This window comes from Xiphophorus hellerii, unplaced genomic scaffold (genome assembly GCF_003331165.1).
Source record: "Xiphophorus hellerii strain 12219 unplaced genomic scaffold, Xiphophorus_hellerii-4.1 PGA_scaffold_63__1_contigs__length_250000, whole genome shotgun sequence".
Taxonomy (NCBI): domain Eukaryota; kingdom Metazoa; phylum Chordata; class Actinopteri; order Cyprinodontiformes; family Poeciliidae; genus Xiphophorus; species Xiphophorus hellerii.
Window position 1 is genome coordinate 1 of NW_022587638.1, and position 245,270 is coordinate 245,270.

The 245,270-nt window shown below is 44.7% G+C and overlaps 7 protein-coding genes and 1 long non-coding RNA gene across 16 annotated transcripts; 5 read left to right on the forward strand and 3 right to left on the reverse strand.

The window, feature by feature from the left end:
• Positions 1–7,890: 7,890 nt before the first annotated feature.
• Positions 7,891–21,709, forward strand: LOC116716524 (transient receptor potential cation channel subfamily M member 1-like; the record flags this gene model as incomplete). The annotated part of the gene is made up of 17 exons (XM_032557340.1): positions 7,891–8,028; positions 8,449–8,499; positions 9,170–9,310; positions 9,389–9,418; positions 9,502–9,794; positions 9,990–10,218; positions 10,758–10,886; positions 10,960–11,097; positions 12,098–12,226; positions 12,301–12,552; positions 12,813–13,005; positions 14,444–14,464; positions 16,967–17,111; positions 17,265–17,467; positions 19,058–19,190; positions 19,279–19,637; positions 20,651–21,709. Coding segments are annotated over 17 exons (3,057 nt in total), but the record flags the coding sequence as incomplete, so codon positions are not given.
• Positions 21,710–25,581: 3,872 nt separating this feature from the next.
• galr1b (galanin receptor 1b) lies at positions 25,582–43,464 on the reverse strand. The gene is made up of 4 exons (XM_032557342.1): positions 42,596–43,464; positions 34,825–34,890; positions 26,367–27,720; positions 25,582–25,750 (listed from the first exon to the last, which is right to left on the reverse strand). The coding sequence occupies exons 1-3, from the start codon at positions 43,244–43,246 to the stop codon at positions 27,403–27,405; spliced, it is 1,035 nt and encodes a 344-aa protein (XP_032413233.1). The 5' UTR covers positions 43,247–43,464; the 3' UTR covers positions 25,582–25,750; positions 26,367–27,402.
• Positions 43,465–61,782: 18,318 nt separating this feature from the next.
• LOC116716525 (transmembrane protease serine 9-like) lies at positions 61,783–76,173 on the forward strand. Its single transcript, XM_032557341.1, has 15 exons — positions 61,783–61,911; positions 62,099–62,202; positions 62,872–62,951; positions 63,019–63,097; positions 63,169–63,349; positions 63,871–64,004; positions 64,086–64,244; positions 69,716–69,954; positions 73,646–73,782; positions 73,970–74,073; positions 74,743–74,822; positions 74,890–74,968; positions 75,040–75,220; positions 75,742–75,875; positions 75,957–76,173. Exons 1-15 carry the CDS (start codon positions 61,860–61,862, stop codon positions 76,116–76,118), a joined length of 1,905 nt encoding a protein of 634 aa, XP_032413232.1. The 5' UTR covers positions 61,783–61,859; the 3' UTR covers positions 76,119–76,173.
• Positions 76,174–79,421: 3,248 nt separating this feature from the next.
• On the forward strand, positions 79,422–87,404 carry LOC116716532 (uncharacterized). Its single transcript, XR_004338532.1, has 5 exons — positions 79,422–79,681; positions 83,188–83,190; positions 85,179–85,182; positions 85,514–85,523; positions 87,394–87,404. It is a non-coding gene; the product is annotated as an uncharacterized LOC116716532 (long non-coding RNA).
• On the reverse strand, positions 81,147–87,868 carry agrp (agouti related neuropeptide). Its single transcript, XM_032557354.1, has 5 exons — positions 87,778–87,868; positions 83,176–83,278; positions 81,803–82,019; positions 81,546–81,643; positions 81,147–81,456 (listed from the first exon to the last, which is right to left on the reverse strand). Exons 3-5 carry the CDS (start codon positions 81,936–81,938, stop codon positions 81,268–81,270), a joined length of 423 nt encoding a protein of 140 aa, XP_032413245.1. The 5' UTR covers positions 81,939–82,019; positions 83,176–83,278; positions 87,778–87,868; the 3' UTR covers positions 81,147–81,267.
• A 4-nt stretch (positions 87,869–87,872) lies between these two features.
• Positions 87,873–183,871, forward strand: vps13c (vacuolar protein sorting 13 homolog C). 9 transcript variants are annotated; one of them, XM_032557343.1, is made up of 88 exons: positions 87,873–88,025; positions 121,564–121,607; positions 121,842–121,884; positions 122,428–122,523; positions 123,804–123,905; positions 125,491–125,553; positions 125,827–125,901; positions 126,013–126,122; positions 126,212–126,271; positions 126,349–126,408; positions 130,183–130,263; positions 130,369–130,426; positions 131,505–131,632; positions 131,705–131,811; positions 131,898–132,072; positions 133,438–133,500; positions 133,579–133,708; positions 133,777–133,877; positions 134,680–134,822; positions 134,893–135,085; positions 139,839–139,953; positions 140,030–140,166; positions 140,304–140,430; positions 140,504–140,621; positions 140,684–140,816; positions 141,030–141,102; positions 141,176–141,270; positions 141,351–141,504; positions 142,314–142,390; positions 142,524–142,583; positions 142,661–142,811; positions 144,238–144,357; positions 144,432–144,535; positions 144,631–144,798; positions 146,921–146,956; positions 149,180–149,484; positions 150,296–150,443; positions 150,513–150,621; positions 152,017–152,144; positions 152,215–152,371; positions 152,463–152,542; positions 152,627–152,686; positions 152,808–152,964; positions 153,043–153,162; positions 153,231–153,334; positions 153,662–153,829; positions 153,918–154,216; positions 154,311–154,458; positions 154,717–154,855; positions 154,939–155,051; positions 155,120–155,289; positions 156,767–157,020; positions 157,232–157,458; positions 157,533–157,625; positions 158,657–158,890; positions 158,973–159,104; positions 160,230–160,319; positions 160,436–160,591; positions 160,677–160,941; positions 161,022–161,182; positions 161,262–161,383; positions 161,486–161,783; positions 162,147–162,536; positions 163,778–163,882; positions 163,959–164,114; positions 164,191–164,316; positions 164,385–164,518; positions 166,399–166,525; positions 169,392–169,627; positions 169,857–170,001; positions 170,107–170,247; positions 170,330–170,411; positions 170,481–170,550; positions 170,632–170,743; positions 170,820–170,933; positions 171,073–171,203; positions 171,287–171,368; positions 171,474–171,587; positions 171,673–171,748; positions 171,839–172,002; positions 172,081–172,126; positions 174,504–174,627; positions 175,551–175,562; positions 175,750–175,864; positions 179,078–179,163; positions 179,246–179,369; positions 180,612–180,689; positions 182,127–183,871. In XM_032557343.1, the coding sequence occupies exons 1-88, from the start codon at positions 87,926–87,928 to the stop codon at positions 182,226–182,228; spliced, it is 11,229 nt and encodes a 3,742-aa protein (XP_032413234.1). In that variant the 5' UTR covers positions 87,873–87,925; the 3' UTR covers positions 182,229–183,871. The 9 variants fall into 9 exon arrangements, with proteins under 9 accessions (XP_032413234.1, XP_032413236.1, XP_032413237.1 ...); XM_032557345.1 differs by having other exon boundaries at positions 155,123–155,289; XM_032557346.1 differs by lacking the exon at positions 175,551–175,562.
• On the reverse strand, positions 100,605–102,480 carry LOC116716530 (ADP-ribose glycohydrolase OARD1-like). Its single transcript, XM_032557355.1, has 3 exons — positions 101,988–102,480; positions 101,794–101,852; positions 100,605–101,705 (listed from the first exon to the last, which is right to left on the reverse strand). The coding sequence occupies exons 1-3, from the start codon at positions 102,178–102,180 to the stop codon at positions 101,565–101,567; spliced, it is 393 nt and encodes a 130-aa protein (XP_032413246.1). The 5' UTR covers positions 102,181–102,480; the 3' UTR covers positions 100,605–101,564.
• A 5,540-nt stretch (positions 183,872–189,411) lies between the features above and the next one.
• On the forward strand, positions 189,412–192,788 carry LOC116716531 (noelin-like; the record flags this gene model as incomplete). The annotated part of the gene is made up of 2 exons (XM_032557356.1): positions 189,412–190,159; positions 191,456–192,788. A coding segment is annotated over one exon (705 nt), but the record flags the coding sequence as incomplete, so codon positions are not given.
• Positions 192,789–245,270: the final 52,482 nt, after the last annotated feature.

Below are 245,270 nucleotides of genomic sequence, written 5' to 3' on the forward strand. Positions count from 1 at the left end.
ACAGACCCATCAACATAAAACCAACCAAACAAAACCAAAGGAAGGTTCTAGAGTCCTTCAATCCAATGTCAGGAAATCAGTGAAACTACTCAACCTCCTTTGTGTTATGATCTAATGTCCACAGAACAGGAAGGAAAATTGAAAATTGCTGAGGAGTTTTTAAATGGGGTTAAAGGGTCATGTTTACATTGCCTCAGAGTTATAAGGTAAAAAAAGAGCCTTTATTTTGGTTCTCCAACCATAGAATAAAACACACTGATACAATCACAACATCATAGAAAAAGACATTTTGTTTGCCATGGGCAGCTGTGAAGCCTTCTGTTCCTGGAAGGCACAAAAATCTGATGAAATGTTTATACTTACTGGTCAGACCTTCTACAATCAGATCCTGTTTTCACCAACGATCCTCCATTACTTTGTCTTTAGTTTCATGACAGTCCCTTTTCTCCTCCTGTCTGAGTCTGAGCGTGGCTTTGGGAGGCTGGCGTTGGTCATCCTGACAGGTGCTTTGATGTTGCCAGGTTTGGGCCAGGGTGTCCCGGTGGTCTGCCTGATCCTAGAGGGGGGTCCTAATGTCATCTCCATTGTGCTGGAGAGTTTGAAGGAGGAACCACCTGTCCCGGTTGTGGTTTGTGACGGCAGCGGCCGGGCCTCCGACATCCTCTCCTTTGCTCACAGATACTGCGAAGAGGACGGGTGAGAACATTTCTGCTGCTTTGGTGTATTTGTTGGTGGTAATTTTCAAGGTGCGTGTGTGATGATGCTTAAAGGTGGCGCAGACACGACCTTAGGTGGACAGCGAAGGATTTTATGCACAACCACCGAATCGGGGGAATCATGCCAATCAGTGAGGAACTCCTGCAGATCTCAGGAGTTGACCTCTGGTTCTACTGACATTCTTCACCACAGCTGGCCTGTCCACCCTTAACTCAAGTCTTTCTATGCATTCTGTTATCATCAGTTCCTGATTCCTGCCCTTCTGTGATGCTGGAAACCATTCATCTTGTCAGTTCTGTGAGAAACGGGTTTTAAGCTGCAGACCTGAGAGGCCGTGTATTCTCAGACACAATATTACCTCCGGATGTCAACGTACCTTCCGGTTTCTCCTCAGTGTCCTGTTCTACCTCTGTAGGCTGGTGAACGAGAGTGTCAAAGATCAGCTCCTGGTCACCATCCAGAAAACTTTCAACTATAGCCGCAGCCAGGCGCAGCAGATCTTCCAGATGGTGATGGAGTGCATGAAGAAGAAGGCTCTGGTAGGACAGCAAAGCTCTAGCTGTTGTGATGGCTGCATCGTCCTGTTCAGTCCCTTCATTGCTGCAACAATAAATCTCCTTCTCATCACCCTGTCTGTGTCATCATTCATCCTCCTGACATCAGAAACCCTTTTTCCTGTCCTGTTCACATAGAAAACAGATAAGGTTCTCTGCTGGTTCTGACAGCATCTTATCAAAACCAGCAGGACTGTTTTCAGTTTTCACATGGTTCAGTCCTCACTTCCCATGAGTATCAGCAATCCAAGGAAAACACCCTGGCAGAGTCAGATGTACTGAAACAGTGGTCTGCTATGGCAGGACGTTATCGGAGGGTACCCACAAAACTATCTCTGCACAAGACACAAGACAGGAGCACAACCACATCACCAACAAACTAGCAAACCCACAAAATAATCCACAAGAACACAATGCCCATGGCCCACAAAAACAGAGGATCTGATCCACATAAGGCCTAACGTGCACAACGCAACACATTCGCATACAGACACACACTTACTGTATATGTCTGCATAGTGTTTCTCCAAGCTACGTTCTTGATGTATGAGGTTGAAGAAGAGACAGTGAGCTGAATTCCATTTATTAATACCAAAATACAGCTGGTCCATAGTTCATGTTATCCTTAAGGGCTAGCAGAACAAAATGGCATCAAGCAACAGTTTGTAAAGCCCTTCAATAGCTTTTATCTAAGGTACGCCCCAAAAAGGGCGTTCCCCTCTAGTGTGTCATATCCTTTAACCTTAGTGTCATGATCCAAGTTTTGGTCCTGAGTTTTCTCTTTAATTTCCTCCAGCTGGGCGTTAATTGACCAGATGTTTTTGTTTTCTTGATCGTTTTCTCTGGGTAAATTGGTAACACTTTATTTGACAGGTTGTGAATAAGACTGTCATGACACTGTCATAAACATCAGTAAGTCTTCATGAATATTTATGACTGTTGTCATAAAGTATCATTTGGTAAATCATGACACTTTTAATACAAAGCTGACATTATTCAAAATGTCTTTGTTATGACAACTTGTCATTAACCAAGAAATCATGATCTGACATAAATTTGTTATAAAAGTATTACATTCAGGAGCCTCCACACATTCAGGGGCCTCCAGAGATTCAGGGGCCCATAGAAATGGTTCAATTGTAACACAGACCATAGATCTAAACCTGTAGCATCATTTATAGAGAATAACAATGTTATTACATTTTATTTAATGCATCAGCTGAGAAAAAAACTACATTTAGGATTTAATTAGGACGTTTACTTTGTAAAAGTTTAAAGAATCATCTTGATAGTTTGATTGTTGTGTTACCATGGCTACAATATGGTGTAATCTTTGTGTTTGTTCACAAATACGTCACAGCAAATAACCAATAATCAGTGATTGATTTTAAACCTGGTCTCCCCTCACAGATTCACTAAATCTACATTTAAACATGTTAGTGATGCTGAGGGGGGAGGGGGGGGTTCTGTCTAAGGCCCCATATTACCTTGGGCCGGCCCTGCATGAACAGCCTCTAGGCTGGAATCCACCTGGAATCTACCTGGAATCTACCTGGAATCCCCCGGTGGCCCCTGTCAGTCCCCCGATGTTTTGGAGACATTTTGGTTCCTTTAATTGTGGCATGTTTGGCTTTTTGCTGCGGTTCTAATTATTGCTCCAGTATTTTCTCTGATGTTTATGTTCTGAACTCTAATTGGGCCGAATCTTTCTTTATCACTTGAGGTTCTGCAGTAACTTCTGTTTACAGCCCAGAACCTCCAGCGGCTTTAACCCGCCTGGCAGAAACGATAAGGAGAAGCAGAGAACAGTCAGCAGGCGGTACTGGGTGGTACCGCGTGGTACTGGGTGGTACCGGGCGGTACCGGGGCTTTGTGCTGCGTTGCGACTCGCTGTGTCAGTCTCAGTACCGTGTTTATATCAGGATGTCCAGACGTTGGACCACTTTTTAAAGTAACCAATAATCTAACGCGTTGCTATTTCATATCCAGTAGTCAGACTACAGTTACTTATCAAAATCATTTTGAATTACTATTTTCTTTTGGAATTTAATTTTATTTCCTCTACGTCTTGTCGAGTGATCGCTGTTTCTATGCAACAGAAACATAAACAATGGAGGGAGATGCGCATTTTGTTGGTAGAAAAACAGGAACTACTTTGAGTTTCTGTCGCCAAGTCCGATTAATATAAGTGGCTGTGTGTTTCTTTTTTAAAGTCGCTAGCAAATTTAATAAGTCTCTTTTTGGGCTGGTTTTTGAAGGTGAAGTTGTTCATTTGGGCTTGGAAATAAACAGACAGAAACCCCAGAATGTGTCTGACCTGCAGCTAGTTTTAGTCAGACTCTCCCTGCCCATCATTTCCAGGATGATCCGTCCCGCTGTGTCTCTGTTAAAGTTAATATATATATATATATATATATATATATATATATATATATATATGTATATATATATGTGTGTGTGTGAATGACGTCCAGATGTCCAGGACATTGGAAACATGGAGACTAATATGAACAGAGCAATAAACGTGAAAACAGCCACGAATGAACGAGTCCGTAAAGTTGTGCAACTAAACGCCATTATAATTATTAATATTAATAATATTGATATTAAATGTCACTAATCTGTGCAGCAGCCATCTGAACTGTGGAGCCGCAGGAGTAGCTCTGACCTCTGACACCAAACACACAACCTGGAGGCTGAGGGTTAAAATCCTTAGAGTTTTCCAGACAATAGTGGAAAACACAAAAACTGCACAAATTACTAATGTTTTTTTTTATTGTAACCATTAAAAAATCTCCCCTTCAGTTCAACCTTATCAGTGGAGACACATTGTTGATGTTACTATTATAAAATAACTTACAATTAAGTATTGGCAAAGATCAATGTCATTTTCACAGCGTTGTTGTTAGCAGCTGCTGAAAGTAACTAAAAAAGTTACTTTTAATGTAACTTAGTTACTTTCCAAATCAAGTAATCAGTAATCTAACTGAGTTACTTTTTCAAGGAGTAATCAGTAATCTGATTAAAGTTACTTTTTCAAAGTAACTATGCCATCACTGAGGATGTCAGATATTCTTTCTATCAGTCGGTGGTTCCGACCCAGACTGCCTGTAGCGAACCGAACCGGGCTTTTAGCAGAATGATGACGTTAAAGTCAGAAGTTTTTTTCTTTGAAGCATTTCTGTGTTTTGGGCGAGGCGGGTTTTTTCCTGCTATTATGAAAATATAAATAGAAACAATTTTTCTATCGTCAACATCAGACCTACGTTTTTATTCACAAACCAGTGTATGCCTATTCTTATTATAGGCAAGAAAAATATTCTTGCCTATAATATTCTTGCCTAATATTATAGGCAAAATATTCTTGCCCATAATTTGATAGTTAGAGGAACAGATCCTCCTCCTCCTCCTCCTCCTCTCCCTCCTCCTCCTCACCATGGAGTCTGAACAACATGGAGGCAGAAACTGAGAGTCATTATCAGGGCAGCCGGTTTATTTAGCTAAATTATTATATTTAGATAAATATGATTGCTGAGGGGCACAAACAGGCCTTCTGATGCACAGATTAAAAATAATAATAAAAAATTGAAAACAATTTTGTTTGGAAAAAATCCCTCAAAAAGGGCTTTAGTGGCATCAAGGATAAAAGGGGCAGGGACTCAAGGCCGCTCCGCCCCCCCCTCTCTACGTGCCTGTCCCAGGTGTGTCTGAACGTCCAGAAGACGGAGGGACAGTCGTTTAATTTCTCCTCTTTCTGGAAAACGTTTCAGACAGATTTAACGGTCTAACCCTTCAGATGTCACAGCCGGTCAACAGAGAAGCGATCAGGTTTTACCATCAGCTCCTCAATTCCTGAAAACCGCTCCACCCACACAGATGTGAGCTAAAGATAGGATGTTTTAACAAAACAGAGTTTTTATTTTTTTGTCCACAATATTAACAGTAAAGCAGGAAAAACATAATAATTTTATTTTTACTAAATGGGAAATCCCAAGCTAAGCACAGTGTGCACAGCCGCACAGCTGCAGCACAATGTTGGATGTTCATCTAAAACTGGGAGCCTGGAAAAGCGTCTGGCGTTCAGGTTAGCATCCAGCTAGCAGCTCCATGTGACTGCGGGTCGACCAGTCCAGACTGTCCTGGATCTGAGCCGGTTCTGACCCGTTCACTGCAACATTAGCATAATGATGAAGGTTTTACATTTCATGCAGCACTTAACTGAGATTGTTCTGTCCATTTCTTTAATCCCACAATCCCGCGCTTCTTCCACCGAACAGCTGCAGCAGCATGTAAAACAATCGGAGCATCAATTCATTAAACTGATCTGCTGTCAGATTAACAGGATCACATGACCTCAGCTCAAACAGGCATGTTTGCTTTCAGAACAACTTTAATCCAAACATCTCCTTTAAAAAGTCCAACAGAAATCCTCCAGAAGAATCAGCAGATCTTCATCCAGGAACCTTCAGGCTCTAACAGTTCAGCATGGAGCCACTGCTGTTCTACCTGACAGCTCTGGCTCCAGGTGAGGCTTCCTGCTTTCCTCTTCCTCAGTCCCCTGGTTGCGGGTTAAAATCCCAGTAGATCAGCAGGTTCTGAAACTTTTGATGCCTGAATGCGCTGCTGCTGCTGAAACCCTGATGAAGCTCTGACATTCGCTCAAGGCCTTTCGAAGTAAAGAGCTTTACTCTCTGATTGGCTCATTCTGAGGAGGAGCTGCTCTGTGATTGGCTCATTCTGAGGAAGAGCTGCTCTGATCCTCTGCAGGAAGCTGACTGAGCGGCTGGAAGGCGCGTCCTGATCGGTTGTGTCTCTGTGCAGATCACCGTGTTCAGGATGGGCTCAGAGGGCCAGCAGGACATCGAGATGTCCATCCTCACAGCCCTGCTCAAAGGTAACCATGGCGATGAAGACGGCAGGTGCTCTTCATTCAGACGCACAACCTGACCATCTTGATGTCTTCAGGTACGAACGCTTCGGCGTCCGACCAGCTGAGTCTGGCCCTGGCCTGGAACCGCGTGGACATCGCTCGGAGCCAGATCTTCGTCTACGGCCTGCACTGGCCCGTGAGCACTTCGGCGTTCCTCGGTCTGTCCGTCTGACCTCATCTCTGACCTCAGCATTTCTGTTTCTCAGCCTGCTGGCGCCGTGGCAGCTGACCGGCCCAAAAGCCCGGCGGCGCAGCGCCAACCGGCCGGAAAGGGAAAAGTCAGAGGAAAGAAAGGCAAAGGAGGGAAAGCCAAAGCGGAACCGCTGGAGGAAACCGACCCGCGGAAACTGGAGCTGCTCAGCTGGGTGAGAGAGGCGGGTCCATCAGAACCCCAAAACCTGATCCATCAGAACCCCAGAAAAAGTTCCACTAGAGCAAACAGCGGGCTGCACCAGAAATCTGGAACCGGGTCCATTAGAACCCCGGAGCCAGTTCCACTAGAACCAAGAGTTGGTTCCACCAGAACCCCAGAACATGGTCCATCAGAACCCCAGAACCAGTTCCACTACAGCAAAGAGCCGGCTCCACAGAACTTCGGAGCCAGTGCCGTTAGAACCCTGGAGCCGGTTCCACCAGAACCCCGGAACATGGTCCATCAAAACCCTGGAACCGGTTCCACTAGAGCCAAGAACCGGTTCCACTGGAACCAAGAGCCGGTTCCATTAGAACCCTGGAGCCGGTTCCACTAGATCCAAGAACCGGTTCCACTAGAGCCAAGAACCGGTTCCACTAGAACCAAGAACCGGTTCCATCAGAACCCCAGAACCAGTTCCACTAGATCCAAGAGCCGGTTCCATTAGAACCCTGGAGCCGGTTCCACTTGATCCAAGAGGCGGTTCCACCAGAACCCCGGAACCGGGTCCATCAGAACCCCTGAACTAGTTCCACTTGGACCAAGAGCTGGTTCCAATAGAACCCCGGAACCAGTTAAAGTAGAACCAAGAACCGTTTCTACTAGAACCAAGAGCCAGTTCCACTAGAACCAAGAACCGGTTCCATCAGAACCCCAGAACCAGTTCCACTACAGCAAAGAGCCGGCTCCACAGAACTCCGGAGCCAGTGCCGTTAGAACCCTGGAGCCGGTTCCACCAGAACCCCGGAACATGGTCCATCAAAACCCTGGAACCGGTTCCACTAGATCCAAGAACCGGTTCCACTACAGCCAAGAACCGGTTCCACTAGAACCAAGAACTGGTTCCATCAGAACCCCAGAACCAGTTCCACTAGATCCAAGAGCCGGTTCCATTAGAACCCTGGAGCCGGTTCCACTTGATCCAAGAGGCGGTTCCACCAGAACCCCGGAACCGGGTCCATCAGAACCCCTGAACTAGTTCCACTTGGACCAAGAGCTGGTTCCAATAGAACCCCGGAACCAGTTAAAGTAGAACCAAGAACCGTTTCTACTAGAACCAAGAACCGGTTCCATCAGAACCCCAGAACCAGTTCCACTAGAGCAAAGAGCCAGTTCCATCAAAACCCTGGAACCGGTTCCACTACAGCCAAGAACCGGTTCCACTAGAACCAAGAACTGGTTCCATCAGAACCCCAGAACCAGTTCCACTAGAGCAAAGAGCCAGTTCCATCAGAACCCCGGAACCGGTTCCACGGTCTGACCAAGTCTCGTGCTGACAGGTGAACTCCCTGGAACAGGCCATGATGGACGCTCTGGTTCTGGACCGGGTGGACTTTGTGAAGCTCCTGATTGAAAACGGCGTCAACATCCATCACTTCCTGACGATTCCGCGCTTAGAAGAACTTTACAACACGGTGAGGCCACATCTGGAAACTACATGTACCAGAAAACCCTCCACCAGGCAGAAACATGGCTGAACCACAGTGGGACATAGGAAAATTAATTATTGATCAGTTATTGATATTAATTAATGCACTTAAACCCAGTAAGCTTTTAGATGTTGAAAGTTTTCCTGTAAATCTGTTGTTGAATCAAATTGAGGTTTTATTCAGACAAATTGAATCTAAGGATAAAAGCTCTTTGTTTTGTCCTCCATCTCTGTTTTAACCTTAATCTGTAAAACGACTGGAGCTTTTAAAACAACAGCAGCTACTCTCAGATTACAGAGTCGCTGCTCGCTGGCTGACGCTCCAACTCAGGGATTAAGGCTTGACTAATGTTCAGGGTCACAGTCACCGGAAAAGGTCAACCTCCAACTGTCTTTGTTTCTGCAGAAGCTGGGTCCTGTGAATACGCTCCACTTTGTGGTACGAGACGTGAAGAAGGTGAGTGTTGTTACTGGTGACCAGTTTCCCCACTGAAAAAACACACTGGTTTCCTCTGAGCTCTCCATTGTTACGCCGCTAAGACTGAAGGCACGTTAACGCACAGTGACATCCAGAGTCCAAAGCCCAACGCGACGCCAGGAGTGAGCTCACATGAGCAGCTGTTGCCTGGGAAGGGTCAAAGGTCATCTCCAAATCATCTAAGGCCTGTTACCATCCAGCGAGAAAACATCTCTTCAGCTGGCAGAGGTCACAGTATGCAGCTCAGAGAAACTAACAGATTCTACAGGCCTCAGTTAACAGCACACAGGTTAAAGTTCATAGCACTGAAAGCCTCTGCTCTCTAGAAACAAGATGGCCACCAGCCTGAGGTTAGCAGAGACGAAACTTCTGGGACAATGTCCTCTGGACAGACGATAACAGAGTGGAGATGATGGACAGAACCGAGATGGAGGAAATTAGATCAGCATAAACTCCTCACTCCAGCTGTAATCCCAGAGTTCTTCAGGTCCGTTAGGTTCTGGTTCCCCCTCGGTGCCTTAGGGTGCCAGTTTCCCTTGGAGGGTTTGTTCAGGCAGCAGATGTTTCACATGTTACCTTGTGGTCTAAAGAGAAGGGCAGAGCAGCAGATTGATTCCTTCTTAACTAAAGTGACTGATGTGTGTTTCAGGGGAATCTTCCTCCAGATTACCAGATTACTCTGATCGACATTGGGCTGGTTCTGGAGTTCCTAATGGGGGGGGCCTACCGCTGCAACTACACCAGGAAGAACTTCAGGACACTGTACAACAACCTGTACGGTCTGAAAAGAGTGAGTGAGGAAGGAGAACCTCAGCAGACCCCAGACCAATCTGATCTGTTGGCTCATCTCCATGTTTTTGTCTTGCAGCCCAAAGCTCTGAAGCTGCTTGGGATGGAGGTGAGGATGTGTTGCTGCCAGTCTGAAAGGGAACGAGTGAGAGAGACGACGAGTCGGTCAGCTATTCTAAATTCTGTCTGTAGGACGATGAGCCGCGGCCAAAGGGAAAAGGGAAGAAGAACAAGAAGAAGGAGGAGGAGGTGGACATCGATGTGGATGACCCTGAGGTCAGCAGGTTCCAGTATCCCTTCCATGAGCTCATGGTGTGGGCTGTGCTGATGAAGCGCCAGAAGATGGCGCTGTTCCTGTGGCAGCGGGGCGAAGAGGCCATGGCCAAAGCTCTGGTGGCTTGTAAGCTCTACAAGGCCATGGCCCATGAATCCTCCCAGAGCGAGCTGGTGGACGACATCTACCAGGACCTGGAGAACAACTCCAAGTGAGTCCACACCGCCCAGGTCCATTTCTGGTTCCATGTTGGGGCCACAAGCTCTGTTCCTGGTAGTGGTTCTGAATGAAGCCAGTCAGCCTCCTCCAGGATGACTCATGTCTGCTGATCTATTTGGAACATGCTGTGAAAAATGTGTTTTCGTGCATAACATAAAAATGGCAGCAGTGCTGTGTTTCTGTTCAGGGAGTTTGGTCAGCTGGCCTACGAACTGCTGGATCAGTCGTACAAACACGACGAGCAGCTAGCCATGAAGATGTTGACCTATGAGCTGAAGAACTGGAGTAACTCCACCTGCCTGAAGCTGGCTGTAGCTGCCAAACACAGAGACTTCATCGCTCACACCTGCAGCCAGATGCTGTTGACTGACATGTGGATGGGCTGTCTGAGGATGGGCAAGAGCAACAGCCTGAAGGTACAACAGGAAACACAGACAGCAACACCAACACCAGTCCGTTTTTCTCATGATCAATCGGAAACATTATAATCTTCTACAAAAAAGTTGAATAACAACCTGAGGGACTCCAGCAGTGCTTCCACATAAAGGCTTCATTATGACTCATTCCCCATCCTCACAGAGACCATGTTAGGTGTATCCAAACGGTTTGTCATCGTTCAGACTGTGTGTCCTCACAGATCCGCCATTTTGAGACCAGAAATGATCATTTTTGAAACCAGGCCGGTTCCAGAGCGAATGTTTCTGTGAGGCAATGTCCAAACTCTCTATTCTGCTTGCGCCTCACTCTCACAAATAAAACATATGGAGTTGTTCTGTGTTTTTGGCTTTCCCTTGTAGTGTTACAGCGCCACCCATTGGACTGGCTGACCCACTACAGCATTTTCAGTGGTGCTACGCGCATTTTTCTTAGATGTTTGCAAATTTTTCTGTGTTCATCACTGTGTAGAAGGAGTCTTAGTTTTGTTAACCTTTTGCCTTTTTTGAATTGTCCTCAGGTGATTTTAGGAATTATTTTTCCCCCCGCCATCCTGTTCCTTGAATTCAGACTTGGAGATGAAACTTCTCACCATTCATGGAAAGAAAACACTACTGGGAAAACTAAAGATGAGAATAAATCCAACAAGGTACAGATTGAGCAGAGTAGATGTTGTTAATGCCATTATCAAAGCAGTTTGAGTCACGGCTTATCATTTTCAGGATGCAGCCTCCAATGTCGACACAACGTCCAAGAAAGGAGATGAAGAAGAGAACCAGAAGAAGAACCTAAGGATTCCCATTGGGAGGAAGATCTACGAGTTTTACAACGCCCCTTTCACCAAGTTCTGGTTCAACACGGCGAGTTCACTTCACCTTGAAGAGAGAAACTTGTATTAATGTTTGGTGATAGTGACTGGATGCTCATAAATCAGAAACATTCAGTTCGTATTCTATGGTTTTTATCTCATATAAGGAGAGCTTCCTCTTTCAACAAAGGTTTGAGAACCTGAAGTGTGTTTCTGGTTTGTAACTGAAGAAACTGGGCTTTTTTCCTTCGACTCATGTTGACTGCAGTGGCACACAAGCATAATCAGACTAGGAAAAATTATGATAGTAATTCTGCAGAATACTGCAAGAGTACTGAAAGCTGGGTTATACTAAATTTCCGGTGACTAAGTTGTTTCTGGTTTCAGAATAAAATATATTTTTATTTGCCACTGAAGTTAGATGTCAGATAAACACGAAGCAGCAGCAGCAGAATCCATAACGCGGCCCGTTGGCTTTCTTTAAGATGTAACGTTGAGTGAGGAGCGGAGCACGAAGCAGCCTATAGGAGAGTCAGATCCTCTAAGGTTAAAAACCAGAATAACATGAAATGCTTCGATCCACCGGTAATGGGTCTCTGCCTGAAGTCAGGTTCTCTTGCTCCAAAGTTTGGCAGGATGCGGCGGAGCTGTGAAGGCAGGACTTTAATCTGTTCTGGTGTAGAGCGAGCAAACTGAACGAGGAAGCTCTGAATTTATGTTTACGTTCCAAATGATCTTCTGTCGGGCTGAGGGTCTGTAAGGTAGGAACCGTAAGGTGGAGCTACTTCTTCTCACTAAAAGGAATCAGGTTCATCGAGGATTTGACTAAGGTGCCACTTGGGTTTTCACAAACATCCTGGTGAACTCCAAACTCACTGGATGGACCAAATATGCCTTGTGTCATGTTTTAGAGGAGACTATGTCTGATGGGTGGACAACTTTATGTCTGTAACTGTCTGAAGATTGTTATTCATACTGCTGGTCAATTTCTTTTCCCAGATTTGACCCTCATGTCATGTCAGAGTCACCTAAACTGAAACTCTGTGTTCCAGATCTCATACCTGGTGTACCTCATGCTCTATAACTACATCATCCTGGTGAAGATGGAACGCTGGCCCTCTCTGCAGGAGTGGATAGTCATCTCCTACATTATCACCCTGGGGCTGGAGAAAGTCAGACAGGTGGGGGTTTCTCAGTGAGATCATGACCACTGTGTTTCTTTGGCTGAGAACCCTGACAGTCTTTCTGCTGTTAGATCCTCATGTCAGAGCCAGGGAAGCTGAAACAGAAGATCAGTGTGTGGTTGGAGGACTACTGGAACATCACTGACCTGGTGGCCATCTCTGTCTTCCTGCTTGGCCTCCTGCTGCGGCTCCAGGGCGAGCCCTCCATGGGCTATGGACGAGTCATCTACTGTGTTGACATCATCTTCTGGTACATCCGTGTACTTGACATCTTTGGAGTCAACAAGTACCTGGGCCCCTACGTCATGATGATCGGCAAGATGGTAGGGAGCCAGGTGGATGTGATGTGTACCTTTAACCAAGGCTCTGACACCACACAGTGGACTGAGAAGTCTTTCAGAAACCCCAGAGGGCTGTTGATTAAGATTGATTTCAAAGATTACAGGAAGACGTGGATTCTTGGAGGGAACTAGGCTTTAGCACAGAACTATAGCATCACAAAGTTCTAAATAAAGTCGGAATTTTGAATTTGTAGCTTTAAATTTCTCAAGTTTTTTGTCGTCCGTCTCCTGCGTGTCTCCAGATGATTGACATGCTGTACTTCGTAGTCATCATGCTGGTGGTGTTGATGAGTTTTGGGGTGGCTCGGCAGGCCATCCTCCATCCGGATGAGGAACCCACATGGCGCCTGGCCAGGAACATCTTCTACATGCCGTACTGGATGATCTACGGAGAAGTGTTTGCAGACTCCATAGACCGTAAGACTAGCGTCCATAGTAAGCCATCTGTTAATCTCCCCTCAGTCTCCCCCATCCTGGTCATGTGGTCCCTTCCTTTCCTGACCTCCAGTCTCTGTTTCCATCTTGGTCTTCATTGTCTCCCACCTGCGCTTCATGTTGCTTCTGTCCATAAAGACTTCTCTCCACCTCCTCTTTTCCGACGCTCACCTCATCTTCTCACTCGTCCTCACCGTTCTGCTCCTCTGCACAGCAGGGGGCAGCAGCAACTCAAACACGGCTGCTGTATTCAGATAAGAACCAGCATGGATTTTCTATACCTGCAATTGAATTTCACCTGTTTGTAAAGTAAACTTGAAATACCTTTTATTGTTTAAACTTAGAAAGTTTCTGGAGAACTTTCTAAATAAATATTTCCAACAGCATCAGAAGAACAAAGTCTTTGATTCAAAATCAGAAAATTCAGTTCAACAAAATGACGACACTGAAGACTGATCTAGCATTAAAGTTACATCACACACACACCCACACACACCCCAACACACACGCAACTATAAAATAATAATGACAACACTGGGCGACGTCAGGAAGGGACAGGAATGGATCCACTGGATCTACTGGACTCAGTAGATCCAGTAGATCCACTCACTGGATCCATTGGACCTGGTTTTCAGGAGCAGCAGCTCTGGAGGGAATAGGTCAGAGGTCAATGCTCAGAGTGGCTCTAAACAGAACTGGAAGGAAATAGAAGCCCGACCTGATGGTTCCGCTGGTAAAACGGACCCGGCAGAACCTTCCAAACGTTTCTAGTCAGTTATCTGTCATGATTTGTGGACCGAAATGCAGAAGTGATGGATTTGAGTTAATTTGGTATTTTTATGTAGAAATGATGAAAAAATAATCTTAGAAAAGAAAAATGAAAACCAGAGCTGAACAAACCAGTGAGGAGGACAGGTGAACGCTGGAGCGAGCTGATTGGCTAACAGGTTGCAGGTGAGGAGAGAGAGAGAGAATGGCACGAAGGGCGAGTAAACAAACAAAATGAACCTCACTGTAACAAAGAATAACTAGACATAAAGAATAAACCATCTAAAGTACCAAAGAGCGTAAACAAGCTGATCTAATCACAGAATAAGAGACTAAAGAACAAAGAGCAACAAAAAATCCAGATTATGAACCCAAACAAGCCCAGATTATCCACCAGCTGGTTTCAGCTAAAATCAGCTCAATCTGTCTGCAGAGCTTCAAACCTCAACAACTTTTCCTTCCTCATCTGATCACAAAGTTCTCCAGAAATATTTAGCAGCTGAAGATGTTCTTGATGTTGATGCAAACATGGACAGCAGGTGGCAGCGTTGCCTCATTTTCACCTGGAAGACACTTTGATCTAAACTGGTTTGTTAAGATGTGACTTGTTATTGTTTGTCTCAGATTAATGCTGCGTTTCTTCTGCCTCTCCTCTGCTGCTGATGGACAGTTTATGCCATGGAAATTAACCGTAAGCAAATATGAACATTTCTGCCGTTTTCTGTCAAACTGTGGCCAAAGCTTCTCAGTCCAGTCTGATTCACTCTTTGTTTCATGTAATCAGCTTGTTCCAGACAATTTATGCTGATCAAACACAGGCTTTTCAAAGTAAGAGCATATTTCTGACCTACTCCATTCTTGTAGATGATCGGCTTTGAAGTTAATTTTCATACTCCGGTTCTGCAGAACCAAACATTACACAACAACCATATTTTTCTAATTCAAGTTTGTCACAAATAGAAATTTTTATTCACACCAAATTATAAACAGAATTGAATATTACAGAAAAGACATTTAAGTGGGAGAAAATCTGAAATCCAAAGAGTTAATGTTGTCAGGTTTCTTGATAGGTGGAAGGTCTTTGGTTCAAATCCTAGTTGGGCCAACATTAGTGTTGGGACTTCACTAATGTTACTTCAGGATAATTTCATATTAATAGTTCTTGTGGGTGAAGTTCACCCACAAATTTGAATCATGGCTATTAATGCAGTTTGTATAGTAGAAAAAAAAATTCTATACTTTTATAAAATAGAGAAATCCATCCATCCCTCTTCTTCCGTTTATCCGGGGTCGGGTCGCGGGGTCAGCAGCTTCAGAAGCGAGGCCCAGACTTCCCTCTTCCCAGCCTCTTGTTCCAGCTCCTATGGGGGAATCTGAAAAACAGCCCAGGAACATCGTCCCTCCAGCGTGTCCTGGGTTTTCCCCTCCTCCTGGTGGGACCTGGACTCCTCACCAGGGAGGCGTCCAGAAGGCATCCTGACCAGATGCCCCTCAACTGGCTCCTCTCGATGTGAAGGAGCAGTGGCTCTACTCTGAGTTCCTCCTGGATGACTGAGCTTCTCTCTCTAAGGGAGAGCCCAGACACCCTGCAGAGAAAACCCAATTCGGTCGCTTGTATCCGCGATCTGGTTCTTTCGGTCATGACCCAAAGCTCATGACCATAGATGAGGGTGGGAACGTAGATCGACCGGTAAATCGAGAGCTTCGCTTTTTGGCTCAGCTCTCTCTTCACCACGACGGACCGGTACAGCGCGGCTTGACGGCAGACGCTGCGCCAATCCGCCTGTCAATCTCCCGCTCCCTTCTTCCCTCATTCGTGAACAAGATCCCGAGATACTTGAACTCCTCCACTTGGGGCAGGACACCCCCCCCGACCCGGAGAAGGCACTCTACCCTTTTCCGGCTCAAGACCATGATGGCCTCGGATTTGGAGGCACTGATCCTCATCCCGGCCGCTTCACACTCGGCTGCGAACCGCTCCAGTGAGAGCTGCAGATCACGACCCGATGAAGCCAGAAGGACCACATCGTCTGCAAAAAGCAGAGATGAGATCCTAAGGCCACCAAATCGGATCCCCTCAACACCTTGGCTGGCCTAGAAATTCTGTCCATGAAAGTGATGAACAGAATCGGTGACAAAGGGCAGCCCTGGCGGTAAAGAGTGTTGGTAATGTACTGCTTCCCCCTTGTGAGATGCCTGGCTCCAGGGTGGGATCCCGGTGACCCGGGCGAGGGAACACTGAACCCATGACTCTCATAAGGGGTCTTGAGGCTGCGCTCTGTCTGGTTCCTCTCCTAGGACCTGACTGCCTTGGGTGACCTTACCAGGGTCATGAAGCCCCAGACAGCAGAGCTCCTAGGGTCACTGGGACACTGAAACCCCTCCACCACAATAATGTGGCAGCCAATGGAGGGTTAAATATACAAATATAGATGTTAAATATTCCTAGTGTTAATTGTATTAACATTTTAGTGCTATTTTCAAAATAGAAACAAAATGTAACAAACAGTTGAGAGAAAAGTTAACCTGAGTTTCTTTGGCAGAAACAAAAATTGTTGTCATAATAATTGAGTCCAGCAGTGATCAGTTATGGTGAGGTAACCGTATGCAGGAGGAAGGTGGCCCTCCTCATCCTCCTGCATCAGAGCCGCCATGACACCTGACCAAAACGGACCCAAAGGCCCTTACATGTATTTTATTTATTCACCAATTAAATAAATCTAATTTTACATTAAATTCTTTAGTAACAGCTTCTGCCGTGTGTGAAGATCATCATAAGCAAGCAAAGAGTTTTGTTCTGGTAAAGAACTGTTCAAAGGAATCAGGTTGTCAACATCTATCTGGGTGGAGTTTGTTCTCCCTTTTCATGTGGGGATTTTCTCCAGGTACTCTGACTTCCTTCTAGCTCAAAGTTACATGGAGGCTTTAAATAGTCTCAGACTTTTGCCTCTGGTCCTGGGAAGCCTGAAGGAACACCCACGGCACCATGCAGGGGGCTAATAACTGTAGAAAGAACGATGCTAGCTGAGAAGGTGAGTCCAAAGAGAAGTCAGGTGACTGATGGTTCTGATGAGAACAAGCAGAACCAGGCAACGTTCCTGATGACAGATCGGCCTTCAGCTGTAGGGAATCTCCAGTCCATCCATGAAGACTGTAGAGGAACTGGCACTGACGTATCCGTCTGTGTTTTCAGCTCCATGTGGAGACAACATGTATGATGAAGATGGGAAGAAGCTTCCTCCATGTATTCCTGGAGCCTGGCTGACCCCGGCCATCATGGCGTGTTACCTGCTGGTGGCCAACATCCTCCTGGTCAACCTGCTCATCGCCGTCTTCAAGTTAGTTCACACTTCAACAGGATCTACAGACAGATCAGTTCCTGGTTTTCAGCAGAACGCTGCTTTCAGTCAGACCAGATGCTTTTATATGGAGCAGAAATATGTCCGACGCATTTCCAGACACTGCTGCTATCGCAACCGTCTCTTCCACAGCAACACCTTCTTTGAGGTGAAGTCCATCTCCAACCAGGTGTGGAAGTTCCAGCGGTACCAGCTGATCATGACCTTCCACGACCGCCCCATCCTGCCGCCGCCCCTCATCGTCTTCCCCCACATCTACATCGCCCTGAAGAGGCTGTGCTGCACCTGCAGGCGAAAGCCGGAGGGGGAGCGGGACGACCGCGCGCGCCGGCTCCGTAAGAACCACTGGGGACCTGAAGGTCGTCAGACCTGAGAAAACAGAATAATTTAATCAGCTGCTGGTAGAGAAAGCGTGGCTGCAGACTCAGACGCTGGCCCAGGAACACAGAACCACTAATAAATCAATTCACATAGCATAGCTAGTGAGTTTATAGAAAGATGGATAAATTCCTCACCAGCAGTAAGAGCAGCAACACATCAACACGGTTTTACTCAAACGTCCAAGAAAGGAGTCAAGATTTGAAATGATGCAGAGAAAAATATGGTTTGATTCTGTTAATTTAAAGACTAAAATAAAAAATTAAAAGACATGAAAAACACAAAATAACAAAAATATTTACATGCTAAAACTGTAAGTATGCGCATAAACACGTGTTGCTGTTGTGTACAAGAGAAAACAGCCGACAGGAGGGAGAGTGCAGGACAGCGACAGTCCGGCTCCTGTAGCGCCTCCCAGAGGCCAGTAGGGTGAAGAGTCTGTGTAAGAGCCAGTTAATGGGGAATTCATATAGAATAATAATTTAGATTAAAAATGTATAAATATGCTTAATTTAATTTTAAGAAATTCATGATGAGTATATTTTCTGGAATGTATAACTTAGTTAATATAAAGGGATACTTTTATTGTGAAAAGTAATTTTGGTTTCCACTACGTAATGCATAACATTAACATTGCCCGTGTGCACGTTTGAGGTCAGATTGCAGTTGGATACGGTGGAAGCAACACAATTTTTTGACCGATCTGTACCGAGCCTTTCGTTTTTTCTGTAAGTTGGAGTTCTTTAAGTAAACATCATAAAAGAAGACTTGGTTTCAGTCGAGTGATTCAAATATTGGTTGTTAGACAAACTGCAAAGGTGGTACAACGAACCTTTGGGACGCAGAGTGCCACTACAGTCTGTGTGACTGGAATCTTATTGCCTTATCTTTTCCAGATCAACTGTATTAAAAGTAAAACTCATGAAACAGTTTCTGCTTGTTCATCAGGCCCAGCTGATGGAGAATAAAAGCAGCTTTAGAATCAGGAGGTGAACTGAGTCTCTGGTTTCAACATTTCTTCTTTGAATCCAGAAACTGTCAGGATCTTTCAGTTTGTTTCAGGTTTTCTTTGTGTTCTGTAGTTCTATTAGTTCTGCCTTGAACCAGTTTTACTTCAGTTCCTCCTTAGTGATTCTAGTTATGTTTATTACTTGTTTCTAGTCCTTTTCTTAGTTACGCCAGTTTTCTTATGTCTCCTTATTTTTGGTAGAGTAATTTCCTAGTTAGCTTGTCAGCCTGTTAGCTCAACCCAGGACTTTGTTCAGCATTCACCCTCCAGTACTTCGGCATCTCATTCTCAGTTCCTCCTTGCTGGTTCATCCTGTTTAATCCAGTTTAATTCCATTATTACTTCCTTGTTCTCTCTGCTGTCTTTTTGCTTCCTGGTTAAAGTGTTTTTTGTTCTTCTCTGGCTCCCTGCGTTCCCTGTAATTATTTTTAAGCTTTGATTTTTCTTTTTCATTAAATCTACAACTTCATCGCAACATCTGATCCTCTGCATGACAGTAACAGTTTGTAAAAACCAGATTTCTGTTTTGCTTCGTCAGAGCTGGTTCTGAACGCAGAAGAGATAAAGAGTCTGTACGAGTTCGAGGAGCAATGTGTGGAGGAATACTTTAGAGAGAAAGAAGACGAGAAGCAGTCCTCCAACAACGAGCGAATCAGAGTCACAACTGAGAGGTGACCTCTGACCTTCAGTACAGCAGTAGCTCTGAGCTGATAGTTGACCTTTGACCCCTCAGCTGCTGACCGTCTCTGGGCGTTGCAGGGTGGAGAACATGGCAATGCGGCTGGAGGAGGTGAACGAGCGGCAGCGCTCCATGAAGGCGTCGCTGCAGACGGTGGACCTGCGCCTGGCCCAGTTGGAGGATTTCTCCGGCCGGATGATGAACGCTCTGGAGAAGCTGGCCGGAGTGGACCGGGCCGAGCTGGTCCGGTCTCGCTCCGGGGGCTTGTCGGTGTTCGAGCCGCCCGGCCCAATGCGGCGCAGCAGCGTCGGCAGTGTCGACGGCTGCAGCCTGTACCGGTACCAGCTGGACCACGACGACCAGACGGATGCCGAGGAGAGGAGAGTCCGTCTGAGTCCAGAGAGAGAAACGGCGAATTCCACGGGAGCAAAAACAGCAGGTACGGAAACATGACGATGCCACATTTATGGATTTATTTAGGCCTCCACAGAACAGCTGGACAAAAAGATCTAAACAAAACAAAACAAAGAGTTGATACATAAAATGATAAAAACTAAAATGGTGAATGGACTGAACTTCTACAATGCTTTCAAATCATTTTGACCACTGAAAGTTCTTTACTCTAGAGTCACATTCGATACACAGATCGGTGAACAGCCTGGGGCTCAGCAGCACATCAGCATGTAACAGGATAAAGCAGGAATTGAACCAACAACCTTCCAATCACAAGGCAACTGCTCTACACACACAAGGTTCTTAAAGAGAAAATCAGAGAAACTAAAAGTCCAAGCAACAAGGAATCATCAGGTGTCACTGTTGCTATGGGATACACAGCTTGGTGTGTTCCCAATTCCTCCCGGTTCCCCCTGGTTTTTACTGAATTTGGTTAACTAGCCCTAACCCCTTGGTTCCCCCATTCCTCTCGGTTCCCCCCGGTTCCCCCTGTTCCTCTCAGTTTCCCCCTTTACTCTGCGGTTCCCCTGTTCCCCCCTATCCTCCCCGTTCCCCATGGTTCCCCCCAGTACCCCTGGTGCCCCCGTTACCCCCGTTACCCTGCGGATCCCCCTTGTTTCTCACGGCACTTGACTGGTTTTACTGAATTTGGTTCCAGATCCCAGTTTTTATCGTTTAGTGCTAAATCTACCTGCAGAGTTCCTTATGGGTTCCAGGACTCAGATTCTTGTCTTACAACAGGAAATGATTTAATTTGCTCTCCACTGTTGCCACATGCATATTCAGGAGGAAGCTAGCATTGCTCAGCTAATGTTTGACCACCAGGCATCATAAACTGAATTTCTCTCCTTTATATTTAGACTTGGATTAAAACAGTTATTAAAATCTGTGACTAGATGTGATTTCTGAAACAGTTTGTGTTTTGGCCAGAAGGTGGCGCTGGTTCTGAGTTTCTGTATCAATGAGGAACCCGGTCTGAACGCCTTCTTCTGGTTTCAGGCGATCTCGTCTCCAGTCTGAGGGACAGGACACAGTCTCTGTCCAATGTGGGCATCTTGATCTCGCCGTGTGGCCCCGCCTCTCCTCTTCGTCACGGCAACCCGGTGGACGCCGACGGTCTGGCCCAGAGGAGCCGGCTGCAGGCCGTGTCCTCTGGGCCCCTGGACAAGGCGATGCAGTATTTATTGTCTCCAGATGCCCAACAGGGGGCGCTCCACAGCCCACCCCCCCCCACGATGAAGGGCGATGATGAAGAGGAGGGAGCCAGGCCTCAGGCTCCTGAACCAGATGCTGATGAAGAGGAGCTGCTGGTGGATGAAGATAGGAAGTACCCGAGCCTTCGATCCAAAAGTTTCAGCAGTAACCAGGTGACGAAGAGGACGAAGAGGTGTGAGGAAGAGGAGAAGCCCCGCCCCTCCAGCAGCGTCACAGACCTGGTGTCAGTGTTCAGACGGAATCAGAACCAGAACTAGAACCAGAACCAGAACCAGAACCAGAGGGTCTTTGGCCTCTTGGGTTCTGGAGGTTTTTCAAATTCTGCTTTTTTTCCCAGAGTAAAAAAAATGTTAGTTTCTGCAGCAAAACAGGAAGTTACAGAAAAACGGAGCGTTGACTAAATCAGGTGTTGGTTGGGGCCACTGGTCTGGAGCACTGGGAGCACTGGGAGCCAGTTTGCTAACGGACACTTGTTCTCTGGATGTTGAAGAGACGGTTTGTTGGAGAACATGAGTGTAGTCAGCATCTGACATGAAGTAGGAAGTAGCCAGAGAAATCTCAGGTGAACAGTGATGGAGGAAACAGGAAGTGATGCAGACTAAATTTAGAACATTTTACATTCAAACTTTAAATTTGAAATACATAAAATACACCAGCAGTGATCAACTGGGATAAGACTAAAATTTTCACTAACTTATACTGGTTACTTTTGGAGAAGTTTTTCATTTATCTTTATTGTTCAGCGTGAAAATCTGTTTGCTCATCATGTCTGTTCACATTTTATTAATAAATCATAGATTTATGTGATGGCCAGTTTGATTATTTCTCTGCATCAAATTTAAAAAGTCATGAAAAGTAAAGATTGTTTAGAAGCTCAATGTTCAGAGAAGAGTTATTGCAATACCTTGTCTGGCCACAAGAGGGCACAGCATCAAGCAGCTGTGGAACCTGCTAATGTGTGACGGTCGGGTTTCACCAGGAGAGTTATGGCTAAAACTGATGAGCAATATTCTAAGTTATTGTCGATTTCTGACTAAAACATCCATAAATAAACCTCTTTACACAGTAGCAAAAGCATTCACATCCCGGGGAACTTTTCATAGACATAAAAATATTTCATTGGACTTTTATGTGAAACACAAAGTGGTTTATTATTGGCAAGCCCAAAGAAAATTACACAATTCAAAATATTTTTGCAAATAAACTTTAAAACAGTACTCAGCCCCCATTTCTCTGAGGTCAGACATCTAATCTGAGCTTCAGCTGTTTGGCAAAGAGTCACTAGATGATGAGAGAGACAAACCCTAAAGACTAGCAGCTGCAATTACAGCAACAGGTGGTTCCACATTGACTCAGGGAGCTGAATACTTGTGCACACCACACCTTTGAGTTTTTTACTTTAAAAAATGTTTTGAATCGTGTAACTCTTTATTCAGATCATCTACCGCTTTGTGTTGGTTTTTCACATTAAATTCCAGTGAAATTTATGTTTGTGGCTGTTTGTGATAAAATCTGGAAAAGTTCAAGGGGTATGAATACTTTTTACAAGCCTGCATATTAAAGAAACATGTAGAAACTATTTATGGTTCAGAATATAATCCAACTGTTAAAATATGAAACGCCATGCCTTACTAAGCTATGACTTAGTAGCACTGATAACAAATATTAATCTTCCAAACTGCTTCTGTTGACCAAAAACTCTTAATCTGGAAGGTGTTATGAAGGGTTCTAGTTTCTTTACCCACATAGAGAACAGATAATCAGGTGAATAAAGTTTATTTGAACAATGATGAAAAGTGAGATTGTGTGGATCTTGTTCTTCAGAGCAGCAACTGGGGTTGTCTGTACTCTGAAGAGCAATGAGATAGAGATGGTGAGTTTGAGGTAGTCGGAAAGTGGAGCTTCAGGAAGAATTAGACTCATCTTACTTGAAATGAAGATTATCTTCCGCCAGGGGGGTAAAACAATGGTTTCCGGGGTTTGGTCTCCTTGTGGAAGTCCTGGAAGTGGTCCAGGATCCAAAATGGAGTTTTGATGGGGTGAGTTCTTGATGGCGAAGATGATGATGATGATGATGATGATGATGATGATGATGGTGGTGGTGGTGGTGGTTCAGTCCTCCAAACTTAAACTTCCTGGTATCTTTAATCTGGCTCCTTCTGTTGCAGATTCCCAGTCCATTCCCAGTTTGTTCCCAGTTTGTTCCCAGTCCATGCATAATTATTTCTTCCGGACCGGAACCACAGCTGGATGCGACTCTGCTACTGGAACCAGTTTGATACTGGGAGGTCGCAGGAAGTCGACACGTTTTCTGTGCGAGTGAATTATTGCATTGCTGTCACCTGTCGGCCTGGATCCACCGCTGCCACCACTTGTGAAGTAGTGAGGTCAAAGGGTCAGCCAGCGCTTTCAGATTCTTCTGAAGACGTTTATTACAACGTTTGGCTCCGACTGGACTCACTGTTCTGATAGTCACTTGGCAACACACCTGCACTTGATTGGACTAGACCACAATCAAACCAAACAAAATCTAAACAAGAAAAAGATTATTAATCGAATTTACAAACTCCTTTACTTCATTAAATAGTCTGCAAAACAAATCAGGTAATAAAGGACAAAAAACTCCAAAAGTTAAAGAAAAGAAACAAAATACGCAAAAAACCCTCTAATTGGTAGAACCCAGTGATGTAATCAATGACATCATCCGGTCATTAAGCATGGCAACATCATCATCATCGTCATCATCACCATCTCTTCCCATCTCATATTGCATCAACTATAAAATATTTCTAACTTCCAAAGCAGTTCCCAGGGTTTTAGGGTATTGTGTTTGTTTTAATGTCAAATTATGGACGGTGACCTTGAGTGTCAAGAAAGGTGCCTACAAATAAAATGTATTATTATTATTATTATTATTATTAGGAGCAGCAGAGCAGCACTGTGGAATACTTGGACTAGACATTTGTGCCCGTTTTCCACCGGCTCTACTTCAGCAGCTCGGCTCGGTTCGGCTCGGCTTTACTTCGGCTTTACCGCTTTTCCACCGGCCGTCTCGGCTCTGTAGCAGAGTGCCGCCCCCTGGCGGTGGGGGGTATAGCGCTCTGCCTCCAGGTGCCATGTGCTGTGTTTCCTAACGCCAGTTGTTGTTTTTTTGAGACAAAAGAAGAAGAGAGAGCTGAGCTATTGTTTTATAGCCGATTGTGATTTTTCTGGAACTTCAAGAAAATGCGCGGTGGGAGGAAAACTGTGATGTGGCGAGGAAGAGGAGGAGGAAGAGGAAACGGAGGAGGAGGAAGAGAAGGAGGAAGACGAAGAGGAGGAGGAAGAGGAGGAGGAGGAGGAAACGGAGGAGGAGGAAGAGAAAGAGGAGGAGGAGGAAACGGAGGAGGAGGAAGAGAAGGAGGAAGAGGAGGAGGAGGAAGAGAAGGAGGAGGAAGACGAGGAGGAAGAAGAGAAGGAGGAGGAGGAAGAGGAAGAGGAGGAGGAGGAAACGGAGGAGGAAGAGGAGGAGGAAGAGAAGGAGGAGGAGGAAGAGAAAGAGGAGGAGGAGGAAGGAAACGGAGGAGGAGGAAGAGAAGGAGGACGAGGAGGAGGAAGAGGAGGAAGAGGAGGAGGAGGAAACGTAGGAGAAGGAAGAGAAGGAGGAAGAGGAGGAGGAAGAGGAGGAGGAGGAGGAAGAGGAGGAGGAGGAAACGTAGGAGAAGGAAGAGAAGGAGGAAGAGGAGGAGGAGGAAGAGAAGGAGGAGGAGGAAGACGAGGAGGAAGAAGAGAAGGAGGAAGAGGAAGAAGACAGCTGATCTCCACCTTGCAGGGAGGAAAGCAGGTGGTTCAGATGGTGCAGGTGAGCTAACGATGATTTTTTTTATTAAACTTCTATAAAACTTGTAATAGTGCCGAATATACATGAGCTAATGTTAGCCAGGGTGTTGCAAATAACGTAATAGTGTCAGAATTCATTCCCAATGTGTTTTCAGATGTTGGTGAACTGCAGACCATCGCGGTTCTTCCTGCAGCCTCTGAGTTGGAGGATCTCATCAGTGTCCGTCTTCCTGACCGCCGGTCGGTTTTTACCTCCAGGATGTCCAGAGACCTTCAGCTTCTGGAGCAGGAACCACATGAGCTCCATGTGCTGATGAAACATTTCTAATTTAAAATGTGTCTGATGTTCTTAGAGTTGAAGTGCATTAACAATCTGTTGTTTTTCACTTCAATATGTTTAATTATGATTCATCTGATGTCCAAGTTACACTGAGAACAAATAAAACTGTATTCCTTCTAATCTGACTGGTTCTAGTTTTAATCAAACCTTCATGTTTCCACTTTTTAGTCTCTAAGAATTAAAAGTTTAAACTCTTAGTCTTATTTATCACTAATTAAGGTTGCAGGTTTTGGACACATTTTCTCTCTTTCTTACGTTGAAGATTCTCCAGGCAGACAGATAAACAGAGTGGATAGAAAGATGATGTAGAAAGTAGAAATGAACATGACTTGTATTTTGGGTTTTTGTTAATAGCAGCCCTGATAATAATGTGAAAATGTTTGGTTTGCTGAATAATGTATTAATAATGTGTCAATGACATATTTCTACAACATAATGTTATTTTCACTCTGTCTAAAGCTCCTCTCGTTTTGGGAGGATTGTATTAGGACCTTGATGCCAAACAAACTACAGTTTGTACAATAATGTGAGGAGAGATTATAAAAAAGAGACTTTGTTCACTGAGAGAAAACAGCATTTATTTTCTTCTTTTATTTGCCTCGGCTCTTCATGGAGCTCTGCCATCAGCTGGTAGCTGCTTCCTCCTGAAGGAGATCCAGTTGTTGTTCTGACGGTTCTCCTCATCGTTCTCCATCATGTCAGCCATGTTCCTCCTCTTCTGTTCTCTGGGAAAAGTAATCAGATGTTAGAGCTTGCAGCACATAAATGTAGATAAATAACAGAGTTACTAATGTGGGAGTTACAAACACAGAAGGAATTATTAAAAACAGACATGTTACTTTATATATATGCAAATACTTTTTTACCATCCAGACCTGAACAATTATAAATAACTGGAATAGTTGCATTAATTAAAGACAAAACGTAATTAGTTGTACGTTTTTTACCTATGCAGACGTACAGCACAGGTATAAAATACTGCTATCGTTTTCTTTAGGTTTATTGGTTTTATGTCCTCTACAATTAATAATTCATAACCATTTAATAACTGAATATCATATAACATGTTTTATTATCACAATGGGGGAAACTCCGATGCAATAACAGCAAAATGAGAAACAATCGAAGCTCATAGATTCAAGATAAAACAAAAAAACCAAATGAAGGCAAAATGCTGAACAATATTGACATCATTTAGAAGTGAGGAATGTGAAACTGAGTATCTTCAGAAAATGTGTTTGAGCAATAAAAATACTTTGTGTTTCAAATGTCTTCCATGACTGTATGTAGGCAACTTTAAATATATTAAAAAGCAGACAGATATATCTACAAACTGCTCACCTGGCTGGAGAGCAGCGGTGGCGGCGTTAGCTGCATCTGGGTCGGTGTTTGTATCTTCATCACTTCCGTGTTGCAGCGAGTTGAAACGTTGCGTCTTCATTTTTCTTCTCTTTGCTGCTCTGTCTGACCATCTGACCACGCCCTCAGCCAATCAGTGAACTGGAGTGAAGCTTGCGTCACCCACCAAACCAGTAGGGGTCTAAAAAGCCGGTGGAAAAGCTCTGGAAGCGAGCCGAGCCGGGCCGAGTCGAACCAAGCTGGACTGGTGGAAAAGGGGCATTGGACCGATGTCCTGTGATGAGACCAGCGTGGCTTGGACCAGATTTCCCAGCAGTTTCGATGGTTTGGGACCTGCAGCGAGCCGAGCAGACTCCGGGGTCTGGAACCAACCAGCAGAGCCTGCAGGTACGTTTTACCTGTCAGGACCAGAGAGAAAAACTTCTGTAGCTGTGAAACATCTGGATCCACCCCAGAGGCCTGAAGGCAGAAACCGCTGGATGAACTCTGAACTCTGGAATCGGCTTCCCTGAACTGGTAGAATGACAAGAGACAGAAAGTGGAACATTATGGGATAGAAACCTGGAGCCACCAGGTCTCCACAAAACATCTGCATCAGGATCCAGATGTTTCTGGCCTCACGGTCTGGGTTTGAGATTTGGATCTGAACCATCAAATATCTTGCAGACAGACTGAAAATCCATTCTTCTTCAGAAACTTTATTTAAGTCTCTGTGCTAACATGGCAGCATTCATGTGATGTATTTATTTTAATGTGCTAATAATTAGAACCAAAACCGCTGACTTGGCTTGGCTCAGTTGGAGTCCAGGAGGAAGCTGAGAAACTTTACACATTCAAATAAAATAATTGTTCAGTTTGTGAAAATTCTCTCCAAGATAATGAAAGCACAAAATCAATCAGTTCTTTCTGCTCATGGCTCCTGAACGCTGGGATCCTGCTGAGTCCGGTTCTCGACCAAAGCAGCCAATCACCTGCAGCCTCCCTGGTCATGTGACCGGCAGGACCTCCAGTTTCTCCTTCAGATGTTGGTGCTGGAGTGTGTGGTGGAAAAGTTGTCCATGCGGAATCGAACCACTCTCCCGTTGGCCGGCGGCGCATAGAGCAGGTGGCGGGAGAACACCTGGCGGCAGGCTTTGCGGAAGTTCTCGGACAGGAAGGCGTAGAGGATGGGGTTGATGCAGGAGTTCCCGTAGGACAGGCAGTGGGACACGATGCGGAGCGCAAAGGTGGCGTCGTTCAGCGGGTAGGTGCCGAACTCCACCCACATGACGATGATGTGGTGCGGCATCCAGCAGATGGTGAAGCCCGTGACGACCAGGAGGATGGTCTGGACCGTCTGGAGAGGAACCACAGGGAACACAAACCAGTTTAACACCACCAGACAGAAACATTCAAACCAGTGAGGGGTGGAGGGAAGGTCCAGTTCCAGAACAGGATTCTGCTGGGAAACCAGATTCTCGGACTCCTTCCAGTTCACCCGTTAAATTACTTTGAACTGTAGTTTATGCTTAAATATCTGGTTCATATCACCAAACTGAATCCTATCCAGTGTCTTGAGGCTTCATGCTTGACATGCAAAGATTCTGGGAAACCTTAGTTGATTTCACTGCAGAATTATGGATTCAACATTTCCAATGACAAGCAATGAGCGAGGAACTGCGACGCTGTGAGACCTCTGGTGGAGGCAGCTGGTACTGCCCAGGTCAGCAATAAGCTGCTGCAGAAAAGGGTCTCTGTTGAAATTCTGTGAAAAGCAGCAATTTTCATACGGCTGAAAATTGGCCTCATCAGATCTTTTCATCAAAAATCGAGATGATTCAAAATTGCCACGTTTTCACTAAACAAATTCATTTTTGGAATTCGACTGATAAATTTGATGGTCAATGGAAACACAGTGATTGACTCTCCCATAGCAACCAGCTGGCGACAGTGGAAACGAGAAACTCGTTTTACAGGAAGAACATTTCAGCAGAACCAGAACCAGAACCAGAGTGTCTGAGTGACTGGGGGGTGGAGTGGATCAAACAAAAACCACAGAGAGTAGGACTTGTCCAATGAGGCCCTGATGAGGCCCTGCAGGGGCCCTGATGATGCTCTGAAGGGCTCTATCGGGGCCCCCAGGGGCCAGTGACCTGATCACAGATCTCCTTTTCTAATCCACAGCCAGCCTGCCTCTGGTTTTGTCCGGAGTTTTTCCAGTGATCCTGGTTTTCCTGTTGCTGGATGATGACGCGGCTGCTGCTCCTGTTATGGATGGTTTTCCAGAACGGCCTTCAGTTGGAAACAAACTGAAGCTTATCTGCTGTTTCTCTGCTGGTTGGTTTAAAGCAGCTCTATAAATAACTGGAGCTGCAACAGGCCGGCTCTTTAACGCTCCTCCTGCCTCCATCTTCTACACTTTCACTGTTTCTATACACACAAACTTTTCTACCGCTCTTCCCATCACCGCATGCTGGGCTATGGTGTGTTCATGATCTCATCAACATGTCAAATATTTGCAATTTTTCCTCATCTGGAAGATAACCGCGCTCCTCCTGAGCTGCTACATCAGATGATGTCAGACTGAATTTATTTGAGACTTTTTCTGAGTTTATGACATGATGGAGCTAAAGACCACTAGCCCATCAGCGAAGGTAAACGCCAGAGGAGGAAGCTGCTGAGCTTTTAAAAGAAAGGTTTGATTCCAAGGGCGTAAATCTCATCTCATTATTGGGGGAAACATAAGCAGGAAAGTTTCTTAAGAGCAATTTTTTGGGGTCGGCAAAGTTGCATAGAAATGTAAAGTAAAATGTGGTTCAAAAACTTTTTAAACCACATTCAAGTTGCAGGAACAAAAATGACTGATAATGCACAAACATGTTTTATTCTCAGTAAGCAAATTATTGAGAAGTAAAACTAAAATTCAAATGTTGCTTTTATTCAAGTTTTGTTCAGTCTGATCTAATCTCTGCTTCACCTTTACAAACATTTAAGGCTCTAAATAAAAAAGCTTTAATGAGTAACTGCTCTTAATAATATTCATCATAAACATTGATTAATTGAAATCTCTCCCAATACAAGTTATGGGATATTGAAATTATAACTTGTTAAGTTGCTTTATTTTTAACCCTTTTTTAGTTTTGCCATATCCTGGATGGATGAGAACTAAAAAGTAGATAGAAATGAATATCTGGGGAATATAAGTTAAACTAACACTTAAATCACTGTGCTTTATATGGAAAAATATTCCGATTTTATTTTGTGGTTTTACAGGCTCTACGTTGAAGAGAGTGAGAAATAAAGTTATAACTTTTAGTTTTTTTCTATCTGTTCTGGGCTCCCACTCTGAGCTGGTCCACTTCCTCAGCTCCTCCCTCCCGTTTCAAACTCTAATTAACTAAAAGTTAAAGAGCTAAATATAAATGAGATGTTTGACAAAAAAAGCTGAAGTCTATGAAAGCAGTGTAGCAGTTTTGCTAATAAGGCAGTTTATCATAATTCAGCCAAAGTAATAAATTAACAAACTGCAGTCTGATTATTGTTAATGTGTTTCTTCTTATTGAGCAGTGAAAGCAAATCAAATGTTTACATGTCTTTTGTTTTAAGTATTTACTTTTTATTTGTGCTGCAGAGCCACAGCTAGCAGCTAACAGCTAGCAGCTAACAGCTAGCAGCTAACAGCTAGCAGCTAACAGCTAGCAGCTAACAGCTAGCAGCTAACAGCTAGCAGCTAGCTCCTCTCTTCAGTGGCTCTAACGGAGCCAGTACCGTTCCTGCTGTTGCTCCTCCTACACTTTGGACTGAACCATTGTTCTAACCTAAAAATTAATTCTTATTTTTTTCTTAGATAAATAGCAGATTTATTTTGCTCTTTGTATCTTTTGCGTTTTCATGTTGATATTGTTTAAATGCAAACCTTTCTTCTATAATTTCTTTGGGTGGCCAATTCTAGACTTTTTCAAGATTGTGGTGGCGCAAACCTCTGGACCCTTCTGGGATTTCTGCCCATGTTTGATTCCTCTAGTTTACTGAACGTATGCGTCTGTTTTAGCTCAACTGTAGTTTATGAATAAAGACAAATGAAGTAGCTTCTTTCACAGCAGCCAGCTAGATAGAGATTAGCTATCAGTCTTTCCTAACCCTTCCTGTCTAGCGGCGGGTCAGGAGAGAATCTCCCTCCTCTTTGGTCTGAATCTGACCGGGTCCAGATCGCTGCGCTGCATTAACGTCTCTACCAGCAGCTTCTAAGCTTTCTATGATGTTGAACATATGTTGCCAGGTTCTCCTTCATCCATCCATATGTCCTCCATAAAATATGCTCTTCATCATAAACCCCACTCCTGTTTCTAAATATATCCTCAGCTCCCTCCAGACCCAAACCGCTAATGTTCCTGCTCGTCTTTCACAAGCTGTCTAGAAACATCCTGTCTTCTGTCAAACAGGTTTCCACACAAATGTTCCTGTGAGGTTGTGAAGAGCCAATCATTAAACATCTGCAATAGGAAGCTGATCCTTACAGACTAATGTAGCCGAAGACGGGTCCAACCCAATAAACAATAATGTAACCAAAGACGGGTCCAACCCAATAAACAATAATGTAACCAAAGACGGGTCCAACCCAATAAACAATAATGTAGCCAAAGACGGGTCCAACCCAATAAACAATAATGTAGCCAAAGACGGGTCCAACCCAATAAACAATAATGTAGCCAAAGACGGGTCCAACCCAATAAACAATAATGTAACCAAAGACGGGTCCAACCCAATAAACAATAATGTAGCCAAAGACGGGTCCAACCCAATAAACAATAATGTAACCAAAGACGGGTCCAACCCAATAAACAATAATGTAACCAAAGACGGGTCCAACCCAATAAACAATAATGTAGCCAAAGACGGGTCCAACCCAATAAACAATAATGTAGCCAAAGACGGGTCCAACCCAATAAACAATAATGTAACCAAAGACGGGTCCAACCCAATAAACAATAATGTAACCAAAGACGGGTCCAACCCAATAAACAATAATGTAGCCAAAGACGGGTCCAACCCAATAAACAATAATGTAGCCAAAGACGGGTCCAACCCAATAAACAATAATGTAACCAAAGACGGGTCCAACCCAATGGTGGAGCATTCAGAACAGCCTGACGCACCAAGCAGTTCATAAACCTGATGAATATCAGCACAAGGATTAAATCAACCAAACAGGGAAAAGCTTTTAAACTGCAGTTTCCATTTACAGGAGAGAAAAAGAAGCAGAAGATATGAAGGTCATCCAACCATCCATCATCCAACCATCCATCATCCAACCATCCATCATCCAACCGCCCATCATCCAACCATCCATCATCCAACCGCCCATCATCCAACCGCCCATCATCCAACCATCCATCATCCAACCGCCCATCATCCAACCGCCCATCATCCAACCATCCATCATCCAACCATCCATCATCCAACCGCCCATCATCCAACCATCCATCATCCAACCATCCATCATCCAACCGCCCATCATCCAACCATCCATCATCCAACCATCCATCATCCAACTGCCCATCATCCAACTGCCCATCATCCAACCGCCCATCATCCAACCATCCATCATCCAACCATCCATCATCCAACCGCCCATCATCCAACCATCCATCATCCAACCATCCATCATCCAACCATCCATCATCCAACCATCCATCATCCAACCGCCCATCATCCAACCATCCATCATCCAACTGCCCATCATCCAACCGCCCATCATCCAACCATCCATCATCCAACCATCCATCATCCAACTGCCCATCATCCAACCATCCATCATCCAACCATCCATCATCCAACCATCCATCATCCAACCGCCCATCATCCAACCATCCATCATCCAACCATCCATCATCCAACTGCCCATCATCCAACCGCCCATCATCCAATGGCCATCATTCATCCATCCACCATCCAACCATCCATCATCCATCATCCAACCGCCCATCATCCAACCATCCATCATCCTACCATCCATCATCCATCATCCAACCGCCCATCATCCAACCATCCATCATCCAACCGCCCATCATCCAACCATCCATCATCCTACCATCCATCATCCATCATCCAACCGCCCATCATCCAACCATCCATCATCCAACCATCCATCATCCAACCATCCATCATCCAACCATCCATCATCCAACCGCCCATCATCCAACCATCCATCATCCAACCGCCCATCATCCAACCGCCCATCATCCAACCATCCATCATCCAACCATCCATCATCCAACCATCCATCATCCAACCATCCATCATCCAACCGCCCATCATCCAACCATCCATCATCCAACCATCCATCATCCAACCGCCGATCATCCAACCATCCATCATCCAACTGCCCATCATCCAACCGCCCATCATCCAACCATCCATCATCCAACCGCCCATCATCCAACCGCCCATCATCCAACCATCCATCATCCAACCATCCATCATCCAACCGCCCATCATCCAACCATCCATCATCCAACCATCCATCATCCAACCGCCCATCATCCAACCATCCATCATCCAACCATCCATCATCCAACTGCCCATCATCCAACTGCCCATCATCCAACCGCCCATCATCCAACCATCCATCATCCAACCATCCATCATCCAACCGCCCATCATCCAACCATCCATCATCCAACCATCCATCATCCAACCATCCATCATCCAACCATCCATCATCCAACCGCCCATCATCCAACCATCCATCATCCAACTGCCCATCATCCAACCGCCCATCATCCAACCATCCATCATCCAACCATCCATCATCCAACTGCCCATCATCCAACCATCCATCATCCAACCATCCATCATCCAACCATCCATCATCCAACCGCCCATCATCCAACCATCCATCATCCAACCATCCATCATCCAACTGCCCATCATCCAACCATCCATCATCCAACCATCCATCATCCAACTGCCCATCATCCAACCATCCATCATCCAACCATCCATCATCCAACCATCCATCATCCAACCGCCCATCATCCAACCATCCATCATCCAACCATCCATCATCCAACTGCCCATCATCCAACCGCCCATCATCCAATGGCCATCATTCATCCATCCACCATCCAACCGTCCATCATCCATCATCCAACCGCCCATCATCCAACCATCCATCATCCAACCATCCATCATCCTACCATCCATCATCCATCATCCAACCGCCCATCATCCAACCATCCATTATCCAACCGCCCATCATCCAACCATCCATCATCCAACCGCCCATCATCCAACAACCCATCATTCATCCATCCACCATCCAACCATCCATCATCCAACCGCCCATCATCCAACTGCCCATCATTCATCCATCCACCATCCAACCATCCATCATCCATCATCCAACCGCCCATCATCCAACCATCCATCATCCAACTGCCCATCATCCAACCATCCATCATCCATTATCCAACCGCCCATCATCCAACCATCCATCATCCAACCACCCATCATCCAACAACCCATCATTCATCCATCCACCATCCAACCATCCGTTCTACTTTTCCCATCTCTCTCTGCATTTCTCAGACGCTGTTGGTGAACAGAACCAATCTACTGATTGTTTCGTTGGTTCCGGTTCTCTGAACTCAGCAGCCGAAACCTGATTAATCCAGTTTATCTTTCTGACAGGAAATTTTTTCTGAGTGGGAAAGTTCAACTACCTGCAGACCGGATGGTCCATGTGAAAGGTTTTGTTCTGGCCTGCTGGTCCGGTGTAGTGATGGTTTGGGTCACCAGATCTCTGGGTCAGAGCCGTTTCCTGCAGCTCATCATTTCTCCTTAAGGGATTCCTTAACAAATCTGCTTTATGACTTCATGTTTTTGTTCTGGTGACTCAGCAGATTTAATAACGCCTCTTATCAGTCTGAGCAGATCCATAAAGCAGAACCAGGTTGTTCCAGAAACCGGACCGAACCCAGCCCGGCCCGCCGCTCTGGGCGAATCTGTGCCAAGACTTCAGAGGAACCTCCTCTATTCTTAGACACTGTCTAAATATTTACCCAGCAGCCTTTGTTCCTCCGCAGCACCGCGCAGCAGAACCTGTAAACGACCCGGTTCTGCTGCTGCAGGACGCCTGCTCTCTGTCGCCTGCCAGCCGGGCCGGGACCACAACCAGTACCTGGACCGAGACCTGACTGGATATGGTACTGCTGGTAGCACTGTGTCTAAACCGGACCGGCTTGGACCCAAAACCCTGCAGAGGTGTTGAGATCAAATGTCTTAACGGTAGAAGCTCATCATCATCATCAGCCTCCTCTTCATCACTAGCCCAGATGACAAACCCAGAAGAACTCTGAACTCTGATGAACTGATTCCTTCCATCAACGTTTCTTCTCACTGGGAGGAATCACTGACCTGAGGAGGAAGAGAGGGAGGAGGTATAGGAAGAGTAGTTCACCTTTCGTTTGGACAGCTTGGACCTCTTGGACATGTTCTTCATCTTTTTATGCAGGTGGCACAAAACCTGGAAGACAGACAGCAGACCTGGGATCAGTCAGCAAAGCTTTGGGTCGGAGGTTCTGGTCTGGCAGAGGGCAAATTTGTTTCCAGAACCTTCTTCACAACACCTGAAAGCTTCAAAAAATTATTCAGTTCATATCCAGATTTTCACCTTAATTAGCAGGATTGTTACAAAACAGCTTGTTGCCTTGGAGACCAATATGATGGTTCTGTCAGCCGACATCAACCGGCTTCAGGCGGAAATATTTATTTAGTTAGTAAACAGGAAGGCTTGATGTCGTTTTCTGTTCTGCAGCTGAATCTGGGAAAAACCAGATTTTTTCCCATCTAGTTCCCAACTGGTTCCCTATTGGTTCCCAACTGGTTCCCTACAAGTTCTCTATTGGTTCCCATCTGGTTCCCTACTGGTTCCCAACCAGTGGGAACCAGTAGCAGGCGTCAACGTATTCATATCTGTGAGACAGACTTGAGCAGAACGATGCTGATCAATAGACTATCAGTAGATCCATCAGGCAGCATGAAGTCAGGTTGTGTAGCGCCCCCTACTGGCCAGCTGCTGATAGGAAGGAGACAGGAACCAACCTCTGGACCAGTCATCTTTAATCTCACTGGACGCTGAGCCCAATGTTACGTCGCCGCCATTTTGAATGTGGCAGTAGAGCGATGGGAGCTCCATACTTCATGTTCTTGTTTCAATCGTTTAACAGTAAAAACTGGATAAACTGGACCCATTAGCATTTCATTTCACAGGTAAGTATTAAAGAAAATAATGTAATTTTATGAGCAGAATTTCTTGGCTTTGCGGCTAGAATCTAGCTTCTAAACAACCAAGAAATATTTCCCAGATAAATAACTGGGCCAAAGAAACCACTCTGGTTATAATTTTGTTAGCTTAGCTAACTTTCATACTGTGTAGTTTTATTAACAAGAGAAAGCTGATGACCAGAGGGTTTTAGAGGTCAGTCAGGATCAGCACCGACTGTTTTTCTCCAGTCTTCTGTTTCAAAATGTCGATGTTTAACTATGTTGTAAAGATGCTCAAGTCAATGCCCCTATTTGTTCAAAATGTATGTTTTTCCAAAATGTGAAGGAGTCACCATTTAATTTTCTATTACACCGTTAGATAATTTGTCTTTTGTCTGTGTCCACCAGGACGTCTCAGAAGTCACTGGTCTGCTCCCACCCAGATGAAAAAAAACACTTTAGTATATTTCAAACATACTTACATTTATCTAAGTACATTTTAAGTATACTAAGTATTAAGTGTACTACATATAAATATATACAAAGTATACTAACGGCGCGCTTTTACCAATTTTGACATTATAACTTTAAACACACTTAAATATAATTTATTTGCTCAAGTGTACCAATGAAATAATATGCTTTTAAATACATTGTGTATATTTTAAAATATATCAAAATAGAATTTTTTTAAAATTCACTTAAGTCTTACTTTAAAAGTAAATATTAAATATACTGAAATTTCAGAAAGTTTTAAATGACACCTCAGTGTATACTTTAGGCTAATAAAGTGCCTTTTTAGGTTCCTTAAAAATCTTTTACTATTTTGTTAAAATGGCAAAGAATAAAAAAATAACAATCCTTATAGTGGAACTTGATGTAACGCTGTTTAATAAAGTATAATGTGTTCACAGTACAGGGGGAAAAGTGATGACCATTCTAAGGGCCCTTGACCACAGGTCCCCCCCACCAAAAAAAAAAAGTTTTTTACAGAAATAGAAAAAAAACTCGGGGTCCTGTCAATTACTGTTATTGTGGTTTTTTAAAATTGGTTTTAGCAGTAAAAATTAAACGTTGCCCCTCCCAGAACAAAAAGCACACATTCATATTTGCACTGAACTCCCCCCGTATCTGCTAAATGGTTCGTTCCTGCTTGGAGCGCTTGACGTTTTTTAGCAGCAGTCAGTAGAAGACACTGTGGCAGTTTCTATGCTGCCTAGAAAATTAATAAAGGCAAGTTTAAAAAAAAAGAGAGATAAGAAAGAGAAAAATACAAGAGTATCAATTTGTAACAGTTTTTCTCCAAGAGAGGAGAAGACTGTGAGATTATCAACCATTTAGCATAGTTAGCTTAGCTACAGACTACTGTTGGCCTCCATACCATTTAATGAATTAAGGAAAAGAAATACCAAGATATTCATATATTTATCTTGTCCCTGTACCGTTTACCACACTTGACAACAGGTGAGTCGGTCAGCAGCAGCTCTAACCCCGATACCAGCATAACCTTTAACCCCTGTCCCAGTGAAGAAGGTGAGCAACATTGTATCCAATGAAAAGCTAGTTAGCATCATTCCAGTGAATCTATAGGGATTTCTCTGTCTTTGCTCTTTTCAGAATTACACAACAAAAACAATATATTTGTTGCTAACAGAAATTCAAACAATCTTTATAAAATGATAATAAAAAACAGCCTCCTGTCTGGACTGCAGCCAATCCACACAGTTTTAGATGTAACAGAAACTGTAACAGTAATTGCACAGGGGGGGCCCAATCTGATTTTGTGTCATGGGGCCCAAGATTCCTGGCGGCGCCCCTGTGTGTTCATGCCTCAAAATATCAAACATTGACAGTTTAGTGACAGAACAAACAATACCCGTCCTTAACACCAAATGTAGCAGATATCTTCACTTACATTTCTCTGAATCTGATCTATTGTTTTCAGTTTAACAAAAACACAGAAGCTATTTTTACCCAATCCATTTTCAGATGTATGATGTAAGATCTATCTTTTAGTGTCATGATGTGTGGTGGTGAGGTAGACGCAGTGGACCCAGGTATGAAGAGTAAATGATGATTTAATGGTAATAAACACAAATAATCCAGGCAGCAAAGGTGAGCAGCGGCAAAGACTCACACACTGGTATCAACTGACAGGAAACACAAATAACATCTGGATAGACGAGGACCGACAGGAAACAAGAGACACAGCTGGATTTAAATACACAGAGAGTAATCAGGGAACACGAGACACAGCTGGGAGCAGTCACAGGTAGACGGGACAACACTCAAAAAACACAGAAACCTAAATTAACACACAGAGAAACCAAATCCTCACAATGGGCTCTTTGCACCTGCCGCGATGACGTCACAACCGCATGCGCAAATGCGGCTCTCTTTTTTCCGCTTTGAGTTACCATGACAGCTAGAAAAGACAATGTCTTATTTCAGACGCAAATAAAACAATACTATGAACATTGCTGTCTTCCTAATATAATGGGCTTTTAAGTTTTCATGGATTTCCAAGCGGTCCTGAATTAAGAAGACGGTGGCTTGTAAATATTGTTGCTACCAGTTAAAGCTAACGCCGCACAGCAAAGTTTACAGCCTTCACTTCACTCTGGATCAACTTCTTCAGCCTAAAGCAGAAGGTAAAGGAGCCTCCTGTGTTATTTCCATGGAATCACTTCTGTATTCAGCCTGAAAGAGTTTATGGGAACCAGACAGCAGACCAGAGCCAGACAGCCGAGCTACTGACCCGCCTGTACACACTGCTGGAAACACCGTCCTGCTTCACAAGAACATGCAAAACTAATAAAGCGAAGTAACACGGAGACCTTAAGGAACACGGCCATATTTTTCTAAAAGCAACAACTGAACCTGAACCGTCAACTGAACTAGAACTCCGACACCAGAGCTGCTCTACTGTTAAGCTATGGGCTTGTTGTTCCTCAGGCTTCAGAAACAAAAAGCCTGAACCGTAAAATCCCCGTTACTTGGTCTCTGACACTAACGACAATAAACCACGTAATATACTTGAACAGAGGTAAAAACATTGTCCGTTAGAATGGATGAAAAATGTTTAGATACTTAAATAGCACATTTTTACAAGAAAAATGTCTAGCATAAGCTAAAGCTAATGTTAGCCACAAAGTTTAAAGAAAGTAAAACTCACCTTTGTATCTGTGTATAACGAGGTGAACATCTTAAAACCTTTCTCCAGCTTATTGTCGGGGTTTCGGATCGATGTTCATCATTAATTGTTACCTTGGACAAGCCCTGCAAACACCCAGTGGAAAGAGCCTTTTTCAATAGATCGGAAAAGATTGAGCCGCTTTTCCCCGAACGCGGAAGCTGAGGTGCAAAGAGCCCATTACTGAACTCCAGTTCACACTCCAGACCAGATGGTGGCGGTATTGCACACCTTTAGTTTGTTTGAAAAGAGCATGAAAAAAGAAAAGCCATGACGATAACAGAGGCTGTTCAAATTTGCCATTTTTATTCGCATAATATTGCCTTTAAAATAAAGAGGGCCTTGATAACAGTTAGTAGTTTTGGTAAATTAAAGCTGGTGACGTCCTAGTCCAAGTTAGACGACAACACAACAGGACAAGAACCGATGGAAATGAAATGTGGATCACGAAAAGAGCCGAAGGGACGAAGGCTGCTAACGTGTTGCTAGCTGGTGGTAAGTTTGCTTCAAAATGCTAATTATAAACAGTAAAGATATAGACAAAGTTACGTTGGTTTCAGAAATAATTACTTTATCAATTTTATTGTGACTTTTATGATTCTTACTATAACAATCATTCAGCTTCATGTTCTAACTGTATGGAGGCTGTTTGTTGCGACTTGATCTAGTTTTCTTCATAAACTTAACCTGGTTTTAATTAAGCTCAGTTTGACAAAGACACTTTGATATTGTGAGGCTGTTATAACTCCTTCATCATTGTTTTATCTTCAACATATTTTTTCAGTCTAAGCAGATGAAGATGAAAGAGGGATTAGAAAACCTAAAGACTTTCTGTCTCAGCAGAGGCTCTGGCTCCACCAGATCACCAACCAGCTCTGAGGATGAAGCTCCACATCGTCTTCATGGTGGAAGGATTTAGATTTTTACTGAGCAGCTGGTTACAGTTTAACAGCAGAACCTGCTGTGTTTCCAACACTAAGTGCTTAATAAACATGATTTCATTTGAAAATTATTAGACTAAAGTAGTTTGTCTCACTTAAAACAGGTTCATAGTTAATGAACATCAACTGATTCTATGATTTTACTGACTATTTTTTCTACTTCTAACATAAACAGGTAAATTAAACACCCAGAAATGTTTTTCCACTCCAGGCATTCGGTCCCAATCATCTTCAGTTCTGATGATGTCTCATACATATCGAGTCCAAAACGTCTTAAAATTCTACGTTTTTTTTCTTTGTCATTTTTCTGTACTCTTTAAAATACAAGAGTTTTCTCTGTTTAACTGCTCTGTTGTTCTGTTGTGTAGGTTTCTGTAAAGTGCAGTGAATGGGAATGTTCTGCAGATCCTCACTGATCTTAGGAAGGAGAAATGTCACTTTGTCTGGAGTAAAACTGAAATTAAAACAAAACTCAGTCCTTGGTGAAACATTTTTCACATTTCCTCTAAAGTGTACCTGTTGTTCTATTGTGCTAATTTTCATAAGAATATTGTCTGTAAACTTTTAATATATTGACAATTTCCATAATTCTGTGATAGCATATTAGCAATGTACTCTTGAAAAATGGTAATATATTGAAAGCACAAAGTTATGAGTTTCACCTGTAAAGTGTGTTAATGGATCCTTCTGTGTTCTGATGTGTTGCTGCAGTGAAGCATTAATGTACAAAGCAGAACAATAAAAGACAATAAGTAACTAAAAAGTTACTTCATTAGCAATTATAATAAACCAAAGGTGTAACTGTAGCAAACTGTAATAATCACACTACTAATATATAAAATATGTAATGCCAATATACTCAGAAGACATTCTAAATATATAATCACAAAATAGTACACTTAAGATATTCTAATCAAGCACATTTATATTACATAAGAGCCATACACTTAAAGTATACTAAGTATAACTTTAGTTGTTCCAAAGAAGCATATAATGTCCTCACTAAAACCAGGAAGATAGAGCACAGAACACCAGTTCTAAAGTCCCTCCACTGGCTCCCTGTAGCTCAAAGAATAGACTTTAAAATCCTGTTGTTAGTTTATAAATCACTGAACGGCTTAGCACCACAATACATTAAAGATCTGCTGTTGTTGTATCAACCTTCCAGACCTCTCAGGTTCTGGTTCTGGTTCTGCTCTGCATCCCCAGAACCAAACGAGGAGAAGCAGCTTTCAGCATCTATGCACCACAAATCTGGAATAAACTTCCAGAAAACTGTAAAACAGCTGAAACAATGACTTCTTTTAAATCTTGACTAAAAACCCACCTGTTTAGGATTGTATTTGAAACGTAATCAATTACAAATTTATTGATGGAACTTGACTTAATGTCATGTTTTGATTATTGATTCTATATTGCTTTGTGTTTCTGTGTTTGATATGAAGTAAAGCTCTTTGAAATGCCTTGCTGCTGAAATGTGCTATACAAAGAAAATTTGATTGATTGATTGATATAATGGTACACTTAGTACACTTTAAATTGTGATTTTCTACAATTTAATTACTATTACACTAAGCACATAATTAGTTGTTCCAAAATAACTCTTCAAGTGAACTAATCCTAAGCCAACTTGAAGTATACTCAGGATTAGTCTGACTTAAAGTATGTCAAAACTTTATATACTTACTATATTAATTCTTCACCTGGACAGTTGGAGCAGCAGACTGAACCTGCCCGGTGTTGGCAGTATAAAAAAATCCACATGTTAATGTATACTTTTTTCTTTCACTTTTTGTCTGTTTTTATGTTCATGAATACACTCGTGTGTGTGTCTTCATCAATGTGGGTATAAAAAGGATTGATCAGAATCAGCTGTACCAAATATAAACACTATGCTCTTTAAACAATTAAATAATCACATCAAAAAGTTTGAAATATTGTCTTTAGTTTCTTAATTCCCAAATATATTAGTATGTGTGACAAAATATGTCAACGACAGGTATTAACTTCAAATACTTTGTAATACGACGCTTTATAAAGTTCGGTCCATTTCCTTGTATTAGCTTACTGGCGCATAGGCCACATTCAATATGGCGGACGCTGTGACGTATCGCAGCAGCGGGCCGACCCGCTGCACGAGGCGTCTATGTATTCATGTCTTTATTCCAACTGCACCAACTGTCAGAAGCTCCAGCAGCCGCCTGGTCCCTCATCTGTGCTCAGTTACTTTCTACTCCGTGTTCAGATTCCTTTCTAGAAGAACCACAAACTGTTTCTGCTGCTGCGGACCGGATGGACCAACCGTCACGACATCATCAACGTCACCAGTTCACCGACCTTTGACCAGCTTGACAGACCTCATACTGGGACCACCCAACAGCGCTGCGGGTCTTTAACCCTAACTCACTCTTGACATCATGAAAATACTCAAACATAGAAGGAAAACATATAATTGTTTGGAGCATTTTATCTTTCATTTTTTGCTGTATGAAGGAATTTCTGACAAGCTGAACTTGTTTACTGGAACTTTAAGTTTCTGAAACACCGGAGATTTTAGAGATTTCAAAAGCTTTAAAGACCTCGGCTCCAGTGGATTGTTCTGACCCAGTTCCTCCTGTAGAACCTAAAAACCAGTTCGCAGAAGCTCTGGCCAGCTATCTTTCTCTTGGTCATCTGTCGGACCGGCGCAGGTGAGTGCGCGGCGCGCCCCGCAGCAGCTCTTTACGCACGGCTCAGCAGGTTTACGCGCGGCCTTTGGCCCCTGCTCGTGCCATTAACGCGGGTTTTACGGCGGCATGAGGAGTGAAACATTAGCCTGGAGCTGGACTGACCCTGATGTAGCAGCAGCAGATGAGCAGCAGCGGCAGGATGAAGCCCAGCAGCAGGATGGACACCTTGTAGGCGCGCCGCGGCGCCCCCAGCCCGGCCTCCCAGCAGAAGGTCTTGTTCGGGGCGCTGGAGTGGCTGGTGAGCACGTAGTTCTGCGCCACCGGCACCGAACACAGCAGGGACAGGGTCCAAATGACGCACAGCCCGGCCAGCGCGTTCCTGCGGCTGCGGACGCACGCAGAGCTCTTGGAGCGCACCACGGCGATGTAGCGGTCCACGGACATGGCAACCAGCGTGAGGATGCTGACCAGCATGCTGGCCGTGGTGAAGAAGTGTCCGAACTTGCAGAGGAAGGCTCCGAACACCCACTCTGGCAGGGAGTAGATGGTGGCGTGGAGCGGGACGCAGAAGAGGAGGAAGAGGAGGTCCGCCACGCTCAGGTTCACGATGAAGATGTTGGTGGGGCTGAGCGGGCGCGCGCCTCCGCTGGGTTTCACCCTGCCGATCACCAGCATCACCAGGGAGTTCCCGAGAAGCCCCACCACGAAGATTAGTCCGAACACCAGCGGCACGATCACCACCTCCGGCCCGGGCTCCCCCGCTGTGCGGTTAGTCTCAGCCCAGCTGTACGACTCGTTTCCCGGCGGCACCATGCTGGAGCTCCGGCTGCCGGCTGGAGGTCAGAGCCGAGCGCAGAGCGGGTCCATGGTTCGGTCCGACACGTCCGGCAGCAAAGTCCAAGCTCAGGGAACAGCTGGAAGCGCGTCCACTTAACAGAACCGCAGAGATCTGCTTCCGGTCTGAGGCTTTCAGAGTAAAACTGCAGGTCCGAGTCCAGAACAAAGCCGGTACTAGTCCTTCTGGTTCTGTGGGCTCTTCCGAAACAAATGTATGGGGGGAATTTCCTGCCATAATCCAAGAGCACACAGTTTCAGTCTGAAACAGGATTTCATGTCTTTTGTTCTCAAAACTTTTAATACTTTTGCTCACACACAAACACGCACGCGCGCACGCACACACGTTTGCGCAGCTATCTTTACTGGCACTTTCCATTGACTTCCATTTATTTCTACAGCCTAAACCCTACCCTTACCGTTACCCTGACCCCTATCCATTATATACCTAACCCTAACCTTAACCAAAACACACCTTAGTGCTAAATCTGACCCCTGTCCCAAAAACAGCATTTCCCCTTGTGGGGACCAGGCTTCAGTCCCCACAAGGAGCAGTGGGTCCCCACAACTAGTATATGTCAGGAAAATGGTCCCTACAAAGTATTAGAAACAAACCCGCGCACACACACACAGACAGACAGACAGATATCATGTCGTGACAATGTTGTCTTTGGTTGAGTGAATGAACTCCTGCCTAAGATCAGTAGCTGTTAGCGATCAGTAGCTGTTAGCAATCGGCGGCTGTTAGCAATCAGTAGCTGTTAGCAATCAGTAGCTGTTAGCAATCAGTAGCTGTTTGCGATCAGTAGCTCTTAGCGACCAGTAGCTGTTAGCAATCAGTAGCTCTTAGCGACCAGTAGCTGTTAGCAATCAGTAGCTCTTAGCGATCAGTAGCTGTTAGCGACCAGTGGCTGTTAGCGATCAGTGGCTGTTAGCGACCAGTGGCTGTTAGCGATCAGTAGCTGTTAGCGATCAGTAGCTCTTAGCGACCAGTAGCTGTTAGCAATCAGTAGCTCTTAGCGACCAGTAGCTGTTAGCGACCAGTGGCTGTTAGCGATCAGTAGCTGTTAGCGACCAGTGGCTGTTAGCGATCAGTGGCTGTTAGCGACCAGTGGCTGTTAGCGATCAGTAGCTGTTAGCGACCAGTAGCTGTTAGCGATCAGTAGCTCTTAGCGACTAGTAGCTGTTAGCGACCAGTAGCTGTTAGCGATCAGTAGCTGTTAGCGACCAGTAGCTGTTAGCGATCAGTAGCTGTTAGCGACCAGTAGCTCTTAGCGACCAGTAGCTCTTAGCGACCAGTAGTTGTTAGCGACCAGTAGCTCTTAGCGACCAGTAGCTCTTAGCAACCAGTAGCTCTTAGCGACCAGTAGCTGTTAGCGACCAGTAGCTGTTAGCGACCAGTAGCTCTCCTGGTGGATGTTTAATGTACTGTGGCGCAGAAAGCTGACGTCGTTGTTTCTCCCTACATCCAGTGGGTGGCACAGGTTGCTACAATCGATTGTAGCCACACACACACACACATGCTAGAAGGAAACAAACGCATCCAGTACAACACTTTCAATGTATGGGCTGAGGTTGCCAGGCAACTGTGCCAAAAGGCAGTTCCATGTTTCGTAAGCGAGCAGAGACTGAGTGTGAGCGCGAGAAGGAATGTTGAGTATAAGCGTTACAAGTTTTTAGAAGAAAGACATGAAGTCCTGCTTTCAAAATGAACATTCAAGCAAAAGTATTAAAGGTTTTGAGAACAAAAGACATGAAATCCTGCTTTCAGACTGAAAGTGTGTGGTCTTAGATTATGGCAGGAAAATTCCCCCATACAAACAGACTTTTATCCGACCAATGCAAACAAGCTGCTGAAAGTGGGTCAGAACCAGCAGGACTCCAGCAGTGCTGGACCAGTGGTTCTGCTTCTCTCTTTTCACATTGCTCGCTGAGGAAGCTTTTATTTTGTCAACAGTTGTTTCTACTTCCTGTTGGGCGTCTGCTCCTGGAACTCTTTCAGCTTCAGCAAAAAATCATTTATGATAATAATCCTGAATATTTACATTTTTCCTGGTGGTAATTTATTGTTCTTGTTCAGGATGGCGGAGCCTTAAAACCAATTCACCAGAACAGAAGCAGAACAGAACCAGGAGATTCACAATTCAGTTGATCAATTCAGATTATAGTTACAAATCAATAATTATGGAAGTGTCTCCTTCCTTTAGGTCTTATTAGTAGTTTGTGTTTCTCTCTCCTGCATGTTCTCCTTTAGGGTTTGTAACTTCGGCCCATTTCAACAATTAATCAGAACATTCAGTTTCTACTGGAAAAAGATATTATTTCAGATATTAAACCTATTGAAGAATTCTGTAGATTCCTGAACAAATTCTTGTTACTCATTTGATTGTCTCTCGTTCTACACAATTTGTACATGAAAACATAGAAATTCCTCTCTGGGTTCTGAAAATCTACCTCTCATACATCTGGGACTTGCAGCTTTCTGGCAAATTGCTGCAAAGCACAGAGACGTCTTGATTATATTTAAAGGGCAGTTTCATAGAATTTTATACATACCGTATGCAACATGCTAACATGCTACTGTTAGCCACAGTACTAAAATTTGCAGATTAGTCAACATTAGCATTTTAAATAACTTTAGTAGCTTATTAACTAATTTACATTAACTATTGAATAGAGTATATTAATGTCGGTCAACATACTAGTAATAAAACTAAACTCCATAGATAATGCTAGTCAACATGCTAATCATATCCCACATGCTTGTAGCTCATTTTGACCTAAAAGCTTAAATGAGCCGAGTGAAAGGACTGAGTTGGTGTTAACGTTCACATGCAGTCAACAACTGAGAGAACCAGTAACATTCCACTTTAATGAGTGTCTTCCTTAAAAGGACACTCATTTAAATATGTTGGTCAATGTTCCATTAAGGCGTCCACTGCTGAAGACACATACTTCCAAATTACTACAACAGTGGAGCCCAGAGTGGGTCCTGGAGGGCCGGAGTCCTGCATGTTTTAGTTCTCTCCCTGGTTTAATGAAGAACATTGACTTGTTCCTACCAGCAGGGAGAGACTAAAACATGCAGGACGCCGGCTCTCCAGGACCCACTGCAGGACACCACTGACCTACAACAACCCATGAAGCAGCAGACTCATTGCGCTTTTACTTTGAAAACCGACGCACAAAATGAAGCAGACAGTGTCCCATGCAATGTTGTCAGTCACATGGTTTTCAGCAAGACCTCACAAGAAGTCTGGCTTCGGATGTCCCGTCTCTAGAAAACGGAAACCAGGTGAAACATGTGGACCAGGAGAGGACTGATCGTTTTAGTTTGGGGTTAAAGGAAACACGGGTCGGGTGCATTGTGTGATGGGTGGCGGCCAAGGGAGGGGGCCCTGGCGGTCCGATCCTCGGTTGCAGAAGCTGGCTCTTGGGACGTGAAATGTCACCTCTCTGGTGGGGAAGGAGCCGGAGCTAGTGTGTGAGGTCGAGAGGTTCCGGCTAGAAATAGTCGGTCTCACCTCGACGCATGGCTCTGGTTCTGGAACCAGTCTCCTTGAGAGGGGCTGGACATACTTCCACTCTGGAGTTGCCCAGGGTGAGAGGCGTCGGGCAGGAGTGGGCATACTTGTTGCTCCCCATCTCGGCGCCTGTACGTTGGGGTTTACCCCGGTGAACGAGAGGGTAGCCTCCCTCCGCCTACGGGTGGGGGAACGGGTCCTGACTGTCGTTTGTGCTTACGGGCCGAACGACAGTTCAGATTACCCATCCTTTTTGGAGTCCTTAGAGGGGGTACTGGAGAGTGCTCCTCCTGGGGACTCCCTTGTTCTGCTGGGGGACTTCAACGCTAACGTGGGCAATGACAGTGAGACCTGGAGGGGCGTGGTTGGGAGGAACGGTCCGCCCGATCTGAACTCGAGCGGTGTTCTGTTGTTGGACTTCTGTGCTCGTCATGGATTGTCCATAACGAACACCATGTTCAACCATAAGGGTGTCCATATGTGCACTTGGCACCAGGACACCCTAGGCCACAGTTCGATGATCGACTTTGCCATCGTTTCATCGGATCTGCGGCCGTATGTCTTGGACACTCGGGTGAAGAGAGGTGCGGAGCTGTCCACTGACCACTACCTGGTGGTGAGTTGGCTCCGGTGGTGGGGGAGGAAGCCGGTCAGACCTGGCAGGCCCAAACGTGTTGTGAGGGTCTGCTGGGAACGTCTGGTGGAATCCCCTGTGAGTCGGAGCTTTAACTCCCATCCCGGGGGAGGTGGGGGACATGGAGTCTGAGTGGACCGTGTTCCGTGCCTCCATTGTCGAGGAGGCCGATCGGAGCTGTGGCCGCAAGGTTGTCGGTGCCTGTTGCGGCGGCAACCCTCGAACCCGTTGGTGGGCACCTTCGGTGAGGGATGCCATCAGGCTGAAGAAGGAGTCCTATCGGGCCTTTTTGGTCTGTGGGACTCCGGAAGCAGCTGATGGGTACCGGCGGGCGAAGCGGCATGCGGCTCCGGTGGTTGCTGAGGCAAAAACTCGGGCGTGGGAGGAGTTTGGAGAGGCCATGGAGAAAGACTTCTGTACGGCTTCGAGGCGATTCTGGTCCACCATCCGGCGTCTCGGGGGGGGAAGCAGTGCAGCACCAACACTGTTTATAGTGGGGATGGTGTGCTGCTGACCTCTACTCGGGACGTTGTGGGCCGGTGGGCAGACTACTTCGAAGACCTCCTCAATCCCACCAACATGCCTTCCATTGAGGAAGCTGAGCCTGGGGACTCTGGGTTGGGCTCTCCAATCTCTGGGGACGAGGTCGCTGAGGTGGTTAAAAAGCTCCTCGGTGGCAAGGCTCCGGGGGTGGATGAGATCCGCCCGGAGTTCCTTAAGGCTCTGGATGTTGTAGGGTTGTGTTGGCTGACGCGACTCTGCAATATCGCATGGACATCGGGGGCAGTTCCCCTGGATTGGCAGACTGGGGTGGTGGTCCGCCTGTTCAAAAAGGGGGACCGGAGGGTGTGCTCCAATTATAGAGGGGTCACACTCTTAATCCTCCCTGGCAAGGTCTATTCAGGGGTCCTGGAGAGGAGGGTCCGTCGGATAGTCGAACCTCGGATTCAGGAAGAGCAGTGTGGTTTTCGTCCTGGTCGTGGAACATTGGACCAGCTCTACACCCTCGGCAGGGTCCTGGAGGGTGCATGGGAGTTCGCCCAACTAGTCTACATGTGTTTTGTGGACTTGGAGAAGGCCTGTGGGGGGTTCTCTGGGAGTATGGGGTACCGGGCCCTTTGATACGAGCTGTCAGGTCCCTGTATGACCGGTGTCAGAGCCTGGTCCACATTGCCGGCAGTAAGTCGGGCTCGTTTCCGGTGAGAGTTGGACTCCGCCAGGGCTGCCCTTTGTCACCGATTCTGTTCATCACTTTCATGGACAGAATTTCTAGGCGCAGCCAAGGTGTTGAGTGGATCCGATTTGGTGGCCTTAGGATCTCTTCTCTGCTTTTTGCAGACGATGTGGTCCTTCTGGCTTCATCAGGTCGTGATCTGCAGCTCTCGCTGGAGCTGTTCGCAGCCGAGTGTGAAGCGGCCGGGATGGGGATCAGTGCCTCCAAATCCGAGGCCATGGTCTTGAGCCGGAAAAGGGTAGAGTGCCTTCTCCGGGTCAGGGGGGGTGTCCTGCCCCAAGTGGAGGAGTTCAAGTATCTCGGGATCTTGTTCACGAATGAGGGAAGAAGGGAGCGGGAGGTCGACAGGCGGATTGGCGCAGCGTCTGCCGTCAAGTCGCGCTGTACCGGTCCGTCATGGTGAAGAGAGAGCTGAGCCAAAAAGCGAAGCTCTCGATTTACCGGTCGATCTACGTTCCCACCCTCATCTATGGTCATGAGCTTTGGGTCATGACCGAAAGAACGAGATCGCGGATACAAGCGGCCGAAATGGATTTTCTCCGTAGGGTGGCTGGGCTCTCCCTTAGAGATAGGGTGAGAAGCTCAGTCATCCAGGAGGGACTCAGAGTAGAGCCGCTGCTCCTTCACATCGAGAGGAGCCAGTTGAGGCTCGGGCATCTGGTCAGGATGCCTCCTGGACGCCTCCCTGGTGAGGTGTTCCGTGCACGTCCCACCAGGAGGAGGCCCCGGGGAAGACCCAGGACACGCTGGAGGGACTGTGTCTCTCGGCTGGCCTGGGAACGCCTCGGGATTCCCCCGAAAGAGCTGGAAGAAGAGGCTGGGGAGGGAAGTCTGGGCCTCCCTTCAGAAGCTGCTACCCCCGCAACCCGACCCCGGATAAGCGGAAGAAGATGGATGGATGGATGGATGGATGGATGGATGGAAACACGATCACATTACAAACAAGATCCACAAACCAGGGAGAAAAACTCAAATAAGAGTCAAACCCAACATGTTGGGAGCTGAAACCAGAAGCTCAGCACAAGGAATCCTGCATATTGAAGTCAGCTCTTCTCTGGAACCCATTTCAGCTTCTTGTGTTCATGATCTGGTTCTTTCACTCAGCTGAGGGTTGGGAGGTAGAAGGAGAAATAAATCCTGAGCTTCTCCTCTACAGCTGCCAGAGACTCCCTCAGTTATGGAGATGAATTGTCTCCATGCCAACATGAGGACAGGATGTCCTCATGTTGGTCCTTCAGGTTTCTGAGCTGAAATTATGAAGAGGCTGAAGTTGGATTAAAGACAGATGTTTGGACTCAGATATTAATCTTTGAATGACTTGAAATGTGTTTAGGACATGTCCCCAGTCAGGCCTTACTGGTTCCCAACAGGAAAAGCCCGGCGCCGGATCCTGTCCATCAGACGTGAGGGAGAACCCGGAGCAGGTTTCTCCTTCCACAGCCAACAGGAAGTTAACATGATTAACTCAGACGTGCTCATGATGACAGAAGGTGATCGGACCTGTTTACAGTCGGCGGAGTTCATTTCCTGTCTAATGCTTTATGATATCAGAGGAAAATGACATGAGTGGGTGTGTGTGGGACGACTGCTGAAGAAGCCAAACAGAAATCATTATCTGATCTGGGACAGAGATGGAAACAGCCTCCACTGTTTATTCCTCCCTGACAAACCTTTTCTGACTTTGTTATTCATCATCAGTACTTGTGTAGATGGACTGGTTGCCATAGAGACGGAACCAGCTGCTGATGAACGAGTCATTTTACTTCACTGACACAAAAACAAGGCAAACGAAGAGGAAGAGGAGCAGGAGGAAGATAACTGTTATCGATCAGCTGGGGTTGATCTGTTTCATCTCCAGATATTTAGAGGATTACAGCAGACATCTTCAGCTTAATTTAGGGTTCTGTCAGTTATTGCCTTAATTTTTTTATCTTGACAAATGAAACATTAAACATCTTGTTCTGATAAATGACCGCTCCATTATTTCTGCTCCTGACCGGATGTCTCCTCGTGAATGGAAAGCTTCTTCACCGTCTGTCCTGGTGCATCCAGAGATGGTCAAAAGCTGGACTTTGGGACGTGGTCTAGGTCTCAATATGGAGTAGACGTGCTTTGAGGAAGCTCCAGCTCAACTTCATTATTTCACCCTAAATAATCTTTAAAACTTCTGCTTAACACAGGTGTAGTGTGCCACATTAAGCACAAGATGACAAAGCCCAAAGGTAATAAAAAAGACAAAGGCTCGGGGGATGAGACTCTAGACCACCGGACCAAACTAGCAGGCTTCGAGGTGGCTAATGCTAACACGAGCCCCGCGTGACAACCTAGCAGCCATTAGCAAGCTTAGCAGCAGGGTCGACATGAGGTTTGCGGAGCTCAGTGGATCAATTTCCATTCTCAAAGCGGCATTTTCCGGCATCTGTGACTGTGTGACATCAACCGAAGCCGCAGTCGTGTCACAGGATAGACGGATTTCAGAGCTGGAGAAGCGACACGATAGCCTAGCTGCTCAGTGCTCTCAGCCACAAGCTAAGCTGGATGATTTGTGGACCGCAGTGAAGTTAGTTTCAAGTTGGATATTGGCGCTCCACGGTGTAAGCGGCGTTTAGCTAAAGGTTGATCCGATTTATGAGCGCTAATGTCGGCCAGCCGTTCTCCACCGCTCCCTCCTCAAGCGCTCGGAGGTTCACTTAGGGACCGTCAACAAATTTCCGAACCAAACACTCCTGTCAAACAAATGTTAATAAATGCCTTGCCTTGTGACCAACTGACACAAAAAGTGCTAATTCGTGCTTTTTAACTATTTTTTAGTCAAAATTTAGTATTTTTCTTCAATAGCTTCCAATTCATGTCACCTATCGACTCAAAATCACTTTGAAATTACCGTATTTTCCGCATTATAAGGCTCATAGAACAGCCGCTACAGTAGAGGCTGGGGTTACGTTATGCATCCATTAGATGGAGCTGCGCTAAAGGGAATGTCAACAAAACAGTCAGATAGGTCAGTCAAACTTTATTAATAGATTACAAACCAGCGTTCTGAAAACTCCGTTCATTCCCAAAATGAACAAACAGCTGTTTTATTATTTTCCCTGAGGTAAAGTAAGTGACGTGGTATTTTGGTGACACAGTTTATCTTTTAACAACAGCAAGGTGTAACATATAGTGGAGGGGAACTTTTCCTCGATTCAATAAACACGTAAAAAACAGTCTGATACTGTTACGGTAAATCAAATGTTAGTGCAATCACAATATATATCCACTTCCGCTATAACCATTGATTTGTTCATGTTAAATTCTCTGGCTGCTGCCCTGTTCCCGTGTTCTACCGTGTGACTGATCGCCTTGAGCTTAAACTGCGTCGTCAGCGTGTCTCTTAATAGGAGCCATTTTGGGGTCTTTACACAAAACCCAGCATGCACCGCGCGCTTCTTCTTCTACGGGGGAAAATGAAGTCGGCGGCTGCTTACCGTAGTTGCGAGACCTGTTGCGGCTCAATATTGGTCCATATATAAGGCGCACCGGATTATAAGGGGCACTGTCGGCTTTTGAGAAAATTGAAGGTTTTTAGGTGCGCCTTATGGTGCGGAAAATACGGTATTCAAATAGTTTGGATTGAAGAGACAGACTAATTTTTATTCCATTTTAGTAGATTTTTGGCATTTTATCTATTCTTTTTAGTTAAAATTTAGTGGTTTTCTTCAATAGCTTCTAGGTCATGTGACTGTTAGGATGACCCTTAGCGGGAGGCTGAAATAGGAGTCTGGAGGCAGGGGTAGTGCAACCAACCAGGTGTTTTAATCTCCAACATTTAACAAAAATGTCATTCCTGCTTACATGGTCATGAGGTGTCGCAGCACCCGCACCTATTACTCCTATCATGTGGCCAACATGCAGGCTTTGTAATCCTGGGCGGCACCAATTAACACACTTCCCAAAAGACAGGGTAGAACAAACCACATATACACCAAACAACTTAACAAAACAACCAATCTTCAACACATAAATAACATACATTCTTCATGGTTACATACTCATTTGCTATCTAAAACTACCCTCATATAAATATTAATTTATTCATCACTTCTAAAATGCCTCAGGCTTTGTTCCCCCTCTTCCATCTGCACTTGGTCTCTTCCGGAATCTTTATCAGGTGTTCAGGCCCCCGGGGACTCTTTTCGCCTGAACACCCTACAGAGGAACAGACAGAGGTAAGCCATAATCTACAAACATTTGTAATACATTTCATAATTACCATACCTACTTCATTTATATTATTCCCTCCCCCCAGGACACCCTCAATACCCACTGAGATGCCCTGCATAAAACACCCAATAAAATACTTCAATCTATTTGTACCCGTCTCATTCTCATTTACACATAATTCAAGTGTTATCCTGACCAGTAATGAAGACCTTCATTACAGTGACCTATTGACTCAAAACCAGTGTGAAATTATTCTACTAGTCTGTGTAGATGATGCACACTCATTTATATTCCTTTTTAACTCTTTTTTTATTTTTGGCATTTTTTTGGTCAAAATCATTATGTTTTCTTCAATAGCTTTTAGGTCCTGTGTGAAATTGTTGGGCGAGTCTGTATAGTCCAGGTCACCAGGGCCCCACTCTGAAGTTGGAGCACCTTGGCAAGCACCTAGTGCCCGGGCTTTAACCCATGGAGTCTGGCCAGGCTCAGGCCCGAGCGGAGATGTTGGTTCTCCTTCCCTTTTGGCTCTCCACTGTGGGATGAGCCAAAGGGGCTGGGTGCAATGTGAGACATTGGAAGGCCGAGGCGGGGACCTTGGCCGTCTGACCCTGGGCTGCAGGAGCTTCTCACTGGGCCTGGAGTCTCACCTCTCTGGTGGGAAGGAGCCTGAACTGGTGTGTGAGGCGGAGAGGTTCCAACTAGAAATAGTCTCATCTCACCGCATGGCTCAAGATGAGAGCCATGCATAATGGAACATTAATTAATAATCTGATATGGAGCGACAAAATGTAATGTTTCAGTTGTTGGCTGTGTTTCTATGACTGTATTTTTGTGCTTTTATGGTGTAAAGCTCTTTGAAATGCCTTATTGTTGAAATGTGCTATACAAATAAAATTTGATTAGATTTTTGGATTTGGGGGACATTGAGTCCGAGGCCACGTTCTGCACAGCCGGGCTTTTGAAGGGATCCGTTTTGGTGGCTTTGGGGTCACGCCTCTGCTTTTTGCAGATGATGTGGTCCTGCTGGCTTCATCGGGTCATGATCTAGCTCTACTGGAGCGGTTCGCAGCAGAGTGTGCAGCGGCCGGGATCAGTACCTCCAGATCCGACGCCATGGTCTTTAGCTGGAAAAGGGTAGACCCTTAGAGATCCGGAACCGACTCAGGGTAGAAGCACTGGAGCCTCTTGCAGTGGCATCCGATTGGGATTCCTCCTGGACGCCTCCCTGGTCAGGTCTTCTGGGTTCTTCTTCAATAGCTTATGGGTCATGTGACCAGTTAACTCAAAATCAATGTGAAATGATTCTACTGGACTGGATGGATGAGGTACACTCATTTTTATTCCATTTAACCCTGTTTATGCTTTGTCAGTGGGTCACATGACATGTAAGCTATTAAACACCAATCATATGTTTTAATACGTAAATTCAAATTACTTTAAAAATTCAAAGATATCTAAAATGGAACAAAAATTAGTGAGCCTCATCCCTCCCATCTAGTAGAACAATTTCTCACTGATTTTGAGTGGATAGGTCACATGACTTGGAAGCTATTGAAGAAAAATACTACATTTTGACTAAAAAACTATCCAAAAAACAAAAAAATGAGTTAAAAAGGAATATAAATGAGTGTGCATCATCTACACAGACTAGTAGAATAATTTCACACTGGTTTTGAGTCAATAGGTCACATGACCTAGAAGCTATTGAAGAAAACCACTAAATTTTAACTAAAAAGAATAGATAAAATGCCAAAAATCTACTAAAATGGAATAAAAATTAGTGGGCCTCTTCAATCCAGACTATTTGAATAATTTCAAAGTGATTTTGAGTCGATAGGTGACATGAATTGGAAGCTATTGAAGAAAAATACTAAATTTTGACTAAAAAATAGTTAAAAAGCACGAATTAGCACTTTTTGTGTCAGTTGGTCACAAGGCAAGGCATTTATTAACATTTGTTTGACAGGAGTGTTTGGTTCGGAAATTTGTTGACGGTCCCTAAGTGAACCTCCGAGCGCTTGGGGAGGGAGCGGTGGAGAACGGCTGGCCGACATTAGCGCTCATAAATCGGATCAACCTTTAGCTAAACGCCGCTTACACCGTGGAGCGCCAATATCCAACTTGAAACTAACTTCACTGCGGTCGTATTGTGGACATACAAGAGAAAGCAGAGAATGGTAACCGACGGACTTTGTCTGCAAACTGCTGGGAGAAGAGCTGAGTTACCCGTCCGTCGTCTTATGCACGGCTGGGTCTGGCTTTAGGTTGGGGCAAACATAACTGCCCCTGGTTCTGTGCAGTTATGTTTGGTAGCGGAGAGGGTTAGTTATGTTATTGCAGGGGCTGTTTCGTGTTCTGAATAGTTTCACAGTCATGCAAGTTAGTTACTAAAATGCACACAAATGAATGTGAACTGATCCAGATAAATATAGTAAGGGCAGGATTAATTTGATGAGCTGGAATGTTGGAGGGATAAATAATCCTCTAAAAAGAGGTAAAGTATAAGCACACTTGCCTTCACTGAGGCTGATATTTGGTTTCTCCAGGAAAGCCATATTAAGAAAACAGCTACTAAAGTTGCCGAACGTTTCCGCAGTACGTAAGTCCTACTCTAGGATTGATTACTTCTTGTTGGATTCTGGAGTGTAGCATCAGTATCAAGCTGCAAATACCACAATATTCACATATCACATCACGCTCCTGTGTGGCTGAATCTTAAATTGGATTATAAAAAGGGAAGGTGGAACTGGCGCTTAAATAACTCTGTTGAAAGATAAGGAATTTTGCTCCTATATTTCAAACAAAATGAAGTCATGCCTGAGCTGTAATGAGAAGGGGGATGTGGATGATTCAATGCTCTGGGAAGCAATGAAGACGGTAATAAGGGGATGTATAATTTTGTTTGAGGCAGCAAAAAGCAGAGAGTCCAAGACGAGGTTGGAAGAGATGGATGACCTGCTGACTTAGATAACTCAAATAAATTAAAGCAGTGTCCAGATACACTCAATAAAATATCAGCTCTAAGATATGAATATTATTATATTATGTCAAGAAACGTTTCTAAATTACTGGTACAAGTCAAACAAAGACACTTTGAGTTAGGTGACAAACCCCATCAGCTGTTAAACAATCGCTGGGCTCTGGAGCCAAACTTCGTATTGAGCTTGAAGACGGGACTTTACTCACAGATCCGGATAAAATCAATGACTGCTTTGCAGACGTCTGTTTATCAGTCGCAGGGAAAATTGGACATTGGAAATATGGGAAGATTTTTTGAAAATTTGAATCTGCTGAGACTACCATCAGATTCGGTTGAAGCTCTGGAAGCCAGCATAACTTTACAGGAAGTTGAATCTGTTGTCTCTACCCTTCCCAGCAACAAAGCGCCTGGTCCTGACAGCTTCAGTGTCCAGTTCTTCAAAGTATTCAGTCTCAAATTATCGCCTCTATTTTTGCGTATGTTAAACCACTAAACAAGTGACAAGACTGCCTGCCACTTCATACAGAGCCAATGTTTCGCTCATTCCTAAACCTGGCCGAGACCCAGAGGTCGTTTCATCCCATTGCCCAATTTCATTTCTCTCTCTAGAAACCAAAATCCTTGGGGAAATTTTAGCCAATAGATTCAAAAAATACACAGGTTTAATCATCCACCTGGATCAGACTGGCATATGTTTTTAATCTGTGCCGTTTTTCAATATGTTATATTCATATCATTCAGATGAGTCTATTGTTGTGCTAGGTGCACAACGTCCTTTTGATCAAGTACAATGGTCTTATATGATGTATGTCCTCAAAAAAGTTGGTTTTGGACCCGTTTACAAAATGGATAGAAATAATTTACTTGCATTACTAATCAGAACATCTCCTGTCTCTTAGCTTGTCAGGATTTGTTTTGTTCCTTTGTGTTAATTTAGGTTTCCGTGTTTTTTGAGTGTTGTCCCGTCTACCTGTGACTGCTCCCAGCTGTGTCTCGTGTTCCCTGATTACCCTCTGTGTATTTAAATCCAGCTGTCTCTTGATTCCTTGTTGTTCCTCGCCTATCCAGTCGTCTGTTTGTGTCACATGTCTTTACATTTGTTCCAGTTGCTACCAGTTTCTGAGCTCCTAGCCTTCAGCTCATCTGTGCCGCCTGGACTTATCTACAGGTTCGGGACTATGTTAGGAAAAATGTACCAGCTTTAACCAAGCATGAAACCCTGGAGGCAATAAATAAATTTGACCTTGTCAATCAGGGGGCAGTGTCGTACTTTTATAAGGTCTTCAGTATTATGCCTGTAGACACAACCAGAATGAAGACAGCATGGGCGGATGAGTTAGGGCAGCAGATGCCTGATGAAGTGTACAAAACTGTTCAGTCAATGCCAGACACAATCTCATCCAGTTCAAAACATCACACAGACTCCAGGGAGAAACTGAGCCCTTTATTTACAAGTGTCTCCAATTTGTAATTGTTGTCAGGCTACTATTGGTAACGTGATTCTCCTTCTGGTCGTGTTCAGCTTCACTCATTTGGAAGAAAATCTTATACTTTTTTTTTTTTTACAGTTTTTATAAAACAATGGGACCCACAACCACTTCTTGCCATCCTGGGGCCCTTCAGTGCTTTGCAATCAGCCACTAAAAGTGAGAAAATGGCTGTTTTGTTTGGCATGATGATTCCTAAAAGGTTGATTCTGAGATTTTGGAAGAAGGACTCTGTGTTCAATGAAATTTAAGGAAGACTGTTAATGACAGACCTGCCGCTGCTTAGTCGTTTGTGTAATTGTCTTTTTTTTTGATTACTTGTGGAAAGATTTGGATCAATTTTTGTTGTATTTATCCCTTGTTGTCTTAACCGTTTTATGATGTGCCGATTTTGTGCGGGTTAGGGTGGGTGGGAATTTGACCTGTTATGTTAATATATGTGAAAATGAAAAATGTTAATAAAAACTGGACTTTATCTGCAGCCTGTGGTCTTCATGGTGGTTCCTGATGAAGAAAGGCTGTTTTGACTCTGATGCTGCTGCAGCGGCTCTGAGATTCAGAGATGGATGGGGCCGCTGCAGCCTCCCAGTCTGGCCCCACCGGCTTTAATCTCATGAACAAAATCACATCCTGACAGCTTACTGAGTAATGTGGCAATGGGAAGTACTGAAGGAACGCTGGAGGAAGATCTCCAGATTGCCCCTGTGGTTTTCTCTGTGAAGCTGCACCTGTTCAGGTGTTTCTGTTTGACTCGTTGTCTGAGAAGGAGACATAATGTCCAGAAAGAGCGTTTTGACGCAGAACTCCAAATCCACCAGATGAATCGCTGCCATGATTTGATTGTACAATAGATGTGCAGGATAATCATACAGTGCATCACAATCTTCATTCTTCTTCTTCATTTCATGTCTTATAAAATCACAATAAAGGGACTTAAGATATTACATATTAACACCGGTAGCATATAAAATAAGTTAACAAATGTCATTTTAAGTATTGTCGTCAGCAAAGATTAACATTTGGGGATTTTGGAAACCCACCTTGACAATTGATTTCACAACAGAGAACTATTAAACGAAGGTCATCATAAGGAATGCATATGAATAGATACAGTGAATAATCTGGGCAGGTCCCAGCACCTTCTGTTGTAATGTTGTGATTTTCTCCTTATGCCATCATTAAGATTTCTAATTGGTGAGAAATTTATTCTTTCAGGCTTGTTTTTTCTCCCGTTGCCATGGTGAACCATTCAGGGCAGACCCGACTCAGAACTGGGTTGCCTGGTTGATGTTCTGAAACAAAAACCCAGAGTACCAGGAAGCTGGGTGGCTGTACTCAGACTATCTGCCTTCTGCTCAGAGTTTAACCCTGAAACATCTTCATTAGAATAACCTGGTTCTGATGGGAAACACAACAACATTGTTTAATCCATGATCAAATATGACAAAACCAATTGAATACATGATGGAAAGACAACTAAGGGAAAACATAAAAACAATGGAAATTCAACACTATCAAAGCATTTCCTCAGACTTTAGTGGGCCGTTTCAAACATCTGTTCCAGTCTTTTCTAACATGTTCGATCTCCTCTGATCCTCTGCAGGAGTCAAAGTCACTTCCTGTCTCTGAGCTCTGAATTATTACGGTTTGACCTGAGAAACTGGAAAAAAAAAAAAAAAAAGTCAGTTTCACATGAATCTGTTCTTCAGACCGAGCTGCTAAAGCAGGCAGATCTGCACTCTGCTGCCCTCTGCTGATTACCTTTGATATAACTGCTTGTTGCAAACTGGAGAAAAGGTTAAAAAAAATCAGAGGATTAATCTGAACATCCAGACTGAATCCAGCAGCAATGCTACACAAATTACATAACAAATGCAGAAAAAAATGGTTCTATTTCAACTGCTAAACTATAAAAGCCCAGAGGAAATTCTAAATGAATTAGGCTCCTCCTCCTGCTGTCTGGATATCCGACCCAAAGCTTTCTTCAATAAAGCCCAGACGCATTGATCTGATCTGATCTGAACCGGGTGAAGCAGAACCGGGTGGTGTAGAACCAGGTGAAGTAGGGTGTGTCTCTATCTTCCTGGTTTTAGTCAGAACTCCAGCAGCAGCCTTGATTTGTTAGTCAGACCTGAAGATGATGATGATTTTCTGTTGCAACGCCTGAAGCCAGCGGCCAATCAGAGCAGCCGTTGGCTCTGGGGTCAGTTGCTTATCAGAGCTGAGGCAGAAGCTGTGTTCTCATGGGTCACCTGACCTGACATGAAGCTCTCTGATTGGCTCAACTGAACTTTCAGAAACTAAGCAGGTAAAAACGAAATGTAACAAGAAAGTGAAAGTTTTTCCTGCTGGATGAACTTTAGTTGAACGTCAGAGCGAAGCTGTTCAGCGGAAGATGCAGAATCACAAAAATATTTGTTATGTGGATGAATTGACTAATATTGACATGATTTTATTCCCATATAACTGGTTCATTTCTCAGATTTTTGATGAAGGTCATTTTATCATTTTTCTAAAACAGTGCTGGGAAACTTTGGATGTATTCTGGCTAAATGAGAGCTTTACTCCCAGCACATTCCCACGTGTCGGTGATCTGTGGACACAGCGATAACAGAGTCAACATTCAGGAGGCTGAGCTGAGAACAGCTGCACTATCAGCAATAATCACATATTATTCCAAAAAGCACAGAGAAAGTGGAGATAAATTCAACAAGCACCCATTTAAACATCAAAGGATAACTTGACACATTACGACTATTTCCCTGTTCAAACTCTCATGGATCCCAGCAACATCTGCTCCATGTAGAACCAGTGAAACCGCAATGAATTCCCACCAAACCTGTCCGGTCCCTTCGGTCCCGTCTTTGGATGGAAAGTCTCTCAGCTGTCACTCATCAGACATGAGACCAAGAATACATTTGTTGTCTTAGGATGCTGGTAGTTCCAGAAACGCAACGCAAGCATCAACTGGTCTCTGCAGTGAAATGATTCAGTAAGGTGGCTCTTCTTGCTTGTGATCTGTCCAAAGGAACTGTTCACAAGGTGTTCGTTGTGAACACCCAGAGTCTGTGAGGGACCTGGAACCTCACAGACCCACTGATTGTCCCACAGATGTTCTTTCAGGAACCACTTTAGCACCTAGCAGAGGTTTACAATCTGTCTAAACTTGAAAGAGATGCTATGGAGAAATACATAGAGAAATCCCCAGCTGCAGGGACAATCTGTCATATTATAGCCAATAAAAACAATTCCTCACACCCACTGAAGCAGATCTAGCTCCTACTGTCTTTTCCAGAAAACGAGATGAAATACATGCGGGTCACTTGGGGTGCTTGTTCATGGTTGTTAACAGATGCTCCTGCTGTTTTCCAGGACCTTGTGAATTATGTTTTCTGAGTCTGTAACATCTTCTCTTCACCCATCTGGATGACATGATCTGCTTTTTGAAAGATGTTGCAGAACATCAGGTCCATATTGTTACGTCTGAAAGGACCCAAATGCAGAAAAAACTGTTCAACAGAGACCTTCAGAAAAACAACTGAGAGGAGGAAGATCCTCTGATCATGCAACGCAGGAACTGAACAGAAAGATTCAGCAATGACAAACACAAAAACAGGAGCTGAACTACTGAAGCAGGGTGGAAAATATCAATACATAAAGCAAGACTAACTACCACAAAGGGAACTCGACTAAGACTCAAAGGAGCCAGAAACCAAAAAAAGAAGCAAAGGTGTCATGGAGTCTGAAGGTCAAAGAGTTTTCAGGAGGCTGAGGCTTAGAGAACGGATGGTGAGCCTGGTTAGGAGTCCAGATGGGCCCTGGACCCGTGGAGGGGCCCAGCAGAGACACTGAAGGATCCTCAGCAGGGTTTTTTCAGGAAACACCTGAACTCCCTCACTGGAGAGCTGAGGAACGGAAACACAAGGCATCTGTGAAAACCTCCAGAAAGGAAGTGGAGGAGTTGCGACCACAACATCTGCAGCAGGAGGAAAAGGAAGCAGGAGGCGCTGAGACCGATGGTGGACGAGTTCATGTTGGGAGACGGAAAGTCCTCTGGAAGCTGTCAGACCAACATAGACTCAGACTGTAGAAAGCTGGCTCCGTTTCATCCGACAGCAATGGAGAAGTCAGAACCTCAAGATCTGGGCTGAAGTTCATCCTGTTGGATCCACCGTTTGGCAGAATCCCCAGGGAGAATGTTTGATTGGCTGATCATACTCTCTTTACTTCAATATCATTTAACATGAGCTTTGAGCTCCAATTATTTGGTGGTATTTATTCAGAACTCAGTGATGAAGTGACGTCCAGCTTCACTTTGGTAACAGTTTGATTTTAATACTAATTCAACCTCCAGCCTTATGGTCTCATTCTGACCTTAGTGTTCCTGCTTCTTCAGGTGGAAAAATACCCACACCTGTCCAAACTCCCACTGTCTTCTGATAAGATGTCCCTGCTGTCCCGTCCAATCATATCGCTCCACTGCTGTATAAAAGCAGCGGGCCCAAAGGGAGTGGACATGATCGAGCCATGGCTTTCCTGTGGATCCTCTCCTGCCTCGCCTTCGTCGGCGCCGCCTACGGTGAGACCGGCCTTCATCAGCAGAGTCGCTCAGAGACGAGCGTAGACGTCTGCAGACCGCCTACGCTGCACGGAGTTAGAAAGACGTCCGGCTTCGGTCGAAGGGAGAGGAAACACGTCATTCTCCTGAGATGTCAGGAGTTAATTTCTAATTGTTGTTGGTAATGATGTAATGATTATGTCACCAGGTTGCGGCTCGCCTGCCATCACTCCCGTCATCACCGGTTACGCCCGCATTGTGAACGGTGAGGAGGCTGTGCCTCACTCCTGGCCCTGGCAGGTGTCTCTTCAGGTAAACTCCCACAAACAAAGATGCTTTATTCTGTTAACTTCAGGGATGCTCGCCTCCTTCTTAGGAACAATCTCTGATATAGAAATCTTTTCTAACCGATAATTGTTGCTGGTACCTCACCGTCCTGCAGATCATCAGTTAAACTGAACAACTTTATGGAGATGTGATCATTTCTGAACTTTGGAGGATGTGAAGCCAATATTAAAAGGGTGGAGACGACAAAAACGTTGCATTTTCCAACCTCAAAGAATAAAAGTTGATCTTTCTTAGACTGCATGCCCCTAATGTTTACCGTCAGAAATCAGTGTTTGGTGGAATAACCCTGCTTTGCGATTCCTCCAAGCATCTTGGCGTGTTCTGCATCAGCCTGTCGCGTACTGATCACCGACCTCATGGCCACATCGGCAGGTCCAGGTCCGACATTAGGCTGGAAGAGATGTCACACACGCAAACATGCTGCTGTCAGAAGAAACGCATCCATCCTCTGATTTTTCCAGGACTGGAAAATGTCAACCCGGCTGCTCTTTGCCGTCAAACGGCGACCTTGACGTGCGGCCGTCGCCTCCTCGTAGTTTATCCGCCGCGTGTCTGAGCTGACCTCCGACCTGTCAGGCTGCAGAGTTCTTACAACTTGCACAGCTATTAAAATGGGACCGACCTCTGTTTCAGGACTACACTGGCTTCCACTTCTGCGGAGGCTCTCTCATCAACGAGAACTGGGTGGTGACGGCTGCTCACTGCACTATCAGGTAAGCGTCACACACCTGAGGTCTGCTTTACCAAAGAAGAAGAGATCAAACTATTGGTGTGTTGCAGGACCGGCGACCGCGTGGTCCTCGAAGAGCACGACCGCTCCTCCAACGCAGAGAGCATCCAGGTGATTTCTCCCGGCCAGGTAAGTGAGACCCTTCACTTCACATCCTCTGACCTTTAACCTGCCACTCCTAACGTGTCACTTCCCGCCAGGTGTTCAGACACCCCCAGTACAACAGCTTCACCATCAATAACGACATCACCCTGATCAAGCTGTCCAGCCCCGCCCAGCTCAACATGCGGGTTTCCCCCGTGTGCCTGGCTGAGTCCTCCGATAACTTCCCTGGAGGCATGATGTGTGTGACCTCTGGCTGGGGTCTGACCCGCTACAACGGTAACAGCTGCTGACGCTCACAAAGCTCTGGCTCCCTGAGGTGCTTCACCAGTTTTTAACCAACACGAGTTAAATGGAGAGGACTCTAACCCTCCATGTGACCACACGTTGCTTTTTTCAACTGAAGTGATTTAAATATATTAGATCGTTCAGATCAGAACCTTTTTTGGTTCTTCTGTCAAATATCACCAAAGATAAAAACTAGGAAGAATAAAATTCACATAAAACACAGGAAACAATCTACTTACAAATGCTAGGAAAAAATTCCAAGCACAAATTCTTTACATGTAAAACTAAAATAACACATTTTTCTATCTTGATTACCATTAAAGGGAGAAAGGAGCTTAATCTCATCATCTGAGCACATGAAACTATAACAGATGTTATTCTGCTGCACAGGAAGCTGTTCAAGAGAAAACAGGACAACCTTTAACAACCTGAGACTTCGTTGCTCTGCCAGCAGATGGAGCCCTTGTTCCTGTATGACATGAACTTTCTGGTAACTGTTGTGTGTTTTGCAGCCCCCGACACCCCCGCTCTGCTGCAGCAGGCCGCTCTGCCCCTCCTCACCAATGCTAACTGCAGCAATTACTGGGGCAGCAGCATCACCGACCTGATGATCTGCGCCGGAGCGGCCGGAGCCTCCTCCTGCATGGTGGGAGTTTAGTTCTGACCCGGTTCTGTTCATCCGGTCTGACCTCCGGTTTTCATCAGCCTGCTTGGTTTCTTTCCTCAGGGTGACTCTGGAGGTCCTCTGGTCTGTGAGAAGAACGGAGCCTGGACTCTGGTGGGCATCGTGTCCTGGGGCAGCAGCACCTGTAGCACCAGCACTCCGGCTGTCTACGCCCGCGTCACCGAGCTGCGCGCCTGGGTCGACCAGACCATCGCTGCCAACTGAGCGTGCTCAGCGGTCGGCCTCCGCTTCTAGCCTGATCTTCAATAAAACACAGAAACTGACCAAACCTGCAGCCATGTCTTCTTCTCCTGCAGACCCTCATCTTGACCAACACAAGGCGCGTTTTCCCCCAAACAGAGCAGCTCGTTGAAACTTCTGACCTTTGTTTGTCGTTTTCCCGTCCACCAGTCTTTACTTGCAATGTTTGGATCAGACCTCAGATTTTTTTTCTATCTGAGTGTTAAATACTCAGGTCGATATAGTGGGGGGACACAGAGGGTGTCAGCCCAGATGTAGCCTCTAATGCCCTAAACTCAGCTTTTAACGGTACACTAGGCCCCTTCCCCCCGTTCCCGCTGTTCTTTACGCTGTACCCTGTCGCTCTGACTGTAGCAGCAGACGACTAAAAGTTTCCGGTATTCTCAGATCCAAAACTTGTCAGAACTCTTACGGCCATAATCATCCACTCCTGTGAGTTGTGAAGCTTTGATGAAGAAACACATTCAGTTTTGACCCGTTCTGACAACGTGGTTGGTGAGAAAAAGTCCTGTAAACACCATTACGCAGAAGGGCGCACAGAGCCTGACGCACACATTACGCGTGGTTACGCATGCAGCTGGTGGATTCATGTCAACACAAACCCCAAAATGCCTGATATCCTTATGACAGGACACGCGTTGGCTACACATCGGTGGCTTTAGATTTAGTCTCCGAGTTGACCAGTCAGAAATATTCCAGAAAGAATACAGGCATATCAAAACAAACTCAAGTCGCTCTGGATTTTATTGGCTCAGAAAAAGTCATTTCATAACATTATTGGCAAAATGCAGTGTCAATCAAAAGGGGGAATCATGATGTGGTGTGGCAGAGGACCCAAACACAGCAGGCAGTAGTCGTAGAAATAAATGGATGTTTAATGAAGAAAATCAACCAAAAAATAAAGCTTCCTGGACCAACAGGTAGACATGGGTAGTAACGATAAGGGTGACGAGACGAACCGGCGAGTTGTGACTGGAACAGAGGAGCTTAAATACTGGGACAACGGGCCTAACGAGATGAGATAACTGGTTCCAGGTGTGAGTCGTTGGCTGAGGAGAAAAACAGAGGAAACAGCAGGGAGCTGAAAATACCTCGAATACTAAAGAAACTCTGATAAACTAGAAGACATAAAGACATGAGGGAAAAACATAAATAAACCTAAACAGGAAGAAGGCTGATCTAACAATAAGAAGAACCAGGGGACGTAAGTAGAAGATCTGAAAATAGAAATAATTTAACTAGAATCGCCAAAGAAGGAAGGACAAAAAGACTAACTAAACCTAAAGTGACAAAATGAGAAAACTAGAAACACTAAAGCTAGAAGGGCTTAAGAAATAACTGAACTGGATCCACTAAAGAAGGAAAACCTAAACTCAACATGTGAGATTTAAGGGTTTCAGAAAACCCTTAAATCTCACCCCGAATAAAACAATGGAGAAACGGCATGGGGGCGTTCTGATGCAGGTTAAGGGCTTAAAGAAGTGTTCCCTTTAAATACTGCCCCCATTTTAGATAGAACTAATTTACCCTTACTCCAGTGTAAGATTGGAATTAAATCTTTATTTAAGAAACCTTCTGTCAATCTAGGTTTAATAAATTACAAATCTATATGTAAAATGCTTGAGAAACAGATGCTAATCAGGTGTTTGAGCCTTTAAATAGTAATGAGCAACAAGTGGGAGACGAAATAAGTTTAATCTGGTTGTACAAGGTTCTCCTCATCTTAAGATGTATATATATATAACAAACTATAGCAGTTGGAGTCAAACACACCCTCCCATAGAAATTCAAGAATTCAGAAATCTGTGCCAGAAACAAAATGCACCAATTACAATAAACTTGGGTATTACGTCAACTTTGGTCCATGGATTATTTTTTTGACATATGTTGGAATTATTAGTTTAATTATGCTAGTTTTAATGATGTTTAACTTTGTTGAAATAGACTGATTTTGAATCGGCATCAGTTTAGGTTAGATTTAGATTCATGATTTCATCAATATATAACTTAATCAGTAGAACATTTTTCTTAGATATAATGGGTAGGGTTAAGATTAGGTTTGATTAAAATTAGTCTAATCAGTAGTTTTTATATTGGATCACATTCTTAAGAGTGTATAAATCATATATTAATCTGGAAATTGTTTAAGTTCATTATAACTAAGGAAGTCTAAAACTAATCAGAAAATATTGAGTGTAAAAGATGTTTTGGTATTGAAAACAACACCAAAATACCAAAACAAAAACAGACTGCTTATGTCTGTTTTATAAGAGTTTGAAGATATTATATGAAACATGTTAATTTTTATAATCAAATCTGCTGTTTGACGCCCTGGGTCAGAGGTCAGAGGTCAGCAGAGCTCTGTGGGCTCAGGAACCAGTTTGAACTGAAAAACACAGATAGCTGATAAACTTTGGTTCCACTTTCTTGAATAAAATGTTTCTGTATGAAATAAACATCTATTGTTGGTAAAGATCAGGAGGATCAGCAGGATGGATCCATCTTGGCCTCGGTAAAACCTGCCTGGTCTCTGGCTGCTAACAGCAACATTACGGCTGGTTGAGTCTAAACTATGTTGGACCATCAGACAGTAGAAACGCCTGGATATAAAAGGAATGGAGCTAAACCAGCCAATCAGATCACTGGATCTGTCTGAACGCCACTCAGTGTCTCTGAAGGCGCCTTCTTTGTATTTTTCTAAGGTAATTCATTTCTTCTTTGTGGCTTTGGTTTCTGGTGACCATGATGAGATGTTGGTGTGACTTTATGCACTTGATTGTTTGAATAAATTCTGGTTGATTGTGAAGTTGAACAGTGAGTGCTGTCTTTATGGTTTCACTTTTACACACAACATTAACGGACCTGAGGAGACGAGAGAACGACGAGCAGCAGGTAGAAAATGTCTCACTTCTCAACATTTAGTACCAAATATTTTTGAACAGTGGTTTCCAGATTTTCTGGGTCTCCTCTTGTTCCAACATTACTAGTCTTACAGCAGCAAATGTCATAATTCTGGATTTTTGGGTTTGTTTTTGTGGTTCATTTTATTTCATCAATTACATTTTAGTTTATTCTTTGTTGTAAAATAAATAAATGAATCAATGCTTCTGGGTGATCTTTTTTTTTTTTTTTTCTCTGAAGAGTTTTTGCGGCGCTAGTGGCTCGTATTTTTTCCACAGTAGGCAGACAGGGAGGGTGAGGGGGAAGACATGCGGTAAAGGTCATCGGGACCGGGAGTCGAACCCGCGACGTCCACGTCGAGGACTAAGGCCTCCAAACGTGGGGCGTGCTAACCCCCTGCGCCACCACAGCACGCCCTGCTTCTGGGTGATCTTAAAAAGATGTAATTCAGATGGATTATTTTAAAATTCAAGATCTACAGATGTGGAAAAACCACCTTAAATCACTGAAAGTGAAGTTGTGTGTGTTTTTTTATGAAGCAGTTCATTGGTCAGTAAACAGCCTCAGCCAGTTTTGGTCAGACTGAAGCAGGATCTTCATCCTGTAGCTTCTTGTGAAAGAAATAAAATGTGTGAAAGGTGTCATGTTTGAAGCTACACGCTTGACCCACATGCAGAGACACAAATAGGAGATGGAAAATGACTCAGATAAATAAAATCTATTTTCTTTTAAACCATAAATATCTGGTGTGGTATCTGAAATGTCTTGGGGCCAATGGATAAGTATCGTCTTCGCGCTGAAGGCAGGGGGAAAGGAAAGGTAAGTGAAATATTGAACTGAAACAAACTAGTTCAGGAACGAGCTTACTGAGTGAGGTGCGTCCGCGGGGGAAAACTGAGGTTGGGGTACTGGAGCCTGGGAAGCTGACGGGAGGAGGAGGAGTCCGATCAGGGGTCCGATGGCTGGAGGATCCCCTGAGGTCGCAGATGGGAGAGCCGTTGGAGGGCGGGCAGGTAGTCAGAGGGTAGTCTGTAGGGTGAGGAGAGGGTCTCGGCCAGCTTAGATTGTATTCCAGGAATTTCTTCAGCTGAGGTTCTTGGGTCTCGGATTTGAATGTGGGTTCACAAAGGGTGCTTCTCCAAGGCACCACGAGACGTATTCCTGCAAGTAGAAATTTAAAGATAAATTCAGGTGTTATTAAGGAAGAATATTTTATAAAATTAACTTTGGAAAAAAGTTTGGCTCTCTCTTCCTTAAACTCCCGGGTCCTCTCAGCGGGCGACGTGCAGCCACAGGGAAAACAACACTGCGCGTTGACGTCACAGAATCACAGAGTTTAATCCCATACAAAGCAACACATTAATTAACAACAAAACTGCAGAGGAACAGAGATATACATTCATTACCTTGAGACAGAAAAAAATTGAGAAAGAAAAACAAAGAAAAGGCAAAGACGCGTCTTTGGAGAGAGCTGATGCAAAAAAGCAAAATAGTGGCAGCTGACTGAATTTTTACTCCTGTGCACGAAGTCTTATACTGAAGGTGTGTCTTTCCTTTTTAATATATTCAATTAAGGCGTACCTCTGGTTGACCAACTGGAAGCTACCTTAGGCACTCAGAAAAACTTAGAACTCCCCCTAATTTACGCCAAAGATCAAAGGCCATTTGGTCTCTGGTTCAACAAAAGAGCAAACAGCTGCGTCCTGGCCTCCTGGGTTCTACGGTCATTTTGGGTAAACAAAAACATGAGATAAGATTTCACAGATACCTGTGGAATCCGGAGTCTCTCCCGTTATCTCTCCTTACATAAATTCTCAGGAGAAACTTAAATCCAGTAATTTTGGTTCAAGGAAAGGTTATCTTCACAAAACCCAGTTTTGCTCCTCTGCACTCAGCACCTCAAAAGATTGAGTCCTGCCAAAAATAACACATAAAATCAACAGAACAAAATGAGGTATAATTCCTGAGCAATTTTCTAATACTAAACAAAACATTTTCATTCAAACAATTTCCATTTGATTCTGATATAGTCACAGATAGTACAATTTTCAAATACATTCATCATTTACTAGATTAGTAGTTCTACAATTAGATAATACAATCTTTATTAAAACATGCTATTAATACTTAGAAAAATGTCTTAGAAATTAAATGTTAGTTGTTTCAACATTCTATGTTGTATTCAGTTTTACACCATCCCAGATGTTGGTTTCTGGAAGACTTTTGATCTTCTGTGAACCAAACAGACTTCTCTCCTCCAGGCTCAAGTGATAGTGCCTTGCAGCAGATGCTAATTTTACGGCCTCCTGTGCTCTGACAACACAGCAGGAGGCCCATTGAGAGATCCTCTTTGATCTGCATTTGGTTACTGTTCTCTGAATGCTTGCCCATCTGGTTTAATTTTAAATCCTTAACACAAACCTGTTCAAAATTAAGAAATTTGTTCAAAATCAGAATGTTCAATATACCTTTTACACATGCCGTAAGATTAACTGTATTAAGCACTAAAAATAATCATTTTTCCTCAACAGTGTCTAGGAGCACGGATGAAAACACAGAGGACTAAGCTCAGGGGGCTCAGAGTACCGTTAGAGGTTAACACACAAGCGCTGGAGAACCGGCCGCCCGCTCCTCTTATCCTGGTGGTGATGATGCCGATTATGCACAGGTGCGCGGGGACCACCCTCCAACAGACCACAACCTCATGGCTCCTCCTGGTGGAAGAAGAAGAAAGCTCCCCACAAGACCAGACTCCAGCACCCAACAAAAGGTATCATGTTGGTAATATTCTGGACCCACATGCAGGGATACTCTCAGGAAACCAGATAGTTTAAAGGATTTATTTCTAAGGAAAACAATGTTAAATATGCAATGAATGGATCTGTTGATGACCAGGCTTGGAAGGACCGACACGATCGAGACAGATCGGGAAAGTGAGTATAATGAACAAACTGGAACAGGGACTTGTGGAAAGATCTTACTAGCCGGATGGGAATTTCCGCCCGGGAGAGGTGATGGGGATTGAGGAGTCCTGGAAGTGATCTGACGCTGCAGACACTACTTGTAATCTGACAGGTCGTCCTTTAGCTCTGATCGCTGATGAGGGCGGGGCAGGCTCCAACCTGCAGGCGAGGAGATGCTTCAAAACGGCCAGCTGAGCATGAACAATCCAGAAGAACTCTTTCAGGTATGTAGATATCACACAGCAAATCCAGCAGGCCCAAATTAACTAAGTAGTACTGTGGTCTTTGGGATTATGGTCTCTTCGTAGAGGTCATTGAAAGTGAGCCAGGTTCCTGTGCGAGGTTCAGATGGTAGAGGCTGCGGTGGAAGGCGGACAGGTAAATTCAGGTGAGGAGGAACTGCCAGCAGAGAAAACCAGGAAGTGTCAATGATTCTTCTGTAAAGGTGAAAAGGGACTCGGGCAACCAGTGGGTAACAATCCATGGCGTCACGAGGGGGGAATCCAGAAACCCAGGGACTCAGACGCAGGTGGACAATAGTCTGAGGCATCAGGAGGAAACACCTGAGGAGGAGGCAACAGAAAGATAAAACTTGACGTAATCTTGGTAAACTTAGAGAGAAACTCAAAGGGGCGCAGAGTACCAAAACTGACAAACACTCAGGCTTCAAAGTCTTCTTCTTCTTTTTTTATAGCGGTTGGCAAGCAACTTACTGATGTGCATTACCGCCATCTACTGGAATGGAGTGTGGATCATGATGCTACATATACTGTATATTCTCCCACAAAAATAAATTAATAAAACTTATATCCTTTCTATCAATTTTGTTTTCTTGTTTCATTAAACAAAAATATTCAGAAGTTGTCATGAGTTGCGGGTGAGGGGTGGTGAGGCAGACGCTGTAGACCCAGGTAAGATGAATAATGAATTTTAATAATGATGAACACAGTCCAGCAACGGGCAGCACGGCCGAGCAGAAGCCTGGGCTCGACGCCGGTAGCAACCGTTAACAAGACTGGAACACGAAAGACTGAGTGCACGTTAGACAAGGACCCGACAAAGACGCAGACACACAGGTGGCATTAAATACACAGAGGGTAATCACAGAACGAGACACACCTGGGAACAATCAAGGGGGAGAACAGGACAACACGGAGACTCAAAGACACAGAAAACTCTAAATAAACACAGAAAAACACAGATCCTGACAGAAGTTGAATTTTTGTCCAAAATATTTTGTATATTTAGCTTTAATTTATTTTCTTGTAATCTACATACTAATTCTAGTCTCTCAACAGAATATTTAGAACAGAACAAAAAAACATGTTTTACTGTCTCTTCTTGAAAACAAAAATCACATTTTCCTGTTGGAGGTTTTCCCATTTTAAATAAAGTAATATTTAACCCTGTATGACCAAAACGTAATCTGGACATTTTGGTTTTCTCCTTTCCATTTCATCCTGTTCTCCTCATTACACCACCTGCCAGTTCTTTCTTCTTCCCACTGTTTCTGCCCTAACCCTTCCTTTACCTTTTGTTTAATAATAGATTTGATTTCATCTTTACTGAATGGTACCAATATATCAATATAACAATTTTTTGTAGCTTGTTTTGCATATTTATCTGCCAACTCATTTCCTTTTATTCCTACATGTGATGGTAAAATTAACTAATAAAGCGCTGGCAGCTTCTTGCTCCTCATGTCCCCCTGGATGATCAGGCGATGGATCCCAGGTGCGCTGACACCTGTCAGTCTCCAGGTGTTGCAGTCCCTTGGCGCCATCTAGTGGACGAAGAGAGAAGCAGCAGGCAACAGAAAATTTCCAACAAAGAGCCAAAAACCTCAGACCTCAGCATATACAAATGTTATAAATCCATATGCTAGGAAATCTTGATTGGTTATAAATACTCCGGAATTACATAAAAGGGGGGATTATTGTTAATGATAATCAAGAAATTGTGGTCTTTAGCAGACTTGGCCTTTCATCATGGCCTATTCTAAATGTTATCTTATTTTATCCTCCGATACAAACAGGATTTATTTTCCATTGAAATTGGTCACTTTAAGTTGTTGACAACTTAAGGTGGTATAATAAATACCACCTTATGAATACCACCCAATAGGATTGGGCGTTTGATTGAAATGTGAAATTCTGAAACAGCAACCTATTGATTTAAGGTTCATTACGCATGTTACAAAACTTCTTTATCTAAAAGAACTAACCCCTAACCCTAACCCTAATGTCTTCATCTATTGTCGTGTCTATTGTCTTCATCTATTGTCGTGTCTATTGTCTTCGTCTATTGTCGTGTCTATTGTCTTCGCCTATTGTTGTGTCTATTGTCTTAGTCTATTATCGTGTCTACTGTCTTCATCTATTGTCGTGTCTATTGTCTTAGTCTATTGTGTTTATTGTCTTCATCTGTAGTTGTGTCTATTGTCTTTGTCTATTGTCTTCATGTATTGTCGTGTCTATTGTCTTCATCTATTGTCTTCGTCTATTGTCTTCATCTATTGTCGTGTCTATTGTCGTGACTATTGTCTTCGTCAGTAGTGTTTATTGTCTTCGTCTGTAGTTGTGTCTATTGTCTTTGTCTATTGTCTTCATGTATTGTCGTGTCTATTGTCTTCATCTATTGTCTTCGTCTATTGTCTTCATCTATTGTCGTGTCTATTGTCGTGACTATTGTCTTCGTCAGTAGTGTTTATTGTCTTCGTCTGTAGTTGTGTCTATTGACTTTGTCTATTGTCTTCATCTATTGTCGTGTCTATTGTCTACCCTAACCCTAACTAAAACTACTTTCAATACATTTTGTTAAAATTCTTAGGTTTATAATTGTAATCTTAGAACCTTCCTTATCATTCACCTTTGCAATAGTTTCTGTACAACATGGAGCAGTTAAAGGCTCTACTCTGGACCTACTAGAACGGGTTCATTGTTCCTTTTAGAAACTTATTTTATTTATCCCTTAAAAGGTTTTGCCCTGCAGTTTGACGGTTCCCCCTAACCCCAACCCTAAGCCCCCCTCCGGGGTGACTGACTCTGCTGGAGTTAAAGACACCAGCGAACCAAAACCTTTCATGGTTGATTTATTTCCCTGAAAATAATGATTTCTGTATGTGTAGTTGCCATAGCTATGTTTGACTTAAGTTTTGTTTGAATGTTTCTTGTTACATTTGATCTATATTATTTTACTTATTTTTATCTGGCACCAACCCAAACCTGTAAATAATTTACAAGTTGTTCTTCTATGAAGGAATCATTCTTCCTACAGAAGATACTTCAATATCATTTAACATGAGCTTTGAGCTCCAATTATTTGGTGGTATTTATTCAGAACTCAGTGATGAAGTGACGTCCAGCTTCACTTTGGTAACAGTTTGATTTTAATACTAATTCAACCTCCAGCCTTATGGTCTCATTCTGACCTTAGTGTTCCTGCTTCTTCAGGTGGAAAAATACCCACACCTGTCCAAACTCCCACTGTCTTCTGATAAGATGTCCCTGCTGTCCCGTCCAATCATATCGCTCCACTGCTGTATAAAAGCAGCGGGCCCAAAGGGAGTGGACATGATCGAGCCATGGCTTTCCTGTGGATCCTCTCCTGCCTCGCCTTCGTCGGCGCCGCCTACGGTGAGACCGGCCTTCATCAGCAGAGTCGCTCAGAGACGAGCGTAGACGTCTGCAGACCGCCTACGCTGCACGGAGTTAGAAAGACGTCCGGCTTCGGTCGAAGGGAGAGGAAACACGTCATTCTCCTGAGATGTCAGGAGTTAATTTCTAATTGTTGTTGGTAATGATGTAATGATTATGTCACCAGGTTGCGGCTCGCCTGCCATCACTCCCGTCATCACCGGTTACGCCCGCATTGTGAACGGTGAGGAGGCTGTGCCTCACTCCTGGCCCTGGCAGGTGTCTCTTCAGGTAAACTCCCACAAACAAAGATGCTTTATTCTGTTAACTTCAGGGATGCTCGCCTCCTTCTTAGGAACAATCTCTGATATAGAAATCTTTTCTAACCGATAATTGTTGCTGGTACCTCACCGTCCTGCAGATCATCAGTTAAACTGAACAACTTTATGGAGATGTGATCATTTCTGAACTTTGGAGGATGTGAAGCCAATATTAAAAGGGTGGAGACGACAAAAACGTTGCATTTTCCAACCTCAAAGAATAAAAGTTGATCTTTCTTAGACTGCATGCCCCTAATGTTTACCGTCAGAAATCAGTGTTTGGTGGAATAACCCTGCTTTGCGATTCCTCCAAGCATCTTGGCGTGTTCTGCATCAGCCTGTCGCGTACTGATCACCGACCTCATGGCCACATCGGCAGGTCCAGGTCCGACATTAGGCTGGAAGAGATGTCACACACGCAAACATGCTGCTGTCAGAAGAAACGCATCCATCCTCTGATTTTTCCAGGACTGGAAAATGTCAACCCGGCTGCTCTTTGCCGTCAAACGGCGACCTTGACGTGCGGCCGTCGCCTCCTCGTAGTTTATCCGCCGCGTGTCTGAGCTGACCTCCGACCTGTCAGGCTGCAGAGTTCTTACAACTTGCACAGCTATTAAAATGGGACCGACCTCTGTTTCAGGACTACACTGGCTTCCACTTCTGCGGAGGCTCTCTCATCAACGAGAACTGGGTGGTGACGGCTGCTCACTGCACTATCAGGTAAGCGTCACACACCTGAGGTCTGCTTTACCAAAGAAGAAGAGATCAAACTATTGGTGTGTTGCAGGACCGGCGACCGCGTGGTCCTCGAAGAGCACGACCGCTCCTCCAACGCAGAGAGCATCCAGGTGATTTCTCCCGGCCAGGTAAGTGAGACCCTTCACTTCACATCCTCTGACCTTTAACCTGCCACTCCTAACGTGTCACTTCCCGCCAGGTGTTCAGACACCCCCAGTACAACAGCTTCACCATCAATAACGACATCACCCTGATCAAGCTGTCCAGCCCCGCCCAGCTCAACATGCGGGTTTCCCCCGTGTGCCTGGCTGAGTCCTCCGATAACTTCCCTGGAGGCATGATGTGTGTGACCTCTGGCTGGGGTCTGACCCGCTACAACGGTAACAGCTGCTGACGCTCACAAAGCTCTGGCTCCCTGAGGTGCTTCACCAGTTTTTAACCAACACGAGTTAAATGGAGAGGACTCTAACCCTCCATGTGACCACACGTTGCTTTTTTCAACTGAAGTGATTTAAATATATTAGATCGTTCAGATCAGAACCTTTTTTGGTTCTTCTGTCAAATATCACCAAAGATAAAAACTAGGAAGAATAAAATTCACATAAAACACAGGAAACAATCTACTTACAAATGCTAGGAAAAAATTCCAAGCACAAATTCTTTACATGTAAAACTAAAATAACACATTTTTCTATCTTGATTACCATTAAAGGGAGAAAGGAGCTTAATCTCATCATCTGAGCACATGAAACTATAACAGATGTTATTCTGCTGCACAGGAAGCTGTTCAAGAGAAAACAGGACAACCTTTAACAACCTGAGACTTCGTTGCTCTGCCAGCAGATGGAGCCCTTGTTCCTGTATGACATGAACTTTCTGGTAACTGTTGTGTGTTTTGCAGCCCCCGACACCCCCGCTCTGCTGCAGCAGGCCGCTCTGCCCCTCCTCACCAATGCTAACTGCAGCAATTACTGGGGCAGCAGCATCACCGACCTGATGATCTGCGCCGGAGCGGCCGGAGCCTCCTCCTGCATGGTGGGAGTTTAGTTCTGACCCGGTTCTGTTCATCCGGTCTGACCTCCGGTTTTCATCAGCCTGCTTGGTTTCTTTCCTCAGGGTGACTCTGGAGGTCCTCTGGTCTGTGAGAAGAACGGAGCCTGGACTCTGGTGGGCATCGTGTCCTGGGGCAGCAGCACCTGTAGCACCAACTCCCCCGGCGTCTACGCCCGCGTCACCGAGCTGCGCGCCTGGGTCGACCAGACCATCGCTGCCAACTGAGCGTGCTCAGCGGTCGGCCTCGCTTCTAGCCTGATCTTCAATAAAACACAGAAACTGACCAAACCTGCAGCCATGTCTTCTTCTCCTGCAGACCCTCATCTTCATCTCTCACTGAGTTCATGTGAAACCAATCAGTCGTCATAAATAAAGCTAAAATCAAACACATTTACCTCCAAACAGAAGATATTACAGCATTTCTTCTTAAAGAAACATTCAACCAGTAAGATATTAAGACATTATTCAAGTTAATATAAGCATAATTTTTAATAAAAACAAATATACAGTTATACATTATAACCTTCAATAAAAAATGTTCATAACCCCAAAGTGACCTGCAGAAGAAGAACGTAGCCGTCGCCCAGCAGCGCTCCGTCTGCAGCACTAAAGATGGCCGCCGCCTTCTGCTGTTGGATTTGAAAGTAGTTCAGAGCTGACATCATGGTGGCCTTTTCAGAACCACAGTCCTGGACTCTAAGTCTGCTTGTCCTTTGTTTTCAGTTTATCACATGTAGCAGATCTCTGAGTCCTTTGGCCAAAACATGACAGTAGCGTCCCATGAAGATGGGATTCATTTAGTTCGGTTTATCGACTCCGCACCAAATCACCACAATAAAAAACATTCAGTTTATACCCAGAAATGCAGAATTAATGTAACCCAACCTTACCGACAGCTCAGAGTCCGTTCAGGCTGAACTCAATCATTAAACATTTCAGTTAAGTTCAGATCATTTTTCCAACTGGTCAAATGTTTTCAACCCAGTCGAATGCATCAAGTTGCTGCGTTTGTAGCAGTCTCTCTTCATGTGGTAACAGTGTGTCATGATGTTCTTAATCTCCTGGATCTGCAGTAGAAGCAGAACTGGACTGAATGTCTGAGTGAGGGTTGACAGGACAGAGACAAAAACAAAACGCATTGAACCAGGAGAACTTTCAATGTTCAGATTCAGTACATCCCATCTAGGGAAAGATAAATCACCAAACGGACACAAGAGAGACGCGGTCTGGGGCTGCAGCCATGGAGGCGCTGCCCTCTTAAAGAAACAGTGCACAGTTCATGGCAGTAGAAGCTCCTTTCATTCCTCATCTATGAGAGAAGCACAGCGAAGCAGATCATCTCTGAGCCAGGACTACGTTCAGACATGGTTTGTGGCAGCAATAACTGCTTCACTTGTTTTGTCTTCTGGTCTGAATTATGATCCTTAATACAGGACTTTTTCCAAAGTGTTTTTGATTTTCTTAAGGCATGTAAAAAAAATTCTAGGATTTTTCCAATTGTCCAGTGAGGTTTAAAACTTACATTATTTAACAAATGAAATACTGTACATTATAATGTGAATGTATTTTGACGTTTTAACAGAATGCATAAATATAGAACATTTCCTCGTCTAATGTTCACTACTATCTCGCCCCTTTATTTAATCCCTGTAATTCAGTCGCTTGGTCTCATTTTACTCTTATTTTGGCTCCTCTCAAACAATACAATATCATTATGGACATTTTTAATTTTACAAAACTAACAACACTGAACAGGACACTTTTCTGTAAGATGACAGTACAGTATCTTCAGTTTCAAGTCTATCTTGTGTGAAAATGTGCAAAGCACTGAGGTTGCAAACATTGGATGCAGATGTATCTAGTTTTTCGCGTGCAAGGTGGATCATTGCATGTTGATATTTTTGGCTGCAGTGAGGTGGGCCCAGTGTTCCCCAGACCTCAGCCTGATCTCATGTGGTATCTTAGACCAGCGGTGTCCAAAGTCGGTCCTGGAGGGCCGGAGTTCTGCATGCCGTAGTTCTCCCCCTGGTTCAATGATAGTTTGTTAGAAGACATCAGGAGACATACTGAGGAGGAAGTTTCTACCACCAGCCAGAGAGCTAGAACATGCAGGATGCTGGAGGACTGACTTTGGACACACTAGACACCAGTCTGCATTTTAATGGTGATGGGGTGGCACTGGGTCTTCCTGAGCGTCTGGATGCAACCCTCATTCATTAGCACAGCAGCTACAGACGCTTTGAAATGTAAAAGATTCATCTTCTCTAAGAAGTGAAAAAACACTTGGTATCATGTAAAGATGAAGACTTGGCTCTGATGACCAATACATTCTTGACCTCATGTATCTGAGGTGACATGATTCCATACGTGGAAATTGTAAGGTTTTGGGTTTTTCTCTGTGTTCATTTAGGTTTCTGTATCGTTTTCAGTCAATTGAGTCTCTGTGTTGTCCCGTCTATCCCTTGATTAGTTCCACCTGTTCCTTGTTCCTCCTGATTGTCTCCCTGTGTATTTAAACCCACCTGTCTTCCTTGTTCTTTGTCGAGTCCTTGTCTAGTTGTCTTGCTGTCTGATCTGTCTCGTCAAATCTGCTGTCAGATGTTTTTTGTTAACCAGTTGCTACCAGTTTTGAGCCTTAGCCTTCCACTCATTCTGTGCTGCCTGGATTTTGGATTTCTGACAATTTTATTAAATTTATCATTCATCCTTCATTTCAATCTGGGTCCACAGCATCTTCCTCACCACCTTCACCGCGTTTCATGACAGAAATTTCTTCAATTCCTGCTTTGTTAATAGAATAGAATAATAGAATAGAAGTACTTTATTCATCCCAGCAGGGAAATTACTTCGCAGTTACAGCATAGAGACAAGACACAATAACAACTACCACTGAGTAGTAGTTGTAGATAACATAAAATATAAAATGCTTTATATTGTAAAAATATAAAATGCTGTTAATATAAAAAGCAACTTAAGAGCAGTCCTTGCAAAGATTCAAAAAATGCAGATATATATATGTACAGCAGTGTGCCACAGTGCAGTTGTGCAAAATCGGACTGATTAGTGCAGAACAATGATTTAGCTTTTATTGTACAGTGAGATGGCCTGTGGCAGGAAGGATTTCCTGTATTAAGGCCAGATTTTCTTTCCTTTTTTGGCATTCATTCAGGTTTGTATTCTATCAAGTCCCTCAGTGAGGGACAAGTTCTTCATCATCCTCATCTCCACTGTCACTACTGCTAAATTAACCAGTAAAGGATAAAAACTTACTACTCCATTGTGAGGATGTGGATTTTCTATGTATTTTGGTCTATTTGGTCCCTGTTTTTTCAAGTCATGCCTTTAATTGTTCCTTGATTAATCCATAGTGTATTTAACGTCACCTGCTGGATCCTAGTAATAGTCTGTCTTTGTCAAGTCATTGTGCATCTACCTACGTTGGTCTCTGAGTCTCATTGTTCACCTGAGGTTCCTGACATTATGCACAACTTTGGACTGTATTAAAATATTTCTCCACTTTACCCTGAGTCTCCCTGCATCAAACCTCATCACTACAAACCATTTCATGACACTCATGGCAACAATGAACTTTTTTCCTTACAAAATCTTCAAGCTACGCACTAAAGTGTAAGAGCCTGAGTTCATGTGTGAAGTTGAGATGTTTTGGCTAGAAATGGTCGGTCTCACCTCAATGCATGTCAGAGCCTGGTCCGCATTGCTGGCAGTAAGTGGGGCTCGTTTCCAGTGAGGGTTGGACTCCGCCAGGGCTGCCCTTTGTCACCGATTCTGTTCATCACTTTCATGGACAGAATTTCTAGACCAGCCAAGGTGTTGAGGGGATCCGATTTGGTGGCCTTAGGATCTCATCTCTGCTTTTTGCGGATGATGTGGTCCTACTGGCTTCATCAGGCTGTGATCTGCAGCTCTCGCTGGAGCGGTTCGCAGCCGAGTGTGAAGCGGCCGGGATGGGGATCAGTGCCTCCAAATCCGAGGCCATCATGGTCTTGAGCCGGAAAAGGGTAGAGTGCCTTCTCCGGGTCAGGGGGGGTGTCCTGCCCCAAGTGGAGGAGTTCAAGTATCGGGATCTTGTTCACGAATGAGGGAAGAAGGGAGCGGGAGATCGACAGGCGGATTGGAGCAGCGTCTGCCGTCAAGCCGCGCTGTACCGGTCCGTCGTGGTGAAGAGAGAGCTGAGCCAAAAAGCGAAGCTCTCGATTTACCGGTCGATCTACGTTCCCACCCTCATCTATGGTCATGAGCTCTGGGTCATGACCGAAAGAACCAGATCGCGGATACAAGCGACCGAAATGGGTTTTCTCTGCAGGGTGTCTGGGCTCTCCCTTAGAGAGAGAAGCTCAGTCATCTGGGAGGGACTCAAAGTAGAGCTGCTGCTCCTTCACATCGAGAGGAGCATCATCTGCATCTGGTCAGGATGCCTCCTGGACGCCTCCCTGGTGAGGAGTCCAGGTCCCACCAGGAGGAGGGGAAAACCCAGGACACGCTGGAGGGACGATGTTCCTGGGCTGTTTCTCAGATTCCCCCATAGGAGCTGGAACAAGAGGCTGGGAAGAGGGAAGTCTGGGCCTCGCTTCTGAAGCTGCTGACCCCGAGACCCGACCCCGGATAAACGGAAGAAGAGGGATGGATGGATGACTGTTATGACACATTTATGGCAGATGATGATTCTTGGTTAATGTCAGGTTGTCATAACAAAGACATTTTAAATAATGTGAATTTTGCATTAAAAGTTTCATGATTTACTGAAGATTCATGTCAGTCTTTGTGTTTCCTAATATCCTCATTTTTATTTCTGTTCAGCTGGAGAAAGTTTTGGTAGGTAACTTGAATCAAACACATATGCAGGTTCACTTAAATGTTCTGGTTCTGCTCTGCATCAGAACCAGAACCAAACATGGAGAAGTAGCATTCAGCTTCTATGCACCACAAATCTGGAACAAACTTCTAGAAAACTGAAAAACAGCCAAAACCCAGAGTTCCTTTATGTGTTTGGAATGTCAACCCCCCCCCCTGACATTAATAAAATTCATTCATTCATTATTACCAACATTTGGTCATAATTTCATGTCAACAGAAATCCATATTTAGACTGAACAAAAACATTTTCTCTGCGCTGCAGAATTTTCTGTAAATTCTTTGTATAAATTAAAATTTTAGTTTTTCCTGTTTTGTGTTTAGTGACTTTGGACTCAAGATGTCGACATGCAGCAGAAAATCAGCGATGAAAATGTGGGAGATGATCAAACATTAACTCTTTATTACAAACTGAAGCAAACTGCATATGTGTTAAGGTGGGTCTCTGGTTCAGGTGTGTCTCTGTGGGCAGGTGGGTCTCTGGTTCTGGTGGGTCTCTGGTTCAGGTGGGTCTCTGTGGGCAGGTGTGGCCCACTGGGCGGCAGTAGCAGATGGCGTTGTAGAAGCGGCAGTAGCAGGTGTCACAGGGGTCGCAGCAGGGCAGCGAGTAACCCAGACAGAACTGCTGGTGAGGGATGCAGCGGCGAGGGGAACGCACGGCTCTGCCTTGCAGCTGCAGCGCAGACAAGTCCTGCAGGACAAGGGAAAAATCCATAGTTGGGTCAATTCGGTGCAAAATTACAAATGGCTGCAGACCTGCTGTAGAGTACAGTCCTGCACCTCATTGTTGGAGCCCGCCTCCATCAGCAAGCGGTCTTCCTCTGAGTCCACAGGAAGGAGACCGCCATCTTGAAGAGGGCTGGGGGCGTGGCCTCTATCTGCAGACACAGAAAGAAAAAACACTCCATCTGGTTAGATGTTTTCCACACCAATCTGCTCTTCAACGCTCCAGGTTGAAACTGGAATCATGAACACCAGTAATTCTGGAGGGGAGGGGGGGGGTATTAGAGCTCTCTGATTGGACATCTGTCACCGACCGATGTCAGCCAGGTAGGCGGCGTCGGGGCGGACGGCGGCCGCCGGGCCGTCGTCCAGCCGGACTCCGTGGACCAGGGAGGTGGCCGGCCGCAGCAGACCAGAGGAGGCGCAGCAGAGCAGCAGCATGCCGAACATCCTGCTGCCGTCACCAAACACAAGAAGAAGAAAAAACTGCACTACAACTCCCACAATCCTCGGCTGCTCCAACAAGATCTTCTGAAAGGAGGAAACAGGAAACAGAAGCTGTTTTATCTCCCTGTTAGGAAATCTGAAGAATTTGAGCCGCATTAAACAATCCAACAACATAGTAGCCTTAATTTCAAGCAAATAATAGTAATTATAAGAATTACTTTATTTTTATAGGAACAACAAAATTAGAACAATTACATAAAGAGCAACTGATGTTGAGTTTCTAGCTGTCGCTGATTTTAAGCTCTTGACCCAAGTTGGATATTAACTTTAGCTAAAATTACAGAACAATATTTAATCAAATAAATTACCAGCATATTTAAAGATACCAACATTAATCAACAGCACAGCTAGATCATAAATACAAATAAATATAACTATGAGCTGCAGCTCTGCTTGTCCTTCAGAAGTTAAACAGAAACATTTCAGAAATGAAAACGCTCCAAATATCATTTTTCTGCTTTTTCATTCACCGGATCTCAGTTACTGTGGAGGAATCTGGAAAAAGGTTCTGGAGCCAAACTGGAAACTTTAAATCATTTGTTGGGGACAACAAAGATGAAAAATGAAATCTTCAGATTTACGTCAATAATCTTTTTATCAGCAGCTTTTCAGTCATGATCAGACGATAGTTATAGGTAATAATATAGTTTTTATTTGTAACATTATGGAAAGAAGGACTTAAAACTTATTACATTTATTCATCATTTGCCTAGTTTATTAATAAAAATAAAAGGCAATACTTGTCATAATAGAAAATTTTATGCATATTTTTTGTTGATTTATATAACAATATTTTACCTTTTTATAATTACTATTAATTTTTTCACAGGGTAAAAAATTTTAATTATTGTATTTTTCTTTACTATTTCAATCACACTGCAGATCCATCAGTTTATTCTAATTTACCTTTCTCTGTGTTTGCAGATAAATTTTGCTTTATTCTGATTGATATCACCTTATTATTATTATTATTATTGGATGATCACTGTGGAAAATCAATCGATTCTTCATTTTAAATACCAGCCAGAATAGTAATTTGGAAAAAATATGATGGAAGCAACATTTTCCTTCAGTTTTTCACCTGATCATCATCATCATCATCATCATCATCATCATCATCATCATCATCATCATCATCATCATCATCGACTCCCAACAGAAAAGAGGAGGATGAACTCACCTTCTGGCTGAGGCGGTCGCTGCGTTTCTGTCTCTGGAGGAGCTGAAGGTGATTTAAAGCCAATCAACAGGAAGAGGTCACATGACCAGCAGGGGGCGTCGCCCTGTGTATCGTCACAAAATGTTAGACATTACTGACACGAGTTGAGATGAGTTCTTCAGTCTTATAAAAAGCCTTCAGTTATTCTTCCCAGTTGGCTAAATGAGAGGAATTTTACTAGAACTTCAGCAACAGAACATGTCCAGCAGAGGAACGGGTCCAGGCTCGGTTCTGTCTGGCTTGAAGAGTCAGAACCAGATGTGCTGAGGTGAGACCAGAGCTGCTTCATGCTTTGACGGAAACTAAAATAAACCAATCAGAAGATTATAACAAGAATGCCACAAAAAATAAAGAGCTTAATGTCAACATGAGCAGCAGCCCAACATCTACCCCAAACCCCCAAACACTGAATCCCAAACCCCAAAACCCCAAACCCCCAAACACTGAACCCCCAAACCCCCAAACACTGAATCCCAAACCCCAAACCCCAAAACCCCAAACCCCCAAACACTGAACCCCCAAACCCCCAAACACTGAACCCCCAAACCCCCAAACACTGAATCCCAAACCCCAAACCCCAAAACCCCAAACACTGAACCCCCAAACCCCCAAACACTGAATCCCAAACTCCAAACCCCAAAACCCCAAACCCCCAAACACTGAACCCCCAAACCCCCAAACACTGAATCCCAAACCCCAAACCCCAAAACCCCAAACCCCCAAACACTGAATCCCAAACCCCAAATCCCCAAACACGGAACCCCCAAACCGTGAGGGTCTTCCTTCTCAGTAAATTGTGGTTAGCTTTCATTGTTAGCTTTAATGGCCCGGTGCTCAATAAGTCGATCGTGATGACCGGTCGATCGCGGAAGGTTTTGAGTCGATCTCGGCAGTAGGTAGCAAACTGAACGCCACCAAGACGCTGAAACCAGCAGGTCTTCTTCTGACACGATTATCAAAAATATTCACTAAGATACAAAACGTTTGTAATGTTATTAAAGGATTTTTAAAAAATCAACAAAACGTGTTCAAGTTAATGATCCAACAAAAATAATAATCTCATTATTGTTTCAACAAGGTGTTGCACAATTCTGTGTTTTTTGGTTCCATAAAAAAAAGGCGACTCAAAGACCGAGTGACTAGCAGAGCAGGAGGAAAATATCCTGACATCAGAAGATGTGCTTTTAACTTAGCGCTGCTCTTTCAGTCTGAAATTTCTCATATTGACGTCATCAAACCAAAGGTCAGATCTACCATAACTGACTGACACCTGCTGGCCTCAGGTTTGCAACCAGCTTGTGACTGAGAAACCAGTAACCTCCTCCCAGTGACAGAGTCTCACTGAGGAAGAAACTGCATTAGGTTTTCTATCACTTTAATATTTCTGCTATAACTGATGTATATTCGCATATAAAATAAGTCAAAAGAGTTTAATTTACAATTTTTATGTCTTCGTGTCATGAGGTAAATCTCAGCTGGCTGGTGAGAGAAAAAGTAGATCTTGGTCTCAAAATGTTTGGGTTCCCCTGTTTTATGGCTAGCTTTCATAATTAGCTTTCATAATTAGCTTTCATGGTTAGCTTTCATAATTAGCTTTCATAGTTAGCTTTCATAATTAGCTTTCATGGTTAGCTTTCATAATTAGCTTTCATAGTTAGCTTTCATAATTAGCTTTCATAATTAGATTCCTTAATTAGCTTTCATAATTAGCTTTCATATTTAGCTTTCATATTTAGCTTTCATAATTAGCTTTCATAATTAGCTTTCAGAGTTAGCTTTCACAGTTAGACTTCATGGTTAGCTTTCACAGTTAGACTTCATAGTTAGCTTTCATGGTTATTTTTCATGGTTAGCTTTCATAGTTAGCTTTCATAGTTAGACTTCATGGTTAGATTTCATGGTTATTTTTCATGGTTAGCTTTTATGGTTAGCTTTCATTGTTAGCTTTTAAATTGAATAATGAGATGTGTCTGCATAAATGTACAGGAATTATTTTACATGCCTGTATATTTCTGACACAGACAGACAGACGGATGGATGCATTTTGAAATCAAATCAAGTTTTTTTTAACAATCTGCTGTCCATGCTACAATCACTTAACAAAACTAAAAAGATTTCCAGACATGAAGACAATCAAGGTATAAACGCTGAAAGAGAAGTCAGATGCTTTATGAAAACATAAAACGTTACAGCAGCAAAACAGAAGGAGCTGAAATGAGTGACATCCCAGTTCTCATGAATCAGCTCTAACCAGTTGGTGTCAGATTTAAAGATACTCAGGGTTTCAGCTGTTTTGCAGTTTTCAGAAAGTTTGTTCTAGACTTGTGGTGCATAGAAGTTGAGAAGATCTGAGAGGACTGAAAGGAAATAAGAAGAAGAAAAACGGTTTGACAAGCACAACAAAAATATAGTTGATGGGACTCAAACCGACCGCAAAGTCAAAACCAAAATGTCAGTTTTCAATTCAAAATTTGGTTGAGGCTCTCCAGAACCAGCCAGACGGTCCAGATTCTGGATTCTGGATAATCTGGGCTGTTTTAGGGGAAAATGGCTTCAAATGTTTGGTAATAATTTGGTTTGTTTGGTGATTGTGTTTCTGTGTTTGATATGATGTAAAGCATTTTGAAATGCCTTGCTGCTGAAATGTGCTATACAAATAAAATTTGATTAGATTTTTTGATTTGATTAATACCAATAAATATCAATAATAATAAATGGCTGCTAGTCAGTGAGAAAATTAAAAACCATTTAGAAAATGTTGATTTAGCTGGAGCGGATGAGAACAGATGAAGGGATGAGTTCTGGTCCAGAGTTCTGATCCAGAGTTCTGGTCCAGAGTTCTAGAGTTCTGGTCCAGAGTTCTGGTCCAGAGTTCTAGAGTTCTGGTCCAGAGTTCTAGAGTTCTGGTCCAGAGTTCTGGTCCAGAGTTCTAGAGTTCTGGTCCAGAGTTTTGGTCCAGAGTTCTAGAGTTCTGGTCCAGAGTTCTGGTCCAGAGTTCTAGAGTTCTGGTCCAGAGTTTTGGTCCAGAGTTCTAGAGTTCTGGTCCAGAGTTCTAGAGTTCTGGTCCAGAGTTCTGGTCCAGAGTTCTAGAGTTCTGATCCAGAGTTCTAGAGTTCCGGTCCAGAGTTCCGGTCCAGAGAACTCTAGGACTCAACTCCTGCAATGAACCGCAGTTCTGATCCGGTTCATTGCTGCCACATCTAGAACTGGTGAAGCTGCTGCTTGAGTTTTTCTTTTCCATGTGATGAATTCTGGCTTCACTTTCTTCTCTGACTGAAAAGAACCCAGGATTTGTATCCAGTCCAGCTTCTAAACCCAGGAATCGGTTCATGTCAGTTTGGACCAGAACCCGGTTCTTGTTTCTCATCTGCTCTGTTTCTGGGTGAAAACATGTGGATGTGAATGTGCTTCATTGTGAGGAGTCACATGTCGTCCCGTCAGCTGATCCGGTGTTGTGAGGACGGCGGTTGGGACTGAGCGCGCTCATTAGAGCCAGTAATCTCTCTCTCTGTTGCTGTGATTGGAGAACATTAGCTCGGCTGCTTTCTCCATTACTGCCAATCTGCTGCTTCCTGCAGCTCATTAGTTGCTATCTGCAAACATGGCGCCGATTCTCTGAAGAGTGACATGCTGATGACATCACAGCTGCACTCAGCACAGATGAGGCGAGACGCTGGAGCTGCAGGCGGCACAGGTTTAATCAGACCGTTGATTGATTATGGAAACCAGCTTAATGCACATGTTTACTTTGTTCACTTCCTGTTAGAAGTGGCTGGACTGTCGCCATAGTAACAGGAACAGGCCAAAAGTCAAAAACCTGATAAAAAAATAAATAATAAAAAGTCTGGAACGGCTGATTGAGAAAACCTGTTCTCTCCAGAAACAAGATGGCCGCCACACTGAAGTTAGCAGAGACGAGACTTCTGGGACAGTGTCCTCTGGAGAGACCAGACCAGACAGGAGATGGAGGAAACCAGAAACAGCACAGAGGTGGAGGTATTATGATCTGGGCTGGTTTTGCAGGCTTCCCTGAGTGGACCAGGATCTGCTCTGGGAGCCAAAGTATCTTTAGTTACCAAGGAATTTCACGGTTCCCTCCAGCTCCACCGAGGCCCGAAGGCATGATGCTGCCACTGCCAGGCTCTGCGGCAAGTTTGGTGTTTTACAGGATCTTCAGAGTTTCACACAATTTCAGTTACGGCCAAAAGGTTTAAACTTGGGCCACAAACGGACCAAATAAAAATTGAGCTACATGTCATAAAAAGGTGAAAACTTCATAATGTTTTTGTTTGTTGATCATGTTACTGCAATAAGAATATTATATTGTGGCAACATGAAAGTTTTTGTTAGTGCATGATAAATATGTCAATTGTATTAATATGATATTATATTCTTTGAAAAATTAAAGTTTCCCCAATGTGACTGCAGAGTTCTTTTGGCAGCTCCAGGCTTCCGTAGTACAGTGATCATCATGGAGTGCAGATTGAAATGAATTGCTTCTATTTATGAGTTATCATCACGTGAGAAACATGGCGGAGATCCTCCCAGTTCCTCCTGACTCACCGTCACCTGACTGACCAGCCTCTCTCTCCACAGACACACACACCTGCAGACAGCGCCTGTAGATCCCAGATCGAGTCGATCCTCGCAGCCCGGAAGTCAGGTGCAGACAGCCCGCGACCCTCGGCGGGTCCGTCAGCAGCTTCCAGCCATGGTGTTCGAGTCTCTGGTCAGCGACCTCCTGAACAGGTACATCGGGGACTACGTGGAGAACCTGGACAAGTCTCAGCTGAAGATCGGGATCTGGGGAGGTGAGTCCTGCTAGCTCACAGCTAACAGAGAAACACGTTAATATTACTATTCACTGCATGCATTCGCCATGCTATTAATAAGTTAGGCAGATGGTTGTTTGTTTGATCCAGCCTTTAATTCGGCTTTAATTTAAAACACAGATCCCTCGTATTTCTGCTGGAATCTAAACTTTATTGAGCAGACCCTCCGTTAATCCCGGAAACGACAGCGACTCTACCACTATACTTGAACGGATTATTGATCATATTTACTGACAGCAACTCAAATGTACCCCGAATTAAAGTCTGACCAACCTGGACCCGAACCGAACCGGGTTTTCAGGTGTAACTTCCGGTAAGAACCGGGTTTTATGTTATTGGAAAGAAGTCTGGACTGAAAACCTGCGCTTCACTGGGCTTCATGGATTTAACGGAGCAGATGGGAAACAAAAACTAGTGACCCCCACCAACTTCATGCACCTGTGCAGGCGGACCGACTGATCCTGACCGCAGTGAAGTTAGTTTCAAGTTGGATATTCGATATTCGAGCTCCGCGGAGTAAGCGGCGTTTAGCTCAAGGTTGATCCGATTTATGAACGCTACTGTCGGCCAGCGGTTCTCCACCGCTCCCGGCCGCAGCGCCCGAAGGTTCACTTAGGGACTATCAACAAATTACTGAACCTAACATTCCTGTCAAAGAAATATAATGTTTTCTTCAATAGCTTCCAGGTCATGTGACCTATTGACTCAAAATCACTTTGGAATAATTATACTAGTCTCTTTAGATGAGGCACAGTCATTTGTTTTCCATTTTAAATCATTTTCAATTTTTAATTAATTTTTTTCATCAAAATTGAGTGTTTTTCTTCAATAGCTTCCAGGTCATGTGACCTATTGACTCAAAATCACTTTGAAATAATTCTAATAGTCCCTTTAATTGAGGCACAGACATTTGTTTTCCATTTTAAATCATTTTCCATTTTTTAGGAATTTTTTTCTTCAAAATTGAGGGTTTTTCTTCAATAGCTTCCAGGTCATGTGACCTATTGAGTCAAAATCACTTTGAAATAATTCTAATAGTCTCTTTAGATGAGGCACAGTCATTTGTTTTCCATTTTTAGCCATTTTCCATTTTTTAGGAATTTTTTTCTTCAAAATTGAGGGTTTTTCTTCAATAGCTTCCAGGTCATGTGACCTATTGACTCAAAATCACTTTGGAATAATTCTAATAGTCTCTTTAGATGAGGCACAGTCATTTGTTTTCCATTTTAAATCATTTTCAATTTTTAATTAATTTTTTTCTTCAAAATTGACTGTTTTTCTTCAATAGTTTCCAGGTCATGTGATCTATTGACTCAAAATCACTTTGAAATAATTCTAATAGTCTCTTTAGATGAGGCACAGTCATTTGTTTTCCATTTTTAGCCATTTTCCATTTTTTAGGAATTTTTTTCTTCAAAATTGAGGGTTTTTATTCAATAGCTTCCAGGTCATGTGACCTATTGAGTCAAAATCACTTTGAAATTGTTCTACCAGTCTGTATAGATGAGGCACAGTCATTTGTTTTCCATTTTACATCATTTTCCATTTTTTAGGAATTTTATTCTTCAAAATTGAGGGTTTTTCTTCAATAGCTTCAAGGTCATGTGACCTATTGACTCAAAATCACTTTGAAATAATTATACTAGTCTCTTTAGATGAGGCACAGTCATTTGTTTTCCATTTTAAATCATTTTCCATTTTTAAAGAATTTATTTCATCAAAATTGAGGGTTTTTATTCAATAGCTTCCAGGTCATGTGACCTATTGACTCAAAATCACTTTGGAATAATTATACTAGTCTCTTTAGATGAGGCACAGTCATTTGTTTTCCATTTTTAGCCATTTTCCATTTTTTAGGAATTTTTTTCTTCAAAATTGAGAGTTTTTCTTCAATAGCTTCCAGGTCATGTGACCTATTGACTCAAAATCACTTTGAAATAATTCTAATAGTCCCTTTAATTGAGGCACAGACATTTGTTTTCCATTTTAAATCATTTTCCATTTTTTAGGAATGTTTTTCTTCAAAATTGAGGGTTTTTCTTCAATAGCTTCCAGGTCATGTGACCTATTGAGTCAAAATCACTTTGAAATAATTCTAATAGTCTCTTTAGATGAGGCACAGACATTTGTTTTCCATTTTTAGCCATTTTCCATTTTTTAGGAATTATTTTCTTCAAAATTGAGGGTTTTTCTTCAATAGCTTCAAGGTCATGTGACCTATTGATTCAAAATCACTTTGAAATTGTTCTACCAGTCTGTATAGATGAGGCACAGTCATTTGTTTTCCATTTTTAGCCATTTTCCATTTTTTAGGAATGTTTTTCTTCAAAATTGAGGGTTTTTCTTCAATAGCTTCCAGGTCATGTGACCTATTGACTCAAAATCACTTTGAAATAATTCTAATAGTCTCTTTAGATGAGGCACAGACATTTGTTTTCCATTTTTAGCCATTTTCCATTTTTTAGGAATTATTTTCTTCAAAATTGAGAGTTTTTCTTCAATAGCTTCCAGGTCATGTGACCTATTGACTCAAAATCACTTTGAAATTGTTCTACCAGTCTGTATAGATGAGGCACAGACATTTGATTTCCATTTTTAGCCATTTTCCATTTTTTAGGAATTTTTTTCTTCAAAATTGAGGGTTTTTATTCAATAGCTTCCAGGTCATGTGACCTATTGACTCAAACTCACTTTGGAATAATTCTAATAGTCCCTTTAATTGAGGCACAGACATTTGTTTTTCATTTTAAATCATTTTCAATTTTTAATTAATTTTTTTCATCAAAATTGAGTGTTTTTCTTCAATAGCTTCCAGGTCATGTGACCTATTGAGTCAAAATCACTTTGAAATAATTCTAATAGTCTCTTTAGATGAGGCACAGTCATTTGTTTTCCATTTTTAGCCATTTTCCATTTTTTAGGAATTTTTTTCTTCAAAATTGAGGGTTTTTCTTCAATAGCTTCCAGGTCATGTGACCTATTGAGTCAAAATCACTTTGAAATAATTCTAATAGTCTCTTTAGATGAGGCACAGTCATTTGTTTTCCATTTTTAGCCATTTTCCATTTTTTAGGAATTTTTTTCTTCAAAATTGAGGGTTTTTCTTCAATAGCTTCCAGGTCATGTGACCTATTGAGTCAAAATCACTTTGAAATAATTCTAATAGTCTCTTTAGATGAGGCACAGACATTTGTTTTCCATTTTTAGCCATTTTCCATTTTTTAGGAATTTTTTTCTTCAAAATTGAGGGTTTTTCTTCAATAGCTTCCAGGTCATGTGACCTATTGAGTCAAAATCACTTTGAAATAATTCTAATAGTCTCTTTAGATGAGGCACAGTCATTTGTTTTCCATTTTTAGCCATTTTCCATTTTTTAGGAATTTTTTTCTTCAAAATTGAGGGTTTTTCTTCAATAGCTTCAAGGTCATGTGACCTATTGAGTCAAAATCACTTTGAAATTGTTCTACCAGTCTGTATAGATGAGGCACAGTCATTTGTTTTCCATTTTTAGCCATTTTCCATTTTTTAGGAATTTTTTTCTTCAAAATTGAGGGTTTTTCTTCAATAGCTTCCAGGTCATGTGACCTATTGACTCAAAATCACTTTGAAATAATTCTAATAGTCTCTTTAGATGAGGCACAGTCATTTGTTTTCCATTTTTAGCCATTTTCCATTTTTTAGGAATTTTTTTCTTCAAAATTGAGGGTTTTTCTTCAATAGCTTCCAGGTCATGTGACCTATTGACTCAAACTCACTTTGGAATAATTCTAATAGTCCCTTTAATTGAGGCACAGACATTTGTTTTTCATTTTAAATCATTTTCAATTTTTAATTAATTTTTTTCATCAAAATTGAGTGTTTTTCTTCAATAGCTTCCAGGTCATGTGACCTATTGAGTCAAAATCACTTTGAAATAATTCTAATAGTCTCTTTAGATGAGGCACAGTCATTTGTTTTCCATTTTTAGCCATTTTCCATTTTTTAGGAATTTTTTTCTTCAAAATTGAGTGTTTTTCTTCAATAGCTTCCAGGTCATGTGACCTATTGAGTCAAAATCACTTTGAAATAATTCTAATAGTCTCTTTAGATGAGGCACAGACATTTGTTTTCCATTTTTAGCCATTTTCCATTTTTTAGGAATTTTTTTCTTCAAAATTGAGGGTTTTTCTTCAATAGCTTCAAGGTCATGTGACCTATTGAGTCAAAATCACTTTGAAATTGTTCTACCAGTCTGTATAGATGAGGCACAGTCATTTGTTTTCCATTTTTAGCCATTTTCCATTTTTTAGGAATTTTTTTCTTCAAAATTGACTGTTTTTCTTCAATAGCTTCCAGGTCATGTGACCTATTGACTCAAAATCACTTTGAAATAATTCTAATAGTCTCTTTAGATGAGGCACAGACATTTGTTTTCCATTTTTAGCCATTTTCCATTTTTTAGGAATTATTTTCTTCAAAATTGAGAGTTTTTCTTCAATAGCTTCCAGGTCATGTGACCTATTGACTCAAAATCACTTTGAAATAATTATACTAGTCCCTATAGATGAGGCACAGACATTTATTTATGTTTTATGTTTTTATTTTATAATTTTTAGGAATCTTTTCCTTAAAGTTTAAGATTGTTGCTCAATAGCTTTCAGATAACGTCATAAAATTACTTATCAATTTGAAATGATTCCAGTACACTTTATACATCACACATAGCATCAATGCCACACAAACATATTACATTTTCATTTTCCACAGATATTTTCAAAACGTATTTCGAACAATAATGAACACAGTTTCTAGTTTTCAGATTAACTACACAATACACATTTCCAACTGCCTGTTTTTTTCTTTTGAAATTCTGTGCTCTTCATATTTATGCACAGGGCATGGTACCATCGGTCACAGTTGTCACACTGGATCTGTTCACAAATACAAGAAAATATACATGTTTAGCAGTATTGAACTTACTCATCTCCTGTCACACAGTTTGGTGTTTAATTGCTTGTCATTTATTATATAAAACATTTCATGGCTCCCAAGAGTCATTTCCTGTGTCTAATTCTGAATTTTACATTGACAACTCTTGATTTCTCACCCAGTCTGTCATTCCAGGGCCAGACCCCGGGGCTTTGTATGCAGCGCACATCGCACACCAACAGTGGTCATCAAATACTGTAATCAAGAAGAATATACAGCATATTCAAACAAGATAGATTGATAGATCGATATATATATATATAACAAAATAGCTAATTATTTCAGAAAATTAATTTAAAATTATTAATACTTGGAGATTATATAAAATACATTTGTAAACTAAAGTAAATTTTCTAAATTATCAATGTTGCATATCGTTTAGATATCTTTGTCTGTTTGGATTGGCACTGTTGGTGGTTTATATTTTGTGAAATGGAATTTGCATTTTGTAATTTATTATTTTTTTTATTGACCTCACGGGCTGCAGGAGCTAATGAGGGCAGACTCTATATAAGTTGAAAGAGTCATTGAAACAGTGAATTAATTGAACTGTCAAGATGTGCTTGTCACAAAGAAATCAAAACTTAGTGTTCCCCAGCGAAAGCAGCGAGGTCTGTTTAGTTTTGTTATCTTTATTGGTTAAGTTCATGTTTTGTATTACAATGTTTGTATATGTTTTAGTTTTCACATTTATTGAGGTTATTGTGGTGACTTTGATGATGGTGGTTGATCTTAATCAAATAAAATAAAAAACCTTAAATTCACCAGTCAAGACTGGTTCAGTAATGTAAGAGCTGGGGAGATTCTGCAATATATATGTGTGTATGTTTATGTATTGTAAGTCGAAATGCACATGGTATACCTGATGCATCAAGGATTTGAAGAGCGAGAGTTCTTCTTTCACTTTTCATTGCCTTTTTTGTTGTGTCAAAATCTACATCTGGCATCAGAGGGAAGGCTTCCATCAGTGCTTTTGCCATCTAAAGAAAAAAAAAGTTTTTAAAGACTTTTTTTATGGCATTATAATGCATCAGACTTAAAACATTCATGTGGACATATATAGTGTACCCACATATACTAAAACAGGTATGTTTGTTAGTACAGATACCTGTAGTGAAACATCTAAATGTTTCAACATTTAGAAGATGATGAAAGAACTGTAATTACAAATACTGTGTGGCATGTTGCACTGACCCCAGTTATGGGCTACTGTTGGGGGAGTCTGTATTCCTCCAAGTGAATACACACTCTTTCCACAATTCCGAAAGCCCATTTTAACTAACCAGAGAGACTGTATTTGATGATAGACAACTTTTCTCTATAATAATTACACAGTATCCACACTTGTATAACAAAAAACATGAACTCATTAATTTACTTTGACTACAATAACTCCACAGCTGCTTCCGTCTTGTTGAATAGGGTGGCGCATTGTCCCCCCTTTCCATTGGATCCCAACCCAGTCTGTTTTTCCATGGCATGTCCTTCTCATTTTGAAGTATTCTCTGGATAACAAACAAAATGATTTGTGTAAGAGCAATTGTATTCTGTAATTCCACTCATAAGACAACTCACGCTTTCCTCTTATCAGTTTCTGTTAACAACAACAATGTTAAGTTTATTGTAGGAGCTATTTCTCCATTATTTTCAGTTAAAGTTTAAAATGTAGATTATTTAGTTTATTTTTTTGTTTTGTAGTTGATTTATAATTAGAATGTTTATTAGAGAGTAATATAGGACACCTTCTGTCAAATTTTAATCGGAGTTTGATTGATGAGTGATTAATGACCCGTGACTAATTGATTTTAATTTCCGGTCACATGATGCCCCTCCCCCTATCCGGTCACATGATTCCCCTCCCCCCATCCGGTCTCATGACCTCAGCATGCTTAACACGTGTTACACTATATTCCCGCTAATTTCAATTCAACCAATAGGAACAGAGACAGGCTCCGAGTTTTATGAGTAATACAATTAAAGTATAAAAGAACAATAAGTGTTAAATAATCAAGAATAATATACGATATAATATATTTAAATAGAATGTTGTAATTAACTCCGGTTTTGCTCACCAACCCGTCCGTGTTTGTGCGTGTGTCCGGGCTGAATACTGGACAGAGATGTCCCTCAGGATGTCTCAACGCCATACATTGTTTAAGGTGAACTCCTTCTGGCCTCTATGAGTTTGAATTAGCCAATAGAAGCAGAGACAAGAGGGTTCAGTGTTAGAAAACCAATAGTAACATACAATATAGTATATTCAAATAGATTTGGATGTTGTAACTACATCCGTTTTTTTAAACGGAAGGTCTTTCTGATATACTGCCTGAAGCGGGACAGGTCCCAGCCATCAGGAAGACCCTCATGACCTCCGGTCATCATGCGTGACACGTGTGGCTCTCTATATTTCCGATCATCTCAATTGGGTCTCTATCGGGGGTTGATTGATATGGTGTAAAGGCCAGCACAGGATTCATTCTCGTGACTTTTTGGTGGGTGGGGGGTGGGAGGCCCCATGACAGTGCTGCTCACCAAGTCATTCGTGTGCGTGTGGGTGTGTGTGTGTGGGTATATAAAGACATATAGAAACAAAAGTCCCTAAAGAAAACCTACAGTTTAACTATTTTACTGCATTATTTATGGTAGCACAATTAGTCAGTGTTGACTATGAGTTTGTGATTTCCTTCATCACTTCAATTTTAAACTCTAATAGATTTTTTTTTTTCTGTAACACTTGCTAGTGTGATACATTTCAGTAAATGTTCCTCATTTGTACACGTACTTCTTAAGAATATGTGACAGACAGTAAACAGGCCTACTCAAATTTAACTTTTATCTTTCCGCAGTTAAAGAATTTGTCCAGACTTTTCCAGAATTTGGCCCGGCATCATTGTGAATGATTTTGTTCAGGTTTTTTTTTTTTGCTGTTGAATCAACACTGATCTTCCCACTGCTTCATATTTTCTCCAAAATAGTAAATCCTGGTTTAAATACATTCGAAACTCTTTTTTTTTTCTGTAACACTTGCTAGTGTGAAACATGTTAGTAAAAGTTCCTCATCTGTAAATTTATTTCTGAACAATATCTGACAGGGACTAAACAGGCCTCGGTGAGGTTCCCTTGGATTTCTATTGATTTATTGAATGTGTAAATATTTATCAAACTGAATGGCCATTCAGTTTTTATATAGTTTTTTTTTCTTTTGGTGTTTGTTGCACAAATTTAAATATATGCTGGCTATCAGCCAAAAATTCAATCAGTGAATTTGTGTTTTTTCTTAAATACTCCCTCTCACCGAGACTTACTTACATCTTCTGACAGCTAGCTTATAATAACTTATAATAACATTGACTAAGTTTGCTATTGGTACACTTTACCTAAAAATAAAAATTAAACATACTCACTACACAACCACGCTCCAAGAGTTGCTCACAACATGGTGAATTGTTTTGTTACCTTAAAAATGATCTGCAGCTTTTGTTCCTTGGTCCTAATGATGCTGTTCACTAATGTTCTCTAACAGACAGTTCAACACCTCTTGTAATTGATAAGCTTATAAATGATCAATGCGAAACATCAGTATGCGCTAAAGAAGATCATATCAGTCAGATTAAGTAAAATATCACTATACTCAAAGCAATCAAAATTATATTTCTCTGAAAGGTCATTTTTCCTTTTCAGAGAGTTTAGACTGTATAAAAGGAATCATTGAAATATACTATGAAATATTTAATCTGCTGCATCCCCATAATAAAACTTCAATTGTGAATTGAATGATTACATTGCATCTAGACACAAAAGAATCAACCGTTAATTAGTAATCATACTGACTAACAAGATCTGATCAAACAACAAACTTGACTACCTCAAGGGATTCTCACATTGGAGAATAAACTGTCTGACTTTCTTTAGCCACTAAATTTAACCTTACCAAAGTTTTGCCTTGGAGTAAACAGGTACTGAGTTTGAAGCGGATCAGATGCCTTCAGCCATCTGCTAAAGCTAGACTCCGGCCTTCCTCACTGTAAAATAAAACATTAGACTTAAAAAAAGTTCAAGCGAACATCACTTAATTATCATCGACTTGTTGTTTGTACTCATCTTAAACAAGTGGCAGGAACATTTGGATGTATATAAAAAAAAAAGCTTTATAAGTTAATCTATTTAAGTTGAGTCCATGCAACAAGTAAAATAAAATAAAAAGTGAATTATTTGAAAGTAGTGAGGATTTTGGGTGGTAAAAGTTGAACATCTTAACATGCCCAGACACTACGCCATTTCTGCTCAAGCAAACCAAAAGGTTTTGAACAGAACAACCATGTCAAATAATGAGACCGTGAATCTTTAATCTATGTAGCAAATATATTGCTGCTGCTGCTGTAAGCAGAAAATAAAAAAAGTTTTACGGAGAATAATATTTTGGATGAGTTTAAGAATATTGTTTGCCAAAATCACACGGTGTAACTACACTTGTCTTTTATATGTAGCAGTAATTGAATCTTTTGAGGCAATTGGTTGCATAAATTAAAGTAAATACGGTCTATTTTCCTGCTCCACATACTTAGCTAGCAATTTGCCAGTTAGCTTCCCAGTCTGAACTTCTGGGCAATGTCTTGATTCAATCAAATTTTCTATCTTGTATCTCCTGAACTCTGATATTTTGCTTGCTGGTCTTCATCGTGCTCTGAATGCAGTATCGGGTTTCTCTTACTTCAACCCGCCCAACTTACACCTGATTGGCATGTTAGCCTTTTGATTCCCTCCCAGCTAGGCGGTGCTTCACAAAGCAAACTGTTTGTCAAACTGTTGATCTGCCTGATGGCTGTTTTAGAAGATATGGTGACTGAGGTTTAGACAGTACTAGCCGGCTCATGCAGCTTGTTTTTACTAGATGGCTGTCCTAAAAGTACATATCTTTAAAATATGAATAAATACGTACAATTCCATAATTATTCGATCCAACGGTTATAGAAGTTTTGTAATAATGCAATTCAGGTATTTTACATTTTCTGGACTAAAGGAGGATTTCAGTTCAACACCTGTGGTTTCTTAATGTAAGTGTTTCTGCTACTGGACAAGAAACAGGGTTAAAAGAGGATTTAGAAAGCAAAATACAAAGATGATAGTTGTTTTTACCGAGAGCAAGGCTGTGACTAGTTATCAGGACAGCATGAGACCTGTAAAACTGTTGGGCATCTGCTCCAACAATTTATTAATCTTTAGGAAATATTTTTTGGACACAGCCATCCGCAGGAGCAAGATGAAGCAAGAACATCACAACATCAGATGTATTTTTTCATCCTTATATCCGTGATTTAAAACTATTTTTAATTTTGTGTCATCATTGTTCCCCTTTTCAAAGAGTCAATTATCTTTTCACCCCTGGAAAAGTGTCATGTGTTTATTATGAGTAGGATTAACCAAGCTGAAGGAAAACAAAGAAAAAGGAGAAATAAATATTCATTGATACAGAACCGAATCAGCAAATATGAACTTATGAAACTATTGAAACCTTCAAGAATTTTATGTTGTGTAAGATATTTAAGAAACTAATACTGAATCTGTGTTCATGAATTTCTTTATTTGGTTGTTATCTCTAAAATACGTTTACCTTTTGTTTTGTTGAACACCAGACATCTCATCTCTTTTCCACAGTTTTTCACTTAGTTCCACTACTGCAGTGGATTTTATAGTCAATGTTTAAAGCCAGCACAGAGTCTGAAACGATGGAGGAAATTTACGTCAATATGGAACCTGTTGGACAAACTGCATCTAATCACACAGGTAAGAACGAAGTTACAGAGAAATTTAGCATGTATTGAATTCAATTTTGCTAAGGTTGAGGTTTTTGTTAAGGTTCGAGCATCTCCAAAGAGAGGCTCTGCCTCCGTGCGGCTGTCTGTTTGGGAATCCTGAATGTTTTACTTTTGGCTGAACTCATCGCCCTCAGTGTTCACAGTGAGTCTTGTTCTAGTCATCTTAAAGATGTAAAAAGAGTAGATTTTACGTTTCTGTTATATTAAAAAAAAGTCATTGTTCCCCTTCTAAAATATTAATACTATTTACCTAACGATTCATTGTTCAGTGTTACCTCAGTTTAAATTCTACAGGCATAACCAAAATCATCAAACTATTTTATAAGTCTTAAGTGAAAATACGGTCTTGCCACTTCTTTTTGCAAACATGGTTGTTAATTTTTTTTTTTTACAGCTCATCACATGACAGCAGATTTTTCTGACATCAGCAACATTCTGACCGAGCAGAACAGCAGCAGCAAGTTTCCCTCCATGATCGCTAACTTCACTGAAACGGCTCCACGAGCTGAAGACACTTTAAGGTTGGTCAAAACTTTAAAAAATTTGGATCTCGTTAAAAAATTGAATTCTACTCTGAATTCTAGAGTATAACTAATAACTTTCCTTTTTGGTCTAAATGAATATAATGTAAATGAACAACTTTTATTTTAATTTATTAAGTGCTCTATCATTTGCGTGTGCTGAAAAACAACAATGTAAAACAAACTAAACTTTGATTTTTTTCTCCTTAAAGGGAAATTGTGTCCTACAGAACGAACAAACATCAGTTGTTCCTGTTCATCCAAGGGCTGCGGAAGAAGAGAAGACCAGATCCACTAGTGATGGATGATTAGGATCTGTGTTCACTGTGATATTATTCACCAACAATATTGTAGCTTATTAGTACGGTGTTACATAAAACCCTAAAGATAAAATGTACACTTCCAACTGTTGTGACCTGTATCTAATAACACAACAATTTTATCGCCTATACTCTGTGTTTTTCTTTCTTGTTAAAACTCTGACATGATAAACAAATGTTTTTTTTTTGTTTGTTTGTTTGCTTTTTTTTTTTGTATTTTTGCGGAGGATCGGTTGATGCGCTCTGATTGTGTATTAATGTGACTTTTACTACGAAACTTTATGGAGTTCCATTTGTGCCCGGTAATAGCGGATTAAGTTCTATCTTGGTAGAATTATATTTCTACATTTCCAATTATTTACTATCATTTGTAATAAAGTGATGCCAACACCACTGATTCAACAGTGAGGAGTTTGTTCTAGTCATCTTAAAGATGGAAAGAGTCAATGTTGTGCTGATTCTGAGTAACTGAATGACTTTTTATTCATTTCAGAGTTCAATCAGCGAGGTTATTCATTTTGTGATGGTCCTAGTCTATGAAAGAAAGAAACAAAGAAAGAAAGCAGCAAATGTACATGTTGGTTCCCCTGAAAATATGGATAAATTCAGTCATTGTAGGGTTAAAGTAATTTGAAGAGGGAGAAGCGTATAAACAAGTCAAGTCAATGACGAGTCAATGACTTGATGCAATCTGCATTTTTAACTCGGTTAACTTAACTTTTTGGTTTTTTTTACTGACTTTAATACATTTAAATTGCTACGTTGTTTGATAAGTAGAATGGAAATGACTTTTTTTGTAAATGGTTTTGAGATTACCTATTGTAAATTAGCGTTTTAAAAATCAACTGAATTGAATTAAGAAATTTGACCATCCGATTGGACTGAAGAGAAATGATGAGCAATGTTTTATGGGTGGATGAAAGCAAAGATTGGTATTTTTAATTTTTAATTTTTTTTTGTAACATCAAAAGTTCATTTTTGAGGCAAACTAAGAAATTTATAAAAATTTCAAATTGCATTTTCCTACATACCGTTGCCTGTTGTCTGAGCAGGTAAAGGTCATCCCTTGCAATAAAATGAAGCTGTTGTCTTAAATTTTATTTACAAAGATATAAGTCCTAATATTCTGTACAACATAATTCACAGGTTACAAATACTAAAAAAGTCAAGCATCAGAATCACTAAAAACTCATGACAAAAAAAAAATCTTGTGACAACAACCTTGCTCCTGAATTTGGGTCAGGAAAATAAAGCTAGAGAAGCAAACTCTTTCACATTTTAGATTTACAGATTCACAGGAAAAGCTACGTTTTCAACAACTATATAGATTTAGAAAAACAAAAAACAAATTTTAGGCATAACTATTGTATTTTACCTGCCTCAGGTGATTTGTTGGATCATTTTGTGTAGCATGATTTAGTAGTAGCATCATGTAGTACGATAGTGACAGAGTGCAACATCAGTGTTTACAATAAGTTTTGTATCTTTAATGGAAGGAAACATCATTTTTACATCAGTGGGATGTTAAAAGTCTTGTATGTAAACATCTTTTGGGGAGGTTTTTATTGTTTCCTTATTTATTGTTTCCTTAAAACTGTTTAAGGAGTGTTGATTTCATCCAAAATTTTAAGAGATTATAAAGGATTTAAAGCTAAAAAACCCCCAATGAAAATGTACTACACGGCATGCATTTGAAGCTTTGACCCAACACAGGGCAGGCTGTACACTGTGATGGAGATATTTGTCTCTTTAAAGATCTGTTCCAGGATCTTTGACACCTTTGACCACTGCAGCTGGTCCAGGCCACAGCCAATTCCAAGGGAGGAGATACGAGACAAGCAAATTGATTAATTATTCCCAATAAAGAAGAAGATTTAAGGGTATTTATTATAGTCATTTATTCACAGTAGTTCCTACAAACCGGGGTATTGATATCCTATTGACACCATTTTCTAAGCAGTGAGATTTCATGTCTTCCAGACTCTGTCTTAGGTTGACATACGTGGGTTTCTGGCTGGCTTTTTTCTTTGTGATCTGAGACACATAATAGGAAAGATACAGTTACCAGATTGAATAATGAAACAGGTTTTGGTCCTATGCAGTATAATTGTGGTATGTTTACCAGATAGTAGATGAAACGTTGATCATGTGTCAGGACAGCACACTGCCCCGGCAGCTTCTCTATTAGGACATACAAAAAAAATACAAAACAGGATATGATTTAGCATTTGCTGTTGAAATCAGACATTTGAATGAACTGCAAAAACATAAAATTTTTTTTCCAAAACAAAGATTTTAGTAACTAGTCTGACTCACTCTGCTCCTTTAACTCTGAGACTCGACCAAACTTCTTCTTGAACATCACCGCTATGCCTGCTCCCATGCGACAGTCTTCACTGATGCAGTGGGCCAAGGATTCATCGCGTGGACAGGAGAATAAATCTCCGGTGACATACTTCAATGTCCAGTTGGTTGATTGATAGAGTTTCTCAGTTTTACCCATGTTCATAATTTCTTCAAACGCAACTTGGAGAAAACTATAACCACAAAGTACCAAATTGGTAACGGCGCTTACTACAGCCTTGCTTATCCCCTCACCATCTATCCCCACACTAGGCTCTGTCTCATTGTTCCTTAAAGCACCACCCACATTAGCTGAATTTTTTTCCAAATTTGTCCGGGGGTTGTTAGTCCCAGTAAACTATAATAAGCTGGATTTTCTGTTTGCCTCAAAAATGAACTTTTGATGTTACAAAAAAAAATTAAAAATTAAAAATACCAATCTTTGCTTTCATCCACCCATAAAACATTGCTCATCATTTCTCTTCAGTCCAATCGGATGGTCAAATTTCTTAATTCAATTCAGTTGATTTTTAAAACGCTAATTTACAATAGGTAATCTCAAAACCATTTACAAAAAAAGTCATTTCCATTCTACTTATCAAACAACGTAGCAATTTAAATGTATTAAAGTCAGTAAAAAAAACCAAAAAGTTAAGTTAACCGAGTTAAAAATGCAGATTGCATCAAGTCATTGACTCGTCATTGACTTGACTTGTTTATACGCTTCTCCCTCTTCAAATTACTTTAACCCTACAATGACTGAATTTATCCATATTTTCAGGGGAACCAACATGTACATTTGCTGCTTTCTTTCTTTGTTTCTTTCTTTCATAGACTAGGACCATCACAAAATGAATAACCTCGCTGATTGAACTCTGAAATGAATAAAAAGTCATTCAGTTACTCAGAATCAGCACAACATTGACTCTTTCCATCTTTAAGATGACTAGAACAAACTCCTCACTGTTGAATCAGTGGTGTTGGCATCACTTTATTACAAATGATAGTAAATAATTGGAAATGTAGAAATATAATTCTACCAAGATAGAACTTAATCCGCTATTACCGGGCACAAATGGAACTCCATAAAGTTTCGTAGTAAAAGTCACATTAATACACAATCAGAGCGCATCAACCGATCCTCCGCAAAAATACAAAAAAAAAAAGCAAACAAACAAACAAAAAAAAAACATTTGTTTATCATGTCAGAGTTTTAACAAGAAAGAAAAACACAGAGTATAGGCGATAAAATTGTTGTGTTATTAGATACAGGTCACAACAGTTGGAAGTGTACATTTTATCTTTAGGGTTTTATGTAACACCGTACTAATAAGCTACAATATTGTTGGTGAATAATATCACAGTGAACACAGATCCTAATCATCCATCACTAGTGGATCTGGTCTTCTCTTCTTCCGCAGCCCTTGGATGAACAGGAACAACTGATGTTTGTTCGTTCTGTAGGACACAATTTCCCTTTAAGGAGAAAAAAATCAAAGTTTAGTTTGTTTTACATTGTTGTTTTTCAGCACACGCAAATGATAGAGCACTTAATAAATTAAAATAAAAGTTGTTCATTTACATTATATTCATTTAGACCAAAAAGGAAAGTTATTAGTTATACTCTAGAATTCAGAGTAGAATTCAATTTTTTAACGAGATCCAAATTTTTTAAAGTTTTGACCAACCTTAAAGTGTCTTCAGCTCGTGGAGCCGTTTCAGTGAAGTTAGCGATCATGGAGGGAAACTTGCTGCTGCTGTTCTGCTCGGTCAGAATGTTGCTGATGTCAGAAAAATCTGCTGTCATGTGATGAGCTGTAAAAAAAAAAAATTAACAACCATGTTTGCAAAAAGAAGTGGCAAGACCGTATTTTCACTTAAGACTTATAAAATAGTTTGATGATTTTGGTTATGCCTGTAGAATTTAAACTGAGGTAACACTGAACAATGAATCGTTAGGTAAATAGTATTAATATTTTAGAAGGGGAACAATGACTTTTTTTTAATATAACAGAAACGTAAAATCTACTCTTTTTACATCTTTAAGATGACTAGAACAAGACTCACTGTGAACACTGAGGGCGATGAGTTCAGCCAAAAGTAAAACATTCAGGATTCCCAAACAGACAGCCGCACGGAGGCAGAGCCTCTCTTTGGAGATGCTCGAACCTTAACAAAAACCTCAACCTTAGCAAAATTGAATTCAATACATGCTAAATTTCTCTGTAACTTCGTTCTTACCTGTGTGATTAGATGCAGTTTGTCCAACAGGTTCCATATTGACGTAAATTTCCTCCATCGTTTCAGACTCTGTGCTGGCTTTAAACATTGACTATAAAATCCACTGCAGTAGTGGAACTAAGTGAAAAACTGTGGAAAAGAGATGAGATGTCTGGTGTTCAACAAAACAAAAGGTAAACGTATTTTAGAGATAACAACCAAATAAAGAAATTCATGAACACAGATTCAGTATTAGTTTCTTAAATATCTTACACAACATAAAATTCTTGAAGGTTTCAATAGTTTCATAAGTTCATATTTGCTGATTCGGTTCTGTATCAATGAATATTTATTTCTCCTTTTTCTTTGTTTTCCTTCAGCTTGGTTAATCCTACTCATAATAAACACATGACACTTTTCCAGGGGTGAAAAGATAATTGACTCTTTGAAAAGGGGAACAATGATGACACAAAATTAAAAATAGTTTTAAATCACGGATATAAGGATGAAAAAATACATCTGATGTTGTGATGTTCTTGCTTCATCTTGCTCCTGCGGATGGCTGTGTCCAAAAAATATTTCCTAAAGATTAATAAATTGTTGGAGCAGATGCCCAACAGTTTTACAGGTCTCATGCTGTCCTGATAACTAGTCACAGCCTTGCTCTCGGTAAAAACAACTATCATCTTTGTATTTTGCTTTCTAAATCCTCTTTTAACCCTGTTTCTTGTCCAGTAGCAGAAACACTTACATTAAGAAACCACAGGTGTTGAACTGAAATCCTCCTTTAGTCCAGAAAATGTAAAATACCTGAATTGCATTATTACAAAACTTCTATAACCGTTGGATCGAATAATTATGGAATTGTACGTATTTATTCATATTTTAAAGATATGTACTTTTAGGACAGCCATCTAGTAAAAACAAGCTGCATGAGCCGGCTAGTACTGTCTAAACCTCAGTCACCATATCTTCTAAAACAGCCATCAGGCAGATCAACAGTTTGACAAACAGTTTGCTTTGTGAAGCACCGCCTAGCTGGGAGGGAATCAAAAGGCTAACATGCCAATCAGGTGTAAGTTGGGCGGGTTGAAGTAAGAGAAACCCGATACTGCATTCAGAGCACGATGAAGACCAGCAAGCAAAATATCAGAGTTCAGGAGATACAAGATAGAAAATTTGATTGAATCAAGACATTGCCCAGAAGTTCAGACTGGGAAGCTAACTGGCAAATTGCTAGCTAAGTATGTGGAGCAGGAAAATAGACCGTATTTACTTTAATTTATGCAACCAATTGCCTCAAAAGATTCAATTACTGCTACATATAAAAGACAAGTGTAGTTACACCGTGTGATTTTGGCAAACAATATTCTTAAACTCATCCAAAATATTATTCTCCGTAAAACTTTTTTTATTTTCTGCTTACAGCAGCAGCAGCAATATATTTGCTACATAGATTAAAGATTCACGGTCTCATTATTTGACATGGTTGTTCTGTTCAAAACCTTTTGGTTTGCTTGAGCAGAAATGGCGTAGTGTCTGGGCATGTTAAGATGTTCAACTTTTACCACCCAAAATCCTCACTACTTTCAAATAATTCACTTTTTATTTTATTTTACTTGTTGCATGGACTCAACTTAAATAGATTAACTTATAAAGCTTTTTTTTTTATATACATCCAAATGTTCCTGCCACTTGTTTAAGATGAGTACAAACAACAAGTCGATGATAATTAAGTGATGTTCGCTTGAACTTTTTTTAAGTCTAATGTTTTATTTTACAGTGAGGAAGGCCGGAGTCTAGCTTTAGCAGATGGCTGAAGGCATCTGATCCGCTTCAAACTCAGTACCTGTTTACTCCAAGGCAAAACTTTGGTAAGGTTAAATTTAGTGGCTAAAGAAAGTCAGACAGTTTATTCTCCAATGTGAGAATCCCTTGAGGTAGTCAAGTTTGTTGTTTGATCAGATCTTGTTAGTCAGTATGATTACTAATTAACGGTTGATTCTTTTGTGTCTAGATGCAATGTAATCATTCAATTCACAATTGAAGTTTTATTATGGGGATGCAGCAGATTAAATATTTCATAGTATATTTCAATGATTCCTTTTATACAGTCTAAACTCTCTGAAAAGGAAAAATGACCTTTCAGAGAAATATAATTTTGATTGCTTTGAGTATAGTGATATTTTACTTAATCTGACTGATATGATCTTCTTTAGCGCATACTGATGTTTCGCATTGATCATTTATAAGCTTATCAATTACAAGAGGTGTTGAACTGTCTGTTAGAGAACATTAGTGAACAGCATCATTAGGACCAAGGAACAAAAGCTGCAGATCATTTTTAAGGTAACAAAACAATTCACCATGTTGTGAGCAACTCTTGGAGCGTGGTTGTGTAGTGAGTATGTTTAATTTTTATTTTTAGGTAAAGTGTACCAATAGCAAACTTAGTCAATGTTATTATAAGTTATTATAAGCTAGCTGTCAGAAGATGTAAGTAAGTCTCGGTGAGAGGGAGTATTTAAGAAAAAACACAAATTCACTGATTGAATTTTTGGCTGATAGCCAGCATATATTTAAATTTGTGCAACAAACACCAAAAGAAAAAAAAACTATATAAAAACTGAATGGCCATTCAGTTTGATAAATATTTACACATTCAATAAATCAATAGAAATCCAAGGGAACCTCACCGAGGCCTGTTTAGTCCCTGTCAGATATTGTTCAGAAATAAATTTACAGATGAGGAACTTTTACTAACATGTTTCACACTAGCAAGTGTTACAGAAAAAAAAAAGAGTTTCGAATGTATTTAAACCAGGATTTACTATTTTGGAGAAAATATGAAGCAGTGGGAAGATCAGTGTTGATTCAACAGCAAAAAAAAAAAACCTGAACAAAATCATTCACAATGATGCCGGGCCAAATTCTGGAAAAGTCTGGACAAATTCTTTAACTGCGGAAAGATAAAAGTTAAATTTGAGTAGGCCTGTTTACTGTCTGTCACATATTCTTAAGAAGTACGTGTACAAATGAGGAACATTTACTGAAATGTATCACACTAGCAAGTGTTACAGAAAAAAAAAAATCTATTAGAGTTTAAAATTGAAGTGATGAAGGAAATCACAAACTCATAGTCAACACTGACTAATTGTGCTACCATAAATAATGCAGTAAAATAGTTAAACTGTAGGTTTTCTTTAGGGACTTTTGTTTCTATATGTCTTTATATACCCACACACACACACCCACACGCACACGAATGACTTGGTGAGCAGCACTGTCATGGGGCCTCCCACCCCCCACCCACCAAAAAGTCACGAGAATGAATCCTGTGCTGGCCTTTACACCATATCAATCAACCCCCGATAGAGACCCAATTGAGATGATCGGAAATATAGAGAGCCACACGTGTCACGCATGATGACCGGAGGTCATGAGGGTCTTCCTGATGGCTGGGACCTGTCCCGCTTCAGGCAGTATATCAGAAAGACCTTCCGTTTAAAAAAACGGATGTAGTTACAACATCCAAATCTATTTGAATATACTATATTGTATGTTACTATTGGTTTTCTAACACTGAACCCTCTTGTCTCTGCTTCTATTGGCTAATTCAAACTCATAGAGGCCAGAAGGAGTTCACCTTAAACAATGTATGGCGTTGAGACATCCTGAGGGACATCTCTGTCCAGTATTCAGCCCGGACACACGCACAAACACGGACGGGTTGGTGAGCAAAACCGGAGTTAATTACAACATTCTATTTAAATATATTATATCGTATATTATTCTTGATTATTTAACACTTATTGTTCTTTTATACTTTAATTGTATTACTCATAAAACTCGGAGCCTGTCTCTGTTCCTATTGGTTGAATTGAAATTAGCGGGAATATAGTGTAACACGTGTTAAGCATGCTGAGGTCATGAGACCGGATGGGGGGAGGGGAATCATGTGACCGGATAGGGGGAGGGGCATCATGTGACCGGAAATTAAAATCAATTAGTCACGGGTCATTAATCACTCATCAATCAAACTCCGATTAAAATTTGACAGAAGGTGTCCTATATTACTCTCTTTTATTTTGTTGTTCTAAATAAGTTTTTGGTTAATAATTCACTTAATTAGTTAATTGATTTCAGTTTGGGAAGTGGGTGTGTTTCACAGTATAAATACGTAGAGTTTAGATGAGTCTTTAGGCACATGGGTGGTCATATGGTTTTTTACCTGTCCGTCTGTCATCAGTCAGTTTTATCAGTGAGAACAGGTGCAGGAGTTAGGATAGGTTTATCCGAAGCCTGTAACTTGTTTTAGCAAAAGATTGAATAAAAGTAAACTAAGAGCATTTTGACTGTTTGACCTTTGTTGTACTGCGTAAACCAGAACCCATGATGCCCAGTATTGACTGTTTGAGTTTATTTCATTTTGTTTTGACCACTTTTTGAGATTTGAATTTTTTTTTTGATTTTGGAATTAAGTTTTCGGGACAAATAGTCAATACATTTATTGAAATTAATATTTACATAAACATTTAAATTAATAGAAATATTTTTTACATAATATATTTTGAAAAAATGTTATGGATAATATATTTCAATAATATATTCAGAAATCTGAATGTCACATACATTCAGATTTTTAACTCAATCTCTATGTGGTCACTTTGCAAATTTATTAATTTTTAATACATTTTAAAAATTTATTAGAGCTTTATTTACTGTATTCTTTTAGCTGCCTTTTGGGAGTCCACAAGCTCAGATGATACTTGTGCAGGATCTATTAGGAATACAGTTCTGGCTTCTGCATTGATGTACTAAAACAGATCAACAAAGTAAAGGGGCATAACAAAGAAAAATTTCATTAAAACTAATGTGAATATGTCATGCTCTATCCAAACCATAAAATGAAAAAATATTGATTATAGACAAAAAATCACAAACCAGCAACTTCCAGTGATTGTTGTTCACAAGGACAAATGACAGAACTGCTTCATAGTTGTCAAAGTTTACCTGAAATGGCATTAAAAATGTTCAAAAATTAAATGTTAACATAAAGACAAACTTTAAGCACATGTCTCGCAATTAATCTTTTCCCACATGTCAGTATTTACTTTTACTGACAATTTTGCTTTTCAATGAGAAGGTGTTTTAAAAATGATAAAATAATCAATACACTGTTTTACAAGAGTTAAGGTGCTAAACATTGCCCTGTACAGGCTGCTGTGGGATGGGGTAAAGCTTGCAGTGATGTTGATGTTAGTTACTAGGACACATACAAGATATCAAATGAAATTACTTAGCCAAGATTAATGTGGGTGCAACTAGATCAAGATTCTTACTTCTACTTTATTAAATGATTGACATTTACATTACTCTGAAATCTTATATGTAGTGTCCAGTACAGAAGTTTTTTTACATGTGGAATTAATTATGTAATGTTGTCTAAAGAAGTTGTCCATCCTTACTGCCATGTTCAGCTCCTTATTTGCCTGGATAACCCTCTGTGACACTTATATTTGGAACTCGCACGGAAGTGAACAATTACATTAATTTTGTCAAGTGTTTCAATGTTTAAAACAGCCAAGTAGTCAGTAAAACATGGCAATTCTTTCAGAACACTCTTTTAAAAACAACTCAGCTTTTAATTCAAACCTTTTAAAAAAATACATCTTGTTCTTCTTTTTATCAACAAGCACACATATTTGCCATAAACACATGACATATGATTTCATCTTCGAAGTAATTTTGTTGTCAATTTTGTAGCTCTGTGTAACTGATGTGTAACTGTGAAAGTTCTGTTCATTCATCTTATAATGACATAATATAGCAACAAAGATATCCATTACCTTTGGTAAACTTTGTCTAGGAAGCTCAGTTCTGTCCCCGAACAAAATCACACCAGCTGAGTAGTGATTCAGGATGTAGAAGGTGTCCATGACTCCCAATGCATGGGCAGCCACATGCAGAAGGCTTTCAATGATCTGCACAAGGAATATCAGCGTTTCCACATATTAAACATGCATCCAAAAGTCTTCTCACACAAATCTAAAAATTGGTTTGTATTAATCTTGAGATTGAAGATGTTTTACAAATGACTGAAACAAACACATACCTCCCCTGTCAACCATTGATGTGGTCGAAGAGTGCACAAGTCAGAATGATGAATCACAATGCTCCGACCTTTAATTTGTGACGGAACAACTGCTACTACAACTTCTGTACCACTCTTTTTCCAAAGCAAGGTTAACTGCAAATCAGATATAAAAAAAAAAACAAATCAAAACATTTGAAAGTAATACAACAAAAATGTATATTTTACAAAATTTAAATAATACTTTATGCTAACAGCCGGCCATAATAAAGACAAAATCTATACCAGACTGTAATACATATATGTCAGTTATGTTATCCCATGTTAACCACATTATGAAATTGTGAAATGCAAGCTATTATTACTTGTTTACTTCTAATGAAATTTAAGAAATGAAGATTACAAAAAAATTTTATCAGATAAATTCATTGTTTTAACAAACTAATTCTTTATGTGGAACTGCAACAGAGCCTCAAAGGTAGGTGAAACCTTACCTGTGATTCTTTATTATTGTTATCATCTTCAGCTTTGGTGATTTGTTTTTTTGGGCCTTTGGAAGTTCTGGGATTGGGTAATATCTTCGGGGGATTGAAATACTTGGATTTGGTCTTTGTCTGACCAGCAGAACTTTCCCTCTTGTTCCATTTTTCTTTGGGATCATCTGCCGGTTTATTCAAAACTCTGACAGTTTGGTCCAGAAGTTTGTCTGGCAGACCATGCTGCATAACATGTTCAACATACCGACCTTGTAAAGATGTATACAATTTTGTGATGAAGTCTGCTGGTCTGAGGTACTTTTTTTTGGCCAAGATGTTCTTTTTTACCAAGCCAAACCACAACTCCACATGGCAGTTTGTTTCTCTTGATTTGCTTGTTTTATTTGTTGCAGCAGATGTGGGTGTTTTGTACCGTGTTAAGTCGCCAAGTAACATTCCGCTCCACAGTGGGATGATTCCCATGTAGTTCTTCACAAGCACATCAACTATACCAGGACAGCAGTAATGATTTTCTGTGATCTCTGATTCCTCGGACAGAATGTCAACCTGAGCTTGGTCCCGTAAAACTTGGAAAGTCTTTGTAAATGGTGAGTTAGCAATAATGCTGTTGCTTTTGTCACTTTTGCTGTGCTGTGCTTCTGCTGTATGATGGCCATCTTCATCTTTCTCTGACTTGTTTTTGGAGATACAGCTGTTGAGGTATGCTTGACTTGTTTGTACTAAGGGGTTGTAATGTTTTGCATCAAATAGTACACACATGTTGTAAAACACCTCCATGGCAATTTGGAGGTTATTGCAGTTTAAAAGGGATGCGAAACAATAGCTTGCATACTCTTTTAAGCCTCGATCACGGGTCTTTGTCCCAAAAGCTTGTGTAACAGCCTTCATAATATGGGCAGAGCACAGGTGCAATACTGTGAACTTTTTTATTTCAACTTTATGTTCATGCACAATCTCAAACGCTCTGTCTAGGTACTTTGAAATATCCTCCTTGTTAAAGGCTAGTAGCACACTATTAATGAGAGCCCAGCTGTAGTCGGTTTCTATCTGTGCTATTTTGATTTTGGTAGTGTGGGTCAGTTTTCTGTTAAATTCCATCAACCAGTGTGAAATGGAAGGAACAGTATGGCTGTTGGTCAGTAGCTCAGTTATGGGCAAAGGAGGTTTGTCCTTGCCCATCCCTGGCAAAACCATAGCGTAATACAGAATTCTTTTTTCCTGACCAGGTATTTTTTGTACAACACTCCCTGTGGCATCAAGATGGAGGGTAACAGGTGATGAATTTCTTAGATGGTGGGCCAATATCTGTAATCCGGTGTCTGTTTGTAAATGCACTGCAAAAGGGTCAATGTGAAGTTGTTGGAAATATCCCTTGGAGTTTGAATTAATGCTTGTTTCTTTAATCAGTTTTTGTGTTAACATGAGCTCAAGTATTATGTCATCATGGAGTCTTGTACTCTTCTTTAATTCTGATGAAATTTTTCTTAAAACATCTTTAGTGAGGCTTTTCGTAATGTTCCCCGCTGTGATTTCTTGGATTGGTGTCTGCCTCAACTTTGAATAGTAGTATTTACTCACACCATCTGCTACAGCTTTGGCTATCTTACCTCTTTTTAAGTATTTTGCTGGTCTGAATCTCCATTCTTTTTTACGGTGTGTCACCGAACCAAGCCGTTTCACAATAAAAGAGATTTCGCTGTCAAATGGTTTAGGGATGTTCTTCTTTCTAAAAGTATAAATTGCATTGCATCCATTAAAGGTGCATTTGGCACGAGCAATAAAAAATGGACACTTTTTTTTACGGCTGCTGCTGAGTTTCACGTGTTGATATTTAAAGGAAAGTGTACAACATGGATTTATTTTGTTGAATTGATCATATAATATCTCAGTCCAAGGGTGACGTAATTGACTGTGGCGATGTTTGGGTTTGATTTTTTTCCATTTTTTTCTTGTTATCTTTATTTTAAAATTACGGGGGCCTGCCTTGCATTGTCTGTAGTCACTTTTGCTGTGTTTATGTTGTTTCTTTTTGTCCTTTTTTGGATTTATTCTAGATGTAGCACATTTCTGGTCATCATTTCCATCCTCTGTTCTTTCATTATTCTGTTCCTCTGTTTTTTCCTGTGTTGTTTCCTCATTCTGTTCCTCTGTTCTTTCCTGTGTTGTTTCCTCATTCTGTTCCTCTGTTCTTTCCTCATTCTGTTCCTGTGTTGTTTCCTCATTCTGTTCCTCTGTTCTTTCCTGTGTTGTTTCCTCATTCTGTTCCTCTGTTCTTTCCTCATTCTGTTCCTCTGTTCTTTCCTCATTCTGTTCCTCTGTTCTTTCCTCATTCTGTTCCTGTGTTGTTTCCTCATTCTGTTCCTCTGTTCTTTCCTCTGTTCTTTCCTCATTCTGTTCCTCTGTTCTTTCCTCATTCTGTTCCTCTGTTCTTTCCTCATTCTGTTCCTGTGTTGTTTCTTCACTCTGATCCTCTGTTCTTTCCTCTGTTCTGTCCGCATTCTGAGCCTCTTTTGTTTTCTCCTGTCCTGTCTGTTGTTGTGAATCTGGCTGTTTTTTATTGACTTCTACTTTGTCCTGTGACGGCTCCCTGTCCTCAGTGGTATTTTGTCCTGTGTAGTAAACAGAATGTTCTTGTCCTGTACTATTCTCTGCTTGATTTTGGGTCCCATTTCCAAACATCGTCATTGGCACATTGCCCTTCTCACTGATTTGGCTACCTAACGAGAAACATATCCAAAATAACACATATTAATTGTACATTTTTATTATATATGTATGTTAAATAAAAATCTTATGAGACCCTAGAAGGATACTGATAGGTGCTCATAAGAGCCCCTAACAGGAAAATTATAACTACTAATAAAAAATTTCACTTTATCATGCACAACAAACACCATGTTTTTCTAAGAGACATATTTTCCTTTTGTGTTTCTTTAATTTATTTATTTAATTTTGAATTAGATGGCTCTCCATCTTTGTGACACAAAAATATGCAAAGAATACTGTAACAACACTGTAACTAGCAAAAAAAAAAAAAAAAAAAAAAAAAGTACCTGTATTAAGCACCTTCGTCCTTATTCCTTTGCGATCTGAAGCCCAAATGACCTTCAACCACTTAAAATATTTTTTATCATTACTTTTAAATAGATAAAAAACAAGAGACAACCATTGGTCATAAGTTGGCACTGCCTCGCTAAACTTCAACGAAATGAAACACTTAATTATGGCATCAATGCCTCCTGCTGTTTCCCAAAGATTTCGATTTTTATCGCTCTGTCCTTTCCTGAAACGGCCCATTTTGACAAGAGCTATGACACGCTTTCTCAGGTGCGCTTCGTTTTCTACTTCTTCTTCTTTGATGATTGTCAAAAAGAAAAACAAGCTTTGGAGCATTAACGCCACCTACTGGTATCGTGTGTGTTTCATGAGGATTTCTCATATATACTTTTTTATATATTATCCATGTGTACTTATACATACTTATAAATGTACATATATAGAGAGCACTTTCACAGCACCTATTGCACCTTATACCTTTAAAAATTACTCTATTTTTAACTACACTTTAAAAATAGATTTGCATCAATAACCATTTTCACACAATAATTTTTAAGTATTTATTTGATATTTCAATAATTACAATTGATCCTTTTGTTCCAGGCTCTGCACAACTGCTCTTTGAAAAGTGAGGTGATTGTCTGGGTTGGGAAGAAAATTGTTAGAGAAAAACAAGCGACAGTAATGCTACGGTTTACTAAAACTAAACTTTGTGTACAGTCTATTAAGTGCCATAAGTGCTAAGTTAGAGTGACTCACCTCTCTTTTCGTTTTCTTTTTCCCTGTTTGTCCAAACACTATTTATATATTACAGGAGAGGCCATGTAAATGTGTGTGGTGAGTTTGTGGTATTTCACAACGGTGCTTATTGCTTAACGGTAATACATAAAATATGAAAAACAAACAGAAATATTGTTCCAGAGATGAATAAACCTTTCCTTTTTCCACCTTAGTCTGTCTCGAACATCAAACAAACAGAAATGCTGTTACGAAAGACCGACTGCAGATGCATACGTGACATAAGCTGGAAACTATAGAATTAAAGTCCTCAATTTCCTGTCTAAACTTTTTTTTAAAATTTATAATTAATTTAGATCGCAAACAAATGTCTGTGCCTCATCTAAAGAGACTATTAGAATTATTTCAAAGTGATTTTGACTCAATAGGTCACATGACCTGGAAGCTATTGAAGAAAAACTCTCAATTTTGATGAAATAAATTCTTTAAAAATTGAAAATGATTTAAAATGGAAAACAAATCTCTGTGCCTCAATTAAAGGGACTATTAGAATTATTCCAAAGTGATTTTGAGTCAATAGGTCACATGACCTGGAAGCTATTGAAGAAAAACAGTCAATTTTGAAGAAAAAAATTCCTAAAAAATGGAAAATGGCTAAAAATGGAAAACAAATGACTGTGCCTCATCTAAAGAGACTATTAGAATTATTCCAAAGTGATTTTGAGTCAATAGGTCACATGACCTGGAAGCTATTGAATAAAAACCCTCAATTTTGAAGAAAAAAATTCCTAAAAAATGGAAAATGGCTAAAAATGGAAAACAAATGACTGTGCCTCATCTATACAGACTGGTAGAACAATTTCAAAGTGATTTTGAATCAATAGGTCACATGACCTTGAAGCTATTGAAGAAAAACCCTCAATTTTGAAGAAAAAAATTCCTAAAAAATGGAAAATGGCTAAAAATGGAAAACAAATGACTGTGCCTCATCTAAAGAGACTATTAGAATTATTCCAAAGTGATTTTGAGTCAATAGGTCACATGACCTGGAAGCTATTGAATAAAAACCCTCAATTTTGAAGAAAAAAATTCCTAAAAAATGGAAAATGGCTAAAAATGGAAAACAAATGACTGTGCCTCATCTATACAGACTGGTAGAACAAGTTCAAAGTGATTTTGAGTCAATAGGTCACATGACCTGGAAGCTATTGAAGAAAAACAGTCAATTTTGAAGAAAAAAATTCCTAAAAAATGGAAAATGGCTAAAAATGGAAAACAAATGACTGTGCCTCATCTAAAGAGACTATTAGAATTATTCCAAAGTGATTTTGAGTCAATAGGTCACATGACCTGGAAGCTATTGAAGAAAAACCCTCAATTTTGAAGAAAAAAATTCCTAAAAAATGGAAAATGGCTAAAAATGGAAAACAAATGACTGTGCCTCATCTATACAGACTGGTAGAACAATTTCAAAGTGATTTTGACTCAATAGGTCACATGACCTTGAAGCTATTGAAGAAAAACCCTCAATTTTGAAGAAAAAAATTCCTAAAAAATGGAAAATGGCTAAAAATGGAAAACAAATGACTGTGCCTCATCTATACAGACTGGTAGAACAAGTTCAAAGTGATTTTGAATCAATAGGTCACATGACCTGGAAGCTATTGAAGAAAAACACTCAATTTTGATGAAAAAAATTAATTAAAAATGGAAAATGATTTAAAATGGAAAACAAATCTCTGTGCCTCAATTAAAGGGACTATTAGAATTATTCCAAAGTGATTTTGAGTCAATAGGTCACATGACCTGGAAGCTATTGAATAAAAACCCTCAATTTTGAAGAAAAAAATTCCTAAAAAATGGAAAATGGCTAAAAATGGAAAACAAATGACTGTGCCTCATCTATACAGACTGGTAGAACAATTTCAAAGTGATTTTGACTCAATAGGTCACATGACCTGGAAGCTATTGAAGAAAAACAGTCAATTTTGAAGAAAAAAATTCCTAAAAAATGGAAAATGGCTAAAAATGGAAAACAAATGACTGTGCCTCATCTAAAGAGACTAGTATAATTATTCCAAAGTGATTTTGAGTCAATAGGTCACATGACCTGGAAGCTATTGAAGAAAAACCCTCAATTTTGAAGAAAAAAATTCCTAAAAAATGGAAAATGATTTAAAATGGAAAACAAATGTCTGTGCCTCAATTAAAGGGACTATTAGAATTATTCCAAAGTGATTTTGAGTCAATAGGTCACATGACCTGGAAGCTATTGAATAAAAACCCTCAATTTTGAAGAAAAAAATTCCTAAAAAATGGAAAATGGCTAAAAATGGAAAACAAATGACTGTGCCTCATCTATACAGACTGGTAGAACAAGTTCAAAGTGATTTTGAATCAATAGGTCACATGACCTGGAAGCTATTGAAGAAAAACAGTCAATTTTGAAGAAAAAAATTCCTAAAAAATGGAAAATGGCTAAAAATGGAAAACAAATGACTGTGCCTCATCTAAAGAGACTATTAGAATTATTTCAAAGTGATTTTGACTCAATAGGTCACATGACCTGGAAGCTATTGAAGAAAAACCCTCAATTTTGAAGAAAAAAATTCCTAAAAAATGGAAAATGATTTAAAATGGAAAACAAATGTCTGTGCCTCAATTAAAGGGACTATTAGAATTATTCCAAAGTGATTTTGAGTCAATAGGTCACATGACCTGGAAGCTATTGAATAAAAACCCTCAATTTTGAAGAAAAAAATTCCTAAAAAATGGAAAATGGCTAAAAATGGAAAACAAATGACTGTGCCTCATCTATACAGACTGGTAGAACAAGTTCAAAGTGATTTTGAATCAATAGGTCACATGACCTGGAAGCTATTGAAGAAAAACAGTCAATTTTGAAGAAAAAAATTCCTAAAAAATGGAAAATGGCTAAAAATGGAAAACAAATGACTGTGCCTCATCTAAAGAGACTATTAGAATTATTCCAAAGTGATTTTGAGTCAATAGGTCACATGACCTGGAAGCTATTGAATAAAAACCCTCAATTTTGAAGAAAAAAATTCCTAAAAAATGGAAAATGGCTAAAAATGGAAAACAAATGACTGTGCCTCATCTATACAGACTGGTAGAACAAGTTCAAAGTGATTTTGAATCAATAGGTCACATGACCTTGAAGCTATTGAAGAAAAACACTCAATTTTGATGAAAAAAATTAATTAAAAATTGAAAATGATTTAAAATGGAAAACAAATGACTGTGCCTCATCTAAAGAGACTAGTATAATTATTCCAAAGTGATTTTGAGTCAATAGGTCACATGACCTGGAAGCTATTGAAGAAAACATTATATTTCTTTGACAGGAATGTTAGGTTCAGTAATTTGTTGATAGTCCCTAAGTGAACCTTCGGGCGCTGCGGCCGGGAGCGGTGGAGAACCGCTGGCCGACAGTAGCGTTCATAAATCGGATCAACCTTGAGCTAAACGCCGCTTACTCCGCGGAGCTCGAATATCGAATATCCAACTTGAAACTAACTTCACTGCGGTCTGATCCTGGATCAGATCTGGGTGGAGCACGTTCATGTTGCAGTCTGCAACGCGTCATAGTGCAGCTTATCAGCACACACACACACACCCACACACACACACACACACACACACACCATTATGTTAATTTGTTCAGTGTGTTTAATGCTGATAAAAATAACTGATGATTACCCCTCAGCGTGTGTGTGTGTGTGTGTGTGTGTGTGGCGCCGTCCTCTGAATTTTTAGTTTTGGACTGGTTGTTTCCCCTCTGGGATTAATAATGTTCATCCATTCATCCATTCATTCATTCATTATGAAGTCCTGGCTGAGGGTCCAAAGGTCTGGAAATGGGGCTGACCCAGCTGGACGCGGCACTGTGCTGGTTTCTGCCTGACTGGACCCACATCAGTACCCTCCACCACTGTTCTTTGCAGCTGGTTTGAGGTCATCACACATGGTGCTGTGTTTCATTTCCAAATAAGACCTTTAACCTTTAACCTGCTAAAGAAGGCCTTTACAGTCTGAGCTGGAGCTCTGGGGTTACTGCTCATTTCTCTGAGCTTCATGCTCTGATCTTTGACCTTTGAATCTGCTGGGACTTCTGGGAAGTTTTCCTCTCTGGAAGATAATGGACTCCAGATGGTCTGGAGATGACCTTTGACCCTCCTCAGGTTCATGGGCTGCAATAGTTACTGTTCTGAGGTCACTGCTGATGTTTTCAAACCCTGGCATTGTAAACGCTGCAGACGAACAGCTCCACCTGCAGCTCCACCTGCAGCTCCACCTGCAGCTCTGCTCAGCATGGAGGCCTGAATCTTCTCGGTTTGCTGTTTGGTTCAGTTTTTGTTGAAAAGATCTTGGTAAAATGTTTAGGGGTTTAAGTTGGCCCTAAAAAACATTAGTAAATAAAAATAAGTAATAAAAGCAAATAGTAGATTAAAAGATTCTTGTCCTCACAGCTGAATTAGTGAACATGAAGCTTAAAATCAGGCCAACACGTCTGCACACTGACGCGTCTCTCCAGCCTCACCTGCCGGTCTGCCTGCATTTCTTCACCTGATGAATCACTTGGGAGGCTCCACCAATCTGCATTCAACTGTCATTACTGATGAAAATCCCCTGAAGAAGAACCAGCAGCTTCTCCTGCGGTCCTGATCAGGTTCATCAATACCTGCATTGCTGAGCTGATGGCGGTTCATTACGGAGAGGCTGCTGGTCTTCAGTTGCTGCTGGTCTTCAGTTGCTGCTGGTCTTCAGTTGCTGTTGGTCTTCAGTTGCTGCTGGTCTTCAGTTGCTATTGGTCTTCAGTTGCTGCTGGTCTTCAGTTGCTATTGGTCTTCAGTTGCTGCTGGTCTTCAGTTGCTGCTGGTCTTCAGTTGCTGTTGGTCTTCAGTTGCTGCTGGTCTTCAGTTGCTATTGGTCTTCAGTTGCTGCTGGTCTTCAGTTGCTGTTGGTCTTCAGTTGCTGCTGGTCTTCAGTTGCTGCTGGTCTTCAGTTGCTGTTGGTCCTCAGTTGCTGCTGGTCTTCAGTTGCTGCTGGTCTTCAGTTGCTGCTGGTCTTCAGTTGCTGTTGGTCTTCAGTTGCTGCTGGTCTTCAGTTGCTGCTGGTCTTCAGTTGCTGCTGGTCTTCAGTTGCTATTGGTCTTCAGTTGCTGCTGGTCTTCAGTTGCTATTGGTCTTCAGTTGCTGTTGGTCTTCAGTTGCTGTTGGTCTTCAGTTGCTGTTGGTCTTCAGTTGCTGCTGGTCTTCAGTTGCTATTGGTCTTCAGTTGCTGCTGGTCTTCAGTTGCTATTGGTCTTCAGTTGCTGCTGGTCTTCAGTTGCTGCTGGTCTTCAGTTGCTGTTGGGTTTCAGTTGCTGCTGGTCTTCAGTTGCTGCTGGTCTTCAGTTGCTGCTGGTCTTCAGTTGCTGTTGGTCTTCAGTTGCTATTGGTCTTCAGTTGCTGCTGGTCTTCAGTTGCTGCTGGTCTTCACAGTTGCTGCTGGTCTTCACAGTTGCTGCTGGTCTTCACAGTTGCTATTGGTCTTCAGTTGCTGCTGGTCTTCAGTTGCTGCTGGTCTTCACAGTTGCTATTGGTCTTCAGTTGCTGCTGGTCTTCAGTTGCTGCTGGTCTTCAGTTGCTGTTGGTCTTCAGTTGCTGCTGGTCTTCAGTTGCTGCTGGTCTTCAGTTGCTGTTGGTCTTCAGTTGCTGCTGGTCTTCAGTTGCTGTTGGTCTTCAGTTGCTGCTGGTCTTCAGTTGCTGCTGGTCTTCACAGTTGCTGCTGGTCTTCAGTTGCTGCTGGTCTTCAGTTGCTGCTGGTCTTCAGTTGCTATTGGTCTTCACAGTTGCTATTGGTCTTCAGTTGCTATTGGTCTTCAGTTGCTGTTGGTCTTCAGTTGCTATTGGTCTTCAGTTGCTGCTGGGTTTCAGTTGCTGCTGGTCTTCAGTTGCTGTTGGTCTTCAGTTGCTGTTGGTCTTCAGTTGCTGTTGGTCTTCAGTTGCTGCTGGTCTTCAGTTGCTATTGGTCTTCAGTTGCTGCTGGTCTTCAGTTGCTATTGGTCTTCACAGTTGCTGCTGCTCTTCAGTTGCTGCTGGTCTTCAGTTGCTGTTGGGTTTCAGTTGCTGCTGGTCTTCAGTTGCTATTGGTCTTCAGTTGCTGCTGGTCTTCAGTTGCTGCTGGTCTTCAGTTGCTGTTGGTCTTCAGTTGCTATTGGTCTTCAGTTGCTGCTGGTCTTCAGTTGCTGCTGGTCTTCACAGTTGCTGCTGGTCTTCACAGTTGCTGCTGGTCTTCACAGTTGCTATTGGTCTTCAGTTGCTGCTGGTCTTCAGTTGCTGCTGGTCTTCAGTTGCTGCTGGTCTTCAGTTGCTGCTGGTCTTCACAGTTGCTGCTGGTCTTCAGTTGCTGCTGGTCTTCAGTTGCTGCTGGTCTTCAGTTGCTATTGGTCTTCAGTTGCTGTTGGTCTTCAGTTGCTGCTGGTCTTCAGTTGCTGTTGGTCTTCAGTTGCTGCTGGTCTTCAGTTGCTATTGGTCTTCAGTTGCTGCTGGTCTTCAGTTGCTATTGGTCTTCAGTTGCTGTTGGTCTTCAGTTGCTGCTGGTCTTCAGTTGCTATTGGTCTTCAGTTGCTGCTGGTCTTCAGTTGCTGCTGGTCTTCAGTTGCTATTGGTCTTCAGTTGCTGTTGGTCTTCAGTTGCTGCTGGTCTTCAGTTGCTATTGGTCTTCAGTTGCTGCTGGTCTTCAGTTGCTGCTGGTCTTCAGTTGCTGTTGGTCTTCAGTTGCTATTGGTCTTCAGTTGCTGCTGGTCTTCAGTTGCTGCTGGTCTTCAGTTGCTGTTGGTCTTCAGTTGCTGATTCTCGTTGTTGTTTCCACACAAAGTTCTGCTAGCTGACAAACTGTGACCAGAACCTGGTTGATTCTGTTCTCTGTGTTTCTGCAGGAAATGTAGTTCTGGAGAACCTGAGGGTGAAGGAAAACGCTCTGGTAAGTCTTCTGGTCCTGCTTCCTCAAGGCTGCTTTTATTTTGAAAAGCAGCATCTTTGTGTTGCTGCTGCTTGCCTTAAGCAAACTGATGATAGGCCATCATCATCATCATCATCATCATCATCATCATCCCTGCAGCTGGCAGCAGGTCACATGAGCTGGTGGCGGCTCAGAGCGGGAGCCCTCATGGGGCCCTTCAGGCCCAGACCCTAACTGACTTTGTTTATGTTTCAGAGCGAGTTTGATGTTCCCTTCAAAGTAAAAGCTGGACAGATTGGTGAGTATTGAACCTAATTTTTGTTTCTCTGTTTTAATACTTTTAGATTGAAGGGCAAAGTTAACATCCTGTTTCCTCCACCATGCTGGACTGTTGGCTAAAGAGATATTCTGATGCATTTAGCGACTCCTTAAATGGTTAAACAGCTGGATTCTTTAAATTCATTATTTCTATTAAATAGATCAATTCTGCCTGCAACTTTTGTTCATCTTAGAAACTATTCCACCTTCCTGGTTCCTTCAATTTGTTCTTGCAGTGGAAAAGCCGTTGAGTCCACAGCTTGATCCGAAGCTACGAGTTTCTATCACACCAACTCACACCTTCAGGCATTTTCAGGTGGAACAGGGTTACAACATAACAGGAGAAACCTGGCTCCTCCAGGTTTCTCCAGGCTCCTCCAGGTTTCTCCAGGCTCCGTCAGCCCAGAGTTACTGAAATGTTTCATGGCGTGTTGAAGCCGCGTTGCTCAGTTCTCCACTAGGTTCTGATGAGAACGTGGATTCTGCTGTGATCTCAGCTAACTCTCCATCTTGTCTGGTTCAGGCAAGCTGACGTTGAAGATCCCCTGGAAGAACCTGTACGGCGACGCGGTGGTGGCCACGCTGGACGGTCTCTACCTGTTGGTCGTTCCTGGAGCCAGTAAGTCAGAACAGAAACCGTCCTCCAAATGCTTCTGATCCGAGTCCGGTTCTCCCCAAGCCACAAACGCATCAGAATAAAACATGTGTTCAGATGGCTGACAGCATGCTGAACATGATGGTGTGTGTGTGTGTGTGTGTGTTCTAGCTCAGTCTCAGCTGAAAACGTCTCCTTATAACGGTAAGCGGTCGACCTCTATAAGGAAACACACCTGGCTTTGAAATAAAGCCTGAGAGGCTTTTATTTTGAAGCTTCAGATCCTGTTCATCAGGTTGTGTTTTGGGTTTCCAGTTCTGTGGACCTTAGGGCTGGAAGTCTTGTTTTCAGCAGGTTTCTGTTCATAAAACTGAAGAAATCTGTTTTGGATTTCAAACATCAACTTGATGAATTTAAATGAGCCACAGAAAAGCAAGCGCTCGTCAGGCGGACCGGTCCAGACCTGGTACCGGTACCGGTGTCTGGTTTAGGGCTGATCACATATTGCAAATATATGATCATCGCAATATTTAGATTGCAAAGGACTGTAGGGAGTGCAGTGATTGCTGGAAAATATATTTGAAGAGTTCTGAAGTCATATTTGTTGTGCTGATCCAACATTTATATAATAGGAGAATCTGCTGACCTTCCTCTAAACGCTGAAGGTCACACCGAGGAAGAAACCCACCAGACAGAGATGGACGAAGAAATCAGCCAGATATCACAGCTGATATTGTCATCACAACATTTCTCAACATTATATAGATTCACCAATATGGTGCCGTCTCATTTCATTTCTAACCCAAACTGCTAATGACCCGTAGAAGAGCAGCCTCTCCTCAGACGGACCGGTCTGGACTCGGTACCGGACGCTGGACTCCATTCTGCTGCTGGCTGATCTGGGGGCAGCTGGGTCTGGACTCTGGGTTGAACCGGTTTTCCTCAGACCCAGGAGTACACCAGAGGTCCATCAGCTGGTTCACGTTACATATAAAGCGCCAATTCACAACAAATATTGTCTCAAGTCACTTTACAAAGAAATCATTTCATCTCCATCACATATGCATTCCAACTGATCCCAGTTATCAACCTGGACTCCTTGCAACAGTCGGCTGCAGAGAGAACAGATCCAGTGAAACCAGTTAGACTGGAGGAGTTTCTGCCAGAACGTCTGGTTTGCTGCTGTTTAGACCTGCTTGTGTTTTTAGCTGCTAGTGATTCTTCTTCTGGGGTTAATCAGCGTCGTTTCTGCAGGTCCATCCAGCTGCTTTCTCATGCTCAACAAAGCCTTTTGTCTTCCCCAGCGATAAAGTACGATGCAGCGAAGGAGGAGCGCTACCAGCAGGAGGCGAAGCAGAGGGAGCTGCAGCGCATCGAGGAGGCGCTGCAGAGCGCCGCACGAAGAGGTGAGACCGACCCCAACCTGCTGCTGTCTTTGGCTTTTCTCCTCTTTCTCTTCATTGTTGCTTTCAGCTGCTGCTCAAAAGGCTGTGATTGGCTGAGCCAGGAAGGCTGCGATTGGCTGAGCCAGGAAGGCTGCGATTGGCTCAACCAGGAAGGCTGCGATTGGCTGAGCCAGGAAGGCTGCGATTGGCTGAGCCAGGAAGGCTGCGATTGGAAGGCTGCGATTGGCTCAGCCAGGAAGGCTGCGATTGGAAGGCTGCCATTAGCTCAGCCAGGAAGGCTGCGATTGGCTGAGCCAGGAAGGCTGCGATTGGCTGAGCCAGGAAGGCTGCGATTGGCTGAGCCAGGAAGGCTGCGATTGGCTGAGCCAGGAAGGCTGCGATTGGCTCCCACAATAACACAAGAACCGAACAAGAACAGGTCATTATGACTAGCAGGTCCTGCCCAGTGGTCACCCACAGCGAGTCTGAGGCTCCGGATGGGAACCTTTGACACTTAAATCAATTCGGTACCAATGTCTGGTACTTGGGAATCGGTGTCGGTACTCAACGGTACCAGCTTTCAGTACTTTAGTGCATGTTGCTTTTTAATAATAAGCGCTATTTTTTTTAGCATATTTATTTTTCAATATATAAAATTTTATAAATATATCAAGACAACAGGAGCTGCACTGTTGCCTTGCAGCAAGAAGGTTCTGGGTTCTGGGTTGCATGTTCTTCCTGTGCGTGGTGGGTTCTGTCCAGGTTCTCCGGCCAAAAACATGACTATCAGGTTAACTGGTCTGTATAAACTCTCCCTGGTGTGTGAGTGAGTGTGTGTGTGCATGGTTGTTTGTCCTGTCTATCTCTGGGAAGACAATGGATGGATCAAGACAACGTCTTTATATTGTAACATCACGGCTGTTTGACAAATTTATACAAAGTAATAAACGGAGTGTTTTGTCTTATTGCACAAATTAAAATCCAGCTCCATGTATTCCTAGTTTCCATTTCTCCTCACTTGCATCGTAAATGTCGCAGTTTGTCGCCATCACCAAATCTATTAAACATTTGTTGGTCCGTGTTGCTTGGCTACAGATGAAGAGTCTGCGATCTAACGGAGGCTAACGCAGGAGTTGTAGGTCTGAGGCTGTCGAAAATCTTCATCCTTAAGAAAAATCTTGTGCTTAACCAGGTTCTTTCTCAAACCAGATGTGTTTCCACTGCTGGCCTTGTGCTTTATGTTGCAAATATTGCAACAAGCATAATTTGCATCACATTTTGAAAAGTGGTAGCATTTTCTGCCGCCTATGCTTACTTTGTTTACTGAACTAGCGGCTGCCAATGTCATTACGTCCTTGCGCTGCTATGCTGCTTTCAGGACAAGCATGGAAAATCCCCCACTCTTCCTCGATACGGTCACAATGATGCGCTCGGATACTGAAACATGGTACCGTTTGATTTTATGTGAATAGGTACTTGGTAGTATCGGCAGAATTCAATCGCTACCAATAAAAGTACAGAATTCGGTACCCATCCTTGCTGCATGAGTCTGCAGGTTTACTCACTAACTCTCTCTCTGTCCTGTTCATGCTGCATTTGCTGTCAGCGTCTCAGACCGGAGATCTGCTGTTCGGTCTGGAGAGCGTTGTTTATAAGGAGCAGCTCAATGGTAACACACCCTGAGACATTCAGACACACTGAGACACAAAGAGACACACAGGAGACAGCTGTCTCCAGGGTTTGGACCAGGGACCAGTCAGTGGTTTGGACTTTATTGGGTCCATGGCAGCATCACTGCCAGAGCTCCAGAGGCTGGTTTTTGAAGCCCAAAGTCACATTCAGTCCATCAGGTCCAAAGCTTCTGGTTCTTCTGCTTCCTGCTGTCTCTCTGTTTCCAGCTTTTCTCTCTCTAATGGCTGTTCTGTCTTTAACGCTGCCAAAGTCCCAAAAGGATGTAAAAAACCCAAAAAGCACAAAAAAGTTTTAAAGAAATTGAAGCGACACGAACACAAAGCAGGTGAGTTCATGTTTCTCCTTAAAGAGACGAAGATCTTTTGAGAAGAGACGTCGGATCTGGTGATATCCAGAGGGAGCCGACCCGGTTCCTGACTGTCTCTGCTTGTTTCAGATAAACCTCAGGAGGACAAGAAGGACACGTTCATGGAGAAACTCGCCACTCAGGTGATCAAGAACCTGCAGGTGAAGATCAGCAGCATCCACCTGCGCTACGAGGATGACGTGAGTTCTGGTCCGGCCCTGTCCAATCCCACTTCTGGTTCTGTCTCCTGAAGCTCTGCTTGACTCTCACCTTCATTGATGTTTTTCAGCTGTCAGATCCACAGCGCCCCCTATCGATGGGAGTAACACTGTCAGAGCTCAGCCTGCAGGTACACACACACACACACACACCCTCAGCCTGACGTCTCGCTGCCTCTGCTGACGGTTCATGTTCTTCTACCTTCAGACGACTGATGAGAACTGGAAGCTGTGCATTCTGAATGAAGCTGCAAAGATCATCTATAAGGTGAGATGCTCCACTTGGTCTCTGCTGACCTTTATGATTGTTGATGCTAACACAGCTGGGGGGAAAAAAAGAGACCTGTTGATCTGCTATTGAAGCGACTGGAGAGCTGGGTCTGACTTGAACTGATTCCAGTTCTGGTTCCAGTCGGACCAGAACTGGAACCAGTTCCAGAACAGTTCTGAACGGAGTTTAGAACTGTTCTGGATTGGTTCCGGTCTAAAGAATAAGAGTTATTGCCATAACTGTGGTTCTATGAATCTCGGATGACTGCCAGAGGCGGTGCTTCAATCACTGAATGATCATGCGCATGAGCAGGTCGAGAGTTAATCACAATAAAGTCACGTGTTGGTGACTCACGTGACTCTATATAGTCACATGTCACCCCGTTTCTCAATCCCTCAACTTTCTCACGAAAAGCAAGGATTCCAAGGGATCAAGCACTCTGGGGGCCATCCGGGATTCATAGAACCGCAGTTACAGCAGTAACTCTCTTTCTATGTCATCCCTACTGACCGCCGGAGGGGTTTGTTAAAGAACTGGATGACTCATGTAAACAAGATCACAAGGAATCTGCAACATCCATGGAACAACCACTACACCACCTCCCTCAATGTGATGAAGGGAATGAGGCGTAGCCACATTCACCCTGTAAAACCAAGCAAAGGTACTAGGTGATTTCCAGGAGGCCGCATGGCATCTAATGTTCAACGGCACCCCAAGTGACAGCGAAAGTCTGAACGGGTGGACCCTGACCTCGAAATGCTTCCCTTGGAAAGCACAATAAAGAAACCTCCAATGGGGCAAAGCTTTCATGAAAATAAACGTCTCCCAAAACGACAAGAAGTGCCTGGAGAGTTTTGGTACAAGGCTCAGTAAGTGGCAACTGCGCCAACCACACCTGGTGGCGAGTGTGAATCAGTGTAGAGAGTGTGTATCCCAGCTCCCTTGTCATAAGAGCAAAAGCCTGCAGAGATGCATCAACCAGGCCTTGGGTGGAATGGTCCAGTGGAACAGATTCCAAAGAGGAGGACAGGGCCAGCATTAAATGGGAGAGAGAGTTTCCAATCCGACCCATAGGGGCGCCAGAGTCGTAGGCCTGGCAGAGAAGGTCATCAGAAATACGAGACTGAGGGCATGGACAATGGGCATTGGGCCACAAAGCCTCACCAGGCGGGATAATAAGAGAGGCAATGCTCGGTTCCACAGCTGGCATCTGCCCCCAGCCAACACTGGGTGCCTCCTGCATGGCCCTGCCATCCGTTGTCAGACATCATAACACCTTGGTGTCTGACCAACAGGCATGCAGTTCCATATATAATCCTCCGAGGGAAGAACCACAAAAGCAGCCACAGATGTACTGCACCTACAGAAGGTGCTAGAAGCCGCAGACTAGGCCTGAGGAACACCAGTCTGTGAACGGGCAAGAGCCGTTTGAATTGTGGCTGTCACAGACTCTCCCCCCCCCCCTCCTCCTGGGTTGCAAGGCCCTGGCAAATTAAAGCGAACAGTACACTACTATAAAAAAGAAAAACAAAACATACCAGTCGTCGCAGAAAGAACTGCAGATCTGGTAAAAAGGTGAAAAGTAGCTGGTGCAGTTCCTGGAGGGCGAGGCTTAACCGCAGCTCTGACCAAACACAAAGCTACTAGCAACAAGCAGAAGAGAAGAGAAGAGTGGTAAACACAGAAGTAACCAGCCTCACACAGCCACACTGCACTCAGCACACCTGCGCACAAGAAGAATAAAAGGGATTGAGCTCCGGGTCTCGTGTGACTATAGAGTCACCTGGCAGGTCACAGGCGACTTTGTTGTGATTTACACTCGACCTGCTCATGCTCAAGAAGGATCATTCAGTGCTTGAAGCAGTCAGTAGGGATGACATAGAACTGGGATTTCTTTGTTTCAATAGGAAACTTCTCATCGAAGAGGTCAGAGGTCACAAGAGGAGTCCTAGGTTCAATCATAGGACTCCTCTTATTTAATAACTATATACTCCCACTGGTTCAGCTTATAACAGCAAGTAAGATCAGTTACCATGACGACGCAGATGATATACAGTTCTACATTATGATGTTACTAGGTGACCTTTGACCCCATCCAATCACTGAACAGATGCTGAGAACAGAGAAATGTGTGTGGATGTGCAAAAACTTTCTGAAGTTATCTTTGGACCTAAAGAGGTATGATCTAGAGTTATAGATCTAGAGTCAGCTTCAGTTCTTCCAGCTGTAAACCAGAGATCAGGCTGACCTCTGACCTCTGCCCTGACCCTCCAGAACCACATAAAGCCTTGGGCTCCACAGTGGACCTTCTAGCAGCTGCAGAACATTTCCAGGACCAGAGACTAAAGTCTCAGATCAGAGAAACTCTTCATGTTTTCATTAAAGATCTGCTGGATCAACCTTCAGACCTCTCAGGTTCTGGTTCTGGTTCTGCTCTGCATCCAAACATGGAAAAGCAGCATTCAGCTTTTATGAACACAAATCTGGACAAACTTCTAGAAAACTGCACAACATCCGAAACACTGAGTTCCTTTAAATCCAGACTAAAACCAGCTGTTAGAGCTGCTTTGATTTGTAGTAAATGGAACATTGAGCAACACATTTGACAATGATTTTGATGATGTCATATCCTGTGCAGTTGAAGACTTCAGATTTTGTCATTTTCATTGTTTCCTCCCAGCCTAGTTTATTCTCTCAGTTTGTTCAGTATGTGAGTTTTGGATTTGTTCTGCAGTTATCATATCTCCCTGACAGAGTTCATTCCTTTTATGATTTGTTCAGCCTTTTCTGTTGTCCTTTTTACATCCTGTGTTTAGTTCTTTACTTCACTTTTATTTTTCTTGATCCCCTGTCCTATTCCTTGTGCCATTCTCTCTCTCCCTCCTCAGTCGACCTTTGTGGTCTGATCTCTGAGCTGCAGCCCGTTACTAATAAGCTTCCAGTTCTCAACTCACCAGCATTGCAGCTGCTCATCGTCAGTCAGTCGCTGCCTGGTTGTATTGTTGCGTTCCTCATGTTCCTGTTTCCTGTGCTTTGTAACTCGTACTCCCGTCTCATTAAACCGTCATCACATTGCGCCTGAGTTTTTTCTTGGATCAGTCATGATTGATGATGGCATTTGACAAAATGCAATATTTAGTGTTGTTACATCCAAAGGGCACAACATATTTAAGGACACGGATGCAAGAGTAAAGGTTCAAATATTCTTTTATTTTAAAAGATTTAACTAATTTTAAAATCTTGGAATTTTTTTTGTGTTCAGCTGCTTTGATTTTCTGTGAAGAAAAAAAAAGAGTAAAATACCCTCAGAAAGAACCTACTGCAAAAGAAAGAAACAAAAATAGGACAAGCGGTCAACAAAAAAAAAGCAAACAATGGCTAATAAAAACTAGCGCATGGCGTCAGCCCACCATGGCTCTTCAGCCACTGGTTTCGCTGGCGCAGCGGCAGAACGCATCCCCGGTGGCGGTGGCGTGAGCAGAAGGGCGGGTCTACACGCACTTACACACTCGTCAAAATTCAGCCTATTTAAAGGGTGACCAACAACGACACAGCTTAATCAAATCAATTACCAAAATAAGAAATGATCCAAACTCCAAAATATATTAAAAAACTCAGGAAAAATAGACAAAAATAATTATAATGTGCCCAAAGCACATAACAGTTGTTATTTCATAATTGGTTATTATGTATTTTTTGGTGTAAAGCTGCCTTGCTGCTGAAACCCTGTGTACTAATAAATACCTGCTGCCCCGCTGTCTCTGTCCCCAGCTGGGCCGTCTGGACAGTCTCTGCGCCTACTGGAACGTCAACAGTCCCATGTACTACCGGAGCTCTTGGCAGGACATTGTGGTCAGTCCAGCCCTGCATGTCTGTGTTGATCTGATGAAGCTCATTTCTGTTTATTTTTGGACTCGGAGCCTCCTGTCCCCCGGTTGATCCTGCTCTCCTTTGCAGGACCAGTTGAGGTCAGAGATCAGCAGCAAAGACCAGCAGCTGCCTCACTATCAGTACAGTGAGTTCAGATCTTTGATTAAGAAATGTTGACTCTTTGTGATGTAAGCTGGTGGCCTTATGACCTTTGAACCCTAAACTAAGGGTTTGTGGTGGTAGCAGTATGTTTCAAGTGTCTCCCTGGTTGAATCTATTAACCTGCTTTAGCAGCTTTAGCTGCTCTGCAGTCCAGATTGTCCAGGAAATGACAAAGAGCTCAGAGTTTCACAGAGTTTCCATCTAAAAGTGTTGATGAACAACCTGATTGGAAATCTTTCCCTCCATCTCCATGGAAACACTAAAAGTGTTTCCCACCCCCATGGGCTGCAGAAACGAATGGAAGTTTTAAGGAAATAAATAAATCTTATCTAAGGTGAAACACTGAGTAAATCAAGAATCAAAATGCATTCTGATTATTATTAAGAAATTAAGTAAAGAATATAGCTATGACTCTCCTGGCTAGTCCAGGGAAGTGAAGAAAAGGTAAAAGTATGTTGCTTTTAATATCCACCAGCCCTCTTACAATGATGGGAGAATCCCACCAGTTTCACTTTACTTCACAACTCTGGTATTTGCACCTGCAGACTGTGACCCTGGGTGGTTCAAACCCAGGTCAGAAATACCCTTTATTATGTTTCAGCGAGCTGCCTCCAACATGGAGGGTGCTTTATAGCTAAGTTTGACATAACAGAAACAACAAAGATAGCCACGAAAACATGTGTGTGTGTGTATAAGTCTTCTTAGTTTCAGCTGATTTTAATTCAGTTTTAGAATTTATTTACTACGTACCCAGAAAACAGACATAAGACAGAAAACAGAAATAAGATTTTTGCTTTTCAGGCAATCAGAACTCCGGATTGACTCAGTTCATTTAAAATCCATTTAAGCAAGAAAGTCACAATGGATCATAAGGGATCATAGTGGGTCACAGTGGGTCACAGTGGATCGTAGTCTTTCTGCTTTATAATGATAAATGAAAGTGTGACCATCATTTCATGTGGGGTTGATGAAAAACTGAACGTCTTGTCAGGGTTAGGGTTAGGGTGATCTGTCAAGTCCTTGACAGTCGGAGCTGCTGGTCACTCTTCTTCTCTGTCTAGTCTTCAAGCCGATCTTCGCTTCGGCTAAAATGTGCATCAACCCGAATGCAGAGGCAGAGCTAAAGTCTCCGAAGATGAAGCTGCAGCTGGAGGTCCAGAACATTGGCATCGAGATGACCAAACCTCAGGTGAGGCAAGACACAGCCTGCTGGATCAGGTGGACACAGGTGAGACTACCTTTACCTGTCTGTCCTCCACAGTACCTGAGCATGGTGGAGCTATTGGAGTCCATTGATCTAATGGCAAAGAGCGCTCCTTACAGGAAGTTCAGGCCAGATGTTCCTGTCAGTAAGAACGCCAAAGTCTGGTGGGTTTGCTGTCCCGCTCCATAAGCTCAGACCCAGATAAAACCAGGACCAGACCGTTTACATTGTGGTCTCCTGCTACCTTCAGGTGGAGATACACTTTCAACAGCATCATGGAGGTCCATATCCGACGCCTCAGCCACATGTGGTCCTGGTCCAAGATTCAGCAGCACCGGGAGAGCCTGAAGGTCTACAAGGCTGCCTACAAGAGCAAGCTGCTGTGCCAGAACAAGCCAGGGCCAGACACCGAGAAGCAGATCCAGGTGAGGAAACAGTAAGGGTTGGGTTAAATGTGTGTGAGAAAACTTCCCCCCCTCCATCTCATCTGAACCGGTGGAGTTGAGTTCAGCTGGTTGGGTTTCCTGAAGCAGAAATGGAAACTTGAGGTGGGACCTTCAGGAAGCCCATCCCAGCAGTCTCATACTCACATGAAATGATCTTTGCCATTTCAGACTTTTATTGGATAAATCAAGATGTTTTTCTCAAGATGTTGGTCAACGCGTCCTGAAATGTTCTGTATAAATGTTTTTAGGGTTATTTCTTGTACTTTCAGCCTTTAGCCTGTTTTATTTTTTCTAAATCTTGTTTTAACTGGTATTTGTAATGTATTAAAATTGTTGGATGTCCTTCTGTTTGCTGATGATACTGGTGTTTTATCATCTTTTCAACAGAACTGACTTACAAGAGTCAAAATGTGGTATTTAAAAAAAAAAGTATTTTTATCTGTTAAATATTTTGTTCATAAATACAAACTTATTTAAAAATCTTTAAATTGAAAACGTTTGCAAACACAACATTTATTAGGATGATTACTGAATATAAATTGAGCTGAAGATCATATATACCTTAAAACAAAATAACCAGTTATTTTTGACAATTGTATCAAATATAGCTGCATATATTATATGTTAATGTAATATAATCTGGAGAAATTGATCAGAAATGAACTGAAATCCAGTTAGAATAATAAATGTTAATAGAAATTTAGTGTTTCTGACACAAAAATGGTAAAAGTAACAAATTTTTCTGAATTTGTGTAGTTGCATGTTAGAGGTTAAAAATTAAATGTTTACAAATGACACTAAATAAATTTGAAACTAGAATAAATTAAATGCTTAGAACTATTTGGAAAAAGCTGTTTTAGTTCCGGAGTTAATATTTAGTTCTTATCTTAAGATTTTCAGCAGACTGTTGTAATTAATCTGTTCCATTAATTAAGTTTTATTTGTAAAGGGTCAAGTCACAACAAAAGTCATCTTGAGGCTCTTTACAAAAAATCCTTTCAATTCACTCCAGCCTCCATTCCAGTTGATCCTAGTTATGAAACAGATTATTGTTTTTAAAGTCATTTAAAAAGGTTCTAAGAAAGTTATTGACTTGGAGCCCCAGCAGGGGGCGACAGTCTCCTGCGTTGATTCATTGACTTTAGAGCAATATTCAAAAGAAATTTAGCCATTAAAAATGAAATGGTTCCAAAGGACACAGGTTATGATTGAAATTAGAGGAAAATTAAATGATTAATAATTAGATCTGCTGAATCTTATAATAGATAAAAAGAAGCTGAAATAACAATAAGTAAAAATAGTAATAAAAGACACTGACTGAAGCTGGTCTCTGCTGTGCTTCAGGATCTGGAGAAAACCCTGGATGTGTTCAACATCACTCTGGCCCGTCAGCAAGCCCAGATGGAGGTGATCTTGTAGAAATTAAGGTGATGATGTGTGTTCTCACAGGCCCGGCTTGACTTCAGTGTTCTGCTCCTGCTGTAGGTGATCCGGTCGGGCCAGAAGTTGGCTGGGAAGAAAGCCGGAGGCCAGAAACAAGGAGGAGGCTTTTTCAGTGGCTGGTTTGGGAGGAAGGCTAAGAAAGAGGAACAGGAGGAGGACAAGGAGCCTGAGAGTAAGAGCTGATCTGGACCTACTGGAGAGACCCAAGATTTGGTTCTGAACCGGCAAGTTCTGTTTCAGCTTCGGGTCTGGACCAGCTGATGACGGCTGAGGAGAAGGAAAAACTCTACACAGCTATTGGCTACAGCGGCAGCTCTCACAACCTGGCTTTACCCAAACAGGTAGACTCTCTACCAGGTAGAGACTCTGACAGGTAGAGACTCTGACAGGTAGAGACTCTGACAGGTAGAGACTCTGACAGGTAGAGACTCTGACAGGTAGAGACTCTGACAGGTAGAGAATCTGACAGGTAGAGACTCTGACAGGTAGAGACTCTGACAGGTAGAGAATCTGACAGGTAGAGACTCTGATAGGTAGAGACTCTGACAGGTAGAGACTCTGACAGGTAGAGACTCTGATAGGTAGAGACTCTCTAGAGAGTTTGTTTGAAAAATGTTGATGTTCATTACAGGACAGGCAGAGGAATTCTGTATCAGCGTTGAAAGAGAAAGCTTTTTCTTTTATGGTAGATTGAAAATGGCCGTCGGATTGAGGTTAATGAAGCTGCTTCTTGGTGGAAAATGAGACTTCTGGGACAATGTTCTATGGACAGATGAGAACAAACTAGAAATCTTGAGGAATCCAGATAGCAGGTCAACAGTGACTCCTCATGGTCTGATGCATGGTGGTGGAGGAGTGATGGCTGTCTCCGAGCAGACAGGGACCTCCTCTCTGGACCAAAGTTTTCTAGAGTCCGGTGTGAGTTCATCTGACCAGCAGCTGAAGCTCGGTCCAAACTGCATACTGAACAGAACCAGGATCCAAACACAGCAGCAGATCTAGAACAGAATGGCTGAACGAGAATAGGATCATGGTATTACAATAGCCTAGTCAAAGCCCAGACCTCATCCTCAGGGATCAGAACCTTAATGAAGTGAAACATTGTCCTAAGGTGACCCAGTAACCCGGCCTTCTGTGTTTCAGTACGTCGGTGCCATTATCACCTTCCAGCTGCTCAGAACGTCAGTGACCATCAGAGAGCAGTGCGACGTCCCGGAGATCCTCAACATCCAGATGGTCAACCTGAGCACCAGGATATCCCAGAGACCCGGAGCGCAGGCGTTCAGGTGGGAGCGTTTCCTGTGGAACCCTCTGGCCCGCCTCAGCCAGACTCACACCAGCTGCTTCCTCTTTCAGAGTGGAGGCGGCTCTGGAGCACTGGTACGTCACAGGGCTGCAGCAGCGGGGCGCCGTCCCCTCGCTCATTGCCTCCGTGGGTGATTCTTCATCATCGCTGCTCACCGTGGTGTTTGAGTTGAACCCTGAGGAGAGTTCTGGAGACCAGCTGCTGAAGATCCACTCCCAGCCAGTGGAGATCATCTACGACGCGGTCAGCTGGCCTCTGACTATTATCAATCACTCAATCAGATTCTATCTGTACAGCACATTTCAGCAGCAAGGCATTTCAAAGAGCTTTACATCATAACAAACACAAACACAAAGTCATGCAGCATAGAATCAACTATTAAAATGTTACATTAGGTCAAATGTCATCATTAAATTCGTTGATTACGTTTCAAATAAAACTCTAACCAGCTGGTTTTCAGTCCAGATTAAAGGAAGTCAGTGTTTCAGCTGTTTTACAGTTTCTTGTAAGTTTGTTCCAGATTTGTGGTGCATAGAAGCTGAATGCTGTTTCTCCTCATTTGGTTCTGGTTCTGGATGCAGAGCAGAACCAGAACCAGAACCTGAGGGGTCAAGAAGGTTGATCCAGCAGCAGATCTTTAATGTGTTGTGGTTCTGATCCGTTCAGTGATTTATAAACTAACAGGATTTAAAGTTTATCCTCTGAGCTACAGGGAGCCAGTGGAGGTTCTGGAGAACTGGGTTTATGTCTCTATCCTCCTGGTTCTGGTCAGAACTCCAGCAGCAGCATTCTGGATCAGCTGCAGCTGGAGGATTGATTTGTTGGACAGCTCTACTCTAGCTCAGTAACTCTAGATCTAAAGCTCTAGATCTGTAACTCTAGATTGTTCTAGATAATATCTTCAGTTTCTGTTCAGCTGGAGAAAGTTTTGTCTCATCCACACATTTATCTGTTCTCAGCATTTATTCAGTGAGTGGATGGGGTCAAAGGTCACCTGGTGACATCATAACGTAGAGCTGTGTCATCAGTGTAGTTATGGTAACTGATATTATTTCCTGTTATAACCTGAGCCAGTGGGAGCTTATAGATATTGAATCAGAGGATCCTAGGGTTGAACCTTGGGGAACCCCACATGTGACCTTTGACCTCTGATGAGAAGTTTCCAGTTGAAACAGAGAAATCCCAGTTCTTTATGTCAGATTCAAACCAGTTGAGTTCTGGACCGGAGAGTCCGACCCGACTCTCCAGTCGGTTCAGTAAAATGATCGACACTGAGGTCCAACAGAACCAGAACCAGCTCTGTGGTTCTCCCACTGTCTGTGTTTATATGGATGTCATTGAACCCTTTGACTAGGCCAGTCTCCATGCTGTGGTAACCATGGAAACCAGATTGGAAGGAGTCAAAGCGGCTGGTTTAGTTAGGAAGCTGTTTAACAGTTGAAGCTTTTTCAGTAACTGCTGATGAGTCAGAGGTCAGAGGTCGGCCTGTAATTCTGCAGTAGTGATTTTATCAGAGGTTTGATAACTGCTGGTTTCAAAGCCTGATTAGAGCCAAGAGTTACTGTTTGAATTAATCCTCAGATTTTCTGAATTTTCTCTGAAAAGAATCTGGAAAACTTGTTGCAGGCGTCAGATTGAAGTTCAGGAGGTTCAGTCACTGGAGGGTTTGTGATTCTGTGGACTGTTGCAGATAAAGCTGGAGTTTTGTTCATGTTTTTATGACATCTGCCAAGAAAGCTTCCCTTGCATGTTTTAGTGTTGAGTGATAGTTACCTAGTCTTTCATTATAGATGTCATAATAAATGTGAAGTTGAGTTTTACTCCATTTTTGTTCGGCGCTACGGCAGAGTTGTGTGATTAACAAGGTTAATGCTACTCTGAGACTCTAGGGCAGGGGTCACCAACACGGTGCCCGCGGGCCCCCGGTCGCCCGAGGGGACCTTGTCAGTCGCCCGCAGAGCAAGTTCTAAAAATAGCCATTGTCATTAGGGAGCACTGCCAACAAAATTATTTAATTTATGTTTTTACATTGAATTAATAACATTTGTTTATATTAGAATTTTTTTAAAGCAAATTACAAAAAAGATTTAAAATTAATTGCTTTATGCATAAATTTTTTTTCTATGGTTAAAGTTCAGTACTGCGCAGACGCCTGCAGGATTTTATCGGAGGGCAGCAGCGCCTGCAGCTGTACGGCTGCACCCAACTCTGCCTACCTTAAGATTTTCCTTGAAGTAAAAAAAGAAAATAATAATTTCTGAAAGTTTTATTATCGAACCCTCTTTACAATTCACAAAATTGTGGAGAAAAAAAAAAGATCTTATGTGTCAAAACATCTTGTACGTAGCGCACGTCTGAGTCTGTGGGGGGAGGGGAAGGGCACGCAAAAGCTTAAATCTGATTGGTCAGTTTGCTTTTGTTTATTTTGTGGCTTGGCGCTTTTTCTGTAAGATAAAAATGAATGACAGGAGTTTGAACCTCCCGCAGTTCTAAGAGCGGTTTGGATCCCGGCGGAGCTTTTTTACAGTGTCGGTTCTGGCGGGTCGTCGGTTTCTGAGCTTTTTTGATGTTTCCCGACCTGGAGAGCTGATGGTCACCCGTTAGCTGACATCTGCTGCTCTTCCTGAGCGTCGCGCTAAGACTGCGAGTTAAACAATTTAATCTAGTCGAAACGTTCCCCACAAGAGTAGAAATTAAGCAAACATTGTTGCTTCACCTTCTCCTCCTTTGGACGTCTGACACCACCTGAACCTGGGAATCAACATCCTCCTCTTTCCGTGGATCACACGGGTCGGCTTCGCTTCCATGTCTTTATTATTTAGCATCGTTTGTGTAAAACGAAAAAAAAGGGTGCGCTGCTTTAGTGGTTTAGGTTTGTGCGGCTTTTGTGCGACGCCACATGATGAGAGAGGTGGTTGTGCTCTATCAGGTCAGGTGCAGTGATACTTTTGTACATAACTTCCAATCTGTCAGACAGTTTTTTTCCGACATCTGCTGGTGTCAGCCAGCTGGTGACCCGTCAGCTTTTAAGTTTGTGAAACCACAAAAAAAGCTAATAAACCGGCGACTCGCCAGAACTGCACACTGTAAAAAGTTCAGGTGGGATCTTAGAACTATGGGAGATTCAAACTCCACTCATCATTTTTAGCTCACAGAAAAAGCAAACTGACCAATCAGATTTAAGCTTTCGCGTGCCCTTTGACCCCCACAGACTCACACTGATGTGCGCTACATACAAGATGTTTTGGCACAAAATAACTTTTTCTTCTCTCCACTTCTCTCCACAATTTTGTTAATAGTAAAGAGGGTTGGATAATAACAAAATACAATAACGTTTCTTTTTTTTATTTAAAGTTAAATCTGTTCAGCTGCACCAATCCAGACTCTTCAGTCACTTGTGGGCAATTTAGAATCACACAGAAAATCTCCAAAAGGGAATCAAACTGAAAACTCTGAACTAAGAATTTCTGATCACATAATAGCAATTAACCATAGCTGCATGGTAATTATTACTGATAACTATTGTCAGTAGTCCCTAACATTAATATGATCAGGCAGCATGCAATCATATACCATATACTCTTATTATAATGGCTGAGCCAAGAAAATTTATGTCCGTATCAAACAAGTAGCCCTTCGTGTTACTCTGTACCCGTGAAGTAGCTCCCAGTCTCAAAAAGGTTGGTGACCCCTGCTCTAGGGGGTGCTGCTGAGACAAATATTTAGATCTGAACAGCATATTGGTCTCACTTTTGATGGCGCCCATCAGGAAACAAGACTGTCTACATTGAGTCACACTTCAATGGCAAATACAGTTTTTAATCTGTGAAGATCACATGAAAAATGGATATTAAGGTCTAAATACTTTTAACATCTTCTGATCAGAGCTGTTAAATTTATGACAGCTCAGGATTTCCCCGTCTTCGCCAGGTTCACTGTTGGTTTTTGGGTTCTGATACTAGATGTTCACATAATCAGAACCTCCATCGTTTTGTCAGCTTCTTATTCCTGAGTTGGAAAACTAGAGCAGAGGAAGATCATCAGTAGGTCAGAAGAGTGTTTTCACTTTTATGGGGCCAGCTGGGCATCAGCTCCGTGGTTCTGCCACCTCAACCATCTGTAGTCTGGAGAAACAGTCCAACACCAGCCCTCTGAGGTCTGTTTCCCGGCTTTCAGGTCCATTCAGAACCAGACGACGGTTAAAGCGTCAGGGCGCTGGGCGCGGCTGTAGTCCGGTTGTCCTGGGTTCGATTCCTTGTCTGGGCTCTAGTGGTCAATTAACACCACTAAAACATCTCAGTAAAGATTTGTAAAGAATGGAGGGAGATCCAGTTTCTCTTCAGTGGCGTCAGAACCTCAAAAGATTCATTTCAGCCAATCAAAGGCAGACTTGGGCCAGTCAGTCAGTTACAAAGGAACCTTTCTGTGTGACAAGGGAACAAACTGCCTCACTTTCATTGAATATAATTATAGCAGTTCAGATCCGTTTAGCAGAACATTTCAGGGTCTTTCAATTGCTGCTGCTTTGAAGGGACCTGAAGGAGAGCGGATTCCTAGGGTGAAAGGTCAAGTCTGTGTTCAGTGCTGCTGACCAGCTCGTCACGATGTGTACGCTCCATGTTGGCCTGCTTCTCCTTGTTGTGGAAATTTTCTTTAACAAAGTGAGCAAAAACCAGAGAACCAGAGGAAGAATTTCTATAATCTTAATCAGTATTTATTCAAATGTTTTTCAGTGTTGCCAGATTCTGAGGGAGTTTGGTAATCTACTTGGTTGCTAAACAGATTGCAAGCATACGCATCTTCTTTTATAAGGGAAATTGAACATTCAAGGACTGTCATGAGGTGCAGGCAAAGAAACGATTTAAAAACTTTATTGTAATACGGAGGCCAGAGAAACAGCTTAAGAAGACTGTCCCATGAGCACATGCACTATACTGTTATGCATTGTTTTACTCATAATCATGGTAACCTTCAAATTTTCCACTACATCCTCCAGGTGACTGTCAACAGTATGGTGGACTTCTTCAAGACGGGGAAAGGCGTGGACCTGGAGGTCCTGACGTCGGCCACGCTGTCCAAACTGGAGGAGATCAAAGAGAAGACGGCTACAGGTGAGACCGGCACCAAGACGCTGGATCAGAGCAGCTGGGCCCACAGTCAGTCTGTGCTTGGTTCTGGTCTTTGCAGGTTTGTCTCACATCATTGAAACACGGAAGGTCCTGGATCTGAAGATCGACCTGAAACCGTCGTACCTGATCGTACCAAAGTCCGGCTTTTACAGCAGCGAGTCAGACCTGCTAATCGTGGACTTCGGTAGCTTCCAGGTCAGCTTGGTTTGCCTCTGAATTTGTTGAAATGTCTCCATGTTTCCTGAGTTTTAAACATCTTTAGTCAGAGTTCAGGGCCGTTTGGTCCAAACCAAACGCTCCATTCTTGCTGAGAGACCCGGGATGTGTTGCAGCTGTACAGCGTGGACCAGAGCAGTCGGAGTTCATCGTCCTCCTCGTCTCTGGAGGAGATCATGGATCGAGCCTATGAGCGGTACGACGTGGAGCTGAGGAGGGTCCAGCTGCTCTACAGCAAGTCAGGTCAGAGGTCACACAGCAGGTCAGCTTCAGATTCAGTTGATGCAGATGATTTGAGGCAGCAAACCGCTTTCAGGAGAGGCCTGGAAGACGGCACGGCTGCAGAGTTCCTCGGCGCAGCACGTCCTGCGGCCCATGGACCTCACGCTGCACCTGGCCAAGTGCATGGTGGAAAAGGACGTCCGCATGCCCAGGTATGACCCCCGACCCCGCCTCGCTGCCCGGCTCCGATGCTGAAGCCGTTTCCTGTGCGCAGGTTCAAGGTGTCTGGCGAGCTGCCGCTCATGCATGTCAGAATCTCAGACCGGAAGATCCAGAACGTCGTGGATCTGGTGGAGAGCGTCCCGCTGCCCACGGCCGGCTCGGCTCCTTCCACCCCCACTGAGAAGGTCAGCTGTCCTAGTCCAATCCCTGAACCCCCAGTGCATCATTCACTGCAGCTGTTTGTGAAACTGTGACTTCTAAAATTATTAACATGAAAACTGGAGGAGAAGAAAGAGTTTAGATGAGAAAAAACATTCAGGGAAACAGAAATAACTGTTTATATATGTGACACAAAACTGAACAAATATCTAAAGTAGCTTCTGATTGAGACATCTCAGGCGTTGCCGTTGGCGACAACGCGTCCTCTGGCTCAGAGTCTCGGCCCCGCCTTCCTGGACGCTTTCGAGACAGGTGAGCTGCTGCTTCGCTCCGACCCTGGACCTGGACAGGACGCCGTCTCACCATCCGTCCGTCTGTCCTCCAGACTCTGAAGACGACGGCGGTGAGAAGCTGACGGATCTCCAGCGGTCGGCTGAGGAGGAACTCGTCAACGTTCACTTCCAGTTTGAGCTCAGAGAGGTCAGCTGGTGCTGCTGGGTGGTTGGGCTGAGGTGGCTGATGGGGTCGGCGTGGGGTGACCTCTGACCTCGTGTCTTCAGGTTCTGCTGGAGCTGACCCGGCAGGAGGACCAGGAAAAGACGGTTCTGTCCTTCAACGTCTCCCAACTCGGAGCCGAGGGGAAAATGCGAAGCTTCGATCAGAGCGTCACCGCGTACCTGCGGCGCTTTGCCGTCGACTACCGTGATGTTCCAGGTGAGCTGCCTGCTGACGCAGCAGGTTCTGGCAGATACTGGCTGATTCTGGCAGGTACTGGCTGGTACTGGCTGGTTCTGGCTGGTTCTGGCTGGTACCGGCTGGTACTGGCTGGTTCTGGCTGGTTCTGGCTGGTACCGGCAGGTTCTGGCTGGTACTGGCTGGTTCTGGCTGGTACCGGCTGGTTCTGGCTGGTACCGGCTGGTTCTGGCTGGTTCTGGCTGGTACCGGCAGGTTCTGGCTGGTACTGACAGGTTCTGGTTCTTACTGACTAAGTTCAACAAAAGTTCAGATTTTTTTTCCGGACATTGAGTAAATCTTTTGGACCTTTCTGCCTGAAGTGAAGTTGGAGCCGAAATATCAAAGCAGAGAAAATAAAGTTCCTCTCAGTTTCATGATGCAAAGTTGGAACAAAGACGAGATCTCGGTTTGGTTTTGGCCGACCCGATTGTTTCTTCGGCCGGTTCGGAACAAGACGACTGTGTATGGTTCTCTAAACATCATGAAGCTGTTTGTTCCGGAGCTTCTGACCCGGTTCTGCTTTGGGTCCTGTTGGACAGAAAGATTCTTCTCCCAGCACACCTGGGTGTGACCTTTGACCTCACCCTCTACGGCTCAGTTAAAGTCCCGACCTTGTCGGGCACGCCCCCACATCCGTCTCGCCTGAATGTCTGGAGCTGCTGACCTTCCTCAGCTTGGAGCCCAGAAGAGTCCGGGTCCAGAACCGGATCTTTGGCTCTGACTCTTGTGAAGCGGCTCACTGTCTCAGCGTTGGTTGAATCTGGTGTGTTTGTTGTTTGACCTTTCAGGGGGCAGCGCTCCTCTCCACCTCATCAGCTCCTCCCAGCAGCAGGACTCCAACCTGCTGAAGGTGGAGTTCATCAAGGTGAGCTGACCATCCCTCAGGTGTGCTTGGAGTGATTTACTGTGGGAGGAGCAAAGGACTCGTGGGGGGCTAACAGCTAGGTGGGAGGAGCTAACACTCTGTAGCAGGTTCTGACTGCTCTGTGTCACTGCAGGCCGACCCCAACGGTCCCAGTTTCCAGACTCTGTTCAGCAACACGGAGCAGATGCTGAAGGTGGGTTTTAGTGCTTCACGGTTTCCAGGCAGGTGCCGGTCGGTATCCAGGTGTTACACTTGGTTTTGCTGTTCCAGGTGGAAGTTTCCTCTCTGGACTTCCTGCTTCACACCAAGGCTCTGCTCGCGACCATTAGCTACCTGAACAACGCTGTCCCACTGCGGCTCAGCGCCACGCGGGACCAGGACGCTGAGAAGCAGGTCCAGAAGACACAGCAGAGTCGGACAGGTGAGTCTGGATCCCACAGATGGCTCTCAATAAACTCTAATTTCATCAACCAGTTTATTTTACTATTAAACTCATATTAAGGTTCATTGCACCCACAGGTAAACCCTCAACTATTCATATTCCGGTCAGGTTTAAAATAATGGTTTAATTTGAATAACGTTATATGAACATTGTTCCTCTGTGGAGAGATGGAACATTAGCAGGCTGTTAGCATGGACAAGTCAAAGGTCGTCAGTGTTTCCCCGGTGATTATCTAAGGGCCCCGCCAACGACACCACCCCCGCTATGGAGACTCGTCTATCTCAGCTCTCTGAACTCGTTTTGCAGCTGAAGCCTTCACCTGAGCACAACGCAGCGCACGCCAAGCCACATCGCTAGCTCAGCGAGTGGGAGCCCATTGCAAACTTTCAAAAGCGCCAAAACCAAAGTTGACCGAAGCTGAATGAAAACACACCTTTCTACTCACACATGCTGGGTCAGGTACGCTAACACGCGGGTGAACCTGCGCTCCATGTGGTCGAGGTCCAGGTAGCTTCCCCTGACATGCAGCAAAAGTATAATGGATGTCTGAGGGGAAATGGCCTCCACTGCCCCGAGGTAAAACACCTGGGTGGACCTAGCCCCGCCTTCCAGGCGCAGCTCCTCCCCCACTCAGCTCCTTCAGACTAGCCAGCAGCAATTAGCAAACAGCTGCTGAGCTCATTATAGGAGCTGCTGCTCAGAGCAACGCTGGTAAGAACATTAAAGGGTTAATAGAGGAGCCATGTTGGGATGACTTCCTGGAGGCGGAGCTTCAGGAAGAGCAGCAGCTTCTTAAAGAGACAGAGGCCCATTTTCAAGGCACTAAATGAAGTCAAACTGCTTGTGTCATATTTAGTATGTGTAGTGTTTGTGTACCAGCTGAATGTAACATATTTACTGGATTTCTCTATAAAAAACAGCAATAGGTATTTTGTTCCATATAACACAGTAGGAGTGTAACAGGTAAACCTTCTATGGATGAAACTCGACTAAAAAGCCACCTGTTTAGGATTGTATTTGAAATGTAATCAATTACAAATTTATTGATGGAACTTGACTTAATGTGGTGTTTTGATTGTTGATTCTATGTTTCATTGTGTTTCTGTGTTTGATATGATGTAAAGCTCTTTGAAATGCCTTGCTGCTGAAATGTGCTATACAAATAACATTTGATTTGATTTTGATGTAAATTGGCACTAAAAACAAAAAACTTCCCCTTTAATCCCAAATGTTTTTATCACCCAGAAAATCATTATAATTAATCTTTTCCACAAATTACGTGGAATAAAACTTTGTTCAGCACTGATCCTCAGTTTTCCCACTGCTGCTTTTTCTAACACAAGTTTCTCCTTCCACTAAACTTCAGTATGTGTGTGGGCGTGCGTGTGTGCGTGCTGCTCTGTAGAGTCTAAAGGCAGTAAAGATGGCGGCTGCATCTTCAGCTTCAGGCTCTTCGCCATGTTGGGCTGTTTCCATGTTGAGGTGTGCGATGACCATTGCAGCATCGCTGACATCAGAGTCCAGGGTATGAATCACTTCCTGTCAGCTGACTTCCTGTCGGAGGACCGACCTAACTTAAGCCATGTCGCCTCCTCTCAGGCGTCGACGCCTCGGTGTTTGTGCAGGCGAAGGAGACGGAGGTGTTCGCCCGCCTCAGAGACATCGTGGTGATGGACGCAAACCCCAAGACCGTCCACAAGAAGGTCGGCGAGACACGGGGACGGGACGCTGTCTGTCTGTCTGCTGAGGCTGCAGCGAGCAGCAACAGGAAGTGATGTAACCTTCTTCCATCCCACAGGCCGTGTCCATCGTAGGCGAGGAGGTGTTCAGCTTCAAGCTGTCCTTGTTTCCGGGGGCGACGCAGGGGGACGGATACAGAGACATGTCAAAGGTGGACGGGAAGGTCACCTTGAGTCTGGGCTGCATCCAGATCGTCTACCTGCACAAGTTCTTCATGTCCCTGCTGGTCAGCAGCCGCAGCAACACACACACACACACACACACCCCCACACACACACACACACACAAACACACCCCCACCCACCCACACACACACACACACGCCTTCAGGTTCGGTGTGTAAACCTGGCCGGTTCTGCTCAGACTGTTGGACTTGATGAAAAATGATCAGCAGGATTTAACCTAGATCTGTTCCCATGGCAACGCAGCCAGTCACCCAGTCTATGTTCGCTTCGTTCTGATTGGTCGGTTTAAATGGCGTTGGTTGTGAGAAGTTAGTGAATAATCGGGCCTCGGAACTGGGAAAGTTCACATAAACTGGACGGTTTCCAGTAGCACCAGCTTCTAATCATAGTTTATGCGTTTCTGACCGAGTTGAGGTCAAAGGTTAGGGCCTGATTCTGCCATTAAAGCTAGTTGAGATGTTTGCTGGACCGTTGGCTGGTTCAGATTTACTTCATCCAGCCACACAGCCTGATGCTGCCACTACCATGCTTAAGGTTTAAAAGTCTCACTTAGCTTCCTCTAAATATCTTGTCCAAGCAGCTCTGTGTTTGTCTCTTGGGACCATCAGCAGCCTCTCTCTCTGAAAAGCAATCAATCAATCAATCAATCAATGAACATGGTGAAACTAGTTTCACTTTGGAAAATGATCCTGGTCTTCTACCAGCTAATGGTTCCTGACATTCTCAGTGACTGAACTTACCTTTCCAAATGAGGAGTCAGTTTGGGATTGTTTGTGTAGCACTACTTAATGTACTAAGGGACTAGATGGCATATAATATCAGAAGACTAAATTCATCTACTGGAGCTGTTGTCAGTAATCAATAAAAACAATACAAAAGAATAACTGCTTTCGATACCGTGTATTTTATAGAAGGGAAAATTAAAATGACCACCACAAGACACAAAACATACAGTACAGACCAAAAGTTTGGTCTGACCAAATGTGTGTCTGAATGACACACATTTGAAAAGTCCATGGTTCGATTGTCCAGTTATTTGAGGTGAAAATGTCCAAGCACAGTTTGTTTCCAATGGAGAAAAGATGAATAATGGATTGTGTGTCTGTATGATGAGATGGAGGGGAAACCAGTACAGACCATCAGCCTCCTACCAGTCCAGTATGGAGTGAATTTCAGGTTCTCTTGGCTCCAGCCAGTTGTCAGAAGCTCGCCATCCTTTAACCCTAACAGGGTCACCTGGCCTGTATTGAAATAAACAGGACCAGTAAATTACCAGCCTGCTAGTTAACTAGACTTGTTTCAGTTATTATATACAGAAATAAATGCAATTATATCCACCATCTAATCTTTCAGACAAAATAAAGATATCAGCATTTATCTCATTATCTTTAACACATATATTGAATTTAAGAAGTTAAATCATGTGACAATTGATGATCAAACAATTAGCATTGGCTACCAACATGCTAAACAAAACAACATTGTGTTCACTTCTCACCAATTCCATATATAGTTCAGTTCATGACAGCTTCATGGCTCCAAGCTCACTGTGTATTCAGATCTACATGATTTTTATGTTGAGTTTTAAAAGTGCATAATAAACAAAAAGATGAACTAATTGTTTGGAAGCACAAACCTGTAGCTCCTTTGTCTCCAGCTCTCCCCCTCACACCTGACTGGGAAAACTGGAGCAGGCCTGATTAACCACTCCAGACGCAGTGATTGGCTGAATTCACTGTGTAAATGACTGTCACTCTAACCAATGGAGCAGCAAAGGCAAGATTAAAGGCAGTTTTTACCCTGGGTTACAGCTTGGGGTCATTTGAGGTCAGCTTGGGGTCATTTGGGGTCGGTTATGGTATTTTGTTGCAATTTTGGCAGGTTTGGTCTTCTGTAGACACATCAGAAAACTTCACTGCAGTTTTAGAAATATTCCTCCATGGATGCCGCCTGTGTGGGCCAGGAACAGGCAACAGGAAGCAGTAGTAACGGTGATGTCATTTCCTGAGCTGAAGGAAGCAATGAATGCAGCCTGCAGGCACCTTTCAGATTTAGATGTAGGTTAAAGCTTGAATGTTTCGTGTCTGTTCTCTGTTGCATGTTCTCCTCACCTGTTGTTGTCTCTAATGTCTTCTGTCTTGTTGGTGTGTTTTGTCCTTACAGGCTTCCTTTAGCTTTCAGTACCCGTCAGCTGATGAGGTACAGCATCCAGCATGCAGCTCTGAACTGCATCAAACCTCCTGCTTTACCCCCTTGCACCCTCAGCTCTCCTCTGAACTCATCTGGTTTAAGGTCCCTGTGACCTGGTTTACCCCATCCTGAACTCAAGTTAACCTGGACCCATTTGGACTCACAAGGAGAACCCAACATTAGCAAACTGGAAGTATCTAACCAACCTGCGTGCAGGTGGTGGTGCAGACGTTGCACCACCCAGGCTTTGTCATCATGAACACCTGCAGTTCGTAACACGACTAAAGCAGAAGTTCTGTTGGACCTCTTAAGGTTCTGATAAGGAATCTGAGTCCAATCTGCTGTTTCTTTCTGAAGGTCAGGAGGTGGAGCCAGTTAGATCCAATAACTCCTAAAACTGGTTGGAGATTTGAACAATTCTGAACCTGCTGTTAGAGAAACCCGGGCCGTTTGGTTCTGATTTGGTCAGAACAGGAAGTAAATGCTAACAGTAAATGCAGATAACTGGGGAGTAGTAGGAGAAAGTAGCAGAGTCAGTGGTCAGTTTGTCCCCAGCAGCAGAGACAGATCTGGAAAACCTCAGCCATCCATCAGCTTCATGAGACAGGAAGGTTTTAATCCGAGTCTAGAAAGTATCCAGGGTGTCGCCTCCGTAAACCGAGTCTAAAGCATCTGCCTCCCATTCTACGCCTGGAACCTCTAGGAACCAGCAGGCTGGTACCGAGGGGTTCTGGTAGGAACATCTGGACCAGTTAGATCTCTGATGGAGCTGATTATTAGGGACTTTATATGTGAGAATTTGAGATTATAATCTGGATTAACAGGGAGCCAATAAAGGGAAGGTAAAACAGTAGAATTATGATCAGTCTTTTTCATTTCCATCAGAACGTTAGCCGCAGGGTTTTGGATCAGCCCTTAGCTGCTCTTTGTGGAGTCCAGCCCTGAAGGAACAGATGTATGGATTAGATTATCAGCTTCACTGCTGGACACCATGTTTGTAATATTTCAGAGATGCAAAAAGAAATCACTTGTTAATATGGGATCTAAATGACATACCCTGGTCAAAAATAGTACAGAGGTTCTTTACTTTATCACGAGAGGCCAATTTATTCCCATCCAAATCAGTGATTGACTAAACAGGTTCTTTTTCAAAGGTTCTGGTCCAACAACAACAAAGATTAGAGTTTTCCAGGTTTTAAGACCGTAGCCCACCCAATGGATCGGATTCATTAGGATTTCTGGATGGATACATCGGACAATCCCTACTGGTTCTCCACCAGTACCTCTGATGCTTGAGGAAGTTTTAACTTAAATTTGATTCTGTTGGGCAAAGGAGACTCAAACGAGTCTAGATGTTCTACTTGTTTGTCAGATCTAGTGCTCGGGTTGATTTATTGAGCGGAGTTTAGAGTCGTCTTTGTTTAACCCTCGAGTGTACCTCCAGTGGTCCTGGTTCCTCCAGTGGTCCTGGTGCCTCCAGTGGTCCTGGTACCTCCAGTGGTCCTGGTACCTCCAGTGGTCCTGGTGCCTCCAGTGGTCCTGGTGCCTCCAGTGGTCCTGGTACCTCCAGTGGTCCTGGTACTTCCAGTGGTCCTGTACCTCCAGTGGTCCTGGTGCCTCCAGTGGTCCTGGTGCCTCCAGTGGTCCTGGTACTTCCAGTGGTCCTGTACCTCCAGTGGTCCTGGTACCTCCAGTGGTCCTGGTGCCTCCAGTGGTCCTGGTGCCTCCAGTGGTCCTGGTGCCTCCAGTGGTCCTGGTGCCTCCAGCGGTCCTGGTGCCTCCAGACCCGTTGGACTGAGTTGTTCAGACTGGAATCTCTAGTGAGCGCAGCAGGAACCGATGGAGCTCTAAATGAATGTTTTCCATGCCTGACTACACCAAGGCCTCATTTATCTACGTGTGCTATGCAACTCACTCAAATGCCATCATTAACCTCACCTGTTCACTGCCATGCCCCCTCTGTCACATGACCACTGCCTGAATGACCTCACTTCCTGACCTGAATTTGTTCCTCACCTGTTTCCTAAATGTGGAGCTACCTGTGTGAACCTTCCAACAGCTTTTATTGCAAAGCCAACTTCAGAGATTTAAAGCCAATGTTTGAAAGCTGTTTTCAGAAGGTTCATATTGCTGTCATCACATTTATAAAACAGAACTAACCTGAAAACTCCATACATGCAGTGAACGCCTCGGCCAAACACAAGGCCTCACGCTTGGCTGTTTGTGTTCCAGATGTTCATTGACAACTTTCAGACGGCTAAAGAGGCTCTGAGTGCCGCCACTTCTCAGGCCGCAGAGAGAGCTGCATCCAGCGTCCGAGACTTCGCTGAGAAGAGTTTCCGTCTGTCCACGAACATCAGGCTGAAGGCTCCCCTCATCATTGTCCCTCAGTCCTCCACCTCCCAGAATGCCCTGGTGGTGGATCTGGGGCTGATCACGGTGGAAAACAGCTTCGCTCTGCGGCCAGGTGAAGGGTTACCTCTGCCGGCCGTGGTGGAGAAGATGGACATAAAGCTGACGCAGCTGAAACTCTACAGGTATCAATCCAATCTGCAAGGAAGTCAAACCAGAAACGTGCAGAAAGCCATTCAGGAACTTTATTGTCTGAAAGGGTTATCTTCTCCCTGAAACCTTCAATTGTTACAGACTAGGAGCTAAACGGTCAGTTAGCGGCTAGGAGCTAAACGGTCAGTTAGCTACATGGTTTTGCTCAAGGACTGCAGGTAAAACTCAGGATGTGAAGAAACTTTGACTTCATAAAAAGCTCTTCTCTACGTTTGAAGTTGAGTGACTCTGGAGAAATCCTTAATCTCATGAACATGTCCACTGCAGAGCAGACAGTCTTCGTCTTTCTGTATTTTTGCAGCTGATGGAAGTAGGACAACTTTGCAAATTAGTCTATTGACAGCCTTGTTCTCCTTGTTGCCCAGGTTGCTCTAGTTGGAATAGTCGCAGTGTTCGGCGAATGCAAAGTTCTGCATCAGGACTGCTTTCAGTCTTTGACTCGATCGATCAGGAAAAGTTGAGTGGAAGAACAAAGGGGTTTGGTTGCCGAGTTGCCTCTTAGTGAAAGGGCCAGACTCCAAGCAGTCAGCAGCTTCTCCAAACCAGAATAAAGCTTTCATGATTTGGCGTGTGGTGTTGCTCTAAGGTCAGCTTCTCCTGAATGTTTATGACTTGCAGAGGAGACCAATGTTTTCTTCTCTGTAGTGCAGCAACTTTGGGAAGTGGCAACCTGAGATATTTCAAACTATCGGAGTTAAGCTGAGTCTGTAATGAAGCTGGAAAAGGGAAGGTTCTGGTTCTCCTGGAAGAAGCAAATGTGATTTGATGTTCCTGTGGTTTCAGAAAAAAACCGGAGCTCGACTTTCCTCCCAAAGACATCGAGATCCTTCAGCCGATCAACGTGGAGCTGCTGGTCACCAGAAACCTGGCTGCTTCCTGGCTGACCGAGATCCCTGCCGTCCAGGTTCAGGGCGTACTGCGCTCCCTCAGAGTGAGTCTCTGTGCACCAATCAGGATGTCGTCCTCGTTAAGACGCTGACCTGTCCACCTGGACCTGCAGGTGAGTCTGGGGGAAGAGGAGCTGGGCATGCTGATGAAGATCCTGGTGGAGAACATCGGAGAGGGAAGTAAAGACGCCGGCGCCGACGTCAGGTCGGCAGCAACCGAAGGTACGTTCGGCTCTAGGAGGCTCACCTTTCTCTGAGCAGGTCGACCTCTGACCCCTGACCCACTCTTCAAAATGGGAAAGACAAGAAGACATCCCAGTTGAAAATGGCTCCAGATCTACATCCAGAGCAGTAACTAAATGTTTTAACCCAGCTGGACCTGAGCTGACTGGGCTGAACCAGAACCCAGCTCGACCTCCTAGCACTCAGTGAGGAATATGGTCAACATCTCCACTTACCATCATAAACATCAACTTTACTGGGACTTGAACTGGACCAGAACTTTGGTCTGATGAGACCCAGACTGAGTTCTTCAGAATCAAACCCCCCAGCTGGGTCACTGTGAAGTACGGTGGGGGATCTGTGATGCTGTGGGCCTGTTTTCAGAGACCTAGGATCCTTGATGGAGTAAAATAGGTCAGTGATTGATCTCTAACCAGAGATCCAGAGCGTGGAGCCAAGTCAACTCAGACAGTAACCCAACCTTCCTCCATGGTCTTTTGTCTCTGGAGTGCAGCTGAGACTCAGGGCCATCTAGAGCAGACCCAACCCCCTGGCCTCGGACCAATACCGGTACCAATTGGTACCGGGCCCTCAAGAAATAATTAAATATTTCCGTTTTATGTATCATCTGAGTCTGAAGTATCTTTTATTTAGAAAATCCTTTAAAACCGGGTTCTCTCAGGTTACGTTTTGCGAGCAAAATGAGTAAGAAACAGATCAGATTCTTTGGAAAGTTTGCGAAGGGGAAAAGGCCCAGAGAAGAGACAGGAGATTGGATTTATCCTGGATCGGTAGGTGATTCCCACATTCCAAGCCCGCTCTGCATGATATGCAGATTTTAGATCGGAGCGGTCCCGACTGGACCCGATCAGTCGTAACACACCTCACACTACAGGATGATTGGTTATGATTATCGCAAGCGGAATTCTTAGAACTTGGAACATTCTAAGATTGTCGTGAGGGGAAAATTGGGGCAAAGAATTGAAAATGGTGCCATGTGAACTAGGCTTTAGCGAGCACACAAACATGCAGAAGCCCCACTCTTCCCCCCCCCGCCGGCCGCAGTAAAATTGCCAAGTCTTGACCGGTCCGCGGTAATGGGGACCACTGATCTAGAGCTCAGAGGTTCTCAACCCGAGGAAATATTGGAGGACAGTTGCTGTCCTAAAGTGGAGGCGACTGAGAGGAGTAGATCCGTATTGTTGCTCAGTTCGGGTCTGAAGAAGACAACCTACAAAGCGAAGCAGTCTGATGAAATGCTGTCTCTCTCTACGCCTGAAGGGGGAGCTGCAGTTTAGGGGAACCAGAGGAATTCTCCTGGAGGAACTGGTTCAGTCTCGAGCTTCAGATTAGTTAAGATTACTTGAAGACCTAAACCTGAGTTTACTTCCACAGGGAAGGCGGAGCTTAGCGGGCAGCCAGGGGCGGAGCCGCGACGGTCTGATGGTCAGACGGCCTCCGCCAGTGAAGGACCGCCTGCAGACGACGTCGTCAAAGTTCTGGTTGACTTTGAAGTCAAAGAGGTGAAGGATTGACCAGGTCAGAGGTCACCTGCTCCTGGTCGCTGCTCCACCTTTCCGCTTCCTGTTGCAGGTGTTGCTGTCCCTCAAGAAATGCCCTGACCAGCAGGAGGCGCCGTTCCTGGTGTTCCAACTTGACCAGCTGGGAATCCACACCAAGGTCCGCAGGTTCGACCTGTGCGCCACCACCTACATTAGACAGGTTTCCATGAAGAGCCTAGAGTTCAAAGGTCAGACTGGAACTGGTCCCTGGGTTCTACTGGTACCATCCCAGTAGAACCCAGTCATGCTTCAGGTTTCTGTTGTTCCCCCTGGTTCCAGATGCCACCGGCGACCCGTTGTGTCTCATCAGATCCTCGGCAGAGTCCGGCGCCGAGCTGCTCAAGGTTGAGTTCTGCAAGGTAGAAAAACCCGACGATCCTGATGGGCTGGTTCTGATTCTGTTCTGGTTCTAGTCTGAGTCTCTCTGCTCCATGTATCCGCAGGCAGACCGCACCGGACCAGAATTCTGCTCCGTCTACAAGAACACGGAGCAAATGATCCAGGTGAGTCCGACCCCGGCTGGCGAGACGTTCAGGGTCCCTCCAAGGGTTAGGGGCAGACAAGACAGTCAGTCCAGCCATCCGTCTGTCTGTCATCAATGTAAAATCTCAAAAATCTTTTCAGGTGATGTTCTCGTCTCTGGACGTCCTGCTCCACACCCAGGCTCTCCTGTCCGCCGCCAACTTCCTGTCCATGTCTCTGTCGTCGTCCAGCAGCGTGCCGCCTGCAGAGAAGGACGTCCGGCTGAAGACAGAAGACAAGATGGCGACTTCCAGGTCCGGTAAGTATCTGTCCATGCAGCCTGAGCTGAACCCGCGGTACGTTCAAAGCTAATCTGCGGCCGCGACGTGTCCTACAGGTGTCCCGGTCTCGCCTGCAGACCCAGAGGTGGTGGACCTGAAGGCGACGATGACGCTGGGAGCCTTCAACATCCTGGTGTGCGACCAGACCTCCAACATGGCTGACATCAGAATCACAGGTGAGAACTGTTAGCCTGACACTACAGCTGCGTCAGGCACGTCCTCTGACCTGTGATTTCGTCCTCAGGGTTGGACAGCTTGCTGCTGAGGCGAGGCGATCAGACCCAGATATCGGCCCGGCTGAGGGACGTCGTCGTCCTGGATGTAGATCCCAGGTCCATCCACAAGGAGGTGAGAGCGAGATCGCCTCAGGTTGCAGGGAACGAAACAATAATCAGATTCACTCCACAGACTGTCCTCTTCTGCTACGACCACAAAATACCAAGAAGTTGCCAATAACAATCTGACAAGTGTGGCATGCATCCATTTTCATCCTGAAGAGTCAGAAAGCAGAACCTCATCTGGCTGCAGAGCCTCCGTCTCTGTAGGCGGAGCAGTCGTCTCCTGAATTTGATCATGTTTCATCTCCGCCTCAGCAGCCATGTTGGTTATAGCAGGGCGGCCTCCAGGCGTCCCCTGATGTCCCCTGATGTCTCTGTGGTCCTCCCTGTCCTGCAGGCCGTCTCCATCGTGGGAGACGAGGTGTTCAGCTTCAGCATGAGTCTGACTCCCAACGCCACCGAGGGCGCCGGCTACGCCGACACCTCTAAGACGGACGGCCAGGTGAAGCTGAGGGTGGGGTGCATCCGGGTGGTCTACCTGCACAGGTTCATCATGTCTCTGCTGGTGAGTCTGGAGGACAGAAGGACGTCCTCCTGTTTTCTCTTAGACCAGTTAGCTTCATTTTCTAAGCCTTTTGTCTTTTTTCCCTCAGAACTTCAGCAACAACTTCCAGGCAGCAAAAGAGGCGCTGAGTTCGGCGACGGCGCAGGCTGCAGAGAAAGCTGCGTCCAGCGTCTTGGCCCAGAGGACGTTCCGTCTGTCCTTGGACGTCCGGGTGAAGGCTCCGCTCATCATCGTCCCCCAGTCCTCCACTTCCCATAATGCACTTGTGATGGACCTGGGTCTCATTACGGTGGGGAACAGTTTCTCTGTCCTCCCGGCGGGAGAGCGCCCCCTGCCTGCTGTCGTCGACAACATGACTGTGCAGCTGTCTGAGCTGCACCTGTCCAGGTGAGCCGAGCTGAGTCCGATGGGACCGGGTCTCCGCCTGCGAGAGGCCTAAAGTGGAAAAGCACCTGACCTGCGTTGTCCCGCTTTCCTCCAGAACCTGGTTGGACTCCGGGTCCGAGAAACCGAGCGTCGAGCTGCTGAGGCCGGTGAACCTGCAGCTCAGCATCAGGAGGAACCTGGCGGCGTCCTGGTACCGCAAGATGGCCGCCGTGGAGCTGGACGGAGACCTGAGGCCCACGGAGGTATGGGGACGAGCTCGAGGTCAGAGGTCAGAGCTGAGGTCAGGGTTGCCTCCAAGACAGACCCACGTCATCACTCCTCCACCACCGTGCTTCACAGCAGCAGGTGTTTCTGCTGATATGTGGGTCTGGTTCTGTCCGTTCTGGTTCCCCCCCCACCCTCTCCTGAAGGCTAGCAGGCTAACTACTCCAGGCTAGCTCTGCAGGTGAGAAGAGGCCCAGGTTCTGCTCCTGGTTCTGACCCGGTATCTGTGTGTGCAGCTGGACCTCAGCCAGGACGACCTCAGGGTCACGCTGCAGATCCTGACGGAGAACCTGGCAGAAGCTGGCGGTTCGGATGGCGGCGCCGCCCCAAAGGAGGTTCGCCTGCAGGTCCCAGCGGTCGCGGCGCCCCCTGCAGGTTGGACAACCTCAGGCGAACCTGAACCGGGCCAGTGTGGGTTGCATGTGGGGTTAAAAGTCACCTGTGTTCTACCTGCCCAGGTGAGCCAGCTGAGAGAGGAGAGCGAGACGAGGATGAAGCCGTGGAGACGCTGAAGTTTTCCTTCAACGTCCAGTCTCTGGGTCTGGTTCTGTACCACGACGACCCGAAACAGGTGAGTAAGGCTGGATCCGGTCCTGCTTGTTCCAGTCTGGCTGGTCTCACTCTTGTACCTGTTCCCAGCAGCCCACGGGCCTTGGCCACCAGGAGAACCTCAGACTGGGCCAGCTGGTTCTGCGTCTGATGACGGCTTCAGGACGGGTCCTGTCCAACGGCAACGTGGAGGTGAACACGGTTCTGACGGCGTGCACTCTGGACGACCTGCGGGCCGGACTGAACCGGGTCACATCACGGTAACGATCACATGACTGTCTGAACAAATGAGACCCCAGACAGAACCGGGTCACCAGAGGTCCAGACCCTCTCCTGACCTGGTCTGGGACCGACCGGGTTGAAAATGTCGTCACTGCTTTTTCTCAGAGGTTCTGTAAGTTTTCTTTCCCCCCAAACGGGACGAGAGGAAAGTTGTGTTTATTCAGCTCCCAGGTTCTGTTGGTTCTGCTGGACCTCAGCATAACAGCTTGACATGTTTTTAAGCTTCAGGTCCGATTCACCCGGCAGCAGCGTCTACTGCTTTCGTGTTGGGCCCGTTGGTTCTGTTGGCTTCGTCTTTAGGAGTCTAGAAAGGATTTTCTCTATAAAGACAGAAGGAGGTTGTCTAAATCAAACTGAGGCCTTCCTGTTTGGGTCGATTGGAGCCAGTCCGGACTCTGAGCTTCGGTCGGGTCCTCTGGGAAGACGCTGGTTAAGTTCTGCTGTTTTTAACCAGATTGAGTCGGGAAGACGTCCGTCAGTCCAAACCTGGTTGGTCCATGGAAAGTTCTCCAGACATGTGGAGCATTTTCACCATCAGACTCGGTTCAGGAGTTGCTTCGACCTGAACTGGACCCCAAGCTGGACCCGTCCGTCCTTTAGCGGTTTAGCTCCATGTAAAGATGGTGTTTGTGCAGTGGCAGTCCTTTCTAACTGAAAAGCTTTATCCATCTTGGACTGGCTGCTGGTTCTGGAGTGTCGGTTGAATTGGACCTGGCTGGCCTCTGTGTCTGCATCTCTCCACTGGAGGTTCTGCTCTGGACCCATTCTGGTCCAATGTCTGGAGAATCACCCTCTACTGGTGGAAGTCCTCGGGATCTATTCTAGGATCACTTTTAATTTTGATTTCTATGTTTCCTTTGGGTTTAATTAGTCAGAATGGACTCTCAGACCCAACCGCCAGCTCCGTCGGTACCGTCAGTCTGCAGTCCAAACGCTGATCTGCCCCGGCGGGCTCCGGCTGTTGATGTCATCTAGAGTCATATCGGTTCCACCAGTCTTCAAATATAGCAGAAACGGAGCGGCGTTGTGTTTTCGCACTTTGCTGTTGCTTTTTGAAACCTTTTTGCAGCTCTTCTTAAATGTGCAAAGTAACCGCAGTTTGGCTGCATTCTTGGGTTCTGAAAGGTCCATCTTATCTGTCACTGAGCCTTATGTAGAACTTCCAGAAGTTTCAGGTCTAACACTAATACTGAACACTCGGTGTAGTGTACAATACATGGTATTTATACTCTTTGATGCTTGTTAAAATTGGTTTGCTGCCAACTCAGAGCCTCCTTGAATAGAAAAGCTTTGACTTTTATTCTGACACTCATTAATATTTAGTCAGATTAGACTAAATAATCAAAAACCACAATGAAGAACATAAAACTCAACTTAGTGGAGCAACGTTGCAGTTTGAGGCTGAAATAAAAATGTCTAGCTGGACCTCATTGTTGCTGGCCTGTCTCCCTGCAGGATGGTGGGACAGAGGGACAAGGACGTCTCCCAGGCCATGGTGGACGTGACGCTCCGCCAGGGTCCAGTAGAACGAGACCTGGTGGCCGTCCTGCAGAAGCTCTATCTGTGTGCCAGCGTGGAGTTCCTCATGACAGTCGCAGATTTCTTCCTGCAGGCTCTGCCTCCGAGTCCGGCTGCAGCCGTCCCTGCTGCCCCGAGCAACAAGCTGCCACTGAAGCAGATCGCAGAACCACGGAGCGAAACCAAACCTGGTAGGACCCGGTAGGACTGCCTTAGGTTGAGTCAGTTATAATGAGAGGAAACTCCTGTCGTCACAAACCAGTAGAGAAAAACAGCCGGGCCCCCAGACCTCAGGCCTCAGGGCCCTGGGCCCTCAGGGTTCTTAGGCCAAGTTCAGTGAGTCGGGCTCCCCGAGGGGAAAGCAGCAGCGCCGCTCCTCCTGACCCTGTGCTGTCTCTGCAGCCGCGGCGCTGACGACCCGGCTGCGGGTGGTCGTCGTGGACCCGGAGGTGGTGTTTGTGGCCGACCTGATGAAGGCGGACGCTCCGGCGCTTGTCGCCTCGTTTCAGGGCGACTTCAACCTGCTGGCGGAGGCGGACGGATCGCGGAGCGTGAGGGCCCACCTGAGGGAGCTGAAGGTTCTGGCCGGCCCGTTCATTCAGAGCAAGGAGAACAGAGCCGTGACCACCGTAAGTCCTGATCTGCAGAATCAGAACCAGTGCGGGGTCGGTTCCTCTGATCCAGATGTGACTCGTTGTACCAGGTGCTGCAGCCCTGCTCTGTCACACTGGAAACCAGAACCAGTCGGACCCGGCCAGCCAGCGGCTCGGTGACGGTGGAGGAAGTCATCGTTAAGGTTGGTTCATAGAGTTCAGCTGAAAACGTCTCTGCTGATGGTTCAGTTGTAATATTTATTTTATTTCAGTTTATTGTCTAGCTGTACGTTTTTAAAGAAACGTTGAGTGAAGCTACTGGGTCACTGGTTGCTATGGCGATACCCTCCCTCTCTGAGGAGCCCACAGCATCACTCTTCCCATCAGACAGAAATATAACTTGTGTGGGAAAAAAAGTCATCAGAACATCTAGACCAGTCTAGACTCCAGTCCTGTAGGGCCGCTGTCCTGCAGGTTTTAGATGTGCCACAGCGCACCCCACCCCACCCCACCCTACAGAATCTTCAGGTCCAGTTTCTCCAGAATCATCCAGAACCAAATCTACAGGAAGTGAATGAGAGAGTGGGTGTGTCTCTCTGGGCTCTGATTGGTCAGAAACCAGGAAGTCCTCCAGCAGTGGGAGACAGAAACACCAATCAGGATGAGCCGGAGGTGTGGAGTTGAAGCTGAGCTCATGAACGGAGATTAAACCGGGTCAGAATCGGGTCAGAACCATCATTTAAACATTCTGTGAGAAAACTGGGTCAGGTAAAGTCCCAGTTGAACTGATGGATCTGACGGACAGAACGTCCAGTCAGGACCGGCTCACTCACTGATTTCATTGAAACTTAACAGATTTTTCATGTTTTTTAATCTAATCAGCCATTTTGACCAAAAGTCAAAGATTTTTATTCCTGGTGTGATTCTTCATAAAGAATCACAAGAAATTTTATTTTTATATTTGTCTACAATTGCTACTCAGTGGTGGTTGTTGTGTGTCTTGTCTCTATGTTGCTGTAACTGCGAAATAATTTCCCTGCTGGGATGAATAAAGTAATTCTATTCTATTCTATAAATCAATGCAACCTGATGAGCAGGGAGGGGTCAAAGTGTTGCAGTGGTCTAGTCCAAGTCTGTCCCAGCTGATCCGACTGACTCATCTGTGTTGTGCTAACTGCGAAACAGGAAGTGCTGAACCGTCATCCAGCTCAGTGTTGCCTCATGCTCTGCTCAGATCTCTCCGGTCATCCTCAACACGGTGATGACGATAACGGCCGGCATGACGGCGAAGCCACCGGCCGAGCCGGGTCGGGCGTCTCGGGTGGAGGTCAGCGACCTGTGGTCCGTCATGAACATCTACAACTGCAACTTCTGGTTCCTGGGGGTGGACCAGGCCACCGAGATCACAGAGAGCTACCGGGAGTCTGACGGCAGCACCGATGGGGAAACCTTCACCGCGCAGGTCAAGGTAAACCACACCGGACTTTCTGGAGCTTCGCTCAGGTGAGGGCGGAGGCTGCTCTTCTTCACAGAGTCTTCCGGTGTTCCAGGTGGTCCAGGTGACGCTGGAGTCGGGTTTGGGCCATCGGACGGTCCCGCTGCTGCTGGCTGAGACGTCCCTTAATGGAGTTGCCAAGAACTGGTCGTCTCTGCTGCAGCTGCAGGCCGACTTGACACTGGAGGTGAGGCGGCCAGCTTAGGAACTTTTATTTTGAAAACCTTCACACTGATTCAGTTCGGACAGAGATGAGAACTAAAACACATTCCTTATTTGGTCACCATGTATGGAAAATGAAGTGGGATTGAACCAACTTTAGCAACATTGATTTTTTAAAATTATATTCACAAAAATACATGTTTCTAAGTTTGACCCAAAATGTTGAACTTCTGAGTTTTTATTGAAACATTAAAAGAAGAAAAAGCCTCAGAACCAGCGGTCTCCACCTTCAGTTGTCCTGCAACTTGTAGATGTCTCTCTCCTTCACCTGGCTCCAATATCAGCTCATAAGAATTAGAATATTTTAGGAAATATGCATGATTTGTTTGACTTCTGATGCTGCTTTATGTGTAAAAAGTGAAGGCACAATGAGCAGGTGCTTCAACCTCCACTTTTTCAGTCTAAGCTTTGTTTTCTTACCATTGACAGGAATTTAAATATTGTTGATCTATTTCTGCACTACTTTTGTCATCTGACTAGTTTACTTGTGGTTTACTTGTTTATGGAAAGGTTAAGAAGGACCAAAGCATAAATAAATATAGATATTAGCAGAGCCAATGTTAGTGATGCAGAATAATCCCAGAGGAAGACACAGGAGACCACTGATCTAAAGAGTTGGACTATCAAAATAAAGCTCAATGATAATGTCCAAAGGGAGGAAGAGACTTGTCTCATTGTCTTGCCTAACTAACCCTAGCCCTTTCAAAATAAAGTTGAATAGAGTCTTCAGTGTAAAGGTCTAAATCTCAACCAGATTGAAAGGATCCCTGCTGATCTAACGAGTAAAAGAATGAATGACTTGGTTCCTTTAGTCTCCTTGGAATAGGGGTTGAAATGTAGATGAGGCAGGAAGTCCAGAGCTTCACCTTCCAATAAATCTTTTTCCTGAAGCACATTAAAACATGACAAAAGTCCTGAACAATCTGTAGAGTATCAATTGAAAGAATAACATCCCAGATGACCTTTTGCTGCTGATCTGGGTTTCAGTTCAGTCCAATGATGTGCAGTTTGCAGTGCTACAAGAAACCTTCAAGTTCCAGTTATTTTCTTTAATGATGGAAACAGGCTGACAGTCTGTTTGTGTTTGCAGGTGAACTATTTTAACGAGGTCCACGCCGTGTGGGAACCGCTAATAGAGCGAGTGGACAGCGGCCGGCGCCGCTGGAACCTGGAGCTGGAGGTAACGGATCTTTCCTCATACTGAGCACGACTCGTTTTGCTCCACCGCCCTGATCGGGGCTCAGAGCAGCCGACTATGTTGAGAGTTTGATTGGGTGATTCTTTTTATCCTCACAGATTAAGAATAATCCAGTCATGGACAAGAGTCCTGTGCATGGAGATGACTTTGTGTTTCTTCCTGAACCTCAAACTGCCATCAACATCTGCTCCAAAGACACCCTGAACATCACCGTCTCCAAGTCCAGCCTCAGTGTCTTCCAAAAGCTTGCAGAGGTACACCTCAACCCTTCTGACAGTCCAGCAGGGGGTGCTGTTTGGCAGGTGGAAATGCCCTTTATTGCTGTTTGTTCTCCTTCAGGCATTCAGTGAGGGAGCAGCCTCAGCCTTCGACCACACTCTGAAGGAGAAACCTCCCTTCACCCTGAGAAATGCTCTGGGCATTCCAGTTATCGTGCAGCACAGTGCCAACCTGAGGCCGGTCGGATCCGTGGCACAAGGAAAACTTCACGAGCTGTCGGTGGATCAGAGCATGGACTTGATGCACTCAGCTTTTGAATCCACAATCAGAGGGAAACTGTCAGCTCTGCAGCGTCAGGAGAGCGGCCTGTTTAACCTCACCATCGGTCTGAAACGCCCTCTGATCGTTGCTTTTCCTCTAAGTCCTGACATAGTTTTTAGTGACGCTGTCTGTCTGAACCTGCAGTGCCTTCTGGGTACAGCGAGATCTCCAACATCGCCGTGGATAATCCTGGCAGACGTCTCTACAACGTTCGAGGTCCGATGCTGCAGGAGGCGGTGTCGGTGCTGCTGCAGATTGATGCTGCTGAAGGCAACAAGATCATCACTGTACGCTCCCCCCTGCAGGTCAGAACCCAAACTCTCCCCACTTCATTGTAACCAACACTTGCTGTAGGGTGCCCACCGTCTCCATCTCTGTCTACAGATTGTAAACCACTTCACGGAACCCTTCACCATCCTGAAATACTGCCCAGCATCCAGAACCCTGCAGAGCATCGGCACAGCGGAGCCGGAACGGGAGTTTCATGTTGATCTAGAAGCATACAGGTGGGGCTCTCCGAGGGGTTCTCGGCGACCTGTCTCGGCCGGGGTAGCTGGTTCTGTCGAACGGCACCGAGCTGAAAGTGTCCTGTCGTCTCTTTCTGGCAGGTGCCAGCTGTTTGTACGTCCAGCGGGTCGCCTGGACGGGCTGTACGGTCCGTCTTCCAGCTGCGTGGCCTGGAAGGAGCAGGTCCACTGCAGCTCTGAGGTCCAGTCCGTGCTGCAGTGTCCTGCGTCGGACAGCAACCTGCTGCCGCTCATGGTCAGCACCCTGGCCGTCCCTGACGACCTGCGGCACATCAGCAGCCGTGGCGAGGAGGACTGGGACCCCGCCTACATCCTCCACCTGCATCCAATGGCAGCGCTGTGCAACCTGCTGCCGTACACCGTCAGCTACATCATGGAGGTAGGCCGTCTGTCTGCCTACTGATCGATCTAACGAGTAAAAGAATGAATGACTTGGTTCCTTTAGTCTCCTTGGAATAGGGGTTGAAATGTAGATGAGGCAGGAAGTCCAGAGCTTCACCTTCCACTAAATCTTTTTCCTGAAGCACATTAAAACATGACAAAAGTCCTGAACAATCAAGAGTATCAATTGAAAGAATAACATCCCAGATGACCTTTTGCTCGCCCCTTCACAATGACCTCAGCAGGCCTTCAACACCTTTTACCGTCATGTTTGGGTCAGAATATGTTGGGTTCACTTCATCCACAACAAATAGGCCGTTAAATCTGACCCATGTGTTTTGTTGTGCTTGGTGTCCCGCAGAACTCGGCTGAAGTCTATGAGATTCAGGAGGGCAGCACCTCAGACCTGCTGAACGCCCGCGTGTCGGGTGAGATCATGTCTGTGGCGCTGATCCAGTACCAGGGCCGGGGCTGGCACGGACACATCCAGATCAAACGGGAGCTGCCGGAGTTTTTCGCCGTGTGCCTGACCTGCGACACAGATGCGGCGCTGACTGCGGACGTGAGCGTTCACGTGACGAAGACGGCAAGCCGCGTCCTGCTGTCGCTCTTCAGTCCGTATTGGATCATCAACAAGACGGGCCGGGTGCTTCAGTACAGCTCAGAGGACGCCGTCTTCAAGCATCCGGCCGAGTACCGAGACGTTGTCCTCTTCTCCTTCAAGAAATCAAATCTGTTCACCAAAAGCAAGGTGAGAGTCGCCGTGAAGGCAGAGTTTAATCAGACCGCCTTAAAGAGCCGCCTTAAGCAGCTCAGACCCACGAACGGATTGTTGTTCAGCCGGATGTAAAGATTTTTCTATATTCGTTCTTAAGCTTTTCTCTCACAGTTTTAGTCATAGTAACAATATGAAAACTTATTTATCCAATATTTATACTGCAGTTAGAGCTGATCACTGATATTTACCTATATGTATACATCAGAGGTCGCGTTAACAGAATATTTTCTCTATTTGACCGGCTATTTTTTTAAATGACTGGAAAATTTAAAGCCCGTCCGTCATTTGACCGGTTGTAATTCACACCCCTGACTGCACGTGGGCAGAGATTATAGACTTTACAAAAAAGATTTCATCGCAAAGGCAACTAAAATCAATTCATAAAATAATCCTTTCTGAATATCATTTCATGGACTCTGAACTAAATGCGTCTTTCTGACCGGGAGCTGACAGAGTTACAGACTGGACGCTTTGGAGCGACTGGTTAGGAAGAGCATTAAAAACCTTTGGTTGAAATGGAGCCTTTAATTCCAGACCAGAGAAAACTAAAGAGAATGTAGTGTTGAGCTAATCCATCTATAGTCTAAACAGAAGAGCCGGCAGTTTATCTAAATAAATGTGCAGAAGTTAATTAGACGGTAACATGCGCAGTGCGCTGCACAACTATTGCAGACTGCGAAGGATTAAACTGAACTCATCCTGCGGTTTTAACAAATGGAGCCTCCTGGGTGAACGTTACATATATATATATATATATATATATATATGGGTATAATTTCTCCACCATTTCATCACAGTGATGCAATGATCATACCACTGGCTTTTCTTCTTTGCTTCAGTTAAAATTCACACAATCCTTCACTACATCACCAACACACAGCAACAAGGTGGAAATAACCATCGGTTGTCAGTATCGGCCCGGTTTCACTCATCAGATTGATCAGCCCTAGTTCAGTCTGTCGCTGGACATAATTCTGCCATCACTGGATGGTTTTGATCCATCCGTCTGATCTGCTTCTCACCAAATCAAACATCGGCTCAGTTTAGATTTTTCTCTCACCATAAAGACGTTTATGTTTAAACACAGCTTGAGCGTCCATCTGGATTCGGATTTTATCAGATTCTTCCTGCATGTGAATTAGAATTGATTTCATAAGGAACAGTGCATATTAATCAGCATGAGTGCGTTAAAACAATGTGTGGTCGCTTTGCAGCTGCAGCTCTGCATCTCTACCAGCTCCTTTTCAGACGGCTTCTCCCTGGACACAGTGGGAAGCTACGGTTGCGTCCGCTGTCCCTCCACCAACATGGACTTTCTGGTACGCCCCATTGTCTCCTACTGGTTTTAGCTCTGAGTGGCTCTTCTGCTGAAGTTCCTCCTGTCGCCCCCTGCAGGTGGGCGTCAGCATCCAGATGAGCAGCTTCAACCTGACCAGAATTGTCACCTTCAGTCCGTTCTACACGCTGGTCAACAAGTCTTCATACGAACTGGAGGTGGGAGAACTCCTCAGCCAGACGGCCACCAGGTGGCACTACGTCCCGTCCGCCGAGGTGAGGGGAACCGGCAGCAGAACCCGGTCCGGGTCAGAGCCTGGCCTGGTTTCGATCTCCTGCTGTTGTCTTGCAGTGCCTCCCTCTGTGGCCGGAGAATGCCTCCAAGAAGCTTTGTGTCCGAGTGGTGGGATCACTGTCCCACTCCAAGTTCTTCTACTTCAGTCAGCAAGACAACGGCACCCTGCTGAGCATGGACATGGTCAGTGTTTGTCTCTGGACCTTTGACCTTTAAAGCACTTCCAGTCTTTGACCTGAGAGTCTTTGCAGTGTGGAGGGATCATGGTGGACATCAACGTCTCTAATCACGCCACCATCATCAGCTTCAGTGAATATTACGACGGAGCCGCGCCCGCCCTGCTGATTAACCACACGCCCTGGGCCACCATCAGCTACAGGCAGAGGTCACTCTCACAAACACACCCACACACACACACACACACACACACACACACCCAACCCTGACCCTACCCTATCACAGGAAGGTTTGACAAAACGGTCCAAAGAAACCAGGTTGCTGCAGCGTATCAGAAAAGATTAAGATGATCCTGTCTGACAGGTTTCTTCTCTCTTCATCTGTTCTTCCATAACTCTGTGACCTTTAACCTTCTGGGTGGTGTGAATAGTGTCCAGTGTGAGCATCTGGTGCTCTGGACAACTGGCTACATGTGACATTAGCATGACTGTTGCGGCCCGGCTCAGATGACCACAACAAGAAACTGGGGGAACTTGACGGCAGAAAGACGTTTAGGGGCTTTTATTATTAAAATGAAGTCTAAAGAAAGTGGATGGCAGCCCAGGAATCGCTGCACCGACGTCTGCTCCCCTCGGTCTGGTCCTCCGTCAGGCACAGATCTTCTTCAGACATTGACCAGCTGATCTTCACAGATCCCAGCGTCTGCTCCCAGATACGGTCCGGTGACTCCTTCACGTGCGGTCCATCCAAACCCCAAACTGGCTCCCATCCTCAACCTACTTTGTCCTCTGGACAGAAGATTAGCTGTAAATCTGAGATCGTTTGGCTTGTTTAGTGACTAGTGGCAGAAAATTGACTGATGGTAAAACCATCATCGTTCTCCGTTTCTAGTCTGAACTGACTCTGCTCTTTGTGGTTGGTTAAATAGAATTTTACGACATCTGGTCGTAAAACCAGACATCCATTCATGGTTCTCCGTGAATGGAACAAGCGCTCCTTATATCCAGTCCAGGTGGACATGTGACCATAAGTGCCTCCCATCTCCAGGACTTTAATTGAGGCACAGTTAACCGGCCACAATGCAACGCAGCAGGGTGCTGTCACAATGAAAAATGCAGGTTCATGATACGTGGAATACACCCAACCTGCCAAGAACAGTCACCACCTTCATTTACTTAACCAGGCCTGAGCTTCCTATTGGATAATCAGTGCAGGATGATTACCTTCCAGCTGGATCAAGTTATAAACCCCCCACTGATCCAATGAGCAGCTGCTCATGACCTAAACAGCCATGCAGAAAGACGATGTTGGTCTAGGACAGCGGTGGGCAACTCCAGGCCTGGCGGACCGGAGTCCTGCAACTTTTAGATGTGTCTCTACTTCAACACATCTGAGTCACATAACCAGGTTGTTAGCGTGACTCTAGAGAACCTGACTGCACTGAGGAGGAGATTCAGCTGTTGGAAGTGTGATGGACCAGGAAGACATCTAAGAGTTGCAGGACAGCGGCCCTGGAGGGCTGCGATTGCCAGGATCTCTGGCATCAAGCAGAGGAAACAAATCGGGAGATGCAGAAACTAAAACTGGGTAGAGAATTGCAAGGATAACAGTCATCTTGGAGGAAGAAATGTAGTCAGAAAAACATCCTGAATGATTGTTATTATCCGTTATTATAGAAACTTTTGAAATCAGATGGAAGAGAAACAGCAGCAAAACTCACACACTTAGTGGAAATGTTTCTACTCAGTGTGACAGGAACTGGGGACTGAACCGCTTCAGACCCAGCAGAAAATCAGAAATCAGGGACGCTGACTGCAGGAAAGGCTTCAAAGAAGCAGAAAGATTGGAGTCTGCAGTGAAGGAAGAGTGACGGGTGCTTCAGTAAGAAGAGGCCGATGAAGTGATGCTCCCAGAGTTTCTAAATCTTTCTCTACTAGCTGCCTGATAACATTTCAACCACTATACACCAACCAGGTCCTCTGTATCCATCGCCCGTCCCCGTGGCGGATAAATTAGCTCCAAACTGAACTTGATTCTCGAGTCATTGTTTTCCTCCTCACCCTGAAACAATGTTTTTGACTCCTGCAGTGGTTCAGAGGTGATCCACAAGCTGGAACCCTGCGAGGCCCGACGTTTTGCTTGGGACGACCCTGCAGGAACCCGCAAGCTCTGCTGGAGCTGCAAGGAGCATTCAGGGGAGCTGGACCTGCTGCAGGTCTGTGCTGCACACACCTTCATCGGTTTCACTGCTTTCTGGACGGTAGACATACAGTTATGCTCATAATAATAGCAGTGTGTTTCAAAAGGTGAGTACATCTGAAGATTCACCAAATAAATTGTGTTTAAAAAACACAAATGCATTGAGGACACAGCACATTCTATTTCAAAACAAGAAAATCAGAAAAAGTAGTTGAACATAATATTTTACGGAAAGTCAAGAAATATAATGTTTAAAAAAATAGCAGTGTTGACATCTTTCTTCATAAACTCAAACATATACTGTATAAACTAAGAAATCCTTGAAGATTCAACTTTCCTGAGAATCACAAACTAATATTTAGTTGCATAATCATAATTTTGGATAACTGCTTCACATCTGTGGTCCATGGAGTCAATCAAATTCTGGCACTGGTCAGCAGGTATTGCAGCCCAGGACAACTGTACTACGTTACTGGAGCTGACCAGTTAAATGTAGTACAATACCAGTCTCAACTTCCTGTGTGACTCTGATTGGAGGAACAACTAAGAGTTTACCTTTAACCTTTACTTAGTCACATGAGCATTAGATCAAAATAATAAATTATTTTCATAAAAGTTTCTTCATTGAGCAGAATGAGCACAACCACTCTCACGGACACAGAGAACCTAAAGCAGGAATCCACTGGGAACCAATTGGGTTATATTTCTTGGTTTTGCATCATGAACAGCATTTTTTTTGGCAGCCCACAAGTTTTCTATGAGATTAAGATCTGGGATGATTTCCAGAACAATCATGGGCCACCATTTTGTCAAAACATCCATTTCCAGGGCATTTCCTCTTCAGGAGACGGCAACATGACTTCTTCCAGTATTCTGTTGTACTCAAACTGATCCATGATCCCTGGTATCTGATAAATAGAACCAACAACATGAGAAACATCCCACATCATGATGCTTGAACCACCGTGCTTCATCGTCTTCACTGTGACTGAATTCAGAGTTTACAGAGTTTGACAAACTGTCTGTGGCCCTTAGAACCAGAAAGAACTATTTTACTTTCATCAGTCCATAAAATATTACTCCATTTGCTTTTATGCTAATCAATATGTTCATGTTGTAGCCGCTTCAGCGCGTCTTTTTTTAACAATGGGACTTTGTGGGGCTTCCTGCTGGTAGCTTGGCTTCACATTGATGTCGTCTGATTGTTGCAGAACTCGGAGGCAATCACAGATCTTCTCTGATCCTCCTGGAACTGATCACTGGCTGATTGTTGGCTGATCACTGGCTAATCGTTGGCTGATCGCTGGCTGATCGTTGGCTGATCGCTGGCTGATCACTGGCTGATCGTTGGCTGATCGTTGGCTGATCGTTGGCTGATCACTGGCTGATTGTTGGCTGATCACTGGCTAATCGTTGGCTGATCGCTGGCTGATCGTTGGCTGATCGCTGGCTGATCACTGGCTGATCACTGGCTGATCGTTGGCTGATCGTTGGCTGATCGTTGGCTGATCGCTGGCTGATCACTGGCTGATCGTTGGCTGATCACTGGCTGATCGTTGGCTGATCACTGGCTGATCGTTGGCTGATCACTGGCTAATCGTTGGCTGATCACTGGCTGATCGTTGGCTGATCACTGGCTGATCGTTGGCTGATCACTGGCTAATCGTTGGCTGATCATTGGCTGATCACTGGCTGATCATTGGCTGATCACTGGCTGATCGTTGGTTGATCGTTGGCTGATCGTTGGCTGATCATTGGCTAATCGCTGGCTGATCATTGGCTGATTGTTGGCTGATCATTGGCTGATCGTTGGCTGATCATTGGCTAATCGTTGGCTGATCACTGGCTGATCGTTGGCTAATCGTTGGCTGATCGTTGGCTGATCACTGGCTGATCGTTGGCTGATCGTTGGCTGAGTCTTTGACGTTTTGGTTACAGACCGAGCCATTTGAATCGTTTTTTTTCTTCTACCTCTTCTTTCTGGTTTCGGCTGCCATTTTAAAGAGTTTGAGATCATTTTAGCTGAACAGCCTGCCATTTCTGCACTTCTTTATGGGTTTCTCCCCGCTTTTATTAATTTCTTAATCAAACAACGCCCTTCTTCTGAGCAGTGTCGTGAGCGACCCTTATTACTCTTTGTTCAAGGACAAATGCGCATCCAGCATATGCACCGTCAGTTGCCTTGATCTTTAAATAAGGGTCACCTGCTTAACACCCATTTTTTTCCTATAATCAATGACCTCACTAATTGAACTCAGCACTGCTATTTTTTGAATACGCTTAATCATTTGAGTAAATGATTAAGTTTTACAGAATCAGCAGCAAGCACATCATGCCTGTTGGTTTTCTAAATCTTTATTAAACCTTCTAACCCTAACCCTACTGCAGTGTAGAAGTTGATATTCAAACAAAAACAGTGATTTATCTGGCTAGTGATGTGGGACTGCTATTATTTTCAACACAACTGTACATCATTGTAGTCTCTTCATTTACCCGAAGCTTCTGCAGCCACAAAATGAGCAAACTCCTTCTAATCAATTCACGAGACCGTATGTATTATTGAGCTTGCTACATATTTTTGTAAATTATGGCCAAAGCACAACAAAAAATCCATCAATCTCTTAAAGACCCAGAGGTGTTTGCAACATGCAGCTAACAGGAAATATTTTGTCTTGAGAGTTGCTGGAAGGTCCAGCTGCTGATTTGTTGGTTGCATAAAATACGTTCAGGGATGTCTGGAGGAACAGTTCCTCCTGTCTTCCAGGAGCTAACTCTGGGCCCTTCAGTCCTTTTTGTTCCACAACCAGCTGTTTGTAAATGCGGATGCCTTTAAAACCTCCAGCACAGCCGTTTCATAGAGCGTGTCTCTCTGCCTCCTTCAGGATGTTGTGAGTCAGTTCACCTATGATGGCCAGGCTCAGATCCACTGGGTGTCCTTCCTGGATGGACGGCAGCGGGTGCTGCTGTTCACCGAGGACACCGGCGTGGTGACCAAGGCTCGGCAGTCGGAGGAGCTCGAACAATTTCAGCAGGAACTGAAAGTGTCTCTGCAGAACCTCGGCCTGTCGCTCATCAACAACGGCAACCGGCAGGAGATCGCTTACATCGGCATCACCAGGTAAACTCCATGATGTTATCTGACTCAACAGTGGAGGCACAGATGCCTCCAGAAACACGGAGGCCTTCACATGAGAAAAACTTTTGAATCATTTTACGATAATTTCTGAAGCGTTTTTAAAATAAATATGTTAATGCCACCACAAATATCCAGGCTCTTTCAGTCATTAGTTAGTCCTGAGTGTCCATTGCTGCTGATGAAGTGACTCTGCTGCGGTTCTGACTCACAGCTCTGGCGTGGTTTGGGAGTTTAAGCCAAAGAATCGCTGGAAGCCCTTCAGTCAAAAGAACATCAACCTGCTGGAGAAGGTTTACCAGAGTCAGCTGAGTGGGAAGACAGAGGGAGGCTGGGTCAGACTGGACAGCAACCTAGAGGTCAGAGGTCACCACAAGCAACTCACTGGGGTCCATATGTGTATATCTGACCCAGACTTCTGTCTGAAGAGCTGACTGTAAGTTTGTGATGTCACCGGTTGCTAGGTGAACCTCAGTCCAGCTATCATGATGATGCGGCAACCCCATGTGTGCCCTGTGAGGAGAAACTTCCTGTCTGGGATCCAGGTGGAGTTCAAGAGGTCACTGCACCAGCGCAGCCTGAGAGCCCAACTGCACTGGCTGCAGGTAAACGTTCACACACCTGGACACACACTTGGACTGAACCTCACTCTCCTGCTGGACTCAAACACTGGTTTATTGGTTACAGGTGGACAACCAGTTGCCGGGTGCGGTTTTCCCCATCATCTTCCATCCAGTCCCTCCACCAAAGTCCATCGCTCTGGATGCAGGTTTGTCCTTCTATTCCCATTAAGCCTCAAACTGACTGGAGAGTCTAACTGTGAGTTCTGCCTCCTCAGAGCCAAAACCCTTCATCGACGTGTCTGTCATCACAAGGTTCAACCAGCACAGCAACGTCACCCAGATTAAGTAAGAACCACAGCAGGGAACCAGTTTCTGTGAGTGAGACCTGGATTCAGGTGAGTCTTCTGACCTTCCTGTGTGCTTCAGGTACTTCATGGCTCTGGTTCAGGAGATGGCGTTGAAGATCGACCAAGGTTTCCTTGATGCTGTTGCGGCTCTGTTCAGCCCAGCTGCTAACCTGCAGAACCATGGAAAGAAGGTGAAGAGAAGCAGAAACTGGATATTTTCTCTAAACTTCACAGATGAGATGTTGCTTTGAGCTGTTTGTGTTTCAGTCGGGACTCATCGAAGGAGATTTGAAGCGCCTTCGGGCCGAGCCGACCGACGCCTCTCTGTCCGACGTGTCGGGACTCAGTTTCTTTGAGCATTTTCACATCTCACCTGTCAAGGTAACTTCAGCCCTGCTCTCTTTGCTGGATGAGACTGAATTCATCTAATATGTTATAAACCTCCAAACTGAGAGTTGTTTCTGGATTATGTCCAGACAGCTGGGCAGCAAGTCCTCACTGGTCCTGCTTTACCTTCCAGCTCCACCTCAGTCTGTCTCTGGGCTCCAGCGATGGTGACTCTGCCCTGAAGAACCCCATTACGCAGTCCCTGAACCTGGTGCTGAAGAGCATCGGTGCTACTCTGACCAACGTTGACGATATCATCTTCAAGTAAGTATCTTCTGTTTGCTCAGAAATGGCTGCTGAACTAGTTTCTTTGTCCGGACGTTGATTCTCCTCTGCGTTTCTGTCAGACTGGCCTTCTTTGAAGTCAGATACCAGTTCTACAGCAAAGAGAAGCTGATGTGGGCCGTGGGCCGACACTACTCCGAAGAGGTAACATCATTGCCCTTCCTTAGCCTGATCCTCTAACTGTTCAAGCTGGGATGGGTCCTGCCAAAGTGTGTGTTGTGAACTTCTGGACCTCTCTTCTTTCTGCAGTTCCTTAAGCAGATGTATGTTCTGGTTCTCGGCCTGGACGTGCTGGGTAATCCGTTCGGAGTGATCCGAGGCCTGTCTGAAGGCGTGGAGGCCTTCTTTTATGAACCATTCCAGGTAAAACATCTAGCTTATTGCGAGATCCATATGAAACCCAACCAAGGTGGAGGTTCTGATGGAAGGGGGTCTGTGTGTTTGCCAGGGAGCCGTTCAGGGTCCAGAGGAGTTTGCTGAAGGTTTGGCGATCGGGGTCCGCAGCCTTTTTGGTTCAACTGTTGGTAAGAGCCTTGGAGAAAGATGTTGATTTAACTTGTGACGAGTCCTGATTTCTGTGGTCAGTGCTTCCAATATGGGTGTTTTTCCTGTAGGTGGCGCTGCAGGAATGTTCTCCAAGATCACAGGTTCCATGGGTAAAGGCCTGGCTGCCATGACCATGGACAAGGAGTTCCAGCAGGAACGCCGGGAGGACATGAACCGGCCGACGAAGGACTTCAAAGACAGTCTGGCCAAAGGAGGAAAAGGACTGCTGAAGGTCTGGAGAGGAGTGGTTCTGGTTCTGCTGGACCAGCAGTGATCTAATGCATCTCAGTAACAAACCGTGTCCCTGCAGGGCGTTGTTGGTGGGGTTACTGGCATTGTGACCAAACCAGTGGAAGGTATGTGTTTGATGGCTCCTATTTGTTGGAAAGTTCAAGTCATTTTCAGGAGAACGGAAACAAGTTTAGGATTTTTGACCTTAAATAAAAGAAAATACAAGTTTTAGGAAAGACTTAAGAATGAATTAAAGCTTTGAACTATTCTCCATGAAATCCCAGAAACACTTGTTGTTTTCTGATTGCAACCTGACATACTTCCTGATCCGGATTCCTTGAACCCATAATCCAGATCTTTTAGATGTTCTCTTCTAAAATACTTTGACTCATCTGAATTCTGGAAACCCTCAGATCTGGAACCTTCAGGTTCTTTAAAACCATCTGAACTTCTATTGTCACGACCTGTTAGATCAGGGGTGGGTAACTCCAGGCCTGGAGGGCCTAAAAGTCTCCTGCAACTTTTAGATGTGTCTCTACTTTAACACACCTGAGTCAAATAATGAGGTCATTAGCAGGACTCTGGAGAACCTGACCGCATTTAGGAGGAGATTCAGCTGTTGGATTTAAGTGTGTTGGACCAGGGAGACGTCTAAGAGTTGCAGGACACCGGCCCTCCAGGACCAGGACTGCCCACCCTTGTGTTGGATCAAACTCCAGTCCTGGAGGCCTGCTGTCCTGTAACTTTTAGATGAGCCTCTGCTGCAGCACCTGAATAGAATAATGAGGTCATCAAGGTTCTGGAGACCTGATCTACACAAATAGGAGGTAATTAACCCATTTCATTGCAGTGTGTTGTGGCACATCTAAAACCTGCAGGACTGGAGTTTGACACCTGTGTGTTAGATCATGTAATCCAGGTCTTCTGAAAATATAATATTCCCTGTCACTTTAAATAATGATAATAAATAAAACAGCAACTTTAGAAGTATTAAATTATTTAATTGGTTTTGTAGATAAAAAATCAACACTGCAGAACTTTTTATTGATTTATCAAAAGCCTTTTTATACAGCAGATTACAAAATGTTACTGCAAAGTCTCTCTACGTCAGACTCTCACCAATCAGCTGCTTTAAAGACAAATTGTCCGGCAGGTCACGGTGTGTGCAGGTGGAAGGTCATTCTTCCATCTGCCTTTAAGTATCCAAGGGTTCTACAAGGTTCTGTCCTAGGACCCTTTCTTTTTCTAATCTATATTAACAGTTTAGATAAAAATGTCCCAAATGCTAATTGTTGTCACTGTCCTATGCTGCTATACAGTTAAAAGTGCTTCAAGCAGCTTTTGATGAGGTTCAGTGTAATCTACAGTTTGTTTAAAACAAAGTTTATCTCCAACTATAGGAGTATTTCTAAATCACAGTTGATTCATCCATTATTACTTTTCAGGCACTCAGATGGAGGTTGTCTCAGTATAAATATTTAGGTTTTTTACTTGATTCCACAGCTTGTCAAAAAGCTCAAGTTGGGTTTTTATTTCAGAATTCCATTTTGTTTATCATTTGAGGCTAGGAAACGCCTTGTTGCTGCCACTTTTTGCCTATTTCAGATTATTGTGACGTGATTTGTAAGCTTGCATGTTCGGACTGTTTGCACAAGCTGCATTCTGGATCCTATGGAGCGCGATGTTTGATCACAGGTCGAGGAGCGTTCCTCTCTTCTGTTCACCGGTGTCTGCTCGTTTTTTTCACAAAGCCATCTTGGGTTTACTCCTCCATCTCTCTTAGGTAAACCCCCGTCACTAGAGAGGGATGGGGGGTCTCTGACAAAAGTTATTGTCAGAACATTTCCAGGCGGTTATTTTCTGCGCTCGGATGATTTAATTTTATTAACTGTTTCTAAGGTTCACACTGAAAATCCTGCAGAAAAACTTTAAGTTGAATTAGGTGGTTTTTAAGGCCTTATTTAGGCAGTTTGTAAATAAGACATTTTTTTGTAAATTCTATTTTCACTTTTAAGGCTGCCTGTGCTCTGTTATTTTTCTTCTTGGTTGTATTTTCTTTAGGTTTTGATTTGTAATTCTGAGTGTTTCTGCCAGTCTTGGTTTCTCTTGAAAAAGAGATTTTTAATCTCATTGAGATGGAGACACCTGCCTAAATATAGGTTACGTACGACACCAATCTTGTTTAGCAGATCCACCTGACCGTGTTCTGTCGACCCATCAGAACATCATGGATCGGGTCCAGATCACTGAAACCCTCCCAATTATTCAGCCAACGGATTTTCTCACATCCTTTGGTTCAAAACTCTTCGCTTCATTTTCAGCAGATCCTTGAAACCAAACCGCTCAGAACCTCTGGCTGCCGACTCAGACCTGGTTGCCGGAAAAACCCACCGTGTGTTTTCTGGTGTTTCCGTCCCGTTGCCGGTTGCCGGTTGAACCCACCCTGTATTTCCGTCCTGTTGCCGGTTGCCAGATGAACCCACCCTGTGTTTCGGTTCCCAGGAGCCAGGAAGGAGGGCGCGGCCGGCTTCTTTAAGGGCATCGGGAAGGGCCTGGTGGGCGTGGTGGCGCGGCCCACCGGCGGCATCGTGGACATGGCCAGCAGCACCTTCCAGGGGATCCAGAGGTGAGGTTTGGCGGCTCGTGATGCGTTTCCTCTGGGAACTTGCTGTGGGCGTCTAAATGCTGTTGCTGTCTCTCTAATTTTCACATTTTCTGCTTTTGTTTTCTGTCTGCTGTGGTTGTTGGGATTTCTGTTCTTGTTGTGGTGTGAGTATTCCACCTGAACTGTTGGAGCTGTGCTCTGTCCATGGCTGCTGCTCAATCAGGTTGCTGTTTGACTTGATGACGGAGCTGAGCTTTAACCGGCTGCAGATGTTTGCATGTTAAATGATGCTGCACACTGACGGTAAGTCACAGCATCGTGTTTCGTGCACCGGGTCCAACTCGTCGCTTGTGGCTCCGCCCCTTTGTTAGCATGTTGTTTGGCCACGCCCCCTGAGGAGAACTTCCTGTCCCGCCTGCCGGAGCACAACGAAAACTGCATGAAAACATGTCGGGGCCTTTTCTTCTTCGTTGGCCCCCCTATGAATAAAAACCATCGGCATCGACCGAAACGAGGCTGGAAAGCTCCTGGACGACCCGATGGAGGGTCCGATGTTCACTGCAGTCAGAACCGGTGTTGGTCTGACCTCAGGGGACGGCGATCTGACGGGTCTGAATGGTTCCGATTGCTCACATGGTTCTGATTGGTTCTGGGTTGCATGGTTTTCACTAACAGCTGATCTGTCTGTTGCCGTTTTGCAGAACTACTAAAAGTTTTGGTGCATCAATGTTTCTGGAGTTTCTGTTTCCAAATTAAATCTTGAAATTTTGTGCAAATGAATGTAAATGTTGATAAAAATAATGATGATGTCACAGTGAACGAATTCCCACTGAGATCAGATGGCAGGAGCTGAAATGATGGCTCCTCTCCTGATTGGAGGAGCCATCTGTCATGTGAGCCATAAATTCACTGTAACCTGTTGAAGTTTCACGCTGCCCCTGCAGAGGTCCCACCAGGTGAGCCCTTACCTGAGAGCAGCAGCTGCAGCATGAATGGGCTCGGCTCGGAGTCCAGTCAGGATCAGAACCGCAGGGCTGCCATTCCACACCACACACTCTGAACCACTCATTCAGGTGTGTGTGGGTGTGTGTGTGTGTGTGTGTGTGGGTGGGTGTGTGTGTGTGTGTGTGTGTGTGATATCAGAGCGGCCGAGGCGACAGAGGAGGTGACCAAACTCCGGCCGGTCCGTCTGATCCGGGAGGACGGGATCATCCGACCTTATGACCTGACGGAGTCGCAGGGTTTCGACCTCTACCAGGTTAGACTCTTCTCTGTTTCCATAGCAACAAGGCATGTTTTCCTGCATGAGGTCAGAGGGAACCTAGAGGAGCAGACAGTCTGGTGTGTGTCGACACTTCAGCCGGGTCAAAAGGTTCCTTCTCCAGAAAGTTTAAATAAAGCAACAAACCTGAAGATGAATCCAGTTAGAGGTCCAGAAAAACCAGAACCGAGCCGTTTGCTTCAGAGGAAACCCGAGGGAAGAAGGTTAGGGTCTTAGAGGAGCTGCTGCTGGACAGGAAACTGCAGAAGAAGAAATTCTTCTAAACCAGCCCAACAGCTGCAGGAACACAGAGGGAGAAACTGGAGCTGCAACTCTTCATGTTAGTCTTTGTTTGGCAATCAGAACATTTTAGATTCAGAAAATCAAATTCACCAAAAAGTCTCAACTTTTCCAGTTTTGAGGTAAATCAAAGAAAATGATCAGTTGTCTCAATGGAGGTTGCATCAGCCCAGATACATTATATAATAATATTTACCATGTTATATTGTATTTATAATATACACTGAACAAAAATATAAAGCCCCGTGTCAAATATAAGAGTTTTATGAACATTTGGATTATGCAATATATAGAGAAACTCAAAGTATATTTTCAGTAATTACTGATCTTCATGTCGGCATCGATGACATCGTGGTTCGGCCGTTTGTAGCGGATCGACAGTCCTGATCGGGGTCAGGCTGAGGAATCTGATTCTGACCCAGTTGGCTTCCCGTAGGCGGTTACAGACAGTCTGAGGTTTGATGCGTCTGTTGTTCAGACCAATAGTCTCATCAACTGAGTGTCGCTGGTCAGACGGACGAGCCGACGTGGCCGTCTGGTGCTGAGCGGTCAGACGAGGATGAGGAGGATCTGCAGTCTGTTGGAAACCAACTCTTAAAGGGCCGACGGTCCGATAACGGACCATTATCATTATCGGACCGTCGGTACGGCGTCCTGCATCCAACATGCCAACGGCTCCAACATAACATCTGAGGCTTTATGACTTCTGACATTTTGGGGCCTTTTATTGTCCAGGCCAAGGATTGTCCAGCTGTTGCTCATTTTGTCTGACCACCCAGTGGACATGTCCCACAATGCACTGAGTAAAACAACAACTCACTGAGTAACGCTCACTGACAGGAAGTTGGATTACATATTATACACAGATCAAGAGAAATATTAATTTTGTACAAAAAAATGTCAGCAATGCTCATTTACAGTCGTTAACTCCACATGGCAACAATATCTGACATGAGGCCTTTATATTTTTGTTCAGTGTATTCGCTTGCTGAAAAAGTTCATCAGGGTTCTGCAGAACCTTGAAACCAGATCAGGAGGCGTTGATCCAGTTTGGAAGAAATATGTTTGAAATATTTAATCACAGTCTGAGAAACTTTAATAATGATCTAGAAAACTCCAGAAAAATACTAGTACTAGTAGTAATAATAATATTACTACAACTACTACTAGTACTACTACTACTATCAGTAGTAGTAGTAACTATGGCAGAAGCTGTAAACCACCCTAACGATGTTTCCTTTGCTTTTCTGCTCCCATGATTTCCTTCATCTCCTCCTCCTCCTCTTCCTCGGCTCTTTGTCTTTCTCATCGTGTCGTGAATCACTGGTTTGATTTTACCAGGAAGTTCAGATCAGAATAATTCTAACCTCCTCCTTCTTCTTCTTCTGTTTGCTTCCTGCAGCCGGAGGAGGACTTGGCTGGTGATGAACATTAACCCGTCACTTTCATGGTTCTTTGATATAATCCTCGTTAATCTACAGATATTTATAAATGTTGAAATCTGAATATCAAATGGAGATCAGATTTCCATGCATGCCAAACAAACATTTTTACTTCCATTTTGTGTCTGCTTTTTACTTTTGGTTTCTATTCAATTATAGTTTATTTAAACCCAGTGGAGAAGAGTCAGCTCTAGAGTTATTTTTCTATAAATAAATTCATCATGATGTTGCTGTAAAGCATTAGATGCTAATGTCAGGTTCTCCACTGGGTCGTATTGGATCGAAACGTTAACCTTCTTGTGAAACCGGCTCCGTCATCGGTTTGTGTTCAAAGTTTAATAAAAATATCTGAAACTTGTTTTCTTCTATGAAGCATTTTCTCATCCCATAATCCCTAAAGTCTTGAAGCTCCTCCAGCTCCAGAACTCTGAGCAGGTTCTGCTGAGATCTCTGAAGGTCCCAGCAAAGCATTTCAGTTTGGATGATGACTGGACTTTTAATAGACATGGGGAGCTCAAGTCCAGTCCTCCAGAGCTACCATCCTACAACTTCCAGATGCTTCCCTGCTCCAACACACCTGAATCAAATGAACGGCTCGATACCAGGCCCGTTCAGAGCCGGTCCTGGTCTGTTGGGGTAAGAGGGTTCTTCTACAAGTTGCAGGACGGTAGCTCTGGAAGCCTGGACTTGAGCGCTGCAACATCTTGGTTCTTTTTTCTTTCGGCCGTTCTGTTCTCGATCGGCTGCTTTACAGACGTACTCTAGAAAACTTTGGTCTATAGAGCAGATCCCGGTCCATTCAGAGCCTGCAGCCCAGATCATAATACCTCCACCACTGTGCTGTTTCTGCTTTTCTCCATCTTGGTCCAACGTCTCCTCTCTGGTCTCGTCTGTCCAGAGGACTCCGTCTCAGAAGTCTCGTCTCTGCTGACCTCAGTGCAGTGGCCATCTTGTGCCTAGACAGAAGAGGCTTTCAGTGTGACATGACCTTTGACCTTTAACCTGCTAACTGAGGCCTATAGAGCTTTTGGTTTCTGGTCATTTCTCTGAGCCTCATGCTCTGACCTCTGAACCTGCTGGGATGTCTGAGAGTTTCCCTCTCTGGTGGATGATGGACTCCAAGTTGTTCAGAAATGACCTTTGACCCTCCCCAGGCTGATGAGCAGCAGAAGTTGCTGACATTGTGTTGCAGCACCTGCAACATGCAGAGCAGCAAAACTGCTTTAGTAGAGAAGCATTGACGATCAGTTCATTGACCATCTGATCAGCTGCTCCTGTTTGCTCCTCCCCTCTCTGCTTCAGTGGAAGCAGCAGAGTGAACTGGGCTTTACTGGTGGGTTACTGGGAGATGAACTGGTTGAGGTAAGCTGCCTTCTTGGTAAGTGAGTCTTCGGTGACTCTCCTCAGCTTGTTGCTGAACAGCAACAGGAACTGTGCTGCAGGAGTCTTTGTGTTTCTGTGTCTCCAGAGGATCAAACATCTGGACGGTGAAGTGTTCAGAAGCTGCAGTCCGACCCCAGGCCACAGGAAGTCCGACATCATCGTCACCAACAGGTGGAGCTGCCCGAACGGCCAGCAGCACACAGAACCTAGCTCGGTAGCGCTGTGTGACGCCGTTCTGCTTGTCGTTGTGCAGGCGCGTGTTCTGTGTGAAGGAGATCGATTTGCTGGGTCACCTGACTACTGACTGGGAATGCTTGTTTGAGAACTTCCACCGTCCTCCGGCGGTGTCTGGATCAGAGCTCAAGATTTACTGCAAGGTAACGGTGCTGCTGGCATGTTGTTGCTAAACCTCACCTCTCTGCTGAACTTCATGTCTTTGCCTTCTAAGCTGGTTGAACTTACAGAACAGCTGAACATTTGCTGCTTCTGTTTAGCTTCAGAGATCCGTGTTTCCGTTCAGGTCGTCTGTTTTGTTAGGAGGCCAAAGATGCGAGATCAACATAAGTTTGATCTCACAGCATCTCAGGCAGATATGTAGCGTGAGGAAAACTATGGAATCTGTAACTCTTACACTCTGCTACGGGTTTCCCGTGTTGATGTTTGATTCTGCGTTTCTCTCATCTTGTCAAACTGAAACAACTGAGATTGTATGTTTGGTCAGTGCCGTCCTCTGCTGGACGTGACGGTGTGGTCGGTCCCCCGTCCTCCTGCTGTCGTCCATTTGTGAAAACTCTGGGTGTGATTGTTGATCCTGTGTTAGAGTTGATTAGCATGTTAGCGCTGCTATCAAAGCCAGTTTCTTCCAGCTGAGGATCCTTGCTAAGATCAAATCTGATCTTCCTCTGCCTGATTTTGATCCAATCATTCATCACGTGTAGATTATTTAACTCTTTGTACTCAGGGTTGGAGCAGAGCAAACAAAATGCTGCAGCTGGTCTGCTGACCAAAACCAGGATCTGTGGCCCCGGTTTTACAAACCCTTCACTGGCTCCCTGCTGCTTTAGGATCAAATTTAAGGTCTTATTGATAGTTTTTAAGTGTTTTTGGGTCCTTGGTACTGAAGTGAGCTCCAGCAGCCTGCAGCCCACCAGAACCCTGAGCTTTTACCGTCTGTCCCTAAAGCCAGGATGGAAGCAGACAGAGAATCTGTGGATCGTCTCCCTCTGGCTGAAACTCGGCTAAAGAGAAAAGGAGGGAAGGAAATCGCTGCAGCTAAAACTCTATATTGTTTGGTTTTTATTCACACTATTAGCTTTTGGAATCTGACCGTTTAATATTTGTCTTATTATTTTTACTAAACTTAATTTTCTATTTTATCATTAATGTACCTGGGATGATGTTTGTTGTGAGGAGCTTTGGTTAGCTGAGGCTGTTGGAAATGTGCTACAGAAATAAACTTTGACTTGACTTATTGTTATTAGCTTCATGTAGGCAGATTGTGCTGCAGAGAAGAGAAACATCCAAATATTTATGAAACACTGAGGTTAGACACAGTGACATCACTTCCTGTTTGGAGGTTCCATTGTCTGATCGGTTCCTGTCTCTCTTGTTTCTTTCAGGAGATCCATAAACTGAAGCTTCCTAAAAATCAGGAGCCCGTCAGAACGATCCAGTTCAAAGACCCAAATTCTGCCCAGGTCAGTTTAATCCCAGAGGAGAAGTCTTTAACTTTAAAACATCTATCAGTTCTGATCCGTTTTACCAAGAGCCGATTCACAAGACTCTTTAGTAAAAAATTCAAACAATTACACCAGGAACCAATTTATCTCCAGAAACATAGCCAATCAGAGACTTACAGTTAGTTACATATGTTCATAAAACAATGAAGAATCTAGTTCAGTTTAATATTACATGCACGTAGTGACAGTGGAGAGGAAAACTCGCCTTTAACAGCAAGAAACCTCCAGCAGAACCAGAACCAGAACCCTACGCAGCCGTCTGCCATGACCGACTGAAGAAGACGCAGCAGAGACAGAAAAGGAAACGTCACTGACTTAGGAAGACTTTCTATGTAGAAGAAAAGCAGAGCAGCAGCCAAGAGGAAACATTAAGAGATCAAAAACAGACCAGATTTAAACTCTGCACTGCAAAAACATCAAATCTTACCAAGTATTATTGTACTAGTTCAGTCCAAATATCCTGGTTCACATGAAATAAGACAAAATTAACTTCCAAGTAACTTTTCAGCAAGATGTGGGATCTTGCTTTAAGTCAGTGATTCCTTAATATTGATGAAAACGTTCCAGTTTTTCATCTGTATAGTTTTTGAGAGTTGAGGTCAGATGCATCATCTATAGAAGGAAAACGTTCAGGTACCACAGCTGAACCAGACCAGGTGTACCTTCTATGGAAAGAAAATAAGAGAACCTGAAAATAAAAGTTAACGCAAAATAATAGAGTAGTAGGAGAAAGTAGTAAAGTGAAGAGAAGTGGTCAGTTCATCCTCCAGCAGCCTGTAACAGCATGACTACAGAGGTAGCTCAGGATAACCTCAGCTTCATCAGAGACGAAGGTTTTAATCTTTGTCTAGAAAGTAATCAGGGTCTCTGGACCCAACCGTGTGGTACTGCACTAGGACAGAGCTGTTTTTAAAGGAATACTGTGGTCAACTGGATCAGAACATCACTAAGATCTAACAGAACCAGAACCCGTCCTTTTGTCTGAGGCCAAGAGAAAATCATCAGTAACTTTCAACACTTTATTACTATTTATATGCTCACATAATTCATTAGCAACTATTTCCTCAAGGATTTTAGATCAGAAAGGACGATTAGACATAGATCTGTAATTTCTAAAGTAACCGGATTAGATGTAATTTATGAAGTCATCTTGATCCAGAGACGTTTCTGAATGAACAATTTAAATTCACACCGCAAATTAATTTTATTTCTGAAAAAACTCTTTCTAGTTTTCCTTCCAGTTCCATTATTTGCTTTTTTTCATTATTTCTTTTACATCAAATCTCCATAAAGTTTGTGAATGTAAGAGAGTAAGGTGCAGTCCTCAGAGGGGTTGCCATGGAGACGGATCAGGAAGTGTGTGTTTCAGCGTGATGCCTGGTCTCTCACCAACAGAAGCTGCATGAAGCCATCTGGGACGCTCAGGACGCCCAGAAGCAGCACCACATGTTCAGGCAAAAGTCCCAGCGCTTCCTGAGACTCAGCAAGAAGCAGTGATGTCACTTCCTTTCTGTGGCTCTCCTGCGAACTCAGCAGTTTGTTTCAGAATAAAAGCAGGAAACGTTGGTTGTAGTTTCCTGTTGCTGAAAAATGACATTAGTTAGAATTTATTGAACAATTATGTTGAACCCTGAAGTAAATGATAATGTAAATGTTTTCAGTCATTTGGGTGGAATATATTTTATTTTGTAGTTTGTGGGTTATTTTTCCCTGCTCTGTGCCTGCAGGTTTCAGTTCTTTATGCCTTAAAATGAATCCATCAAAACGCTTTGCACTAAGATATTTGCATCACCACTGCAATAACTGATGCTTACTTTGTCATTTTTATTGAAATAAACATAAATGTTGAAAACTTTTCCCCAAAATTTTAAAACAAGGAATGAATAAACTAGAAAATGATTTATTAACGCGAGTGTCCAGAGGTTTTGACACACTGTTGCTTTGAGCAGTGATGTTCTTTCCTGCAGTGGCCTGAACATCCTCAGGTTAAGGAAATAAAAACTTGCTAGATAGATCAGTCAGGTAAAACAAACCGTAGACGACTTTTGTTTCACATTAAGGTAAGATCATTTTGTTTATTTATTTAGCACGTTTTCAGCAACAAGGCAGTTCAAAGTGCTTTCCATGAATTTGAAGGAAATAAAACAATAAACCAAAGGAAAAAGTATAAATTAGATGTTGCTAAATGTTGAGTGACGTTTCTCAGGGGTGCGGTACCGCCCCCCAGAGGGCGTTCAGAGCACAACAATACCAGTTTAGACTTTGAGCAACTTGCTAAAACTATATTGTGTAACATTAAAACATGCTTGTCTGCAGCGTATCCATGGCAACTCTTCTCTTCAGTGTTTGTTAGCTTCTCCTGCTAATGCTAGCTTCACCTCGTCAGTTCAGCGTCACACCAGCTGGTCACGCTGTGATTCACTTGTCTGGTGTCTCATTTTCAAATATTTTATGTTTTGTTGAGGATTTTTGTGCATATGTTTTGGCAGTGCTGTGATCATGTCAAAGCAGCAACTGATATTAAAAATGTTTTATTGTCCGTCTGGACGCGTCTATAAAAATTGTAATTTTTCAGTAGACTTAGGTTATAACCGATTATATCATTACCACATACTCTGAATTCTCTAGCTAGTCGACTCATGTAACTTGAGATATACAACTTGCACTTAATATTGAACTTTTGAGAATATTAAGGTCCACTTGTGCACCTATAGTGTAAGTTCTAATCGATACAATTTGCAGATACCAGTAACTTTCCTTCCAAATCAATAAAACTTTTGTTTTATTGATTTCCTTCTTCATTATCAATTTATTCAACCCATGGGAACACAGTTAAGTCTCAACATGTTTCTCTTCATTAAGTAAATCCACATTCATTCAGACATATGAATAAAATGTCAAAAACATCATTGAAGCACTAAGCCTAAACCAAATTTACATCATAACTGCTATTTTCATAGCAATCTTAGAATTTGTCATTTAACTTATTTGTCCAGGTGGGTTAATCGGTTTCACATATGAACCTCCAAATGTTTTGTTTGTTAACTCATGTTTAACATGAGCATATGATTATCATCCTTGTATTTGGAGAACTGATCAAATGTTGCATGATGCAGATACAACCAATATTAAGGCTTAAAGCTACTCTGTCCTACTTTATTTCTAACATTTGTTGTTTGATACGAGTCAATATTAATCTGTAATCCCACATGCCATTTAAGTTACATTTTACCTGTAGAGTTTTAACGTCTATGACTAAAATACTTTCTCAACATAACTTTCAATTTCAGGCTATAATATCTGGTCAATCACCATATTAGATATTTCAGATTTTGATTTCAGGCTAAATAAGAATTTTGTTGTTATGAAGCTTTTATTTTTATCTGTCATGGATTCATTTCCTATTATTTGGAGCTTTTATGTAGAGCTTATTGATTTAAATTAGAAATGGGAATATAAATAGAAATTATCTGATAATATTGCAGCTTTGTTTCACATTTGACTCGTTTATATGTGCTCTGTTGCTATCAGTTGTCATAGGCAGAATTTATGCCATTGGTAATGGAAGCTTCAACTTCAGTTTTACTCCTGAAAATGTTAATCAAATTTATTAAGGAATTGCTGAATTTGTTCCTCTTTTAAAATGTTTTGTTTTCCCTGTTAGAAGATGTTAACTCTTCTTGTATACTTTAAATGATTCCACAAGGTTGATCTTATGTACTTTTCAAAATATTTATCAGCATCACTTATTATAGCTATTTCCTTACTCATAGTGCTAATTTATTTACTTATTTATGTTCATTTGCTTGTATTCCTTCTTTCACTTAAGGCAATGTATTTCCTAAGTGCTACTTGGTTCTATAGTGCTTCAAAATTGTAGAATAATATTAGTTTGATTTTAATAATTCAATTGGAAAATAAATTTTCTGGTTCTATTTCGAAAGATCAGTTAATACAACCCTTAATTTATTTATTTTTCTAAGAAAGTCTTATTTTGAAGAAGGGACAGTTTCCTAATATATATAGTTCTTAGATTTAGGTTATAGTATTAAATGTACATTGTATTTCAGGAATGGCCCCAAGATGTTGATGTGGCCCAAAGGGTATACTTTCAGTAGAGAGTCGTTATATTGAGTTTAACCACCAATTGTCAGGAGAGATCTGTTCCAGTTACCTGAAATTCTGATTGCTTAAATCAAAATTTAGCTTTAGCCATATTTTCATTGTTTGGTTTATCATAGCGTCTCTCCAGGTCTCACTCCTCCTGTTCTGGAGATATTTAGGTGTCTTCCATCAGAAGAAGGCGGCTAGAATGGGACAGATTTTCAGCTTCTGGAAAAGACAGAACTGAAAGCAGAACAATTAGTACTTTTGATTAAGCAAAGCATGCAATCAAAACCTGGTCCTGTTTGTGCTCTTATTTTGAGGCTGAATCTATCTCATTCATATTTAGCTGTTTACCTTTTAGTTAATTAGAAGAGTTTGAAACAGGAAGTGGACCAGCTCAGAGTGGGAGCCCAGAACAGATAGAAAAAAACTAAAAGTTATAAATTTATTTTTGTCATCCAGGATATGGCAAAACTAAAAAAGGCTTAAAAATAAAGCAACTTAAACTTAAATATCCCATAACTTGTATTGGGAGCCATTTCAATAAATCAATGTTTATGATGAATATTATTAAGAGCAGTTACTCATTAAAGCTTTTTTATTTAGAGCCTTAAATGTTTGTAAAGGTGAATCTGAGGTTAGATCAGACAGAACAAAACTTGAATAAAAGCAACATTTGAATTTTAGTTTTATTTCTCTGCAGGCTGTTTACTGAGAATTAAACATGTTTGATGTGCATTACTAGTCATTTTTGGTCCTGCAGCTTGAATGTGGTCTAAAAACTTTTTAAACCACATTTTACATTACATTTCACTGGAACTTTACCAACCACCCCCAAAATTGCTCTTAAGAAATTTTCCTGTTTACGGTTCCCCCAATAATAGGATTTACGCCTTTCAATATGAGTGGCAAATCTGGTAAATCACTTGATTAAGCAGCGCTGCAGGTGAATGATATGATGAGTAAAGATTACTGGAGGTGAGTGTCAATAAAAAGGATCAAATTAAACTAGCAACAGGAAAAAAGGGGAAATGACAATAAACCAAGAGATAATACTAATCAAAGAAAACTAAATGGAAATGAATGAAGAACAAAATGCAAGAATAAACTAAGAAACTAAATGAAATACCGAGGAATAAACTTCTATGGCAAAACCTTTTGAGCAATAATTAACACAGAGAACTGTATGGCAAAAATAAACAGACACTATTTTTAGATAAAAGGTAATATTGTTGGGTTTGTTGAGAACATATCTAGTACTAAGAAGAAATGTATTTTACAGACCATGACAGTAAGGAACGTATCATTTATTTATGTTGAAATTAGATTTTATTTTATATATTCATTTCTTCAATGGTATTTTTCATGTCAGTTTTAATGTTAGGAGGCTAAAGTGACTCCATGACACTTTCAATTTGACTCGTTAGGATTTAAGAACCAGCTTTGTTCTTTCTCATTTCTGTCCAGTAAAACTATTAGTCTATAAATCAATAGTCGGGTCTATATAAAGATATAATCCATGTTTCTGTCCCATATTTGCAGGAAATATTGGTGGGGTCTGTCCCCATCAGGCCATAGTTGGTGGGGATATATCCACACCAGTCCTTCAGGAAGCCTATATTTTTATGGCATTAAAATGATATGAAACTTTTGTTTTTCCACTGAAAGTTCTGGTTTACACATTAATACCATGTGTGTGGAATTTTATGGATGATACTCTGATGTCCCATTCTCCTGAAGGCAGCACAGAGCTGCAACACCAGAAAGTGACAAATTTGCTGAAGAGAAGAAGAGTTATGATTGATATAGTTGCAGTTCTATCATGTTGCACAGCTCAGTCTTTATGCAAATAGTTCAAAGCTTAAATTTCTATTGTTGCACATATTTTATCTGGCCATCTTGTGCAAGATTTAGCAACTTACATATCAGAAAATGGCTGAGAACAAGAATATTTTTTCCACTGTGATTGGCTGCTGTTAGACCTACCAATTTTAAGTTGAATGTTCATTCGTTGCATTTTTCGTAGACGCCTGTAAAATAATTTCTAGTCACATTGCTTTTTTGTTTTCTGGGAAGTTATTTTTGATGATAAACACAGGAACAATCATAAAAATCAAAACATCAACTATAATGATAATAATATTATTAATAAAATAGTGGCAGCTATTTTCAATTTAGCAGTGTTTGAATTGCTGTTTCATAATTATTTCAGTAGAGGCTCAGCATAACTATTAATTGTGTTGTTGTGACTGCCCCACAAAGTTTTTCTATTCTTTTCAGCAAATAAATTTATTTCACTCCTTTTCGCTTGCTGTTTTTTCTATCGTCCACTAGATGGAGGCATTGCCATGCTGGGTGAAATCTGGCTGTGGTCAGAAGCTGTTTTCAACTTTAGCTTTGCTTTCTGTTGCCTGAAGATGGTCCAAATGAAACATACTGAGGTTTATGGATTAGAGTTGAGAAAATGTAACATACTAAGAGGTCAGATTCCTTTTGCAAGATACGGGATATAATTATGCAGCTATCTGCATAATTATTATGATTATAGAGGGACAGTTTGATATTTGGATGTGTTTTGCAATGAAGCCCAGCCATGCAACACATTACAGCAAAGTGTGGAGATTTGGAAGGGACCTCCCACGTGGTTCCGGACAACAAATGTTGGTTAGTATTTGGGATGAAAACCTGTTAACATATTTCATAAACAGTCAGCGGGAGGGGCCCCATGTACCCACCCACCAACCAACCAACCACCAACCAACCACCAACCAAACACCAACCAACCACCGAACACCAACCAACCACCAACCAAACACCAACCAACCACCAAACACCAACTGAACACCAACCACCAACCAAACACCAACCACCAACCAACCAACCACCAAACACCAACCAACCACCAACCAAACACCAAACACCAACCGAACACCAACCACCAACCAACCACCAACCAACCACCAAACACCAACCAAACACCAACCAAACACCAACCACCACCAAACACCAACCGAACACCAACCACCAACCAACCACCAAACACCAACCAACCACCAACCAACCACCAAACACCAACCAACCAACCACCAACCAACCAACCACCAACCTACTTGGCGTTGTCTCCTCTGAACTACAGTACAAACATCTTCCATGTTCTTTTTATTATTTTGTTCTTTGTGTTTTTTCTTTAGTGATTCTAGTTAGGTTATTTCTTTGTTTAGTCCTTCTAGTTATTCTAGTTCTGTATTACTTAGTTCTTATTTTTAGATCAGGCTTGTTTCCATTTGGTTCTTTCATAGATTCCCCTCCTTTCTTTTTCTTTCTAGTTTTTCATGTTTCTTTAGTCTTAGTGTTAGTTATTCCCACATCCCCTTTTCTCTCCCTCCATCATTTTCCCATTTATCTTCCTAACTCCTTTGTGCCACCTTCTCTTCTTCCTGGTCAATCACTCACTCCTCTTATCAATTAGCTCATCAGCTCTGCTTCATTTTCAAACCAACACCTGTTAGCATTTAAGCGCCTGTTGTTACCTTCACCTTGTTACTCCTGATCACTTTTCCTGGTTTACCTGGATTTTCTAGTGTCTGCTTCTTTGAGTTATATTTCAATTTTTGTTGTTCCCTGGACTTCTACATTTTTTCTACATTTTATTCATTTTTCACATTAAATACACATCAGAACTATTTTGTCTCTCACCTGCTGGAACTGGATTCACACTACAACCATAACCATGACACTAAGGAGGGTTTTCCAAATAATACATAAAAAGTATTTTAGAAAAAGTAAACTAAATAGCCAAGGGAGGGCTTCCCAAACTCAGAAATGCTTAAACGAAAATGTCTTTGAACACCTTCTACCTTCTTATGTTGTCTTTTTAGGGTTAAGGTTGAATCTTTAAGCATTGAAAATGTGAATTTTTAAATTAGCTTTATCTCTAAGGCCAGTTGTGAACAATTAATGTCCAATTTATTGATCACAATACTGTCAGGATCTGTATTTTTCTCTGTGTTTATTTTGAGTTTTGTGTCTCTGAGTCTCCATGCTGTCCTGTCTCCCCTTGATTGTTCCCAGGTGTGTCTCGTTTCCGTGATTGCCCTCTGTGTATGTAACCCCACTTGTGTTCCTCGTCGGGTCCTTGTCTAGTGTTGTATGCATCTAGCTGTCGTACCGTTGTCCATTCTTTTCACCAGTTGCTACCGGCGTTGAGCCCTGGCTTCCGCTCAGCCGTGCTGCCTGGTTGTTTGGACTGTTTTGGGATTGTGTTTCGGACTGGCTGGGATTATTCTATTCATTAAACATTCATTGTTCACTTTTACCTGGGTCTGCTGCCTTTACCTCACCGCTTCCACCACACCGTTTCATGACAAATACATTGGACAAGTGTATTCATTTCATCTCCTGTTGCTAATCTGAAAGACATTGAATAAAGTTGGCATAAACGTAAATATGGTCAGAGTAAAAAATGAAATTCACACAATGATCCAAGCTAGCCAAAGCATTTTACTCATGTTGAAGTCTGTTCTTCACCAAACCCAGAATTTGTGTCCATAATTAATCAAGCTATTAAAGATGATCTAAACAGTTAAATTGCTTTTTCTGCTCACTTGTCTCACAGGTGTGGTACATGGATGGTTATCACAACAATCGCTTTGTCAGGGAGTACCAGTCAATGTATGACTTCATGACAACAGATAACTTCACGTCCCATCGCCTGCCTCATCCGTGGTCTGGTACTGGCCAAGTTGTTTATAATGGATCCATTTACTATAACAAGTTTCAGAGTCACACCATAATCAAATTTGACTTTAGCACATCACTTATCAGCCGCTCCAGACAGCTTGACTTTGCCGGTTACAACAACATGTACCATTACTCATGGGGTGGGCACTCTGATATCGACCTCATGGTGGACGAGGGCGGGCTCTGGGCTGTGTATGCAACCAATCAAAATGCTGGCAACATTGTGCTGAGCAAATTAAATCCAAACACTCTTCAAATAATCCGCAGTTGGACCACCAACCACCCAAAGCGAAGTGCCGGTGAGGCCTTCATGATCTGCGGAACATTGTATGTCACCAATGGTTACTCAGGAGGAACTAAGGTTTACTACGCCTTCTCTACCAACTCCTCCACCTACGAGTACATTGACATTCCCCTGACCAACAAATACAGCCACTTGTCCATGCTCGATTACAATCCTAGAGACAGAGCACTTTATGCCTGGAACAACGGCCACCAAGTTCTGTATAATGTAACGCTTTATCATATAATACAGTAACTAGACTGTATTGTTCCTCTGTGTCACAGTTTGATATGATATGATTCTTACTAGGCCTGTCGCGATAAACGATAAATCGATTAATCGTACGATAAATTAAAACTATCGACGTCATTTTAATTATCGGCATTAGTCTCTCCCGGCCTTTTTCTCTTTCTGTTAATGACACTGAATGAAAAAAGGCTCAACTCCGGTGCTCTCCACTGACTCCTCCCTTTCTCATTTCCTTAGTGTAAAGCCCAGCGCAGAGACACGATCTTACAGCTGCCAGCCGATTGTCGGCCCATTTTCAAAACCTGACAGTCCACACATTAGCCGACAGAAATCCAAGGTATAACGGTTCGATCGGGTTCGTTCCTGCCGTGTGGTGTCCAACAATGGGCACAAAATAATGGCTACAAGTCCAGTGAACTAATTTTAAAACCAGGCATTAATCAATGCTTTACTACAATCTACCTGCAGTGCATGTGGCTAGTGTCAGCGTAAAGTCCTGACTGAATGAAAATCATTATAACCTATTTATGTCACGTTAACGAAGAACAGCTGAAAAGTTACCGGGTTTATCAACTGAGGTAGTAATTTCGCTCCAACTCCTCCCCTTGTCATTTCTATATTCTTTGCATGTTGAATAAACATTAATGTTGTTTCCACGTATCATCTCCAATGTCCGCTGGACTTCGGGTTGCGCCGTTTCAGCTGTTTGGGATTCCCCTCCATAATTTCCCCTCAGAGGAGAATCCTTGCTTTCTGATTGGCTGCCTGTCACATTCAACAGGCTGCGTTAAAGCTCCCAGTCTGGGAAAATCCCTGATTTAGATCGGAGCAGCAAGACGATCTACCGTAACACACCACACAATCTTAGAAAGATCAACGTTTTAAGATTGTCTTAATTGGAAAAATAGGAGCAAAAAATCATGTAGTGTGAATTATTGCATCAGGTAGTCGATGTGCCCATCTTCTCTATTTAAATCTCATTATTACTGAAGGGCAACATAATATACAGACTTCATAATCTGCAGTCTTTTGGTTGAATGCAGTATTTATTTCCACTTTTACTTTATGTTGTTTAGTTTTTTTTTCAAGTGCGTTTTTTATTAATGGAGACTGAGAATCCATTTTATTTTCGTTTTTGGTTGTTTTGTTTATTTTGTTTATCAGTTTCAGCGTTAAATGTTCTTTTGAAAATAAAGTGTATCTATCTTTGGCAAGAAATCACATGCATTATTACATCATTTCCATTAAAACAGTGTAAAAAGATCTTCAAACAATAATATCGTTTATCGCAATAATTTTTGAGACAATTAATCGCTCAGCAAAATTTGCTATCGTGACAGGCCTAATTCTTACATAACACTCTACATTTTCTCTCACATTTTCTGACTTTAAGACAAAAGCAATTATTCAGATAATTTATGTGCTTCCAGGGCAAATAGGTTCACTGACTGAAACTGTTGATCACAGCTGCAGAGAACCATAAAACCGACTGTTCCTCGCTCAAACCCTCTCTGCACTGCACAGTTTTACAGGTGTTTCTTAGCATGGGACGCCACAATAAGATGTCAGCGTGTCAATCGTGGACAAATAAAAAACAGCACTCTAAGAACTATGGAACTCCAAAAGTATTTCTGATTTGATAAGTTTTTTAAATTGTTACAGCACCAAATATTGGATTAAGATGCCTGTTGTGAATTTTACCCAGAGCTTTGTCTTTTCATTCACAAGTCATATAAACCTTAACGCTGGGCTGGAAATCATTAATCAAGCTGTTAAAAACATTTCTATTCTCAAAGACTGCTGTAAAAAAGGTTTTTTAAAAAACCAAAAAGTAATGAAAGTGTTTCTAGTTTAAGAAACTAACCAGATACTCCTGGTTTTTGTAATTTCCCAAGTCCAGACATTTTCTTGGTACTGAAAATATGGAACAAAGTACTGGACTGTTAACTTTTAGATGTTAAAATGTTATTTTATTGTTAAGGATTTTAGGAAATTCATTGATTTATTTTCCTCAAACTGTTCCTTTTAGCCTTGAAGTCACTTGCTTTCCAAATTACAACAAAGTGTTTAAATAAAATATATTTATTGTTTTGGGATTGTTTGTATTTTTTTCAGAATCTATAACTTTAGGATTCCAATTCAAAATTGAATTTTATGATTTTTTTTAAATGTAACATATCAAACAGCAATAGTTATTGTTCTCTTTTGCAAAAAAGTATTGTTAGAACTTTTTGTAGGACAAGCAGAACTTTAAAGTCTGTAACTTTTCGTATGACTTTCTGTGCTATCATCTTAGTTTGTGAAACATCATTTCTGCTGAAATATAAACCCTTTTTTCCTGAATAACAAAAATCCACATTTACTTAAATGATGATAATATTCTATGGTGTTTCTCAGTTTTGTTTTGTTTTTTTTACATACAAGCAGATTTTTTTATAGACTCAGAAAATTAATTTATTGGCTTGTGAAATAATTTTGTTCATTTTGGTGTTCGGTGCCATGTAAAGTAATCCAAATGGATCCATTAATTATACATATGGTTAACAGTTTGACTGTTTATTCTATTGGTTTGTGTAGATTTTGTGTAACCATTAATACAAGTCAAGAATCAACATGAACATTTTCACTGTTTTGTGTAGATTAAGCAAATAAAAGTGGGAACTGTGCAGATGTGTGGACTGAGGAGTTTATGGAATTTGTGGCCTTTATTGTACAATGATATGATGGGGCAAAGATGACTAGGAAAGAAGGAAAGAACCTGCAAAAAATGACTGGAATTGAACCAAGAATCCACATAGTCTAACAAGTGATCCAAGCGAAATGGATGAAGGATTATTCCCACTGCTGGTTCACAAAAACATTCAGAATAGCTTTGCTGGAGGGCTGGTTAATCTTCCAGGGAAGTTTTAAATATTGAATTGTGGACAAGGAGTTTACAGCAGTGGTAGCTGTTAAGGCACAGCCATTTTGGGAGACATTTCCATGTTCTTTCCAGGTCACAATCCCTTTCAACACTGTTGGACTCTGTTTCTGTCATACAGACGCAAGTCATGTCAAGGCAGATTCCAGCTGGGGGGTTTCTTTTGTAATAGGTTCAGAGCAAAAGTATCTGTAAACAGAGTACACAGACTTTAAGAAGTAGATGAACACAAATATAATCAGGTAAGTTCACTCAAAATTTAAAAGTCTTTGGTCAGAACAAAATCACTTGTAGAATGACAAATCTTTGTGTTTAAAGCATTCATACATATTTTCTTCACATAGGGACTGAAGGATGTTGCAGGAAGAGCAGCTTCCCTGCAGGTTTTCACATATTGCCTTTAGGCATATTTAGTGGCAACTGATCCATTCCAAGTTTATGAATATGCTTCTTTTACAAGCTGGTTGCAGTTACAGACATGTACATGTTCTAAGTTTGAAAAACATTGGTTAGCATTTTAAAGATGAGGAGGATCAGCTTTCCATCAGGTTTAGGGATTCTGAAGACAGAACATCTCTGCCGCCTTCGGCTGGAATCTGGTCGCTGAGTCTGGAGATCCAGATTCACTCAGTTCTCCTGCACTGAGCTGTGAGCCAGGTGGGATAGTGTTGGAGAACAAAAACGGTCAATTTCATCCATCCACGATCAATAAAATGTTGAAATAATTGTCTCTGTCTTATTGATTCAAAATGTTTTATCTACATTGTGTGAAACGGGTCAAAATGGTGTTTCCCGTTTCACCCACATATTAAGTTTGGCAGGTTTTGCATCTAAACAGGTTTTGATTTTGGGGTGTCCAGATTGATCAATTTTGTAAACTGTGTTAAATTTGTTTTTAATCCAAGATAATTATTTGAAAAATTCTGTCATGATGGATGCTACTCGCTTAACCCACATACAGAACACAAACAGGAGATGGAGGAATCAGATAAATTACATTTATTGAAGAACACATCAACAGTTAGTGAAATGTGAGTGACTTCTAGACTGGATCCGGTCTACTGGATCCACTGGATCCACTGGATCTGGGGCGTCAGCGATCTGAGGACTGGGGAGATGACAGGTAAGTGGGTTTTAGGAATTATGGGGAAGGAGTAATGGAGCGCGCTTACTGGGAGAGATGAAGTGGATCCGCCAGGGAGGTAGATGGTTGAGACGCTGGAGTCTGGTTCTTGTGCAAGAGAGGTGTTCAGTCTGGGTTCTGATGGCTGGAGGTAGCCGAAGGGTGGCACGTCGGAGGGCGGGCAGGTAGTCGGACCGTTAGTCGACCGAGGGGTGGGCTCCACGAGAGGAATCCTGTGAGAGGGTCAGAGAAAGAAGGCTCAAATTAGCTGAGTGCACGAATAAATTCTCGGGGAACTAAGCGCAGAGGGGCTCAGGGTACCAAAACAGGTATAACACTCCGGCACCAGAGAACTGGCCACCCGCTCCTCTTATGCTGGTGTTGATGAGGCTGATAACTCACAGGTGCGCGGGGACCATCCTCCTCCAGAAGCTTCCTCATGGCTCCCCCTGGTGGACAAAACAGCTCCCTATGAATACAAAAAACTCCAGCCTCTAACAAATTCTCCATATCCTTTGACCCTGGGTTCTTTTAACGGTTTAACCCAGGCATGGATGGACCAAATAGTTTTTTAGGTTTTTATTTCTGCTGTAGGCTGCAATAATTCTGTAATTTGGTAACAGTGAGGTGTCTGATTGGAACTTGATGTAAATGAGCTGGCAGACAGACGATGAAAATGTGGTAAGAAGAGGGAGAACAGGAGAGATCTCAGGTTATCTGGACTCAAGGAAAGAAACTCTGCATCTCCTCAGGAAAGTCCTGGAGTTTCCCCTCAGAAGAACGACCTTGAAGAGGACTCCCTGAAATCTGCTGAATAAATGAAGTGGAATCTGAGTAATTGTGATTTATTTAGGCATGCCTAGGTGTGTTTGGGTGATAACTGGTTTTATAGAGGAGAGCATGCATCAGTGGGCTCAAAATAAACTTTAATGTTTAGTTTATGGGTGGTTTTGAATTGTGAGCCTTCGTATGTGGTGGTGTCTAAAAAGTCTACAGCTTTAACGCTGGTGGCAGACTTTAGTGATGGATGGGTTGTGTGTTCAATGTGTGAGTGAAATGTTTAAAATCTTCCTCTGAGTGAGTCCAGACCTCCAGATGTCATCCAGGTATCTGAAGTAGAACATGGTTTTTTTAATGCATTTCCTGAATCCTCTGTTTCCCATTGTTCCATGTTGATGTTTGCATATGTGGGTTCAAACTTCTTCCCCATGTTAGTGCCCTTGATCTGGAGGAAAAACATGATTCCCCTAATTGATTTGTAAAAGTTGGAGTAGCTCCTTATCTGTTCTTCTACAGATAAGGAGGAAATATTTATAGAAAATATTTTCAATGGACTTAATGCCCTCAGATATATCAATATTAGTATTGATAGAATCTTCTGGTGAACAGAAGAAATTTGTCCAGTTAGGGTCAAGCATATAGGAAGAAAACCAGAAAATGAGTTTTCTCACTTAAAGTAACTCAAACAGTATAAGTGGAAGTGATCTATGGGAGGGGCCCCACATACCCACCGAGTTTGGTGGGCGTAGCTTGTTCCCTTGATGTAGCTACCATTGATTCCCATTCATTTGAACAATTTGTCACTCAAAATATCTCAAAAATTATTTTATGGATTCTGTCTTTTATCTGCTTACACACACACTGCTGCTGCTTACATAACCATATCATATAAGACTGACAATCACACATAAACTGAAACTGAATAATTAGAGAAGGAACAGAATGAAAATAAAAGCAGAACTTGCTCTACAATCTGCTTCACTTACTGTCACCCATAAGGTGAGCTATGTGAAACTCAGTGCTGGACGGTGAACGTCTCTCTGTTTCTGTTCCATTTCTATGACTTGCATGGTTTGTAACATTTGATCATTTTTGGCATTAAAGTCCGTTTTATACTTAACCAAATCTCATTATTTCTCAAGCAAATGATGCTGAGGGGTGCTAGTCAGGTCCTGAAACTGTTAAACGGACCTGGGTGGTGCACAGAAGGGAAAATTGGTGAAGTACAAAAAGTGCTCATTTTACCAAACTTGATTCGTATTCTCCCTCCAACCCTCTGCAGGTCCCCGCCATGTTTGGTGGTCCTAGCCCATTCCTTTCATGTAGCTGCCATAGACTCCCGTTCATTTTTCGACCTAGTCAAAGTCTGGCTAGGAACGTCTTATCGAGCTGGGACTTAACCCTAACTTCAGTGGCCTCTTACCTCAACCAGGTTTCAATACATTTTGATTTGTTTTTTAGCTCAATTTTTTAAATAAATCAGCTGAGCTTTAAAAACTCGTCTGAGTTTCTGTTGAATGAAGGAGTTTTGCCTCAATGCTGCTCGGCTCACCAGGAATTGGCCTTAAAAGTAAATCTTTAAACAGATTTTTTCTCCTTTTACTTTTTAAGGAGTAAAATGGAACAGATGAACTCATGTTCATTCATGTTTATTGGAATAAACATGAGTTCATTCCAATAAACTCATGTTATTGGAATGAACTCAGCTCAGCTTTAAAAAGTCATCTCAGTGATAACTGTTGGATGATGGAGTTTTTTTTTTTAAAAGATTTTATTGGCTCTAGTGACCTTTATTTGACAGGAAAGAGGGTAATGAGAGAAGGGGGAAGACATGCATCAAAGGTCGCCAGGCCGGGAATCGAACCTGCGACAGCCGTGTCGAGGACTAAGGCCTCTATATGTGGGTTGTGCTTAACCCCTACGCCACCACAGCACATCCGGATGATGGAGTTTTATCTTAATGCTTCTCTGAAGGGGCTTGAATTTGGTTTTAAAAGTCTGATATTTTAACCAAGTTTTATTTGTCTTCAAACTCTGTTTTGAAGACAGAAATCACAGCTCAGCTTCTGATTTCATTGTTGAGCTCCTGCTAGGTGCCAGAAATGTGTATTATCACGGTTCTGAACATCAGAAATGGACTTTAAAAGAACCCAGAATGCATTGCATGGTGGGGCTTCATATTTTAGCTTCTAGTTCAGCTGTTTTTGCTGCAACCCCTTACAAACCATATACTGTTTTCATCAAAATGAACTCCTCTATCAAACTAGATGGCTTAGAATGAATTTGGAAACTTGTAGAAAATCAGCACCATGAGTCAGAATGGGGTGTTTATTGTTGAACTGCTGCCTGCTGCAAGCTTCAAAACAAAAAAACCCCCTGCTGGCTGCTTTGGGTAAGTATCCTTACTTATTAATGTGGTCATGAACTTAAAACTGAGCATTCTAGAGGTCTTGTGGTGTATGATGGCACTAGAATGGCTCTTTGCTCTCATTTCAGGGATGATGGTTTGAACCCCAGCAAGTGTCTAGAGATCTGGAAGGAAGCAGCTGGTCCAGGTTCTTCTTCCTTGGGAGAATGGCTGGGTGATGATGACTTGGTATGACTGCTAATGCTCATCCTCCTGGTTGGCGTTATGGCACGGGTAGCCATACCAATCTGGTGCAGAACTACTGGTGCGCAGTTCACTTTTGCTAACTTGACAAAGGTGAGTCAGCGCCCCACCAAGCAGACTCCCAGTACTCAACACAGACCAGCAGAGAATCTACGGAGAACTCTTCTGCTTCCTGGGCATGCTAGTTCCACCTTGCGGTGTTAACGGATAGCGTGTTTTTGAAACCAGGGGCCCGGTACGTATCAGCCTTCCCAGGTTCCGCCTATAGGAACAGCACGTGGGAAAGGTGACTCTAGGACTTGGGAGTCTTAAATGCAGTCCAGTCTTCTATGAGGAATAGCCTCACACACACAGCAACATACACACCAACTGGTATTCTCTCTTCAATTCTACAGCTCCACCGCTTCTAACTGCAAAAGGAATGAATGTTAGGAAATCTTCAGCTTAAAGGTCTGCTAAACAGCTTTAACCTCCTAAGACCTGAGCTCTTGCATGGCATCTATTATTAAATCCTCTTTGATTTTTGCAATCATTAGGTCCCAATCAGCCCAAATATAAAATTCTTTTTACATGATTTAGTTGCTGAAACAAATTATGTCCACATATGAGGACATTCATTTTAAATGTAAAAACATGAACAATTTATTGATGAAATCCAAAACTCTTTCTTTAGCATTATTTCTTAGATCAAAAACAAAATGCTACACAGGAGTTGTGACTGTTTCCATCATGTGGCCCATTCAATGTACTGCTAATGGGTACGGGAAGACACATGTCCCTAAAAAGTAAAATCCCTCAAAGTAAATTGCATTGTTGCTGTTCTAAACAGTTAATTTCAAACATTTAGTTTAGTTTAATCTACTTCAAACTATTTTTCCCCTTATGGGATCATGCTTACACTTATGTGTAAACAGCTTTGTAACAATTGCAATCTGCCTGTAAGCAGAGCAGCTTGCAAATAAAACAGCACTCAAATTTTTTCCCACGTGCTTTTACTCAGCACCACATTGCATTCTTTAAGTTTGCTGCCTTTGGCATATGGGTATTAGCCCTTTCATGGACTGAGACATGGCGCAATGCCTTCACTGGGTGATTTTTCCATTGCAGTAAAATGTCTGGGTCAAATCCCACTCTGAAAAGTCAGTTAGCAAGCTAAACCAAGACCATTTTGGCAGCTTCCATGCAGAAAAGCATGATGCTCTTCTTTGTGTGTCACACATTGGTCTTTGCAGTACAACAGCCAGCTATTGGCTATAGTAAGATCCTTAATTAGTACCCTCAATTTCCATTTTTTGCCACTTGTGTGATAGCAACTCATAAGGTCAATTACAAACATCTTGGAGTTGTATATATGGACAATACTGGGTTGTGAGATGGTCACTTATTTCAGTTTGACGTCTTTGTAAGGTGTCTTCTTGCAGGGTTAGGTAATTATTCAAGTAGTGGCACGCTAACCCTGTGCGAGTACTTTTTTTTTTTTTTTTTTTTACCAGAATACTGTTTGGATCAGATGCTTCCATGGGAACTTTAGGTTCTGCAATCATCCATTTTTGCTGTCCCCTGTAATGTTTTCTAGTCTACAACTAACATGTGGCAGTAAAATGACCTCATGTGGACGCCAGGTGATAGGAGGTTATGTTCCACATATATTTGTAGATGGCCCCTTAAATTACAGTTCTAAAATGTGAGCTCATGGTTGTAAGACAATTGGAGTATAGGTTCATACAACTTTTCTTAAAGTTAATATCTTGTAGTTTTAACATGTGTGCACATTTAAACCCTTCAATGCAGAAAAAATAAATGTATTTTACTATTTTTTAAGGAATAGTACTGCTGTGCAAAACCTAACTTAGGGTTTAGACTTAGGGTTTAGACTTAGGGTTTAGACTTAGGGTTTAGACTTAGGGTTTAGACTTAGGGTTTAGACTTAGGGTTTAGACTTAGGGTTTAGACTTAGGGTTTAGACTTAGGGTTTAGACTTAGGGTTTAGACTTAGGGTTTAGACTTAGGGTTTAGACTTAGGGTTTAGACTTAGGGTTTAGACTTAGGGTTTAGACTTAGGGTTTAGACTTAGGGTTTAGACTTAGGGTTTAGACTTAGGGTTTAGACTTAGGGTTTAGACTTAGGGTTTAGACTTAGGGTTTAGACTTAGGGTTTAGACTTAGGGTTTAGACTTAGGGTTTAGACTTAGGGTTTAGACTTAGGGTTTAGACTTAGGGTTTAGACTTAGGGTTTAGACTTAGGGTTTAACTTAGGGTTTAACTTAGGGTTTAACTTAGGGTTTAACTTAGGGTTTAACTTAGGGTTTAACTTAGGGTTTAACTTAGGGTTTAGACTTAGGGTTTAGACTTAGGGTTTAGACTTAGGGTTTAGACTTAGGGTTTAGACTTAGGGTTTAGACTTAGGGTTTAGACTTAGGGTAGGGTAGGGTAAGGGTTAGGGTTAGGGTTAGGGTTAGGGTAAGGGTTAGGGTTAGGGTTAGGGGTTAGGGTTAGGGTTAGGGTTAGGGTTAGGGTTAGGGTAAGGGTAGGGTTAGGGTTAGGGTTAGGGTTAGGGTTAGGGTTAGGGTTAGGGTTAGGGGTTAGGGTTAGGATATAGGATGAAAACCAGAAAACGCGTTCGGACAAGCTCGATAACTCAAAAAGTATTTGAGGTATGGGCCCATAACTTGGCCTCGAGAGATCGTCTGAGGGGACCCACGTACCCTGCAAGTTGGTGGCTGTGGCCCCTTCCTAAGACATAGCTGCCATTGACTCCCATTCATCGGACGAGTTCGGACAAGCTCGATAACTTCCAAAGTATAAGCGGCAAGCTGACCAAACTCGGTGTGTATACATGTCTCGACCCCCTCCAGGTCTCCACCGAGTTGGGTGGCCCTGGCCCCTCCCCTTCCTATAGCTGCCATAGACTCCCATTGAATTTTTCAAGTTTCGCTAGGAGCGTCGGATCGAGCTGGGAGTCGGTTTTCCGTGCTCAGGGCGTAGCCCTGAGTGCGGGGATGTGTGATATGCCAGGGTTGGTGGATGTGTGAAAATGGTGAAAATCGCACTAAGTGTTGTGAAAATAGGTACTTGTGGGAACCTTACCAGAGTGTGTTTTGGAGTGTCCCGAGTGCGTGGAGAGTGTTCCTGGGTGAAGTAAAATTGGAGTTGTTGGAGTGTCTTCCGTGCTCAGGGCGAAGCCCTGAGTGCGGCAGGTGCCTCGTCCGTGCTCAGGGCGTAGCCCTGAGTGCGGCAGGTGCCTCGTCCGTGCTCAGGGCGTAGCCCTGAGTGCGGCCAGTGTTGGTGAAAATCCTGAAAATTGCCCAAAGTGTTGTGAAAATAGGTACTTGTGGGAACCTTACCAGAGTGTGTTTTGGAGTGTCCCGAGTGCCTGGAGAGTGTTCCTGGGTGAAGTAAAATTGGAGTTGTTGGAGTGTCTTCCGTGCTCAGGGCGAAGCCCTGAGTGCGGCAGGTGCCTCGTCCGTGCTCAGGGCGTAGCCCTGAGTGCGGAAGGTATGGCCATCGTCCGTGTCAGGGCGTAAGCCCTGAGTGCGGCCAGTGTTGGTGAAAATCTGAAAATTGCCCCCAAAGTGTTGTGAAAATAGGACTTGTGGGAACCTTTACCCAGAGTGTGTTTTGGAGTTCAGTGTCGAGTGCCTGGAGAGGGTTAGGGTAGGGTTGGGTTAGGGTTAGGGTAGGGTTAGGGGATAAATGTTTTCTAGCTGCTCCCTAAAGGGAACAGGGGCTGCACGGTCCATTCACCTCTTCCCATTCCAACAAAATTTGTGTGGGCAGGGGGACGCTCCCTGTGTCTTTTTTTGTATCGCAACCACCTGCCATTAGGGTTAAGGGTTAGGGTTAGGAGTTCGGGTGAGGGATAAATGTTATAGCCTGCTTCCCTAAAGGGAACAGGGGCTGCACGGCCTTCCCTTTCCCACCAACAAAATTGATGGGCGGGGGACGCTCCCTGTGTCTTTTTTTGTATCTCACCACCTGCCATTAGGGTTAGGGTTAGGATATAGGATGAAAACCAGAAAAGTCGATGGTACACTCTCAATAACTCAAAAAGTATTTGAGGTAGGGGGCCCATACTGGGCCCAGAGGGGCCCATGGGGGGGACCCACATTCTATTAAAGTTTGGTGGGTGTGGCTCGTTCCGTTGACATAGCTGCCATTGACTCCCATACATTTGAAAAAAGGGTACACTCTCTATAACTCCCGAACCATAAGGTGTACAGTTACCAAACTCGGTGTGTATACATGTCTCGACCCCCTCCAGGTCTCCACCGAGTTTGGTGGCCCTGGCCCCTCCCCTTCCTATAGCTGCCCATAGACTCCCATTGATTTTTCAAGTTTCGCTAGGAGCGTCGGATCGAGCTGGGAGTCGGTTTTCCGTGCTCAGGGCGTAGCCCTGAGTGCGGGGATGTGTGATATGCCAGGGTTGGTGGATGTGTGAAAATGGTGAAAATCGCACTAAGTGTTGTGAAAATAGGTACTTGTGGGAACCTTACCAGAGTGTGTTTTGGAGTGTCCCGAGTGCCTGGAGAGTGTTCCTGGGTGAAGTAAAATTGGAGTTGTTGGAGTGTCTTCCGTGCTCAGGGCGAAGCCCTGAGTGCGGCAGGTGCCTCGTCCGTGCTCAGGGCGTAGCCCTGAGTGCGGCCAGGGTGCATTGTCCGTGCGTTGTCCGTGCTCAGGGCGAAGCCCTGAGTGCGGCCAGTGTGCGTTGTCCGTGCTCAGGGCGAAGCCCTGAGTGCGGCCAGTGTTGGTGAAAATCCTGAAAATTGCACAAAGTGTTGTGAAAATATGTACTTTGGGGAACCTTACCAGAGTGTGTTTTGGAGTGTCCCGAGTGCCTGGAGAGTGTTCCTGGGTGTAGTAAAATTGGAGTTGTTGGAGTGTCTTCCGTGCTCAGGGCGAAGCCCTGAGTGCGGCAGGTGCCTCGTCCGTGCTCAGGGCGTAGCCCTGAGTGCGGCAGGTGCCTCGTCCGTGCTCAGGGCGTAGCCCTGAGTGCGGCCAGTGTTGGTGAAAATCCTGAAAATTGCACAAAGTGTTGTGAAAATATGTACTTGGGGGAACCTTACCAGAGTGTGTTTTGGAGTGTCCCGAGTGCCTGGAGAGTGTTCCTGGGTGAAGTAAAATTGGAGTTGTTGGAGTGTCTTCCGTGCTCAGGGCAAAGCCCTGAGTGCGGCAGGTGCCTCGTCCGTGCTCAGGGCGTAGCCCTGAGTGCGGCCAGGGTGCATTGTCCGTGCGTTGTCCGCGCTCAGGGCGAAGCCCTGAGTGCGGCCAGTGTGCGTTGTCCGTGCTCAGGGCGAAGCCCTGAGTGCGGCCAGTGTTGGTGAAAATCCTGAAAATTGCACAAAGTGTTGTGAAAATAGGGTTAGGGTTAGGGTTAGGGTTAGGGTTAGGGTAGGATATAGGATGAAAACCAGAAAACGCGTTCGGACAAGCTCGATAACTCAAAAAGTATTTGAGGTATGGGGCCCATACTTGGCCTCGAGAGATCGTCTGAGGGGACCCACGTACCCTGCAAGTTTGGTGGCTGTGGCCCCTTCCTAAGACATAGCTGCCATTGACTCCCATTCATCGGACGAGTTCGGACAAGCTCGATAACTTCCAAAGTATAAGCGGCAAGCTGACCAAACTCGGTGTGTATACATGTCTCGACCCCCTCCAGGTCTCCACCGAGTTTGGTGGCCCTGGCCCCTCCCCTTCCTATAGCTGCCATAGACTCCCATTGATTTTTCAAGTTTCGCTAGGAGCGTCGGATCGAGCTGGGAGTCGGTTTTCCGTGCTCAGGGCGTAGCCCTGAGTGCGGGGATGTGTGATATGCCAGGGTTGGTGGATGTGTGAAAATGGTGAAAATCGCACTAAGTGTTGTGAAAATAGGTACTTGTGGGAACCTTACCAGAGTGTGTTTTGGAGTGTCCCGAGTGCGTGGAGAGTGTTCCTGGGTGAAGTAAAATTGGAGTTGTTGGAGTGTCTTCCGTGCTCAGGGCGAAGCCCTGAGTGCGGCAGGTGCCTCGTCCGTGCTCAGGGCGTAGCCCTGAGTGCGGCAGGTGCCTCGTCCGTGCTCAGGGCGTAGCCCTGAGTGCGGCCAGTGTTGGTGAAAATCCTGAAAATTGCCCAAAGTGTTGTGAAAATAGGTACTTGTGGGAACCTTACCAGAGTGTGTTTTGGAGTGTCCCGAGTGCGTGGAGAGTGTTCCTGGGTGAAGTAAAATTGGAGTTGTTGGAGTGTCTTCCGTGCTCAGGGTAAGGGTTAGGGTAAGGGTAGGGTTAGGGTTAGGGTTAGGGGTAGGGTTAGGGTAGGGAGTATAGGGATGAAACCAGAAAAGTCGGATGAGCAAGCTCAATAAGTCAAAAACTAAAAGAGGTATGGGGCCCATACTTGGCCTCGAGAGACCATGGAGGGGGACCCAGGTTCCCTGTAAGTTTGGTGGCTGTAGCTCATTCCGTTGACATAGCTTGCCATTGACACCCATATAAAAAAAAAAGTGAGCAAGCTCTGTAAGTCAAAAAGTACACGTGCCATCCTGACCAAACTCGGTGTGTATACATGTCTCGACCCCCTCCAGGTCTCCACCGAGTTGGTGGCCCTGGCCCCTCCCCTTCCTATAGCTGCCATAGACTCCCATTGATTTTTCAAGTTTCGCTAGGAGCGTCGGATCGAGCTGGAGTCGGTTTTCCGTGCTCAGGGCGTAGCCCTGAGTGCGGGGGATGTGTGATATGCCAGGGTTGGTGGATGTGTGAAAATGGTGAAAATCGCACTAAGTGTTGTGAAAATAGGTACTTGTGGGAACCTTACCAGAGTGTGTTTTGGAGTGTCCCGAGTGCGTGGAGAGTGTTCCTGGGTGAAGTAAAATTGGAGTTGTTGGAGTGTCTTCCGTGCTCAGGGCGAAGCCCTGAGTGCGGCAGGTGCCTCGTCCGTGCTCAGGGCGTAGCCCTGAGTGCGGCCAGGGTGCATTGTCCGTGCGTTGTCCGTGCTCAGGGCGAAGCCCTGAGTGCGGCCAGTGTGCGTTGTCCGTGCTCAGGGCGAAGCCCTGAGTGCGGCCAGTGTTGGTGAAAAATCCTGAAATTGCACAAAGTGTTTGTGAAAATATGTACTTTGGGGAACCTTACCAGAGTGTGTTTTGGAGTGTCCCGAGTGCCTGGAGAGTGTTCCTGGGTGTAGTAAAAATTGGAGGGTAAGGGTTAGGGTTAGGGTAAGGGTTAGGGGTTAGGGTAGGGTAAGGGGTTAGGGTAGGGTTAGGATATAGGATGAAAACCAGAAAAGTCGGATGAGCAAGCTCAATAAGTCAAAAACTAAAAGAGGTATGGGGCCCATACTTGGCCTCGAGAGACCCATGGAGGGGACCCAGGTTCCCTGTAAGTTTGGTGGCTGTAGCTCATTCCGTTGACATAGCTGCCATTGACACCCATATAAAAAAAAAAAGTGAGCAAGCTCTGTAAGTCAAAAAGTACACGTGCCATCCTGACCAAACTCGGTGTGTATACATGTCTCGACCCCCTCCAGGTCTCCACCGAGTTTGGTGGCCCTGGCCCCTCCCCTTCCTATAGCTGCCATAGACTCCCATTGATTTTTCAAGTTTCGCTAGGAGCGTCGGATCGAGCTGGGAGTCGGTTTTCCGTGCTCAGGGCGTAGCCCTGAGTGCGGGGATGTGTGATATGCCAGGGTTGGTGGATGTGTGAAAATGGTGAAAATCGCACTAAGTGTTGTGAAAATAGGTACTTGTGGGAACCTTACCAGAGTGTGTTTTGGAGTGTCCCGAGTGCCTGGAGAGTGTTCCTGGGTGAAGTAAAATTGGAGTTGTTGGAGTGTCTTCCGTGCTCAGGGCGAAGCCCTGAGTGCGGCAGGTGCCTCGTCCGTGCTCAGGGCGTAGCCCTGAGTGCGGCAGTGCCTCGTCCGTGCTCAGGGCGTAGCCCTGAGTGCGGCCAGTGTTGGTGAAAATCCTGAAAATTGCCCAAAGTGTTGTGAAAATAGGTACTTGTGGGAACCTTACCAGAGTGTGTTTTGGAGTGTCCCGAGTGCCTGGAGAGTGTTCCTGGGTGAAGTAAAATTGGAGTTGTTGGAGTGTCTTCCGTGCTCAGGGCGAAGCCCTGAGTGCGGCAGGTGCCTCGTCCGTGCTCAGGGCGTAGCCCTGAGTGCGGCAGGTGCCTCGTCCGTGCTCAGGGCGTAGCCCTGAGTGCGGCCAGTGTTGGTGAAAATCCTGAAAATTGCCCAAAGTGTTGTGAAAATAGGTACTTGTGGGAACCTTACCAGAGTGTGTTTTGGAGTGTCCCGAGTGCCTGGAGAGTGTTCCTGGGTGAAGTAAAATTGGAGTTGTTGGAGTGTCTTCCGTGCTCAGGGCGAAGCCCTGAGTGCGGCAGGTGCCTCGTCCGTGCTCAGGGCGTAGGGTTAGGGTTAGGGTAAGGGTTAGGGTAAGGGTTAGGGTAAGGGTTAGGGTAAGGGTTAGGGTAAGGGTAAGGGTTAGGGTTAGGGTTAGGGTTAGGGTTAGGATATAGGATGAAAACCAGAAAAGTCGGATGAGCAAGCTCAATAAGTCAAAAACTAAAAGAGGTATGGGGCCCATACTTGGCCTCGAGAGACCCATGGAGGGGACCCAGGTTCCCTGTAAGTTTGGTGGCTGTAGCTCATTCCGTTGACATAGCTGCCATTGACACCCATATAAAAAAAAAGTGAGCAAGCTCTGTAAGTCAAAAGTACACGTGCCATCCTGACCAAACTCGGTGTGTATACATGTCTCGACCCCCTCCAGGTCTCCACCGAGTTTGGTGGCCCTGGCCCCTCCCCTTCCTATAGCTGCCATAGACTCCCATTGATTTTTCAAGTTTCGCTAGGAGCGTCGGATCGAGCTGGGAGTCGGTTTTCCGTGCTCAGGGCGTAGCCCTGAGTGCGGGGATGTGTGATATGCCAGGGTTGGTGGATGTGTGAAAATGGTGAAAATCGCACTAAGTGTTGTGAAAATAGGTACTTGTGGGAACCTTACCAGAGTGTGTTTTGGAGTGTCCCGAGTGCCTGGAGAGTGTTCCTGGGTGAAGTAAAATTGGAGTTGTTGGAGTGTCTTCCGTGCTCAGGGCGAAGCCCTGAGTGCGGCAGGTGCCTCGTCCGTGCTCAGGGCGTAGCCCTGAGTGCGGCAGGTGCCTCGTCCGTGCTCAGGGCGTAGCCCTGAGTGCGGCCAGTGTTGGTGAAAATCCTGAAAATTGCCCAAAGTGTTGTGAAAATAGGTACTTGTGGGAACCTTACCAGAGTGTGTTTTGGAGTGTCCCGAGTGCCTGGAGAGTGTTCCTGGGTGAAGTAAAATTGGAGTTGTTGGAGTGTCTTCCGTGCTCAGGGCGAAGCCCTGAGTGCGGCAGGTGCCTCGTCCGTGCTCAGGGCGTAGCCCTGAGTGCGGCAGGTGCCTCGTCCGTGCTCAGGGCGTAGCCCTGAGTGCGGCCAGTGTTGGTGAAAATCCTGAAAATTGCCCAAAGTGTTGTGAAAATAGGTACTTGTGGGAACCTTACCAGAGTGTGTTTTGGAGTGGTAAGGGTAAGGGTTAGGGTAAGGGTTAGGGTTAGGGTAAGGGTAAGGGTTAGGGTTAGGGTTAAGGGTAAGGGTAGGGTTAGGGTTAGGGTTAGGGGTTAGGGTAAGGGTTAGGGTTAGGGTTAGGGTTAGGGTTAGGGTTAGGGTTAGGGTTAGGGTTAGGGTTAGGGTTAGGGTTAGGGTTAGGGTTAGGGTTAGGGTTAGGGTTAGGATATAGGATGAAAACCAGAAAACGCGTTCGGACAAGCTCGATAACTCAAAAGTATTTGAGGTATGGGGCCCATACTTGGCTCGAGAGATCGTCTGAGGGGACCCACGTACCCTGCAAGTTTGGTGGCTGTGGCCCCTTCCTAAGACATAGCTGCCATTGACTCCCATTCATCGGACGAGTTCGGACAAGCTCGATAACTTCCAAAGTATAAGCGGCAAGCTGACCAAACTCGGTGTGTATACATGTCTCGACCCCCTCCAGGTCTCCACCGAGTTTGGTGGCCCTGGCCCCTCCCCTTCCTATAGCTGCCATAGACTCCCATTGATTTTTCAAGTTTCGCTAGGAGCGTCGGATCGAGCTGGGAGTCGGTTTTCCGTGCTCAGGGCGTAGCCCTGAGTGCGGGGATGTGTGATATGCCAGGGTTGGTGGATGTGTGAAAATGGTGAAAATCGCACTAAGTGTTGTGAAAATAGGTACTTGTGGGAACCTTACCAGAGTGTGTTTTGGAGTGTCCCGAGTGCGTGGAGAGTGTTCCTGGGTGAAGTAAAATTGGAGTTGTTGGAGTGTCTTCCGTGCTCAGGGCGAAGCCCTGAGTGCGGCAGGTGCCTCGTCCGTGCTCAGGGCGTAGCCCTGAGTGCGGCAGGTGCCTCGTCCGTGCTCAGGGCGTAGCCCTGAGTGCGGCCAGTGTTGGTGAAAATCCTGAAAATTGCCCAAAGTGTTGTGAAAATAGGTACTTGTGGAACCTTACCAGAGTGTGTTTTGGAGTGTCCCGAGTGCGTGGAGAGTGTTCCTGGGTGAAGTAAAATTGGAGTTGTTGGAGTGTCTTCCGTGCTCAGGGTAAGGGTTAGGGTAAGGGTAGGGTTAGGGTTAGGGTTAGGGTAGGGTTAGGGTAGGATATAGGATGAAACCAGAAAAGTCGGATGAGCAGCTCAATAAGTCAAAAACTAAAAGAGGTATGGGGCCCATACTTGGCCTCGAGAGACCCATGGAGGGGACCCAGGTTCCCTGTAAGTTTGGTGGCTGTAGCTCATTCCGTTGACATAGCTGCCATTGACACCCATATAAAAAAAAAAGTGAGCAAGCTCTGTAAGTCAAAAAGTACACGTGCCATCCTGACCAAACTCGGTGTGTATACATGTCTCGACCCCCTCCAGGTCCCCCCGAGTTTGGTGGCCCTGGCCCCTCCCCTTCCTATAGCTGCCATAGACTCCCATTGATTTTTCAAGTTTCGCTAGGAGCGTCGGATCGAGCTGGGAGTCGGTTTTCCGTGCTCAGGGCGTAGCCCTGAGTGCGGGATGTGTGATATGCCAGGGTTGGTGGATGTGTGAAAATGGTGAAAATCGCACTAAGTGTTGTGAAAATAGGTACTTGTGGGAACCTTACCAAGTGTGTTTTGGAGTGTCCCGAGTGCGTGGAGAGTGTTCCTGGGTGAAGTAAAATTGGAGTTGTTGGAGTGTCTTCCGTGCTCAGGGCGAAGCCCTGAGTGCGGCAGGTGCCTCGTCCGTGATCAGGGCGTAGCCCTGAGTGCGGCCAGGGTGCATTGTCCGTGCGTTGTCCGTGCTCAGGGCGAAGCCCTGAGTGCGGCCAGTGTGCGTTGTCCGTGCTCAGGGCGAAGCCCTGAGTGCGGCCAGTGTTGGTGAAAATCCTGAAAATTGCACAAAGTGTTGTGAAAATATGTACTTTGGGGAACCTTACCAGAGTGTGTTTTGGAGTGTCCCGAGTTGCCTGGAGAGTGTTCCTGGGTGTAGTAAATTGGAGGGTAAGGGTTAGGGTTAGGGTAAGGGTTAGGGTTAGGGTAGGGTAAGGGTTAGGGTAGGGTTAGGATATAGGATGAAAAACCAGAAAGTCGGATGAGCAAGCTCAATAAGTCAAAAACTAAAAGAGGTATGGGGCCCATACTTGGCCTCGAGAGACCCATGGAGGGGACCCAGGTTCCCTGTAAGTTTGGTGGCTGTAGCTCATTCCGTTGACATAGCTGCCATTGACACCCATATAAAAAAAAAGTGAGCAAGCTCTGTAAGTCAAAAAGTACACGTGCCATCCTGACCAAACTCGGTGTGTATACATGTCTCGACCCCCCCAGGTCTCCACCGAGTTTGGTGGCCCTGGCCCCTCCCCTTCCTATAGCTGCCATAGACTCCCATTGATTTTTCAAGTTTCGCTAGGAGCGTCGGATCGAGCTGGGAGTCGGTTTTTCCGTGCTCAGGGCGTAGCCCTGAGTGCGGGGATGTGTGATATGCCAGGGTTGGTGGATGTGTGAAAATGGTGAAAATCGCACTAAGTGTTGTGAAAATAGGTACTTGTGGGAACCTTACCAGAGTGTGTTTTGGAGTGTCCCGAGTGCCTGGAGAGTGTTCCTGGGTGAAGTAAAATTGGAGTTGTTGGAGTGTCTTCCGTGCTCAGGGCGAAGCCCTGAGTGCGGCAGGTGCCTCGTCCGTGCTCAGGGCGTAGCCCTGAGTGCGGCAGGTGCCTCGTCCGTGCTCAGGCGTAGCCCTGAGTGCGGCCAGTGTTGGTGAAAATCCTGAAAATTGCCCAAAGTGTTGTGAAAATAGGTACTTGTGGGAACCTTACCAGAGTGTGTTTGGAGTGTCCCGAGTGCCTGGAGAGTGTTCCTGGGTGAAGTAAAATTGGAGTTGTTTGGAGTGTCTTCCGTGCTCAGGGGAAAGCCCTGAGTGCGGCAGGTGCCTCGTCCGTGCTCAGGGCGTAGCCCTGAGTGCGGCAGGTGCCCGTCCGTGCTCAGGGCGTAGCCCTGAGTGCGGCCATGTTGGTGAAAATCCTGAAAATTGCCCAAAGTGTTGTGAAATAGGTACTTGTGGGAACCTTACCAGAGTGTGTTTTGGAGTGTCCCGAGTGCCTGGAGAGTGTTCCTGGGTTGAAGTAAAATTGGAGTTGTTGGAGTGTCTTCCGTGCTCAGGGCGAAGCCCTGAGTGCGGCAGGTGCCTCGTCCGTGCTCAGGGCGTAGGGTTAGGGTTAGGGTAAGGGTTAGGGTAAGGGTTAGGGTAAGGGTTAGGGTAAGGGTTAGGGTAAGGGTAAGGGTTAGGGTTAGGGTTAGGGTTAGGGTTAGGATATGGATGAAAACCAGAAAAGTCGGATGAGCAAGCTCAATAAGTCAAAAACTAAAAGAGGTATGGGGCCCATACTTGGCCTCGAGAGACCCATGGAGGGGACCCAGGTTCCCTGTAAGTTTGGTGGCTGTAGCTCATTCCGTTGACATAGCTGCCATTGACACCCATATAAAAAAAAAAGTGAGCAAGCTCTGTAAGTCAAAAAGTACACGTGCCATCCTGACCAAACTCGGTGTGTATACATGTCTCGACCCCCTCCAGGTCTCCACCGAGTTTGGTGGCCCTGGCCCCTCCCCTTTCCTATAGCTGCCATAGACTCCCATTGATTTTTCAAGTTTTCGCTAGGAGCGTCGGATCGAGCTGGGAGTCGGTTTTCCGTGCTCAGGGCGTAGCCCTGAGTGCGGGATGTGTGATATGCCAGGGGTTGGTGGATGTGTGAAAATGGTGAAAATCGCACTAAGTGTTTGTGAAAATAGGTACTTGTGGGAACCTTACCAGAGTGTGTTTTGGAGTGTCCCGAGTGCCTGGAGAGTGTTCCTGGGTGAAGTAAAGATTGGAGTTGTTGGAGTGTCTTCCGTGCTCAGGGCGAAGCCCTGAGTGCGGCAGGTGCCTCGTCCGTGCTCAGGGCGTAGCCCTGAGTGCGGCAGGTGCCTCGTCCGTGCTCAGGGCGTAGCCCTGAGTGCGGCCAGTGTTGGTGAAAATCCTGAAAATTGCCCAAAGTGTTGTGAAAATAGGTACTTGTGGGAACCTTACCAGAGTGTGTTTTGGAGTGTCCCGAGTGCCTGGAGAGTGTTCCTGGGTGAAGTAAAATTGGAGTTGTTGGAGTGTCTTCCGTGCTCAGGGCGAAGCCCTGAGTGCGGCAGGTGCCTCGTCCGTGCTCAGGGCGTAGCCCTGAGTGCGGCAGGGTTGGCCTCGTCCGTGCTCAGGGCGTAGCCCTGAGTGCGGCCAGTGTTGGTGAAAATCCTGAAAATTGCCCAAAGTGTTGTGAAAATAGGGTACTTGTGGGAACCTTACCAGAGTGTGTTTTGGAGTGTCCCGAGTGCCTGGAGAGTGTTCCTGGGTGAAGTAAAATTGGAGTTGTTGGAGTGTCTTCCGTGCTCAGGGCGAAGCCCTGAGTGCGGCAGGTGCCTCGTCCGTGCTCAGGGCGTAGGGTTAGGGTTAGGGTAAGGGTTAGGGTAAGGGTTAGGGTAAGGGTTAGGGTTAGGGTAAGGGTTAGGGTTTAAGGGTTAGGGTTAGGGTTAGGGTAGGGTAAGGGTTAGGGTTAGGGTTAGGGTTAGGGTTAGGGTTAGGTTAGGGTTAGGGTTAGGGTTAGGGGTTAGGGTTAGGGTTAGGGTTAGGGTTAGGGTTAGGGTTAGGGTTAGGGTAAGGGTTAGGGTTAGGGGTTAGGGTTAGGGTTGGGTTAGGGTAAGGGGTAAGGGGTTAGGGTTAGGGTAGGGGTAGGGTAAGGGTTAGGGTTAGGGTTAGGGTTAGGGTAGGGTAGGGTAAGGGGGTTAGGGTAGGGTTAGGGTTAGGGTTAGGGTTAGGGTTAGGGTTAGGGTAGGGTAAGGGTTAGGGTAGGTTAGGGTTAGGGTAAGGGTTAGGGTTAGGGTTAGGGTAAGGGTTAGGGTTAGGGTTAGGGTTAGGGTTAGGGTTAGGGTAAGGGGTTAGGGTTAGGGTAGGGTAGGGTTAGGGTAGGTAAGGGTTAGGGTTAGGATATAGGATGAAAACCAGAAAACGCGTTCGGACAAGCTCGATAACTCAAAAAGTATTTGAGGTATGGGGCCCATACTTGGCCTCGAGAGATCGTCTGAGGGGACCCACGTACCCTGCAAGTTTGGTGGCTGTGGCCCCTTCCTAAGACATAGCTGCCATTGACTCCCATTCATCGGACGAGTTCGGACAAGCTCGATAACTTCCAAAGTATAAGCGGCAAGCTGACCAAACTCGGTGTGTATACATGTCTCGACCCCCTCCAGGTCTCCACCGAGTTTTGGTGGCCCTGGCCCCTCCCCTTCCTATAGCTGCCATAGACTCCCATTGATTTTTCAAGTTTCGCTAGGAGCGTCGGATCGAGCTGGGAGTCGGTTTTCCGCGCTCAGGGCGTAGCCTGAGTGCGGGGATGTGTGATATGCCAGGGTTAGGGTAAGGGTAAGGGTAGGGTTAGGGTAAGGGTAGGGTTAGGATATAGGATGAAAACCAGAAAAGTCAGTGGTTCACTCTCTGTAAGTCAAAAAGTAAAATACTTATGGGGCCCATACTTGGCCTCGAGGTACTCGTGGAGGGTACCCAGGTACCCTGTAAGTTTGGTGGCTGTAGCTCATTCCCTTGACCTAGCTGCCATTGACACCCATATAAAAAAAAAACGGTTCACTCTCTGTAAGTCCCGAACGGTAAGGGTTCTTGGGCTGAAACTTGGTGTGTATACATGTCTCGACCCCCTCCAGGTCTCCACCGAGTTTGGTGGCCCTGGCCCCTCCCCTTCCTATAGCTGCCATAGACTCCCATTGATTTTTCAAGTTTCGCTAGGAGCGTCGGATCGAGCTGGGAGTCGGTTTTCCGTGCTCAGGGCGTAGCCCTGAGTGCGGGGATGTGTGATATGCCAGGGTTGGTGGATGTGTGAAAATGGTGAAAATCGCACTAAGTGTTGTGAAAATAGGTACTTGTGGGAACCTTACCAGAGTGTGTTTTGGAGTGTCCCGAGTGCGTGGAGAGTGTTCCTGGGTGAAGTAAAATTGGAGTTGTTGGAGTGTCTTCCGTGCTCAGGGCGAAGCCCTGAGTGCGGCAGGTGCCTCGTCCGTGCTCAGGGCGTAGCCCTGAGTGCGGCAGGTGCCTCGTCCGTGCTCAGGGCGTAGCCCTGAGTGCGGCCAGTGTTGGTGAAAATCCTGAAAATTGCCCAAAGTGTTGTGAAAATAGGTACTTGTGGGAACCTTACCAGAGTGTGTTTTGGAGTGTCCCGAGTGCCTGGAGAGTGTTCCTGGGAGAGGTTTTTGTGAGACGTTCTTACTCCTGTGAGGTTAGGTTAAGTGAAGAATCTTGTGTTTGGTTAGGGTAAGTGAAGAATCTTGGGTGAGGTTAGGTTAAGTGAAGAATCTTGTGTTTGGTTAGGGTAAGGGTTAGGGGTTAGGGTTAGGGGTTAGGGGTTAGGGTTAGGGTTAGGGTTAGGGTAGGGTTAGGGTTAGGGTAAGGGTTAGGGTAAGGGTTAGGGTTAGGGTTAGGGTAAGGGTTAGGGTAAGGGTAAGGGTAAGGATATAGGATGAAAACCAGAAAACGCGTTCGGACAAGCTCGATAACTCAAAAAGTATTTGAGGTATGGGGCCCATACTTGGCCTCGAGAGATCGTCTGAGGGGACCCACGTACCCTGCAAGTTTGGTGGCTGTGGCCCCTTCCTAAGACATAGCTGCCATTGACTCCCATTCATCGGACGAGTTCGGACAAGCTCGATAACTTCCAAAGTATAAGCGGCAAGCTGACCAAACTCGGTGTGTATACATGTCTCGACCCCCTCCAGGTCTCCACCGAGTTTGGTGGCCCTGGCCCCTCCCCTTCCTATAGCTGCCATAGACTCCCATTGATTTTTCAAGTTTCGCTAGGAGCGTCGGATCGAGCTGGGAGTCGGTTTTCCGCGCTCAGGGCGTAGCCCTGAGTGCGGGGATGTGTGATATGCCAGGGTTAGGGTAAGGGTAAGGGTAGGGTTAGGGTAAGGGTAGGGTTAGGATTAGGATGAAAACCAGAAAAGTCAGTGGTTCACTCTCTGTAAGTCAAAAGTAAAATACTTATGGGGCCCATACTTGGCCTCGAGGTACTCGTGGAGGGTACCCAGGTACCCTGTAAGTTTGGTGGCTGTAGCTCATTCCCTTGACCTAGCTGCCATTGACACCCATATAAAAAAAAAACGGTTCACTCTCTGTAAGTCCCGAACGGTAAGGGTTCTTGGGCTGAAACTTGGTGTGTATACATGTCTCGACCCCCTCCAGGTCTCCACCGAGTTTGGTGGCCCTGGCCCCTCCCCTTCCTATAGCTGCCATAGACTCCCATTGATTTTTCAAGTTTCGCTAGGAGCGTCGGATCGAGCTGGGAGTCGGTTTTCCGTGCTCAGGGCGTAGCCCTGAGTGCGGGGATGTGTGATATGCCAGGGTTGGTGGATGTGTGAAAATGGGTGAAAATCGCACTAAGTGTTGTGAAAATAGGTACTTGTGGGAACCTTACCAGAGTGTGTTTTGGAGTGTCCCGAGTGCGTGGAGAGTGTTCCTGGGTGAAGTAAAATTGGAGTTGTTGGAGTGTCTTCCGTGCTCAGGGCGAAGCCCTGAGTGCGGCAGGTGCCTCGTCCGTGCTCAGGGCGTAGCCCTGAGTGCGGCAGGTGCCTCGTCCGTGCTCAGGGCGTAGCCCTGAGTGCGGCCAGTGTTGGTGAAAATCCTGAAAATTGCCCAAAGTGTTGTGAAAATAGGTACTTGTGGGAACCTTACCAGAGTGTGTTTTGGAGTGTCCCGAGTGCCTGGAGAGTGTTCCTGGGAGAGGTTTTTGTGAGACGTTCTTACTCCTGTGAGGTTAGGTTAAGTGAAGAATCTTGTGTTTGGTTAGGGTAAGTGAAGAATCTTGGGTGAGGTTAGGTTAAGTGAAGAATCTTGTGTTTGGTTAGGGTAAGGGTTAGGGGTTAGGGTTAGGGGTTAGGGGTTAGGGTTAGGGTTAGGGTTAGGGTAGGGTTAGGGTTAGGGTAAGGGTTAGGGTAAGGGTTAGGGTTAGGGTTAGGGTAAGGGTTAGGGGTAAGGGTAAGGGTAAGGTAAGGGTTAGGGTTAGGGTTAGGGTTAGGGTTAGGATATAGGATGAAAACCAGAAAAGTCGGATGAGCAAGGTAAGGGTAAGGGTTAGGGTTAGGGTTAGGGTTAGGGTTAGGGGTTAGGGTTAGGGTTAGGGTAAGGGTAAGGGTAAGGGGTTAGGTAAGGAGGTTAGGGTAGGGGTTAGGGGTTAAGGGGTAGGGTAAGGGTTTAGGGTAAGGGTTAGGGTTAGGGTTAGGGTTAGGGTAAGGGTTAGGGTTAGGGTTAGGGTTAGGGTAAGGGTAAGGGGTTAGGGTTAGGGTAAGGGGTTAGGGTTAGGGTTAGGGTTAGGGTAAGGATATAGGATGAAAACCAGAAAACGCGTTCGGACAAGCTCGATAACTCAAAAAGTATTTGAGGTATGGGGCCCATACTTGGCCTCGAAGATCGTCTGATGGGGAGGGACCCACTTACCCTGCAAGTTTGGTGGCTGTGGCCCCTTCCTAAGACATAGCTGCCATTGACTCCCATTCATCGGACGAGTTCGGACAAGCTCGATAACTTCCAAAGTATAAGCGGCAAGCTGACCAAACTCGGTGTGTATACATGTCTCGACCCCCTCCAGGTCTCCACCGAGTTTGGTGGCCCTGGCCCCTCCCCTTCCTATAGCTGCCATAGACTCCCATTGATTTTTCAAGTTTCGCTAGGAGCGTCGGATCGAGCTGGGAGTCGGTTTTCCGCGCTCAGGGCGTAGCCCTGAGTGCGGGGATGTGTGATATGCCAGGGTTAGGGTAAGGGTAAGGGTAGGGTTAGGGTAAGGGTAAGGGTTAGGATATAGGATGAAAACCAGAAAAGTCAGTGGTTCACTCTCTGTAAGTCAAAAAAGTAAAATACTTATGGGGCCCATACTTGGCCTCGAGGTACTCGTGGAGGGTACCCAGGTACCCTGTAAGTTTGGTGGCTGTAGCTCATTCCCTTGACCTAGCTGCCATTGACACCCATATAAAAAAAAAACGGTTCACTCTCTGTAAGTCCCGAACGGTAAGGGTTCTTGGGCTGAAACTTGGTGTGTATACATGTCTCGACCCCCTCCAGGTCTCCACCGAGTTTGGTGGCCCTGGCCCCTCCCCTTCCTATAGCTGCCATAGACTCCCATTGATTTTTCAAGTTTCGCTAGGAGCGTCGGATCGAGCTGGGAGTCGGTTTTCCGTGCTCAGGGCGTAGCCCTGAGTGCGGGGATGTGTGATATGCCAGGGTTGGTGGATGTGTGAAATGGTGAAAATCGCACTAAGTGTTGTGAAAATAGGTACTTGTGGGAACCTTACCAGAGTGTGTTTTGGAGTGTCCCCGAGTGCGTGGAGAGTGTTCCTGGGTGAAGTAAAATTGGAGTTGTTGGAGTGTCTTCCGTGCTCAGGGCGAAGCCCTGAGTGCGGCAGGTGCCTCGTCCGTGCTCAGGGCGTAGCCCTGAGTGCGGCAGGTGCCTCGTCCGTGCTCAGGGCGTAGCCCTGAGTGCGGCCAGTGTTGGTGAAAATCCTGAAAATTGCCCAAAGTGTTGTGAAAATAGGTACTTGTGGGAACCTTACCAGAGTGTGTTTTGGAGTGTCCCGAGTGCCTGGAGAGTGTTCCTGGGAGAGGTTTTTGTGAGACGTTCTTACTCCTGTGAGGTTAGGTTAAGTGAAGAATCTTGTGTTTGGTTAGGGTAAGTGAAGAATCTTGGGTGAGGTTAGGTTAAGTGAAGAATCTTGTGTTTGGTTAGGGTAAGGGTTAGGGGTTAGGGTTAGGGGTTAGGGGTTAGGGTTAGGGTTAGGGTTAGGGTAGGGTTAGGGTTAGGGTAAGGGTTAGGGTAAGGGTTAGGGTTAGGGTTAGGGTAAGGGTTAGGGTAAGGGTAAGGGTAAGGGTAAGGGTTAGGGTTAGGGTTAGGGTTAGGATATAGGATGAAAACCAGAAAACGCGTTCGGACAAGCTCGATAACTCAAAAAGTATTTGAGGTATGGGGCCCATACTTGGCCTCGAGAGATCGTCTGAGGGGACCCACGTACCCTGCAAGTTTGGTGGCTGTGGCCCCTTCCTAAGACATAGCTGCCATTGACTCCCATTCATCGGACGAGTTCGGACAAGCTCGATAACTTCCAAAGTATAAGCGGCAAGCTGACCAAACTCGGTGTGTATACATGTCTCGACCCCCTCCAGGTCTCCACCGAGTTTGGTGGCCCTGGCCCCTCCCCTTCCTATAGCTGCCATAGACTCCCATTGATTTTTCAAGTTTCGCTAGGAGCGTCGGATCGAGCTGGGAGTCGGTTTTCCGCGCTCAGGGCGTAGCCCTGAGTGCGGGGATGTGTGATATGCCAGGGTTAGGGTAAGGGTAAGGGTAGGGTTAGGGTAAGGGTAGGGTTAGGATATAGGATGAAAACCAGAAAAGTCAGTGGTTCACTCTCTGTAAGTCAAAAAGTAAAATACTTATGGGGCCCATACTTGGCCTCGAGGTACTCGTGGAGGGTACCCAGGTACCCTGTAAGTTTGGTGGCTGTAGCTCATTCCCTTGACCTAGCTGCCATTGACACCCATATAAAAAAAAAAACGGTTCACTCTCTGTAAGTCCCGAACGGTAAGGGTTCTTGGGCTGAAACTTGGTGTGTATACATGTCTCGACCCCCTCCAGGTCTCCACCGAGTTTGGTGGCCCTGGCCCCTCCCCTTCCTATAGCTGCCATAGACTCCCATTGATTTTTCAAGTTTCGCTAGGAGCGTCGGATCGAGCTGGGAGTCGGTTTTCCGTGCTCAGGGCGTAGCCCTGAGTGCGGGGATGTGTGATATGCCAGGGTTGGTGGATGTGTGAAAATGGTGAAAATCGCACTAAGTGTTGTGAAAATAGGTACTTGTGGGAACCTTACCAGAGTGTGTTTTGGAGTGTCCCGAGTGCGTGGAGAGTGTTCCTGGGTGAAGTAAAATTGGAGTTGTTGGAGTGTCTTCCGTGCTCAGGGCGAAGCCCTGAGTGCGGCAGGTGCCTCGTCCGTGCTCAGGGCGTAGCCCTGAGTGCGGCAGGTGCCTCGTCCGTGCTCAGGGCGTAGCCCTGAGTGCGGCCAGTGTTGGTGAAAATCCTGAAAATTGCCCAAAGTGTTGTGAAAATAGGTACTTGTGGGAACCTTACCAGAGTGTGTTTTGGAGTGTCCCGAGTGCCTGGAGAGTGTTCCTGGGAGAGGTTTTTGTGAGACGTTCTTACTCCTGTGAGGTTAGGTTAAGTGAAGAATCTTGTGTTTGGTTAGGGTAAGTGAAGAATCTTGGGTGAGGTTAGGTTAAGTGAAGAATCTTGTGTTTGGTTAGGGTAAGGGTTAGGGGTTAGGGTTAGGGGTTAGGGTTAGGGTTAGGGTTAGGGGTTAGGGTAGGGTTAGGGTTAGGGTAAGGGTTAGGGTAAGGGTTAGGGTTAGGGTTAGGGTAAGGGTTAGGGTAAGGGTAAGGGTAAGGGTAAGGGTTAGGGTTAGGGTTAGGGTTAGGGTTAGGATATAGGATGAAAACCAGAAAAGTCGGATGAGCAGGGTAAGGGTAAGGTTAGGGTTAGGGTTAGGGTTAGGGTTAGGGTTAGGGTTCGGGTTAGGGTAAGGGTAAGGGTAAGGTTAGGGTAAGGAGGTTAGGGTTAGGGGTTAGGGTTAGGGTAGGGTAAGGGTTAGGGTAAGGGTTAGGGTAGGTTAGGGTTAGGGTTAGGGTTAGGGTAAGGGTTAGGGTTAGGGTTAGGGTTAGGGTAAGGGTAAGGGTTAGGGTTAGGGTAAGGGGTTAGGGTTAGGGTTAGGGTTAGGGTAAGGATATAGGATGAAAACCAGAAAACGCGTTCGGACAAGCTCGATAACTCAAAAAGTATTTGAGGTATGGGGCCCATACTTGGCCTCGAGAGGATCGTCTGAGGGGACCCACGTACCCTGCAAGTTTGGTGGCTGTGGCCCCTTCCTAAGACATAGCTGCCATTGACTCCCATTCATCGGACGAGTTCGGACAAGCTCGATAACTTCCAAAGTATAAGCGGCAGCTGACCAAACTCGGTGTGTATACATGTCTCGACCCCCCTCCAGGTCTCCACCGAGTTTGGTGGCCCTGGCCCCTCCCCTTCCTATAGCTGCCATAGACTCCCATTGATTTTTCAAGTTTCGCTAGGAGCGTCGGATCGAGCTGGGAGTCGGTTTTCCGCGCTCAGGGCGTAGCCCTGAGTGCGGGGATGTGTGATATGCCAGGGTTAGGGTAAGGGTAAGGGTAGGGTTAGGGTAAGGGTAGGGTTAGGATATAGGATGAAAACCAGAAAAGTCAGTGGTTCACTCTCTGTAAGTCAAAAAGTAAAATACTTATGGGCCCATACTTGGCCTCGAGGTACTCGTGGAGGGTACCCAGGTACCCTGTAAGTTTGGTGGCTGTAGCTCATTCCCTTGACCTAGCTGCCATTGACACCCATATAAAAAAAAAACGGTTCACTCTCTGTAAGTCCCGAACGGTAAGGGTTCTTGGGCTGAAACTTGGTGTGTATACATGTCTCGACCCCCTCCAGGTCTCCACCGAGTTTGGTGGCCCTGGCCCCTCCCCTTCCTATAGCTGCCATAGACTCCCATTGATTTTTCAAGTTTCGCTAGGAGCGTCGGATCGAGCTGGGAGTCGGTTTTCCGTGCTCAGGGCGTAGCCCTGAGTGCGGGGATGTGTGATATGCCAGGGTTGGTGGATGTGTGAAAATGGTGGAAAATCGCACTAAGTGTTGTGAAAATAGGTACTTGTGGGAACCTTACCAGAGTGTGTTTTGGAGTGTCCCGAGTGCGTGGAGAGTGTTCCTGGGTGAAGTAAAATTGGAGTTGTTGGAGTGTCTTCCGTGCTCAGGGCGAAGCCCTGAGTGCGGCAGGTGCCTCGTCCGTGCTCAGGGCGTAGCCCTGAGTGCGGCAGGTGCCTCGTCCGTGCTCAGGGCGTAGCCCTGAGTGCGGCCAGTGTTGGTGAAAATCCTGAAAATTGCCCAAAGTGTTGTGAAAATAGGTACTTGTGGGAACCTTACCAGAGTGTGTTTTGGAGTGTCCCGAGTGCCTGGAGAGTGTTCCTGGGAGAGGTTTTTGTGAGACGTTCTTACTCCTGTGAGTTAGGTTAAGTGAAGAATCTGTGTTTGGTTAGGGTAAGTGAAGAATCTTGGGTGAGGTTAGGTTAAGTGAAGAATCTTGTGTTTGGTTAGGGTAAGGGTTAGGGGTTAGGGTTAGGGGTTAGGGGTTAGGGTTAGGGTTAGGGTTAGGGTAGGGTTAGGGTAGGGTAAGGGTTAGGGTAAGGGTTAGGGTTAGGGTTAGGGTAAGGGTTAGGGTAAGGGTAAGGGTAAGGGTAAGGGTTAGGGTTAGGGTTAGGGTTAGGGTTAGGATATAGGATGAAAACCAGAAAAGTCGGATGAGCAAGGGTAAGGGTAAGGGTTAGGGTTAGGGTTAGGGTTAGGGTTAGGGTTAGGGTTAGGGGTTAGGGTAAGGGTAAGGGTAAGGGTTAGGGTAAGGAGGTTTAGGGTTAGGGGTTAGGGTTAGGGTTAGGGTAAGGGTTAGGGTAAGGGTTAGGGTTAGGGTTAGGGTTAGGGTAAGGGTTAGGGTTAGGGTTAGGGTTAGGGTAAGGGTAAGGGTTAGGGTTAGGGTAAGGGGTTAGGGTTAGGGTTAGGGTTAGGGTAAGGATATAGGATGAAAACCAGAAACGCGTTCGGACAAGCTCGATAACTCAAAAAGTATTTGAGGTATGGGGCCCATACTTGGCCTCGAGAGATCGTCTGAGGGGACCCACGTACCCTGCAAGTTTGGTGGCTGTGGCCCCTTCCTAAGACAATAGCTGCCATTGACTCCCATTCATCGGACGAGTTCGGACAAAGCTCGATAACTTCCAAAGTATAAGCGGCAAGCTGACCAAACTCGGTGTGTATACATGTCTCGACCCCCTCCAGGTCTCCACCGAGTTTGGTGGCCCTGGCCCCTCCCCTTCCTATAGCTGCCATAGACTCCCATTGATTTTTCAAGTTTCGCTAGGAGCGTCGGATCGAGCTGGGAGTCGGTTTTCCGCGCTCAGGGCGTAGCCCTGAGTGCGGGGATGTGTGATATGCCAGGGTTAGGGTAAGGGTAAGGGTAGGGTTAGGGTAAGGGTAGGGTTAGGATATAGGATGAAAACCAGAAAAAGTCAGTGGTTCACTCTCTGTAAGTCAAAAAGTAAAATACTTATGGGGCCCATACTTGGCCTCGAGGTACTCGTGGAGGGTACCCAGGTACCCTGTAAGTTTGGTGGCTGTAGCTCATTCCCTTGACCTAGCTGCCATTGACACCCATATAAAAAAAAAAACGGTTCACTCTCTGTAAGTCCCGAACGGTAAGGGTTCTTGGGCTGAAACTTGGTGTGTATACATGTCTCGACCCCCTCCAGGTCTCCACCGAGTTTGGTGGCCCTGGCCCCTCCCCTTCCTATAGCTGCCATAGACTCCCATTGATTTTTCAAGTTTCGCTAGGAGCGTCGGATCGAGCTGGGAGTCGGTTTTCCGTGCTCAGGGCGTAGCCCTGAGTGCGGGGATGTGTGATATGCCAGGGTTGGTGGATGTGTGAAAATGGTGAAAATCGCACTAAGTGTTGTGAAAATAGGTACTTGTGGGAACCTTACCAGAGTGTGTTTTGGAGTGTCCCGAGTGCGTGGAGAGTGTTCCTGGGTGAAGTAAAATTGGAGTTGTTGGAGTGTCTTCCGTGCTCAGGGCGAAGCCCTGAGTGCGGCAGGTGCCTCGTCCGTGCTCAGGGCGTAGCCCTGAGTGCGGCAGGTGCCTCGTCCGTGCTCAGGGCGTAGCCCTGAGTGCGGCCAGTGTTGGTGAAAATCCTGAAAATTGCCCAAAGTGTTGTGAAAATAGGTACTTGTGGGAACCTTACCAGAGTGTGTTTTGGAGTGTCCCGAGTGCCTGGAGAGTGTTCCTGGGAGAGGTTTTTTGTGAGACGTTCTTACTCCTGTGAGGTTAGGTTAAGTGAAGAATCTTGTGTTTGGTTAGGGTAAGTGAAGAATCTTGGGTGAGGTTAGGTTAAGTGAAGAATCTTGTGTTTGGTTAGGGTAAGGGTTAGGGGTTAGGGTTAGGGTTAGGGGTTTAGGGTTAGGGTTAGGGTGGGTAGGGTTAGGGTTAGGGTAGGGTTAGGGGTTAGGGTTAGGGGTAAGGGTTAGGGTGGGTAAGGGTGGGGGTTAGGGTTGGGTGGGTTAGGGTTTAGGATTAGGATGCCAGAAAGGTCGGATGAGCAAGGGTAAGGGTAAGGTTAGGGTTAGGGTTAGGGTTAGGGTTAGGGTTAGGGTTAGGGTTAGGGTAAGGATATAGGATGAAAACCAGAAAACGCGTTCGGACAAGCTCGATAACTCAAAAAGTATTTGAGGTATGGGGCCCATACTTGGCCTCGAGAGATCGTCTGAGGGGACCCACGTACCCTGCAAGTTTGGTGGCTGTGGCCCCTTCCTAAGACATAGCTGCCATTGACTCCCATTCATCGGACGAGTTCGGACAAGCTCGATAACTTCCAAAGTATAAGCGGCAAGCTGACCAAACTCGGTGTGTATACATGTTCTCGACCCCCTCCAGGTCTCCACCGAGTTTGGTGGCCCTGGCCCCTCCCCTTCCTATAGCTGCCATAGACTCCCATTGATTTTTCAAGTTTCGCTAGGAGCGTCGGATCGAGCTGGGAGTCGGTTTTCCGCGCTCAGGGCGTAGCCCTGAGTGCGGGGATGTGTGATATGCCAGGGTTAGGGTAAGGGTAAGGGTAGGGTTAGGGTAAGGGTAGGGTTAGGATATAGGATGAAAACCAGAAAAGTCAGTGGTTCACTCTCTGTAAGTCAAAAAGTAAAATACTTATGGGGCCCATACTTGGCCTCGAGGTACTCGTGGAGGGTACCCAGGTACCCTGTAAGTTTGGTGGCTGTAGCTCATTCCCTTGACCTAGCTGCCATTGACACCCATATAAAAAAAAAACGGTTCACTCTCTGTAAGTCCCGAACGGTAAGGGTTCTTGGGCTGAAACTTGGTGTGTATACATGTCTCGACCCCCTCCAGGTCTCCACCGAGTTTGGTGGCCCTGGCCCCTCCCCTTCCTATAGCTGCCATAGACTCCCATTGATTTTTCAAGTTTCGCTAGGAGCGTCGGATCGAGCTGGGAGTCGGTTTTCCGTGCTCAGGGCGTAGCCCTGAGTGCGGGGATGTGTGATATGCCAGGGTTGGTGGATGTGTGAAAATGGTGAAAATCGCACTAAGTGTTGTGAAAATAGGTACTTGTGGGAACCTTACCAGAGTGTGTTTTGGAGTGTCCCGAGTGCGTGGAGAGTGTTCCTGGGTGAAGTAAAATTGGAGTTGTTGGAGTGTCTTCCGTGCTCAGGGCGAAGCCCTGAGTGCGGCAGGTGCCTCGTCCGTGCTCAGGGCGTAGCCCTGAGTGCGGCAGGTGCCTCGTCCGTGCTCAGGGCGTAGCCCTGAGTGCGGCCAGTGTTGGTGAAAATCCTGAAAATTGCCCAAAGTGTTGTGAAAATAGGTACTTGTGGGAACCTTACCAGAGTGTGTTTTGGAGTGTCCCGAGTGCCTGGAGAGTGTTCCTGGGAGAGGTTTTTGTGAGACGTTCTTACTCCTGTGAGGTTAGGTTAAGTGAAGAATCTTGTGTTTGGTTAGGGTAAGTGAAGAATCTTGGGTGAGGTTAGGTTAAGTGAAGAATCTTGTGTTTGGTTAGGGTAAGGGTTAGGGGTTAGGGTTAGGGGGTTAGGGGTTAGGGTTAGGGTTAGGGTTAGGGTAGGGTTAGGGTTAGGGTAAGGGTTAGGGTAAGGGTTAGGGTTAGGGTTAGGGTAAGGGTTAGGGTAAGGGTAAGGGTAAGGGTAAGGGTTAGGGTTAGGTTAGGGTTAGGGTTAGGATATAGGATGAAAACCAGAAAAGTCGGATGAGCAAGGGTAAGGGTAAGGGTTAGGGTTAGGGTTAGGGTTAGGGTTAGGGTTAGGGTTAGGGTTAGGGTAAGGGTAAGGGTAAGGGTTAGGGTAAGGAGGTTAGGGTTAGGGGTTAGGGTTAGGGTAGGGTAAGGGTTAGGGTAAGGGTTAGGGTTAGGGTTAGGGTTAGGGTAAGGGTTAGGGTTAGGGTTAGGGTTAGGGTAAGGGTAAGGGTTAGGGTTAGGGTAAGGGGTTAGGGTTAGGGTTAGGGTTAGGGTAAGGATATAGGATGAAAACCAGAAAACGCGTTCGGACAAGCTCGATAACTCAAAAAGTATTTGAGGTATGGGGCCCATACTTGGCCTCGAGAGATCGTCTGAGGGGACCCACGTACCCTGCAAGTTTGGTGGCTGTGGCCCCTTCCTAAGACATAGCTGCCATTGACTCCCATTCATCGGACGAGTTCGGACAAGCTCGATAACTTCCAAAGTATAAGCGGCAAGCTGACCAAACTCGGTGTGTATACATGTCTCGACCCCCTCCAGGTCTCCACCGAGTTTGGTGGCCCTGGCCCCTCCCCTTCCTATAGCTGCCATAGACTCCCATTGATTTTTCAAGTTTCGCTAGGAGCGTCGGATCGAGCTGGGAGTCGGTTTTTCCGCGCTCAGGGCGTAGCCCTGAGTGCGGGGATGTGGTGATATGCCAGGGTTAGGGTAAGGGTAAGGGTAGGGTTAGGGTAAGGGTAGGGTTAGGATATAGGATGAAAACCAGAAAAGTCAGTGGTTCACTCTCTGTAAGTCAAAAAGTAAAATACTTATGGGGCCCATACTTGGCCTCGAGGTACTCGTGGAGGGTACCCAGGTACCCTGTAAGTTTGGTGGCTGTAGCTCATTCCCTTGACCTAGCTGCCATTGACACCCATATAAAAAAAAAACGGTTCACTCTCTGTAAGTCCCGAACGGTAAGGGTTCTTGGGCTGAAACTTGGTGTGTATACATGTCTCGACCCCCTCCAGGTCTCCACCGAGTTTGGTGGCCCTGGCCCCTCCCCTTCCTATAGCTGCCATAGACTCCCATTGATTTTTCAAGTTTCGCTAGGAGCGTCGGATCGAGCTGGGAGTCGGTTTTCCGTGCTCAGGGCGTAGCCCTGAGTGCGGGGATGTGTGATATGCCAGGGTTGGTGGATGTGTGAAAATGGTGAAAATCGCACTAAGTGTTGTGAAAATAGGTACTTGTGGGAACCTTACCAGAGTGTGTTTTGGAGTGTCCCGAGTGCGTGGAGAGTGTTCCTGGGTGAAGTAAAATTGGAGTTGTTGGAGTGTCTTCCGTGCTCAGGGCGAAGCCCTGAGTGCGGCAGGTGCCTCGTCCGTGCTCAGGGCGTAGCCCTGAGTGCGGCAGGTGCCTCGTCCGTGCTCAGGGCGTAGCCCTGAGTGCGGCCAGTGTTGGTGAAAATCCTGAAAATTGCCCAAAGTGTTGTGAAAATAGGTACTTGTGGGAACCTTACCAGAGTGTGTTTTGGAGTGTCCCGAGTGCCTGGAGAGTGTTCCTGGGAGAGGTTTTTGTGAGACGTTCTTACTCCTGTGAGGTTAGGTTAAGTGAAGAATCTTGTGTTTGGTTAGGGTAAGTGAAGAATCTTGGGTGAGGTTAGGTTAAGTGAAGAATCTTGTGTTTGGTTAGGGTAAGGGTTAGGGGTTAGGGTTAGGGGTTAGGGGTTAGGGTTAGGGTTAGGGTTAGGGTAGGGTTAGGGTTAGGGTAAGGGTTAGGGTAAGGGTTAGGGTTAGGGTTAGGGTAAGGGTTAGGGTAAGGGTAAGGGTAAGGGTAAGGGTTAGGGTTAGGGTTCGGGTTAGGGTTAGGATATAGGATGAAAACCAGAAAAGTCGGATGAGCAAGGGTAAGGGTAAGGGTTAGGGTTAGGGTTAGGGTTAGGGTTAGGGTTAGGGTTAGGGTTAGGGTAAGGGTAAGGGTATAAGGGTTAGGGTAAGGAGGTTAGGGTTAGGGGTTAGGGTTAGGGTAGGGTAAGGGTTAGGGTAAGGGTTAGGGTAGGTTAGGGTTAGGGTTAGGGTAAGGGTTAGGGTTAGGGTTAGGGTTAGGGTAAGGGTAAGGGTTAGGGTTTAGGGTAAGGGGTTAGGGTTAGGGTTAGGGTTAGGGTAAGGATATAGATGAAAACCAGAAAACGCGTTCGGACAAGCTCGATAACTCAAAAAGTATTTGAGGTATGGGGCCCATACTTGGCCTCGAGAGATCGTCTGAGGGGACCCACGTACCCTGCAAGTTTGGTGGCTGTGGCCCCTTCCTAAGACATAGCTGCCATTGACTCCCATTCATCGGACGAGTTCGGACAAGCTCGATAACTTCCAAAGTATAAGCGGCAAGCTGACCAAACTCGGTGTGTATACATGTCTCGACCCCCTCCAGGTCTCCACCGAGTTTGGTGGCCCTGGCCCCTCCCCTTCCTATAGCTGCCATAGACTCCCATTGATTTTTCAAGTTTCGCTAGGAGCGTCGGATCGAGCTGGGAGTCGGTTTTCCGCGCTCAGGGCGTAGCCCTGAGTGCGGGGATGTGTGATATGCCAGGGTTAGGGTAAGGGTAAGGGTAGGGTTAGGGTAAGGGTAGGGTTAGGATATAGGATGAAAACCAGAAAAGTCAGTGGTTCACTCTCTGTAAGTCAAAAAGTAAAATACTTATGGGGCCCATACTTGGCCTCGAGGTACTCGTGGAGGGTACCCAGGTACCCTGTAAGTTTGGTGGCTGTAGCTCATTCCCTTGACCTAGCTGCCATTGACACCCATATAAAAAAAAAAACGGTTCACTCTCTGTAAGTCCCGAACGGTAAGGGTTCTTGGGCTGAAACTTGGTGTGTATACATGTCTCGACCCCCTCCAGGTCTCCACCGAGTTTGGTGGCCCTGGCCCCTCCCCTTCCTATAGCTGCCATAGACTCCCATTGATTTTTCAAGTTTCGCTAGGAGCGTCGGATCGAGCTGGGAGTCGGTTTTCCGTGCTCAGGGCGTAGCCCTGAGTGCGGGGATGTGTGATATGCCAGGGTTGGTGGATGTGTGAAAATGGTGAAAATCGCACTAAGTGTTGTGAAAATAGGTACTTGTGGGAACCTTACCAGAGTGTGTTTTGGAGTGTCCCGAGTGCGTGGAGAGTGTTCCTGGGTGAAGTAAAATTGGAGTTGTTGGAGTGTCTTCCGTGCTCAGGGCGAAGCCCTGAGTGCGGCAGGTGCCTCGTCCGTGCTCAGGGCGTAGCCCTGAGTGCGGCAGGTGCCTCGTCCGTGCTCAGGGCGTAGCCCTGAGTGCGGCCAGTGTTGGTGAAAATCCTGAAAATTGCCCAAAGTGTTGTGAAAATAGGTACTTGTGGGAACCTTACCAGAGTGTGTTTTGGAGTGTCCCGAGTGCCTGGAGAGTGTTCCTGGGAGAGGTTTTTGTGAGACGTTCTTACTCCTGTGAGGTTAGGTTAAGTGAAGAATCTTGTGTTTGGTTAGGGTAAGTGAAGAATCTTGGGTGAGGTTAGGTTAAGTGAAGAATCTTGTGTTTGGTTAGGGTAAGGGTTAGGGGTTAGGGTTAGGGGTTAGGGGTTAGGGTTAGGGTTAGGGTTAGGGTAGGGTTAGGGTTAGGGTAAGGGTTAGGGTAAGGGTTAGGGTTAGGGTTAGGGTAAGGGTTAGGGTAAGGGTAAGGGTAAGGGTAAGGGTTAGGGTTAGGGTTAGGGTTAGGATATAGGATGAAAACCAGAAAACGCGTTCGGACAAGCTCGATAACTCAAAAAGTATTTGAGGTATGGGGCCCATACTTGGCCTCGAGAGATCGTCTGAGGGGACCCACGTACCCTGCAAGTTTGGTGGCTGTGGCCCCTTCCTAAGACATAGCTGCCATTGACTCCCATTCATCGGACGAGTTCGGACAAGCTCGATAACTTCCAAAGTATAAGCGGCAAGCTGACCAAACTCGGTGTGTATACATGTCTCGACCCCCTCCAGGTCTCCACCGAGTTTGGTGGCCCTGGCCCCTCCCCTTCCTATAGCTGCCATAGACTCCCATTGATTTTTCAAGTTTCGCTAGGAGCGTCGGATCGAGCTGGGAGTCGGTTTTCCGCGCTCAGGGCGTAGCCCTGAGTGCGGGGATGTGTGATATGCCAGGGTTAGGGTAAGGGTAAGGGTAGGGTTAGGGTAAGGGTAGGGTTAGGATATAGGATGAAAACCAGAAAAGTCAGTGGTTCACTCTCTGTAAGTCAAAAAGTAAAATACTTATGGGGCCCATACTTGGCCTCGAGGTACTCGTGGAGGGTACCCAGGTACCCTGTAAGTTTGGTGGCTGTAGCTCATTCCCTTGACCTAGCTGCCATTGACACCCATATAAAAAAAAAACGGTTCACTCTCTGTAAGTCCCGAACGGTAAGGGTTCTTGGGCTGAAACTTGGTGTGTATACATGTCTCGACCCCCTCCAGGTCTCCACCGAGTTTGGTGGCCCTGGCCCCTCCCCTTCCTATAGCTGCCATAGACTCCCATTGATTTTTCAAGTTTCGCTAGGAGCGTCGGATCGAGCTGGGAGTCGGTTTTCCGTGCTCAGGGCGTAGCCCTGAGTGCGGGGATGTGTGATATGCCAGGGTTGGTGGATGTGTGAAAATGGTGAAAATCGCACTAAGTGTTGTGAAAATAGGTACTTGTGGGAACCTTACCAGAGTGTGTTTTGGAGTGTCCCGAGTGCGTGGAGAGTGTTCCTGGGTGAAGTAAAATTGGAGTTGTTGGAGTGTCTTCCGTGCTCAGGGCGAAGCCCTGAGTGCGGCAGGTGCCTCGTCCGTGCTCAGGGCGTAGCCCTGAGTGCGGCAGGTGCCTCGTCCGTGCTCAGGGCGTAGCCCTGAGTGCGGCCAGTGTTGGTGAAAATCCTGAAAATTGCCCAAAGTGTTGTGAAAATAGGTACTTGTGGGAACCTTACCAGAGTGTGTTTTGGAGTGTCCCGAGTGCCTGGAGAGTGTTCCTGGGAGAGGTTTTTGTGAGACGTTCTTACTCCTGTGAGGTTAGGTTAAGTGAAGAATCTTGTGTTTGGTTAGGGTAAGTGAAGAATCTTGGGTGAGGTTAGGTTAAGTGAAGAATCTTGTGTTTGGTTAGGGTAAGGGTTAGGGGTTAGGGTTAGGGGTTAGGGGTTAGGGTTAGGGTTAGGGTTAGGGTAGGGTTAGGGTTAGGGTAAGGGTTAGGGTAAGGGTTAGGGTTAGGGTTAGGGTAAGGGTTAGGGTAAGGGTACGGGTCAGGGTAAGGTAGGGTTAGGGTTAGGGTTAGGGTTAGGGTTAGGATATAGGATGAAAACCAGAAAAGTCGGATGAGCAAGGGTAAGGGTAAGGGTTTAGGGTTAGGGTTAGGGTAGGGTTAGGGTTAGGGTTTTAGGGTTAAGGGTAAGGGTAAGGGTAAGGGTTAGGGTAAGGAGGTTAGGGTTAGGGTTAGGGTTAGGGTAGGGTAAGGGTTAGGGTAAGGGTTAGGGTTAGGGTTAGGGTTAGGGTAAGGTTAGGGTTAGGGTTAGGGTTAGGGTAAGGGTAAGGGTTAGGGTTAGGGTAAGGGTTAGGGTTAGGGTTAGGGGTTAGGGTAAGGATATCGGATGAAAACCCAGAAAAACGCGTTCGGACAAGCTCGATAACTCAAAAAGTATTTGAGGTATGGGGGCCCATACTTGGCCTCGAGAGATCGTCTGAGGGGACCCACGTACCCTGTAAGTTTGGTGGCTGTGGCCCCTTCCTAAGACATAGCTGCCATTGACTCCCATTCATCGGACGAGTTCGGACAAGCTCGATAACTTCCAAAGTATAAGCGGCAAGCTGACCAAACTCGGTGTGTATACATGTCTCGACCCCCTCCAGGTCTCCACCGAGTTTGGTGGCCCTGGCCCCTCCCCTTCCTATAGCTGCCATAGACTCCCATTGATTTTTCAAGTTTCGCTAGGAGCGTCGGATCGAGCTGGGAGTCGGTTTTCCGCGCTCAGGGCGTAGCCCTGAGTGCGGGGATGTGTGATATGCCAGGGTTAGGGTAAGGGTAAGGGTAGGGTTAGGGTAAGGGTAGGGTTAGGATATAGGATGAAAACCAGAAAAGTCAGTGGTTCACTCTCTGTAAGTCAAAAAGTAAAATACTTATGGGGCCCATACTTGGCCTCGAGGTACTCGTGGAGGGTACCCAGGTACCCTGTAAGTTTGGTGGCTGTAGCTCATTCCCTTGACCTAGCTGCCATTGACACCCATATAAAAAAAAAACGGTTCACTCTCTGTAAGTCCCGAACGGTAAGGGTTCTTGGGCTGAAACTTGGTGTGTATACATGTCTCGACCCCCTCCAGGTCTCCACCGAGTTTGGTGGCCCTGGCCCCTCCCCTTCCTATAGCTGCCATAGACTCCCATTGATTTTTCAAGTTTCGCTAGGAGCGTCGGATCGAGCTGGGAGTCGGTTTTCCGTGCTCAGGGCGTAGCCCTGAGTGCGGGGATGTGTGATATGCCAGGGTTGGTGGATGTGTGAAAATGGTGAAAATCGCACTAAGTGTTGTGAAAATAGGTACTTGTGGGAACCTTACCAGAGTGTGTTTTGGAGTGTCCCGAGTGCGTGGAGAGTGTTCCTGGGTGAAGTAAAATTGGAGTTGTTGGAGTGTCTTCCGTGCTCAGGGCGAAGCCCTGAGTGCGGCAGGTGCCTCGTCCGTGCTCAGGGCGTAGCCCTGAGTGCGGCAGGTGCCTCGTCCGTGCTCAGGGCGTAGCCCTGAGTGCGGCCAGTGTTGGTGAAAATCCTGAAAATTGCCCAAAGTGTTGTGAAAATAGGTACTTGTGGGAACCTTACCAGAGTGTGTTTTGGAGTGTCCCGAGTGCCTGGAGAGTGTTCCTGGGAGAGGTTTTGTGAGACGTTCTTACTCCTGTGAGGTTAGGTTAAGTGAAGAATCTTGTGTTTGGTTAGGGTAAGTGAAGAATCTTGGGTGAGGTTAGGTTAAGTGAAGAATCTTGTGTTTGGTTAGGGTAAGGGTTAGGGGTTAGGGTTAGGGGTTAGGGGTTAGGGTTAGGGTTAGGGTTAGGGTAGGGTTAGGGTTAGGGTAAGGGTTAGGGTAAGGGTTAGGGTTAGGGTTAGGGTAAGGGTTAGGGTAAGGGTAAGGGTAAGGGTAAGGGTTAGGGTTAGGGTTAGGGTTAGGGTTAGGATATAGGATGAAAACCAGAAAAGTCGGATAGGGTAAGGGTAAGGGTTAGGGTTAGGGTTAGGGTTAGGGTTAGGGTTAGGGTTAGGGTTAGGGTAGGGTAAGGGTAAGGGTAAGGGTTAGGGTAAGGGTTAGGGTTAGGGGTTAGGGTTAGGGTAGGGTAAGGGTTAGGGTAAGGGTTAGGGTTAGGGTTAGGGTTAGGGTAAGGGTTAGGGTTAGGGTTAGGGTTAGGGTAAGGGTAAGGGTTAGGGTTAGGGTAAGGGGTTAGGGTTAGGGTTAGGGTTAGGGTAAGGATATAGGATGAAAACCAGAAAACGCGTTCGGACAAGCTCGATAACTCAAAAAGTATTTGAGGTATGGGGCCCATACTTGGCCTCGAGAGATCGTCTGAGGGGACCCACGTACCCTGCAAGTTTGGTGGCTGTGGCCCCTTCCTAAGACATAGCTGCCATTGACTCCCATTCATCGGACGAGTTCGGACAAGCTCGATAACTTCCAAAGTATAAGCGGCAAGCTGACCAAACTCGGTGTGTATACATGTCTCGACCCCCTCCAGGTCTCCACCGAGTTTGGTGGCCCTGGCCCCTCCCCTTCCTATAGCTGCCATAGACTCCCATTGATTTTTTCAAGTTTCGCTAGGAGCGTCGGATCGAGCTGGGAGTCGGTTTTCCGCGCTCAGGGCGTAGCCCTGAGTGCGGGGATGTGTGATATGCCAGGGTTAGGGTAAGGGTAAGGGTAGGGTTAGGGTAAGGGTAGGGTTAGGATATAGGATGAAAACCAGAAAAGTCAGTGGTTCACTCTCTGTAAGTCAAAAAGTAAAATACTTATGGGGCCCATACTTGGCCTCGAGGTACTCGTGGAGGGTACCCAGGTACCCTGTAAGTTTGGTGGCTGTAGCTCATTCCCTTGACCTAGCTGCCATTGACACCCATATAAAAAAAAAACGGTTCACTCTCTGTAAGTCCCGAACGGTAAGGGTTCTTGGGCTGAAACTTGGTGTGTATACATGTCTCGACCCCCTCCAGGTCTCCACCGAGTTTGGTGGCCCTGGCCCCTCCCCTTCCTATAGCTGCCATAGACTCCCATTGATTTTTCAAGTTTCGCTAGGAGCGTCGGATCGAGCTGGGAGTCGGTTTTCCGTGCTCAGGGCGTAGCCCTGAGTGCGGGGATGTGTGATATGCCAGGGTTGGTGGATGTGTGAAAATGGTGAAAATCGCACTAAGTGTTGTGAAAATAGGTACTTGTGGGAACCTTACCAGAGTGTGTTTTGGAGTGTCCCGAGTGCGTGGAGAGTGTTCCTGGGTGAAGTAAAATTGGAGTTGTTGGAGTGTCTTCCGTGCTCAGGGCGAAGCCCTGAGTGCGGCAGGTGCCTCGTCCGTGCTCAGGGCGTAGCCCTGAGTGCGGCAGGTGCCTCGTCCGTGCTCAGGGCGTAGCCCTGAGTGCGGCCAGTGTTGGTGAAAATCCTGAAAATTGCCCAAAGTGTTGTGAAAATAGGTACTTGTGGGAACCTTACCAGAGTGTGTTTTGGAGTGTCCCGAGTGCCTGGAGAGTGTTCCTGGGAGAGGTTTTTGTGAGACGTTCTTACTCCTGTGAGGTTAGGTTAAGTGAAGAATCTTGTGTTTGGTTAGGGTAAGTGAAGAATCTTGGGTGAGGTTAGGTTAAGTGAAGAATCTTGTGTTTGGTTAGGGTAAGGGTTAGGGGTTAGGGTTAGGGGTTAGGGGTTAGGGTTAGGGTTAGGGTTAGGGTAGGGTTAGGGTTAGGGTAAGGGTTAGGGTAAGGGTTAGGGTTAGGGTTAGGGTAAGGGTTAGGGTAAGGGTAAGGGTAAGGGTAAGGGTTAGGGTTAGGGTTAGGGTTAGGGTTAGGATATAGGATGAAAACCAGAAAAGTCGGATGAGCAAGGGTAAGGGTAAGGGTTAGGGTTAGGGTTAGGGTTAGGGTTAGGGTTAGGGTTAGGGTTAGGGTAAGGATATAGGATGAAAACCAGAAAACGCGTTCGGACAAGCTCGATAACTCAAAAAGTATTTGAGGTATGGGGCCCATACTTGGCCTCGAGAGATCGTCTGAGGGGACCCACGTACCCTGCAAGTTTGGTGGCTGTGGCCCCTTCCTAAGACATAGCTGCCATTGACTCCCATTCATCGGACGAGTTCGGACAAGCTCGATAACTTCCAAAGTATAAGCGGCAAGCTGACCAAACTCGGTGTGTATACATGTCTCGACCCCCTCCAGGTCTCCACCGAGTTTGGTGGCCCTGGCCCCTCCCCTTCCTATAGCTGCCATAGACTCCCATTGATTTTTCAAGTTTCGCTAGGAGCGTCGGATCGAGCTGGGAGTCGGTTTTCCGCGCTCAGGGCGTAGCCCTGAGTGCGGGGATGTGTGATATGCCAGGGTTAGGGTAAGGGTAAGGGTAGGGTTAGGGTAAGGGTAGGGTTAGGATATAGGATGAAAACCAGAAAAGTCAGTGGTTCACTCTCTGTAAGTCAAAAAGTAAAATACTTATGGGGCCCATACTTGGCCTCGAGGTACTCGTGGAGGGTACCCAGGTACCCTGTAAGTTTGGTGGCTGTAGCTCATTCCCTTGACCTAGCTGCCATTGACACCCATATAAAAAAAAAACGGTTCACTCTCTGTAAGTCCCGAACGGTAAGGGTTCTTGGGCTGAAACTTGGTGTGTATACATGTCTCGACCCCCTCCAGGTCTCCACCGAGTTTGGTGGCCCTGGCCCCTCCCCTTCCTATAGCTGCCATAGACTCCCATTGATTTTTCAAGTTTCGCTAGGAGCGTCGGATCGAGCTGGGAGTCGGTTTTCCGTGCTCAGGGCGTAGCCCTGAGTGCGGGGATGTGTGATATGCCAGGGTTGGTGGATGTGTGAAAATGGTGAAAATCGCACTAAGTGTTGTGAAAATAGGTACTTGTGGGAACCTTACCAGAGTGTGTTTTGGAGTGTCCCGAGTGCGTGGAGAGTGTTCCTGGGTGAAGTAAAATTGGAGTTGTTGGAGTGTCTTCCGTGCTCAGGGCGAAGCCCTGAGTGCGGCAGGTGCCTCGTCCGTGCTCAGGGCGTAGCCCTGAGTGCGGCAGGTGCCTCGTCCGTGCTCAGGGCGTAGCCCTGAGTGCGGCCAGTGTTGGTGAAAATCCTGAAAATTGCCCAAAGTGTTGTGAAAATAGGTACTTGTGGGAACCTTACCAGAGTGTGTTTTGGAGTGTCCCGAGTGCCTGGAGAGTGTTCCTGGGAGAGGTTTTTGTGAGACGTTCTTACTCCTGTGAGGTTAGGTTAAGTGAAGAATCTTGTGTTTGGTTAGGGTAAGTGAAGAATCTTGGGTGAGGTTAGGTTAAGTGAAGAATCTTGTGTTTGGTTAGGGTAAGGGTTAGGGGTTAGGGTTAGGGGTTAGGGGTTAGGGTTAGGGTTAGGGTTAGGGTAGGGTTAGGGTTAGGGTAAGGGTTAGGGTAAGGGTTAGGGTTTAGGGTTAGGGTAAGGGTTAGGGTAAGGGTAAGGGTAAGGATATAGGATGAAAACCAGAAAACGCGTTCGGACAAGCTCGATAACTCAAAAAGTATTTGAGGTATGGGGCCCATACTTGGCCTCGAGAGATCGTCTGAGGGGACCCACGTACCCTGCAAGTTTGGTGGCTGTGGGCCCCTTCCTAAGACATAGCTGCCATTGACTCCCATTCATCGGACGAGTTCGGACAAGCTCGATAACTTCCAAAGTATAAGCGGCAAGCTGACCAAACTCGGTGTGTATACATGTCTCGACCCCCTCCAGGTCTCCACCGAGTTTGGTGGCCCTGGCCCCTCCCCTTCCTATAGCTGCCATAGACTCCCATTGATTTTTCAAGTTTCGCTAGGAGCGTCGGATCGAGCTGGGAGTCGGTTTTCCGCGCTCAGGGCGTAGCCCTGAGTGCGGGGATGTGTGATATGCCAGGGTTAGGGTAAGGGTAAGGGTAGGGTTAGGGTAAGGGTAGGGTTAGGATATAGGATGAAAACCAGAAAAGTCAGTGGTTCACTCTCTGTAAGTCAAAAAGTAAAATACTTATGGGGCCCATACTTGGCCTCGAGGTACTCGTGGAGGGTACCCAGGTACCCTGTAAGTTTGGTGGCTGTAGCTCATTCCCTTGACCTAGCTGCCATTGACACCCATATAAAAAAAAAACGGTTCACTCTCTGTAAGTCCCGAACGGTAAGGGTTCTTGGGCTGAAACTTGGTGTGTATACATGTCTCGACCCCCTCCAGGTCTCCACCGAGTTTGGTGGCCCTGGCCCCTCCCCTTCCTATAGCTGCCATAGACTCCCATTGATTTTTCAAGTTTCGCTAGGAGCGTCGGATCGAGCTGGGAGTCGGTTTTCCGTGCTCAGGGCGTAGCCCTGAGTGCGGGGATGTGTGATATGCCAGGGTTGGTGGATGTGTGAAAATGGTGAAAATCGCACTAAGTGTTGTGAAAATAGGTACTTGTGGGAACCTTACCAGAGTGTGTTTTGGAGTGTCCCGAGTGCGTGGAGAGTGTTCCTGGGTGAAGTAAAATTGGAGTTGTTGGAGTGTCTTCCGTGCTCAGGGCGAAGCCCTGAGTGCGGCAGGTGCCTCGTCCGTGCTCAGGGCGTAGCCCTGAGTGCGGCAGGTGCCTCGTCCGTGCTCAGGGCGTAGCCCTGAGTGCGGCCAGTGTTGGTGAAAATCCTGAAAATTGCCCAAAGTGTTGTGAAAATAGGTACTTGTGGGAACCTTACCAGAGTGTGTTTTGGAGTGTCCCGAGTGCCTGGAGAGTGTTCCTGGGAGAGGTTTTTGTGAGACGTTCTTACTCCTGTGAGGTTAGGTTAAGTGAAGAATCTTGTGTTTGGTTAGGGTAAGTGAAGAATCTTGGGTGAGGTTAGGTTAAGTGAAGAATCTTGTGTTTGGTTAGGGTAAGGGTTAGGGGTTAGGGTTAGGGGTTAGGGGTTAGGGTTAGGGTTAGGGTTAGGGTAGGGTTAGGGTTAGGGTAAGGGTTAGGGTAAGGGTTAGGGTTAGGGTTAGGGTAAGGGTTAGGGTAAGGGTAAGGGTAAGGGTAAGGGTTAGGGTTAGGGTTAGGGTTAGGGTTAGGATATAGGATGAAAACCAGAAAAGTCGGATGAGCAAGGGTAAGGGTAAGGGTTAGGGTTAGGGTTAGGGTTAGGGTTAGGGTTAGGGTTAGGGTTAGGGTAAGGGTAAGGGTAAGGGTTAGGGTAAGGAGGTTAGGGTTAGGGGTTAGGGTTAGGGTAGGGTAAGGGTTAGGGTAAGGGTTAGGGTTAGGGTTAGGGTTAGGGTAAGGGTTAGGGTTAGGGTTAGGGTTAGGGTAAGGGTAAGGGTTAGGGTTAGGGTAAGGGGTTAGGGTTAGGGTTAGGGTTAGGGTAAGGATATAGGATGAAAACCAGAAAACGCGTTCGGACAAGCTCGATAACTCAAAAAGTATTTGAGGTATGGGGCCCATACTTGGCCTCGAGAGATCGTCTGAGGGGACCCACGTACCCTGCAAGTTTGGTGGCTGTGGCCCCTTCCTAAGACATAGCTGCCATTGACTCCCATTCATCGGACGAGTTCGGACAAGCTCGATAACTTCCAAAGTATAAGCGGCAAGCTGACCAAACTCGGTGTGTATACATGTCTCGACCCCCTCCAGGTCTCCACCGAGTTTGGTGGCCCTGGCCCCTCCCCTTCCTATAGCTGCCATAGACTCCCATTGATTTTTCAAGTTTCGCTAGGAGCGTCGGATCGAGCTGGGAGTCGGTTTTCCGCGCTCAGGGCGTAGCCCTGAGTGCGGGGATGTGTGATATGCCAGGGTTAGGGTAAGGGTAAGGGTAGGGTTAGGGTAAGGGTAGGGTTAGGATATAGGATGAAAACCAGAAAAGTCAGTGGTTCACTCTCTGTAAGTCAAAAAGTAAAATACTTATGGGGCCCATACTTGGCCTCGAGGTACTCGTGGAGGGTACCCAGGTACCCTGTAAGTTTGGTGGCTGTAGCTCATTCCCTTGACCTAGCTGCCATTGACACCCATATAAAAAAAAAACGGTTCACTCTCTGTAAGTCCCGAACGGTAAGGGTTCTTGGGCTGAAACTTGGTGTGTATACATGTCTCGACCCCCTCCAGGTCTCCACCGAGTTTGGTGGCCCTGGCCCCTCCCCTTCCTATAGCTGCCATAGACTCCCATTGATTTTTCAAGTTTCGCTAGGAGCGTCGGATCGAGCTGGGAGTCGGTTTTCCGTGCTCAGGGCGTAGCCCTGAGTGCGGGGATGTGTGATATGCCAGGGTTGGTGGATGTGTGAAAATGGTGAAAATCGCACTAAGTGTTGTGAAAATAGGTACTTGTGGGAACCTTACCAGAGTGTGTTTTGGAGTGTCCCGAGTGCGTGGAGAGTGTTCCTGGGTGAAGTAAAATTGGAGTTGTTGGAGTGTCTTCCGTGCTCAGGGCGAAGCCCTGAGTGCGGCAGGTGCCTCGTCCGTGCTCAGGGCGTAGCCCTGAGTGCGGCAGGTGCCTCGTCCGTGCTCAGGGCGTAGCCCTGAGTGCGGCCAGTGTTGGTGAAAATCCTGAAAATTGCCCAAAGTGTTGTGAAAATAGGTACTTGTGGGAACCTTACCAGAGTGTGTTTTGGAGTGTCCCGAGTGCCTGGAGAGTGTTCCTGGGAGAGGTTTTTGTGAGACGTTCTTACTCCTGTGAGGTTAGGTTAAGTGAAGAATCTTGTGTTTGGTTAGGGTAAGTGAAGAATCTTGGGTGAGGTTAGGTTAAGTGAAGAATCTTGTGTTTGGTTAGGGTAAGGGTTAGGGGTTAGGGTTAGGGGTTAGGGGTTAGGGTTAGGGTTAGGGTTAGGGTAGGGTTAGGGTTAGGGTAAGGGTTAGGGTAAGGGTTAGGGTTAGGGTTAGGGTAAGGGTTAGGGTAAGGGTAAGGGTAAGGGTAAGGGTTAGGGTTAGGGTTAGGGTTAGGATATAGGATGAAAACCAGAAAACGCGTTCGGACAAGCTCGATAACTCAAAAAGTATTTGAGGTATGGGGCCCATACTTGGCCTCGAGAGATCGTCTGAGGGGACCCACGTACCCTGCAAGTTTGGTGGCTGTGGCCCCTTCCTAAGACATAGCTGCCATTGACTCCCATTCATCGGACGAGTTCGGACAAGCTCGATAACTTCCAAAGTATAAGCGGCAAGCTGACCAAACTCGGTGTGTATACATGTCTCGACCCCCTCCAGGTCTCCACCGAGTTTGGTGGCCCTGGCCCCTCCCCTTCCTATAGCTGCCATAGACTCCCATTGATTTTTCAAGTTTCGCTAGGAGCGTCGGATCGAGCTGGGAGTCGGTTTTCCGCGCTCAGGGCGTAGCCCTGAGTGCGGGGATGTGTGATATGCCAGGGTTAGGGTAAGGGTAAGGGTAGGGTTAGGGTAAGGGTAGGGTTAGGATATAGGATGAAAACCAGAAAAGTCAGTGGTTCACTCTCTGTAAGTCAAAAAGTAAAATACTTATGGGGCCCATACTTGGCCTCGAGGTACTCGTGGAGGGTACCCAGGTACCCTGTAAGTTTGGTGGCTGTAGCTCATTCCCTTGACCTAGCTGCCATTGACACCCATATAAAAAAAAAACGGTTCACTCTCTGTAAGTCCCGAACGGTAAGGGTTCTTGGGCTGAAACTTGGTGTGTATACATGTCTCGACCCCCTCCAGGTCTCCACCGAGTTTGGTGGCCCTGGCCCCTCCCCTTCCTATAGCTGCCATAGACTCCCATTGATTTTTCAAGTTTCGCTAGGAGCGTCGGATCGAGCTGGGAGTCGGTTTTCCGTGCTCAGGGCGTAGCCCTGAGTGCGGGGATGTGTGATATGCCAGGGTTGGTGGATGTGTGAAAATGGTGAAAATCGCACTAAGTGTTGTGAAAATAGGTACTTGTGGGAACCTTACCAGAGTGTGTTTTGGAGTGTCCCGAGTGCGTGGAGAGTGTTCCTGGGTGAAGTAAAATTGGAGTTGTTGGAGTGTCTTCCGTGCTCAGGGCGAAGCCCTGAGTGCGGCAGGTGCCTCGTCCGTGCTCAGGGCGTAGCCCTGAGTGCGGCAGGTGCCTCGTCCGTGCTCAGGGCGTAGCCCTGAGTGCGGCCAGTGTTGGTGAAAATCCTGAAAATTGCCCAAAGTGTTGTGAAAATAGGTACTTGTGGGAACCTTACCAGAGTGTGTTTTGGAGTGTCCCGAGTGCCTGGAGAGTGTTCCTGGGAGAGGTTTTTGTGAGACGTTCTTACTCCTGTGAGGTTAGGTTAAGTGAAGAATCTTGTGTTTGGTTAGGGTAAGTGAAGAATCTTGGGTGAGGTTAGGTTAAGTGAAGAATCTTGTGTTTGGTTAGGGTAAGGGTTAGGGGTTAGGGTTAGGGGTTAGGGGTTAGGGTTAGGGTTAGGGTTAGGGTAGGGTTAGGGTTAGGGTAAGGGTTAGGGTAAGGGTTAGGGTTAGGGTTAGGGTAAGGGTTAGGGTAAGGGTAAGGGTAAGGGTAAGGGTTAGGGTTAGGGTTAGGGTTAGGGTTAGGATATAGGATGAAAACCAGAAAAGTCGGATGAGCAAGGGTAAGGGTAAGGGTTAGGGTTAGGGTTAGGGTTAGGGTTAGGGTTAGGGTTAGGGTTAGGGTAAGGGTAAGGGTAAGGGTTAGGGTAAGGAGGTTAGGGTTAGGGGTTAGGGTTAGGGTAGGGTAAGGGTTAGGGTAAGGGTTAGGGTTAGGGTTAGGGTTAGGGTAAGGGTTAGGGTTAGGGTTAGGGTTAGGGTAAGGGTAAGGGTTAGGGTTAGGGTAAGGGGTTAGGGTTAGGGTTAGGGTTAGGGTAAGGATATAGGATGAAAACCAGAAAACGCGTTCGGACAAGCTCGATAACTCAAAAAGTATTTGAGGTATGGGGCCCATACTTGGCCTCGAGAGATCGTCTGAGGGGACCCACGTACCCTGCAAGTTTGGTGGCTGTGGCCCCTTCCTAAGACATAGCTGCCATTGACTCCCATTCATCGGACGAGTTCGGACAAGCTCGATAACTTCCAAAGTATAAGCGGCAAGCTGACCAAACTCGGTGTGTATACATGTCTCGACCCCCTCCAGGTCTCCACCGAGTTTGGTGGCCCTGGCCCCTCCCCTTCCTATAGCTGCCATAGACTCCCATTGATTTTTCAAGTTTCGCTAGGAGCGTCGGATCGAGCTGGGAGTCGGTTTTCCGCGCTCAGGGCGTAGCCCTGAGTGCGGGGATGTGTGATATGCCAGGGTTAGGGTAAGGGTAAGGGTAGGGTTAGGGTAAGGGTAGGGTTAGGATATAGGATGAAAACCAGAAAAGTCAGTGGTTCACTCTCTGTAAGTCAAAAAGTAAAATACTTATGGGGCCCATACTTGGCCTCGAGGTACTCGTGGAGGGTACCCAGGTACCCTGTAAGTTTGGTGGCTGTAGCTCATTCCCTTGACCTAGCTGCCATTGACACCCATATAAAAAAAAAACGGTTCACTCTCTGTAAGTCCCGAACGGTAAGGGTTCTTGGGCTGAAACTTGGTGTGTATACATGTCTCGACCCCCTCCAGGTCTCCACCGAGTTTGGTGGCCCTGGCCCCTCCCCTTCCTATAGCTGCCATAGACTCCCATTGATTTTTCAAGTTTCGCTAGGAGCGTCGGATCGAGCTGGGAGTCGGTTTTCCGTGCTCAGGGCGTAGCCCTGAGTGCGGGGATGTGTGATATGCCAGGGTTGGTGGATGTGTGAAAATGGTGAAAATCGCACTAAGTGTTGTGAAAATAGGTACTTGTGGGAACCTTACCAGAGTGTGTTTTGGAGTGTCCCGAGTGCGTGGAGAGTGTTCCTGGGTGAAGTAAAATTGGAGTTGTTGGAGTGTCTTCCGTGCTCAGGGCGAAGCCCTGAGTGCGGCAGGTGCCTCGTCCGTGCTCAGGGCGTAGCCCTGAGTGCGGCAGGTGCCTCGTCCGTGCTCAGGGCGTAGCCCTGAGTGCGGCCAGTGTTGGTGAAAATCCTGAAAATTGCCCAAAGTGTTGTGAAAATAGGTACTTGTGGGAACCTTACCAGAGTGTGTTTTGGAGTGTCCCGAGTGCCTGGAGAGTGTTCCTGGGAGAGGTTTTTGTGAGACGTTCTTACTCCTGTGAGGTTAGGTTAAGTGAAGAATCTTGTGTTTGGTTAGGGTAAGTGAAGAATCTTGGGTGAGGTTAGGTTAAGTGAAGAATCTTGTGTTTGGTTAGGGTAAGGGTTAGGGGTTAGGGTTAGGGGTTTAGGGGTTAGGGTTAGGGTTAGGGTTAGGGTAGGGTTAGGGTTAGGGTAAGGGTTAGGGTAAGGGTTAGGGTTAGGGTTAGGGTAAGGGTTAGGGTAAGGGTAAGGGTAAGGGTAAGGGTTAGGGTTAGGGTTAGGGTTAGGGTTAGGATATAGGATGAAAACCAGAAAAGTCGGATGAGCAAGGGTAAGGGTAAGGGTTAGGGTTAGGGTTAGGGTTAGGGTTAGGGTTAGGGTTAGGGTTAGGGTAAGGGTAAGGGTAAGGGTTAGGGTAAGGAGGTTAGGGTTAGGGGTTAGGGTTAGGGTAGGGTAAGGGTTAGGGTAAGGGTTAGGGTTAGGGTTAGGGTTAGGGTAAGGGTTAGGGTTAGGGTTAGGGTTAGGGTAAGGGTAAGGGTTAGGGTTAGGGTAAGGGGTTAGGGTTAGGGTTAGGGTTAGGGTAAGGATATAGGATGAAAACCAGAAAACGCGTTCGGACAAGCTCGATAACTCAAAAGTATTTGAGGTATGGGGCCCATACTTGGCCTCGAGAGATCGTCTGAGGGGACCCACGTACCCTGCAAGTTTGGTGGCTGTGGCCCCTTCCTAAGACATAGCTGCCATTGACTCCCATTCATCGGACGAGTTCGGACAAGCTCGATAACTTCCAAAGTATAAGCGGCAAGCTGACCAAACTCGGTGTGTATACATGTCTCGACCCCCTCCAGGTCTCCACCGAGTTTGGTGGCCCTGGCCCCTCCCCTTCCTATAGCTGCCATAGACTCCCATTGATTTTTCAAGTTTCGCTAGGAGCGTCGGATCGAGCTGGGAGTCGGTTTTCCGCGCTCAGGGCGTAGCCCTGAGTGCGGGGATGTGTGATATGCCAGGGTTAGGGTAAGGGTAAGGGTAGGGTTAGGGTAAGGGTAGGGTTAGGATATAGGATGAAAACCAGAAAAGTCAGTGGTTCACTCTCTGTAAGTCAAAAAGTAAAATACTTATGGGGCCCATACTTGGCCTCGAGGTACTCGTGGAGGGTACCCAGGTACCCTGTAAGTTTGGTGGCTGTAGCTCATTCCCTTGACCTAGCTGCCATTGACACCCATATAAAAAAAAAACGGTTCACTCTCTGTAAGTCCCGAACGGTAAGGGTTCTTGGGCTGAAACTTGGTGTGTATACATGTCTCGACCCCCTCCAGGTCTCCACCGAGTTTGGTGGCCCTGGCCCCTCCCCTTCCTATAGCTGCCATAGACTCCCATTGATTTTTCAAGTTTCGCTAGGAGCGTCGGATCGAGCTGGGAGTCGGTTTTCCGTGCTCAGGGCGTAGCCCTGAGTGCGGGGATGTGTGATATGCCAGGGTTGGTGGATGTGTGAAAATGGTGAAAATCGCACTAAGTGTTGTGAAAATAGGTACTTGTGGGAACCTTACCAGAGTGTGTTTTGGAGTGTCCCGAGTGCGTGGAGAGTGTTCCTGGGTGAAGTAAAATTGGAGTTGTTGGAGTGTCTTCCGTGCTCAGGGCGAAGCCCTGAGTGCGGCAGGTGCCTCGTCCGTGCTCAGGGCGTAGCCCTGAGTGCGGCAGGTGCCTCGTCCGTGCTCAGGGCGTAGCCCTGAGTGCGGCCAGTGTTGGTGAAAATCCTGAAAATTGCCCAAAGTGTTGTGAAAATAGGTACTTGTGGGAACCTTACCAGAGTGTGTTTTGGAGTGTCCCGAGTGCCTGGAGAGTGTTCCTGGGAGAGGTTTTTGTGAGACGTTCTTACTCCTGTGAGGTTAGGTTAAGTGAAGAATCTTGTGTTTGGTTAGGGTAAGTGAAGAATCTTGGGTGAGGTTAGGTTAAGTGAAGAATCTTGTGTTTGGTTAGGGTAAGGGTTAGGGGTTAGGGTTAGGGGTTAGGGGTTAGGGTTAGGGTTAGGGTTAGGGTAGGGTTAGGGTTAGGGTAAGGGTTAGGGTAAGGGTTAGGGTTAGGGTTAGGGTAAGGGTTAGGGTAAGGGTAAGGGTAAGGGTAAGGGTTAGGGTTAGGGTTAGGGTTAGGGTTAGGATATAGGATGAAAACCAGAAAAGTCGGATGAGCAAGGGTAAGGGTAAGGGTTAGGGTTAGGGTTAGGGTTAGGGTTAGGGTTAGGGTTAGGGTTAGGGTAAGGATATAGGATGAAAACCAGAAAACGCGTTCGGACAAGCTCGATAACTCAAAAAGTATTTGAGGTATGGGGCCCATACTTGGCCTCGAGAGATCGTCTGAGGGGACCCACGTACCCTGCAAGTTTGGTGGCTGTGGCCCCTTCCTAAGACATAGCTGCCATTGACTCCCATTCATCGGACGAGTTCGGACAAGCTCGATAACTTCCAAAGTATAAGCGGCAAGCTGACCAAACTCGGTGTGTATACATGTCTCGACCCCCTCCAGGTCTCCACCGAGTTTGGTGGCCCTGGCCCCTCCCCTTCCTATAGCTGCCATAGACTCCCATTGATTTTTCAAGTTTCGCTAGGAGCGTCGGATCGAGCTGGGAGTCGGTTTTCCGCGCTCAGGGCGTAGCCCTGAGTGCGGGGATGTGTGATATGCCAGGGTTAGGGTAAGGGTAAGGGTAGGGTTAGGGTAAGGGTAGGGTTAGGATATAGGATGAAAACCAGAAAAGTCAGTGGTTCACTCTCTGTAAGTCAAAAAGTAAAATACTTATGGGGCCCATACTTGGCCTCGAGGTACTCGTGGAGGGTACCCAGGTACCCTGTAAGTTTGGTGGCTGTAGCTCATTCCCTTGACCTAGCTGCCATTGACACCCATATAAAAAAAAAACGGTTCACTCTCTGTAAGTCCCGAACGGTAAGGGTTCTTGGGCTGAAACTTGGTGTGTATACATGTCTCGACCCCCTCCAGGTCTCCACCGAGTTTGGTGGCCCTGGCCCCTCCCCTTCCTATAGCTGCCATAGACTCCCATTGATTTTTCAAGTTTCGCTAGGAGCGTCGGATCGAGCTGGGAGTCGGTTTTCCGTGCTCAGGGCGTAGCCCTGAGTGCGGGGATGTGTGATATGCCAGGGTTGGTGGATGTGTGAAAATGGTGAAAATCGCACTAAGTGTTGTGAAAATAGGTACTTGTGGGAACCTTACCAGAGTGTGTTTTGGAGTGTCCCGAGTGCGTGGAGAGTGTTCCTGGGTGAAGTAAAATTGGAGTTGTTGGAGTGTCTTCCGTGCTCAGGGCGAAGCCCTGAGTGCGGCAGGTGCCTCGTCCGTGCTCAGGGCGTAGCCCTGAGTGCGGCAGGTGCCTCGTCCGTGCTCAGGGCGTAGCCCTGAGTGCGGCCAGTGTTGGTGAAAATCCTGAAAATTGCCCAAAGTGTTGTGAAAATAGGTACTTGTGGGAACCTTACCAGAGTGTGTTTTGGAGTGTCCCGAGTGCCTGGAGAGTGTTCCTGGGAGAGGTTTTTGTGAGACGTTCTTACTCCTGTGAGGTTAGGTTAAGTGAAGAATCTTGTGTTTGGTTAGGGTAAGTGAAGAATCTTGGGTGAGGTTAGGTTAAGTGAAGAATCTTGTGTTTGGTTAGGGTAAGGGTTAGGGGTTAGGGTTAGGGGTTAGGGGTTAGGGTTAGGGTTAGGGTTAGGGTAGGGTTAGGGTTAGGGTAAGGGTTAGGGTAAGGGTTAGGGTTAGGGTTAGGGTAAGGGTTAGGGTAAGGGTAAGGGTAAGGGTAAGGGTTAGGGTTAGGGTTAGGGTTAGGGTTAGGATATAGGATGAAAACCAGAAAAGTCGGATGAGCAAGGGTAAGGGTAAGGGTTAGGGTTAGGGTTAGGGTTAGGGTTAGGGTTAGGGTTAGGGTTAGGGTAAGGGTAAGGGTAAGGGTTAGGGTAAGGAGGTTAGGGTTAGGGGTTAGGGTTAGGGTAGGGTAAGGGTTAGGGTAAGGGTTAGGGTTAGGGTTAGGGTTAGGGTAAGGGTTAGGGTTAGGGTTAGGGTTAGGGTAAGGGTAAGGGTTAGGGTTAGGGTAAGGGGTTAGGGTTAGGGTTAGGGTTAGGGTAAGGATATA

Excerpts from the sequence above, each read along its gene's own strand:
- agrp (XM_032557354.1), bottom strand. The coding sequence starts at position 81,938 with ATGTTCGGCATGCTGCTGCTCTGCTGCGCCTCCTCTGGTCTGCTGCGG. Across the intron at positions 81,644-81,802 it reads CGCCTACCTGGCTGACATCG|ATAGAGGCCACGCCCCCAGC; the intron begins GTCGGTGACAGA and ends CTGTGTCTGCAG. Across the intron at positions 81,457-81,545 it reads AGGCGGGCTCCAACAATGAG|GACTTGTCTGCGCTGCAGCT; the intron begins GTGCAGGACTGT and ends CTTGTCCTGCAG.
- LOC116716525 (XM_032557341.1), top strand. The coding sequence starts at position 61,860 with ATGGCTTTCCTGTGGATCCTCTCCTGCCTCGCCTTCGTCGGCGCCGCC. Across the intron at positions 61,912-62,098 it reads CTTCGTCGGCGCCGCCTACG|GTTGCGGCTCGCCTGCCATC; the intron begins GTGAGACCGGCC and ends TTATGTCACCAG. Across the intron at positions 63,098-63,168 it reads AGGTGATTTCTCCCGGCCAG|GTGTTCAGACACCCCCAGTA; the intron begins GTAAGTGAGACC and ends ACTTCCCGCCAG.
- vps13c (XM_032557343.1), top strand. The coding sequence starts at position 87,926 with ATGGTGTTCGAGTCTCTGGTCAGCGACCTCCTGAACAGGTACATCGGG. Across the intron at positions 152,543-152,626 it reads TCAAGGTTGAGTTCTGCAAG|GCAGACCGCACCGGACCAGA; the intron begins GTAGAAAAACCC and ends ATGTATCCGCAG. Across the intron at positions 161,384-161,485 it reads GTTGATCTAGAAGCATACAG|GTGCCAGCTGTTTGTACGTC; the intron begins GTGGGGCTCTCC and ends TCTTTCTGGCAG.
- galr1b (XM_032557342.1), bottom strand. The coding sequence starts at position 43,246 with ATGGTGCCGCCGGGAAACGAGTCGTACAGCTGGGCTGAGACTAACCGC. Across the intron at positions 34,891-42,595 it reads TCTGCTGCTGCTACATCAGG|GTTTTGTGCCACCTGCATAA; the intron begins GTCAGTCCAGCT and ends TCTGTCTTCCAG. Across the intron at positions 27,721-34,824 it reads CCAAGCTGTCCAAACGAAAG|ACGGTCCAGACCATCCTCCT; the intron begins GTGAACTACTCT and ends GTTCCTCTCCAG.
- LOC116716530 (XM_032557355.1), bottom strand. The coding sequence starts at position 102,180 with ATGAACATGGGTAAAACTGAGAAACTCTATCAATCAACCAACTGGACA. Across the intron at positions 101,853-101,987 it reads CTCAGAGTTAAAGGAGCAGA|AGAAGCTGCCGGGGCAGTGT; the intron begins GTGAGTCAGACT and ends ATGTCCTAATAG. Across the intron at positions 101,706-101,793 it reads AACGTTTCATCTACTATCTG|ATCACAAAGAAAAAAGCCAG; the intron begins GTAAACATACCA and ends TATGTGTCTCAG.